At 41.4% G+C, this 288,358-nt stretch overlaps 1 protein-coding gene across 1 annotated transcript; it reads right to left on the reverse strand.

The window, feature by feature from the left end:
• Positions 1–1,374: 1,374 nt before the first annotated feature.
• Positions 1,375–124,184, reverse strand: GC (GC vitamin D binding protein). The gene is made up of 13 exons (XM_075285249.1): positions 124,127–124,184; positions 70,583–70,652; positions 67,257–67,389; positions 62,258–62,469; positions 60,443–60,575; positions 58,051–58,145; positions 52,680–52,809; positions 43,777–43,973; positions 40,914–41,046; positions 36,874–36,971; positions 29,244–29,376; positions 21,535–21,588; positions 1,375–1,423 (listed from the first exon to the last, which is right to left on the reverse strand). Exons 1-12 carry the CDS (start codon positions 124,182–124,184, stop codon positions 21,535–21,537), a joined length of 1,446 nt encoding a protein of 481 aa, XP_075141350.1. The 3' UTR covers positions 1,375–1,423.
• Between the last annotated feature and the right edge of the window lie 164,174 nt (positions 124,185–288,358).

Genomic DNA, 288,358 nt, shown 5'->3' on the forward strand with positions numbered 1-288,358 from the left:
TACAATATAAGCACTTATATATAGTAGTCCTGGTCACAGGTAACTGCACCCTGAACAATAATAATTATAAGGCAGAAAGATAGAAAGAGGAACAGAGTGTGCAGAGCGCTATGTAAATTTAGCTCCACCCATTTCTACATTGACTCCACCCATTCTTTTCCATTTCTCTATGTGCACCCACACAGTACATTGAACATTACATTACAAATGAATGAGTTTTAAAACTGACCTCCGGGAAACCATTCCCTGTGCAGTTTCTCCGGGGATTAGGATGGAGACCCGGTGGACTGACACAGGGCGCACAGGGATGAAAGTGTGAACGCCCCCTTACCCAAACACTCTAACATGTTTGTTTTTAATACATAAAAGCAAAAAGTTAGTAAAGTAAATGTATTCTTTAATATAATGAAATCCACGCGTTCTCTTGACACAGTTTAGAACAATCCTGGACTAGTTATATACTGTATGTATATCCAGCGGCTCAAAATTTTACTGAGATGAGCTGTCACTACAGTCAGATTGTTTGCACACTTACACCATGGTGCGGTATTTATTTTATACTGTAGCTATTTTCTTTATGCAGCATATCCCTTCTCATCACCCCTATAAGTGTATACCTAACTTGCCAATGATCTAGCTATAGCAGAATTTCTGCAAATCCTTTATTTTTAACATTAGCAGTCTCTAATTTCATATCTATACCTTGTACATTCTGAAAGGATTTATGCCTAGGCTGCTAGGGAGCTGGATTTCTACCGCCTATGCGCTTTGTATTGTACATAGATGAACTGCGTTTTTGACACAGCCCTCAGGCATAAATTGTACACATCTTTTAATATAATTGTCACATGATGTCATTTGAAATGCAGGTTTGATCTTAATAGATCGATTACAATAAGCAGCATGTGAGGGAGTTTTGTTAGCAATGCGTGTTTTTTTGTAGATTTACCCTTGACACATATGTTCCCTTGTGTCTGTGCTCAGTTCCTTGTACCTCTATTTAGGCATATTTGCTTTGAACACCATTGAATCTTTCTCTCTAATTATAAATCTAAGAGGAGTAACAATGAGGTCTGCTCTTTTATATTTGGAGAAAGCAATAAATAGGAACAGCACATAATAATATCCCCAGGGCTACCAATGAATAAAATTCTGCACTTATCAATTATCACTGTAAACCAGAGGACCTTTCACTGAGGAAAGCTGTATTTTACATCTAGCACGACTTTCTTTTAGTCTGCAAGATAGAAATAATGAAGCAAAAACTCAAAAGTAACTCCAACAAAGTTTATTTTATATACTATATATGAAAATGTGCTGCCAAAAAAACCCCACAAGAGGAATACTGCAGTATTTTCAGAACAAACCAAACTCCTGTTCTACAGCTCCCAAAACTTTTCCTTCAACGATTGAAGCCATGTTCCTACAATACAAAAAATTTGGAAAATTGAAATTATTTTTCATTATTTTGGAAAATATATAATTTTTGGATTATTTGTAATTCATAGATTAATTAACACATTTACATACAAAGTAAACAAGAGAGATAGTCATCAGGAAATCCAATATACTGTTTTTACTCCAGGAGCCGGCAGCACGTGATCTTTTCTGCACCGTTATTTGGCAGTGATTTGCTGCGTGGGCCCTTAGACTTAGTGTATTAATAGTTTGCTTATAAAGTTTTGACTACAGGTTGTAGTTTACCTGTTTGAAGCTTGTAAGTAATCCTTTAGAACATTAATTTAATAATTTTTAATTTATTAAATAATTTATTTAATAATTTATTAATAATGTAGGCAAATGAGCTGTTCGCCATACCTAGATGCTGGCCACGTCTACCAAGGCATCCAATTTCACCTGTGTTCACTTCACGTCAAAACTTGTCATTCTTTGTGATTAGGCAATGGGTGGCGACCACTGATGAAAATGTGGGCTCTGGGAGTCATGGGTAAGCCCTGGGTGGGTTTGAAAAGTGTCTGGCCGTGAGCACCTGTGAGCGTTTTATGCTCTCCGCGGTGAAACCAGTTTTTTTTAACCGGACACAAAGTTGGACATGCAGGACTTTGTGTCTGGTTTAAAAAAAAATGGTTTTGCTCCCGAGAGCACAAAACGCTCATCGGTGCTCACGGCCAGACCCGGTCTGACAGGTTTCCGCCTTCTGCTGGCAGAAGACAGAAACCTGAGTACGGAGACCGAACACTGGTGTGAACCCAGCGTAAGTTATAATGTACTTGACTGGAGACTGAACCTGAAAATGGAGTTTACGGGTTTTCCTGGTATTTACCCTTTAACCTCCATACAGTGATATGGACTTTATTGCAGGGGATTCCCAAGGTCACTGCTACAGGAGTAGTCTCTGTTGGTGAAAACTGATGTGACACCAGTTGGTAACACCAGTAAGCAGTACAGAATCAGTAGATAGTAGTTGTAGTCAGGAAGGCAGAGGTTGGGGTTGTCAGCCTTGATATGATAGACAGAAAAAAGGACAGGGCGGGCTTCAAACAGAACAAGGTAGATATGTTATTCAGAAGAGCACAATAAAGATACCTAAAAGGACCTTACAGCTCAGACCCACAGTTTGTTGGCAGACCCCCTTAATACATTGGGACAGTAGGCCACAGGCAGGTGAAAACAGTGTTAACACATGCTAGCCCTTTAAGGAGGCCAGAGTCAGCATGCATGCATAAAGACCATACTTCAATCATTGGCTATCTGCAATACAAGACAAGACTTCGAGAATAATAAAGAGGGCATGGGTAAGGGCCACAGTAGGAATACGTCAGCATACTGTGACATTGATCCTTTAAGGGTAGGCCTATTTTGAGCCCTCAGCACCAAGCAATTTTATAAAACTTTTTCATTGGCTCATTCTAAGAGTCATACTTTTTTTTTTCCTTAATAAACCTATAATATGATGGCTTATTTTTTGTTGGACAAGTTTGATTTTTTTTTAATTTATTCCATTTAGGATAGATATATTGGTTTATTAAGTGTCTATTTCTGTAAAATAGTATGCAGTACCCATATTTCTTATTGTGTACCCACATTTTGTACTTTGTATTAAACAAAGTAAAGCTGTAATAAGTAGCTGTAGTAAAACTGTGAAATAACATTAATGATATCATAATTTATTTAGGTTACTCAGACACAAGTACTTGTGCAGAACATTAGGTTACAATGTCATGGTGCTTGTTTTCATTCATTAATGCTCATGAAATGGTCTTGTCTTTGTTCTGGTTTAAAATTCTAAATGTACTCTCTAAATTGCACCGTAGTAGTTTCTGTGTCTGTCAGTAAAATGACATTCACCTTTAAAAGTGGAAAAATACCAAGATATTATGGTTAAAAGACTATGGCTTCATCATTTGCATTTCATACAGAGGTAATTTCATATCCCATTCTCTTTCTTCATTTTTTTGCTGGACCCATCAATCATTATATTTTTATCCTCATTTGACTTTTGCAGCGTTTCAGTTTTTCGCCTCATACTCTACCACAATGTTGTAATTTATACAGAAGACACTTATTTTTATTTGGCTTTATTGCTAATCCTTTTACCAATGTCTACTGAAAAACTTTGACTTTGTGATGGAAAGCCAATGCTGAGAAATGTAACAACATATTTTATTTTGCTTACAGAAGTATTTTTTTGTTTTCTTGTGGTGACTATTCTGCGAAAGTGATAGCGGGAATAGAGATGAGCGAACACCGTTCGATTGAATATCAGGCCGTTCGAGGTATTTGTTTGCAATCGAATACCATGTGGCAAACGCAGTAAAAATTTGTATCCCCTCCCACCTTCCCTGGCACTTTTTTTGCACCAATAACTGTGCAGGGGAGGTGGGACAGGAACTACGACAATGGAGGCATTGAAAAAAATGTAAAAAACCCATTGGCTGCCGAAAACATGTGACCTCTGATTTAAAAGAATAGCCAGCGCACTCTTCGTGTCATTTGCGGTGAGAGATAGGGAGAGAGAGATCTGCTGAGGGCTAGATAGTTATTAGCTTCTAGTAGGAAGGGAAAAACGGAAGTAAAACAACAGCTCTTTTGAGAGCTATATACTGCAGGCTGAGGAGTCGAGCTTTCCACGGACGGTGTCCCCCCCAAAACAGGGATACAGAACAGTGCTTGCTATATATGTCCAACCCAGCTTTTCAAGGGTTGACCCCCAACAAATTAGCAGGAAATACGAACAGTTAGTGCCTGCTAGATACTAGAGATGAGCGAACACTAAAATGTTCGAGGTTCGAAATTCGATTCGAACAGCCGCTCAATGTTTGTGTGTTTGAACGGGTTTCGAACCCCATTATAGTCTATGGGGAACAGATACTCGTTAAGGGGGAAACCCAAATCCGTGTCTGGAGGGTCACCAAGTCCACTAGACACCCCAGGAAATGATGCCAACACCTCTGGAATGACACTGGGACAGCAGGGGAAGCATGTCTGGGGGCATCTAACACACCAAAGACCCTCTATTACCCCAACATCACTGCCTAACAACTACACACTTTCCACATTCAAAAAAACCTCTATCAAAGTGGGAAAATACCTGGAAACCTTCTTTACTCCCCAAATGGATGGACACAAACCCCAATTTAAGCTCAACAAACAGTAACAACCACCCCTTTAAATCACGTTCCCCATGACAACCACAAATGGAATAGGCAATGGGAATTCCAAAAGCCCTCACCCTTAACTGTCATTTTAAGTGTGTGTGTGTGTGTGATGTGGTAAGACCTTCCAAAATTCACTTTTCTAGCCCTTAACATGAGCCCTTCCAAACAAAGTTACAGGACCTTAAGCTGAGCTACCAGCAGAGATTGAGGCCCTTGGCATGAGTAGAGCCTTGCACCAGCAGTGTTTTTGGCACTTAGGGTGAGTTGAGCCTTGTACCAGCGTGTGTCCCTTAACATCAGGCGGGCCCTAAGTTCTGCGCTTTGCACAAAAGTTCCACATTAACTAGGCTGAATGGTACAAAGATTAGTAGGCCCGAGAACCAGGAACAGGTCTTGCAATGGCTGTCGGATAACGCTTAAAGCACATTGTCCACCAGCCAGGCAGCCTCTACCTCCTCTTACCCAACAGTCTTGTCCTCCTTCCACCCAAAATTCCCAATCTTCCCAGAACAATAACCCCAACTGTCCCTGCTCCCCAGAGCTGTTCTCCCTTCCTTTGACTGTACCGCAACCTGCCCCTCCATTTCGCGATTCCACGGACCTAACAGACGAGTATCTGTGTCCAGATGCTCAAACACTAGAGTCTCCTCCATTCCATCTCCGGTCGATTTGGTGGCGGATGACCAGCAACCCACCCTCATCGACGACGATGAGACGCAGTTGCTGTCAGGGCAGCCAGTTGACATGCGCATTGTGCAGGAGGAGGAGGCGAGACAGGAGTTGGAAGAGGAGGTGGTGGACGACGAGGACACCGACCCCACCTGGACAAGGCAGATGTCAAGCTGGGAAAGTAGTGTGGATGTTGAGGCAGGTGCAGCACCAAAAAGGGTAGCTAGAGGCAGAGACATGTCCAGAGGCAGAGGTCAGCTGCTTTGCCGAAGCCAGGCCAGACCCGGAATGTCCAAAGATGTTCCCTTTTGTACCCAGCCCAGAAAAACTCCCCCATCGAGGGCACGTTTCTTGAAGGTGTAGAGTTTTTTCAAGGAATGCGCCGAGGACAGATATAGTGTCGTCTACACAATTTGCCTCTCGAAATCGAGTAGGGGCCCTGAGAAGAGCAACCTGTCCACCACTTCAATGCACCGTCATTTGGAATCCAAGCAATGGAATCAGTGGCAGGCAGCAACGGTAGGACAAACGTCGCCCGCCGTTCATGCCACTGCCTCTGCTCACAGTGCTGGCGATGCACTCCAGAGGAAGAGCCAGGACATCACTTCATCTGCCTCCGCCATTTTGTTGACTTCTCCCTCATCCTCCCCTGTTTCTGTCTTATCTCCTTCTCCTGCACCATCAAAGGCACCATCAGGCGCTTCTTTACAACAACCCATCATCTCTCAGACATTGGAGCGCCGGCAGAAATACACCGCTAACCACCCACCCACGCAAGCCTAGAAGGCCAACATCGCTAAACTGCTGGCCCAGGAGAGGTTGGCGTTCCGGCTTGTTGAAACTCCCGCCTTCCCGGACCTGATGGCAACTGTGGCACCTCACTATGCCGTCCCTAGCCGTCTCAACTTCTCCCGGTGTGGCGTCCCCGCCTTGCACCAGCACGTGTCACTCAACATCAGGTGGGCCCTTAGTTCCGCGCTTTGCTGCAAGGTCCACTTGACCACCGACACATGGACAAGCGCCTGTGGTCAGGGATGCTGCAGTGCTTATCTTTAATGACAGGCAGGGTGAATGTGGTGGAGTCTGTTCCCCGGGTGCAAACTGGGGTGGCCTATCTCCTCTCCCAGGCCAAAATTCATGGCAGGAGTAGACTGAAACCCTACGACGCTGCAACCTCCACCACAGCTACTAGCGGCAAACGATAAAACACTGGTGTGGGGAGATGTCAGCAGGCGGTGCTGAAGCTCATCAGCTTGGGGGACAGACAGCACAGTGCCTCCGAGGTCAGGGATGCCATCCTGGCTGAGATGGCATTTTTTTTTCCCTGCTACACCTGGGGCCTGGCATTTTTACGTCTGTGATAATGGCTGGAACCTGGTAGCGGCTCTGGAGCTTGCCAGCCTCCAACACGTTCCATGTTTGGCCCACGTCTAACCTAGTGGTGCAAAGTTTTTTAAAAACATACCCAAATGTACCGAAGCTACTGTTGAAAATGCGGCGCTTGTGCGCCCACTTTTGCAAGTGCACAGGAGTCGCTGCTAGCCTAAAAACACTCTGGCAAGGCCTACATCTGTCCAAACACAGGCTGTTGTCCGTCATTCACACACGCTGAAACCCTACAATACCATATCTTGAGCAGGGTGTGTGAGCTGCACAGACCTTTGATGGAGTTCCATCTACAAAACCCAAGGGTTCCTCAAAGTCAGCTCCCAAAGTTTCTGCACCATGAGTTTCCAGGGGTGGCAGAGTTATGGCTAGAGGCAGAGATAGGGGTGATGTTTAGGGGCAAAAGCAGTGTGGATGTGGAGGCAAGCTAAGCAGGAAAAACTGGGGGTACAAGCTAAGGCATGGACTGGGGTGATGTCTAGGGGCAAAAACAGTGTGGATGTGGAGGCAAGCTAAGCAGGAAAAACTGGGGGTACAAGCTAAGGCATGGACTGGGGTGATGTCTAGTGGCAAAAGCAGTGTGGATGTGGAGGCAAGCTAAGCAGGAAAAACTGGGGGTACAAGCTAAGGCATGGACTGGGGTGATGTCTAGGGGCAAAAGCAGTGTGGATGTGGAGGCAAGCTAAGCAGGAAAAACTGGGGGTACAAGCTAAGGCATGGACTGGGGTGATGTCTAGGGGCAAAAGCAGTGTGGATGTGGAGGCAAGCAAAGCAGGGAAAATGGTGGCTAGAGGCAAAGGGATGTCCATAGGCAGCAAGGGCAAAGATGCAAAACTCTCCCGTTTCAAGAATTTTCCTGACTTGTCTCCCCACAAAACATTCCTGGGAGGAGGGCTGAAACACCACCCTCCTCCTCCTCCGCTGTTAGATTGACCCCAGCTACGAGCTGAAAACGCTGCAACACTGGTGTGGGGAGACGTCAGCAGGCTGGGCTGAAGCTCATCAGCTTGGGAGATGGACAGCACACTGCCTCTGAGGTCAGGGATGCCATCCTGGATGAGATGGCAATTTGTTTATCCCCGCTGCCCCTGGGGCCAGGCTTTTTTGTCTTGTTGGAGGGCTCTGGAGCTTGCCAGCCTCCAACACGTTCCATGCCTGGCCCACGTGTTCAATGTAGTGGTGCAATGATTTTTAAAAACATACCCCAAATTAGCTGAGCTAAGGGTGAAAGTGCGGCACTTGGACACCCACTTTCCCAAGTCTACAGTACCTGGAGCTAGCCGCAATACACTCCAGCAAGGCCTACATCTGCCTGAAGCACCTACTGTTGTGCGAGGTCACCACACTCTCTAACCCTAGATACCGTATGTTCAGCAGGGTGTGTGAGCAGCAGAGACCTTTGATGGAGTACCAGCTACAAAACCCAAGGGTTCCTCAGAGTCAGCTCCCTCACTTTCTGCACCATGAGTTTCCATGGGTGGCAGACTTATGGCTAGAGGCACAGGCATGGATAGGGGTGATGTGTAGGGGCAAAAGCAGTGTGGATGTGGAGGCAAGCTAAGCAGCAAAAACTGGGGGTACAAGCAGCCGGTGACATCATCACTGACAAGCACAGCTGTCTGTCAGCTGACAGGCTGACTTTCACCAAAATGAACAGACAATGGATAGACTCATCATATACATGTCAGTTACATGACAAATTTAGTGCAATTTGCAAGTCCAAGATGGTTTGGAGATCTGCGGAGAGGAATCTCACCACCTCTTGCGGGTGCCATCATTTGGAAGGCAAGCCCTGGGCTCAGTGGGTGAGAGCAAGCGCAGGATAATCGTCGTTTGGCCTGGCGGCCACTGCCTCTCCCACTGTTGACAGGGCTGGCGCTGCAGTCCAGACCAGCAGCCAGGACACCTCCACATCTGCCTCTGACACTTTGGGGAGTTCACCCTTATCCTCACCTTTTCCTGCCATTTCTCCTTTTGCCCGCGCCATCATGCGCCTCTTCCCAGCAACTCCCCATCTCCCAAGCCTTTCATTTCATGCTAAAGTACAGCGCAACCCACCCACATGCCCAAGGCTTCAACGGCCTCATCTCAAGAAATCTGGCCCAGGAGATGTTGGAATCCCGGCTGGGGGACACTCTGCCCTTTTTGGGCAGAGTGTCTACTGCGCCACCGCACTGTGCCGTCCACACCAGCACTTTCCCCCAAACATGAGGCGGTCCCTAAATTCAGCGCTTAGCCCTAAAGTTCCATGTGACCAGTTACGAATGGACAAGTGCATGCGGACAGGGACGCTACCTTTCAATTTGGGCACAGTGGTTGAATGTAGTTGAGGCGTGGACCGGGTCGCAAAATGTGGTGGCCTGACTTGTCTCCCCACACAACATTCCTGGGAGGAGGGCTGAAACACCACCCTCCTCCGCTGTTAAATTGACCCCAGCTACGAGCTGGAAACGCTGCAACACTGGTGTGGGGAGACGTCAGCGGGCCGTGCTGAAGCTCATCAGCTTGGGGGCCAGACAGCACACTGCCTACAAAGTGAGTCATGCCATCCTCGATGAGACGGCAATGTGGTTTTTGCCACTGCACCTGGGCCCAGGCATGTTGTCATGTGTGATAATGGCTGTAACCTGGGATTGGCTCTGTAGCTTGGCAGCCTGCAACATATTCCATGCCTGGGCCACGTTTTTAACTCATTGCTGCTAATCTTTTGAAAAAGGTACCCCAATGTACCTGAGCTACTGGTGAAAGTGTGGCGCTTGTGCGGATAGTTTTTAAAGTCTATAGTTGCCGCTGCTAGCCTCTATGCACTCCTACAACGCCTGTACCTGCTGGAACAACGGCTGTTATGCGACGTCTCCACACTGCTGGCACTAAACATATCATGTGTTGAGCAGAGTGTGTGAGCAGCACAGACCTTTGATGTAGTTCCAACTCCAAAACCCTCGGGTTCGTCAAAGTCAACTCCCTCAGTTGCTCAACCATGAGTGGCCATGGGTGGCAGACTTATGTGAAATCCCATCCCATCCATTGCACTGGACACGAAACATTAGCATGCGCTCAGCACAACTTCGGATATGGCAGCTGCGTTAAGCAGGGTGCAGGGTACAACACAGACCAGGCCCGAGCACCAGGAACAGGTGTTAGAAATACTGCAGCATCTGCCATTTCCTTCCAATTTTGGGGTTTTGGACCCGCCACCGACTTGTCTGGACCTAAGTGGGGATCATGAGACACAGTTGCCATCAAGGCAAGCTGTGGTCATGTGCGGTTTGCAGTAAGGGGGCAGTGCGCAATTGGAAGAGGAGTTGGTGGATGACGAAGCCACTGACCCCACATGGACAGGGGTGATGTCTAGGGGCTAAAGCAGTGTAGATGTAGAGGGAAGCTAATTCAACAAAAAAAAAAGGGTAGAAGCAAAGGCATAAACTGGGGTGATGTTTAGGGGCTAAAGCAGTGTAGATGTGGAGGGAAGCTAATTCAACAAAAAAAACAGGGTAGAAACAAAGGCATAAACTGGGGTGATGTTTAGGGGTGAAAGCAGTGTATATGTGGAGGGAAGCTAAGCAGCAAAAACAGTGGGTAGAAGCAAAGGCTTGCAAAACTCTACCCTGTTGGAAGACTTATTCCTAGGTCTGGAACACGTTAATGGCCCCCCTGGACAAATTACTGCCACTCAGGGGCCTAGTGTCACCAGGAGGGACAAGTATAGGCGCATGTTGTGGGAATACCTGGCCGACACCAGCTCTGTCCTCTCTGATCCCTCTGTGCTCTACAGCCTACACTTATTTTCTCATCTTTTTTTCTGAACTGCACATCTCTTGCCTGCTTCCTTTGGGATCTTAGAAATGGTGGTCCACTTCCACAGATGGTAACTTCAATAGACAGTGTAACGGGAGTAGCTGAGGTATCGCTGTCTTAACCACTTTTTGGCACAAAATTAACTTCCAAAGCCAAATATGGTGCAAGTATATGATGCAAGGACACCTACACACCTATCTCTGACACATTGGGGAGTTCACCCTCATGCGCCCTTTTGGCCTGCACCATCATGCGCCTCTTCCCAGCCACTCCACATTTCCCAAGCTTTTCATTGCAGGCAGAAGTACAACACAACCCACCCCCATGCCCAAGCCTTTAACAGCCTCATCGATAAACTGCTGGCCCTGGAGATGTTGGTGTTTGTTTATGCTTCTGGAGACCCAGGCCTTCCGTCAGCAGATGGCAGCTGGGGCACCTCCCTATGCTGGGCCTAGCCGTTACTACTTCTCTTGATGTGCTGTCTCTGCCTTGCGCCTGCATGTGTCCCATAACATCAGTCGGGCCCAGAGCTCTGCGCTTTGCTGCAAGGTCCACTTGACCACCGACACATGGACAAGCGCCTGTGGTCAGGGATGCTGCAGTGCTTATCTTTAATGACAGGCAGGGTGAATGTGGTGGAGTCTGTTCCCCGGGTGCAAACTGGGGTGACCTATCTCCTCTCCCAGGCCAAAATTCATGGCAGGAGTAGACTGAAACCCTACGAAGCTGCAACCTCCACCCCAGCTACTAGCGGAAAACACTGTAACACTGGCATGGGGAGATGTCAGCAGGCCGTGCTGAAACTGATCAGCTTGGGGGACAGACAGCACAGTGCCTCCGAGGTCAGGGATGCCATCCTGGCTGAGATGGCATTTTTTTTTCCCTGCTACACCTGGGGCCTGGCATTTTTGCGCCTGTGATAATGGCTGGAACCTGGTAGCAGATCTGGAGCTTGCCAGACTCAAACACGGTCCACGCATGGCCCACGTTTTCCAACTTGTTGGTGCCATGTTTCTTTGAAACCTACACCATTGTGCCTGATATACAGGTCAAAGTGGGGCCATTTTCGTAAGTGAGAACTAGCCTCTGCTAGGCAGAAAACATTCAGAGCACACTCCTCTCATCTTCGCACCGTTGGCTGGCGGAGGAAGACGAGGGGGTTGTAGTGGCATCTGATGTCCCTGTCCCACACGAGGCTAGAGGGTGCACTTCAGTGCATCCCATTGCTTCACCACAAATGGTGTGAAGGGGAGTGGAAAATGGAGGAAATGGAGAGTGACCCTTACAGTTGGGGCCAGCAAAGGCATGCCAAGTAACACACTGGCACACATGGCTGACTTCATCTTGGGTTGCTTTTCAACACATATTTCACATCATGAAGAACAAATAATACTGGATTTTTACAAGCCTCGAACCCCGGTCTAGGTCTAATGTCTGTTCCTTTCTTATATTAGGGGAGAGGGAAAAAAAATTACTTCAGTGATACGTTTAGCGTACATAGACTGACTATTAATGTGTATCCCACTTAGTGTTGTTAGGGTTACACACCGTCACAACCTGGCTAAAGCTTCTATAGCTGTTAATAAAGTCAACATAACTTTACGGTATCCAAAAAGACAGCTGGTACCGACAGAGAGCAAGACAAATGTCAACCAAAGCTGTGAGCTCTGAACACCCACAGTGACTTTGGCGTCATCATCATTATAAGGGAGCGGGTGGTAATAAATAACTTGGCAGTGCCTAAAACCCAAAAAGCTTATACAACTATATTTACATTAAGATACACAAATGACACTTTTCAGTAGCATGTCATGAGACAAGCTGATAAGCTCTTCCTTTGTGCAGTGCTATTTGAAAGTTAAACGCTGCCTTTATTTTAATTCTGGAGAAGGTGCAGACATTAGATTTAGAACATGTTGTCTTCATTGTCCAAATCCTCTATATAGGTAACGTGTTTTTCGGGCCGAGCTGTCTGGGAACGAGCTGGTGCAGCACTGACAACCTGGGTGAATATGGCAAGAGCCTGAGATGTAGGGTGAATGAATCCCCAAATTATTTGTGGAATTCCCAGTGAGACAATGGCACTATCTACCAGTAGCAAAAATTGTGGGTGCACGTAACCCCCATATATTCTTTGAATTCCCAGTCAGACAATGGCACTGTATACCAGTAGTAAAAATTGTGGGTGCACATAACCCCCATATATTCTTTGAATTCCCAGTCAGACAATGGCACTGTATAGCAGTAGCAAAAATTGTGGGTGCACGTAACCCCCATATATTCTTTGAATTCCGAGTCAGACAATGGCACTGTATACCAGTAGTAAAAATTGTGGGTGCACATAACCCCAATATATTCTTTGAATTCCCAGTGAGACAATGGCACTGTATAGCAGTAGCAAAAATTGTGGGTGCACGTAACCCCCATATATTCTTTGAATTCCCAGTCAGACAATGGCACTATATACCAGTAGCAAAAATTGTGGGTGCACGTAACCCCAATATATTCTTTGAATTACCAGTCAGAAACTGGCACTATATAGCAGTAGCAAAAATTGTGGGTGCACATAACCCCAATATAATCTTTGAATTCCCAATGAGACAATGGCACTGTATAGCAGTAGCAAAAATTGTGTGTGCACGTAACCCCCATATATTCTTTGAATTCCCAGTCAGACAATGGCACTGTATACCAGTAGTAAAAATTGTGGGTGCACATAACCCCAATATATTCTTTGAATTCCCAGTGAGACAATGGCACTGTATAGCAGTAGCAAAAATTGTGGGTGCACGTAACCCCCATATATTCTTTGAATTCCCAGTCAGACAATGGCACTATATACCAGTAGCAAAAATTGTGGGTGCACGTAACCCCAATATATTCTTTGAATTACCAGTCAGAAACTGGCACTATATAGCAGTAGCAAAAATTGTGGGTGCACATAACCCCAATATAATCTTTGAATTCCCAGTGAGACAATGGCACTGTATAGCAGTAGCAAAAATTGTGGGTGCACGTAACCCCCATATATTCTTTGAATTCCCAGTCAGACAATGGCACTGTATACCAGTAGTAAAAATTGTGGGTGCACATAACCCCAATATATTCTTTGAATTCCCAGTGAGACAATGGCACTGTATAGCAGTAGCAAAAATTGTGGGTGCACGTAACCCCCATATATTCTTTGAATTCCCAGTCAGACAATGGCACTATATACCAGTAGTAAAAATTGTGGGTGCACATAACCCCAATATATTCTTTGAATTCCCAGTGAGACAATGGCACTGTATAGCAGTAGCAAAAATTGTGGGTGCACGTAACCCCAATATATTCTTTGAATTCCCAGTCAGACAATGGCACTATATACCAGTAGCAAAAATTGTGGGTGTATATAGCCCCAATTCTATTGCTAGGGGACTTGCAGGGTATTTCTGAGGTGAAGGTGGGGGGGCACACCGTTGGAACGGGGATTTGGGGTGTATATATGGGGTATACGGGAATACACTGTCAGTGTGTTCCATTCAGGATCCTGGGAAAGCTGGGTTGCGGCGATTGAGCCCGTCAGTGCCACGTTACACTGACAAGCTTCTCCCTGGAATTTAGCTCTTATAAGAGCTGTTGGTTGTCTTCTCCTTCCTATCCTAGCCTGTCCCTGCCTACCCAGAATCTAACCCCTAGCTAACTGGACGGAAACCTCCGTCCCCGGTGAATTGCAAGCTCAGAATGACGCGAAGCTGGGCGTCGCTGTTCTTTTAAATTAGAGGTCACATGTTTTCGGCAGCCAATGGGTTTTGCCTACTTTTTTCAACGTCACCGGTGTCGTAGTTCCTGTCCCACCTACCCTGCGCTGTTATTGGAGCAAAAAAGGCGCCAGGGAAGGTGGGAGGGGAATCGAGTAATGGCGCACTTTACCACGCGGTGTTCGATTCGATTCGAACATGCCGAACAGCCTAATATCCGATCGAACATGAGTTCGATAGAACACTGTTCGCTCATCTCTACTAGATACGTCCAACCCAGCTTTTCAAGAGGTGACCCACAACAAATTAGCAGGAAACAGAACAGTTAGTGCCTGCTATATACGTTCAACCAAGCTTTTCAAGGGGTGCCCCCAACATATTAGCAGGAAACAGAACTGTTAGTGCCTGCTGTATATGTCCAACCCAGTTTTCTCGGTGTATAGATGAAAAAAAGGGCATTAGTATACATCAAAAAATGTGTAAGGCCAGTGCAAGGGGACAGGGACGAGGGCGTGGAAATGCAGATGTGGAGCAAGCTTGCGCTCAACCAACAGAGTCTACTGCGCCTACAGCTTTACAGCAGCAAGCATTGCGCTTCCCCACAGTTTCCATCAACTCTCGTTGGCGGCAGAGAGGAGAGTTGCTCCAACAGGCTAACAACTGCCATCTGGTCCACACCCAGCAGAGGCACACTTTCCAAGGTCTGGGACACGTTAATGGCACCCAATCGCCAAACTACCACAACTGAGGGGCCTAGTGTCAGCAGGAGGGGCAAGTATAGGCGCATGTTGTGGGAGTACCTGGCCGACCCCAGCCCTGTCCTCTCCGATCCCTCTGCGCCCTATACTTATTGGGTCTCCAAGTTGGATTTGTGGCTGGAACTTGCGCTGTACGCATTGGAGGTCCTTTCCTGCCCTGCCACCAGCATGCTATCGGAAAGGGTCTTCAGCGCAGCTGGTGGCATAATTACGGATAAGCGCAGCCGGCTGTCACCTGACAATTCTGCTCCTACTAGTCTCAATCCACCCTGATTCCCCCCATCTTTGCTGGTTAGAGTTTCTATCCACCCTGATTCCCCCAAACTCTGCTGGTTAGAGGCTCTACTCACTCCAAGAGCCAAAAACACTGCCGGTGCAAGGCTCTACACACTCCAAGGGCCAAAAACAATGCTTTTTAAAGGCTCTACTCACTCCAAGGGCCAAAAACACTGCCGGTGCAAGACTCTACTCACTCCAAGGGCCAAAAACACTGCTTTTTAAAGGCTCTACTCAGTCAAAGGGCCAAAAACACTGCCGGTGCAAGGCTCTACTCACTCCAAGGGCCAAAAATAATACTTTTTAAAGGCTCTACTCACTCCAAGGGCCAAAAACAATGCTTTTTAAAGGCTCTACTCATTCCAAGGGCCAAAACACTGCTGTTTAAAGGCTCTACTCACTCTAAGGGCCAAAAACTAAATCTCTGCTGTTTAAAGGCTCAACTCACCCAAAGGACCAACAAATCTCTGCTGGTGCAAGGCTGAACTAAGTTAAAGGGCCTAAAACTCTGCAGGTAAAAGGCTGAAGTCACCTGAAGGGCCTCAATCTCTGCTGGTAGCTCAGCTTATGGGCCTCTAACTTAATTTGGAAGGGCTCACGTTAAGGGCCAGAAAAGTGAAATTTTGAAGGTCTTACCACATCACACACAGATAAACAATGACAATTAATTGTGGGGGCTTTTGGATTTCCCATTGCCTATTCCATCTGTGGTTGTCATGTGGTTGGCAACGTGATTTAAAGGGGTGCTTGTTAATGTTTCTTTAGCTTTAAATTTGGGTTTCTGTCCATCAAATTGGCGAGGAAAGAAGGTTTCCAGGTATTTTTCCACTTTCATAGTGGGTTTTTTTTGAGTGTGGAAAGTGTGTAGTTGATAGGCTGTGATGTTGGGGTAAAACTGTGACTTGGGCTTGTTAGATGCCCCCAGGCATGCTTCCCCTGCTGTCCCAGTTGCATTGCAGAGGTGTTGGCATCATTTCCTGAGGTGTCATAGTGGACTTGGTGACTCTCCTGAGTCGAATGGTGGATTCCCCTGAAACAAAGCATTTTACCCCATAGACTATAATGGGGTTCGATATTCGTTCGAATAGTCGAATATTGAAAGGCTATTCAAAACGAATAACGAATATCGAGCATTTTACTGTTCGCTCATCTCCAAGCAGGAAGTGCAGCCATATTACATGGTTAACAAGGTTAAATAAAACATGGGTCAATGAAGTTCAACCTTTGACTTTACAGTATTGATCCAGAGAAAGGGAAAAAAAAAATCCCTATGATGTCGATGTCAATTACACTAAATTAGGGGAAGAATTCCTTCCTGGCTCCAAATTCCCTGGATGATTTTCTCATCTCTAAAATCTATTTCCTATAATTTATAGTTAGATTAGTTATAACCATCAAGTTTAACTACATCTCTATTTATGTACTCTTCAATTTTATTTGTTTTTGCAGCTGCTGCTTGACACAGAGTCCTGTTGCTTCGCTTGCTTGTACCAGAATACACAAATCTCTTACTCTGTTGACTCCAGTCTTATTCCATTTAGCGTATAGGCAGCAATATAATGGTTGTGGCCTAGATACATTACTTTACATTTGTTGATTTTAAATTTCAACTGTCATATCATTTGTTACTTCTATATTAAGCCCGGTTCACAGCTTCGTTCGGTATTCCGTTTGGGGAGACCCCGAATGGAAACCTATACACATTAAAAAGCAGTTACCTGGGAAAGCAGCCCTTTTCTCTCTGCATGTTTTGTGCAGAAACCAAGCAGAAACCACACGGACCCTATTATAGTCTGTGGAGTCTGTATGGTTTCTTAGATAACTGCTTTTTAATGTATATAGGTTTCCATTCAGGGTGTCTCCAAGTGGATTCCCCGAACGGAATGCTGAACACAGATGTGAACCGGGCCTCAAATGGGTTTTCCCACAATGGACACGTATCACCTATTGAAAAGTAAGGGGGAGTTCACATGGAGTAACGTGCCGCATGATGTGGCATGTATACGCCGTGTGAGATTTTGAGTGCCGTATACGATCCCATTGATTTCAATGGGAGCCTGGATCGTACACGCCGCGCTATTTTGCGAAATCACGGCCGCAAAATAGCGCGGCGTATATGATCCAGGCTTCCATTGAAATCAATGGGAACGTATACGGCGCTCAAAAAACTCACACGGCGTATACGTGCCACATCACGCGGCACGTTACTCCGTGTGAACTCCCCCTTAGGTATTAAATTTGAGATCTCTTGTGGCCCCACTGAAGAGATGCTAGAATAGGGGGCCTGGTCCTCCTCACAGCATCACTGCAGTAAAGAGGAACTTCAATGCAGCAGCAGTCCACGTGGGGTTTGTTAGACCGGGCATTACTTATCAACTTGACCAGTAGAGCCTTTTCTGTACATTGGGATTTATGTATGATTGTGCTGTTATGGATAGGGATTTAGACTGGTGATATTTGTATATGCTTATATGGAGTTTTTGTTATATACAGTCCTATGAAAAAGTTTGGGCACCCCTATTAATCTTAATAATTTTTAGTTCTAAATATTTTGGTATTTGCAACAGCCATTTCAGTTTGATATATCTAATAACTGATGGACACAGTAATATTTCAGGATTGAAATGAGGTTTATTGTACTAACAGAAAATGTGCAATATGCATTAAACCAAAATTTGACCGGTGCAAAAGTATGGGCACCTCAACAGAAAAGTGACATTAATATTTAGTAGATCCTCCTTTTGCAAAGATAACAGCCTCTAGTCGCTTCCTGTAGCTTTTAATCAGTTCCTGGATCCTGGATAAAGGTATTTTGGACAAACAATTCAAGTTCAGTTAAGTTAGATGGTCGCCGAGCATGGACAGCCCGCTTCAAATCATCCCACAGATGTTCAATGATATTCAGGTCTGGGGACTGGGATGGCCATTCCAGAACATTGTAATTGTTCCTCTGCATGAATGCCTGAGTTGATTTGGAGCAGTGTTTTGGATCATTGTCTTGCTGAAATATCCATCCCTGGCGTAACTTCAACTTCGTCACTGATTCTTGAACATTATTCTCAAGAATCTGCTGATACTGAGTGGAATCCATGCGACCCTCAACTTTAACAAGATTCCCGGTGCCGGCATTGGCCACACAGCCCCAAAGCATGATGGAACCTCCACCAAATTTTACAGTGGGTAGCAAGTGTTTTTCTTGGAATGCTGTTTCTTTTTGGACGCCATGCATAACGCCTTTTTTTATAACCAAACAACTCAATCTTTGTTTCCAAAATGAAGCTGCCTTGTCCAAATGTGCTTTTGCATACCTCAGGCAACTCTATTTGTGGCGTACGTGCAGAAACGGCTTCTTTCTCATCACTCTCCCATACAGCTTCTCCTTGTGCAAAGTGCGCTGTATTGTTGACCGATGCACAGTGACACCATCTGCAGCAAGATGATGCTGCAGCTCTTTGGAGGTGGTCTGTGGATTGTCCTTGACTGTTCTCACCATTCTTCTTCTCTGCCTTTCTGATATTTTTCTTGGCCTGCCACTTCTGGGCTTAACAAGAACTGTCCCTGTGGTCTTCCATTTCCTTACTATGTTCCTCACAGTGGAAACTGACAGGTTAAATCTCTGAGACAACTTTTTGTATCCTTCCCCTGAACAACTATGTTGAACAATCTTTGTTTTCAGATCATTTGAGAGCGGGCTGTCCATGTTCGGCGACCATCAAACTTAACTGAACTTGAATTGTTTTGTAGAAAGAAATGGTCCAAAATACCTTCATCCAGGATCCAGGAACTGATTAAAAGTTACAGGAAGCGACTAGAGGCTGTTATCTTTGCAAAAGGAGGATGTACTAAATATTAATGTCACTTTTCTGTTGAGGTGCCCATACTTTTGCACCGGTCAAATTTTGGTTTAATGCATATTGCGCATTTTCTGTTAGTACAATAAACCTCATTTCAATCCTGAAATATTACTGTGTCCATCAGTTATTAGATATATCAAACTGAAATGGCTGCTGCAAACACCAAAATATTTAGAACTAAAAATGATTAAGATTAATAGGGGTGCCCAAACTTTTTCATAGGACTGTATTTGTATCTATGTTATTTATTTTTATATATTTATTGGCATTATAGGCTGTAATAAGGGTGTTCTGTATGGGCATTACATTTACCCAATTTTGGGGAAGTAGCTTTGGGTGGGCTCCTGTTATTTCAGGAGCCTTTATTTGTTTGCATGTTTTTAAATTGTTTGTATTTGTATGTCCCTTGTGTCTGTGATTTATCTGCGTGGTTTAATAAAAATACTTATATTAGCTCCTTTGTATAATATTTATAGTACCTTGTCGGCACATACGGAGCACCCTGGTTATTATTATTATTATTATTTGGTTGTTCCCATGTGTCTAGTTTAATATCAAAGTTGCTGACAGGTACGGGACAGATTTGCAGAAGAGCATTATTTAGTTGTTCTAATAAAATCAGATTTCCCAGTTCAGTAATAATATTTGCAAGCAGAGATTTATTATATGCCAATGGTGGATTCTGTTGAACTGACATAAAATGCTATATTTATTGTTTACCATTTCACTTTCTTAAAGGCATATTCCCATGTACATAATCATATCTATATTTGTAGATAATTAAAAGTTAAACACTTTTGCAAGTATAAGTAATTAAAAATTCTGCAAAGTTTTAAAGATTTTCTCTAACTTTCTTAGTGGTGACAGTCTGTTGTCTTGATCGGTTGCCAATGGTTACGACCACTAATGCAGAAACTTTCTATGATCTGGGACTTGTCAGGAACCCAGCCATGATTTTCTTATTGTATCTGGGTTATTAGGCAGAGACATTACATGTATGAGAAGATAGCCCGGCCACAATAAGGACAACATGGCTGATTTTCTGACCTTAGAAAGTCCCTGCATTCATGGTCATATCCACTGTCAACCGATCAAGACGACAGACTGTGACCACAAGATATTTAGAGAAAATCTTTAAAACTCTGAAAAATGTTTAATTACTTATATTTGCAAAAATGTTTAACTTTTAAGTATTTACAAATTTAAAAATAATTATGTACATGGGAATACCCCTTTAAGGCATCCATAGTTCACCAGTGAAGATTTAAGCTGGTCATACATGTTACATAACTGACAGGCGAACAATCAATGTCGCCAGAGACCCGCATATAGATGTATATGCTGGGTCAGTGCCGCACCTCCCATGAGGCGACCTGAAGCGACCGCTTCAGGCGGCACTATGCCGGGCCCCCGGGAGGGGGGGGGGAGCGGCATTTTTGCTGACAAGCTGTTCTGGACTGGCTTAGTGTCACCGTTTCGGCAGCCCGGCACGGGAAGTGAGCGGTGGATTGGGGAGGCCCTGTGGATGCAGCGCTGCTCCAGCGGCCTCCCCTCACGCTCAGGCAGAGAGCAGGTCCTCTCCCTGCCTGCTCTCTGCCTGCTAACGCAGCCCCGTCCGCTCCGCCCCCTCCTCCCGGGGGGGGGGGGGGGGGCGGCTTTCTGTTGTCCGCCTCAGGCGGAATAAAAGCTATGTTCACCCCTGTGCTGGGTGTATGTGTATAGAACTGAGAAGGGAGCAAATCACTGCCAGACTCCTCTAGTAGTAGCTTATCTCCTGGAAAACAGAAATATTGGCCAATTGACTGTAATGGGGTCCGTATTTTTCGCATGGTTTCCACACAGAACATGCGGACAGAAAAATAGTTCACAATCTACTTTTCTGTCCGCATGACTTGTGCAGAGATCATTCGGAAAGCACACAGACCCCATTATAGTCTATGGGGTCCGTGTGCTTTCACTGCACACCCCTTGCCAATGCGTTTGGTAGTCCATTTGGATGGTCCCCATGCAGACTTCCCCGAAGGGATTACCGACGCAGATGTGAACCAGGCCTGACCTTCTTCACTATCAACAGAACGGAAGTTAGCTGACTGCTACTTTAGTGATCACTGGAAGTAGTAGCATATTACTTTCTGTATATCCAACAGCAATAATCAGATGGAACACTAGGTACATGTGGGTCATAGTATAAAAATTGTCCTATGAAATAATGGTCACCACAAAAGTAAATTGGCTACAGGTAACTATCATTACACTAGCATTTACCGCTCAACTTGCTTTCACAAATGTGTTATAGATTTTCTCATGAAATTTGCTAAAGTTATATTTCAGAAATACAATGACAAGGTCATTTTGCAGACAGTAACTTATTGAAAGCTGTTTAGGATTGACTTGACAAAGAATACATAGTAGAGAATAAATGATAAGTCAATACCTATTGTAGAATGCAAGGTTCTCGAGTGCACAACTTTCCAATGACTTTGTTAATCTGAAAAGAAAGTGAAATAGTTTAGAGAGCAAAATAAAAATCTTTTTAAAATATCATATTCTTCAGTGATGTGAATTAAAGTTGCCTTCGTGTTATGCATATACAGAATAAAGAGGCTGTGACTATTTATTTCCATATAGTCCCAAAAAACTCTCCAGAGCAGAACACATTCTTCACAGTACCTCCTTGCTTTGCCTTAGCTCATAAAGGGACATCCCAAGTGGCACATTCTACTCTGTGATCCCAGTATGCCCTGATAAGGTACTATAGTGTAGCATTAACCGATCCCCTGAACCCCATTCCCTGATAAGGTACTATAGTTTAGCATTAACCAGAGGATCTCCTGGCCAGCCCCTGTGTACAGAACAGCAACACAGCTATATTTAAAGGGGACCTATCATATCCTCAGAGAGGTGCAGTATTATATATGTGGTCAGCTTTCCTGGTATGCACCCTGATGCTGGAGATATATCAGTGCTGTTAGTTTCGGCATCAATATCTCTCAACTGTCAGAAAGGTGGGACTTACTGCCTAGCATCATCGCTAGTTTGTGAGGAACATCCTCCCTCACCCCCAAAAGTACAAGGCTATAGAAGAGTATTGACAGGGGGGTGTTCTGATATCAGATATCTCCAGCACTGGGTTGCACACCAGGAAAGCTGACATTGCCCTGAATTCAGTTCACTGTCAGCTTTCTACGATTATGTAATAGCACATGTGTCTGAAGACATGAAAAGTCCTCCTTAAGTGAATAGGGCTATGCTGTAGTTTCTTACAGAGCAGGCAGTGAGGCTTGCTGCTATGCCAGATAAACTACAGTGGGGTTCAATCACAAAATCTGCATGAAGCTATGGCGCCATGTAGCTGTCTGAAGCATAAAAGCGCTGCAGGAAAAATCGTGGCTGTATACAACACAGTTTTTCCGACAGCGCTTTTCACAGAAAATTTACAGAGGTTTCCTCTGCGAACTTTCTGCTTCCTATTTCACCTATAGGAAAACCAACGGCATTTCCATAGGTATAATTGACATGCTGTGTGTCTGCTGCGCATATATTCCACAAAGTGTGGATGGGATTTGCAGTCAGTGTGGCGTTTATGCCACGTGAGGTCCCTTCATTCTCAGAACTGGTAGGGTTACCTCACCCAGGTTTCTGCAAACAAAGTATAACTGTATGATAAAAAGTTGTGCATGTTCCAATATACTTCCTGCAACAATTCCTAATATGATCCTGCACCTGGGTGTCCATAATGTTACCAGGGTATAAACAATATAAGCTTCCATTGAATGACTGCAAGCAGAGATATTGAGAAATCAAAAAAAATTATATATTTGGAAATTTAATAACATTTTATTATACAAAGAGCGGCCTTAATTTCCCAAAGGCTCACCATCCCTTTCACTATCTAGGAGGATTCACTAATGAACAGTATAACACATTAAAACATTTATATGGACATAAATGAATCCTTCCTTTGAGAATCTGAGCTATATTACTGCAGTTAACAGAGAGATGAGCCACTGTGAATTAACATTAGGTCAGCATGAGGCTCTAAACTGTAGATAACACACATTAATTAGCTGTTACAGACTCAAATAGAGAATTAATGACCTTACAATGTTCATTTCCTTTTGGAGACTGAGAAGTAGCAGACTTCCATTACGGAGTCCATTTGCTGCACCGAGGGATGTAAGACTTTGTCAGTCCTATTTTGTATGAGTAGCAAAAAAAATGATCCATTGTACGGCTTCTTGGGTAGAATATCAAAATAAAACTTTAGCTTTCATAGCTCTTTCCCTATGTACTTACTGCTATAAGCTAAGTGTCTATCATCCTTCTAACCCCAGTTGTATTCCTGACAAGAAAATGGTGCGGAGGAAGATGCATTAGACATCAATAATGTCTATGGAGTAAAGAAAGTCTCAATGCAAAGTGCTGAAGTAAACAAATGTCAGAGAATGAGCAGAAAGAAGAATACAATGTGTCGGACTTATGTAAGACGTCTTCCTATGTACTGTACATTTACCTTGACATCAACACTCACTTAGAGGAATTCAACAGACTTCAAGAAAGTGTTAATTGGTCCTTTGTATTATTTTCTATTCCCAAATATCGGTTCATGTGATATGATCATTTCCTTGGTCAGGTTTAACTTTGTAGTGGAATTTGCAAGAGAATGTTTGTGTCTAAATCTTAAAAACTGTCTCGCTGATGTAGACAAACATGTAAATAACTGAAACCACAAGTGGTAGCATAATAGATATTTCTGACCTTGGAATATCTCTGGGAGTCTGTTGAATCATTAAGAACAGATGGATCTGTGGATTGTGATGGCTCTAGAAACTATATATGTGCAAATGAAGTTGCTGGCAGTAGAATTTAGCCATCAAAATATTTTCAGGGGGATTCTCAGCTCTCATATTTTCTGGTTGAACAAATTATATTATTGCTTAAATGTTCTCTTCTGCTATGCTGTTTTACCTTATTTATACCTTGGCAATTTTATTACTTTTTTAGTGATCTAGTCTTATATCAAATCTTCAGCTGGCACCTACATTTATTAGAGGCTCTGACCTCTCATGTATACCACAATTGAACTCTACTCCAGGACTGTGTCATTTGTGTTCTGGTGTGTGTTAGGACGGGTTCACACCTGCACCCGGTCTCTGCTTTTGGGTTTCCGTCTTCTGTGGAGAGAAACTGGACAGGGGACAGAAACCTAGTGGTCAGTTTTCAAACCCATTCACTTGAATGGGTTTGCAAAGTGATCGCCCATGAGCGTTTCTGCCTCTCCGCGACGTGACTGTTTTCTTTAACTGGACACAAAGTCCTGCATGTCCAACTTTGTGTCCGGTTAAAAAACAGTCTTGTCGCGGACAGGCAGAAGACGCTCATGGGCAGTCACTTTGCAAACCCATTCAAATGAATGGGTTTGAAAACTGACCGCCAGGTTTCTGTCCCCTGTCCAGTCTCTCTCCGCAGAAGACGAAAACCTGAAAGCGGAGACTGGGCGCAGGTGTGAACCAGCCCTTACTGTAAATTTATTGGACCAAGGCATCCCTGCCTATGCCTGCCTTTGCTCCACCCACTTTCATAAAAAAGTTGCAAATGGGGTACAGAAAGATAGAAGTGGCACATCTTTAGTATAAAAGGGGACTGTGTGCCAGAGATGCACCACAACTACTTCCATCCAGGGTCGGACTGGCCCGCCGGAGCACCGGGGAATCCCCCGGTGGGCCCCGACTTAAAGTTTTCATTTTAACAATGCAGATGCATTGGTCGGGGCCCGATCGGGATGGCCAGGGGCCCCCAACCAGGTACCTGGCCAATGCATCTGTCTCCACACACAGGGGCCCCTATTAGCTGAGGCTGAAGCTGTATAGCATGTGCAGCTTCAGCCTCAGCTAACGGCCTCTCCCTTCACTTACCTGCAGCTGCTTTGCTTCTCTCCTGTGAGATCTCCCCTGCTGCACGCACGCAGGCAGTTCCTCCCCCTCCCCCTCACACTGAGTCCTCTTACATCGCAGCGTGTGGGGAGGACAGGAGTCGTCTGCTGAGTTTACTATTGCTGGAATAGGTGAGTAAACTCTTTTTGTAAAATCTGTATGTTTAATATGTATGCATGTGTACATTTGTGTAAAGTATATGTCCTGTATACTGTGTGAGTACTGTATGTTTGTATACAGGTATGTGTAAGTATATACAGTATGCTATAATGTGTATGTATATATGTGTGTGTATATATAGTATTCATACAAGTATATATGACTTATATATGGTATATGAATGTATATAAATGGATATGTGCTATAGTATTGTATATGTATATTGTATTGTATATGTGTGTGTGTATATATATTGTATATGTATAAGGCCTGGTTCACATCTGCGTTCGGTGAGTTTGGGGAGTCTGCATGGGAAACCCCCCCCCCCAAACGGATTATCAAACGCATTAGCAAGCGGTGTGCAGTGAAAGTATGCGGACTCCATAGACTATAATGGGGTCCGTGTGCTTTCCACACGGTGTCCGCATGAGTCATGTGGACAGGAAAGTAGATTGTGAAGTACTTTTCTGTCTGCATGTTCTTTGCGGACACTGCACGGAAAGCACATGGACCCCATTATAGTCTATGTGTGCATTCACTGCATACCACTTGCTAATGCGTTCGGTAGTCTGTTTGGGAGGGTCACCATGCGGACTCCCCGAATGGATTACTGAACGCAGATGTGAACCAGGCCTGAGTGTGTAGGTATATAGTGAGTGCAATCCCATCCACACATTGCAGAAAAACACACATGGCAGACACACTGCAATTTCCAAAACTGTTGCGGTTTTGGAAATCGCAGCATGTCACATATCTGCAGAAACACGTGCAGTTTCCCTATAGGTATAAGTCTAAGTTCACACAGGGTTTTATGCTCCGGAACCTGAGGCGGAGGCTGCCTCAGGTTCCGGACCAAAAAACAGGTAGCCTTGACTGAATGTCGGTGCACTGCACTGACATCCAGTCACGCACTCTGCTCCAGATTAGGCCCAATAAATGGGCCTAGATGGGAGGAGGGAGTGTCTTCAGGCCGAATCGTGAGGCGAAATGACCTGAAGAATGAGCACCTCTCTTCTTTTTCCAGGAGCTGGAACAAAACGGCTTCCGGAAAACATTACGGGGGACCAGTGAAGTGGCCATAAAATATTTGTCCCAGACAACCCCTTAAAACAGGTTGTCTATAAACTGGAGTGATCGCTGTGGTGGCCACCAGGGAGGTGTAAAATAATTTTATTTTTTTTTAAAAGCCTACTCACCTTTCCCCGCACCCCGTTGTCCCCACCTGTGTCTGTTTGGGCTCATGGCTTCATTTCTGGAAATCCTGTACCTAATTGGTCTCAGTGATCACATGAGGTGCAGGACTCCCAGCATGGAGGCTCCGGCACGAAACTGAATAGACACTACCGGCGGACAACGGAGCACCGGGGACAGGTGAGTATTCTTTTTTTATTTATTTGTTTTTTATTTTACACCTCCCTCCCAGCACATGGGTCGCTCCAATTCCTGAACAACCCCTTTAAAGGATTTAGCCATGTTTCTAATATTGATGGTCTGTCCTTAGGATAGGCCATCAATATTACATCTGCGATGATACAACAGCCAGGACCTCTGCAGATCAGCTTTTTCCAGGACACTTCAGCTACGGGTAATGGTAACATTTCTAGGAGCCATGCTGTTCACTTGCCATACAGGCTGTAGCAGTAGGTATATGTACTGCACCTGGTATAGTGCGTGAGCAGCATGGCTCCCAACATGTTATTACCTTTAACCGCCCTGTCTCGGTACCGCTGATCTGCAGGGTCCTGGCGGTGGGCCCCTAGAAACAATTCCACTGGTGGGCCCTAGACACCCCAGTCCGACCCTGCTTCCATCTATACCCATTTTCTGTTGTAAAGGGAATAGTGTCTCAGAGGAGTAAGCTCTGTCCTCCTTCTCTCAAAAACCTTGGAAATCATGACCATCAATAGACAGACATTCCTATCTTCATCTCAGATTTAGTATGATTGATTGTATCCAGCTTCTATCATCCTCAATACCTCTAAAATATGTGGTTGTTTTTTTTCCAGATGTCACTTAATACCAGTGATTGTTTGTGTCGAAAATGGGATGAGCTCAGTGCCAACATTTAAAAAGTCACAATTTTTTTTTTCTTAGGCAGCATTCACACTGAGTAACGCTGGCGTTTTTTGTGCTTATTTTGGCACATAGCGCCGCGTAAACGCCGCGTTTGCGCCGCGCTATTTTGCAGTCGCATTGTATGGCGCAAACGCGGCAAAAACGCGGCGCTATGTGCCAAAATAAGCACAAAAAACGTCAGCGTTACTCAGTGTGAATGCTGCCTAACAGACACATCGAAGTAAACTTTCAAGCAACTTTTCATTTGTGAGCTTAATGCATTTTGTAATATAATTAACTAACACATTTTGGCTCCTTTTCTGTGAAATCCTGTACTTTACTCTTTCCCTTGTTTCTCTATTGAGAGCTGTACCATGCTTCTCACTGTGTACATTGTATGGACTAGTGTGTATAATGAAACTGAAGGAAGGCCACTTTAGACAGTTGTATCCTGGGCATTTATAAATGTAGAAATGTGCTTTTGGTGTCATATGAAGGAGGTTCTCGTCTTCCATATGACACTAAGGTCGCAGTTCTACATATATTATTTATAGAGTTAACACTGGTTAATAAAACATTGAGCGCTGTATACACAGCGATGGAGAAGGCAGGGGAGGTAATAAATCTTCCCTGTCTTCTCTCTGGGAGCTCCGGCTGAAGTTACAGCCGGCTCCCAGTGAAAGCAGCTGCATGATCTCTGTGCAGCTACTGTGTTCTGACTGGATGTACCGGTACATCCTGTCAGAACTAGGCAACCACTATCCGGATGTATATAGTCTATGGGCGGTCCTGAAGTGGTTAAAGAAATGTAGGATTCCAGAGAAAATAGCCAAATGATATATCGTACGGAATCAAAAGTTGTCAAAAATTTTTTGATAGAAAATCAAAAGTTGTTTGAAAGCTTAGTTCAGATTTAATGGGTCTATAGGTTTTCAAATGGACTTCCATAATAGTTAAAGGGGTTTTCTGAGCTAAAAAAAAAAAATATTACTGATGTATCCGAAACATAGGTCACTAATATCTGACCTGTAGGGCTCAGACTCATTGAACCCCTATGTATTGCACAGAAAATGTAACAGGAAGCAGACAGCGCTGTTCTCGGGGTAGTGGTAGAGCTTAGTCACTACAGATCAGCTCCCATTCAAATTAATGGGAGTTTTTCTATAGTACCTGATCTGGCCACTGTACAGAGAACAGAGCTGTCTGTTTCCCGCTGCTTCTCTATGTATCACATGCTGAGAACTGCTAATCTATGAGGGTGCTGGGAGTTACTCCTCACAAATTTGATATTTATAACTTATCCTCAGGACAGATCATGAGCATTTTTAGCTCAGAAAACCCCTTCAAATATGTTTGCTTGTCTCATGTTGGCAAGCTTCCGTCAGGAACTGTTTTTGCAACATAACAGACAAAATATCTGTTCTCATCTGAATTTTCATTTGTGTTTTTCTGCTATATGATGGTAGCAAATGACCCTATGAAAATAATGTTAATGCTGAATATGTTACATTGTAGACATCAACTGTATCCATTGGACCAAGTTGACTATATGGAGGTTTCATAACCTTTCGACATATTAGCTGTCATTTTATGCACTCTGTGACAGAGGCTCCTAGGCATATGTGAATGCAGCCATAGAATTTTACACTGTTTAACAAAAACAGTTTTGTAAGATGCAACTGTATACATTATATTGTTAATTATATTATGTATGTTAATTTATTAACATAAGATATTTGACTGCTGTATACATAAAAGACATAATATTTTGCTTTTGATTGGTCCCCTGAGGGTTCAGACTAAGAAATAATTTTTAAAGAATGTTATAGTAATGGAACCTACACAATTGCTTGTGAAGACAGAAGGCCTGGGAACTATAATGAGTAAATATACTGTAGCTCATGTGTATTTCCACATGTTCAAGTACCAATATGTCCCATAATCATGGAATATTTAATTAATCTACAAATGCATGTTGGATCAGATCAGTGCTTACCTTCTCCTTACAGTACACAGGAGGTGCATTTATTATACAGCAGGTTGATGCAAGATTTGCTCTCTCTTCTGTAATTTCCTCCACCTTCTTTGCGGGTAGTTTAGGAGTTTTACTACTGAAAGCCTTAGTCAACCTATAGATGCAAACAAACCAACATTCGTTAAAACAGTTTCTTTTACCATAGTAGAGCTTCTCAAACTATTTTAACTTGGTTCTCGACCCTGGGGCCACACGGTGGCTCAGTGGTTAGCACTGCAGCCTTGCAGCGCTGGGTCCTGGTATTCAAGTCCCACCAAGGGCAAAAAGCCATCTGCAACGAGTTTGTATGTTCTCTCCCTGTTTGCATGGATTTCCATCCCATATTCCAAAAAGACATACTGATAGGGAAAAATGTACATTGTGGGCTCACAATCTACATAAAAAAAAAAAAAAACTGTTTTAACTTGGTTCTCACCAGGGAATCTTTCCTGATGCTAGGTACTCACCAAATACTACCACGGAGCCCTGAATGTAAGAGTGTGCATGTGAACATAAGAAACTTTGTAGTATATTTTAATAAAGAAATATACTTCTTTTCACTTATCAGAGTTATTTTTACAAAGAAATCTATGGAGAGGTGAGCAAAAAGAGGAGGCCGCTGGAAAAACACGCAAATAACTCCACCTGCTAAGCACAGGACAGCTCTCTCTCTCACAATGTATCAGACACTTCTGTATTGTCAAGATACAATAAGACCGTACTATTGTACAGAATGAGACAACAGTGTCCTCCTCATGCTTTGTTCTCCATAGACTTCTATATGAAGCGTAGTACAAAGTATGGATATTTGACTGAAGATAAGGAGGAGAGCAACCTAATAAGTGGATAAGGAAACATTTATTTAATAAGTTATGTTAAAAAGTTTCTATTAACATATTTTTATTTATGAACATCGGTCTTATCATTGAAGGCCTGTTTTACGTTTCATAGCGGGACGATGCTCAAAAACACTTCTACATTTGAATGGCTTTGCTGAAACAAAATTAAAATTTTTATATGACTTTTCAAAGATAGGTTTCATGCTTTTCATACTACACATGTTCTTAGTTACATGTTCATGCAGAGTGTATTATGGAGTGTTTTCCTGACAGACTTTCAAGGAGAAAAATACAATATTGAAAGCTACATCAATACACAACTACATATTTGAGTACTCCTTTAGGCCGAGGCCCCACGGGATGGAAATGCCCAGGAAAAATCAGAGTTTTACAGTAAGTGCAAAGTGGATGGAATTCTAGTGAATCCCATCCCCACTTTGCAGTAAAAACTGTGGTGCAGACATGCTGCGATTTCCAAAATCAGTGCAGTTTTGGAAATCGCAGCATGTCAATTATATCTACAGAAACACCGACAGATTCCCCATTGATATAATTTTAACAGAAAGTCCGATGAGGAGAACTCTGTGAACTTTCTGTTTCAAACACAGCAGGAAGAACCACGATGTGGGATGTCCCATTGTGCCTTAGCCTTAAAGGGGTTGGCCACTTTCAGACCAATATTGAAAGACAAATAATCTGGTTTGTATAATATAAAGTTGTACAATTTTCCAATATACTTTCTGTATCAATTCCTCACAGTTGTCTAGATGTCTGCTTGCTGTCATTCATTCATATTAACTCTAGTGCAGGGGTAGGCAACCTTTTTTGTTCAGTGTGCCGATTTAAATAAAAAAATCAAAGATGAGGTCCTCGGAGTGCCGGGCAATAATTTTAAGGCTGACAACACCTACAGTAAAGTCATATAGCACAAACATAGAGGTGCTGTCATACTGCGCTCCCAGCCACATGCGCTTACCGCTATTTGCCTGGATACACATGTGCTTTTCCATTAGAAGTACATGTGTAACCCACAATTAGTGATAATGTATGTGACTGGGAGCAGAGTGAGGTAACACCTGTAGGGGGAGACACACAATGTTCCATGGGTGCTGCATCTAGTCTCCAGCCGTCTGTAACTTCAGTTTTCTGTAAGGATGGGTTCACACCTGTGTCCGGTCCCCGCTTTGTGGGTTTCCATCTTCTGCCTGAGAAACTAGACAGGAGACAGAAACCCGACAATCGTCCGCCCGTGAGCATCTTCTGGTCTCTGCAGTCTCTCCGGTTTTCTTTAACCGGTCACAAAGTCCTGCACGTCCAACTTTGTGTTCAGAAAAAAGTGCCAGTACCAGGCCGCGGGGCATGTTGCACTGGTCCACAGGGTTGGCGTTAGGGGGGGACAAAGCAGGCAATTGCTGTGCAGCGGCAGCTGAGCTTTGTAGTTACTTCTAGCTGCGTAGCGGCCGTGCAAGAAGACTCCGGGGAAGGCTCTGTGAGCTGCTGTATGAGAGGTTATAGCCCTGCCTCCTCCAGTCTCCAGCTCAGCAATGGGTGCGGGGCCGTGTGAAGCCTTGCTGCTGCTACAGCTCAGCTCCTGCTGTCTGCATCCTGCAAAGTCTCCCCCAGGAGGAGGAGAAGAGCTCCGTCGAGCAAAGTGAAAGAGTAAAACCACCAGGTACCTACTGGGGGGAGGGAAGGGGGGGGGGGGGGCTACTTCTATTAATGTCAGGAATTTGGGTTTATTAAACTAGTTTTAGTAACTCCATGTGCTTCACATTAAAAGCAATTAACCCCATCATGTCCCTCACATTAACCCCTGTATGCTTCAGATAATGGTTACTAATATGTGAGACATATGCAGGAACTAAAAAAGGACCTCAATGATGAAGATAATTATTACCTCCATATGTCTCACATATCAGTAACCCTTATGTAAAGCACACAGGGGTTAATGTGAGGGACATGATGGGGTTAACTGCTTTTAATATGAGTCACATGGAGTTACTAAGCTGCAATGTACATAACCAGACTTTTTGTTCACAACTGAGGATAAAAGTATGGACCCAGTGGCATGAGGGCTGGTTCACACCTGCGCCCGATCTCTACTTTCAGGTTTCCGTCTTCTGCCCGAGAAACTGGACAGGAGACGGAAACCGACAGTCACTTTTTAAACCCATTCATTTGAATGAGTTTGCAATGTGTCCACCCATGAGTGTTTTGTGGTCTCCACGGCGAAACCGTTTTATTTAAACCCCCATGCTTAACCCTTCCCCCAACTACACCCCTTCCCGCCGCCACTGGGCCATAGAAAAATTGTCTTGCTGAAACTGGTCCCTGGTGGAAAAAGGTTGGTGACCACCGCTATACAGTAAGAGGCTCACCTCTGATTGGTGGGCAGTGAGAGAAGGGGGCATGTCCTACACCTCAGCTCTAGCAGAGCACTGAAGGGACGCTCTCTCTTAATTTAATGCATAAAGGTTGCGGGCTGGCTGCCATGCCAGCAAAATATGCCTCGCGTGCCAGTCATTGCTGACCCCTGCTCTAGTGGATAAAACTCTGACCATGGTCATGTGATTTACGGTCCATGGTCATGTGATGAGCACACAGGTGCCGCTCGTTACAGTCACAGCACACTAATCAGACATCTGCCTGGTAATCAGCTGTACACCTGTGTGCTCATCACATGACCAGGGACCGTAAATCACATGACCATGGTCAGACTTTTATCCTCTAGAAGTAACAGAATGAATGACAGCAAGCAGAGATCTAGAAAACCGTGAGGAATTGATACAGAAAGTATATTGGAAAATTGTATATCCTTTTATTGTACAGACAATAACATTTGTTTTTCAATATTGGTCTGAAAGTGGCCAATCCCTTTAAGCAGCTAGAAAAGCAATGCATCTGTATGTTGCTGTGATTTTTTTGACAAGTAAATAAAGTAAAAATAGAGCTCGAAATCCATAACCCATTGTAACATTTGTGCTCACTTTGGAGGGGCTGCAGAATTGGAAACCTTGCCATAGATGATGAATAGATGGATAAATGGATCATGGATTTGCAATGCTGCCACTATCTATTATTTCTACTATTGTGGCTTTGCGCCTTATTTATTTCATGCCCTATGTCACTCCAAAACCTATTTTTGACAAAGCTTTGTTGAACTTATTGGACTAGAATAAGTACATTTTGCCACTAAGAAAGCTGTACAGATGGGGATAAGGAGCCCAGGTAATTTCTAACCAAGCATTAATATCAGTGACCACGATCTCTGCCAAACATAGAAATATAGCATGCAACATGTAATATCTCTGTCAGGCTAAAAGGCCCCATGTCATTCATGTAGCATGTATTACTGAGACGTGTTTGGATGAAAACAGATTGCTGCTGAAAACTGGAAATGTCAGAAGATCAGAAAATAAGAGCTCAGAAAGCAAAACAGCCTTTTATGTATTCACAACATGAGTGCTATGTCCTGGATATCACACAGAATGCCATGTTAGTATACTAGAAAGGTGCCTTCTCTTCAAGGCTCTTCATTTACAGCTGTAGATTTTTATTCCATCAAAAAATGTTTTGATAGCAACCATTAGATCTATCCATATTATACAATAGCTGATGACCACTTATGCACACAACCCTGACATTTGTAAGCATAACGCTTCATGATCTAGCTTACCACTGAGTGTTCATGTCAAAGTACTGCAATAATAGACAACTTTTTTTTTGTTTTTCTTGTCTTTGACTTTTCATGTATTCCATTTGTAAGAGATATGTTCTGATGTCTATGACGTGTTTTATTGTACTCTTCGTACTATCTTAATAATCTCTTATCAGCTGCCATGCTCATTAACAATGACACCCACTATTGCCTGCTATGGATTGTGACTTGAGAGGATTGAACACTATGCCAAGAATACCAATGCTCACACTTCACAGATCTTCAATCACAACATAAAACCCATATGATGCACACGCTCAAAGCTCATGGCTGTGTTTAAAGGTACCCCGAAATCTTTGATGAAAAATTCACTTTAAGCTCTTTTACAACAATAGATGAAAATGATCAAAATCAGCCAAAAATATACTTTACAACATTAGGTCACAACTGAACCCAATTACCCAATATAAAATGTGAAAAATATTTATGCCTCCATAGAAGGCCATGAAGATTGATCCTTCGAAGTAAAATCAAATATACATTTTGAGAAAAGTAAATGAAGGTTCTTTTTATTATTGTGATTTTAAAATATATTGCAGATCGTAAAATGGAAGACAGAGATGTAGCACTGTATTTGCATAGCTAAACATATATATATATATATATATATATATATATATATATATATATATACTGTATGAGTGTATATATATATATATATATATATATATATATATATATATACTGTATTACATATTTGCTAACATAAAAGATAAAGACAACTTCTATTAGATAGACTACACATCTTCTCTAGGTTATCCTTTCCCCCACATTCTCCTGCAGGTTATCCTCTCTACCATACTTTAATGTAAAAAAATAAAGTCTCATATAACATTCCCTGGCCCAATGCAGGATATTGACTTTCAATTTATTCTAGAAAATGAAAAAAACACACAAATCTGTAGCAGTGCCGCTTTAACCATACGGCCAACGATGCAATTGAACTAGGCCCTATGCTAGCGGTAACCCCTTGGTACAGCGGAACAGTCCTGTATTTAGAGTGCTGTCACGCTGTTCTAATCTGCCCTGCAATGTCACAGCTCCAACTCCTCTGCATCCTCTGGGTGCAGGTGAGTGGAGTATTATGGTATGGGGGGAGGGAAACCTGGAAAGGGCACTGTATACTGGGTGGGGGGACAACCTGGACAGGTATCATTATACTGTGGAGGCAACCTGGAAAGGGGACATTATACTGTGGGGCAAAGTGGAGGGTGATATTATAATATAATGTGTAAGGGGCGACTGGGGGGAACCTGTTAATTTCTGATGCCTCTGCAGTGGCATTTGATAGTGTGATGGACCACTATGGGGACATTTTATTGTATGAGGGTCACTAAAAGGCTTTATCAGGGAGCCATCAGGGAGCCACTTACTGGGCATTATAATCTGTGCAGGTCAGGTATTTTTTAAAGGGTGGTAACGGAGGGGGGGGGGGGATAATTTATGAAACCTTTGCACTGGGCCCACCAATATGTTAAAATTGACCTGAGCTGTGGCGGTACTTATCCTAATTAGCTCTGTAAGATATAGTGTGGACATTGGTTTCTGCATGAAGTGCAAAACAAATGTAGTAACTATGGAATTCTTTCAGGTAGAGGCTGTGTCTCAATGGTGGCTAAAGAACTCTAGTGTTACCCCTCTAGTGGTATTATAGAGGACCACCCTCCCTGAAAAGGGCAACCTCAATATCTTTTTTACCTTACCCTACTCTCTTCCAAAGCCATTCAGGGCAAATACAAGTGCACCAACTTTCTAGGAATCTTAATATTTTATACCCAAGTACTTAAATGTGGAAGTTTCCTTTCTCCTGATTATTGAGAGACCAGTAAATACAATAGTAGTCTAATGACTACATTGCTATTTGCCAGTTTTTAGTAATATTTTATGTATATAAGCAAAAATTTTAACCAAACCTAGTGAGTCGGTATCACCAGAGATCCCTGGTATATAGATTTAAGTAAAGGATCGCAGATTATAAAGAATGATAAAATTTAACATTTACTAAATAAATAATTTAAAGAGGAATCCACTATCACATAGTTGGAAGTATCCAGTGTTCAAATAATGGTGCACAATAAACAAACCGGTCCGGTTGGGAGGTAGTGCGAAAAAGTTGGGGGTCTTGATTATAGGGGCAGAGTGAAATGTCCTTTCTCTATCGCCTATACCTCACAAAATAACTCCCTACTGTTAACCTCTGTTGGTACCCTTGGAAGCAGCCAATTCATCTGTAAGCAGCACAAGTATTCTGGGATGTTCACTCTCCATGTTCCCCATATCCATCAGATCATCTCTTTCAAAAAACAGTGCACCTGCGAGCACCCCCGGAGGAAGTGCCACAAGTCTGCCCCTGTCACGGCACATTTAGTGCAATCCACTACCCAATATGCTAATTAGGCTATCCACTGTCAGGGGCTTGACAAGAACAGAGACACAGAGACCGCCCACTTGACAGTAGAGTGACTAATTATCATGCTCAGGAATGGTAGAGGCCAAATAAAAAAATCCAACTGTGACAGAATCAGTGAAGCATGGCAAATTAAAAGAGGAAAATAGTTGGAGGTAGTGAAAGGTTCTCTTTAAAGGCACAATCAAATTTGCATATTTCAATTTCAGACCTGCTAGACTTTTCATATAGTGAAATAATCTATTTTTGAGCATTTGTTAGAAAAATTACTCAAGTCATGTACAAAGTAGATATGCAATGAAACTGGATCATGGAATCTCTAAAGGGTTATTTATACAGTAAGTTTTGATAAGTTCATGCTAAATGTATATAAAATTGAACTGTGTGAATAATTTCCACCCAGTGTTGCAATAAAAACAAGGGCATTACCCAAAACTCTGTACCCCCTTGTCTCAATGAGTGCGGGCAAGGTTTTGTGCACATTGCAAGATTGGAAGCAGCTAAGTGTGACATCACCCTTACTGGCACAACTTAGTGTTATGGCATTTCATTTCACTTTGGTCATATAGCATATATGAAGTTGGTTATTTTCCTTCAGTTAGTCTGTAATTTTTATGTACGGTAAGTTCAGAATTACTGTGTTCATACCTCTCCTTGAATTCAGAGAATGGATATTTATTGTAGTCTCCGCACAGCTCATTGCCTTCTCTTATGTACGTTTTAATTTCTTCACTCATCTGCACTTTCTGAAATAGAGCACAGATGTCTCATTTGTCAAGAATTTCTTCGGGGTGGCCCATTACAACATTTTAAATGCATAACATTTTTAGAATATTGATGACAGTTTTTAAAGAATGTTTGGCAGAGGTCCTAATATATGGTTCTTGTATTACAATATCATAACTCTAGCTTTCAAGTGTATGTAAATCATACAAAACCAAGATGTGCATCTGTATTATATTGTTCTCAGATTAATATTTGTACTTGTCGGATAGGCTTAGTTTGAATCTCAGGGATCCAAAGGTAAAACTTTATGAGCACTTCCCCTGCCCCCTCCCCAGTCTCCTCCAGAATGTTCCATAATAAATAACGTTGAGTGAATTCATCAAAAGATCGATTTGGTCGCTTCGCCAAATTTTTCCAAACTATTTGATTTGATCCGAATTAACTTGCGGTAAATCCCATTAAAAAACAGCTATTTCCTGACTGCAAAGAGCCTGAATTGTGGTGTAGAACACTGTGTCAAGCAGTAACACGCATAGGGAGTCTGCAGTGGTAGTGAAACGATACTGTGAGTCAGTATGTCATGCACATGACAGGTGTCACTCTTACAACCGCTGCACACTTCTTCCATTTATGGGGCCAAAACTGACCAACTAACTCAAGTGTGAACTCTGCCTTACACATCAATGTTAGTGCCAGGTATAAACAACCGTACAGAGGCTGAAGATCCTGCTGTAACGTGAAAGAGTGCGCTCCTTTTACACCGTCATCTGCTAATTTCACATAGAAGTCTACAGAACCTGTTCTATTAAACGCTTATACAAGTAGAGCCCCCTGACAGAGTGGAGAGGGCGTCAGCAGTAAGTTTGTGTCCACGTCACTGATTATTTTGCCCTTCCTCTGATCCATGAGAACAATAACCCCCCAAAAATGGATCCTGTCTGTTGAACATCCGCCTTCACTCAGTCATGATTTGGTTAGTAATCCATCAGGATTGCCCAAAAAAAACATGCCAAAAAACCCAGGAGTGGATCCAAAACATGTGTCATCTGTTTTGGATCCACTCCTGGGCTTTTTTGGCATGTTTCTTTTATGGGCCCAATCCTGTGGATTACCTAACCCAAATCATGACTGAGTGACAGGCGGATGCTTCAACAGACAGGATCCATTTTTGGGGGGCTCTCATTGTCCTTCCTCATCAGGATCAGAGGAAGGGCAAAATAAATCATGATGTCAACCAGGCCAAAAAGGCAAAATAGTGCCTCAGTCATGGAGTGTGGAGGATGAGAACAGCATGAGGCGTGACATAGTGTTGAGGTGGCAGAAAGATGAGGAGGCCACAGAGTGGCAAGGCGACATAATGTGGAGGTAGCAGCAGCATGAGGAGGCCATAGAGTGACCCGGTGACAGACTGGGGAGGTGGGTGGCACAAACAGTACCTGCTGACAATGGTGGCTGCAAGAAGGAGCACTTGGCATCAGATGTGTGGCATCAGGCAGCTTGCAGCATCACAATAGTAGCTGAGGCAGGTAGCCAGAAGAAACCGATCTCTTTTGTCAAGGTTTGGGTGAGGCAGCATGAATTAATCTGATGTCTGATCAGACATTGGTGGGTGGAAACCCTGGCTGATCCACGCCTCTTGACGCCATCTTGACAGAGATGTGTCTCCACATTTTGGATGGACAGGCGAGGTCTCCTTAGCGAAACTATGGACCCCGCTGCTCTGATGGCACACTATTTCCCAGGCAGGACAGCTTTTCCAGGGCAAACTTGACCAGTTTCGGCTACAAATTTACTTTGTCTACCCAGTAGTCCAGCGGATCTTCGATGACAGGTGGCAGGGTACATTCCAAGTATGCCACCATCTACTGGTTCAGGTACTGCTCTATGTCTAGCTGCTGATGAGTAGTTTCTTCACTATGTGGGTGAAGAAAGTTGCTCATCAGCAACTCCAGGTTCCGGTTGCTGCTAATGGAGCTGATATGACCTGCCCCTCCACCCTCTAACAGAAGCTATGGCCGTGCAAGGTGAGCGCCCACCGCCACCTGGTCAGACATGCGAGAGGATAGACGATGGCACAGATAGGCATCGGTCAACTGACTACATAGGATGTCTCTATTGTAGTTCAGTTTGTCCTCCGGCTCAACGAATGTAAAAAAGGCCTCCATTTCTGACCTATAGCAAGGGTCTAACATGGTGGAGAGCAAGTAGTCATCCCTCTGATGAATGGTGACAATTCAGCTGTCACTACACAAGCAAGTGAGCATGCATTGGGCCATTTGCATAAGTGGGACTCCCTGCATTCATCTCTCCACTGTATACTGCCACCATGCGTCTGGATCAACTGCCTCATCTTTCTCTTGCTCTTCTGGCTACTCCTGCTCCTCCTCTGCTGTCACCTGTGTAGAAAAAACACCCATTTCTCTACACATTACTTGAACTCCCAATTTCCTCCTCCTCTTCCAGTTCAGCCCTCACAGGGTTTATGTGGCCATGAGATGTAGGTGCCACATCTCAGTCCTCTGACCAGCCAGATTTACCAGCATCTTTTATAGGATATCAGTGGAATGACGTTGTTCATCCCATATTCCAGGCAACTGACAAATAAAGTGGCCTCCTCAAAGGACACGAAGAAATGGCAGATGTCACACATGAGCTGCTACTAACATTGGATTTACACAGGGAAGTACCTCTGTCCACTTGGATCATCAAGAAATCATTTATAGCCTTTTTCTGTTTGTACTGTGGGTCCATCATATGGAGGGGGGAATTTCAATGGGTGTTAACATCACCTATCAGCCTATGTTGGGGATGCCGTTCTCAGCAGCTCAAGGAGGGTGTGCATGGCAGAGTATGAGTGGCTGAAGTGCATGCAAACTTTCCTGGACATTTTTAGGATATTTTGTAGATAGATGGAAGACTTAAGGAAATGCTTGACAACTAGATTGAACACAGGGCACATGGTTCAGCAATTATACCATGTTCTTCCTGTTGTCAGCCACCATGGTTCCGGTTTTGAGTTGTCATAGAGAAAGCCAAAATTTGATTCCTTTATGAAGGACATGGAGCAGTTTCTCCCCTGTGTGTCTCTGTTCACCCAGGCAAATGAGGTTTACAACAGCGTGAAACTGCCATGCCCTGCACATGTGGTATGCTGGGTGAGCATTGTGATTTGTCCCTACAGTGGAGGCTGAGAACACAGTGGAAGATGAGACGGACATTGTTGCAGGACCAACAGCATAAGAAGGTGGAGGCGGAAGCAGCATTACCTGGCCAAGTTGCTGGTATGTCTGGGCAGGAACCACATTTACCCAGTGGGCTGTAAATTACATATATTGTCCTTGACCATAGTTACAGCTCTAGACGTTGGTATTACCATGCACTTTGGCAGACACCATCAGGCTCAAGGACTGGCCCACCTTGTGATCTACATATTTGTGCAGGGCTGGTACTGTCTTTTTTGGCAAAGAAATAACTGCATAGGACTCTCCACTTAGGCTCGGCACAAGCCATCAGTTCTCTGAAAGGTGCAGAGTTAGAAGAGATCATGTACATTGTTGCAAAGCCTAAAAAGGGCCACAATTACTTTGCAGTTAGAAAATAAATTGGTTAAGAATATGGGAATATTTGCTTTATGTGCTGCAGATTTTTAAGCTGGTCACATTCATACCCAATTTATAAGTTTGATCACAGAAGTTCCAGACTTATTTAAGCAATTTTGTAATCAAAATAGGAGCAGATCTCAGCAGCACGAGATCCATGTCGCATATAGTAAAAAGATGACCCAGAAATATGTGACCAAAGCCTTTCAATAGCTGGAGGATTTATTAAATGAACCTAAAAGATAAAAAAAAAACCTGAACCTTTCTTTTCTTGGAATTTTAGTCTGAATATATAGGGTTATAAAATGTTTTCCCTTTTTATAGCGGCATGCTTGGGATAATGATAGCAAACTTTATAAATACCTTCTTTTCCAGGCAAGAATTAGCATTTTCTGAGTTGCAGCATTTCTCCACAACGTCTGCCATAGATTCATACAGCTTATCCACAAAGACTTCTGGCAGCTTAGTATTTCTCCTGACTAACTCGTACATGTATCTGAAGATAAGACAGGGGAAATGGCCGTGTAAATGAAAGATCTTGCTTTTTATCTGTGAGTGACAAAGGACTTCCAGCCAATAAATAGTGAAAAGCACTGGGTTTGTGGATGGGGAGACTTTTGTATTCTTAAAGTATCAAACACAGGAACAGTCCCGGAAAGCCTTTCACTGATATAGTACACTAAATAAGACTTCAGAACATTCACACTTGGAATAAAACAGAATCCAAACAAAACATGAAAGCTCTCTTTTCTGATAGGTAATAAAGTGTGATATCTAAGGCAGATCTGGTATATAAATCTCACTGTAACAACTTACAGGATTCAGAAACACCTTTATATTAGGAGACCATCGAAACAGAACAACAAAAAAAGTCACAAAAAGCATAAGACACAAGTATCTTTGATATACTGCAACCTCTTGCCATACAAACTAGATAATACTGCGATGCTTCAAGATCTTTTTAAATGTTTTACTGCTATGAGACATCTTAGACTGTTCACATCTGCGTCAAAAACTCCATTTCACATTATGCAGTGTATATTGCTTAAAGGGTGGGACAGTCAATCTGAAATAAGTTTGCAGTTTGTAGTATTCATTATTTATCTTTTATTAACATTAGTCTGACTAAGGCTAGGTTCACATGTGCAGAGGGAAGAGCCAGACTGCTAAAACAGCAGTGACCTGCGGACACCCACCGACCCCATAGACTATAATGGGGTCTGCCAAGTGTCCGCTGTTCTTATACTGAAACCTATGGAGACCCATGGACCCCATAGACTATAATGGAGTCTGCCAGGTGCCTGCTGTTCTTATACTCAAACCGATGGAGAGAAAAGTCCTCCACGCAATTCTTTTTTCTTTGATGATTTTCTGCAAAAAAAACTTTTTATTTTTTTTTACCAGACACAAAGTCGGACATGTGTCCTGTTAAAAAAAAAAAAAAAAAAACTGTTTCGCCACGGAGACCAGAAGACGCTCACGGGCAGACACTGACTGCCGGGTTTCCGTCTCCTTCTCAGGCAGGGAATGGAAACCCACAAAGCGGAGACCGGGTGCAGATGTGAACCTGCCCTAATTACTGTACCAGCAGAGAGAGCCAGATTTGTTAAAATACTTCTCCAACTCATTTTTTAAAGAAAAATATGTGTACTGCAGATACGGACAACAACAAAAAATACCTCTCCCATGTCCTCTATTCCCAGCACCAGCATCTCTATACTTATGTTTATAGGTCGTAGCTGAAGTCTATTTAAGGACTGGTCTTCTGCAGCTAATTGCAAGTCTTAATGGCAGGGGTGTGTGCAACCAAGGAGCACTGGTATTGTATAATGGCAATGATGGGGCAATTATAATTTATGAGGGCAGTGATGGGGGCCATTATATTGTATGGGGACAGTGATATGGCCATTACATTGTATAGGGGCAGTAACAGGGGCCATTATACTGTATAGGGCAGTGAGGAAGTGATGAGTGTTATTGTACTGTATGAGGGCCATTATATTGTATTTGGGGGGTAGTGATGTGGCCATTGTATTATATGGGTGCAATAATGTAGCCATTATACTATATAAAGCAGTGATAGGGGCCAATTTTGTGTGGAAAGGACCTTAAAGAGTACCTTTCATGGTTTGGGGCACAGGCAGTTCTATATACTGCTGGAAAGCCGACAGTGTGCTGAATTCAGTGCAGTGTTGGCTTTTCCGATCTGTGCCCCGGGTAAAGAGCTATCGGTCCCAGTACTGTAGCTTTTTACAGTCAGAAGGGCGTTTCTGTACAGCGCGATAGGCGCTTCTGTGAATAAGGACATACCTGACAGATTGTCAGGAACGCCCTTCTGACTGTGAAGAGCTACGGTACCGGGACCGATAGCTCTTTACCCGGGGCACAGATCGGGAAAGCCGACAGTGCGCTGAATTCAGCGCACTGTCGGCTTTCCAGCAGTGTATAGAACTGCCTGTGCCCCAAACCATGAAAGGTCCTCTTTAAACTATGTGAGAGATTAGAGGGAATATGAAAATGTTTTTCTACTTTTTTAATATTGATGGTCTATCCTTATAAAAAGTCATGAATATTACATCTGCTGGGGTCAGACAGCCAGAACCCCTGCATATCAGCTGTGCTGGGATGGTGCAGTAACTGGTAATGGTAACATGCCAATAGCTGCACTGCTAACTTGCCATGCTATGTGTAGTGTTGAATTTAGGCACTGCGGCGGTACACACCGTATGGTAGGTTAGCAGTGTGGTTTCAAGCACATTAGTCGGACCAACTGATCTAGAGGGGGTTTTGATGTCAGACCCCCACAGATGTAATATGGATGGCCCATCCTAAGGATAATTCCAGGATAAAGCGCACATTAAGCCCCCCCCCCACCATACCATTCTACCTATTCTACCTAACATTTGAATCCCACATGTGGTCTCTGGTGACCTTTTCACAGACAGTACATCACTATTGAGACCAGTCATTTAACTACAGTTCGTCAATAGGTTACCACTGAGGCTTGCAAACAGACAGATGCCACTCAGGACCTGTAAACAGAAGCTAAGAGGTGCTGATTCCAGAAATCTAGAGGACCTGGGAGTGTTAAGTATTTTTTCCTTGATCCTGCTTGAGCTTAAGAATACACATACACACACTTTGCTCCAGAAAATCTGCAGTGGAACATTTGTAAATGTACAAGTACCACACGGCTATCTGACTTGTATTACTATATAGCACTCACTTTTTAAGCTCATTGTTTTTGCCTTTCTTGCACAGTTGTCCACTAGTTGGTAGTTGATATTTTGGAAGCTTCATGGGTTCAGCAGCTGGCATAGAATACAAACAGAGGAGACCATCTATGGACGATTTCTTGCAGCAGGCAGCAACTCTCTCATCTTTGGAAAGTTTGTGGCACACTTGTTTAACGTGTTCAGATAGCTGTTAGGGGGTTAAAAGCATTATCAGTGACAAAAGTCCATTCATATGTCTGTCCAAAACTGTCACTCTTTGGACCCTTAATCCTCTAACACACAGGAAAAAAATAATTTAAAAAAATAAAAACCCTCTTGAAAATGTCACCTTTTTATTGTATATCTTTAATTTATGCATTAAGTAAATATAATTAGCACATAGAACAGGCGCCTTAAAGCATACTTCCACTTATGAACAACTTTTCATAAAAAAAAATAGTACATTAAATTTTGTATTATATCTAGGGTTGAGCGATCGTGTTCGGAAAAGATCGGATTCCGATCGGCGATCGAGAAAATTTCACAATCGCCATTGGAATTCCGAACACGATCTTTTTATGTGGGATCGAGATCGGTGATTTTTCCCACAATGCATTGCTTAGCCTTCACACTGAGTATACGCTGTATATTCAGTGTGAAGGCTCCGCTGCAGTTCCATAGGAATGAATGGAAGCAGCCGACACACAGCCTTAACCCCCTGCACGCCGGCTGCCTCCATTCATTCGAATGGAAGACTAAACTAAATTTTTAGCAGCTACTTACCTCTAGAGATGGCTGCTCCGGTGCCCTCCTTCTTCTTGCCTCGCTGCCCCGCCTCCCAGGTTAGTGTTTAAAGCGCTAGGTAGGCAGGGCTTGTGGCTTAGAGTGTGGGCGGGTACAGGGCGGGGAGACGTGATGTCTCCCCTCCCAGTACCTGCCCACACTCTCCTAACCCGCCCACACTCTCCTAACCTGGCAGGGAGGGGGCAGCCAAGGAAGAAAAGCAGCGTGGAGCAGCAGCGAGGCGAAGAATAAAGGCACGGGGCACAGGACCAGCCATCTCTGGAGGTAAGTGGACACCAGGGGGTAGGATTGCTTTTAAAATCCAATCTCCGATTAATAAAAAAATCCCATTGACTTGCATTGGGATCGGAATTGGGATCGAGATCGGGTTCGAATGAAAAATGATCGGAAATTGGATTTTAAAATCGATCCTGAAAAGTCAAGATTGGCTCAACTCTAGTTATATCTTATTAAAGAAATAATTTCTTCTCCACTTTTTCGGCAAAGCTACCTTTCACATATTAGTCTAAGAAGAGGGGAAGGGGTAAGAAGAGACACTTAAATAATTGCAGCTTTTACACTCTGTTATTTTTAACTCTTTTAACATTGCTAGGTTGTAGATAAGAGGGTCTTAGGGCACAGAATGAGGTAATAAATCAATTAACTAGCCAGCCAGCAGAAACTTACTCCACTTCTCCCAAACACCATAGGTCTTTATATGTGATACTGAATATAGAAACAAATTAATCTAAACAAGTGGTCAGATTGAAGATAAGGTGCAGCAGAACTGCTTATGATATTCTAATAAGATATGTTACGATTCTTACATTCAATTGCACTATATATTTATGAAACATTGTTTATAATTGGAAGTATGCTATAGCATTTTAACCCCTCAATGACATACCTAATAGCTTTTAGAACCAATAGAAATACCTTTACTTCTGTGTTACATCAGTGATAACTTTTTTTATTGGTTCATCAGTATAGCTGTATGTGACTATGTATTGTATGAGACATTTTTATAGGAATCAATTACATAGCAATTATATGTAATTTTTTAAAATAATAAAATACTTTGTAAGGGAATTTTATTTGATTTTTTTAACATTTTTTCTTTGTACTATTTGATTTAGTTATATATTACTTGATTTTTCACTCTAAAAGGTTAAGGACCTTTCTAACTTTTTAAAGGATTCCTATTAACATGTATTGAGAGAGAGAGAGAGAGAGAGAGAGAGAGAGAGAGAGAGAGAGAGAGAGAGAGAAGTAATTTTTATATCATGAATGTCTTCACTTATTTACCTTTTAATTGTAATCAGTGATATGGATCATATTATCATTAATATTTTTTTCTATATATTTGTGATTTGCCACCAATGTTTATATCATATTTATTTTCATCATTACATTTTAATTTTTGTGATTATTAGAGATGAGCGAGTAGTACTCGATCGAGTAGGTGTTCGATTGAATACTACGGTATTCAAAATACTCGTACTTAGTTGAGTACTACTAGCTGTTCGAAGTTAAGATTCGATGCAGAACCAGCGTTGATTGTCAGAATGCTATATATTGCCAATCAACGCTGGTTCTTCTCTTACCTTTAGAAGTCTTCTCCCTGCGCAGCGTTCCCGTGTCCTCTTCCGGCTCTGAATTCACTCTGCCAGGCATCGGGCCTGGGCAGAGCCGACTGCGCATGTCCGCTAGCAGAGTGAATTCAAGGCCGGAAGAGGACGCGGGGACGCTGCGCAGGGAGAAGAATCCAGCCCGACCCTCACTCATGGACTTGGTAAGTAGAATTTGATTGAATGTTGCGTACCCCTGAAACGAGCATTTCCCCCCATAGACTATAATGGGGTTCGAAACCCGTTCGAACAGCCAAACAGTGTGCGGCTGTTCGAATCGGATTTCGAACCCCGAACATTTTAGTGTTTGCTCATCTCTAGTGATTACTGTTTCTTATGAATTCATTGCTCACTGTTTGTCAATGCATTCGGTATTTCATTTGGGGGGTCCCCAAGCAGACTCCCCGAACAGAATACACGCAGATCTGAACCAACAACTCACTAGAATGAATGGCTAATAAAAACTCTCTCTTCCTTAAGAGAGGGAATAGATTAGGAAGGGGTTACCCTCCTTTGTAAGTGGTTCTTTTTGCCCTGGTTTGTTAGCTGTTGAAAATGAGAATATATGTTTTGCGACAAATCTTTCTTGAAATTTTCTATTACTTATTCTCTGTAGTTATTACGAATTGGTTTGGGGTTTGATTACACTGAAAAACACGTTGTGGATATCTTAAAATTCATTAAGTGTTTCTTAAGCATTTTTTTTATGCTGATTTCAAATCTGAAAACCGTTTTGCTCTATCAGGTCAAATTGTTAAGATATTGTCAAATAAATGTTTTTATTTTGATATATATACTAGCATCTGCCCGCGACTTCGTCCACGTGTTGTTGTTGGCAACGACACGCTTATACTCATGCAATTGTTGCCCGCTTCTCGGCTCTGCTACATCTCTTTATATGTGCAGTATACCCAGGTGTGCCCCAATATAGCCGATATAGCTCTGCCCATACAATAGCGCGAGCCTAGCCGAGAACGACTGAAGGACCTGTGATGATGTCATCTTGGGTCCTTTAGCCTAGCCTGAACATAAGTTCGGTGGACTCTGGGCATTTAACTGTAGCCTATGTTTCATTCCAGGTCACAATCTATGTATGTGGCAAATGTCAGCCAAATCCATTCAACCGTTTTGGCCTGATTGAGGACCAAACATCCAAACACAAAAACGTTCACATTTATAATATTAGTAGGATATACATATATAAAAGAATAGTGCATTATATCATTGGCAAAAGTCATTTTTAACTAATCTCATCCTTGCATAGCCTTTAGAAAGGCTAATCCATACATGCTCATCAGTATAAGTGGAAGTCCACAGCCAAGAAATTTAAACCATGAACATGTTTAATGAATTTTTGCACATATTTTACAGATATTAGACTTCAAATAGAATTTTTGTTTATCATATAATTATTAGAGATGAGCAAACACTGTTTGATCGAATAGATATTTGATCGAATATCAGGCCATTCGAGGTATTCGATTCCAATCGAATACCACGAGGCAAACGCACTAAAAATTTGTATCCCCTCCCACCTTCCCTGGCACTTTTTTTGCACCAATAACTGCGCAGGGGAGGTGGGACTGGAACTATGACAACGGAGGCATTGAAAAAAATCAGAAAAAAGTAATTGGCTGGCTAAATCAGGTGACCTCCAGTTTATACGAATGGTGGATTTAACATTCGGTTAATTTGAGACTGTGAACTATGTGACTGTGAGACAGGGATAAATGTACTGGCAGGGTTAGCTAGGGATCACTGGAGATGAAGCAGAGCTGGCCGTGCACTCATCTCGGCTACTCCGGAGATGCAGCTGAGGTGAGCGCACGGCCAGCACTGCTACACCCGAGATGTAGCAGAGCTGAGTGTGTGCTGAGTCCTGCTGCACACTCAGCCCTGCTGCACACTCAGCTCTGCTGCATCTCAGATGTAGCAGAGCTGAGTGTGTGCTGAACCCTGCTGCACACTCAGCTCTGCTACATCTCTGAGTGCACGGCCAGCTCTGTTTCATCTCTGGTGTAGCAGTGCTGGCCGTGCGCTCAGCTCGGCTGCATCTCCGGAGTAGCTGAGCTGAGCGCACGGCCAGCTCTGCTTCATCTCTGGTGTAGCAGTGCCGGCCGTGTACTCAGCTTGGCTGCATCTCTGGAGTAGCCGAACTGAGCGCACGGCCAGCTCTGCTTCATCTCCAGTGTAGCAGTGCTGGCCGTGCGCTCAGCTCGGCTGCATCTCCAGTGTAGCCGACTGAGCGCATGGCCAGCTCTGCTACATCTCAGCATCGGAATGCACTGACCAGCGTTGATTGGCCAAATGCCATACAGAGTACAGCATTCGGCCAATCAACGCTGGTTCTGCCAGAGGAGGTGGAGTCTAAGATCGGTCCACAGCAGTCTCCCCCTTTTGGTCCGATCTTAGACTCCGCTTCTTCACAGACGAGCCTCCGGCAGAACCAGCGTTGATTGGTCGAATGCTGTACTCTGTATGGCATTCAACCAATCAACGCTGGTCAATGCATTCCTATGGGAAAAATCAGCTACCGCATATCACAAGCTGACAGGGATCCCGACATAATACAGTGACTTGGGCTTGTTAGATGCCCCCAGGCATGCTTCCCCTGCTGTCCCAGTTGCATTCCAGGGTGTTGGCATCATTTCCTGGGGTGTCATAGTGGACTTGGTGACTCTCCTGAGTCGAAGAGTGAGATCCCCTGAAACAAGCATAGACTATAATGGGGTTCGATATTCGTTCAAATAGTCGAATATTGAGGGGCTATTCAAAACGAATATCGAATATTTTACTGTTCACTCATCTCTAATAATTATGTATGTTATATATAATTTCAGTAGCTATAGCCACGTTCATCTTTATGTTTAAAATTCATGTAGCAATAACTTTTAAAATACAAGTTTTTGTGCAAAAATTACATTTCTTATGTTTTGAAGTAATTAATTGAAATATAAAATTTAAGATTGTGGATATCCAGGGGACATGCATTGAGATAGTCAGGACCTATAAGTATCTGGGTGTGCTCCTCAATAATAAACTAGACTGGGCTGATCACCTGGAGGCGCTGCACAGAAAGGGCTACAGCAGGCTCTACCTGCTCAGGAGGCTGAGGGCCTTCGGAGTCCAGGGGACACTTCTTAGGGCCTTCTTCAACTCTGTGGTTGCCTCAGCCATCTTTTTCGGTGTAGCCTGCTGGGGGAGCAGTATATCAACCAGGGACAGAAATAGGCTTGACAGGCTGATCAGGAGGGCCAGCTCTGTCCTGGGGAGCCCCTTGGACCCAGTACAGGTGGTGGGTGACAGAAGGATACTGTCTGTGGTGACCTCCATGCGGGAGAACAAATCCCACCCCATGTATGGGACCCTGATGGGACTTGGCAGCAGTGTAAGTGACCGTCTGCTTCACCCCAAGTGTGAGAAGGAGCGCTATCGCAAGTCCTTCCTTCCAACCGCGACCAGGCTGTATAATCTACATCAGACCAAGCGAAGATCACTCCGCACAGAGAACTAATGATTATGAATGTCCTCCTTCTTTCTTCTCTGTTCCTAAGCTGCTATGGACTCCTAGTATATCTTTCTCAGCATATGTGTGTCTACTACTTCTGAAATATTTACTGTGTATTATCCTGTATCTGTATTACTATGCAGCTGAAACATACTGAAATTTCCCCACTGTGGGACTATTAAAGGATTATCTTATCTTATCTTATATTTCAAGAATGGAGGGTGATACAGAAAAGCGGTTTGCATATTTGAAATCAGCATGCTCAAATTGACTAAGATCGATTATTGTATACCAAGATATCCACAAAAAGTTTTTTTTGTTATGTAGTGTTATCGGTAGATCGGTAGATTCTATATATAGGGATTAACAGTGACGGACATGATGCGAATCATTATCAATTGTGTCAACACTTTATTGTTGCTTACGATTTATGTTGTTGGGGGTTCTAATAATATGCGTGTAGTGAATACACTATTATTTGCAATGATGGATCTGCGCAATTGGTAAGACTTTAGATATTGCTCGTACTGAGGGCGGAGCCAATGTGTGCAGTAATCATATCATCAGCCGCAATGATGTATCTGCTCAATCACTCACATATGGGGAACAGTATATGGTATATGGTTGATCGATGGCACGCATGTTTATAAGTCTGCTTTATCAGAGTGGAGACATGAGTTACTGTCTTTCTATTACCCATTACCAATTACCTACACATTACCCATTCACCTAGGGCTTTTGGTAGACCTAGGAATAATTGTCTTTGAGATCTCTTGGCATATTCAAGCTGCCGATATATCAACTTATTGAATTTCCTGAGGACCCCCCTGCAACGGGGGTGAAATGCGTAGAGAGGGAGAGTTATTTACTCTAATTAGCCTATCTAGTGTCTGTGCACTTCTTTTACTGCTAGATGTATGTTGGAACTTGCAAATAGATCCTCATACTAGACAACAATATTTGGCCACATTAATTACCAAGCTTCATCCTATAACAAACAGATGACGATATGGCTTAATATATTGTAGTTAAATATTTTCTATTTGTACTATTCAGACTGATACATTTATAAGTCTGAGATATATGCAGCAAGTCAGCTGTGCGCAATAGAATCATACATCGGTTATTATCCCACTTGCAATAGAGGTAGGGATTTGTTACTAAATAGATCCTACTCTCTCCTGTGAATTTTTGGGTGGCGGGTATCCTTTTTAATACCTTATGAGTGTGAACCTAGCAATATACTATAGAGCACATGCAGTACAGACCAAAGGTTTGGACACACCTTCTCATTCAAAGAGTTTTCTGTATTTTCAAGACTATGAAAATTGTAGATTCACACTGAAGGCATCAAAACTATGAATTAACACATGTGGAATTATATACTTAACAAAAAAGTGTGAAACAACTGAAAATATGTCTTATATTCTCGGTTCTTCAAAGTAGCCACCTTTTGCTTTGATTACTGCTTTGCACAGTCTTGGCATTCTCTTGATGAGTTTCAAGAGGTAGTCACCGGAAATGGTTTTCACTTCACAGGTGTTCCCTGTCAGGTTTAATAAGTGGGATTTCTTGCCTTATAAATGGGGTTGAGATCAACAGTTGTGTTGTGCAGAAGTCAGGTGGATACACAGCTGATAGTCCTACTGAATAGTGTTAGCTGCTTTTTGCTTGCCATAATACAAATTCTAAGTAAAGAAAAATGAGTGGCCATCATTACTTTAAGAAATGAAGGTCAATCCGAAAAATTGGGAAATTGGGAAAAGGTGAATGAATGGATGCCTGGTTCCCACCGTGAAGCATGGAGGAGGAGGTGTGATGATGTGAAGGTGCTTTGCTGGTGACACTGTTGAGGATTTATACTGAACCAGCATGGCTACCACAGCATCTTGCAGCGGCATGCTAGTCCATATGGTTTGCGTTTAGTTGGACCATCATTTATTTTTTAACAGGACAATGACCCCAAACACACCTCCGGGCTGTGTAAGGGTTATTTGACCAAGAAGGAGAGTCATGGGGTGCTACACTAGATGACCTGGCCTCCATAGTCACCAGACCTGAACCCAATCGAGATTTTTTGGGGTGAGCTGGACCGCAGAGTGAAGGCAAAAGGGCCAACAAGTGCTAAGCATCTCTGGGAACTCCTTCAAGACTGTTGGAAGACCATTTCCGGAGACTACCTCTTGAAGCTCATCAAGAGAATGCCAAGACTGTGCAAAGCAGTAATCAAAGCAAAAGGTGGCTACTTTGAAGAACCTAGCATATAAGACATATTTTCAGTTGTTTCACACTTTTTTGTTAAGTATATAATTCCACATGTGTTAATTCATAGTTTTTATGCCTTCAGTTTGAATCTACAATTTTCATTGTCATGAAAATACAGAAAACTTTTTGAATGAGAAGGTGTGTCCAAACTTTTGGTCTGTACTGTAGGTGTTACACACAGTGGAGTGTTTAATATGCAGGCGCCCTAGAGGTGGCAAATTGAGTAAGGCTGTGACTGAAGGGTGTGGTATGTATATTTTCCACTAGGAGGGCGTTTTGTATTTTTCATCACTTTTACTAGGACCAGTTATTTTAATGCACATCAATAAAAGAGAGTTTTTATTATTTAGTGAAAAGGATTGTTTATCTATTTATTGATTGATTGATTGATTGATTTCTATTACATTTATTTTTCTCCTATTATTTGCAGCAAGATGACAATACTGTGTATTGGGATAGAGTAATACAACATTTTATTCTGGTTCATTTTGTAATAATCTGAAGCAAATAGTTACAAGTGTCTATCAAACACTTTAGAAAATATAATAATATTCTACAATTGAGTTGTAAAGAGCAACATGACCTTATCAGTGCTTAAAATACACACTTGTTATATACTCAGTACTTTCAAGTGAATGTCAAATGGCATGTATATTCTGCTGTTGCATAAAATGATATCTCACATGATGTGCCATACATTATATCTCTCTACATACTGTATATACTATACCTCATTTTCAATGTTCTTATCTGTAAAGAATCCACAGCTATTAGCGAGCATTTGGGTTCCTTGCTCTGCGAGTGTCATCACATCCTTAAAGTCAGCAGAAGGAACCTTTTGACCAAACATTACTGCAGCACTGGAGAAAAGTTAACAAAAAAAAAAATATATTCAGCGTATTACTATATTATTATATATTTACAGAATATTACTGGAGTAGAACAGAGCAGTATGCGTACACCAATAGTACAGAGGGTTCTCAGCCATTTAAAATAAATACATTTTTTATGGTTCGGGTAAGTGTTGACATAGAAGAAATAGGGGTGAACATGCAGTAGTGTTAAAAAAAAAAATCAGGCCAAAATCATTAGCCTGATAAATCAGTGTTTTTGGTAGAAGTGATATTTCGGACAAAAATGCAGAGACCTCTCAATCTGAGTATCTGAATCAGTCATTAACTCTTACATGACATTTTTAAAGCCATAACTATCGTTTTTCCATTTATGTAGTCATAATGAGGGCTTGATGCATGACAAGTCCTACTTCAAAATTGTACCATTTATTATTCTGTACAATGTACTGGGAAGCGGGAAAAAAAATTCACAATGAGGCGTAATTGAAAAAAAAACAAACGCACTACTGACATTTTCTTATGTGTTTTGTTATTACGACCTGTACTGTGCGGTAATAACACTATGCTAGCTTTAATCTCTTATGTGATCAAGGAAAGGGGGGGAGGTCATTTAAATTTTTAGTTTTTTTTCCTAGGGGACTTGAACATGTGATATGGTGTGTGTACATTCTGGTATGTGTAAGGGAGCCTTCACACAATGTAACGATGCGCTCATTCTGATCGTAAAAACACGTTCAGAATGAGCGTGTAAAAAGCAGCTCCCACTGAAATCAATGCATATGTGTGCTCCCCATTGAAATCAATGAGAGGCTTTTTTCCCTATGCTTTCAATATATTACGCACGTAATATATTGAAAGCATAGGGAAAAAAGCCTCCCACTGATTTCAATGGGGAGGGCACGTATGCTGGCTCCCATTCAGGTCAATGGGAGCTGCTTTTTACGTGCTCATTCTGATCGTGTTTTTACGATCAGAATGAGCGCAGCGTTACATCGTGTGAAGGCTCCCTAAGCGTTAAAAGGCTTATTTAAAATAATAATAGTAAGTAAATAAAGGGGTTATCTACTCTCGCCATTACAGTTTGTACAGTGAGTGAGCTGTGAGGCTCGCGGCATGTAAGCAATACCAAGATCCATGCTGTCTGGGTGTTTGTGATCTGTAATTTTAATGGATAGGTCAATTGGTGAAGTCAGATAAGAGGACAGCAAATGTTGTTTGTGTAGATTGCAGAGCATTGCCTACTAAAATACTGGGGAAAATGGGTTGTTCCAGATATTGTTCTCATGAAAAATCCACTTTTATTTAAAGGTTGTTTGAAGAGGGACAAATATATAGAGAAGTGAATCAAATTATAGGATGGTCAGCTAAAATTATCTCAGATGCTTTGAAATGTTAACCAAAACCTGAAGGATGCGGAAGTAAATGGGGAACTACTATTCGAATAGATCGAAGAATAGCTAAAATGGCAAAGGATCAACCAATGATCACATTTAGAAAGATCAAAGAAGATCTGAAGTGAAGTACTCCCAGTGAGTACTGCTGCAGTCACATACAGTAAGTGACACCAAGTTACAAGCAAGAACTTCCTAGTGGATACAGATAGAATTTCAGACAACCTCTGAGCAATGAGCTCAAGACACAGTACACTGAAGTCTGTAAAGTATGGTGTTGTAAAAATCATGATATGGGGAGATGTTTCTTATACCATGAGGTTGAGCCATTGTATAAAATGGATCAGGAATCAGTTTGAATATACCAACATACTTGAGGAGATAATATTGCCCTATGGTGAGGAAGAAATGCCCTTGAAATGGGTGTTTCAACACAACAATGTCACAAAACACACAAATAAGTGAACAATATCTTGGTTACAGACAAAAAGGATTGAGGTATTGGAGTGGTAAGCCCAATCGCCTGACCTCAATCCATGTAGGGTGAGATAAAAAAAAAGGAGTTTATGAGGCAAAGTCCAAAAACGCAGAAGTACAGTGTTATGTAGTCCAATCCTCCTGTTCTGGGTACCTGAAATTGTGCAGTTGCTGGAATGGGGAGCCAGCTGTAACTTCAGCCGGAGCTTCCAGAGAGAAGGCAGGGAGGGTTTATTACCATATCTGCCGTCTCGATTGCTGTGTATTGAGTGCTTGATGAGCGCTGTATACAGCGCTACGGGTGCTGCCATGTTGCAACTCTCCTCTGACTCCGATGGTCACGTGATCCACTGGCATCAGCCTGTTAGAGTATGTACTCATGTAAGAGCTCCTGGGTCCTATAGGACTCAGATCAGCTCTGTTAGTCTTAGGGAGCCTTCACACGGAGTTTACGCTAGCTCATTCTGAACGTAAACTCGTTCAGAGTGAGTGACATAAAAAACAGATCCCATTGACTTCAATGGGTGCCGGCATACACGCGTATCACATTGAAAGCAATATGTAAAAAAGCCTTTCATTGATTTCAATGGGTAGCACGCATATGCCAGCACCCATAGAAATCAATGGGATCTGTTTTTTATGCCGCTCACTCTGAACGAGTTTATGGTCAGAATTATGTTTATGTTCAGAATGAGCAAAACTCTGTGTGAAGGCTCCCTTATACTAACGTGAAGGAGGCTGTATTCCTCCTGCAACTGGGGCTAAATTTACCAGCCCCAGTTGCAGGGGGATATCAGCCTCCCCTAAGAAAAAAAAGCCATCAGCTGTCCCCAAAGGTCTATTATGACATCATTGGGACAGAATGTAAAAATAAAAATAAAAAAAGTTAATAATAAAATGTAAAAAATAAATAAAATAATACGACATAGAAACGCCGTTATTAAAGATTATAGCCCCACCCTTGACGACACCATACAAAATAAAAATTATCATAACAGAGAGGAAAAATTATTTTAGAAAGTTTTTTAGTAGAACTTTGTTATTAAATAAAAAAATGAAAGTGAAAAACAGACAGGAATGGATTTCCCTCCTATTTTGTTTATATCTTCACGGATCTAAAAAAAAAAATTAAAACAAATGCAAAAATAAAAACAACATAAAAATAAAGCCCTATGTGTCACCGAAAAAAGCCGCAGAAATGAGTTAAAATGTCTCTGGTCCTGGACCAGAAATTGGCCTGGTACTGAAGTAGTTAAAGTGAAATCGATAAAATTTTTTTCAGTTTATACAATAGATTTGAGTTTTTTAAATAAAAATGCCAGCACTGCTCCTTTTATTAACAGACTAATATTCCTTCTCTTTCCATAAAGTATTCACATAATCTGGATACATTTCTTTATATTTGGACGTAAATACTGCCATTTCCAGAATGTATTCATTTATGCAAATATATTATAATGATTTTGTGCTTTATGTGATGTTTTAAATTAACTGGTATTTTTTAACAATTCTGTATGGAGGATTTTAAAGGGGGTTTCAAAGCTTAATAAAGAATAAGTAAACATGTATTGATTTTTTCATGAATACTTGAAGGTGAAAGGAACAAACTTTGCAATGTTCTTCACGAAATAAAAGTGCCTGTGTATATGACTGTGGAGTGGGCTGAGAAAGAGAAAGACGGAGATGTGGGGCCATGTACGGCATTAAATGAGTAATTTCTTTCAGAATAAGGCTGGATAGTAATTCATGATAACCCAGGTTATCTCCCTTCTTCCCTCTCCATTGTCTATGTACAGATTTGATTGGTGATAGAAAGAGGCAAATAAGTGTAGAAACTTGCACTTTTCTTATATTGCAAAGATTATCATTACCTGAATGACAGAGTTCTGAAAAAAAAGTATATTTATATATCAAAGTTTAGTTACAAATTAAAGGTCAGGGTGTACATATCAAAATGCCAAAATCCAATATACAGCCTGCTCTGGAGATATATAGTATGTTATTAAATCTGTTTAATTCTACAGAGCTTTCTGCATAAGGATTTATACACTTACCATTAAATTCTTTAAATTCATAAATACAAATGAAAATGTTATTTCAGTCTTGGAAGCATATCTCCTAACCCCAAGATAAGGTATAAATTGCAGATTAGAGGGCTTCAGTAAATATTTTATTTCAAATGGATTATGCTACAAATAATTTTTATATCAAAAGTCCTTTAAAGGGATCCTATCATTCAGATCGAATGTCCCTAACACGTAGGAATAGCCTTAAGAAAAGCTATTCTTCTTGTAGGCCTCGGGCAGACACAGTAAGTAAGTAAGTGGCCATTTTCTTGTGGCCTGTGGACATGCGCAGTCACCGAGGCCTACTCTTTCACCACCTGCGCCAGAAGAAGAGGCGTGAAGAGGACGTTCCTGAAGAAGATGGAGGCGGCGCTGGAGAGTTCTCTTGCAGCATTGGAGACACTCCCCGTGCTGTTTGAGCGCTGGAGCCCCCAATGTTGCGAGAGAATTCATTTGCATACCGGAAAAAACTGGAATTTCTATGTAATGGCAGCGCAGAGAAGACATCTAACGGTAGGAGAAGAATAGCCTTTCTTAAGGCTACTCCTACGTGTTAAGGACAAAAAATTTGATCTGAATGATATGATCCCTTTAAAGGCTGTCAATTGCTATTTTCAGGTAATTTACCAGGTTTCTACATTTTGCCTCCATAAGTCCCCTTTAGTGGTGCTGCTCATCTGTGCTGTTGGGGTAGGTACCCCTTTGGCAGCTGACAATATACTCCCTTTTTCCCAAAAAGGAGTCATCTTCTCAGTTAAACTACCATACTACTGCAGCGGCTCTGATCTTTCTTGACAAGAAGAATAGAAAACTAAGTGTAAGTTCACACAGCGAAAAGTGAAAAGGATCACTTTTTCTGCCGCCGGCTTTTTTGTGTGGCTAGCTGCGACGGGATGCTGGTGCAGTGCATCGGCATTCTGTTGTGGCATCCCGCTCCTGATTAGGCCCAGATGATTGGGCCTAAGCAGGAGTGAGTCTCAAGCTGCAGACGCTGTGGCTGACTCCGCAGCGGAATCCATGTGAAGATAGGGCATGTCGCTTCTTTTTCCTGCTAGCTGAAAAAAAAAACGCTAGTGGAAAAAAACTATGAAATGAATGGGAGGAATTTTTGGAGGTGGATTTTGAGGCGGATTCCGCATTAAAATCCGCCTGCAAAAAAGTCAATGTGAACATACCTTAAGGAACAGAGGATCACTATGTAGAGACCTGGGATTGGGGACGGAGGATGTGGTTCCACCAGTGGGAACTTATCATTGGAATATATTTGTAAACATTGACGATTATTTATGATCTCTTTTGTTGACAATTTTTACCTGAATTTCAATTTATCTTCCCCATAAGAAGCATAGCGAGAACACAGCCTGTTGGACATTACAGTAAGTAAATGCAGTGGCTGCCTCTGAAGTCTCTGAAAAAACAAACAAACAAAAAGTCGGAAATAATGACAATTTAATTAAATTAAGAAATGTATTAAAGAAATTAAAAGAAATAAAATATGTTGGCTCTTATGCTTCTTTTTTAAGTCAGAATGAATGAATGGCGCAGTAAAGCAAGTTTTCGAAAAAAGTAAACTGTTCACATCACATTTAAAGGATCAGTTCTATGGATGCAGAAAATGGTTGTTAAAAACAGATGAAAATGCATGGCATACTATACAAAAACACATGCACAGAGACTGATCCATTTTTATCTAACACTGACTCTATGTCCACACTCAACTGAGCTCCAGTTTGGTTAAAGATTTGTCCATAAACCAATTCCAACCAATATCACGAATAGAGATGAGCGAGTACTGTTCGGATCAGCCGATCCGAACAGCACGCTCGCATAGAAATGAATGGACATAGCCGGCACGCGGGGGGTTAAGCGGCCGGCCGACGTCAAAGCGGAAGTACCAGGTACATCCATTCATTTCTATGGAGCGTGCTGTTCGGATCGGCTGATCCGAACAGTACTCGCTCATCTTTAATCACGACATGTTAACATAAGCCTTGGATGGTCATATATAGAAAGAAAGAATAGTGTAACATCTCTGCCTGTTCGGGCCTCTGCGCCACCCTCTGCTCGCATGCTGCGGCGCCGGAGGCGTGTGCAGTTTGACAATCTGCTTAAGGTTTTTAGTTGCACTGTGTGAACACGGCTCTAGTCCTTAATTGGATTTGCACCACACCCGTCTTCTGCCAAGGTTGCCTCTGTTCATTAAGTGGTTAATCTGTCTTGCCTGTGATTGACAGCTTTTCTTCCTGTCAGGTTCTGGGCGGGTTCTTCCTTCCCTAGTTAGTCTTGGCTCACAGTCACACTGGTGCCAGTTATTGCCCTTGCTTTCTGGTATCGCTTGCTGTTATTTACTTGTATGCTTATCCTTGACCTCTGGCTTTCCTACTGACTATTCTCTTGACTCCGTTTTGGCACTGCATCGCTCTCTTGTTACCGAACCCTGGCTACCTGACCTCCCTTTGTTGTTGTACGTCTTGTCTGCGTTTTGTGTTTCACGTATTCAGGGAGGGATTGTCCTCGTGGTTGTCGCCTATCACCTAGGATAGGGTCTGGCAATAGGAAGGGAAAGCGGGGGGCTTCAGTTTAGGGCTCACTGTCCCTTGTGCCCCTCCCTCCAGGGTTCACCAGCAGCTTCTGGGGAATTATCATCTGGCTATTCCCTAACAAATAGTTAGAATATCAGCCTCAAAACCATGTTGTGTTTAGAAAAGCAGCTTAACTTCTGTTGTGATACACATATCAGGGCATGTCCAGCCAAGAAGGCAGGTAATAAAGCATACATCTGTATCGAATACATATCTGTATTGTCTTAAATTTGGGGCACTTAATATACTATTCATGTGTAGAGCTGTCACAGACTTCCTATCCATATGAAAGTTTTAGATTTCCAAACGATAATAAAATGTAATCTTAGGCCCGGTGGCTGGGTGTGGTATTGCATCCGGGAAGTCTGCTTGAGGACCCCTCTGAACGGAATATTGAACGCATTAAAAAGTGGTGAGCAATGAAACCACATGGACACCATAGACTATAATGGGGTCTGTGTGTTTTCCACGTGGTGTCAACTGCTTCTAGTACTTTTCTCTCCGCATGATTCGTGCGGACACCACGTGAAAAACACATACTGGAATACCGAACGCAGATGTGGGCTGGGCCTTACAGATCAATTCATGCTATAAGGTACATGTCCCTAAAGGAAACAAACACTTTGCAAAAAGGTTTTGACCAAAATTTTAAAGCGTTTGCATCTTAATTTGAACACTATTATATTTCATATTACAATTGACATTAATAAAGTTAAATGGGACACACAAAAAAAACCTCCAAAAAAACCCCAAACAAATGCAGTATCTACCTGGTCCAAAAATGACAAAATGCAAATGTTTCAATATACTCATGTAGGATCTACTAGTGAATGTAAGTTCTATATATTACCTAAATTCTAAGATTTCTATTAGCCAGCACTTCTTATGTTCTCATTCTTATAAATACAAAGACTTTTTTTTATACAATAAACACCTCCTTGGTTATCCAGTTTGTGTTTTTTCTACGTGTTTTAATAACGCAGCTAATATTACGGTACTCTATAGCCCTGTGTTGTCTGTTTTACATGTAACAATTTTAATGAAAATAATTTAATAATATTATAATAATTTTAATATATTTTAGAAATAGAAATGCAATTTTTTGATAAAATAGGAAGCTCACCTTCCTTAGAAAACATGCTGTAGATTTTTCTGATGTGCAGCAATCCTTTACCATGCTCAGGTAGTTTTCTGTGGAATTGATGATAACAGGAAGAGGAGTTTGGGCGTAATTGCTGGAATAATCATATAAAAATCTGGAAAGAAGAAGAAATTGGTGACCGGTCAGAATTTTCTGCTGTACTTTGGCATCTCAACAATCAAAGTGATTGATGAAACATTTGCTTTAATAGAGATGTTCATTTGGACATTTTATAGATGTTATATGATAATCCAAAAGAGCTCACAAAGAGGGATTTATTCAGACTGATTTCAACCCAATTACATAGTTAATTCCACTTCATAAAGTAAATATAACTACAAAAGTAACACAGAAAATTGTAATTAGTGTTGCATTTTTTATTCATTTTTACTAATATACATGAAAAGAAACAACTCTGTGCCTCAATAGAGCAGAAAAATATCCTAATACATAACCCATGAGAGACACATGTACCTAGGACAAACATCCAGTTCATTAGCTTTCTTGTATGGTCTGCACCTCATGTAGCACAGCACGCCCTTTCTACAGAGTGGGCCATAATCATGGATCCACCCAAATATGGATACACCCATGGTCTCCGGATCTCACTACCTTGGACTTCTATCTCTGGGGCCATTTGAAGGCTATGATGTACTCCATGAAGATCCAGGATGTGGGGCAACTCAAACAACGAATACAGGAGGCCTTTCTTCTGCGGTATTGCTCTCGGTGTGTTAAGAGTGGGAGAAGAGAATCGCATTGACAATTGAACACAATGGGCAGCACTTTGAGCACATCCTTTAGGGTAAGTTCACACTGGGTTTTTTGGTCAGGATTTTGAGACCGTGTCCGCCTCAAAATCCTGACCAAAAAAGTTCTTTTTTCCCGGGGGCTGTTTGTTCCAGCTCCTGGAAAAAAAGAAGCGACATGCTCATTTTTTCAGGCAGATTCGCCTCGCGACATCCGCCTGAAGCCACTCCCTCCCGACAAGGCCCATTCATTTCGGCCTAATCCGGAGGGGAGTGCGCGACCGGATGCCGGTGCACTGAACTGGCATCCAGTCGCAGCTACCTGTATTTTGGTTTGGAACCTGAGGTGGCCTCGGCCTCAGGTTCCGGACCAAAAAATCCTGTATGAACTTACCATTAGTTGGTTACTGTCATTGCTCCATGTCACAAATGTGTCCATAACTGGATAATAAATAAAGCTACATTAAAAATGAGCACACCATTGTTTTTCTTTTGTAATTCTCCATGTGTTTGATGTGTCACATGACCCCCTTCCCACTGAAAAAAAGTAAAGTTGAATCCAAAATGGCGGCTTTGCCCCGTTATAAAGTTAACCTCAAGGTTTAACTGACCTTTACTTGAAATCTATTGGAACCACTAAATTGATCTTTTTTAATAGAATCTTAACAGAACATGTCATTATATATAATCCCTAGTTTTTCTGAAGTCTTTTTCTCCTAATAGATCATATTGTGTTCCTCTAAAAACTTGGATATTTTACTTAGATTTGTAAGACATTTTTATATGACTGTTATGCAAAACTCTATGAAAAGATTGTATAAAATAAAATAAGGGAACTTTATTAAAAGAAAGTTGAAGAAAATGTGTAAAGAATCAGGAAACGTGTCTGAAAGCATATTAAGATAAGTATTGGCCTCTGTAATAAAAAAAACAAATTCAACATATTTCCAGTTGACTCAACATAAGTAATAATGCTAGGTATAAAGTCCAACTGTATTTATAAGCCCTCTTTTCACATATATAAAAGTCATAATATATTTTCACTTGCCTCATGGAAAACATTTTTGGATCAGTCTTAAAGGCAACACACGCTTCTGTATTAGACTGTTCCACATATGTCGAAAACTCCTTTGGAGGTTGTTTTAAATCAGCCAGACAAAGTTTTCTTTCCAGACCCTTGTGAACGCAGCAACGTGCAACACCGGGATGTTTAGGGAATGGGGACTTTGGATCACACGACTTCACTGACAAGGCAGATGCCTTAAGATAAAAAAACAGCATGTAATTAATAAAGTATAGTAAAATAGGTATATGTCTTATAGCCATTATATATAATTATATCTGCATATATGTCATTAGCTTATACAAGCTTCACATATCTATTAACTGACACTTAACCAGCACTTCGGCAGCTAGCTTCAGCCTTTATGGGGTAGTGATTTTTTGCTACTCTAATATTCCTACTGTTCAATAGTAGAGATGAGCGAACACTGTTCGGAACAGCCGTTCCGAACAGCACGCTCACAGCATGCTCCCACAGAAATGAATGGAAGCGGCCAGCACGCGGGGGGTTAAGCGACCAGCCGCCGGCAAAGAGTACGTGCCAGGTGCTTCCATTAATTTCTATGGGAGCGTGCTGTTCGGATTGGCTGATCCGAACAGTGTTCGCTCATCTCTATTCAAGAGCCATAACCTTTTTACTTTGTTGTGAGGAAATTTTTTTTGTGGCGCAAGTTGTATTTTTTGGTGCATCCATTATGGAGTTGGTGTCTATTTATGTAAAGGATTGAGAAAAAACAGCAATTCTGCAATTCTTAAGTAATGTTTACCTTGAAGTATAAATGACATGCTTCCATTGGGGACCATATATTATACCTTGTACACCAGTTTCTTCGCATGCAAAGCATAAAAATTCACGATTTCTTTTTTGCAACTTTTTTGAGTTGCGTTGCATATGCAACTTTCTGAAAGGGGTGAGGTGAAGTCAGGACTATCAGTCCTGATAAATTTACCATCATTTACGCTAGAAATCTGGTGGAAAGGATGGAGAAATGTACACCAACTCTGAACTGAAGGACATTTCCCCCAAGGCACATAACCTGAAGGAAGGTGTCTCTTTTATGAAGAGGTGTGCTCCTCACCATGTAAGAGACACTCACCCTCCACTGGCTCTGGGGCTATGAAATCTGCCGTGAGTAACACCAGACATAAATCTTCCCCACTGTCTTTTAGATGGGTACTGATATAGTGATAATTATGTGACATTTACATTTTTGACACTCCGCCTTCTAAATCCCCTAACATTTTTATTTTTTTCCATTCACAAAGCCATATGAGGGCTTAATGTTTGTGGGGAAAATTTTTCTTCATAATGGTACCATTTATTACTATGTAACATGTATTGGGAAGAAAAAAAAACAGAATTTGGTGAAATTGGATAAAACAAATAACATTTCTGCAACTTCAAATTTATTTTTTCCTCCGGGGTCTTCAACTTCAGGGGGTCTGATCACTAATACAATGCATTACAATGCCTATAATGTCATACAAATCCTAATCAGACAAGCCTGTGAGCCATCCTTATACTCCCAGATGTCATGGAAATGGATCACTGGCCCCAACCACTTCTGAGCAATGCTGTTATTTTTGGGGCCTGCAATTTAGTTTTCATACTGTCAGGAGGATGGTGTCAGGCAGGTGTAAGCATGGGGTGCGATTCTAAGCTCTGATATTGGCTAGATTGGAGAGCCTAATCACAGCCTTTGTCTGGCACTGCCCTTCTGACATTACAGAGCTTAAATAGCACATCAGGTATCAAAACTAATTACCCTTGTTACTCAAGAATGGTGGAGACTAGAGAGAAAATTCCAACTGTGCAGTGGAGCATCACTTATTAACAGATGATGAGAACTTATACCTTTAAAGGTATCAGGAATCTCACCATTGCTTTAAGGTTGTCATGGCCAGCAAACAATCTCTGGCTTGGTTTCCTCAGCCTATCAGAACCTTTAGACATAGACACAGTGTCTAATACTGGTCTGAGGTTGGGTATTTAAACTTGGATTTAGCCCAGCCATGTGCCTGTTCTTGTTTCTGCAGCTGGGCTCCTTGTTTCCCTCTGTTTACGCTCTGAATCTCTCCCTCATGTTACTGATACTGATATTTGACCTGTACTTGTGGATCTCCCCCAGCTTCTGATTTGCCTATTTCTGTGACCTTCTGCATTTGATTATGACTTGTACTCTGACATTTCTCTGCTTATGATTTAGCTTTAGTTATTCTGTATTCTGCCAGTTTCATTGGTTATTACTCCCTTAGCCTAGTGTAGTTATGGATTCACAGGTCGGGGTGCCTTAGACTCTGTGAACAAGAAAGGTATTGGATTAAAGGTAGTTGTTTACTGTGGCATATCAGGGAATTGCTTATGTAGCAATTCCAACATAGATCTGGGATTTGCTTATGTAGCAATTCCATAACAGAAGCAGTCCCAGTCAAAATATACAAAAATAATTAATACATAGATTGCCAAACAGTTTGAAAAAAAAAATATCCTAAAAAAAGTCACACTCTTTTCTCTAGGCTGCGCAGCTCAGCATCTTCCTATCATGTACACATCACTGCAATATGTGTGTTACATCTTAGATTTGACTATGTATTTGACTATGATCCACATTTAGAAAGAAAAAGTAATACGAATCGAATGAAATTGTCGCTTCCATTTCATCATACTTTTTCCATTATAGAATCCCATTGCTTATTCCAAATTACATTGACTATAACTTGAGCACAGGTTAATAATTGTGGAAAAAGGCAATTTATTTCCTAGCCATACCCAGAATTTACAATCTCTTAAAGGGACACATAAAAAGGCTTTCAGCTTATAAAAATAAACCTTGTTTAGAAAAGAACTTGTAATATAATTTGCGAATATGTATTTAAAATGCTTTGAGCTTCTCAGATCTAGAGATGGTGTATTCAAGATGAATTTATCGGCCAGGCTTTCTCTTACTAATGTGATTGATCTTTCCTACAGTTGCCAAGCCTAGCGTTTAATGTGATGCTACAATATGTATCCTATATTTGTCTACGTGCATCTTCCCCAGGGACTGTATTGTGTATTGCAACGTGTTAAGAATGCTTGTGGCATGTATTCAGAAAGGTAATATGTCTTTTCTTGTAGACCACCTTCAGTGCAGAGTCTTCCAAACCTTCCAAACCAGTTCTCTTTGATAGAAAAGCAAAAGTTGCTACAGTGCTACATTTTGGAAGGTTGCACCCTTTAGATATATGATTGGTTTTCAAGAAACCTAGTAACATTGTATGGAAATTAAAGCCAAACTAGAATATCTCTTCTGAAAGGAAGAGCGACGTATTCCCAGAAAGTAGTTTTAGGATTATTGCCTGCCATCATTGTGAAGCAAGGTACTGAGAAACTGCAGTCCTTAAATCACATTAGGGCTTAGTTAAGGGTAACACATCTGCGCTGTCATTGCTTGAATGGATTTGAGTTAAAGGGATATTACAGCTTCAGCATAAAAAATATTACTCTGTGAAATAAGTTTGTTTAAATTCCTCACAGTTGGCAAGTCATCCATACACAGTGGATAAAAAGACAAAAATCTGTCCTTGACATGTGATAGACACAGAGGTGCAGAACTGGTTACTGTATAGTCTAGCAACAAGTAGTGCACCTATATGTTCATCACATGATGAAGACAGATTTTTACCAATTGACAGCTATCTTTTTCATTTATTGGTAGCAGCTCATGAAATCACAGGCAGTTAAGAATCAATTTACTAGTGCATCTCAATAAATTAGGATATCAACAAAAAGTTCTGGACTGTTGCTCAGAGGTCAAAGTAAATTTTGCATTTCATTTGGAAGGTCCCAGATTCTGGAGGAAGAGCAGAGAGGCTGCTGTACACAATCCAAGCTGCTTGAGGTCTAGTGTGAAGTTTCCCCAATCAGTGATGGTTTGGGGAGCCATGTCATCTGCTGGTGTAGGTCCACTGTGTTTTATCAAGACCAAAGTCAGCGCAGCCGTCTAACAGGAAATTCTAGAGCACTTCATGTTTCCCTCTGATGACAAACTGTTTGGAGATTGAATTTTCATTTTCCAACTAGACTTTCACTGTCCACACTGCCAAAAGTACCAAGTCCTGGTTTACTAACCACATTATCATAGTGCTTGATTGACCAGCAAACTCACCTGACCTTAACCCCATAGAGAATCTATAGGGTATTGTCAAGAGGAAGATGAGACTCTAGATCCAACAATGCAGACGAGCTGAAGGCTGCTATCATACAACCTGGGCTTCCATAACACCTCTGCAGTGCCACAGGCTGATCCCTCCATGCCACATTGCCGCATTGATGCCATCATTCATGTAAAAGGAGCCCCGACCAAGTATTGAGGGCATTTAATGTACAGACATTTCATTTGGCCAACATTTCTGTGTTAAATAATTTTTTTTTACAGTTGGTCTTATATAATATTCTAATTTTCGGAGATAATGACTTTCGGGTTTTCCTTGGCTGTAAGCCATAATCTTCAATATTAACAGAAAAAAAAAACACTTGAAAAAGTTCTCTCTGCTTGTAATGACTCAATATAATATATGGGTTTCACTTATTGAATTGAATTACTAAAAAAACAACTTTTTGACGATATTTTAATTTATTGAGATGCACTAGTATATTATAAAGTTGCATAAGCTTTACTTACACAATGACTACCTGTATTTGCTGAAACAAAGAGACTTGTTGATGCCACTTTAAGTACATAATTTTAGTAGATCTTGGAACACATGGATCAAAGGAAGTGAATAATAGCACATGTTCTGTTTTTAAATGCATTTTTAGTAAATGTAAAGATAGAATTTCAGATAATCCATAGACTGTCAAATGAATTTTTCACTTAAGAGCAACTAGTAAGTTTTTGCAATTCTGGGAAAACATGGTTATTGACAAAGTGAAGAAAAAAGTATAACTTATCTTTTAGAATGATAGATCTATTGTTAGGAGTAGCTATATGTTATAAATTTACCCCATTGTCATAACAGTCGGCAGCAGCTCCTTTGGCACAGCATGCTTCTGTCAGCGAGACTATGGCTTTCACTAGGTGACCTATTTCTACAAAAGTAGCATTGGAATACTTCCTGCTGTTCATGATGACCGCACTGAAGAGAACAAACTATATCAATAGATGTATTCTTGGAAGCAGAATAATCAAATGAAAGCACAAGTAGGTAATAAAAAGCATGTCCATTTATCGATAAGCATAGAAGCAGACAAAACAGTCACATACATTTATTAATGTTGTTTAAAAGGGGACCTTTCATATCCTCTAAGATGTGCCATGTTACATACTGCTGTAAAGCTGGCAGTGAGCTGAATTCTGCACACTTGCAACTGAGGTCCTGCTCCCCAGACGTCCCTGCTGGGGCCTATGATTGGGCCACGTGGAGCAGGATGACGTCATTACGCCGGCGTACACCACTTGACTGTTGGGGAACAATCACAGGACCCAGCAGTGAGGCCTGGGGAGCAGGACCTCAATCATCAGCCAGCAGAGCTCCGGCGTGGATGCTGATCGCAGGTGAGTTTGAGTATTTTTTTTGTATTTTTAATCAAATGGGCTGGCAACTATTGGAAAGGGGCATCGTGATCTCTAGGCCCCTTTCTATTAGCAGTATGTATAGCGGCCGGGGAACCAGATTTCCAAGACCGCTACCGTGGTGGTCCGTGGTAAAGGCCATTTCCAGCTGGCTGTGGTTCCCATACCCTACAACACTGCCAAATGGGCCCCCTCAGGAGCTTGGAGTCACGGCACTTGCTCGAGTAAGCCGGGTGCTGACGCCAGCCCTGGGTAGCATGACCTGTTGAAAGCTGGTGCACCTGGAGGCACAGGAAAGTCATTTGCCGAATTTTCCAAGAGCAGTGTTTTGCATACTGGCATATCATTTCTAACATATCAAAGGCCTGTTTAAAAAGTATGTACATTGCCCTGCACAGCATTCTCTTCCTTTAATAAGATATGTTACAAAGTTTCTTAAAGCATTCCTAATTTTTCGAGTAACTTTTGACTTTCTGGCAGCATTTGTTTCATTAATAATTTTGGTATCATACTTTAATAATGGATTTTGGCTTCTGACTGTGAATATGGGTGTAATACATAGAGGCTGAGGCTGGAGTTGGAAATGGGAGCAGCTGCAGCTGTTTTTTCAATTGAGTTTTCAATTGGGTATATCTCTGAAAATAATAAGGAAGAACTGTGAATGTGGCGTTATATGAAAGATTAGAATTATGTTTTATAATGCATGTGATATAAGTGTTTGAACTGATGCCCCATCTCCCACCTCAACATCTACGTCAGCGACACAAAGTAGATTCAGTGCAGGTTTTCATGGAAAGGAGCCAAAATCTATTAGCAAAGTATATAACAAAATTTAGTAATGAATGTTGAAATTTTAGGATGCTTAAAATCCATTTGCACTAATCGTTTATGAAAATTTGTTTTATAATTGGATAAACAGACAGCAGCGACTGGTGCATGGTGCAATATTGTTAGCACTTCGTGGAAGTATAGATGAGGTATTCTCTCACCTTATCACACAACTACCATAACACATATAATCAAAGACACTGAAGAACTCGTCCCCGGGTAAACAGGAGCAACAGGATCCGAAACTACCCCAAAGGTGTCAAATAGTGCAGAAGAAAGGACCAATCCCAAACCAGTGGTCAGGCCAGAGAAGTAAGTATAGGGTAGAAGTTCACTTTTATTTAACTTTGGTTTAAATGTTGTTGGATTTAAATGAAAGTTAACTTATACCCTATACCTGGTTGAACGTGGTTCCTCCTTCTCCAGCCTGACCACTGGATTTGAGATTAGTCCTTTTTTCTGTTTTAGGATTGCAGGTACTGTATGCTTTAAGAACATGGATTATTTTTGCCTTAAAGGGGTTGTCCTTTCTATTGAAGTCTGCAGAGCCATTCTCCTGCTCCACATTGAACCTGAGCACAGGTAATGGCAGTCGAAGCTCCCATTGAAGTAAATGGGGGTGTCGAATGCCATCATCTACACCCAGGCTGAATGTGGAGCAGGAGAAAGGCTCTGCAGACAGCGCTTCACTTTGAGTGCTCTACTTTGGCTATCTCTGATGTTGAAGTGAATGGTAGCACTGATCAATTACCAGACCCAACCACAATCAGCCTGGTTGTGCTCAGGTTGAACTTGGTGTGGGAGAAAGGTTCTGCAGACTTCATTTAGTGGGAAAACCCCCTTTAGGACCACACTTTCTATGCTTCATTGGTACTGTTTTGGGGGAATTTATAATTTACTATTAAGTTGTTTTATTTATTTGTTTGTTTATTTATTATTATTATTATTATTATTATTATTATTATTATTATCATTATGTTGCAGAGGGAAGATAGGAGATGCAAAAACACCAAAACAATTCAGACATTGCTCATTTTCCAACTGTTTGTGGTAAAAAAAAAAAAAAAAAAAAAAGTTCACTTTATTCCTTTTGGTACAAATATGGAAATATCAAACCAGTGTAGTTTATCAGTACAATTATGGGGTTCATATGTTAAATATAATAACTTGTGTTGTTGTGAGGGAAAAAGGCAAAACCACCATAAATTTGTATTTTACACTATGCACTAAATTACAGGTTACCCTTTTTTCTGTGGAATAGTATGATACAAATGAAAAATTCATATATGGCTATATCAATAGAGGTAAAAAAAAAAAAGTTATGGCTCCTGACAATGAAAAAAAAAAAAAAAAAGTGGGTTAAATAGTCCTCTGGCCTGTTTCACATTTTAGAAGTTTTTTTGTTTTTTTTTATAGTCATGACTGAAGTATTATATGATTGAAGATTTATTTTTGAAGCTGTATTTTTTCATTTAAGCATAAAAATATTACTTTTTCTGATGTGTTTGTGATTTTTAGCTCCATGACCAAAAATAAATCACATGAAATCCACGTTCCAAATAGACTCGAGACTAATAATGAGAATGTCTGAGGTTCGGGAATATAATTAAATACCACTGAGCATCTAATGCATTTTCCAGTAATTTGGTAATTACTTATTCTCACTGGAAAAAATGAGACAATGCTTTATTGTTGACACATGTTATCTAAAAGAGCGCAGTACAAGACAGCTAAGTGATAAGTGACACATTTAATTAGAAAAGACAAAGTACCGATGAATATACTTCCCTAGAGTATTATTTTTGTTAGATAGGATAAGTTGTTAAATCCATTTTAATTCAGAAAGAATATTTATGAAATATTATACTTCTATAAAACATTGACACACAAGCATATGTATTGTAACAAATATTGTTTAGAAGACTTACGCGGCAGCAAATTTTTCTATTCCAAGCATTGTAAATTCCTGACATACTCTGTCTCTTTCATATAGTTTTCCTAGAAATCAAAGACAAATCATATATAGTTTATCCTTTAAATACAGTGTTTACTGTATATAGCAGGTACTGAAAAATCTGATGAGTATTATCCCCCATAGTGGTCCCTCCACACAGTATTATCTCCATAGTGGCCCCTTCACACAGTATTATCCCCCATAGTGGCCCCTGCACACAGTATTATGCCCCATAGTGGCCCCTCCACACAGTATTATCTCCATAGTGGCCCCTTCACACAGTATTATGCCCCATAGTGGCCCCTGCACACAGTATTATGCCCCATAGTGGCTCCTGCACACAGTATTATGCCCCATAGTGGCCCCTCCACACAGTATTATCTCCATAGTGGCCCCTTCACACAGTATTATGTCCCATAGTGACCCCTGCACACAGTATTATTCCTCATAGTGGCCCCTTCACACACTATTATACCCCATAATGGACCCTGCACACAGTATTATGCCACATAGTGGCTCCTGCACACATTATTATTCCTCATAGGGGCCCCTACACACAGTATTATGTCCCATAGTGGCCCCTGCACACAGTATTATTCCTCATAGTGGCCCCTGCACACAGTATTATACCCCATAGTGGCCCCTGCACACAGTATTATACCCCATAATGGCCCCTGTACACTGTATTATACCTCATAGTAGCCCCTGCACACACTATTATATCTTATAGTGGCCCCTGCACACGGTATTATTTCTCCTAGTGGCCCTTTCACACAGTACTATGCCACGTTATGGACCACCCATGAACAATTATTATACTCTGGGTTCTTTTCAGATTCCACACTACATGGGGCCCCAGTCCTTGTAGTAACCCTTTTTCTTCAGCAAACTTCTTTAGTAAAACCCAATAAATGAAGACAATGTTGTGATAAAGGTTATAGGGTTTGGGGTTTTAGCTCAGGCAAAGAGACACTTGACACAGATTTCTTTACAAAACAATTCCTATGATGATAGAAGCTTTCAGGCAGCACAAGTGGAAGCCTAAATAAAGATACAGTCCATTTTGCTAACTTCAGGCACATTAAAGGGGTTGTCCCATAACAAGGATCCTATCTATACTGCTTGTTAATATGGATTTAAGACTTTTCGTAAATACACTGCTTCAGCAAAACTGCTTTGTTTGTCCACTATCTTAATTTATTTACTTCATTGTTGACACTGCGTTTCTATGGCCCTTGGGATTATCTGCTCAAATGTCAAGTGATGTAGCTCTTGGGGGGTGGAGGAGGGGCTAAGCGCACGGGAGTGAGGCTGTGTCTGTAGCTGTTCCTGTGTCTGTGTCCTGTGACCTAGCTTCCTGCTATCAGATAAAGGAGGGGGGAAATGAGTGCTGCTTTCTTATATAAAACAGTCTAAATCCTATTGGGCTTAGGATTAGGATTTAGCCGACTCTATATAGAACAAGCTAAATTCAAGTGTTATAGGACCTTTGATGACATCACAGGCCCTTCAGTCGTCCCATAGGATCACGCTATGTGGTGGGCGGAGCTACACACTAATTTGAGGGCGGAGCTAAACTGGAGGTAGTCAGACAGTATGGCTTTGCATATGAAACCCCACTGACCTTTTGACGTCGAAAACCAGGAAGAAAGAAGTCTTTGCAGCAGTGAAGACTGGTGAGTAAGAGACATGGGAATACCCCTTTAAATTGCAAGGATAGCCCTCATCCCCTATAAGATACAGGTTTCTCCTTGTAAAAGCCTTGAGAATCCGCAGCACAGCAGTCTCCGCACAAAACAAACTACATGCCCACACACTTCTCAGGCTATGTCCACACACTGAGGTTTTTCTCAAAAAATGCATTTTTTTTATAGAAATACTGCAATTGTTAAAAAACGCATATGTATTTTAAAAAGACACACACATTCTTGAATCCTGAATGTGGTATACAGCACCATAAAATAGATAATGAAAAGTTTCCAATAATCAATATCATACTAAACGTGAGTGTAGGAAATGATAAAGATATCTGCCTATAGTCCTATAGGTAGCAATTGCCTTCATTTTATTAACTAAGCTTATAAAACTAGAAGCCTAATAAGATATAAATATCAAGTCTTAAAATTGAAAATGATGCATAATTTCCAGCTAATTCTTACTTAATGGAGAAATGTTAGCACTTGCCCCTTGCAATGGATTATCACTATAAATTACTTTTTGGATTAATGTGTATTGTTCTGCTGCAGCAGTAAAGAAAGTTGGAATTGGATTCCAGCTATTAATTCAAATGTATGTATTGATAATTAAATAGACTTTATTTTATCAGTATCATTGCTAGGAATAATAGTATGTTGAAAGTATTAATTTAATGTTTGAGCAAGGTCTTATTCACACAGTCAGTTTGAGTTCAATTTCAATAAGTCCACTCGCATGTCTGACCGTTTTCATGGCCAAAAAAAAAACCTGACATGCTTTATCTGTCGCTTTTCACACCGTTATATGGATAAAATAAAAGTCATTGGATCCATTTTTAACACATGTAAAACAGATTGTTGTCTGTTAAGAATGGATCAGTGAGTTGGGTCAGAAAGAAACGGCCTTCACACATCCGTTACAAAACCAATAATTGTCTATGGGTTTATTATTGTTTTGATGGACAAAGACAAAGCATGTCAGATTTTTTGACAGTCATGAAAAATGACCAGGCAAAAAATGGACATGTGAATAAGCCCATCCACTGCCATTGTTATTAAAAAGGCCATCGTTCACCTGTTTTTCATTATTGTGTGAATACAGCTTAAGACTACGACCCCACAGCAAAAAAATGCACTGTGGGAAAAACTTCAGCAGCAACGCATTTCGGTTCTTCCTGCAGCGCTGTAGACAGAAAGTTCATGAAGTTCTTCTAGTAGACTTTCTGTTACAATTATACCTATGGGGTAACCACTGGGATTTTTGTAGGTATAGTTGACATGCTGCAATTTCCAAAATCGTGCCAGTTTTGTAATTGTCTGCACTACAGTTTTTATCGCAAAGTTCGCATGGGATTCTCTAGAATCCCATCCACTTTGCCCATACTGTTCAACACCACAATTTTTCCTGCAGCGGAAATCACAGCATTTACATCTGGTGGGGATTCAGACTAAGGCTGAGGCCCCAAATTGCATAAAGGCAGCTTTTTTTGTTGCAGATTGTGTTGCATTTTTTTAAGCCAAAGCTAAGAATGGCTACAGAGGGAATGGGAAATATATAGGAAAATCTTACACTCCTCCCTTCTGTTCAATCTAATCCTAGCTTTGGCTCAAAAAACCGCAGCAAAATCTGCAACAAAAAAAGCTGTGTTTCTGCAATGTGGGGCCTCAGCCTAAAACAACCCTTTTTTAATAAATCTTTTTAGGACATATGAATATCAGAGAAGAATCGCCTCTTTAGGACCCTTGTCTATTAGCCATATTGGACAGTTGTTATTAAATAATAGATATAATTCTTGTCTCTATACTAGACAGCCGGTAAATGTTTAAAAGAAAAAAAAAATACAAAAATATCGCTCACACCTAATGTAGGACATGGAATAAAGGCATATATAAATAGGTTGCTCGGAGCAAATCCTGACTGAGAAAAAATAACTTGCAGATGAAAAAATGTATAAAATCATCCAGCGCCAAAAAAGTTGATCAAAACATAACCTTTTACTGGGTTCACATTAAAAGTGATTACAAAATGGACCCAAAGTGCAAAGCTAGTCGTCATTGGCTTGCAAAGTTGCATACAAGACAATTGATCATGATGCAAAAAAATCTAAATCAGTGGGTTTTTTTAACCTACCCAAAACTTTTCTTAAAAGTGATCAAAATATGAGCTATTCCCCAAAACAGTATTAATAAAAGCTTCAACTTGGCCCACAAAAAACTAGAGCTCTTATACAACTCAATACACAGATGTATAAAACATTACGGGTGTAAGAATATGATTATACATAGAAATACATATATACATATAATTATTAGAGATGAGCGAGTAGGTATTCGATCGAATACTACGGTATTCAAAATACTTGTACTCAATCGAGTACCACTCGCTATTCGAATGGAAAAGTTCGATGCAGAACCAGCATTGATTGGCCGAATGCTATACATTGCCAATCAACGCTGGTTCTTCTCCTACCTTTAGAAGTCTTCTCCGTGCAGCTTCCCCGCAGCGTCTTCCGGCTTTTCATTCACTCTGCCAGGCATCGGGCCTGGGCAGAGCCGACTGCGCATGTCCGCTTGTAGTGCGGGCATGCGCAGTCGGCTCTGCCCAGGCCCGATGCCTGGCAGAGTGAATGAAGAGCCGGAAGACGCCGCGGGGACGCTGCAAGGAGAAGACTGCACGGAGGATCCAGCCCGACCCTCACTCGTGGACTTGGTAAGTATAATTTGATCGAATGTTGCCTACCCCTGAAACGAGCATTTTCCCCCCATAGACTGTAATAGGGTTCGATATTCGATTCGAGTAGTTGAATATTGAGGGGCTACTCGAAACGAATATCGAACCTCAAACATTTTACTGTTCGCTCATCTCTAATAATTATACATAGAGATGTGTTTTCTGTTCAAAGTTTTGTATTTTTTTTAAAGGCGTTAGACAAAAACTATATAAATTTAGTTTCACCGTAATTGTACTACTAGCTTCCCAGTAACTCGTATGGTGCCACTAGGAAGTACAATTTGTCCTCAAATATCTTGGCAGAAAAATAAGGTTATAGAAAGGGGGAGGGAAAAAGAACAAACACAGAAGTAAAAAATGATCCAGCCTTGAAAGGGCTTAGAACAGTAAATGTCACATGAAAGCAGAAAATGTGATACAGTGTGAACAAAGCCTAAAGGTACCTAACAATGGATCTGTGCATTGTTATGGTCATACTGACACTTGAAAATCACACATTTTTTGTTTTGGAACAGTTTTCCTGTTGGATTTGACAAATTTAAAGAATGATGACCAAAGTTCTGCTTTAAACTTGTAATCGTAAATGTTATCACCAGGGATTATTTGTAAGCACAGAAATGTTTTGGAAAAATCTTATTTTAGAAATTCTTTGGCCGGTCTCAGAAATTGGATTAAACGCCATTTGAAAATGTTTGATACTGAATAGCATTGTTACGCAAGGTGACCCAGAAATGTTGCATCGGATATTACATATTTGATGTTACTGATGTGAGATAAGGTTTTTGGATGGAATTCAATAACTTTGCAAGCTTTTGTGGCTTCAATGTTTAAATGCATAAACCACACAATACTAACAAAGGTTTGCGGCAACTATTAAAAATTCTATTATGTGATATGGAACATTACTGTATTGTAGTTCTTTTTTAACCAAAGTACAAAAAAGGCAAAATGTTTCCGCCTAATACAGCTCATAGATCTGTACATGTATACTGATGGTATTTTTAAGTTGTGGAGTTTAAGGTCTAATTTACACTAATTTATGTTAAAAATTGATGCAACATCCTTTTTTTATGATTATTTTGCATCTGTGGGACTTATGAGGGAAAATGGGCAAAAATAGGACAATTTTTTTAACAATTCTTTTTTTTTTCTTGTAAACCGGACCTTTCTTGTCCCATTATGTGCCACAGGGGAAGAGATATTGGTACAATTACTGGTAGCTCTCCACTGGTAGTTCTGGCAGTAAGGAATGCCTCCCTCTGACAGTATAGCGCTATGGACAGACTGTCAAGAGGGGTGTTACCAGCTAGACTGTCAGGAATGCCCTTCTACAGAGAAGAGCTATCGGTAATTGCACTGATCTCTCTTCAACCGGGGCACATAATGAGAAAGCCAATAGTGTGCTGAATTCAACGCACTGTCGGCTTAATAGTGGTATATACGGTAAAAACCGCATTTGCCCAAGGACAAAATATTTTTTATGATTTTTTTTAAAACTCCTAAAACTTTGTCATCCATGTCAAATATTTCTTATCTATTTTCCACTTACTCTTGACTTTAGTATAGAATCTATAATTTATTTAACTGCATTATTATGAAGCATTGGCGTCTCCCGAGTTGCAATTTAAAGTGAATAGAAAATAATAAAATATAAATGAATAGTACAATTGAATTTAAGAAACTTTGTAATATATTATGCAAATAAACTTGTTTCAGCACCTATCAGGTTTAGCTACTTTTGCAGTAAATTCTATGGAGAGGGTAGGCAGGAGGAGGATGTTGCTGGAAGGGGCACACCTATAGCTGCAGCTGCTAAACTCTGCTACACTGTGAGTAAGAGAACTCTTTTAATAATGCTGTGTTTCAAGATAAGATTCTACAGTTGCACAGACTGAAGCAATAAATCAATTAACAGCCTTCTCCTCTCCCCTCCGCTCTCCATAGAGTTTGTGATATATGAGATTGTGTGAGATGAATATGAAGATTGTTCTATATAAAACAGACTGAAGACAAGGAGGAAAAGAAGAGCCTAATAAGTGGAAAAGGAAACATATTTCTTTTACAAGACATATTACAAAGTTTCCTATTTTGACATACACTATTCATTTATAAAAAAGTGTTTTAATAATTAGAGTCTTACTTTAAGACACAAGCTGCTTGCAATGAAAATTATGCATAAAATATGTGCCTAACTTATTCTAAATGCATTAACAGAATTACACAGCATTGTATGCTTGAGGAACAAGTGCTAATTGTATTGTATTCTGTGAGTAAACAGCAGAAAATAACACTTACATTAAAGATGGAATCAATAATTGCATCACTGCAATAGTCATTGTTTAAAGTCCCTCTTATGTAAAACAGTATGTACAATGGTTTTATTAAAATGGCATCATTCTATAAGGATGTAGCATATTTTGGGTTTTAAAGCCGTTTGCAGAGGACTGTGGCCTTGTTAAGTGTGCTATACATGTATTTCACAGAGAGCACAAGGACTCATTCTTTTCTATGGGCCCATACACATGACTGTGAATTTCATCGTCCCATATGTGGACCGACAGTCCAGGCCGCAAAATATAGATCAGGTCCTATTGCTGTCCTATTTTGCTGCCCTTGCTTCCGTGGCTCCTATTAATTTAATGAAAGGAGCCGAAGAAGTGGGCCATTCACGGCCGGCACGTGGGGGATATCCCTGTGTCTCCCATGTTCCACTTGTGTTTTTAATTCACGGCCGGTTGCAGGGCACAACAATTTCCTTGACTTTTCATCACTTCTTACCTTGGGCATTTTATGTACTTATTTATTTTTTTAAATGGCCTTTAAAGTTACAGTAGCAGACATATACATGTCCCTACCAAGACACATAAGACTGATCCCCACAATCACAGGATTCAAGAAGGCCCTGAAGACTCACCTATTCAGGAAGGCCTACAACCTCCAATAACACTATCACTGCACCGCCATCTGAACTGTCTCCCCCCTCTCCTTCTGTCTCTATCCACCTCCCCTCATAGATTGTAAGCCCTCGCGGGCAGGGCCCTGTACTCCACTGTGCCAGTCAGTCATTGTTAGTATTATATCTACCTGTATAATTTGTGTATTGTATGTAACCCCCAAATGTAAGGCACCATAGAATTAATGGTGCTATATAAATAAACAATAATAATAATAATAATAATAACAATAAGCCTTGGTGGTTGCTGACTTCCAAATTAACCCATAAAAATCCCATATTACTACACTGCAAGAAGTAGTTGGATACAGTAGTTGAAAACAAAGTGATAGGGCTTTGAACTTGTAACATACATATCACATCTTTAAGAGATCTAGTTGCAAGTAAAAAAAAAATTGACCCAATTCCATGAAGATACAGTAGTTTACATCGGCATGCCAATAAGGCGATAATAATGGTTATGCTTTAGCTATATACAGAAGAAAAAGGACACCCTTGGGGGACGTCACACTTTAAATCGTACCAATACCCAAGGGACAAACAGTCTTAAATTATTTCTGACCTATAAACAGCAATATAAAATCTACTCAATATATCTAATCATGATTATTAAATAGTCCCATATAATTCAAGACAGCTGTGAGTGCTTGAAAACCAAAAAAAGAATCCAAATGCTACACATATGCATAAAAAAATACATGTTATTAATTAAAAAACACACAGTAATTATATAATGCATATGAATTTCAGTGTATATTATTTCTTATGGTAACCCAGATCTGATTTCACAGGCTAATGCACCATATACAAATAAAATACATTAGCAAAATACCCATATGTATGTCACAGGATGATAACCATGACCAGTTATCTACTAGATGGTTAGAGCATTTAGGACACTTCTAATACCATCAAGTTCATTAAGGAATATCATGTATACAACCCACTGAATCCATCTTCCACCATTTGGGGTAATGTCTTTTCCTTCAAGCCCCATAGCTTCTAGTAGATACAGCATAAGTTGTGGACACCATAAAAATAAAACACTTCAAGTAAAGAATGATATTGTTCCCAATAAATGACACCCAGAGATATAGTTCAGTGTAAGTCCTATGAAAATATACACAAACTGTCTCGTATCACAGAAATCTCATGCTGGGTCCTCTACAACAACAGGTTCCATGATGAAACAAGAAGGGTTTGGTATGAAGGGGGAGGGGCATATTTCAGACCAGGCTTCCTTTTGGATCCTCCCACCCAAGTATTTAGTATACTACAACTCCTAATTTGTTTCCTTTCCATCCCAGTAGGTCCTTTCTCATGACAGTCACATTCTTGTAGTAGCTGTACATCCTTGATAGGCCACTGTTACCATTTGGCTCCCTCACCTCATATATTACATTACTCTTAAAACTTTTTACACTGCACACACGGCATACGACCTATCACCCAAATTCAGAAGCAAAGCTAAGTGCTTATGAGTCCTGGTAAAAGAGTTAAGTTTGAGGTTCCTCTACTGTACACCTTATCCCTATCCTGTCATACACATTTTGTCATTGAATTCAAGGACTCATCACTGGAGTATTGGTCAGTAAGGGCTTGTTCTTTACGGTACAAATTATAATTTATTTTACTAATGCCATTTTGGTACATGCAACTTTTTGGGTTTTGGAATGATACCATCTGGCAATTTTTAAACAGAATTTGTTTTTTTTCTCAACAATATTCACCATATGGAATCAATATTGTGATAATTTTATTGCCTAGATCATTTGGTGATTCGAAATAGGTTTATTTTGTTAACCTTTTTTCCTAATAAAATGAAAGGTCTAGATTTTTTCTTCAGGTTTTTAGATTTTTTTTTACTGAAAAAGTTTATTTTTCAAAAACATTTTATTTTTTTTAACTTTTTTTCTAGTGTCCAAAGAGAGAACTTGATGCTGATCACTGCATTATTGACAATTTTCATATTAGGGCTTGCATATTAGGCAGATTGTAATTGGTAAAAATACTTCGCAACCCCAATGGAACTCTGCAATCACGTTGTGGGGTGGAAGGGATCACAAGGGTGAGAGAGGGACCCTTCCAACTAATCACTCAGGTGTCCTTTTCACCATTGACAGCGGCGTCTAAGAGGTTATCTTGCCACAATCGAATGACTCAGGTGTCCCTGTCAGCATTGACAGCGGCATCTAAGGGGTTATCTTCCGCCACTCAGAGTTCATTCTAATTGTGATCATTAGAGCAATGTGTCAGCACCCACAAGTTATGGCACTGTGGCAGAACTCATGAACATCAGCATCACTGGGCTGTAATCAGAGCTGGAGCTAGGTTTTCCATAACCTGGAAGCAAAGGTTCAATTCACCACCCTTACTCTTTATCTAAATACTCTTTATATAAATATACTGTATACATCTGACTTCCAGTACCCACAGCATGTGCTTCTTCTAGCTAAGGGGGTTGCTCAGCTGTGACATGCTATTAGGTTACTGAGTGCAAAGGGCCTTAGGGGCCCAGTCGCAGTTGCGATAACTGCAACTGCTACTGCTTTGACACTACCATGCAAGGACCAGTCTAGGTTGGATAAGGAGGGCAGAACCACCTAGGAAGCTCTTGAGAATGAGCAGCAGTAGTGGTGCTGCTGCAATTAATCATGTGGTAAGTTAAATGTCAGGGCCATGTCAGGCACTGTTGCTCCATGGTTCTGAGATCCAGTACTAATTTTAACAACTGGGTGTGCTGAACCATGGAGGACCTACTACCTTCCACCCCTGTATACAGTAAATACACTAAGCTTTTTTATGTTAAAGGGATTCTATCATTAGAATCCTTTTTTTTTTTAACAAAGTACACATTGGAATAGCCTTAAGAAAGGCTATTCTTCTCTTACCTTTCTTTTTCTGATCTGCGCCGCCATTCCTGAGAAATTTCTTCCATATGTAAATGAGCTTTCAGACAGCACAGAGGGTGTTCTTTGCTCAAACAGCGTGGGGGGGCATCTTTGTGCTTTCCAAAAACTCTCCAGCGACACCTCTGTCTTCTTCCCTGGACCGCCTCTTCACCGGGTCATCGGCCACATCATCATCCAAAAGTGCAGACTGTGCATGACTGTCAGCCATTTTCCTGTGGCCTTTTACATGAGGACCTGTTCGGCCAGGAACGGTGGTGCAGATCAGAAAAAGAAAGGTAAGAGAAGAATAGCCTTTCTTAAGACTATTCCGACGTGTACTTAGTTAAAATAAGGATTCTAATGATAGAATCCCTTCAAACTTGAACTATGCCTTTAAGACTTTTATTATCTAACTTTATGTATTGATTTGTATTAGTTAAACAAAACAACAAAACATCTATAGAGATGTAATTGGAATTGAAGTTTCTGGGACTTTTTGTAAAAAGAATAATTAACGCAACCTTTAAGAGAGAAGTAATACAAATAAATAAAAATTATTCTTCCACTTACTGGGTGATAATAATTTAGCTTAAAAGGGCATTTTGTTACATTCTGGAACATTTCCTACAATTACTACTTCAATTCAATAATAGTGAGATTTCATCCATTTTCAGAAGAGATGTGTCTTCCACATAGTGTCTGGACTAGCCGAAAGTATAAACCAAATAGGAAAACAATTACACAAATATGATTGTAATTTTCACTGTAATTTTACTTAATCACTTTAGCTTATGAGTTTTTCTTTGTCAGGGAGAGGGGAAAATGCTGAAAAATAGGCCAGATACTGAAGCTAAGGTTTACGGCACATCTGTAAAGAGGCTTTTATATCGATGGAAAAGCTTTTTGGAGACTTATTTGCTGCAGCCTTAGGTAAAAGTAAGGTCCTGATATGTCAGCATTTCAGCTTCTTATTTTAATAGCCTGAGTTTGTGGTTTAATAAAGATGTGCAGTAAACTGTTCTTTTTGTGATTTTCTAGTTCATTGATGCATTAGAAAGAAATTACTAATGTTGCACAGATCACAACAGATAAGGTTTTATCAAAAAGAGTGCATGATTTTAGTTTGTTAAAACTCAAAAGCTTTTAGAGCGGACATAGAAAGCCGACAGTATGCTAAATTCGGCTTTCCCAGTATGAGCCTCGATGCAGGAGATATCAATGCCGTTAATTTTGGCACCAATATCTCCCCACTATGACATGACATTATAGATGCACAGCACTATATACCACTAGAAAGATGACAGTGCACTGAATTCACGGTATGATTCCCAATGCTGGAGATATCGCCCCACTGTTAGAAAGGCAGGCTTTATTGCTCAGCATCATCACTAGGCTTTGAGGAGCACCCCTCACCCCGACAGTACAAGTCTATGAAAGTGTACTATCAAAGGGGTCATTCCACACAGTCCAGTGATGGCACTGAGCAATAAGGCCTGCCTTTCTAACAGTGGGGAGATATCTCCAGCACCAAGCATCGACTTCTAGGCAGTTCTATGAAACTCCAGGCCCAGATACCCAGAGATACAAGGGATCTAGATGAAGGGTCTTGTGAACCATTACTTCCTCTAACAATAGTGCTTAAGTGAAAGAGAAGAAAAGAGGCACCGAGCAGTGTATAGCGTAACACTGTGGTAACAGAGGAATAGTTTTTCACAATTCAAAAAATAGAGATGGATTCTCACCGTGAAAGGTTGTGTGTAACCTTACATGTATTATTGTGAGTGTTTCAACGTCTCAGGTGGGAGGACATCAAGAACATACAACAACAGACCAACTACAAATCCAATTCCACAGAATGAAAGTGGAGTAGGAAAAGATGTCATTGTACTCACTCAGTAGTTCAAAGTTGTAGTGTTGTAGTGAGGATGCAGGTCTTCTGGAATAAGTCCACTATGAGATGGTTACTCTTGTAGATCAGAACACTTTATTTCATGCTCCATCATGGCTCCCTGTCTAATAACCACTCCCCCTAAGCTCAGCTCCTCCTCCATTACTACCTCACTGTTGCTAGGCAGACAAAGCAGAATAAGTAAGCAGAACAGAACATACAGAACATACTTATAACAACATCACATCTCTCCCCTTCTTAGAAAAAAAATAAAATGCAAACATTATAAATGAACAATAAATAAAAGGTCCGAACTGAAAAGAAAATTTTACTGCAGAACATAGTCCCTGAGGTGCGTTGGTGGCCTTCGACTCATCCTTGTCGGATAGCGTTGAGACATCTCGTTATCAGAAACAGTCTGTGAATTTTCAGTATCTCTTGTTGGTGTTGCTGAACCAGTTGTACCTGGTGAAATTTCCTCATCATCTGTCTCCTCTGTACTTGCTCCTGGGTTGTAGTCACGAAGCTTTTTAAAATGGGAGACATTTCGTGTCACTTGATGACCCTGGCGTTGAGCAGTAACCATGGTACCTTTGACGTGTGTGACTTGAAAGGGTTCTGGATGATAAGGGGATGATAACTTGTCACTGGGTCTCAGCCTTTTAACAAGGACCCAGTCTCCCACATCCAGCTGTTTGAAGCGACAACTTCTCTTATCTGCATATCTTTTCATCCTGCCTTTGGCAAGGGAATCATTGAGGGCCAATGGAGTATGGACGTGAACTACTGGGATGTTTGGAAGCTTAATGCGCAAAGGCCTGCCGAAAAGAGCAGTCGCTGGCGGAGTTCCTGTAGTAGAGTGTGGGGTGGCTCTGTACTGTCTAAGGAATCTGTACAATTCTTGCTGCAAATCCTTGTGTTCCATGGTAGCAATCCGAAGAGTTTTGTTGATTGATTGCATGAAGCGCTCCACTTCACCATTGGCTTGAGGCCAGTAAGGAGTTATTTTCCTGTGGTTAAAACCAAGATAAGTTGCAAAAGACTGAAAATCTGCACTATTGAAAGGTGGCCCATTGTCAGTCTTCACTGTTTCAGGTATGCCAGATGCAGAAAAGATTTTGTCCAGTTTTGGTATGACAGCTCTTGCAGAGGTGGTGGAAACGGGTTCAATGACTGGAAACCTAGAAAAATCATCCATGACAACCAGTAAATATGAATGATCTGGCAAAGTGCAGAAATCAACACTCACAGCAGTCCATGGATTGTTTGGCAGAGGTGTCATTTGTACTGGTGCTCGGCTATGGTCCACCGTAGTTGCTTGGCAAGGTATACATGTGGCAATAAGTGCTTCCACTTGTTTATCTAGTCCTGGAAACCATACTTTCTCCCTAAGTAATTGCTTTGTTTTAACTATACCTTGATGGGCCTCATGGGCCAGATCGATCACGCTACTCTGAAGTTTCTGAGGAATGACCAGGCGGTTGTCACGTAGTAGTATGTTTGAGTCAGATACAGAAAGAGAGTGTCTTGCATTAAAGAAGGCCTGCCAATATGCTGTTTGGCCCTGCGGTTGAAGACGAGTCTCAGCTAGAAAAGAGTTCCAGTTCTTAGACCGAACAGTGTCAATTACCAACTGAAGTTGGGGATCAGAATCCACCGCATGTTTAATTTCTTCGAGGGTCATTGCTCTTGGCACAGAGTGTGTAACAATGAAATTTACATGCTCCTCAGCTAAGACAGTGGCAGGCAAGTCATCTTTGGTAGACTGTGGTGAAGGGTGTCTTGAAAAATAGTCTGCAGGGTTCCCAGCTCCTGCCTCATATCTCAAGTGAAAGCGATAGTTCTGCAGGCGGAGTAGCCAGCGTTCAAGTCGTGGGGGTGGCTTTGATGAATGTTTATTGAAGATTGGAATGAGTGGTTTATGATCACTGACCACTGTGAATGGACGACCAAAGAGGTAAAGATGAAAATGAAGGCATCCCCATACAACTGCGAGAGCTTCCCTCTCAGTTTGAGAATAGCGCTGTTCCGTTTCTGTTAAAGCCTTGCTCGCATAGGAGACTGTGGAGATACTGCCAGTTTTGGACACCTGAGTTAAAATTGCACCAAGGCCTACAGGACTGGCATCCACAATGAGCTCAGTAGACTTTAGTGGGTCAAAATAGGCCATGACCGTGTCACTAGAAAGACTGGACTTAAGTGTATCAAATGCTGATTGATGTGCAACTGTCCATGACCAAGGAGTATCCTTTTTAGTGAGTTGTCATAGGGGTTCAGAAACAGTAGCCAGATCAGGTATGAATCGTCCACAGTATGTGACCAGACCAAGAAAACTTCGAACATCTGAGACATTTTGTGGCTGGCTAGCAGAGGTTATGGCTGCTACTTTCTCAGGGTCTGCAGAAACATCATTTTCAGAAAAAATGTAGCCAAAAAAGTTCAATGACATCTTGTTGAACTCGCATTTTGATGGATTAACAGTTAAATTGCAGGTTTGCAGTCTCTGAAAGACTTGTTCTAGGTGATTGTCATGTTCCTCTTGGGTTGTGCCAAAGATAAGGATGTCATCACTAACATTGAGGACTCCAGGTATTCCTGAAAGAACCTGCCTGATAACATTCTGAAAGATTTCTGCAGCCGATGAAATGCCAAAATTCAGCCTCTTGAACCTTCTTAGACCGACATGAGTGCTAAAAGTTGTGATATATCTGGAGTCTGGATGCAATTCAAGCTGATGATAACCAGATTTTAGATCAATTTTTGAGAATACTTTTGCACCATTTAGATCTGTGAGAATATCATCAATGGTAGGCGTAATGTGCCTTTCTCTTTGAACGGCTCGATTGGCATGTCGCATATCCACACATAACCTGATTTTACAAGGCTGCTTAGGTTTAGGCGCAACAACAATTGGTGAGACCCAGGGAGTTGGGCCCTCGACACGTTCAATAACATCATCTGTCTCAAGGTCTTGTAGTTCTTTCTCCACTAGCTTGCGGACATGGAATGGGATGCGCCTGTGAGGTTGAACTGACGGCTGGGCTGACTGGTCAATGTGTAATTTCACTTGAAAGTCTTTCAGCTTTCCTATGCCTTGAAAGAGTTGAGGATATTTCTGCATAATAGTTTGGACAGAATAGTGTGTTATGCTGTTTGCCAGTTTTACTAGGCCCAGAGATACCGCACTATTGCAGCTGAGAAGAGTGTCTGCAGAACACTCCACTACATAGAAAGTGTCCGGGATGGATTTCCCATCAGTCGTTATTAATGCCTGAAATTTGCCACATAGGGGTAATGCAGTAGCTGAACCATAAGGATATATCTTCAGGTTAGTACATTGCAAAGCAGGTTTGTTCTTTAGCTGGCTATAAGTGGCATGACTAATAACATTGACAGACGCCCCTGTATCTACCAGTGTCTCCACCGGATTGCCATGTATTAAGATGACTTGTTTGGGATTAGACATTGCATGCACATTGTGAGACCCCTCAGTCACTGAGAATAAGCAGGTGCTGCTGGGCTCATCAGTAGGGGGCACTGACTGCACTGTCTGAACTTTCTGTGGCAAGGCTTGTTTAGCAGAGAGAGAAGATTGTGATTTTGATCTGCAGACTTTTGCAAAGTGATTTTGTTTCCCTCAGTTATGACAAGTTACTCCCTTTGCTGGGCATGGTTTCTGATGAGGATGAGGACCTCTACAGTTGTAGCAGGTTGCAGCCTGTGTGTGAGGCACATGTGGCTTCTGAGTGAGCTTTGCTACAGAAGATGGCTGCTCTGGTATACAGTCTGTGTTCTCTATAAGTTTAGCTTGATTCCCTGCTGCATCATGAATACGTGCAATGTCCAGTAGCTTTGCTAAAGTCATGGTGGGATCTCTGAGTGCTTGTCTCCTTAACTTAGAGGACACACAACCTTGTATGATTTGCATCAGAATTTCCTTGTCTATATCAGCAAATTCACAGTAAGCTGCAAGTTGTCTTAAACGGACATGATATTCATCAATGGTTTCTGTTGCTGACTGTTTTGACTGTCTAAACTTGAAAATTTCAAAAGCTGCATTTATGTATGGAGAGAAATGCTTAGTTAGTGCTGCTTTGCTTAGCTCATAGTCACTGTCCTCCCCTGTATTGGGCAGAGTTGTGAAGATATCATAGACTTGCTCCCCTGCATAGTGCAATAACATGGCTTTCTTTCTTGCATTATCAGTAATGTTCATTGCTTGCAGGAATATCTCAAAGCGTTTCAGCCATTTATCCCAGCATGCTGCTAAGTTTGCTTGGGGCTGGTGCACATCAAATACAGCAAAGGAGGGTAAGCAGGCCATGGCTGGTGCTAGGATTGCAGTCTTGTACACAGTTTTCTGTAGCAGTGAAATACCTTTAGCTGATTATTCTTAATCCTCGTCGCCAATTGTAGTGTTGTAGTGAGGATGCAGGTCTTCTGGAATAAGTCCACTATGAGATGGTTACTCTTGTAGATCAGAACACTTTATTCCATGCTCCATCATGGCTCCCTGTCTAATAACCACTCCCCCTAAGCTCAGCTCCTCCTCCATTACTACCTCACTGTTGCTAGGCAGACAAAGCAGAATAAGTAAGCAGAACAGAACATACAGAACATACTTATAACAACATCACAAAAGTAATTCACAACTCTTTATTTCTAAAACCAATATAAATAAACACACTATGTGATATTGGATTTGAAATTAAAGGGTCATAAATTACTTTGAACTACTAGGTGAGTGCCGTGCCTTCTTTTCCTCCAACAATAGGCACATTTTCTTCTATGAAGCTGACAGCGATTCTCTTTATATGGCTACTGTAAGGCTGTAGATAACTTATTCTCCCTCAGGGGCTGAAGAGGAAAGACAATAGGTCTGTCTTGGTTGATGGCACACTACTTGCTACCAACTCCTCTGGAGACTTGCCGTCCCCACCCCAACACAGTGGTCAGTTATTGGTCAGAGGTGTTCCAAATCCCCTAATACAGAGGGGTAGCAAAATATAGTTGAATAAACCATGGGGAGAAAACATAAAACAAATGCAAAATATACAATATTAGGGTAAAATAGATTTAAAAACATAACTAAAGAATATTTACAGCCACAGTTTAACAAAATAATAAAATAAAACAAATTGAGTGGTGTCCACTGGGATTCTGCAAATCATGTTTGTTATAAACGGATTTGTTCATCTATGTCTTTAAGTGGATATTGTAAATGACAGGAAAAATTAAGCATTTTATAGTCCACATTCAAATCAATAGGTTGTCTGTATAATGCAGGACAAGGCAGACAGATGAAAAGATGCTCTTTGTAAGATAAATAAAAAGGTACGATAAATGCATGCAAGATGAATACATTGTGTGCACTGAGGATATTTGTGATGCGCAAACTGCTGTCGATATGTCATAGCGGGATATGTTTTAAAACCTTCAAAAATAGAAATATTTTAATGCTGCTACTTCATAAGCAACACAATTTAACTTATCTTTAGATGTTTTCTGACCTTTGCCCCCCTAGTGCACTGCTGTAATGATCTTGTTCATCTTTTCTGCTTTCTAACATTCAGTTTGATGTTGCACAGAGGTGAACACTTTTATTTCACTTTGTACTTTTCATCTGATCTCTGTTGGGAAATGCTGTTTGTACATTTTGAGCTATTTTATATGATGTCTGTGAATCAGCATTACTTGACCCCCATACAATGAAATAACTTTCTGAAAATGTTCATGAATATAAAAATATAAACTGTCTCCCAATTCTCCGACTGTTCACTTTGCAAACCTCAAAATAGGTACTGTATCTATCTACCTACCTATCTGTCTTGTAAAGAAAAAATACATGCTGGAAGTTGGTTTTATAAGGAGCCATATTGGTCTTTATTGTAAAACATGAACTTGCAACACTAGCCTGATCCTTAAATGGATACTCTTGTATAAATCAATAGTGCATGGGAGGATAAGAAACATAATATAAATTAACAGAGAAAATTGCTCGTTTTTTTTTTTCCCTTTCCCTCTTAATTTGCTTATTTCTTTTCTAAACCAGTGCATACTGTTCATACACAAATTTTGCCAAGCGTTCAATTAACGGACATTCTGCTATACTTCCATATCTGCAAAGAGTTGCCAAGATAACCTCAGGAGACTGTGTGTGAAGAGAGGGAGACTCCTTTACCACAAGTGTGCCCCAATGATCTGGTGGTATTGTAGTATAGTTAACCAATTGAGTAGATGGATATTTGAACAGATCCTGGGTTTATGATGAAATGTCCTTGGAAACCATGTTGCTGAAGAAGTTATTCAAAAGACTCTAAAGTGAGACTGAGATGCTGTAGAAATATGAAAAAAGGCTACAGGAATTTATAGCTGTGCAGCAAAATGAGTAATAGAAAACTGCATCCTTCACAAAGGCAGAGACACTTCTAAGCGACTAATTTGTCTTGGGTTTTAGGAGTTCACTGTTATCAAATGAAACAACATAGAAATGAAGAACAAATCACTAGAGGAGACAATTTGGGAACTACATACAGTACTAAAGGTGGATGTAGAAATCGATACTGCAGAGTTATGGAGTTAAGCCAGCTGTACCACCAAAGTGGCATCTTAGTGGGGTCCCTAGTCCACAGAAAGTAGATGCTGGATGTGCCATCAAGAAAGTTATATTACTAGAGCCTTTCTATCCCAAGGTCCAGTGTTCTCTAAGGGCCCCTTCACACGGAGTAAACGCGCCGCGCATTGTGGTGCGTTTACGGCGCGTGTATGCCGCGTTTTTTTACGGTGCGCGATTACGCCGTTAACGCAGCGTAATCGCGCACCGTAAAAAAACGCGGCGTAAATGCACCACAATGTGTGGCGCGTTTACTCTGTGTGAAGGGGCCCTAAGAGGGATTTAAGCTGAAGAGGTCTGTGGTTGAGGGGCAAACCATAGAAGATGCTTTATTCTGCTTACTTCCAGTGGATAAAAAGCAGTCTGTGGTCATGTGATGTGATGAACACCCAGGTGTACAGCTCGTTACCAGGCAGAAGTCTGATTACTGTGCTGTGACTATAACAAGCTGTGCACCTGGGTGTACATCACATGACCACGGACTGTAAAGCACATGAGGCCAAGGATCCTTTATAGTAGGTCACATGAATATATTACATCATTGCAACTTTGCCATAAAGCTCCTGGGGCCAAGGCTGTGACAATGCCCCCACTTACAAGGATTTCTGATTATGAAGAGTGGTGGATGACCTGACATGTACTCCAATGACTGAAGATGAGGGAAAGTCTAATGACACTGCTGGAAGAATAAGCTGAAGAGACCTTTTCTACAGGTGGATGGCAATTATTGAGATATTCCCATCTGAATAAATTTGGAACAATGGTTGCCTGTTATAACAAATACATCCTTAGGACCAACATCATACAGTGAGCCATGCACTGGGCCACTAGAAGGAACTCGTCTTTTGGTCCAGGAAGGCCTCAGGTAATTACAAAATGAGAGAGATGGGGACTTCAGTCTGGCAGAGGAAGAAAGAAGATCAGAGATACAAAGCTACCGTAAAAAAAAAGAAAAAAGCAGGCCAGGAACAGACAATTGGACCGTGCTGGAGTGGTATATATGGAGAGGCTGACAACCACACTGAACAGATATAAGAAGATACCTGCTGGTGGGATTCAGTACAAGTTCCACAGTAAGCTCTCTGAGATAGAAGGTGCCATCTTGTCCTGGCCCACGTTAGATTGTAGCTATGAAACAGAGCACCAGATAGTCCATAGTGCCAGAACTGTGTTCTTAGCTTGAGTAGCCAGAAATAGCTCTGTGGTTGTGAATGGCCTAGAAGAAACTCTGAGTGTTTTTATACCTATGTTAATGAGCTTCCACTGTGCACCAGAAGTGTCTGTGATCACAGTCTGCTCTATGTGTGTGTACAGCAGAGACGAATCATCAGCACAGCAGCCTCTGCTATAAATACACATAGAGAAGACAGTGCACAGAGACACTTCCGATGCACAGTGGAAGCTCATTAGCATATGTATTGAAAAGGACTTATTCAAAATCTACTGAGGCAAATTAACATACAAAAAATAGGTGTGAAATAACCTTTCTAAAGGTTATGGAAGGGTTTGCTTATATAAAATGACTTCTCTCAATGATAGAGCCCCTTTAAGGTAACCCCAGGAGACGACATGTGGGAGGAGGGGATTTCTTTCCCACAGCTATGCTGCCAAAAACAGGGTCCTTTAGTAGAGATAACCAACTGTTGTAGTCGCTGCTTATAAGTACATTCCTGTCTTCTTCGTTGCCCTTGAAGCATATAGTGAAAAGAGCTAGGACTTCGGGGCTGTTTAATTTAGTATATTTGTTTTTATTTGAAAGTGGAGCCAGGTGGGACAGAGCCTGCCTTATTATGGATTACATAGAAATTAGGCAGAGTTTTGGAGAATAAAAGTCAAAGTCACGTGGGCAAAGCCCATCTTCTTTCAGTTGACCTGATGGGAGCAACCCCCTCCCACCTTGCCTTTGCAAATTAAATCTGATGGCCTAAGGTTCCCCTTTTTTGGTTGTGATGGTTTTTCTTTGTTTTTCAGTTGTCAGTGTGGTGATTTTTTCCATGCCCTAATCAGAAGGACATCAAGCTTTACATGCCCGCAGACTCCCTGTGGTTGGCATTATGGCGAAAGACCATATACTTGTGTGAGTCAATTTATTGCGTATTGGTATTGGCGGAATGAGTCAACTATGGAAAGGTATGGCTAGGGCCCTGCAGTCTTTAAATTCAGTAAACCATTATAAACTGCAGTTTAGTGCCTCCAAAGTCTGTTTTACTACAACTACCTTATATTACAAGACCCACAGAGGTTCTAAAATGATCCCTTTTGCTACCCTAGGTCATCAGAGATGTTAGCATTGCCTTTTTTAATATACACAAACACCCAGAATGTTGGCAATAGTTTGGTAGTAGAAAAGATTGCACCATTACCTTCTTCAGATCATGAAGTTCAGTAGATCTGTAGCCTCAGAATGCATGAGTACAGTAGAAATCAAGAAGAAGGTAAAGTAACCTCACAAATTGTGCTTAATGTTATACTGTAAGAACCTTATATTAATGTGCAGTCTATAATTCTATTTTTGCAGCATTTTTTATCATACTTATGTAGGTATAATTAAAACAAAAATAATGGAGCAAAACAAAGTAATTAACACTAAATACAATAGAACTAAGAGAATTAACGTTTTTATGATCCAAATAGGGTGGATGATTTGTTTGTCTCTGGTTAATACTTACACTTTACATGAAGGTAATAAGTAGAGATGAGCGAACACTATTCGAAACAGCCGTTCCGAATAGCACACTTCCATTCATTTCTATGGGAGCGTGCTATTTGGAATGGCTGTTCCAAATAGTGTTCCCTCATCTCTAAGATCTGAGTGTCCTCTAAAATATAATGTGAATTTTGTTCTTATGATCTATGCACCGAATGAGTGCTGATATCTCTATGGACTTTATTAGTTTCATTTTAGATTGTGCAGTAAATAAGTCCCTTAATGAAAGACAAGGCATTAGCTGGAAAAACATTCATTAAACTAGTATTATTCAGATGCTTAAAGGGAGTTAGTCACTAAAATAATCCACATCAAATCAGCCACAGTGCATTGATGGGAATATTATGTTGTGCTCCATTGTACCTGTATAATGTCCAGCAGATACTCCATTTCCTTGTAAAAGCCATTTGTAGAAATATTCAAATGAGGCTCAATAGCAGTAGGGCAAGTCACAGTATCCAGCGGCTCTGTATTCAGGTTTAACAATCTGAGGCACTGACAAACCCAACTGCACTTGAACCGCTTTTGCACATTTATAAAAAATGTCTTTTTCAAGGAAATGATGCACCTATTGGCTTTCTAAAGCTTTATAGTGATTAGCATAATGTCCTCCACAATGCAGTGTAGACGGTTTACTCTTTTATCAACACAGGACGTAATAGTATATCCTGGCCACCAGTGTCTCTACGACTAAAGATGTACCATTAAAACCTGTGTCGCCCACCCACTCACACTGAGCGGGTGTTACCTGTAACTGACAACTAACAGCCTGCACCATTACCCCCCATTGTGTTTTTTAATTCCTTATATGACCACGGTATCTACAGGGTTCCACTGCCATAATGTCCTCCATTGGCTCACCACAGTGAGATTAGGGGTGTCAATATGTATTTTTTTGCCAGGGTCTGACCAACGGGACCTCAGAGGTCAGTTCAGGGGTTGAAGCAGTGGTACAAATTCTATAAGATGTATCAGTATGATCTTGCAGAATAAGAAAGGGACCACCTGGACGTATATACTCTATGGGTTGTCCAGAAGTGGTTAATATTCAAGCAGCTTTTTCAATTGGCTCAGTAGTCACAGTAATCCACCCCACATACAGTTCCTCAGCAATCAAGCAAGACTTCTCCCAGCCCCCATCCATAAATTCATTTGACTATTCTTAATTAGAAAATGACTACCTGGTCCCTTCCGCTAGTCATAGTAGGACTTGCCCAATCCATTTCATTTAGTAATGTGCGAGGCACAGGGTCTAGGAAGACAGCTGTTGTAGCTATAATGGCAGGGTGCAAAATATTGGATGCCAGGGACTATTTTCTAGTTGCCTTGGAGACTGGATCGGCAAATACAATTTATAACTAAACCATGCCAAACTGGCAGGTTATGAAATGCTCACACTTATGCCCATGTCCGCCCTGTGTCATTCCGCTAGATTTCCATCAGAGAAACTGCATAGGGCACGGCTACCTGGCGGTTAGTTTCAAAACCCATTCATTTGAATATTTTTTAAAACCAAACTGCTGGTGTCCGCCTGCAGCCTCTCCACGGGGAAACCAGTTTTTTTGGCCAGACACAAAGTCGAACATGCAGGATTTTGTGTCTGGCCAAAAATAACCTGGTTTCCTCACGGAGAGGCTGCAGGCGGACACCAGCGGTTTGCTTTTAAAAACCATTTAAATGAATGGGTTTTAAAGCAGACCCCTGGGAAGTCATCCCCTGTCTAATTTTGCCAGAGTTTAGGATGGAAACCCAGCGGAATGAAACAAGACGGACACGGGTGCAAGTGTGGACGCCCCCTTAGTATTCCAGAATTGTGTCTACATTTAAAAACATAATTTAATTGAATCCATTAAAATCATAAAATGAACATGTCCAAGGGTCACATCTCTTATGCATTTCTTGCTCATATAACAGTGTTCTTAGTTATAGACAGAATACAGCTTAGGGCAATAGAATGAATTTCATTAAGTGGTGATATTGATTCAATGAAGTTTTAATCAGAGTGACAAGGCACATAAAGCAATATTTTTATTCTGCATTCTTGAGCAAAGTCATTCTTCCAATAAGTGCTGAGATTTAATAAATGTATATATTTAAAATATGATATTTTTTATTATCTGAATAAAGGTTGAATCCTTACCCCTATTCCCCCCCCACACACACACACACACACGTGCACATTTGAAACTGAATTGAGGCTATACTGAGCGCTACAATAAGAAATGGGAATAAGAATCAAGCGATAAGATTGCACCAGGCTATGGAAGATTCAGGGGATTCACTGTCGCAGAAAGGAAGATGTTCCACAAAGTATCCTGACAATGTAAAATCAGAAGTGACAGCTTTCCACATCAGACATTACATGTATGTCTTTCTGGGAACAATAAAGGAGCATATATAGTGGATGCTGTCACTTCCAATCTCCTTTAGCCTTCTATAGCACATAGCAACTAACTGCCACACATCAAGTCAAGGTAGGATGTGGCAGCACAGTGGGCCTAAGGATACTAACTATATTCTGGAATAACTAAAATCCCTTAAAAAAATCTATTAACAGCTTCAAAATAATCTAATTTGTAAATATTTTTATTCTTAATTTTTATTCCATTTTTGTAATTACAAAAGTTATTGGTTTTCTAAAATGTAGATTATGAAACTGAATTAAGAAAATCTAATATTGCAGTACACTGTGCCTTAGTAGTGTGAGATACTTTAGGGGTGGCCTATCTTGTAGCAAGGAGGAGTGTCTTAGACTACCAAGTCTCAATACAATGAAAGAGTACAATGCTGTGTGTCCTTACATGGTGGAAAATTCATCATAAAACCTAAGAACAGCAATATGCTATTTCCCAAAATAACTGGAACGAAAAATCACAGGGAAAAGGGCTGTTACAAAAAAAGAAAACCATAGAAAACATAAACAGCAAAATCAATACAATCTGGCAAGTAGTGTAAGGTGTTATGTAGATACATATCTCATCTGTGTCATAAACCATGTGCACCATAATTCAGTGTCTGGTGGGATGCATGGTGTGCAGTGGCTCCAAGGCCTACAAATGGAGATCGAAGACTGACGCTAGGTTCACACTAGCGTTCGGGTCTCCGTTCTGTGGTTTCCGTCTCCTGCATGCAGAAGACGGAAACTTGTCAGACCGGGTCCGACCATGAGCGCCTGTGAGCGTTTTATGCTCTCCGCCGTGAAACCGGTCTTTTAAAATCAGACACAGAGTACTGCATGTCTGACTCTGTGTTCAATTTAAAAAAAAAATGGTTTTGTGGCGGAGAGCATAAAATGCTCACCGCCGCTCACGGCCGAACATCCTTCAAACCCATTCAAATGAATGGGTTTGAAAGAGTCCTGCAGGTTTCCGTCTCCTGCCTCTGTTTTGTGCAGGAAACGGAAACCTGCAGAACGGACCAGGCGCAGATGTGAACGAGCCCTGACAATTGGGTCAATGTTTTTACTAATTGTAGGTAGTTTCAAAGGCTTGTATCATTACAAATATGGAAGGGCCAGTGTTAGTATTCCAATAAGTTAGAAGGATTTTTGCCATAAGGAACTACATTTTAACACTCTAAGCCAGACCTGGGCAAAGCCCGGCCCCCGGGCCATATCCGGCCCTCTTACTGATTCAGTCCGGCCCGCACAGCTTGACTAGGGGGCGTGTCTAGGGAGGCGTGTCTAGGGAGGCGTGTCTTAGTGCCGGCAGGAAGATGGAGACATGTGGTGTGTGTCATAAGGTACTGAGAGATGTGATGTGAGATGCAGCGTGGAGTGTGTGTGTGTGTCTATATGTGTCTGTCTGTATGTGTGTGTGTGTGTGTGTGTGTGTGTGTCTATATGTGTCTGTCTGTATGTGTGAGTCTATGTGTGTCTGTCTGTATGTGTGTGTGTGTCTATATGTGTCTGTCTGTGTCTGTATGTGTGTGTGTCTATATGTGTCTGTCTGTGTCTGTATGTGTGTGTGTCTATATGTGTCTGTCTGTGTCTGTGTGTGTCTATATGTGTCTGTCTGTCTATATGTGTCTGTCTGTATGTGTGTGTCTACGTGTGTGTGTGTGTGTGTGTGTGTGTGTGTGTGTGTGTGTGTGTGTGTGTGTGTGTGTGTGTGTGTGTGTGTGTGTGTGTGTGTGTGTGTGTGTGTGTGTGTGTGTGTGTGTGTGTGTGTGTGTGTGTGTGTGTGTGTGTGTGTGTGTGTGTGTGTGTGTGTGTGTGTGTGTGTGTGTGTGTGTCAGTAACCTAGGGGCAGAGATGGAAGGGGTTATACTAGGGCAGAGATGTCAGATGGAGGGGGGACATGAAACTGGGGGAGAGATGGAGGGAGGACATGAAACTGAGGGAGGGATGGAGGGGGGACATGAAACTGAGGGAGAAATGGAGGGGGACATGTAACTGAGGGAGAGGTGGAGGGGGGACATGAAACTGAGGGAGAGATGGAGGGGGGACATGAAACTGAGGGAGGGATGGAGGGGGAACATGAAACTGAGGGAGAAATGGAGGGGGGACATGAAACTGAGGGAGAGATGGAGGGGGGACATGAAATGGGGGTAGATGAAGAGGGCACTTAAACTGGGGGGACATTAAGCTGGGGACAACTGGAGGGGGCATTAAACTGTGAAGGAAGCTGTAGGGGGGCCTGTCTACCTCTAGTTGCCCCCAGTTTAATGTCACCCTCCAGCTACTCCTACGGTTTAATGTCTGCTTCCAGCTTCCCGATTTTAATGTCCCCCTCTAGTTGCCCCCAGTTTCATGTCCCACTCGAGCTGTCAATTTATTGCCCCTTCCAACTACCCCAACTGTTTAATGTCCCCCTCTAGCTGTCCCAGCTTCATGCCCCCTCTAGTTTCCACCAGTTTAAACTGGGGCACAAGGAGAGGGACTTAATACTGTGGGACAGTTGGAAGGGAACATTATAATGTGGGGGCATATAATGTACAGGTGACTGTAGGAGGATTATACTTTGTGGGGGCACATGGAAAGATGATTGGGAATGGGCGGAATCAACGTAGAAGTGGGTGGAGCTAAATTTGCTGTGGTGCAGCCCTCTAGCATAGTTTCAATTTCTTATGTGGCCCCATGGGAAAATTAATTGCCCACCCCTGCTCTAAGCTGAAGTGGGATCTTCGACATGTCCATATAAAGATAGACAAGGGATGGGAATTTAAACAAGTGGAATTGTGAGCTAAACTCACTATCTCCCAATACAACTGAAAGTTAGAGATGGGCAAACTGGTTGGTAAAAAAAAAAGTATTTGACGTGAATTTGTCAAAAGTTTTATATCCCAAAAATACTGAAATATCTTCATATGCAGAAAACAGGTTTAAAGAGTTAAGTGACCTAAGAACCCCAATAATCCGAACCACATGATCTAAACCACCCAATGATATGTCATTGGTTTGGTTACTCCTTGAGAGAAGGCAATGCTGGATCAGAATGGCCAAGTATAAATGTATTGGGTATTTATATTTTTAGTAATGTGATTTTTTTAAAATTTCTTTTGGACAGAATTGTTGGACTATGTCCATGATCAATGGTGGTGTTTTTAAACGTTTTAATAAAAGGGTCATGAGGATTGGGGGTGTTTTTTTTTCATTTTATTACTATTGCTGTTGGGCATGTTGCTCTGTGACCCCTTTGCTCATGTTAATGACTGAGGTCACATTGCAAACACAAGCATGCTGAGAATGTTGCAAAAAATATTGTCGTTGTGATACAGCAGAAAAAAATAGAAGAATTCCAGAATGGAGCTGTTTCTCTCTGCAGCTAATGTGACAGATAAAATCACTGAGTTGACACTTAAAATATTGTGTTTAATGTGAAAATGTCTCTCTTCCACAAAACATCACTCCAGACAATTTCAATTGTTAACAATACAATAAAAGAAATGTGTGTTAGAAGTATAACACTGCAAATTTTACTAAGAATAGGTTTCGTTGCTCATTTAGACAGTATATCTTATTCTCTTTTGTCATGGTTGTACTGAGATTGTATTATGGTATGATGTTTCAATGTAATCATTCAGTTACTAGCTCTGTTACTTCCTCCCCTACAAATTCCTTGCTTTCTTATTTATTATATGCACTCCCTTCTCTTTGTTTCAGTTCTCAGTACACAGCCCACTAGCCACCTTACTATCTGTTTTCAGTAGGGTCCACCAGCTACTCATCAATGAGAGATCAGTGTGGGTCTGACACCTTTCTATAGAATGAGGCTGTAATTGCATTGCATGGCATCTATGAAACAGACGGCATGCAATATAAACAGAAAAGAGGTCATGGCACTCTCATAAGTACCCAGGTCACATTCAAACAGTTGATTAGTGGGGGTCAGAACCCCATTGATCTCTTATTGATGACCAATCCTGAACGCCCCTTCATAGTATAGAGCTACACACACTACTGTCAGGAGAGATGTTCCCAGTTAGAATGTCAGGAACACCCTTCTGACTGTGAAGAGCTATCAGTAAATGCACTGATATCTCTTCACCTGGGGCACATAATAGGAAAGCTGACAGTGTGCTGAATTCAGCGCACTCTCGGCTTTCTAGAGGTATATAAAATCGCATGTTCCCGAGGACATGAAAGGTCCTCTTTAAGTAAAAAAAAATTTACGCCCACTTTTTGTCTTGTCACTATAACCATAACTGCAATACAGTAAAAAGTGCATCATCATATGGCCATCAAATAACTGTAAAGCATTAAGCTCAATCTCTAAGAGATGCAGTAAAAATATAGGTTTGAATAGCACTCCAGCAATAATTTAGCATAGCCAGAGTACAAGTCTATGCTTCATGATAAATCCAATACAAAGAAGATGAAGAAGAAAAAAAGAAAGACAGCATGTAATGTAGAATCCCCCAAAAGTTTAAACCAGTGTTGCTAAGATATGTTGCGAGATGTAGTGTTATGCACACTTCTTGAAATTATCTGTAACAGCCTTTATTCTAGACTTACTCTGTGTTCACTTTATAGGACTGGTAAGCTGCCCTGAAGGAATAGTACCATACACAGTGCCAGTTTTGACAAAGTTTGGACCTGGGCAAAATTAAAAAGTGGGGTCCCAAGCAGGGCTGTGCCTACTCCATTACTTGCAAGTTCCATGGTCTCCCAAACAAACACACTGTATTGGCTCCATTTTCCTGCCTGAGCCAGGGTACTGGACAACCAGGAAACTTGTGCAAGAGGAGTAGGTTTCAATAGGAGATACTGATATCACATGACTCTCTATTAGCAGATATTTTTAGGCTAACAATATGTGGCTCTTCACAATGGCATTTAACATGACAGAGCTTCTAGAAAGTTTGTATTGTACAGACTATTGAGTATTTCCACACTGGATGCCACCGTCAAGTTTGCACAAATCTTCTTTGTGTACGTCTTCATACACCGAAGGGGTTTTCCTATAATCATAGCTTATTACCTGTCCACAGAGTAGGTGTTGTGCTGTCCCATTTATATGGCAGTTGAGCATGCACATGGTTATAGGAACAACCAAGGTAGCTGAATGCTGAGCTTGGCTATCTTGGTCAGTCCCATACACTTGAAAGTGAAGAATCTATTCACTGAAAGGAGTTATCTCATCAGAGTCAGTAGTTCTTCAGTAGGTGATACCTTTTTTAAGGTATCACCTACTAAAGACTTGCAAGTTTTTTGTTTTTTTATATTTCCTAACCACTGGCTAACACGGTACGAGAACAAACATTTTCCTTATACACGGTCAGTAGAGCATTCACAGAACGTGAGATAAAATATAACTTTTAATGAACAAGTGTAAAACTGTTACCCTTGGCCAAGAGATGACTAATATACAAAATAAATCACCTAACGATAAAAGCGCATAAACTACAACATGTCCGATCACATATTGTCAGCGGGGATTCTGGATATGAACCTCCCTTTTATCCACACATATGGAGATCAGACAATGTCACGAGCACATTTGGACCTAGTTAAAACATCCAATATATGAGCTACAAAGACCAGAGAAGTGATGTCAGTCTGTTTCGTATCTTAATTTCAATAAATGTCAAATAAAGACCTTAAAGCCTTACATCAATCAGTGAAACAGCCGACACATGATAAGTCATATGAATACTGATATATATATATCCCACTATGACTGATTTAAGATGTATAAATGGTCGGGACACACCTGATGCAATGTGTCTCCACCCTAACCTAATACTGTACATAGAGCTGGTGATCTAACAGGGAAAGAAAACTATCCCTCCATAATAATGAATATCTCCTCTAATAATGCACCATGTCTCCTCAAGGACATAACAGCAGGTGTGTCCCGACCATTTATACATCTTAAATCAGTCATAGCGGGATATATATCATTTCCACTATTTCATCTTGCCTAGTATTGATATGACTTATCATGTGTTGGCTCTTTCACTGATTGATGTAAGGCTTTAAGGTCTTTATTTGACATGTATTGAAATTAAGATACGAGACAGACTGACATCACTTCTCTGGTCTTTGTAGCTCGTATATTGGATGCTTTAACTAGGTCCAAACGTGCCAGTGACATTGTCTGATCTCCATATGTGTGGATAAAAGGGAGGTTGATTTCCAGAATCCCCGCTGACAATATGTGATCGGACATGTTGTAGTTTATGCACTTTCATCGTTAGATGATTTATTTTTGTATATTAGTCATCTTTTGGCCGAGGGTAACAGTTTTACACTTGTTCATTATAAGTTATATTTTATCTCACTTTCTGTGAACACACTTCAAAGTGAGCAGCTCCACATACTCAACCGCCAAACCATGCAATTGTAAGAACAAAGGACACACTACTGATGGTGGTCCAAGGGGTCAGAAACTTACCGATTTTTAGGTTATAAATGTTGAACTTAGGAGAACTCTTTTAACCACTTCAATATATGGTTTATTATACAATAAAACAAATATTATATACATACATATAGATATATACAAATATATACACATAGATTTTCACTAAAACACACACACACACACACATATATATATACAGTGCCTACAAGTAGTATTCAACCCCCTGCAGATTTAGCAGGTTTACACATTCGGAATTAACTTGCCATTGTGACATTTGGACTGTAGATCAGCCTGGAAGTGTGAAATGCACTGCAGCAAAAAAGAATGTTATTTCTTTGTTTAATTTTTTTTAAAATTGTGAAAAGTTTATTCAGAGGGTCATTTATTATTCAACCCCTCAAAACACCAGAATTCTGTTTGGTTCCCCTAAAGTATTAAGAAGTAGTTCAGGCACAAAGAACAATGACAATTCACATATTTGGATTAATTATCTCTTTTTTCCAGCCTTTTCTGACTATTTAAGACCCTCCCCAAACTTGTGAACAGCACTCATACATGGTCAACATGGGAAAGACAAAGGAGCATTCCAAGGCCATCAGAGACAAGATCGTGGAGGGTCACAAGGCTGGCAAGGGATACAAAACCCTTTCCAAGGAGTTGGGCCTACCTGTCTCCACTGTTGGGAGCATCATCTGGAAGTGGAAGGCTTATGGAACTACTGTTAGCCTTCCACGGCCTGGACAGCCTTTGAAAGTTTCCTCCCGTGCCGAGGCCAGGCTTGTCCGAAGAGTCAAGGCTAACCCAAGGACAACAAGGAAGGATCTCCGGGAAGATCTCATGGCACTGGGGACATTGGTTTCAGTAAATACCATAAGTAACATACTCCACCGCAATGGTCTCCGTTCCAGATGAGCCCGTAAGGTACCTTTACTTTCAAAGCGTCATGTCAAGGCTCGTCTACAGTTTGCTCATGATCACTTGGATGACTCTGAGACAGACTGGTTCAAGGTTCTCTGGTCTGATGAGACCAAGATTGAGATCTTTGGTGCCAACCACACACGTGACGTTTGGAGACTGGATGGCACTGCATACGACCCCAAGAATACCATCCATACAGTCAAGCATGGTGGTGGCAGCATCATGCTGTGGGGCTGCTTCTCAGCCAAGGGGCCTGGCCATCTGGTCCGCATCCATGGGAAGATGGATAGCACGGCCTACCTGGAGATTTTGGCCAAGAACCTCCGCTCCTCCATCAAGGATCTTAAGATGGGTCGTCATTTCATCTTCCAACAAGACAACGACCCAAAGCACACAGCCAAGAAAACCAAGGCCTGGTTCAAGAGGGGAAAAAATCAAGGTGTTGCAGTGGCCTAGTCAGTCTCCTGACCTTAACCCAATTGAAAACTTGTGGAAGGAGCTCAAGATTAAAGTCCACATGAGACACCCAAAGAACCTAGATAACTTGGAGAAGATCTGCATGGAGGAGTGGGCCAAGATAACTCCAGAGACCTGTGCCGGCCTGTTCAGGTCTTATAAAAGACGATTATTAGCTGTAATTGCAAACAAGGGTTATTCCACAAAATATTAAACCTAGGGGTTGAATAATAATTGACCCACACTTTTATGTTTAAAATTTGTTAAAATTTAACTGAGCAACATAACTTTTTGGTTTGTAAGATTTATGCATCTGTTAATAAATCCTGCTCTTGTTTGAAGTTTGAAGGCTCTAAGTTATTTGCATCTTATCAAACCTGCTAAATCTGCAGGGGGTTGAATACTACTTGTAGGCACTGTATATATATATATATATATATATATATATATATATACAGTGTGTCCCCAAAAAATGTATACACAGTTTAGCAGCTGATAACTAAATTATTTATTCTTTCTTTACAGACTGAACCCATTCAACCGAGTGATGGCATACAGACTTGACTTTGAAGAAAGGAAATTTATTCTAAAATGCTACTGGAAGTATGAAAACGCAGTAGAAGTGCAAAGACAATTTAGGAGAGAGTTTAACAAAGAACCACCTACACGAGTTACCATCACTCAAATTAGAGATAAGTTTGAAGCTGATGGAAATGCTCAGGACGTCCATAAGAAGCGTTCCGGAAGACCACGTACCTCGACAAGCCCCATAAAAGAAGAAAGATTACTGGAAATGTTTCAAAGAAGTCCAAGAAAGTCTGTCCTCCCCAACACTTCCTCTGGACAGGCAGGTAGTTCCGTGTGTGAGGAGGAAGGGGATGTTTTTAAAGTTGTGCACAGGCAGATTTACGAAGCTGGAACTAGCAATTTTAGCTGCTAAGTGCAGGGACAGTGTACAAGCAGCGATTGTCATATGCTGCAGCTGCTGCTCATGTCCCATCCTCCCAATATACTGTATACATATTAGGAGTAGTATCCGATTGGTAGGGGACCCTAATAGTGGTGGGGCCCTGGGCAATTAGGAAAAAAATTGCTAGCGGGAAAAAAAAGCGTGCAGCTCCCATTCAAATAAACGGGAACCTTTTTTGCAGGCAGATTTTGAGGCGGAGTATGCAGATTCTGCAAAAACTCAGTGTGAACTAGCCCTAAGAGGGCACAGTACGGCATACAAATGTACAAACTTTGCAAGAGCAGCTCAGGGTACACCTACAAGTTAAAGATTTATGAAGGAAGAGACATAAGAATTGAGCTCTCAGAATGTTCCCCATCCTACGAGAAAGTTGGAAAATAATGAAGAATTTGCTGAACCCACTACTGGACCAGGGTTATCACCTCTATGTGGACAACTTTACACTAGCATCACACTCTTCAGGTGCCTCAATTGCAGAGAAACAGCAGCTTATGGGACAGGACGCAGAAATCAAAGATGCCTCACTAGGACACAGATTGCACAGTCGCTCAGAATGACTGAGAATAGGACAGTTTGCAATGAGAACATGCTGCTGATCAAATATAAGGACCAAGGGGATATCCTTGTACTGACCACAAGTCATGGTAATGGCAGCACCCCCTGTCCCTTTATGTGGTATCAGTACCTTACCCCCAAGCCAAACTGCATCCTGGCCTACAATAAGCACATGGGAGGGTTTGATCTATCTGATCAAGTCTAGAAGCCGTACAGTGCCATGTGAAAAACAAGAGTGTGGTACAAAAATCTGGTCGTGCTCATTACAGATGGCAATGTATAATACTTATGTGCTATCACAATGTGCAGGCAGCACAGGAACTTTCTTTCAATGTCAGAAGGAAGTTATCAAGACTCTGATATTTGTGGATCAGGAAGGGCAGGGCCCTGAAGGTGAACTGAAGGTGCCTGTATTATACAAGGGCAACACTTTCTCAGTGAAGTCCCTCAAATTGCAAAGAAAGAAAAGACCCCCAAAAAGTGTTATAAAAGGGGAATAAGTAAAGACACCTCTTATTAGTGTGACACCGTCTTTGAAAAACCTGGCCTGTGCATGAAGGAGTGCTTCAGACTGTACCACACTTCCACGGATTATTAATTCTAGATTTTAATTTCCATGGCCATGCTGTGGCTAGAGAAATAAAGCGTAGATCAATTTTGAACCTGAAGTGCCTGTGATGGAAGTGAAGTTGTGGGATGTGCTAATCATTTTTTGATGGAGATGGCAGAGTTACTTTGTTTAAGTTCTGGAAGCTTGGATGAATGGTGTTTTATTGACTTACCTAATAGCTGTATCCAAAAGCAAATTTGCTTTGTTGCAGCCTTTCATTGTCATACTTATTACTTAATGATAGGATCTAACCTGAGGCCCATAATGTACATTTTGTTGATGGGCACCTGGGTTAACCGAGAAATTATTTAGATCACCATACTGTTTAATATATCCCTAAGAGACACAGTTTATGGCTGGGGCCCCACGTTGTGAATACGCAACATTTTGTCCATTTTAATCCCATGTACACATTGCAAAAAAAATCAGCAGCAGAAATTCTGCAATTTCAACAACTGTTGCATTGTTGTAAATCGCAGCATATCGATTATGCCTATGGAAACGCTGGCATTTACTGTTCAGGTATTAATAGAGATAGGAAGTCTAAAGAGGAAAACTCTTGAGATTTTCTGTAAAAAAACACTGAGAAAAAAACAGTGAAGCATTTTCACTGTGGTCTTTTCCATAATGGTTTTCAGTGCAACTTGATACGTGGGGCCTTAGCCTAAATTGGGCTACATATAGTGTATAGGTATTGTTGACCAACATAGAGTAGTTAGTACTATATAGGAAACAATGTCACCTGTCAGCAATGGAAAAATATGGATTCTGACATAGATGTTGTGGGAAGCTTGTTAGGAGGTGGGCTGTTGTATAGGATCCATCATGGAGATGTTCCTGAGTAATGACCTGTTAGTAAGTTCCCTATGTCACATCATAAAAAGGGGAAGTGTGATGAAATGTGTATATCATGTTATGATTTTATTAAAGAATTTTCTTATATTAATGGTTATGTGCAGTGTAGGAAGTAATTATAATGCAAAGGAAGAAGAACCGGTCCTTGCTGTTAATTTAGTTAGTGGTCATCTTATTGGCAATCTAGGGCTCCTGACTATTGCAGACATTGTGGCAGTGGCCCATATAGGAATTTGCCGATTAAAAGGTCTATAGTTTGATCAAAGCAAAAATGAAATCACAGGTGGGAGGTTGCAGGAAGTGGAATGGGGGTCAGGAGGTCCATAAATATAATGAGGTTCATGATTTCAGTGGTCAGATTCTTTGGAGCCACATCTAATGTGGGATTCATCTGTCTTCTTATGCTGAAGCTCCCCGCCACACTTAAACAAATCAGGTCTGTTCCATTTTTTTTTACCTTGTTTGCATGTATTTGTCTATGTATTATTCCATCTTTTTATTGTAACACTCTGTACCTTTTTATATATATTAAATCTAAAAATATAAGATTGTCCTTTTGCCCTCCACTTCTGAAGAGTGAATATCACTTGCTGTATTACCCTATTGTATGCTAATTTGAATTGTGTGGTCTCTCATTGTACCGTAGGTGGCGAGTGGGTTCATCTTTGTATGGATGCATGAGTGTAAAGGGGTACTACACTCCTGTGTAGGCAAGTGAGCTGGAAGGGAGTGTGGAAGGGGTGTTCCCTTTTATGATTGCATCCTGGTAAGGTGAACGCATGAACCCCAGAATTGGCATACAGTGAATGGATATATATGTGGATGTGACCCCAATATCTCACAATTATTATTAGAATCGGGGCAACATGGTGGCTCAGTGGTTAGCACTGCAGCCTTGCAGCGCTGGAGTCCAGGGCTCGAATCCCACCAGGAACAACATCTGCAAGGAGTTTGTATGTTCTCCCCATGTTTGCATGGATTTCCTCCCATTCTACAAAGACATACTTGAATGAAAAAAAAAGTACATTGTGATCCCTATATGGGGCTCACAATCTACATAAAAAACCCCAAACAATTATTATTAGAATGATTGTTTTAGCCTTTTAAATAAATAGTTCAAGTAAACCCCAACCATTGTGCTATGCCTATCCTAGGGCCTTAGTGTGCGGTGCATGACACAGGAGTCAATGGTGTACTTTGAATCCTTGTGTCCTGTACTTTACCCTCAAGTTGTATAGGCATTACAAAAGTCTGAAAGCTTTACTAAGAATAGCCCTTCATGCAAAATGAGAAATCACCAACATAAATGGCTTCATGTAATACAGCAGTGTAAAAACTAGATAAAGGTAAAATATTCCAGACTGCTGTTTTGAGGTCACTATAGCTGCACACTAAGCTGTTAAAATTGAGTATATTTGTCATATTCCAGTTCCTATGTCTGCAGCGAAGGTTAAATAACTTAACAGGCCAAGTAACATTCTTCATGCTACCGAAATAATACAAAGGTTTTATTCTATAAATGATATAACCTGGATACAGAAACCTCTGTCTGCCAGGTCTTGTGCGTCTCCTGGGATGATGTGAGGTGATTCAGGCAATTAGGCAGTCTTACTTTTCCGGCCTTTCAATGCCCTTTAAGTACTGCGAAGACCTAGATGAACAGATCATTTAGAGACTGTCAGCAACATTCCTGTTTAGTTCTGTCTGTTTTTTCTTTTCTCACTATTTTAGATAATTTTAGTTGATAATTACTCTTATCTGAGGATAAGTTACAATAGCTGCATAAAAATACAAAATAGCTGCATAAGTTACAATAGCTGCATAAAAATAGTATTTTATGTAAATTATTATTATTATTATTATTATTATTATTATTATTATTATTATTTTGCACCAATTCGGGATCTATTTTTATCAGAAAATAGGAATTCATTCATACATTCAATCCTTTTTGAAGGAAGTCATTTCCATTCTATATTTATTATTGACACAACTAAATCCATTCACTCCATAGGTTTACCTTCTGGAGCTGTTGCAGGAAGAACAATGAACTCACCATGCAAGGATATTTCAAAGAGCATGCCTTTAACTGCCAAGGAAAACTATATGTCTTAGGTGGATGAGAGATTGTCCCCCCATCCATGTCATATTAGAAAGCCTTCATTAATAAAATTAACCAAAGTGTGAATATAATATAATATATATACAGTCCTATGAAAAAGTTTGGGCACCCCTATTAATCTTAATCATTTTTAGTTCTAAATATTTTGGTGTTTGCAACAGCCATTTCAGTTTGATATAACTAATAACTGATGGACACAGTAATATTTCAGGATTGAAATGAGGTTCATTGTACTAACAGAAAATTAGCAATATGCATTAAAACCAAAATTTGACCGATGCAAAAGTATGGGCACCTTAACAGAAAAGTGACATTAATATTTAGTAGATCCTCCTTTTACAAAGATAACAGCCTCTAGTCGCTTCCTGTAGCTTTTAATCAGTTCCTGGATCCTGGATGAAGGTATTTTGGACCATTCCTCTTTACAAAACAATTCAAGTTCAGTTAAGTTTGACGGTCGCCGAGCATGGACAGCCCGCTTCAAATCATCCCACAGATGTTCAATGATATTCAGGTCTGGGGACTGGGATGGCCATTCCAGAACATTGTAATTGTAAGTCGATTTGGAGCGGTGTTTTGTCTTGCTGAAATATCCATCCCCGGCGTAACTTCAACTTCGTCACTGATTCTTGAACATTATTCTCAAGAATCTGCTGATACTGAGTGGAATCCATGCGACCCTCAACTTTAACAAGATCCCCGGTGCCGGCATTGGCCACACAGCCCCAAAGCATGATGGAACCTCCACCAAATTTTACAGTAGGTAGCAAGTGTTTTTCTTGGAATGCTGTTTTTTTTGGATGCCATGCATAACGCCTTTTTGTATGACCAAACAACTCAATCTTTGTTTCATCAGTCCACAGGACCTTCTTCCAAAATGAAGCTGGCTTGTCCATATGTGCTTTTGCATACCTCAGGCGACTCTGTTTGTGGTGTGCTTGCAGAAACGTCTTCTTTCTCATCACTCTCCCATACAGCTTCACCTTGTGCAAAGTGTGCTGTATAGTTGACCGATGCACAGAGACACCATCTGCAGCAAGATGATGCTGCAGCTCTTTGGAGGTGGTCTGTGGATTGTCCTTGACTGTTCTCACCATTCTTCTTCTCTGCCTTTCTGATATTTTTCTTGGCCTGCCACTTCTGGGCTTAACAAGAACTGTCCCTGTGGTTTTCCATTTCCTTACTATGTTCCTCACAGTGGAAACCGACAGGTTAAATCTCTGAGACAACTTTTTGTATCCTTCCCTGAACAACTATGTTGAACAATCTTTGTTTTCAGATCATTTGAGGGCCGGCTGTCCATGCTCGGCGACCATCAAACTTAACTGAACTTGAATTGTTTTGTAAAGAGGAATGGTCCAAAATCCCTTCATCCAGGATCCAGGAACTGATTAAAAGCTACAGGAAGCGACTAGAGGCTGTTATCTTTGCAAACGGAGGAGCTACTAAATATTAATGTCACTTTTATGTTGAGGTGCCCATACTTTTGCACCGGTCAAATTTTGGTTCAATGCATATTGCACATTTTCTGTTAGTACAATAAACCTCATTTCAATCCTGAAATATTACTGTGTCCATCAGTTATTAGATATATCAAACTGAAATGGCTGTTGCAAACACCAAAATATTTAGAACTAAAAATGATTAAGATTAATAGGGGTGTTCAAACTTTTTCATAGGACTGTATATATATATATATATATATATATATATATATATATATATAATCCCCCCCCAAAAAAAAAAAAAATTCAATTCAAAGTCAATTGGGGACACTTAGTTAAAGGAGTATTCTCATCTCACTGATCCTTTCGATACTAATAGATTGTCAATTGAAGTTTTCCTAAATATATTGCTTTAGCAATACTGCTTTGTTTGCATGCTATGTGAAATTACCCCCACCCCCACCCCACTGTTTACACATCGTTTCCATGGAGCCGGACCTGATGAGATAGGACTGCTGGCAAGACAATTATTTCAACTAATTGTAATTGGCTTGACTGACAGCTCATTGCAGTCTGTAGAAAAAGCAGTGACTGTTATCTATGTAAACACAAAGATAACATTGAGTTAGTTCTCTCCTCTACAGCAGGTAAGTTTATTTCACTCTTCAAACCTGTGTAATGTAAGATATATATGTACTGTGCATATTATTTGATCTGCATTTATATTAGATTTCTAGTAATCACAATAAATAATCTTTCAAAGAGCAAAGTCTATATTGCATACCTCCCAACCGTCCCGATTCCCGCGGGACATTCACGATTCCGGTGACATGTCCCGCGGTCCCAGTTGGAGGGAGGTATGTCCCGATTTCAACTCAGATCTGCATCCAGAGGACGCAGATCTGAGTTGGACACATACGCGGCTGAAGCAAGGAGCTGACACAGGTCAGCTCCTCGCTTCGCTGCTGCCGCCGGCTACTGGCTTGTAGACGCGATGTGATGACGTCACATCGCGTCTACAACTGTGCGCCAGTGAAAGAGAGAGAGGCGCGCAGAGTGCAGCGGGGGAACGAGGAAAAGGTACGTTTAATGTGGAGGTGGAACGTGAAACTGGGGGCAGATGAAGGAGAGGACAGCATGACACTGGGGGCAGAGATGGAGAGGACATGAATCTGGGGGCAGAGATGGAGGGACATGAATCTGGGGGCAGAGATGGGGGACATGAATATGGGGCAGAGATGGAGGGACATGAATCTGGGGGGCAGAGATGGAGGAATATGAATCTGGGGGCAGAGATGGAGGGACATGAATCTGGGGACAGAGATGGGGGGACATGAATCTGGGGGCAGAGATGGAGGGGACATGAATCTGGGGGCAGAGATGGAGGGGACATGAATCTGGGGGCAGAGATGGGGGACATGAATCTGGGGACAAAGATGGAGGGGACATGAAACTGGGGGCAGAGATGGAGGGGGGACATGAAACTGGGGGCAGATGAAGGGTGTATATGAAACTGGGGGAGAGATAGAGGGGGAACATATAATTTATGGGTGACTGTAGGAGCATTATACTGTGTACGGGCACATGAAAAATTAAGGAGAATGGGCGGAGTCAACACAAAAGTGGGTGGGGCTAAATTTTCCACAGCGCGCTACGCGCGCCGCACATTTTGTCCCTCTTTCGGTTCTTTAAAAGTTGGGAGGTATGATATTGTGATATTTATATTGTGATACTTTACTTGTTCTCCCTTTCTGCAGCCTGCGGGGTGAAGAGGGGTGGAGAAGGAACCGCACTGCAGGTGCACTTTTTCAATGGAAATATGCAGATATGTTGGTGAGGGCTACATCTACATCCAGGTACATAAAACTTGATCTCCCATCCCTACACATAAAATAGTATCAGTTTTGTAATCTAAAAAAGGATGCACACTTGCATCTGTTGTTACTATTAAGAAATCGATCCATTAAATGGATCCAGTAAACTTGCACCAATGACCAACGTGCAAAATGAATGGTCCAGAAAACTAAATGTGACATTTTTTTCCATTTATGAGACAAATTTGATTATATTTTATTACCACAGTTTTTGTGCAAACACATTAATAAATCTGCTCCAAAATAGTTTTTTTTTATGCTGAAAAGCTTATTGAAGACTTTGGAAAATAAAACACTATTAAAAGCTATATCAAGAGCATGTTGCATCTAAAATAAATGGCACTAACTATAAAACAACATGCACACACCAGAACCCGAAACACAAGGGCCAGATTTACAATTAAAATGGATTCTAGTACAAGTTGCATACATCACACTTAGGGTCCATTCACACGGACTAACGTGCCGCGTGATGTGGCACGTATACGGCGTGTGAGACTTTGCACGCCATAAAAGCTCCCATTGATTTCAATGGGAGCCTGGATCATATACGCGACCTTATTTTGCGGCCGTGATTTTGTGGCCGCAAAATTACGGCTGCAAAATAACGCCGTGTATACGATCCAGGCTCCCATTGAAATCAATGGGAGCTTTTACGGCGCACAAAGTCTCACACGCCGTATACGTGCCACATCACGCGGCACGTTAGTCCGTTTGAATGGACCCTAATATTGCGCGTTTTGGACCTTTGTTATGATGGGTTGAGGCTCAATGGAAAATGGGTGGGCTTGCTGGAAAAGAGCTTGCTTAATATGTATCACTGCATGCCACAAAAATTGTCAAACTTTTGCCGGATTTTTTTTGTCCAAAAATAAGCCAACTAATAGTGGTGTAAACTTAGGACATAATGTACAGTATCCCCAGGGTGATTTTTTATCAATTATTTATTTATGACAAAAAAGGGTACATAGGACATAAATGATCAACAAAAACAGTTAATTGTATAAAAAGTGAAGAGGCAGATAACTACTTACACATCCTTCACTTCTCCTTGGTTTCCCTCTGCTCCTCTAATAGTTAATCTTAGCCTTACCTGTATGATTGACAGATTATCAGCCAATGAAGTTTGGGGCGAGTTCTGGACTTCCAATAAACAGGTCATCAGCCCACTCAGATTTGCCACTCTGTCCTTGTTACTATTCTTTTAGATTTCGATTTGGTACTGTTTGTCTCTCTTTTTTGACCTTGGCTTGCTGACACTGCTTCTGTTTTGTTTGTCTTGTCCTGTTCTGTGTAACACTTATTCAGAGAAGGGACTGCTGTCCAATTGCCCTGCTACCACCTAGGGTAGCTGAGGCAAGCAGGCAGGAACAGTGCTGGGTCAAGTTTATAATCAGAAATTGTGATAAATTTACAAAAAGTTGCACTCTAGTGGCTCAATTGTTTGCCACTTACTGGATTACTGATCACTAGGCATGAGCGAGTACTATTCGAAACGGCTGTTTCAAATAGCACGCACCCATAGGAATGAATGGACGCAGCCAGCACGTAGGGGGTTAAGCGGCCGGCCGCCGGCAAAGTCTGCATGCCGGCTGCTTCCATTCATTCCTATGGGTGCGTGCTATTCGAAATTTGGAATAGTACTTGCTCATCTCTACTGATCACATATAGGGTATGGTAATGTCACTGCTAATTCATCACCAGGACCTAATGTGTTACTAATGAGGCCAGTGACTGACTGGTTAGCTTTTTAGCCAAACCAGTGTGGGCACAATATGGAACAGGGAACCCGATGCCAGAGCAGAGGACCAGGGGTAGGTATTGCTTATTGTTGATTTTAGCCCACCCCGCCCCTCTTGGGTTTTCCAGTTTGCCTATAAAATGCCTTCAAACAACTGACGCAAAGCATAGTATGCAATAGAAAACCACAGCAAACATTCTTTCTTTAGATGCTTAACTTAATAAGGTTTTTTAGGATTTATGGGAACAGGAATCACATATAGGTAAAGTAGAGATCAGTCCACCTTTTGCAATTTATACACATAATCAATATTCTAGATTGAAGGCTCAATCATATAAGAATGCTTTGGCTGATACAGTCCTATGAAAAAGTTTGGGCACCCCTATTAATCTTAATCATTTTTAGTTCTAAATATTTTGGTGTTTGCAACAGCCATTTCAGTTTGATATATCTAATAACTGATGGACACAGTAATATTTCAGGATTGAAATGAGGTTTATTGTACTAACAGAAAATGCGCAATATGCATTAAACCAAAATTTGACCGGTGCAAAAGTATGGGCACCTCAACAGAAAAGTGACATTAATATTTAGTACATCCTCCTTTTGCAAAGATAACAGCCTCTAGTCGCTTCCTGTAGCTTTTAATCAGTTCCTGGATCCTGGATAAAGGTATTTTGGACAAACAATTCAAGTTCAGTTAAGTTAGATGGTCGCCGAGCATGGACAGCCCGCTTCAAATCATCCCACAGATGTTCAATGATATTCAGGTCTGGGGACTGGGATGGCCATTCCAGAACATTGTAATTGTTCCTCTGCATGAATGCCTGAGGATTTGGAGCGGTGTTTTGGATCATTGTCTTGCTGAAATATCCATCCCCGGCGTAACTTCAACTTCGTCACTGATTCTTGAACATTATTCTCAAGAATCTGCTGATACTGAGTGGAATACATGCGTCCCTCAACTTTAACAAGATTCCCGATGCCGGCATTGGCCACACAGCCCCAAAGCATGATGGAACCTCCACCAAATTTTACACTGGGTAGCATGTGTTTTTCTTGGAATGCTGTTTCTTTTTGGACGCCATGCATAACGCCTTTATTTATAACCAAACAACTCAATTTTTTCCAAAATGAAGCTGCCTTGTCCAAATGTGCTTTTTCATACCTCAGGCAACTCTATTTGTGGCGTACGTGCAGAAACGGCTTCTTTCTCATCACTCTCCCATACAGCTTCTATTTGTGCAAAGTGTGCTGTATAGTTGACCGATGCACAGTGACACCATCTGCAGCAAGATGATGCTGCAGCTCTTTGGAGGTGGTCTGTGGATTGTCCTTCACTGTTCTCACCATTCTTCTTCTCTGCCTTTCTGATATTTTTCTTGGCCTGCCACTTCTGGGCTTAACAAGAACTGTCCCTGTGGTCTTCCATTTCCTTACTATATTCCTCACAGTGGAAACTGACAGGTTAAATCTCTGAGACAACTTTTTGTATCCTTCCCCTGAACAACTATGTTGAACAATCTTTGTTTTCAGATCATTTGAGAGTTGTTTTGAGTAGCCCATGATGCCACTCTTCAGAGGAGATTCAAATAGGAGATCAACTTGCAATTGGCCACCTTAAATACCTTTTCTTATGATTGGATACATCTGGCTATGAAGTTCAAAGCTCACTGAGGTTACAAAACCAATTTTGTGCTTCAGTAAGTCAGTAAAAAGTAGTTAGGGGAATTCAAATCAATAAAATGATAAGGGTGCCCATACTTTTGCACCGGTCAAATTTTGGTTTAATGCATATTGCACATTTTCTGTTAGTACAATAAACCTCATTTCAATCCTGAAATATTACTGTGTCCATCAGTTATTAGATATATCAAACTGAAATGGCTGTTGCAAACACCAAAATATTTAGAACAAAAAATGATTAAGATTAATAGGGGTGCCCAAACTTTTTCATAGGACTGTATGGAGCTTTGTGAAGATCTATGAAAAAACAAGGCTGCATAAATACATAGATAGCGTAAGGTGTAATGTCTACTACTCAGTGGCGTAAATAGGCCACGGAGCCCCGTGGTGAACTTTTGACATGCCTCCTCCCCCGACCGACACCGAAGACCTCAACCGACTGACCCCCCCCCCCCCCCCGCATTCCTGCGCGCTCTATTATGCCTATAGTGGCCCCTGCACACAGTATTATGCCCCATTGTGGCCCTTGCACACAATATTATGCCCCTGTCAGGATCGGTAAGTATACAGGGCCCATTACCGGCTGTCATTGGGCCCCTAATGTCCCAGGCCCTGTGGTAGCTGCTACCCCGGTAGTTACGCCACTGTTACTGCTGGTAGAAGTAGATAAAACACAGCACAGAAGCTCTGACCCCTTATAGTATCATCATAGGTTCTTCTCCACTTCTCTGCACTGCTACAGCCTTCTCTGCAATGGTCACATGAAAACAGGTACTTCACCAGTTATGTACACTTCTCCATGTTTGGATGACATGATTACTGTTAGTTGGTGCACCTAAAGGGTTAAACAGCTGAGATCAGAGATATTTCTGATCTGCGCTCTTGCTGCTGGTGACCTGCTGTCAATCATGTTTGTCCCCTTTTGGGTGATCGGGCACAGCTTTGGTCCTTTCAGCATCGCTAACCTTACATAAGCAATGCTGGTCAAATGTGAGACAACAGGTGCTCTGGTGGGAAAAGTGGAAGTTGTGCTAAAGGGATCGCTGTTCTGCAGTGTCCCTATAGAATGGACAGGGTAATACAAGAGGATATTGGGTGCCCTCTTAACTCAACCTACCCACAAATTACAGATCAAGAACACATAAGTTTTGAAAACCACTCAAACACTATGACGAAAAGTAACACAAAATACAATATTTTACAGCAACTTGGAAATATAATATTAAATTATAACTGTGGCTTTTTAAGGTAAGGAAGAGATGAGGTTATTAAAATAATATATTTCATATTGCAGTGAGAGAGTATACCCAGTAATCGAAAGTAAAAGTATAATTACATAGAAGCTATAGCAAGACATAAAAGCTTTCCTGTTTTTTGCTCTTAAATAACCTATTTTATAATATGGCAAATTGCACTTCTGGAAGCATGGCTTTTATTTGGTTTGACATTGTAATATGAATTCCAATATTATCTTGCATTTGCAATTTTACCTGGTTGCCATGTAAACATTCTAAAGGGTTCAGCCTCGCTTCAAAATATCATTTTTTACTAAGTATGAAAACTTTTTTTAAAAAGGAGACCTATTTTCACAAACTGAATCTGTTGTTACTATGAAAATGAATGGAAATTTATAGCATGAAAAATGTCCCAAAGAATTTGCCTGGATAGTGGATTCATAAGAGCACAAGTAGGATTTTTTTTGGGAAAAATACCTTTATCATTTTTGTTTTAAAATATATAGCAGCGTATCTGCAGTTTATGGTGGTGCAGGTGCCCTGAGCTACAACTATGTGGGATTTCCCTAATTTCAGTGAAGCACATCACATATATATGAGTCAGACCAGATGCAAGCTACACACAAATTAGGCAAACATTACATATACATCAGATATCAAAGAACCACAACATACTGTACACTTCAGGAAAGAACAGCATGCAAATTAATATACCAATATATAACACGGCAAATTGAGGATGGCCATTATTACAAGCATGTTACTGTTACTATACTAAGCACAATTGTTGGGTCTGTGCAATAGTCAGGATATACATGTGCATCCATATTCGGAAACATGTCCTGCTTTGGATATACATACCATAAGATAAAGGCGGAAGATTATTACAATTGTCAGGTGACAGGCAAAGTGCTGGAGTCCCGCTATATCAGCCCCAGGTTTCTGACATATGTGTGGTCCAGGGCGGATCTGGAGTAGGCCTCAGCCCAGCCTAGATCCTTGGCTCATTACTGGGCCAGAAAAAGTCTGCAGCTCTTGCACTCCAGTGCAGTTCAATGGACATGAAAAGGAGGTGTATGGTTCTGTCCTGTAACCCTGAGTCCGGTGAGGCAATATTGCACTTGTTTTCTTCATGCAGCTGGATAGAAGCCATTCGTATAGTTAGGTTATCAGTTCTGTTTAGCTAGTTGCTCAGAGGAGCAGGTTTTTTGTTTTCCTGAAGTTAAGGCTGTATTTAGTTTTGTTTATTTTGTGCCTGAAGTCAAGGTTTATTTATTTTCCTGTTTTTTTCTAAGTAAACCAGTTTACTGCATACTTTGTGTCCCAGTCTTGACTGTTTGGGTCTGCACCACTGCTTCTACTGAGCTAACTTTCCTACACAATACATTGCGTTCCTTCTTCTGGGTTTATCATAATAGTAATTTTTATGGTTTATTCCTCTCTTCCCTTCATCCATGTCCTCTACTATGCCATAGTTTTTTTTGTTTTTTATGTAGATTGTGAGCCCCATATAGGGATCACAATGTACTTTTTTTTATCAGTATGTCTTTGTAGAATGGGAGGAAATCCACACAAACACTGGGAGAACATACAAACTCCTTGCAGATGTTGTTCCTGCTAAGATTCAAACCCAGGACTCCAGCGCTGCAAGGCTGCAGTGCTAACCACTGAGCCCCCGTGTTGCCCCATCTCTACCATATCATAGTTGAGCTTGATGGGCATATGTCATTTTTTAAAAGCACTTACTACATAACTAGGTAAGGGCTCGTTCACATCTGCGCCCCGGTCTCTGTTTTGCAGGTTTCCGTTTCCTGCCCGAAACTGAACAGGAGACGGAAACCTGCAGTTATTTTTCAAACCCATTCATTTGAGTGGGTTTGGAAAGTGTCCGACCGTGAGCGCCTGTGAGCGTTTTGTGCTCTCCACGGCAAAACCGGACATGCAGGACTTTGTGTTCGGCTAAAAAAAAAAAACCGGTCTTGCAGCGGAGAGCACAAAACGCTCACCGGCACTAATGGCTGGACACGGTCTGCCAGGTTTCTGTCTTCTGTCGGCAGAAGATGGAAACCTGAAAACGGAGATCGGGCGCTGGTGTTAACAAAGCGTCACAGACTACTGTTCATTAAAATACTTTTTTCGGACTCATAAGAATCCATTGAGAAGAGTAGATATCCCATGACATGAAAGAGATGTTTAGCTTTGAAAATCTATTTATACAGTCCTATGAAAAAGTTTGGGCACCCCTATTAATCTTAATCATTTTTAGTTCTAAATATTTTGGTGTTTATAACAGCCATTTCAGTTTGATATATCTAATAACTGATGGACACAGTAATATTTCAGGATTGAAATGAGGTTTATTGTACTAACAGAAAATGTGCAATATGCATTAAACCAAAATTTGACCGGTGCAAAAGTATGGGCACCTCAACAGAAAAGTGACATTAATATTTAGTAGATCCTCCTTTTGCAAAGATAACAGCCTCTAGTCGCTTCCTGTAGCTTTTAATCAGTTCCTGGATCCTGGATAAAGGTATTTTGGACAAACAATTCAAGTTCAGTTAAGTTAGATGGTTGCCGAGCATGGACAGCCCGCTTCAAATCATCCCACAGATGTTCAATGATATTCAGGTCTGGGGACTGGGATGGCCATTCCAGAACATTGTAATTGTTCCTCTGCATGAATGCCTGAGGATTTGGAGCGGTGTTTTGGATCATTGTCTTGCTGAAATATCCATCCCCGGCGTAACTTCAACTTCGTCGCTGATTCTTGAACATTATTCTCAAGAATCTGCTGATACTGAGTGGAATACATGCGACTCTCAACTTTAACAAGATTCCCGATGCCGGCATTGGCCACACAGCCCCAAAGCATGATGGAACCTCCACCAAATTTTACAGTGGGTAGCATGTGTTTTTCTTGGAATGCTGTTTCTTTTTGGACGCCATGCATAACGCCTTTTTTTTATAACCAAACAACTCAATTTTTGTTTCCAAAATGAAGCTGCCTTGTCCAAATGTGCTTTTTCATACCTCAGGCAACTCTATTTGTGGCGTACGTGCAGAAACGGCTTCTTTCTCATCACTCTCCCATACAGCTTCTATTTGTGCAAAGTGCGCTGTATAGTTGACCGATGCACAGTGACACCATCTGCAGCAAGATGATGCTGCAGCTCTTTGGAGGTGGTCTGTGGATTGTCCTTGACTGTTCTCACCATTCTTCTTCTCTGCCTTTCTGATATTTTTCTTGGCCTGCCACTTCTGGGCTTAACAAGAACTGTCCCTGTGGTCTTCCATTTCCTTACTATGTTCCTCACAGTGGAAACTGACAGGTTAAATCTCTGAGACAACTTTTTGTATCCTTCCCCTGAACAACTATGTTGAACAATCTTTGTTTTCAGATCATTTGAGAGTTGTTTTGAGTAGCCCATGATGCCACTCTTCAGAGGAGATTCAAATAGGAGATCAACTTGCAATTGGCCACCTTAAATACCTTTTCTTATGATTGGATACATCTGGCTATGAAGTTCAAAGCTCACTGAGGTTACAAAACCAATTTTGTGCTTCAGTAAGTCAGTAAAAAGTAGTTAGGGGAATTCAAATCAATAAAATGATAAGGGTGCCCATACTTTTGCACCGGACAAATTTTGGTTTAATGCATATTGCACATTTTCTGTTAGTACAATAAACCTCATTTCAATCCTGAAATATTACTGTGTCCATCAGTTATTAGATATATCAAACTGAAATGGCTGTTGCAAACACCAAAATATTTAGAACAAAAAATGATTAAGATTAATAGGGGTGCCCAAACTTTTTCATAGGACTGTATTAGATTGATGCGCCGCTGAAAATTTTGAGAAAAAGGGAAAGAGCGTGATAACAAAAGTAAAACAGAAACATCTTATTTACGACTGTGCTTACAAATTTTTTCGTTTTATTAACTGCATTTCCTTTTTTATAATATTGATCAAAGTTTTCTTCTTGATCTAAATCTGCAATGATAAGAGATCAACAGAAGTCATTGCTGACTGCAAAATAGGACTGGTCAAAAATGCTGGAGGGATATAGTTGTTTTTATAGAGCAATGAAATGAGTCAAGAGCTCCTTGTAGAGGGAAATACTTATTTGTGAATTCCTTGGCTGTTTAGTCACACAATTGATTTCCCTTGAGGAAAATATTTATTTATCCACTAACAATAAGAAGTAGTAAAAAAGGAAAACCATTTCTTCCTCTTGCCAAGTTCATTTTTATGTGCTTATGGGCTCTATTTTTTATTTATTTCACTAGTTGGCAGTAATATGATGGTGGAATTGTCTGGGCCGTGGAAAAAGGTGTTGTATGTGTAAAGTCTTTTACAGTATGTGAACAAATAAGCATCGGTATTATCTTCTAAAACGTGTTATTACATTATTCTACTTTCTCCTGATATTGCAAAACACCCTACAATTGATCAATTCTGAATCTCACCGGGGGGTGGGGTGGGGGGGGGTTAGCTAAAGGTTCATAGGCCACAATATATAAAAATCAGTAGAAACAACATGTGGGAGGCATGGAAGGATTCTTCAATTCTAGCAGCTAGACCATAATAAGCCATTTTTATCAGTTCCTTCACAGCCTATGCTCAGTGTCTAGCATTACACTAATATATTTATTTATTCATATTTACTATATTTTCTAAAACAAATCCTGACTTATTCAACTGGCTTAGAAGAACAATGCAATATGGCATGGCCATGGTGTGTGATAACATATGAATCTCCTCCATTGTCTCCTGTATTTGGTTATCTCAAGCACTAGAGAGGAGAAGACAGGGCAGGAGGATTCAAGGCAGACATGCCGCATGCCACAGCTGTTATGTGTAAAGCAGGAGATAAGTGTAGTAAGACTTTGTGTGACAAGGGGGCCTGTAGGGCTAGGGGCCCTGTGACAATAGTGCAATAGCATCTGTGTTCTGTAGAGGTACAGCTAATGTCCTAGGTGCCAAGAAATGTATCAACCAGCCACTGCCAATGGTAAAGAAAGCCTAACTACTCATTTGATTTGTCTCTTTTTTCAGTATATGTGTGACTTTAAAGGAATGTCCAGGTTCAGACCAATGTTGAGTGACAAATGTTATTGTTTGCATAATGAAAAGTTGTACAGTTTTCCAATATACTTTCTGTATCAATTCCTCAGGGTTTTCTAGATCTCTGCTTGCTGTCATTCATTTAACTATTTAGTTGATAAAAAAAAAATCAGTCCATGGTCATGTAATGAACAGTCCATGTGCACAGCTTGTTAGAGTCACATCTACAGATTTGGCAAATCAGGTTCATCCTGAATATTCCAAATTATTAATTATTTGAATAAAAGTGATCAAATTTTGTCTTGGACAAACAAAAATGGCCACTGCTACCTGTTTGAGCAGGACATACAGAAGATACATGTGTATGGCTCAGACACTGTCTGTAACAATAATATAACAATATTCATTGCTCAAGGCTAAGACCCCATGTAGTGAACCGCAACCAAAAAGCGCTACGAAAAAGACTGCGACAGAAACGCATACTGTTTTTTTCCACAGCGCTTTTCCCAGAAAGTATGCAGCGTTTTCCTCTGCGAACTTACTATCTCTGTTATATCTATATGGAAGACACCAGGTTTTATGTAGGTATGATTGACATCCAGAGAAAGAAGTGAAAAAGCCAAAGAAATATAATATCTTTACACAATTTATCCACATACGGTAACAGGGGTAACACAGAAATGTTCAATGTAGAAAACTGCTACATTTTCCAGTAAAGGGGTATTTATGGATTCTTGTATTGGCGTTGGCCAGTTGTCATCTTTCATTTTTCATGTACAGATGATATATAGATACAAAATACTGTATTGCTATTGCTCAGTGAGTGGCCACACCATGTCTATTGATTTATTTAATACACTATATGACCTGTTAAGTTATTAAACAAAATGTTATTGCCTTTTACATAACATTGCCACAATGTTACTTGTATTGAATAATATTAATGAAAAATATAAGGACTTAAAAGCGGTTTATTAGTTTTGCCCTGGACTTCAGTCTCACAAATATTTACTCAGAACTACAAATACAGACTAGAAGGTGTAACAGAAAGAACAGACAGTCCACGGTAACAGAAACATCCATTTAAAGAAAAAAAAAACCCTATTTGCGAATTTGGGTAAATAGAGAAAACTGCTGGCCCCAGGAGCGAGAAGTTTTAAAAAAAAAAAAGTAAAAAAAAAGAAGTAATTAATACATTTTTATAACACTTCCATTTCCCTACATCAGATATAAAAATAAAGTAAGTAACTAAAAAGACACTCACACATATTAGGTAATAATTAGGAAAATGCCCATTCTACAAACTTCTAAAAATATATGGTGAACACAGTAGCAGGAAAAACAATAGAGAAAATCATTTTTTCACTGTTTTGACACCTTTAAAATTTTGACTTAAAATAGAAATATCCTAAAATGACATAAATAAAAAGTATGTCTGGTGCCACAAAAAAAAAAAAAAAAGATGTCTTATGCAGCCCTGTTTCAGAATATGGCGACCCCAAGAAAAATTTTTTCCTAGCTTTGAATTTTTTTTTAAAAGGGGTTAAAAAAAAAAAAAAAGCCCCAAACCTCTGTTATCTCAGTAATAGTTCGGACCCATAGAATACAGATGACGTCATTTTAAATGGTACCAAGACAAAGTATGAATTGTCCTGCAAAAATTAAGCCTACATACAGCTATGTCAACGGCAAAAAATATATGGCTTTTGGAAGGTGGGGAGTAGCAAATAAAAGTAAAAAAATGGCTGCAGCAGGAAAGGATTAAAACAGAAATATTACAAAATGGCTGCTGATGGACTAACATTTTCCCTGCTGCTCAGTGCATGTGTGAACACATTGACTTTAGAAACATTATGGCATAAACTAGCAATTTCTCACTCATTATTTATTATTCGATTTTCTTCTGGCTATTTCACGTTGCACATGAGACTTATCAGTTGTTTTCGATAGATGCCCATTCACAGCTGGAGACTTCTATTTGGCCGTTGCCATAAAATCTAATAAACTGTACGATAGGCAGATAATCTAACAGCTATAACAGCAGGCAATAAGAGGCCGAATAATAACAATATATAGATTGTACAAACAGTGAGCATGCTATAACTAATAGCAAGACCTTAGGCAGCATGGTGTAACAAGATATTTCTGCAAAATGTAATCACATAATAAGATACTTTTCAGATATCTGTAAGCTGCAAAATATGTCAAAAAACAAACTGTAGTGATACAATGAAAACTCTGCAACACTTGTGTATTCTGTGTTCTATGTTGTATTGGTATTGATTTTTAGTTAATGATGTTTCTGCAACAAATCTACTGTGTGTGAATATACTTGGAGTATCCATGCATCCATTATACAGCATATGGATGTGTGATGTCCGGATGAATTATGGACTCCACTCACTGACAATGGGCACATGCAGGCATCTTGTTTTGATCCTTGGAAAAAGATTGGAGACATGCTTTATTTTAATCTGTTTTGAGGACCATAGATGTCCATTTAGGTCTATGGGTCAGTGAAGATAGCAGAGAGCACAAGGATGGCATCTGTGCACGGACCATCTTTCAATGACCCAGAAAAACTAAAAAGCATAGCAAATAAAAAATGTTTTTGACTGATCAACCACTGACAGTGAATGGCCCAATAATGAGTAGGGTTGTGTTGTGTGCAGTCCGTGATGAATACTAACATCATACAACCGTTTAAAATAGATGTCCGAATAAGCCCTAAGTATAAGGATCTTATACAGCGTGTTCTAGTACTTGCAAAAACTATTGATGGTACATTCTAGTATATGCTATACCTGATTGATCTTTGGGGGTTGACTGCTGGTACCTCCAGCGATCAGAATATGACCTAGACTGTGCAGTTATCTGGGGCATGGGATACAAAGTAAGGGATACAGTTCTTACCCAGTAATATCTTGTAATATATATATTCTCACAATATGCCTTCACTTTATGGGATATGATAACCCATTAAAAGTAATGTGACCATGGTTATTTTATGGATCAGTAGGGTTTTCAGGAGGATTACACTTGATATATGTGATTGAAATCCTATTTACTATAGCTAATATACTATGATATAGCTACATTTAAAAAGAACCATCTAAGTTTAGAGATTTTGTGCTGCTTACATAATGGATTGTGATAACTGAGTTAAGATAATGTGGTAGGTTTCATATAAAACAATAGATTGCACTGTTACATTATCTATCTATCTATCTATCTATCTATCATCTATCTATCTATCTATCCATCCATCCATCCATCCATCTATCTAAATAGATACATGAAATGGCTGGTATAGCTCAATAAAGTGCAACCAGGCTGCGTGACTTTTTCAATTGTCTATTTATTGGGGCTATTGTCTGTTCCCTGGGGCTGACACCTTTGTGTTTGTCTACTGATTTATCTTATTTTTTCATACATCTATCTATATTATATACGTTAAATACATTTAACAAACTTTGAAATACTATCAGTGTGTTATTTGTATTTTACAACCATTGACATTCTGCATCACAAATGACATTGAGTCTAGCTGTGAAGTATCTAGATGCCTTATCTGGTGTGCCATAGTAGTGTGACCCACATATATAAACTGTTCAGCACACGATGAGTCATTTGTAGAATGCCAATTAAAATTACTCACCACTTGTTAGGGTCATATAGTAAATATGTTTCTCTCTTACCTCTAGGGTCACCATGGCTGAGACCTATGATGAAAATAAGGAAAATCAGTCTCTTCATTTTTATGGCTTTACTTCCAAAAAGTGTGAAGACATACATGTATCTAACCCTAGCTTTATATATTACACACAGCTCAATATAGGTGAATGATTAATTTTGAGGCTTTGGAGAAGGGCCGCACAACCCTGACCTTTAGTTTTAGCCCCAACAAAAAGAGTTGAGTGGAAGAAAAACAGACATTGGTATTCTGTTGGCTAATTTTGCAATAAAAATCAATGATTAACTTTAAGAAAGTAAATATATGAATTTATATAAAATTATTAAAAAAGAAACTGTGTTGGTTAAAATATTGCAATGCAAAAAAGCAAAAGGGAACCTGTCAGGAGTTTTCTACATAAACTGGTCCCATCATGTGCAGGATCAAGTCATTCCTTTACCATTGGCGCTCCTTTGTAATATTTCTGTGGAAACAAAGTGAAGTTATAAGTGATTGAAGCATAAAAAAAATCATATATAAATGAACCTAATTAATTGGGGAACAGCTTCAGTTTAGTCATACAGTCAGTTTGCTATTCACACTGCCTGAGCTTAACTGATATTGCCTTCAAAGTCCCCTCACTCCCTGACATCACAAGAGATGTCAATCATATCCACAAGACATGAATAGCAAGAGAATAGGATGACTAGCCTGAAGCTGCTCCCACCCACCGTGACAACTTAGGTTCATTTACATATGACTTTTTATGCTTTTAAAGATTTATAACTTTACTGCAATAGAAAGATTATAGGGGATGGCAATGCAAAGGGAATTACCTGATCACGCACATGACTAGGTCAGTTTTTAATTAAAAAACCTTCTGACAGGTTCCCTTTAACCCCTTTCCGACATCCGCCATAATAGTACATTGCATTCAGTGATGTCTCTTCTATGTTAAAATAAGCCCCCTACCTTTGCCATTCCAGGTGTGTGATAAAAATATAGCAATTGGGGCTGGTATATGGCTGGCAAAAGTCCCATAGACTGCAATAGAGTTGTATTGGTGTCTATGGGACATGGCATCTAAAGATTGTAGGTTTAAAGAGGGACCAAAAAATAAATAAATAGTAAAGTGCTTTTTTTGGTCTATCTGTGTGAAGGGTGCATTATCAACTTATATTAGCCTTTATTTTGTGGAGCTTTAACCTCTTCCCGACATCCGCCGTAATAGTACGGTGCTGCCGGGAAGGACTTCCCGCAAACCACCAAACTAGTACGGCGGCTGCATGGTGCGCACACAGAACCTGTGTTCGCACCATGCCCTGCGAGTGTCAGCCGTAACATACAGAGTATGGTACGGGTGACATTACCCTGTAACACCCAAGGTCGGAACCGGGTCCGATCGCGGGTGTTAACCCCTGATATGCCGGTGGTCAAACATGACCGCCGGCATCTCCAGGGTTTTGATATGCTATGGTGTCGATCGGCACCCCCCCCCCCCCCCGGTTTCAGGGGGTGCCAATGTTCGTAGGAGGCAGCCCGGGGTTTGATCAGTGACCCTGGGTCTGCCCCATCACTTATCCCCTCCTCGTACCTGGTTGATCCTGCCCAAAAGGAAGCTGTCAGCCCTGTGCGTCTACACAGGCTGACAGCTTCCTATACACTGCAATACACGTGTAACACGTGTATTGCAGCGTATATCTAGTGAAGCAGTGATCAGCCGATCACTGCTTCAATGCCCCATGGGGACAAAAAAAAAAAAAGTGAAAAAAAAAGTAAAAATAAAAAAGTTTAAATAAGTTTAAAATAAATTAGAAATAAATAAAGCCCCAAAAATCCCTTTTTCCCCATATAAAATGTTTTATTATGTAAAATAAAGAAAAATAGAAAAAAAAACCATTACAAATTTGGTATCACCGCGTCCGTAATAACCTGAACAATAAAATTAAAACATTATTTAACCCAAACGGTGAACGTCATAAAAAAAAAAAAAAAATGTAGAAAACCGCACAAAATAATTATTTACCACCTTTCCCTTAGAAAATGTTCAATAAAAAGTAATCAATTAATCAGATGAAAACCAAAATGGTACCAATATAAAGCTGAGGTCATCCTTCAAAAAATAAGCCCTCAACCAGCTCTGTCTACTGAAAAATAAAAATGTTATGCCTTTCAGAAGATGGCAATGCAAAAATAATTGATTTTTTTCCCTAAATTGAATTTTATTTTTGCACAAATAGCAACACATTAAAAAATAATATAAATGAGGTATCGCCGTAACCGTACCGACCCGCAGAATAAAGGTAACACGTTACTTATAGTGTACGCTGCATGGGAAAAAAAATAAATGCTAAAAAGCAATGTCAGAATTGATGTTTCCTTTTACATCCCACCCAGAAAGAGTTAATAAAATGTATAAGTTACAGGCCCCAAAATGGTGGCATTGAAAAGCACATCTAATACCGCAAACACCAAGCCATCATATGGCCACTTTGCCAGAAAATTAAAAAAAAATCTAGCTTGTACAATGTGAAGACAAAAACCCCAAAAGTCGCCAAATCATTAGGACATAAGTGACTGCGACTAGAAGGAAATGTATAAGCTGTGCGAGCGTTTTCAGGTGACACCCCATATTTAGAGCTTATGATAGAGAAGACACCAGCGCTGATCCCCCAGAATGCCCCTCTTCCCCGTCCGTGTCATAGGAGCTAGTGGGAAAATAGAATGGGATTTGGTGTGCCCAATTTACTCCGCACAGCTTACATATTCACTTCAGGGTTACTAATGCTCACTACATCACTTGATAAATTCTTTGAGGGGTGCGGTTTTCAAAATGGGGTCACTTTCTAGAGGTTTCCACTGTTTTGACTCCTCAAGGGCTTTGTAAATGAGACATGGTTCCTGAAACTGATCACAGCCAGATCTGCCCTCTAAAAGCTCCTTGGCGCGCCTTCCCTTCTGCGTCTCACTGTGCGTCCATATATTAGATTACACCCACAAGTGGGGTACCATGGTAGTCTGGAGAACTTCCATAACAAATTGTGGGATGCATTTTCTCCTTTAACCCCTTGTGAATGTGCAAATTCTAGGGCTAAACGAAAATATTAGTAAAATAAAGTCAAATTTGAAAATTTCACCTCCATTTTGTATTATTTCCTGTTAAGCACTTATAGGGTTAAAATACTAGGTATATGTTGTTTTGGCTTATTTAAGGGGTGCAGTTTTGAAAATGGTTTGATTTATGGGGGGGGGGGTTAATACAAGGGTCTTTCAAAACCCCTTCATAACTGGATTAGTCCCAATTTTGAATATTGTTGTTTCACTTGTAAACCTTCTAATGTCCGCAAAAAATAAAAGGGTGACTAAAGTTTGATGCCGACATATAATTTTGGCGGTCTGACTATCTGTATGCAATGCATTTTCAAACTTTATAAAATGCATATTTTTCAAAATGTCCAACAAATTTCCTATTTTTTCATAACTAAACACAGAACATATCAACCAAAATTTACTACTAACATGAAGTATAATGTGTTACGAAAAAACAATCTCAAAATCACTTTGGTAAGTTAAAGCGTTCCAAAGTTATTGCCACATAAAGTGACACATGTCAGTTTTGAAAAATCGAGCTTGGTCAGGAAGTCAAAAAGTGCCATCAGCGGGAAGGGGTTAAAGGGGCTTTTTCATTGGGAAAAGTCATTTTTAACTAAACATATACTTGCATAGCCTTTAGAAAGGCTATTCCACCTGTACCTTTTTTATGTAAATCACATCAGTGGTTTTTGAATGAGTCAATTTTTATTAATATGCTAATTAGCCTCCATGAAAATAGAAAATAATTTCACATTAAACACAATAGGTTATGCAGAATAAAGCAAAACATGATTGTTGAATATATGTTCATCATCATTTAAATATGTTGCAAAATATAACTCTAGGTATGATTGCACAGAGAGCCTTTACTGCACTTAATGGCGTAACTAGGAATGGCGGGGCCCCGTGGTAAACTTTTGACATCCCCCCCCCCCCCCCCGACCAAATGACTTCCCCCGCTGAAGACTCCAACCGACTGACCCCCACTGCTACCCCGGTATTTACGCCCCTGACTGCAATTAATAAATAAAACGAGTGATTATGAAGATAATCTTGTTTCCCTTAGTCCTAACAGCGGCACAATGTGGGGGTATTTCTGCCCCTGTGTGCTGGTAGGACAGGCGGATATTTAATTAGCCAATCAAATGCGTGGCAGGCCCTATAAGAGGGCACAAGAACCTCCCCTCTGCGTGTAAATACAAAAGTACCTCCATTACATTTATATACAGTTTTATACATAAGATATGATACCCAGGGTGGGAAATCTTGTGCCGCTGTTAGGACTAAGGGAAACAAGATTATCTTCATAATCACTCGTTCCCTGTCGTCCTCAACAGCGGCACAATGTGGGGATATAGCAAGCAGGTCCCCAAGATGGGTGGGACAAACCCATGACCGAACTTAAACTGGTCTGGGCAAAGGCAGTGGAATCTGCCACTTGGTCCTTCAGGCGGTAATGCCGAATGAAGGTGGATTCAGATGCCCAAGAGGCAGCTGCATATATTTGGTCCACAGACAAAGCACTTCTTTCTGCCCGTGAAGTGGACACTGCCCTGGTTGAATGGGCATGAAGGAAAGATGGAGCCGACAGCCCTTGGGCGGTATAGGCGACTCTAATAGTCTCGGTAACCCACCGGGATATTGTAGCTTTGGCGGCTTTGGCGCCCTTGTTTTTCCCCGTGTAGCTGACTAACAGGTTTTCAGTCCACCTAAAGGGGCGAGTGCGCTGCAAGTAGATCTGCAGGCATCTAACCACATCCAGCTTGTGCCATCTTTCTTCTTCAGCAGAAGAAGGGAACGGAAAAAATACTGGAAGGGAAATCAGTTGGTTCCTGTTTACAGCAGATGGCACCTTGGGACGAAACCCAGGGAGGAACCTAAGCTGTACATGGTCAGAGAAAAAGGTGGTATATGGCTCCTCAGCGGACAAAGCTTGTAGTTCACTAACGCGTTTGGCAGGTGTGACTGCCAATAGCAGCGCCATTTTGCCGGTTAGCGACTTGAGGGAGACCTCTTCCAGAGGTTCAAATGGCTGGCCACATAGGGCGTTCAGGACCGGAATAAGGTCCCATTGGTGGACAGGGGTGTTTACCACCGGTCTCAGCCTAGTTGCCCCTTTAATAAAGGTGCTCACTAAAGGATCCTGAGACAAACGCCTCCCCAGATAGGCGGACAGGGCCGCTACGTGTACCTTGAGTGTGGCCGCAGCAAGACCTCTGTCTAGTTCGTCTTGAAGGAAGTCCAGGATCGCCTCCGTAGGGGGATCGGTGGAGTCCACTTGATGCTGCAGACACCAGGCATTAAAGATGTTACCTATTCGACGGTAGTTCCTGTTAGTCGAATCTGCTCTGGCGCTGGATAGGGTCTTCAAGACGGCTTGTGACAGTCCTCTATTTCTCAATAGGGACTGGTCAACCTCCAGGCTGTCAGGTTGAGTCTCCTCAGATCCTGGCATCTCAGCTCTCCTTGGGTTACCAGGTCTGGGAGTGGGGGAAGCCTCCAATATATGCCCTGACTCATTTGTATGAGCTGAGCAAACCAAGCCCTTTTTGGCCAGAACGGGATTATGGCTATTCCCGAGGCTTGGTCCTGTCTTATTTTTATCAATACCTTCGATATGATTGGAATTGGAGGGAATATGTAAAACAGCCTGAACCTCCATGGGATGGACAGGGCATCCACCGCCAAGGGATTGTCCTCCTGGTACAGAGAGCAGAAGGTCCCCACCTTGGCGTTGAGTCGGGTAGCCATAAGATCGACCTCCGGGAGACCCCATCTCTGGACGATCTGTTGAAATACGTCTGGATTGAGAGACCATTCTCCTGATACGGTAATACCCTGACTCAGCTGATCCGCTACTATGTTCAGGGAGCCCTTTATGTGAACAGCGGATAACTGGACCAGATTCTTCTCCGCCTAGGCAAATATGAGATTCGTCTCTCTCAGCAAGGTTGGTGACCTGGTGCCCCCTTGTTTGTTTATATAGACTACCACCGTCATATTGTCTGATCGGTTTTTGACAGACTTGCCTTTCAATTCTGGGGCAAAGTGTACTAGGGCCAGGTACACTGCTCTGAGTTCCTTGAGATTGGATGACCCCAGCTCCGGACATCTCCATCGTCCTTGTACAGTTTTGTCTTGACAATGGGCTCCCCATCCCCACTGGGATGCATCTGTTGTCAACAGGGTCCACACTGTCGGGACCGTGGACCTTCCGTCTTTCAGGTGTATCCACCATCTGAGGGAAAGACGGGTAGCGGGAGAAAGGCAGATCTTCTTGTGCAATCCCCGTGGAGACCTGTTCCAGGTTCTCAACACTTCCATCTGCAGGGGACGCAAATGCCATAAAGCCCAAGGCACTGCCCTGGCCGAGGATGACATCAGGCCCAGGACTCTCATGGCGGTCCGGATGGTTACCTGCCGAGTGCGCAATAGGAATCGTGCACTGGCTTGGATTCTTTCCTTCCTTGGACTGGAGAGGAAGATCTGCATCGCTTCTGAATCCACTATAAATCCGAGGAATTTTCTTCAGGTGGATGGAACGATTTCGGACTTCTCCCAATTGATAATCCTAACTCCTGTAGGAAGTTGATGGCAAGGTTGAGCTGCTGGAGGAGGGCAGCAGGAGACTGAGCTTTCAGTAGCCAGTCGTCTAGATAAGGGACGATGAAAAGACCCTGAAGTCTGAGGGCCGCGGCGACCGGAGAAATCACCTTGGTGAATACCAGTGGGGCGAATGTGATGCCGAATGGCAGAGCTGTGAATTGATAGTGCTCCCTGTGGCCGGCCATAGCGACGGCAATCCTGAGGAACTTCCTGTGGAAATGAGCAATGGGGACATGTAGATAGGCGTCCTTCAAATCGAGGGTAACCATCACCTCTCCTGGCTGAAGAAACACAGCCACGGAATCCACGGTTTCCATTCGAAATGACCTCTTCCTGATAAACCGATTGAGGTACCTCAGATCTATTATCATCCTCCAGCCCCCGGTGAACTTGGGGACCAGAAAGACGGGGGAGTAGACTCCCAGACCGAGGTCTGAGGCTGGTACCTTCTCCAGGGCGCCCTTGGTAACATATTCGGCAACCAAGGCTTCTAGACTGGCCTGCTGAGAAGGTGGAAGAGTTTGGGTGGAAACGAACCGATCTGGAGGTGGAAGATGAAAGTCGATGTGATACCCGTGTTGTATGATCTTCAACACCCATGGGTCTTGGATATGGGTGAACCATGCTCTGGAAAAGGAGGAAAGACGTCCTCCCACAGGAAGGGGGGCCACAGGGAGCTGCCCCACGTCAAAACTCAGGCTTCCTCTTGGTGTCCTCCTTGGAAGCGCCACGACCAGCTCCCCTAGGGCGATATCTAAAACGCCGTTGTTGGGAAGGGCGTCTATAATTAGAGGAAGAACCTCTGCCTCTAGAGGGAGCACGTCTGCCCCTGGATGCTTGAGGTAGGGACCTTCCCCTACCTTCAGCTAATCCCTCCATAATGGCGTCTAAGCTTTGGCCAGACACCCTTCCCGGCTCAAAGGGGAGAGCACAGAGTGCTGCTTTAGACGCAAAATCTGTCCGCCAAGGCTTTAGCCAAAGGGGTCTACGGGCCGCAGTAGACAACGCCATAGATTTGGCGGAGATTTTTAATTGATGGCAGGAGGATTCCGCCAAATAATCTGCAGCCCTATGAACTCTTTTCATAGAGGCCAGAATCTCATCTCTGTCTACGCCCAAGTCTATATCCCGCTCCAAGGCGGCTAAGCGGTTGCGCAAAAAGTCACCAACCATAGAGGAGGCTATGGCCACAGAGGCTTGCGCGGAGGAAGCTGAGTAGACCTTCTTCAGAACGGAGTCCACCCTACGATCCAGAGGGTCCTGAAGATTTGAACCATCTTCCAAGGGCACCAGGGTTCTGCGGGACAGCTTTGCTACGGCCAAATCCACCTTCGGGGGAGGCCCCCAGGAATCCCACTGGGTAGTGTTAACAGGAAACAAACTCTTGAAGATCCTGGAAAGCGAATGTCCTTTCTTTGGCTGTTTCCACTGCTGCGCCATAAGGTCGGTCAGCGTGGCGTCCGCATGGAAGGCAATATGTCCCCCAGAGGCAGACGTGGAGGCTTCCCCGTCAACATCTCGGCCCACTGTAGACCGGATGGACTTCAGCAGCCTGCCCGTTTGTTCATAATGGAACGCAGTTCTGCTGGAATAACTGAGTCGTCCTCGGAGGAATCATCCTCTGCCACCTACAGGTGTTACAAGGGGGGGGGGAGAGACGAGGAACGGAGCTCAGAGCATGGTCTCCTGGTGAGCTGAGACAAGGTGCAATGGATCCCTTTGAGGGAATCATCCTGCAAAACAAAAAGGAGAGTACAAGCAAGGGAAAAACTATTTACCCAAGCGATGCCCAAACTCACCATCTCCTTGACCCATGCCATCATATCTCTGGGAGAGGGCTCCACAGGTGGAGGACCTCTGCACCCGCGACAACGGGCCCACTCATAGCCTGAAAATAGGCAAGTTATAGGACCAGTAGTACCCCGCAGGGCACAACCTTTCAAGCCGCTACCTACCATCAGGGAGCGGTGTGTTGCAATCGAAGCAGGAAAGATGTTTCCTCTTGGAAGAGGTTTTCCTCCTACCATCCCCAGGAGGGGTAGTAGAGGATGACATATCCTACAGAGAGAGATAATAGACCATGCAACACTGTCACCATGACATCATACCAGCTTTTTAAAAAAAGGGTAAATCTTACCAGGTCCTGTAGACCGAACAGCGAGGTGACGGATCCCAATAAAGTTTGCAAACTGGAAAAGAGTTCAAGATCAATGAACACCACAATCGCACGCCTTCAGCAGATACTGCAGGAAGGTCTCTGACACCAGGCCAGCCAGCCTCTTAATTCTGGCCGGCTGGAAGTGGGCGGAGCCACAATCAAAGCAGGTGAGGCAACCTGCCCAGACAACTAACCCTGTAATCAGGGGTCTGCAAAGATATACATTCCCCCCCACCAAGAGGCCCTTAACACGGGCACTTACCCCCACATCTCCCCGTCTTTTCCGGCCTTTAATAAGGCCTGAATCTTCCCTGAGTGAGCGGCCGCCAGCGCCAGGCCGTTGCCATGGCGCTATGATACTTCCGGCGAAACCGGAAGTGCGCGCTTACAGCGGCCGGCGGGGAACAGGATACACAACAGTGTGGTTCCACCCGCCGGCAGTCCGCGCGGCCACCAGAGGCGGCATGCGGAGTCCCCGGACTCTCACCAAAATGTCAGGTAAGTCACAAGGAGCAGGGGAAGCGGAGGAGAGGGGGGGCAGGGGGGATAGAGGGGGGTAGCCACACATGGCTAACAAGCACCTTCTCCCCGCAGGGCACAGAAGGTGACAAGAAAAAAACAACCGCTCAGGAGGTGAGTGATCCTGCTGAGCTTCTCTAAGAGGACACAAGTCCTCCCACCTGTCCTCTGTCCACACAGGACAGAAAAAAACACGCAGAGGGGAGGTTCTTGTGCCCTCTTATAGGGCCTGCCACGCATTTGATTGGCTAATTAAATATCCGCCTGTCCTACCAGCACACAGGGGCAGAAATACCCCCACATTGTGCCGCTGTTGAGGACGACAGGGAACCTTTGTTTTCCGATCATTGCAAAATATGCAGAAACTATGCTTTTCTGTAATAAGTTTAACACAGATCCAATATTGCTCATTAAATTTAATTTTTTAAAGTCGCTTTGTACAAAATGGACTTTGGTACATTTATATTGTATTTTATTTAAAGCGTTATATGATCCTGAATATTTCTCATCTACATAACTGTCACATTTACATATGGTAATGTAAGTTGCGGGCTTGTAATGACTGCATAGTCACTCCATCTGTGCAAAAACCATTCTCTCAAACTTCTAACTACTCTGCCATAGTACGTTTGAGATCTCAAGGTTAGCCATATTCTGAAATGTAAATTAATTAACTTCAAGAACATTTGCCTCCCTTTTCCTCTGTTTAACTCATTTAATAGTAATATTATCATATTACTGTATAATAGCAAACTTCATGTTTGAAAAGTCTAAGACTTTTCCTTTGCAATCAAATGGATCAATGCCATAACAGGTCAAAAGGACACATTTTTCCATTGTGTTTTAAGAAATTTAAATAGAAATTACAGTAAGTCTCAAGAAGTTCATTTGTTAAGCTAAAAATTAAATCAATGACTGGGCCCAGTGATATATAATAATACCAAAAAACTGATCATTCAAAATTGTTTGTTCATACCCATACATGATCAATCTTTTCCTGACCTTCCGGTGCTATGCATGGCATCTCTTTGGCCTTTGGCCAGATGCTATCTATGCTAGGACAACTTAAAAAGTAGCAACCGGGTAGTCTCACAGTAGTATGGTGGTTAAAGTGTGAATTCAGGGAGCCTAACCTCTGCTATGTATCAATTTTCTCAGTGCACAGCAGCGAGGGCCCCTTAACTATCTCAATATAAACAATATGTTCATGGCAATAAGGTCTCTAACATTACAACTTCCTTGCTTAAAAAACAGGGAGCTTTTATTGCATATCCCTATGAGACTAATGGCAATTACCCATGTCAGGAGAAAAATGCCTTCACGTGCCCAAGATGGCCAATCAGTGTAAAAACTTGATCAAATCTAAAACTGTAATATTTTTTCCATTCAAGATAAGATAATCATTTAATAGTCATGGCAACTAAGAAGAAAAGAAAGGCTCTGGATCATTTAGTTCTCTGTGTGGAGTGATCACCACTTAGATTGATGTTGATTATACAGCCTGACTGTGGTTGGGAGGAAGGATCTCTGATAACACTCCTTCTCACACTTAGCGGCAGCAGTCGGTCACTGACAGTACTGCCTAGAGCTGTCACTGTATCATACATGGGATGGGAGTTGTTCTCCAGCATGGATCTCACAACGGGCAGTATCCTTCTGTCACCCACCATCTGTACTGAATCCAGGGGGCTCCCCAGGACAGAGCTGGCCCTTCTAATCAGCTTGTCAAGTCTATTTCTATCCCTGGCTGATATGCTCTCAGATAGTGAAAACTGGCCTTCCTGGAGTTTAGTGTTTTGTCCCCCCTCCATTAAACATCTTATTAAAGTGTACAGAAAAACTTATAATGTTGTGGTCATTATTACCTAGATGACCTGGACCTCTACTTTTGGCAGTATGTCAGGTCAGTTTGTCAATATTAGAATTATTAGTGCTTTGCCTTTTGTGGATTCCTTCACCAGTTGGAAATTAATTGTCTTATTACTGACAAAAAACCTGCTCCCTTTCTTGCATCTGCAGGTTTCTGCCTCACAGTTTATATCTAGGTAGTTGAAGTCCCCTATAATAATGACTACATTATGTTTTGTGGCCTCATCTATTTCTCTTATAGGTATATTTTTGGCTTTTACTGTTATATTTGGGGACTTGTATCAAATCCACAACAGCATTTTATTATTTTTTATTCCTCCCCCTATTTCCACTCGTAGGGACTCCACATATTAGTTTTCCTTCCAGATGTCATCACGTAGGACTGGCATATGGCAGGATTTTACATACAAGGAGACCCCTCCCCCTTTCCTATTTGTAGAAGTTTCTAAACATACTGTACCTATGTATATATACAGCCCAGTAATAGCTAGAGTCCAGACATTTCACTGACAGTGAAGTGTTGGCTCAGAGTGGTAAGACCATCTATCAGCTACAGTAAAATGTGGTCTAGAGTGCCGCCATATATACTTATCTCCACTATGTCATATTCCTTTCTCATCCCACTCCTGCTCTTTCCTAGTTAAATCACTTAGTACTTATTCCCTGACTACACTATCTTGCTCTCTACATCCTCTTATTTCCCTCCCCCAATCCCTAGTTTAAGCACTCCTCCAATTGTCTAACCATCTTCTCCCAAGCACATCAGCTCTCTCCACTCAAGTGCAGCCCATCCCTATCATAGAAACTGCAGTCCATAGTAAATTCATCACTGTTTGGCAAGAACCCAAACCCCACTCTCCTGCACCAGCTCTTAAGCCATTTGTTTAACTCGCTAATGTCCTCCTGCCTCTTCTGACGTCACATCACGTCTACAACTGTGTGTCAGTGAGAGAGAGAGACGCGCAGAGAGCGGCGAGGGAACGTGGAGAAGTTAAGTGTAATATGTACTGAGGTGGAACGTGAAACTGGGGGCAGATGAAGGAGAGGACAGCATGACACTGGGGGCAGAGATGGAGAGGACATGAATCTGGGGGCAGAGATGTGAAGACATGAATCTGGGGGCAGAGATGTGGGGACATGAATCTGGGGGCAGAGATGGAGAGGACATGAATCTGGGGGCAGAGATGGAGAGGACATGAATCTGGGGGCAGAGATGTGGAGACATGAATCTGGGGGCAGAGATGGAGAGGACATGTATCTGGGGGCAGAGATGTGGAGACATACATCTGGAGCAGAGATGGAGGGACATGAATCTGGGGGCAGAGATGTGAAACATGAATCTGGGGGCAGAGATGTGGAGACATGAATCTGAGGGCAGAGATGGGGGGACATGAATCTGGGGGCAGAGATGGGGGGACATGAATCTAGGGGCAGAGATGTGGGGACATGAATCTGGGGGCAGAGATGGTGTGGACATGAATCTGGGGGCAGAGATGGGGGACATGAATCTGGGGAAAGAGATGGGGGGACATGAATCTGGGGGCAGAGATGTGGGGACATGAATCTGGGGGCAGAGATGGAGGGGACATGAAATTGGAGCAGAGATGGGGGGCATGAATCTGGGGGTAGAGATGGGGGACATGAAACTGTGGGCAGAAATGGGGGACATGAATTTGGGGACAGAGATGGAGGGGACATGAATCTGGAGACAGACTTGGAAGGGACATGAAACTGGGGGCAGAGATGGAGGGGGGACATGAAACTGGGGGCAGATGAAGGGTGTATATGAAGCTGGGGGAGAGATAGAGGGGGGACATATAATTTATGGGTGACTGTAGGAGGATTATACTGTGTGCGGGCACATGAAAAATTAATGAGAATGGGCGGAGTCAACATAAAAGTGGACAGGGCTAAATTTGCGCGCCGCACATTTTGTCCCTCTTTCGGTTCTTCAAAAGTTGGGAGGTATGGGTACAGGGGGCAATGGAAAGATGTTAGAAGGTGGACGGGGGGGGATTGTTGGGGCATCGGGTGTGCGGCACTGCGGAGAGGGAACTGGGGCAATAATATATAATATATAAGTTTTTAGCTGGAGACCTACAAAGCACACAATACCTCCAAAGGTATGTGTGCTTTGTATTAATAATGACGTAGGCTGCTATGCTACTGGCATAGCAGTCTGTTTGGGGGTGGGACTTTCACTTTAAAGGAGTGTTCACATTGTGTTTTTGGCCTCCCTTGCTGGGATACGAGGGTAACCAATCACAATCAGCTACCCACTTATCCCTGCACGGAGAACTGCAGACCCCCCTTTTTTTTAATGGCCAGTTCTTCGTGCAGGGATAAGTTGACAGCTGATTCTGACTGGTTACCAACGTATCCTGGCAAGGGAGGCCAAAAACGCAATGTGAAAAAGCCCTGAGGATTTATTAAGAGGGCTCTTATAAGTGGTGTTGGCTCTCTATAGGCGCTGTCACACGTAGCAGATTTTACCTGCAAATAGAATCTGATTAAGCCTTGTAATGCTGCTAAATAAAGGGAAATGTAATACATAATTGGTATGTCGCAAACTAAAGTAGTTTTAAAATGGCGGGGGGGGGGGGGATAGACACTTAGACTGTATGGGGCCCCAAAATTCCTGATGGCGGCCCTGCTTGTTGGGGTGTGCCATTTCAGGGCTAACCTTCATGACACTCTTCCCTCTACCCTGCTACCTTCTGTCATCTAGTAACTGCTTCCTTTTCCTGCACCTCCATGCTACCACCCTTCTGCACTTGCCCCAGCGAGTTCTTGCTAAGTGAACAACAAACTTCTTTCTAAGTTATCAATGGATCTCAGTCTTGCAATCTGCTCTTTTGGTTTCAGGATCTGGGATTCTAAGGGCTAGTTCACACGGGGCCAAAGGGGCGGATTTTGACAGCGGAATCCATGTCATAATCCGCCCTTTTACAATGGTGGTCTATGGAGACCACTAGCGTTCTTTTTTCCACTATCGGCAACTGCCAATAGCAGAAAAAAAGAAGCGAGCTGCCCTTTCAGCAGGCGGATTCCGCGGCTCGCTGAGCCGCGGCTTCTGCCTAGCAGCTGCAACCTCCAGTGTTGGCCCATTCATTTGAGCCGACTCCGGGGTGGGGGAAGCCGTGACCGCAACTTCGTGGCAGGCGGGTTTTGACCATATTATGACTTGGCTCCCCGAGTCAAAATATGGTCAAAATCCCCCCCCCCCCCCGTGTGAACGAGCCCTAAATGTGCAATATACTTACATCTTTCACAGTAGTATGGTCCCCTGAAATAGCTGCTTGAGCAGAGCATACATGGCGCATAATGTACACTGGACCGCATTGCTAAACATGCTTCTACTTCAAAATCGCTGTGTTTTACATAACCCACAAAGTGGATTGGATTCTAGTTAATCCCATCCACACATGACATAAAAAATAATTTTAACTTGGAAATGCTCGCATTTTCCTTATAGATTTAATAGGAGAAGAAAAAAACACAATGAAAAATGCTGCAGAAAAAAGGGATGTATTTCCATTACATTTTTTTTGCAGCATTTTTTAGCTGCCTTCCATACCATGGGGCTTTAGCCTTAGGCTTTTGCATACTGCATGTGTTGTATTTCTTATATGTAGCTAAGAGCCAAAAGGTTTGAAGTTTGAAGGTATTCAGATACATGTAATTGTGGATCTATTGTAACATATTTTACTGTAATATAATACCAATAAAGGAAAGATTTATAACTAGAAGTTCTAAACATCACAAGTTTGGATTACTGTTGTTATTGTCAAGCCAGTAGTTTTCCTACACCTATTGTATAAGGGCTTACTAACAAGTCAATATACCAGTAAAGAACTAATAATGACAATGACAACAAATAATGACAACATTCGCTAAAACACTTTTACCTTTAAAAAGCAAGTCAGCAAATAAACCTATTAACAGCTTGTTGATTACAGTTGTATTCTTTATCATCATTGTACACATTCTAGAGCTTACAATGGTTTTATGACTAACAGATGCTGTTTAATTGTACAACCTTTATAATTTCGGAACAATAATTTTCATCTCTGGAGCACAGGAACAATTATAAACAAAATTGGAATTACAAGCCAAGTGGAAAAGTATGTTACTGAGATATACAATGGGTACGGAAAGTATTCAGACCCCTTTAAATTTTTCACTCTTTGTTTCAGTGCAGCCATTTGATAAAATAAAATAAAAAAGTTTTATTTCTCATTAATGTACACTCAGCACTCCATCTTGACAGAAAATAAACAGAAATGTAGATATTTTGGCAAATTTATTAAAAAAGAAAAACTGAAATATCACATGGTTACACATATTCAGACCCTTTGCTGTGATACTCATATTTAACTCACATGCTGCCCATTTCCTTCTGATCCTCCTTGAGATGGTTCTACTCCTTCATTGGAGTTTAGCTGTATTTAATTAAACTGATTGGACTTGATTAGGAAAGGCACACACCTGTCTATATAAGACCTCACAGCTCACATTGCTTGTCAGAGCAAATGAGAATCATGAAGTCAAAGGAACTGCCCAAGGAGCTCAGAGACAGAATTGTGGCAAGGCGCAGATCTGGCCAAGATTACAAAAGTATTTCTGCAGCACTCAAGGTTCCTAACAGCACAGTGGCCTCCATAATACTTAAATGGAAGAAGTTAAGGATGACCAGAACTCTTCTTAGACTTGGCCGTCCAGCCAAACTGAGCAATCGTGGGAGAAGAGCCTTGGTGAGAGAGGTAAAGAAGAACTCAAAGATCACTGTGGCTGAGTTCCAGAGATGCAGTAGGGAGATGGGAGAAAGTTCCACAAAATCAACTATCACTGCAGCCCTCCACCAGTCAGGGACTTATGGCAGAGTAGCCCAAAGGAAGCTTCTCCTCAGTGTAAGACATATGAAAGTTCGCATAGAGATTGCCAAAAAACACATGACTCCCAGACTATGAGAAATAAGATTCTCTGGTCTGATGAGATGAAGATGGAACTTTTTGGCATTAATTTGAAGCGGTATGTGTGGAAAAAAAAACAGGCACTGCTCCTCACCTGCCCATTACAATCCCAACAGTGAAACATGGTGGTGCTAGCATCGTGCTATGGGGGTGTTTTTCAGCTGCAAGGACAGGATGACCGGTTACAATTGAAGGAAAGATTAATGTGGCCAAGTACAGAGAAATCCTGGAAGAAAAACTCTTCCAGGATATCTCCTGGAAGAAGGATATCTGGACTGGGCCGAAGGGTCACCTTCCTACGAGACAATGTCCTACGAGACAATGACGCACACATCATCCAAAATAACAAAGGAGTGGCTTTGAAACAACTCTATGAACATTCTTGACTGGCTCAGCCACAGCCCTGACCTAAACCCAATTAAGTAACTCTGGAGAGACCTGAAAATGGCTGTCAGCCAACGTTCACCATCCAACGTGACGAAACTGGAGGGGATCTGCAAGGAAGAATGGCAGAGGATTCCCAAATCCAGATATGTAAAACGTGTTGCATCATTCCAAAGAAGACTCATTACTCAGTACTATGTAATAAAGATCCCACTAGGTCTATTTGAAATGCTTCAAGGTGTATTTATTCAAGGTGATATGTACATTGTCAGGTATCAGGTGAATGTTTTCGGCCTTACATGGCCTTCCCAAATCTCAATATATGAGAGTCAATAGAATAGTGGATGACCCCACAAAGCGCATAACCAGAATTCACAAAATGAGTAACAAATTCAGGGAGAGAGGATATCCAGAGTCTGTCCTAAGGGAATCCTCATCCATTACATCAGGCCAGGGAGTTAACAACAATAAAACCAAAAGATTACCCTTCATTCATACCTATCACCCCTTTGTCTACAAAATCCACCGTATAATATGCAGACACTGGGGGATACTGCAGAGAACTTTCCCAAGAGTAGAGGAATTCCAAAACGGATTCATGCCCTGCTATAGGCGACCCAAGAACCTATGGGACTCTTTGGTAAGCGCAGATATGAGTTCAGACCTCAGGGTCGCACGGCAAACATTCCTGGACACACCCAGAAGGGGCTCATTTCCCTGCCTGGGGTGTCTTCAATGTTCAAATATTCTGAAGGGTGACAAAATATACCACCCGTTGTCCGGTCGGATCTTTACAGCATCAGGATTCTTTACTTGTGAATTGACCTATGTAGTGAACCTGATAAAATGTCCGTGCGGTCTCGCATACATCGAGGAGACCACCCAGCGTGTGCGGGACCGGATACGGCAACATAAATCCAACATAAGATGTAAATTAACTCACTTACCGGTACCTGCACATTTTGTCGACAAGAACCATACCGTGGCGCAACTTAGGTATCAGGTCCTTGAGCAAGTAGAAGCCCCAAGAAGGGGTGGTGATAGGGTAGGGTAAAAGGAGGGAAGCATATTGGATTTTTACCCTACAGACGATGGAACCTTCTGGCTTGAATAGAGAGTATGATACCTCTGCCTTCATGTGATGGAAAACAATTTAACCTGTTTTATATCTTGTTTTATTTCAGAAACAACGCTAACCAACAATACCCGTAGAACAAGTCACATCGTACACTAAGGTATCCTTGGTCCATAAACATGTGTATTGCATTCATTGGCGATACATGATCTTTCATTCTTCATTGTTGGCTCTTACCACTTTCCCTTCCATATATTTATTCAATTTCTTCCTTCCCTCCTTTCTTCCCTTTTCCTTCCTTTTTCCACTTCTCATGATTCCACTTGGGGTCATTATATACCTCCCTCAAACACCCTAGTATTTTGCTGTATTAAAAATCTTTGTTAGACTGACACTCACATATTCAACATCAAGAGCTCAATAACGTGAGTGACTTCTTTACCAGCGTCTTCTAGTTGCCATGCAACACAAAGGCCAATAGGTAACGCCTTCCTAGTGAAGATAGAACCTCCCCTACACAACCCTAGCTGAATTGACAGACTGTGGGCGGGGCCTGCTCCAGTAACATCATTATGTCATGACGTCATCACGTGACCACGCACAGCGCGTATTTAAAACTCACCAGACGCCCATACACAGTCCCTACCACACCACCAATGTGAATAGGCTGCTGAGGGAAGGAGAGGAGAGAGGTAAGAGGATGACTATAGATCAGACAGATTTACAACCTCCATTTATATATTATCACCCTGATGGCGGTGCATGTTCTCTTCCCTACTTGTCTAGGACGCCACTGAGGCATTGTTCCTGTCATACAGTTAGGGCCAGAAATATTTGGACAGTGACACAAGTTTTGTTATTTTAGCTGTTTACTAAAACATGTTCAGAAATACAATTATATATATAATATGGGCTGAAAGTGCACACTCCCAGCTGCAATATGAGAGTTTCCACATCCAAATCGGAGAAAGGGTTTAGGAATCATAGCTCTGTAATGCATAGCCTCCTCTTTTTCAAGGGACCAAAAGTAATTGGACAATGGACTCTAAGGGCTGCAATTAACTCTGAAGGCGTCTCCCTCGTAAACCTGTAATCAATGAAGTAGTTAAAAGGTCTGGGGTTGATTCCAGGTGTGTGGTTTTGCATTTGGAAGCTGTTGCTGTGACCAGACAACATGCGGTCAAAGGAACTCTCAATTGAGGTGAAGCAGAACATCCTGAGGCTGAAAAAAAATAAAAAAAATCCATCAGAGAGATAGCAGACATGCTTGGAGTAGCAAAATCAACAGTCGGGTACATTCTAAGAAAAAAGGAATTGACTGGTGAGCTTGGGAACTCAAAAAGGCCTGGGCGTCCACGGATGACTACAGTGGTGGATGATTGCCGCATACTTTCTTTGGTCAAGAAGAACCCGTTCACAACATCAACCGAAGTCCAGAACACTCTCAGTGAAGTAGGTGTATCTGTCTCTAAGTCAACAGTAAAGAGAAGACTCCATGAAAGTAAATACAAAGGGTTCACATCTAGATGCAAACCATTCATCAATTCCAAAAATAGACAGGCCAGAGTTAAATTTGCTGAAAAACACCTCAAGAAGCCAGCTCAGTTCTGGAAAAGTATTCTATGGACAGATGAGACAAAGATCAACCTGTACCAGAATGATGGGAAGAAAAAAGTTTGGAGAAGAAAGGGAACGGCACATGATCCAAGGCACACCACATCCTCTGTAAAACATGGTGGGGGCAACGTGATGGCATGGGCATTCATGGCTTTCAATGGCACTGGGTCACTTGTGTTTATTGATGACATAACAGCAGACAAGAGTAGCCGGATGAATTCTGAAGTGTACCGGGATATACTTTCAGCCCAGATTCAGCCAAATGCTGCCAAGTTGATTGGACGGCGCTTCATAGTACAGATGGACAATGACCCCAAGCATACAGCCAAAGCTACCCAGGAGTTCATGAGTGCAAAAAAGTGGAACATTCTGCAATGGCCAAGTCAATCACCAGATCTTAACCCAATTGAGCATGCATTTCACTTGCTCAAATCCAGACTTAAGGCGGAAAGACCCACAAACAAGCAAGACCTGAAGGCTGCGGCTGTAAAGGCCTGGCAAAGCATTAAGAAGGAGGAAACCCAGCGTTTGGTGATGTCCATGGGTTCCAGACTTAAGGCAGTGATTGCCTCCAAAGGATTCGCAACAAAATATTGAAAATAAAAATATTTTGTTTGGGTTACATTTATTTGTCCAATTACTTTTGAGCTCCTAAAATGTGGAGTGTTTGTAAAGAAATGTGTACAATTCCTACATTTTCTATCAGATATTTTTGTTCAACCCTTCAAATTAAACGTTACAATCTGCACTTGAATTCTGTTGTAGAGGTTTCATTTCAAAACCAATGTGGTGGCATGCAGAGCCCAGCTCGCGAAAATTGTGTCTCTGTCCAAATATTTCTGGCCCTAACTGTAACTTCAGGACACTCCCAACCACTGGTAAGACTTCATATGAGCACACCAGACAGCAACTTTACTAGTACTAGAACAGAGCACTCAATTCCCTTTTTGTCTACAGAGGCTCTTCCACCCCATTTGCTCTAAATCTTTGACCTGGTTCAGTGAGGACACATTACCAGACAAACACCTCTAGTGTCTGACCACGGTGAGCATACTATATGGACATTCAAAGACACAGTACCCTTTTCATCTCTGTGATATTAACTTACTTACTATCTGTTATCCTATTCAGTGTGACTGACTCTCTTTGTGCGGATATGTTCCAGTCGTATATATAGGATACATCAGGAACTGGTACGTCTATTCACTACTCTGATTTTTACTTTATTTATAGCTTTCAAATCACGGCTTATGACTGGAATAAGACACAGAGTGGATGTATACCTCTATATTCACCGGACACTAGTACTATCAGCACTAAACTACAGTTTCTTTCACAACTATACATTGTGACCAAGGATCAACAGGATGGGACTTTAGACATCTATACAAACTATTGATTTTTGCTATACAACCCATGGATTTTTGCTATACAACCTATTGATTTTTGCTGTATGATTTTGTTGACTTATGAGCCAGTTTGTACCAACCAGGGAGTCTCTACTCGGCGTTGGATTGGCATAGCTGATTATACACCTTGTGATGTCTTTGTATATATTTATGTACAGATATAGCTAATTTGTCACTACTGAAGATGTACATTTTGTTTGGGTTGATCACTCACATATGTTCTGTTATGTTTTTTTTTGTGTTGTTTGTTTTTTTGTAAATATTTTAGAGTCTGAGGAAGGCCATGTAAGGCCGAAAACGTTCACCTGATACCTGACAATGTACATATCACCTTGAATAAATACACCTTGAAGCATTTCAAATAGACCTAGTGGGATCTTTATTACATATTACGTAAGGATTGGGACCCTATCCCACTATTGTGAACCCGATCTTCCCACCACACCATTCCATATTACTCAGTACTAGTTCAAAAGGGTGAAAATACTCAATACTGAGCAAAGGGTCTGAATACCTATGACCATTTCTAAGGTAGCTGCTTTTTTATGCAGATTAGGTTTCCATTGTGGGGGGTCACTAAGCGGATCCCCTGAACGGAAACCTGACTGCAGGTGTGAACCAAGCCTGAATCTACAGCAATGTATCCCTGCACAACTGCAACTGTAGCCAAGATATCCCGTTTCTCCAAAAGTAAGCCCTACTCAAAAATAAGCCCTAGCTTGATTTTTCAGGGTTTTTGGAGTGGCATTGAGATATATGCTAGAGATGAGCAAATTTTTTAAATATTCAACTTGGCAGCTTTGCCGAATTTTTCAATACGATTCTATACAAATTGCATTAAGAAACAGATATTTCCTGGTTGCAGAGAGCTTGCAGAACACTGTGCCTTGCAATGGTTTTTAGTGATGTCCCACTAGGGGATCTGAACCAGCACTGATCACTGGTTCAGCACTATAGACTACGATAGCCTATGAAGATGCATAAGCTCACTTCCTCACTTCTGGGCAGGATCAACCAGGTACTGGGGGCTTCTAGAAGCCTGGGGCCACTGGCTAGACCCCGGGCTGCAGAAGATTCATATTTGCACCCCATGATCTTGCTGCAAGGGGTGCCAAGAGTGACATGTAGCATGGTGGAAGCCATTGGATGACATGGTCTTGTTTGACCATGGCATCCAAGGGATTAAAACCCACAATCGGAGTTGTGCTCCGACCGAGGTTATGGAGCAGGGTGTTAGCTGTCAGTTACAACTAACACCTGCTCCTGATGCCATGGGTGGTCCTGAAAGAGTTAATGGGCTGTGATATCACAGGACTGATTGGCTGCTGATTGGCTGCTCACATGGCATTGTGGGTCATCCCGCGTTCCCAGAGTTTATTGCCCATTGCCCTATGCCCTAAGGTGCAGCAACCATTTTATGAAAAAATGCGATTCATTATCATAGAGGGGGAAATTAGGATTCAATGCAATTTGAATATTTTCTGAAATTTGGATCAAATTCCACTTTATTAACTTCAATTAGTTCATCTCTAATATATATTTCAAAAATAAGTCCTAATTACAGTCAGTGCCTCTAGTGCTATGTTATGTCCTGTGACATCACAGAGATGGAGAATAGGCATACCGTAGCTCATAACCATCCTGGACAAGTGCCTCGCTACCACCCACAACAGCAGGACAATATCCGCACACCTGCTTCTCACTTCTGCTTCAGAGTTCTGCCTCAGCCTCCCAAGTCCACCTTCCGAGTGCCACCATCTTCCGAGTGACACTTGCCAGCTGCTACTATACTGTGGGCTTGGCTACCTACGAGATGTCAGTTGCCACCCCTGCTCTCTCCCACAAAGACAGCCACTCCACTACAGCACCTTCCCCTTTGCAGAAAGGAGAAGGAAAGAGAGGGCTCAGTGCCACTGCGACACAAAGTGTTAAGAGAGAAAGAATGCCAATGGCACTGTACCATAAATTTTCAATGTAAGTTAGGGTTTTACAGATTCTGATTTGCTCTGCTGCCTGAAAAATAAGACCTACCCCGAAAATAAGGCCTATGTTGAACTTTAACTTAAACAAATATCTCTGAGCATATTTTAAGCTCATAATTATATTTACGAGGGGGGTTCAATAAATTATTTACCTCAGTATGTTCTGTCAGTGTTAAAAATCTGATCTTGTCTGTGCAAGTTACGGCATATCTAGACATAAAACACACATAGTAGCAGCTCAGTCTGATCAAATCACTGGAAATGACAGGATGCCAAGTGCAGTACAGTGCAGGTCTACAAAGAAATTGTGGGGATTGGAGTGTCATTGCTTAAATTTGTTGCAAAGGAGCAAAATAAGCCTAAAGAAATCCATGAAGAGACGATTTTTGTATATGGAGAGGATGCACCTTCCTGCTACCTTGTAACATTTTGGGCCAAGCTATTTAAATGGGGTAGGAAATCAATTGTAGATGACCCCTGTTCAGGGCAACCTGTCGAAGGAAATGTGCCTTAAAGTAATTTTGGAAGATTGTCCGGTCAAAGTCAGTGCTATAGTGAATGAATTAGGCATTACAGTTGGCATCTTTCATGATGTTTTGATGATGTCAAAGGTCAGTGGGTGCTATAAATGTTGATGCCTGAGGACGAAACATGTTGCCAACAATTTAGCCAAGAGAAGTTAGACATGCTTAGAGAAAATCCAGGATACTTCTATTCTTGGGTAGCTATGCATGATGGAACAGGAGTCCACTATCATGATCCTGAGACTGTCGGTGGAATGCCCCAGGGTAGATGCTGTATCCAAATCTGGGGAAATATGTGTACGAGCTCGAGAGATGCAGAGACAGACACATGATTCTGTTTCTGAAATGAATCCCGCTTTATTGCAAGCAAGTCTTTGTTGCCAAGACCTTTCCAGCTGACTGCTGCGCACAAAATTTTGGAATTGGTGACCCTTTGTGTTTCCATTGCACGGACTCTTGTTTGGTCTTGTGAGGGGAAAGATATCTGAGTAAAGAGAGACATTGGTTCTTCAGCCATCATGATCTGTATACTCCATGTTTAACATATTGCGAGCTCTCTTTGCCTTCTGAACTAAGATGTCAGTAAAAATGTTGATTATTGCAGAAGGTTGTTTACAGTACATTTTGTTAAAACCTTGAGAATGTTCTCTGAGCTTCAGTCTTCTGTGAGACTGGTGATAACAAGTTATATCTAATTAAAAGTGTTTAACAAAGTATTCAAGGCCACAGCAGCCATCTTGGCAGACTGTGCTAACATGATTAGAGGCTAAGCCGGCGGACTACATGGATATTCATATGTTAACTCATGTATGCACATATTTATCATCTGTAGACGCCCATTATAATACTCTTTATTGCAAGCAAGCTTTGGATTTTAAAGAGAAATAATGTTTTTTTGCCAGTTTAAGCTTAACAAAATACATCACATAGCAGGATATAATTGGAGTATATAATGGGCGTCTACAGATGATAAATATGTGCATACATGAGTTAACATATGAATATCCATGTAGTCCGCCGGCTTAGCCTCTAATCATGTTAGCACAGTCTGCCAAGATGGCTGCTGTGGCCTTGAATACTTCGTTAAACACTTTTAATTACCGTATATACTCGAGTATAAGCCGACCCGAGTATAAGCCGACCTCCCTAATTTTACCACAAAAAACTGGGAAAACTTATTGACTCAAGTATAAGCCTAGGGGGGGAAATGTAGCAGCTACTGGAAAATTTCAAAAATTAAAATGGTCGGAGTTTTTGGGTGCAGTAGTTGCTGGGGAAGGGGAGGGGGTGTTTTGGTTGTCTGTCTGTCTGCCCCTTCCCTGAGCTTGAGGACTGTTTTTTCTTCCCCCACTTGGAATTCAGTCTGGCTGAATATAGGGTATCTGCAGTGCTCCTATTAACCCCTTCCCGACGGAACAGGAGCACTGCAGATACCCTGTATTCAGTAGACCGGGCACTGTCAGACACAGGGATACCTAATGTGTATGTGTTTCACAGTCATTTTCTACTTTTATATGTATTCTAGGGAAATGAGTGATTTAGAACTTTTTTTTATTAATTTTTCTTTTTTTTTGCACTGTTTTATGGGAGATTCTATATATTGATATTGTGGCTGGTCATAGACTCCCCCTCCTTAAAAAAAAAAAAAAATAATAATTTTTTTTTTTTTTTGCTGACTCGAGTATAAGCCGAGGGGGGCTTTTTCAGCACAAAAACTGGGCTGAAAAATTTGGGTTATACTCGAGTATATACGGTAGATATAACTTGTTATCACCAGTCTCACTGAAGACTGAAGCTCAGAGAACATTCTCAAGGTTTTAACAAAATGTACTGTAAACAACCTTCTGCAATAATCAACATTTTTACTGACATCTTATTTCAGAAGGCAAAGAGAGCTCACAATATGTTAAACATGGAGTATACAGATCATGATGACTGAAGAACCAATGTCTCTCTTTACTCAGATATCTTTCCCCTCACAAGACCAAACAAGAGTCCATGCAATGGAAACACAAAGGGTCACCAATTCCAAAATTTTGTGTGCAGTAGTCAGCTGGAAAGGTCTTGGCAACAGGTGTTTGGCACACAGAAAATGTTTTATTACTAGAACTCAACAACAATTACTGGACACACATCCTGTATGCTTCAACAATAAAAGCATTTGAGGCTATCAAAGAGAAACTCCATGGGAAGTCATCGACAGATATGTGGCTGCTTCACGACAATGCACCAGCTCACAACTCACACATCACAAGCTGCTATCGGGGAATGAAGCTTAACCATCCACCTTACATGGAAGAACTGGCTCTCATCAACTCTCTGATTACTTTTTTTTTGTGACCTGAAGAAATTTCTGTGGGAAATGATTTCCTGATGATAATGCAGTCAAAGAGGCGGCAACAAGTCTACTTCTATTCTGAGGATATCCAATTACTGGAGGCAAAGTGAAATAAGTATGTGGAAGTTAAAGGGAATTACAATGAAAAGTAGAAAGTTCAACTTTCTCAGAAAATCTTCTTATCATATTCAGGTATAAAATTTATTGAACATCATTCACAATGCAAGAGCTTCTAGGCCTTTATTCTGGAGCAATATGCAGAATTTCTACAGGCTGAACATCAACTTAGGCCATGGTTCAGCACTTTGTGCTGCTCTCTCGTTGCTCCTCTCTTCATGTTGGCTATCTAGATTGCTTTGTCAACAACAATTTCAATGACCAAGATTAAGACTAGAGATGGGTGAATTGATCCTTAATGAGCTGGGTTCATCTCAAGTATTTCATATTGTTTGATTTTGCTAAATGGCGATTCACTTTGGATGAATAAAAATGGCTGCGCTACAAGAAAATTTTGTAAGTTTGTAACATTCCATTCTATATTTTGTATATCTGATACTGGAGATGGATAGCATTTAGTAGTTTGGAAAGTGGTATGATTTATTATTAATATTCTCCAATATTGCAGATGTGGATATATTTCTAGTTTTGGGGTCCTGTTATTTATTTATTCATCGATTTATATGTTTATTACATTTATTTCTGGGTATTTATCATATTATGCTTGGATTTGTAGATTTTCCTTTCCACACTTATATTTATATCTTTGTCCATATTGAGCGGTATATCACTTATTTATCCACGCTATATATAAAATATTTCTATACATTATGTGGATATTTTATAACTGGTATTATCCGGCATATTTTTTGCATGAAATTTATTGTTTTGTGACATTCCCCATTGTATTTCCTATGTTCATTTGCTCTTCACTTCAGTGGAGGTTGGTTATATTTTATACCCTTCCCCATGATCAGTGTTTTTTGTGCTGAGATAATTGTCTTCCCTTATGTATTCTTTACATATTATTCTAACAAATATTTAACCTTTATGTTGTCCCTGGTGGTTTTGTTGGTTGGTCATATAGGGTTATATCAGCTTGTCCACTTCTGATCCTAGGGTGAGTTCACACTACCGTTACTAATGTCCGTTGCTGTCTTCCATCATAGGATGACAGCAAAGGACATTAGCTGTCATAGAGAGTGGTTACATACTGAGTCTGTTTCTGTTCCCATTGACACTAATATAAACAACACTACCTTCCATCTTGTTTGTTTATCTTTGCAATGGAAGATAAAGTTGTGCAAGCAGAAATATATCTTTCATTACAATAGTAAATAAACTTGACGGAAACTAGCTTCCATCATGTTGCTTCCATTAGCAAAGTAGTAGTTGTGGCCATGGTAGTTGTAGTGAATCATTTGCTAATGTACAAAAATAATCTCCATTATTTTACCTTTTTTATGGTATGTTTACCAATACAGTCTAGCCTGCTCTAATCTTAAAAAAAAACCAAACATTTAGGAATAGGAATTTCATGTTTTTTTTTTTGTTTTTTTTTTTAATGCTCTGGTCTCGTCCATATACAGTTTGAAGGAGGTATGATGTATATCTAATTCTAGATATATATCACATACAATAGTATAGTAGCAGTTGTGGCTGTGGTAATATTAGCAGTGCATCCTTTGCTAATGTATTGAAAAGAATCTCTGTTATTTCATGTTTTTTTGGCTAATATTTAAACACTGTGTGCATTAAAAAAAAACAGGGCAGGTGCCATTGCTGTTTCTGGTTTTGGCATCACCATCACCCACAGGATTGTTGTACTTCCTGAGAATGTTGGTGAAGTTTTTGATTATTTAGCTGGGTCAGTCACAGGAGGAAATTGCAATGATGTGATCTTGAGTCACACTTCTTTGTGTTCCTCTTCCTCCTACATAACACTTAATCTACTACAGGGCCTTTCTGGACTGTCACCCGTGTCTCCTTCACATTCTTCACTGACACAGATCCCTGGTAGTGATGTGGCAATTGCTGAGCAATCTATGTCTCCGAGTTAGAGCAGTCCTCTTCCTCTTTTTGAGGAAATGGATGAGAACAGTCAGCATTGTCTGCAAACAAAGGAGGAAGACTTGGTGACTGTTGGTGGGGGTGACAATAATAGTGGAAGGGGTGTGGTGCTAGTACAACTGTTAGTTGTTCTGGTAGAGTTGCTAGGGAGATATCTGGAGGTGGAAATTCTGAGGGTGTGCATTGCCATGATAATGTGTTAGAAAAAAGTGGGAAAGATGAGGATGATGTCTTGGATGATGATGATTCATTTGCAATAGGACCTGGTAAATGGGTCAGGGTGACAAGGTGACATCGAATGAAGAAAGTAGTAGCAGCGACGATAATTACAACCATTTCACAGGCCCAATATCCTGAACGCCTGCCCAGAGTAGACTTAAGGGAACCTTTTAGACTGAGGATGGTGGTAAACCTATTTCTGCTGCTGGCAGCGGCAAATACATGTTGTCATCTGCAATGTATGATTTTTTTGTCTATTGTGAAAGGATAAATCCATGGCAATGTGCAATTTTTGCAAGCAGAAATATGGCCACGCAGTAACAAATGTAGGCATGACATCTCTATTCACTCACCTGAAAAGCCATCCCATTTGGAAAAATAGACTTCACAGTGGCACTGGCAGGGAACGTGAGAAAGGCTGTTCTCCTACTCCTCCTCATAATCTTTCTGGTACGGAGTACACATCTACATTTAGCACTCACATTATCACCAACTGTTTCACGTCCTCCTCTTCCACACCAATGTCAGTTATTCATAAAGGAATGTGTGGCCAGGAGACAGCAATATGGACCCAGGCACCTGACCAAGCAGCTAGAGATGCAGTTGCTTCTGTACCACTTAGTAGATTCCACTGTACTTCAACAACTGATGGCATGTGCTCAACCTCGATGAAGGATACCTAGCTGCCATTACTTCTCTAGAAAAGCTGTCCCTGTGTCAGAGAACATGGGCCTTTCCTTAGATACATCAGTCTGGGGAAAGTTGCATGCCTCTGACACGTGGAGCATCAATTTTGGACAAGGACAGTACGCGACTTTTATGGCAAACTGGACCTTTGCTTCCACTCCTCTTCCTCCACCTTCACTCTTGTTTCATGGGTTTAAGGCAAAACGCTGCCATGCAGTTTTGCAATTAATGAATGTAAATCAGAAGAGCAACAAAGGGTAGGAGCTGCTTCCCTGTATTTTGCAGCAAGTACTCTGCTGGATGGGTCCTCGCCAACTCTAACTGGGCAGTGTTATCAGCGATTATGGCACCAATTTTTTTGCTGTACATCAGTTAGGATGAACACATTGCATACCTTGGTGCATGTCCTTAATCTGGTCGTTGGCCACTTTATTAACCTGCTCCTCATGGTCAGAAAAATCCATATGCATTTCAGTCGTTCTTACATAGAAAAAAACACCCTCCTCTATATGCAGCAACATAACAGTCTGGCTTATCTGCAACATTCCAACTCAGTGGAACTCCACCACAATGGAGCATCTGAGTGAGCAGTAGAAGGCAGTAAATGATTATTCCATGCTGCAGACCACAGGGACAATGTATTACTTTGATATGTGTCATTGGAGGCTCATGAGGCAAGTGTGCCGGTTTCTCAAGCCCTTTGAAGAAGCCACCACATTTGTCAGTAGGTATGACTGCAGCATTAGTGATATGATCCCTCTATTGTATATCTTACAGGAAACCCTTACACTCATGCAATGAGGGATGGAAGAGGAGAAACAGTTTCCACCTCTTAGTTAACGCCATGGCCCTGTGTTGTTGGAGGAGGATAAGAGCCTGGGTCAGGGTCATTATGGCAGAAGAACTGCTATTCCTAGACCAGAGGAGGAAGAGGAGGTACACTCTCACTTGGATGCAGAGGGGGCCCTTGATATGTCATCGGCACAGGCAGGAAAGGAGGCTGAACCGTATCTGTTACAAGAAGAGGAAGATGATGATGATGACAATGACCACATTGGCAAAGAAAGCCAACCATGTCAGGTCCATGCATACAATACTTACCAATCATTTTTCCATAGACATAGATATGTTCACTTTTACATAACTTTGTGTTTGCCTTAGAGAGCTTGAAATAGATTCCTAAAAGCAGTAAGAATATTTACCTTATGTTTTAAAGTGTGCTTCATACTGAACTTGTTCATTCTGAAGCAAACCGGAGAACCAAGTTGCCAAACCTGAACACAAAACAAATCTTGAGAGATTCACCCATCTCTACTTAAGATATTTTACAACTGCATATCTTACGTGAGAGAACATTTCTAATAGTTTCAATACATGAATGTGTATTCCATTTCTTCATTTTTACTTATATAAGGCGTACAGTAAAAGAAAAATATATTGCTAAATAAATGTAAACTAAATTTACAAAGGAAAACGCTGCGGAAAAAAATGCGGAAAAAAATGCCATGTGTATCCAGTGTGGCATTTTTCGGTTGAAGCTCGCTATGCAGGACTTTAGCCTTAGGCATGAGAAAGAACTCTGTGTGGTACTAAATGCATCACAGGCCGGCCCAACTGCTATTCCATATGCATCTACTAACATAATAAAGGTTTCATGGTTTTAATATACAAAAGCGCTAGATCAATTTTTTTTTCTATAAAATTAAAGGCTGCATATCTCTGTATGGCCACACATATATGGTAGACATCTTATAAGATATTGAAAAATTATGTTGTTTTGAAAGCTGGTCATCTCAAGACCTACATATCTCAAAATGTTCAGCGAATAGAAATGGTAAAAAAGCTACAGCTATTCAGTGCACATTTTTAACCAATAAAATATTTAGTTTTCTTTCTAACAGTCTCTTTATAGCATTTTGAGATACCGTGTTTCCCCGAAAGTAGGACACCCCCGAAAGTAAGGCATGCGAGGGGTTTCTGTTGAATTGCCTAATATAAGGCACCCCCCGAAAATAAGGCATGCCCGACAGTGGTTGGTGGGGCTTCAGGGCGGGGCTTAGCGGAGCTTTCGTGGGCGGGGCTTAGCGATCCCCACTTCACTGACACAGCAGCCGTACTCTGTGCTCCATGTGCACAGCAAAGCCGGCTGCTGCAGAAGAGACAGCAGTCGGCTTTCCTGTGCACATGGAGCACAGAACACGGCTGCTGTGTCAGTGAAGTGGGGATCGCTAAGCCCCACCCCCGAAGCATCGCTAAGCCACGCCCACCACTTCCAGGACGAACAGGAGCACCAGCACTGCTAGGAAGATGGGAAAGGTAAGTATGATACCTTCTCCCCCTCCCCTACACTACACTACCTACAACCAGCAGTCATGCTGACGCTCCACTAAGGAAGTGTCGGCATGACTGCCAGTTGTAATAAGACATCCCCCGAGAATAAGACAGGTCCTATATTTAGGTTGACAATTTAATATAAGACACTGTCTTATTTTCGGGGAAACACGGTACAAATTGAACTGCTAGTTCAAGAGCAGAGAAGCAAGAAATTAACCCTTAATAAAACATGATACACATCTACAAATACATTATGAGTTACTAAGCGCCCCGGACAAATTCCAAAGCTTTACAGCTTTCTGCTGCTGCAAAAACTTTCTGGAATCAACCCAATACAGAAATCATATATTTTATATAATGGAGGTCTGCAAAACATATCTCAGATATTATTATAAATTCCAGATTGAATTCCATAAAGCTGATATTTTTCTAACAGGGATCAGCATCTTAGCCAGAACCATATGAGCCCCTTAGAAGGGAAAGTGTATTTCTGCTTCAAAAAACCAAGGCTGATCCTTGTTGTGGAAATGTGATGTGCTGCTGGATGTCTAGCAGATCCACTCACGGATTAGACCCATTGTCATTTAGTGCGGTTAATCTGTTTTTCAGCGCTTAATCTGGAAACGAGTAACAGGCTTCTTATTTCCGTTATTGATTTTTTTTTTTTTTTTCTGCAGCAGCGCCAAATATCTGTCTGGATATTTTTTGTACCATGTTCTGGGTTTTCAGAAAACCATTCATGTATAGGAAACCAAAGCACACTGTTGTATAATACTGATATCATGCTAAATTTAAATTTTCAAAATAAATTGTGGAAATAAGTATGACCCATGGAATTAAAAGTATGTATTATGTTAAAATATGCATGCTTTGTTGATCCCTACCATCCTAAGACTAAGACCCTACATATGTTTATGCAGCAAAAAAGCACTGTGGGAAAAATCGCAGTGGCAACATATCACGGTTTTTCCCACATCACTTACCACAGAAAGTCCACAGAAGTTTTCTTCTGCAGTCATTCTGCTACAATCACAGCTATAGGGAAACCGACGGCTTTTCCATAGGTATAATTGACTTTCCCTGTCGTCCTCAACAGCGGCACAATGTGGGGTATTTCTGCCCCTGTGTGCTGGTAGGACAGGCGGATATTTAATTAGCCAATCAAATGCGTGGCAGGCCCTATAAGAGGGCACAAGAACCTCCCCTCTGCGTGTTTTTTTCTGTCCTGTGTGGACAGAGGACACACCCCTGTCCACCAATGGGACCTTATTCCGGTCCTGAACGCCCTATGTGGCCAGCCATTTGAACCTCTGGAAGAGGTCTCCCTCAAGTCGCTAACCGGCAAAATGGCGCTGCTATTGGCAGTCACACCTGCCAAACGCGTTAGTGAACTACAAGCTTTGTCCGCTGAGGAGCCATATACCACCTTTTTCTCTGACCATGTACAGCTTAGGTTCCTCCCTGGGTTTCGTCCCAAGGTGCCATCTGCTGTAAACAGGAACCAACTGATTTCCCTTCCAGTATTTTTTCCGTTCCCTTCTTCTGCTGAAGAAGAAAGATGGCACAAGCTGGATGTGGTTAGATGCCTGCAGATCTACTTGCAGCGCACTCGCCCCTTTAGGTGGACTGAAAACCTGTTGGTCAGCTACACGGGGAAAAACAAGGGCGCCAAAGCCGCCAAAGCTACAATATCCTGGTGGGTTACCGAGACTATTAGAGTCGCCTATACCGCCCAAGGGCTGTCGGCTCCATCTTTCCTTCATGCCCATTCAACCAGGGCAGTGTCCACTTCACGGGCAGAAAGAAGTGCTTTGTCTGTGGACCAAATATATGCAGCTGCCTCTTGGGCATCTGAATCCACCTTCATTTGGCATTACCGCCTGAAGGACCAAGTGGCAGATTCCACTGCCTTTGCCCAGACCAGTTTAAGTTCGGTCATGGGTTTGTCCCACCCATCTTGGGGACCTGCTTGCTATATCCCCACATTGTGCCGCTGTTGAGGACGACAGGGAACGAGTGATTATGAAGATAATCTTGTTTCCCTTAGTCCTAACAGCGGCACAAGATTTCCCACCCTGGGAATCATATCTTATGTATAAAACTGTATATAAATGTAATGGAGGTACTTTTGTATTTACACGCAGAGGGGAGGTTCTTGTGCCCTCTTATAGGGCCTGCCACGCATTTGATTGGCTAATTAAATATCCGCCTGTCCTACCAGCACACAGGGGCAGAAATACCCCACATTGTGCCGCTGTTAGGACTAAGGGAAACAAGATTATCTTCATAATCACTCGTTCTGTGACTTCTAAAACCACAACAATTTTGGAAATCACAGCATGTCCGCTGTGCATATATTCCCTCGATGTGGGAATGGGATTTGCTGGAATCCCACCCATTTTGCAGAAACTGTAAAACATAGCGTTTTTATCTGTGCCGTTTACGCCTGTGGGGCCACGGCTTAAAACAACTTTCATATTGCTCTGTAATCTACTGACTTCTTATACTTATCTGGACTTGCCAATGTCTAGTTCTTCTGCCAAATTCTAGTTCTTCTCCCAAATTCATATCTACCTCTTGTGAGAAGGTGTCAGGCAGGGTCCGGGAGTTATGCTAGATCTCCCTCAGGGAACTCGCTTATGCCTGCTAATGGTGTGCTCCTGTGCAGCTAGGGAGGATGCCCCAGCCCCGGTGTGCCAGATGGGCTCATCACTGGGCCATAAGAAGCTGCAGGATTTTCAGTTCAGGGCAGAACTGGGGAGTGAGAGGAGGTGCTGTGATTAGAGATGAGCGAACAGTGTTCTATCGAACACATGTTCGATCGGATATCAGGGTGTTCGCCATGTTCGAATCGAATCGAACACCGCGTGGTAAAGTGCGCCAAAATTCGATTCCCCTCCCACCTTCCCTGGCGCCTTTTTTGCACCAATAACAGCGCAGGGGAGGTGGGACAGGAACTACGACATCGGGGACATTGAAAAAAATTGGAAAAAGTCATTGGCTGCCGAAATCAGGTGACCTCCATTTTAGACGAATAGTGGATTTCAAATCCGGGTCATATGAGAATGTGAACTTTGTGACTATGAGACAGGGATAGCTGTACAGGCAGGGATAGCTAGGGATAACCTTTATTTAGGGGGGAATGTTATTAAAAATAACTTTTTGGGGCTCTATCGGGTGTGTAATTGTGATTTTTGTGAGATAAACTTTTTCCCATAGGGATGCATTGGCCAGCGCTGATTGGCCGAATTCCGTACTCTGGCCAATCAGTGCTGGCCAATGCATTCTATTAGCTTGATGAAGCAGAGTGTGCACAAGGGTTCAAGCGCACCCTCGGCTCTGATGTAGCAGAGCCGAGGCTGCACAAGGGTTCAAGCGCACCCTCGGCTCTGATGTAGGAGAGCCGAGGGTGCACTTGAACCCTTGTGCACCCTCAGCTCTGCTACATCAGAGCCGAGGGTGCGCTTGAACCCTTGTGCACACTCTGCTTCATCAAGCTAATAGAATGCATTGGCCAGCGCTGATTGGCCAATGTATTCTATTAGCCTGATGAAGTAGAGCTGAATGTGTGTGCTAAGCACACTCATTCAGCACTGCTTCATCACGCCAATACAATGCATTAGCCAGTGCTGATTGGCCAGAGTACGGAATTCGGCCAATCAGCGCTGGCCAATGCATTCTATTAGCCCGATGAAGCAGTGCTGAATGTGTGTGCTTAGCACACACATTCAGCTCTACTTCATCGGGCTAATAGAATGCATTGGCCAGCGCTGATTGGCCAGAGTACGGAATTCGGCCAATCAGCGCTGGCTCTGCTGGAGGAGGCGGAGTCTAAGATCGCTCCACACCAGTCTCCATTCAGGTCCGACCTTAGACTCCGCCTCCTCCAGCAGAGCCAGCGCTGATTGGCCGAATTCCGTACTCTGGCCAATCAGCACTGGCTAATGCATTGTATTGGCGTGATGAAGCAGTGCTGAATGTGTGTGCTTAGCACACACATTCAGCTCTACTTCATCGGGCTAATAGAATGCATTGGCCAGCGCTGATTGGCCGAATTCCGTACTCTGGCCAATCAGCACTGGCTAATGCATTGTATTGGCGTGATGAAGCAGTGCTGAATGTGTGTGCTTAGCACACACATTCAGCTCTACTTCATCGGGCTAATAGAATGCATTGGCCAGCGCTGATTGGCCGAATTCCGTACTCTGGCCAATCAGCACTGGCTAATGCATTGTATTGGCGTGATGAAGCAGTGCTGAATGAGTGTGCTTAGCACACACATTCAGCTCTACTTCATCGGGCTAATAGAATGCATTGGCCAATCAGCGCTGGCCAATGCATTCTATTAGCGTGAACTGAGTTTGCACAGGGGTTCTAGTGCACCCTCGGCTCTGCTACATCAGATTGCTACATCTGATGTAGCAGTGCCGAGTGTGCATCAGATGTGTAGTTGAGCAAAACTGACTCAGCACTGCTAAGTCTCTGCATTCGCATAGGAATGCATTGGCCAGCCTTCGGCCAATCAGCGCTGGCTCTGCCGGAGGAGGCGGAGTCTAAGGTCGGACCTGAATGGAGACTGGTGTGGAGCGATCTTAGACTCCGCCTCCTCCAGCAGAGCCAGCGCTGATTGGTCGAGTTCCGTACTCTGGCCAATCAGCACTGGCCAATGCATTTCTATGGGGAAAAGTTAGCTTGCGAAAATCGCAAACTGACAGGGATTTCCATGAAATAAAGTGACTTTTATGCCCCCAGACATGCTTCCCCTGCTGTCCCAGTGTCATTCCAGGGTGTTGGTATCATTTCCTGGGGTGTCATAGTGGACTTGGTGACCCTCCAGACACGAATTTGGGTTTCCCCCTTAACGAGTTTATGTTCCCCATAGACTATAATGGGGTTCGAAACCCATTCGAACACTCGAACAGTGAGCGGCTGTTCGAATCGAATTTCGAACCTCGAACATTTTAGTGTTCGCTCATCTCTAGCTGTGATCTGTCTTGGAGAGCTACTGTCTGGTGAGATCTGCTTTGTGATCGCAGAGTCTGGTTGTTTTGTTCGTGTGGCTGGAGTAAGCCACGTGCATAGTTTGGTTCATTTCTGTTTCGCTAGAGGCTCAGATAAGCAGGAGTTTTGTTTTACTTTTTGTGTCTGACATAAGGTTTATTTATTTTTGCTGTTTTGTCCAACTAAACCTGTTTTACACCAGACAACGGTGTCCCTGTCTCTGACTGTTCAGGTCCACACTATCGCTGCTTCTAAGCTAATCCTCCACACCCTCTATAATACATTGATTTCTTATACTCATTTGGACCTTCATATTTACACTATGTCTATTGACTACTAACATGTAAGGAATCCCTCTCCAAATAATTCAAGGATGGGCTGCACACTGTGTACGAAGTTACACATTGAAAGGATATAGTTCAAATATTCACAGCATATTCCAGTCTTGTACGTTGCCAGAATAAGTGTTGCAGTGGCTATTAGAGGATGTAAAGAACTAGTGTTGGTGAAGGTGGTTAAAGGTGTACAGTTTTAATATTTCTGTAGCCCCTACTGTTCCTCAGCAATGGCTGCAGTTAGTTTTTGTGCCTGATTTGTTAGGTAGGCTCTCTACTGTCAAAGCAGGTGGCCTCAGCTAGGAAGGGGGAGAGGAGGGGGATGTCACGTTGCCATCCTGCCTAAGACCACCCACTTGACAGATAACTTATTTAGCATACCAAAACTTAAAAAAATCTGCTAAAGAACAGTAGGGACTAGAAAAAAATTCCAACTGTATGGGAGTCAGTGGCATGGCACCAGTTAAAGGATGCTTTGTAGTTTTCTACCCGTTACTTCCCTTCTTGACAGTTATGCCAGCTTGTCAAAGTGTTCTTCACTTTATACACACACTATTTGAATGCATTACAAAACTTCTTTCTATTTCATGTCTTTGACCAGATCTGTGTTTCTACTATGGTGTTTCTGCCTGCCAATATTTTCTCATGTTCTGATCAATTGTATGAGTATGATCTGTATTTTTTTTTCATCTATCTTCCTGTATAGTGAACAAGCACTTAATGGCCTATCCTGGCCAAATTTATTTTACTTTTTTAAAATATTTTTTTAATATATTTTTGTTAATATAGTGTAGCATTTAGAATTGACGGGCTATCTTCAAGTCTGCTGATAGATAGTGATCTAGTGATTTCTTTAGCGATAGGTGGCGATAACCTTAGGCTTAAACCCTTCATTGCACACACAGTATATATGATACTGGTTACTAGGGAATGATTGTATGGATCCCACCAGGCTCCATTTGTTTTGTGTGCAGTATCTTTGAAATGTGTCCTAAAGGACTACAGTATATACGCGCTATACAAAAGTTACTCTTTAGCTGTGGTTAATAACATTGGACAATCCCACCACTACTGTTGATCTTATACCAGATTCAATCTGCCTTTTTTTATATAGATGTAATATAATTAATTAATATAAGTTTAACCATTTGTGGTCACATATTCCTTTTAAGGAGATAATAAAAGCTAAGTTTTGCCATCATAACTGTATGCATCTCTAAGCACTTACATTCCAAACTTTATTCCTTTGTAAAGAACAAATAGAAAAGATAAACTCAATGAATAAATATTGCAGGTTACAATATATCCTGCACAGTGGATAAACACAAACAAAACACATTGAAAGCTTCCATCTTTGTTTTAATATGTTGTCCATCTGCATCTCTCATTCTTTCAAAATTTCAGTCCATTGTTCTGATCCTATAATTGCGATAAGCTGCATATTGCATATGCTGGCTGAAGTGAGAGCTGCTGGTATATGCAGTCCTTCTTTAACCACATATAACTTTTCCTTTATTGGTGTTCAGTCTTTCTTTTAAAGTCAAGACTCTTGGCTTCAAAGCTTGTCATAAACCGTATCTCTAGAGTTAGGCTAAGGCTCTAAATAGGAAGATTCAGCAAAAAATGCTGCAGAAAAAAAGGCAGAAATACACTGCATTTTTCACAGAACGTCCACGTTGTTTCCTCTGCAGACTTTCCTCCAATACTATACCTATACAGAAAATGTGAGCATTTCAGTAAGTATAATTGACATGCTGCTAATCTCAGGTACTGTAAAGCGCAGCGTATTTTGCCGCAGAGGAAGCACAACATTTTTCGCAACATGAGGCTGCTTTTAGTTTAATAACTGCTCCCTCTGAAGTTTCATTGCCCACCTCCTGCTCAGGCAAAGCTATTAGGTACTGATATAGCAATTTGATGTGCAGACCAAATTCTGACTTTTTACCTTCTGTGAAAACCAAATTAATAAAACAAATCTAGATTAGGGGGCCCGGGAGACAGTCATACGGCCTAATGGCATGTATAAGTGTCGCAATTTATTGTAAATATATATACCATTTTACAGATAAGGCAACTCAATACATTAACCAGACTTCAAAGGTTGTGCAATGTCTATATTGAGCAAGCCAGGGTCTCTTGGTTGAGTCAAGTTAGTTTGTTTGACAGACAAATATATACATTTGGACTTTCATAATACTATATCCTTCATTAACAATTCCGTCCTCTTGTAAATGATATAAACCATTACTGGAGTCATTAGGAAATTCTGATCATCTCCTGAGGACGTCATAATGGTTCACCTCATTCCTTGTAGATATGTTATACCATTTACACACAGGACAACCAAAAATCTTATAGGGTTAAACATTTGTGACTATAGTATTAGTAGTTTATGCTCATAGGATAGGCCTCATCATATGGCCGGTTTCTTTTCTAACTGTTTTTTATCTTTTCACCTTTTCATAAGAACATGTTTAGACCAAATAAAAATGTAGAACACATAAATATAATATCACAATCTGGACTAAGGTATGTGATATTCCCATAAACCACCCGCTCAGGCCCTGGAACTAATACATAGGGTTAAATATAGAAAACATATTTCCCCACCAACTATCCTTGTTGATATCATGTTTTTCAAACCAATTTTTCCTGTAGTTTCTTAACCTTTTCCATACCTGCCTAGATAAAAAGCTTGCCAGCAGGTTCTATATAGCAGCAACAAGTTGGGCCTATAATGTGACACAGACCTCTTAGGGAGTGTTCACACTACCGTCGGTGTCTGACATGTAGTGTCCGCTCCTAGTGTCCGCTCAAAATCTGTCACGGACACTAGGAGCGGACACTAGCTGTGTCCGTGACACCTGTTATTCATCTCAATGGGCATCGGGTGCGTTCTTTTGCACTCCGTGCCCGTCCTTCCCTGTCCGCAAGTGAAGATGTCCGACTTCTCAAGCGGACAGAAGAACCCTGCATGCAGACATACACATACCCGTACTACAAGCGGACATGCGCAGTCGGCTCTGCCGAGACCCGATGCCTAGCAGAGTGAATGTAGAGCCGGAAGAGGATGCGGGAGTGCTGTGCAGGGAGAAGACTTCTAAAAGTAAGAGAAGAACCAGCGTTGATTGGCAATGTATAGCATTCTGCCAATCAACGCTGGTTCTGCATCGAATCTTAACTCAATCAAGTACGAGTATTTCGAATACCGTAGTATTCGATCGAACACCTACTCGATTGAGTACTACTCGCTCATCTCTAATTATTAACATGGATACCTAGTGGGAGTCATGTATACACTGTCAGACTACATGTACTATAACCCATGCACCAATGTCTAACAAATACATCAACCAAGTGGAATTGAGAAAATAGAATCTGAATTTTTAGTACTTATAAGTCATAAAGCTGTAATATTAGAAAAGGCCGCATCCATCCTGTTCATAGTTCAATTCTCCCAATCGTATGCTTGCACCTAGTTTTGTACATTTATTTGGCTTTTGATTAGGAAACTTAACCATAGTCATATTCCAGTACTGTCGCTGGAACATTTCTTGTTCTGTAAGGGCGAGTTCACACAGAGTATTGTGGCTCGTCATTTGGTACGTACACGCCGCGGGATCTTATGCGGGCCGTATACGCTCCCATTGTTTTCAATGGGAGCCGGTACCGTACACGCGGCGCTATTTTGCGGTCGTGATTTTGCGGCGGCCGCAAAATAGCGCCGCGTGTACGGTACCGGCTCCCATTGAAAACAATGAGAGTGTATACGGCCCGCATAAGATCCTGCGGCGTGTGAACCCGGCCTAAGTGGTAAAGCAAGGTAAGGTATAGTCCTGGCAGCCACAGGGTTATGAGTTCATATGAAATTACACTGAGAATTCTTGAGTCCTTTCATAATTTCTTTGAGAAGATTCAGAAATATATTGTCCCAATCCTCTTTAAGTACATTATTCAGTGTCTCCACCTGGGCAACATCATGAGAGTTAGTTTACAGACCCAACACCTTCTTGCAGGTTGGTTATGAACTCACGTTGCTCTGCCTTCCAGTTTAACAGATGAGACAGTGGTCAGTTTTACCTGGTATTCGCCACCAAACCTTGGAGCAAGACTTCTTCTCACATGCCACTCAATCTCCTGTCTAAAAATCATGTGATCCTTTAAATCTGGATCAGGGATGGGAGAAAATACATTCAAAATCATAACATAACTAGTTAAATCCCAATGCAAAGTTTGCATTTGCTAAGGACGATACAAGTGTGTTCTGGGAAAGAATCACAATCCAATATTCCATATGGAGTAGGTCTGATTTTTTTTTTTAAATGGGGTGGTGTACACAGACTAAAAGGCCAGAAGCAAATCTTCTATCCAAGGTTTATGTATATCCTCCATAACCTTCTAAACTTTCTACTCTAAGGGCTCATTCACATCCACGCCCGGTCTCCGTTCTGCAGGTTTCCGTTTCCTGCACAAAACAGAGGCAGGAGACGGAAAGCTGCAGGACTCTTTCATACCCATTCATTTCAATAGGTTTGAAAGATGTCCGGCCGTGAGCGGCGGTGAGCGTTTTATGCTCTCTGCCGTGAAACCGTTTTTTTTTTAGACCAAACACAGAGTCAGACATGCAGTACTCTGTGTCCGATTTAAAAAAAACGGTTTCGAGGCGGAGAGCATGAACGCTCACCACCGCTCACGACCAGACCCGATCTGACAGGTTTCCGTCTTCTGTATGCAGTAGATGGAAACCACAGATCAGAGACCCGAACGCTAGCGCGAACCTAGCGTAAGGGTGACATGGTGTATGGAAGACTCAAACAATGCCTAGATTCTTCAAAAAGAAATTCAGGACTTTTCTAGACTTGTCTAAAATGTATTCCTCTATTACTCTTGAGTACTTTAGATACTTGATACTTCAGATGATTATGTAAGCCTTCACAAACCTTGTTGTTGCATTTGTTGAATCCTTGGGCCAACCAATGTAAGGGTATAACAATACACATCGCCTCCTTTACTTAAGTAAGTGGGATTGTCTGCTGGATGGGTCATTATAGGGTTCTTAGGAAACAAAAGTTCAAAGTTCAAAATTCTTCAAATGCCGTCCTCACCCTGTGCCATCTGCTCTTTCCACTGGTCTCACTCAGACTATAGGTTGCTGTAGTCTTTGGCAATCTCATCTATCATCAGGCTACCCTTACTTATGGGCTTGTCTCCTTTGTATAGGCTTAAACCTTCGAGAGCCACCTTCTTTGGTAGCTCTAAGGAATGGGTTAAAGTGTCTACATGTTAGATTGGTATGCCTCTAAATCTCTAAATCTATGTTAGGAAAATAGCTCTTCTACATTTTAAGTCTAAATGTTCCACTGTTCATAGTTCTGAACAATCATGTGTCATGTCAAATTGTTCCTTTTCTGGGGCCAGGTAAATGTTATTTCTCCCCTTTTTGAGCCAGAGTCAACAAGTGGCTGTTAAACATTCCAACATCTTCAAAGACAATGACAATTGTTTCTGTGTCTAGTAAAATCCACTCCTACAAACGACATTACAAAACAGATATGTGAGTTCTAATTCACATAGTCAGTGATGAAACAATGGATTGTCTTCTAGAAACATGTACACAAGACACTGGATTAGGTTTATTTTGTTTACTAATCAATGCACTTTGTTCTATAGGAGGTGCCCACTTTCCATTCTTTCATTATCAAAATAATAAAACCAGCTTCAAAGCTAGAAACTAGGGGTGTATATGGGTAACTGGGATGCCAATTTCCTAGGCTTCCCACACCGTTGTGAATAATGACCATATTCATTACAATTCCAATATTGGACTTGTGATAAATCTCTTCTCCTTACTCCCCTTTGGTTAGATCTCTGGTCTCCTTGTCTCCTATATCCCTATTGGGCTGTGCAGCCATCAGTACAGATTTCGGGGGGGGGGGGGGGGGGGGCTATTGGTATAGGCAGGGGGTGGCTGTATAGCACCAGCCTTGCTAGGCTTGCAATCATTAAAAACAATGGTAATAGCATTTGTCTCCCATCTTAGTTTCGCTATACCCTCCACTTTCTACTTTATCTGCTGCCTTTTTCAAACTTTCATTTAGTGCATATTTGCCTTCTCTGGCTTTTACTAGCTTTTACTATCAGCTTAGCTGTTTGTGCCCCTACAGGAGGGTTATTTTTGCCCAATAGAGCACCCATTGACTAGGCTATCACAAAAGGTCTGGGAAACACAATGTATTGCCCTCTCTTTCTATCTAGCCTATCTAGGTCATGTTTAGTTCAACAAAATCTGCCTTATAACCTTGTCAGAACATCATCATATTAATATTATAAAGGTGAAAGTTTGTGAGTTTGGATGTTTGTGGGTTTGTGTGTTTGGATGTTTGTTCCTCAATCACGCAAAACCCGCTCCACCGATTTGGCTCAAACTTTCCACAAACATAGATACTACACTGGATTGCGCAATAGGCTACTTTTCGTCACAATAGCGCACATAAGTTTTTAATAGGACCCCCACAAAAGCCAAACTCAGATCACCATCTCTGCAATCTCACATCCTTTCAAGCATAGCAAACCACAAAACTTCCTATTACCCTCTAGAGCCTAGCCCCTAACCCCACACAATCACATTTACACATACTTTAAGACTTTGCCCCTCACCTTAACGATAGGAGGCTACTTCTTCCATGCTCCAGAGCAGACATGTTTGCCGGCCCTCCACCCCTTGCACGCTCCGCGACACTGCCCACCCAGCCACTTCACTGTGTTGCCAGGAGCATGTGCATGTTACCCACCGACACAATGTGTTCCTGCATACCACCTACCCGGCGTCCCTTCACATAACTAGAACTGAAGAGTGTTCCAGTTCTACTCATGTGTAATCTGGATGCACCCCGATTGTGTAATGGCACAAGGCTACGTGTCACACTACTAGGAACAAATATCATTGAAGCCACTATTCTTACAGGAGCAGCTAAAGGTGACAGTGTGTTAATCCCACGCATTCCAATTATACCAAATAATTTCCCATTTAAAATTCAAACGACTACAATTTCCCCTTAAATTGGCTTTTACAATGACCATTAATAAATCCCAAGGACAAACGCTGAAAGTAGCAGGAATACATTTAGCCACACCAGGCTTCTCACATGGACAACTTTATGTTACTTGCTCAAGAGTATCCTGTGCCCAAAACTTACATGTACTGGCGGAAAATAACAAATCATACAATGTCGTATATCAAAATATATTCACTTAAAATACCTCTATCGCAAAGACACTATGTACAGTTTTTCACAAGACTAAAACCTTACCCGCTCCTATATTTACCCACTTCTACAATCACCACAGACAAAGTCGCGGGTACCAGCTAGTATAGTATAAGGGAAGGCTCCACATAGTACTCTTATTCTATACTATATGAGCAATCAAATACCCCCCTTTCCCCCTTCAGTTCTTATGCAACAAATAGCACATCGACACTGCTTCCAATGACACTTCCTTTCTAAGAGACATGCATATTGATATAGCAATGCTAAATAACCACTTGTAACCAAATTGCAATACGCTAGGATATATATGTGTGTGTGTGTATATATATATATATATATATATATATATATATATATATATATAATCTCCTCTTACCAAAACATACAGGAGAATACCGCTGAGAGTTTGGCACAAATACTACTTAGTCCTTTTTTCTAACAGCAAAGCCTCATCAGCGCCTCACCTGTTATGGGGCTGAATCTGCTTACCGAAACCAGGACTTTTCTATCTCTCTCTGTGACTTAAGCATGGTTAGTACATTTTTTTAAATTTCAATAGATTTTCATTGAGTTTCTCAAAAACAAAGAAACAGTAGAGACAACCAATATATAAGAGACATTAGAGACATAAGATCTAACATTCCATAGCAGTACTACATGAGGCATAATCCAGTAAAGTCATAAGTAATGAATGGATAAAAACTGTATAACAGCAAGAACCAAAGGGTTGGAGATAAAGGGTATACAAAAACCAGGATGAGTAGAACACAGGCTGGACTGTACGCCCATACATTAGACCGGAACTATATTAATATAGTTACAGTAAGCTTTTTATACCGATCAGCCGTAATCGCAAAAACCAGAGAGGTTTAGAACTGAGTAACTCGGCAATGATGGCAGTTAGCATGTCTAGGGCACCAAAGGTGGATAGGCTGCAATCCACCTCTCCTAGTTAGTCTGAAGTTTGTTCCAACTACATTTCTACTAGCATATATCTGAGGGGCAGGCTTGAGACTATGACAGTAAAGTCTATTAACTAGTGAAAAGACTGAGGACCAAAAGGGGCCAACAATCAGGCAATTACCTTCTGTGAAACCTAATTAATAAAAGAAACATAGATCCCAGGTCCCTGAGTCAGTCATACGGTGTAATGGCATGTATAAGTGTCCCAATTTATTGTAATTTAGTTCATACTATTTTACAGATGAGACAATACAATACATTGACCAGACTTCAAGGTTGTGCAATGTCTGCATTGAGCAAGCCAGGATCTCTTGGCTGAGTCATCAAGTTAGCTTGTTTGATAGACAAATATATACATTCGGTCTTCCACATTTTTGATCTTTCTGTTAATGAAGGGTCTTTAACCCTTCATTAACAGAAGTTTGCTCAAAGTCCAAACTGGAGTTTGGCAAAACACGTAGGGTTAAAAGGTAACTACAACTGATGTTATGGACAGAAAAATATCATTTCTATCATATTCTAGAGCTAAGTAATGGGAGAGAAGGAGAGATCTTAGTGGTAAGGAAATTTTTAGGTCAATCAATTCTGGATTACATCAGCACAATGAAATGGTAAGAAAATAATAACAAGCTTGAAAGAACAGCACACTTTTCATTATCAATCTCTGAAGGGAATTATTACATATAGAAAACAAGTAAGATGAACATCAACCAAAGAACCTGAAGAATTCTTATCTACATTTGAATTAAAATCTCTGCGATAACCTCACCAGCTGTAGACATCTCCAGGGAAATAACCAGAAGTCAATTTGATTCAGTAGAAATGACAGATAAAGAATGATGAAAATAAATTAAGGTATCTGTCTGTCTGAGGAAACATTTAGAACACTGTCTAGCGATCTAAAAGTTATTTGCAGCACCAGTCACTAGAGATGAGCGAACAGTGTTCTATCGAACACATGTTCGATTGGATATCAGGGTGTTCGCCATGTTCGAATCAAATCGAACACCGCGTGGTAAAGTGCGCCAAAATTCGATTCCCCTCCCACCTTCCCTGGCGCCTTTTTTGCACCAATAACAGCGCAGGGGAGGTGGGACAGGAACTACGACACCGGGGGCATTGAAAAAAATTGGAAAAAGTCATTGGCTGCCGAAATCAGGTGACCTCCATTTTAGACGAATAGTGGATTTCAAATCCGGGTCATATGAGAATGTGAACTTTGTGACTATGAGACAGGGATAGCTGTACAGGCAGGGATAGCTAGGGATAACCTTTATTTAGGGGGGAATGTTATTAAAAATAACTTTTTGGGGCTCTATCGGGTGTGTAATTATGATTTTTGTGAGATAAACTTTTTCCCATAGGGATGCATTGGCCAGCGCTGATTGGCCGAATTCCGTACTCTGGCCAATCAGTGCTGGCCAATGCATTCTATTAGCTTGATGAAGCAGAGTGTGCACAAGGGTTCAAGCGCACCCTCGGCTCTGATGTAGCAGAGCCGAGGCTGCACAAGGGTTCAAGCGCACCCTCGGCTCTGATGTAGGAGAGCCGAGGGTGCACTTGAACCCTTGTGCACCCTCGGCTCTGCTACATCAGAGCCGAGGGTGCGCTTGAACCCTTGTGCACAATCTGCTTCATCAAGCTAATAGAATGCATTGGCCAGCGCTGATTGGCCAGAGTACGGAATTCGGCCAATCAGCGCTGGCTCTGCTGGAGGAGACGGAGTCTAAGATCACTCCACACCAGTCTCCATTCAGGTCCGACCTTAGACTCTGCCTCCTCCAGCAGAGCCAGCGCTGATTGGCCGAATTCCGTACTCTGGCCAATCAGCACTGGCTAATGCATTGTATTGGCGTGATGAAGCAGTGCTGAATGTGTGTGCTTAGCACACACATTCAGCTCTACTTCATCGGGCTAATAGAATGCATTGGCCAATCAGCGCTGGCCAATGCATTCTATTAGCGTGAACTGAGTTTGCACAGGGGTTCTAGTGCACCCTCGGCTCTGCTACATCAGATTGCTACATCTGATGTAGCAGTGCCGAGTGTGCATCAGATGTGTAGTTGAGCAAAACTGACTCAGCACTGCTAAGTCTCTGCATTCGCATAGGAATGCATTGGCCAGCCTTCGGCCAATCAGCGCTGGCTCTGCCGGAGGAGGCGGAGTCTAAGGTCGGACCTGAATGGAGACTGGTGTGGAGCGATCTTAGACTCCGCCTCCTCCAGCAGAGCCAGCGCTGATTGGTCGAGTTCCATACTCTGGCCAATCAGCACTGGCCAATGCATTTCTATGGGGAAAAGTTAGCTTGCGAAAATCGCAAACTGACAGGGATTTCCATGAAATAAAGTGACTTTTATGCCCCCAGACATGCTTCCCCTGCTGTCCCAGTGTCATTCCAGGGTGTTGGTATCATTTCCTGGGGTGTCATAGTGGACTTGGTGACCCTCCAGACACGAATTTGGGTTTCCCCCTTAACGAGTTTATGTTCCCCATAGACTATAATGGGGTTCGAAACCCATTCGAACACTCGAACAGTGAGCGGCTGTTCGAATCGAATTTCGAACCTCGAACATTTTAGTGTTCGCTCATCTCTACCAGTCACCAATATGTTAAAGCTATAAGAACATAAATACCACTGAAAACATACATGTTCTATAGCAAGTAGAGATGAGCGAACGGCGTTCGATCAAATTGATATTCGATCGAATATCAGGCCGTTCGAGGTGTTCGATTCCAATCGAACACCATGTGGCAAACTCACTAAAAATTCGATCCCCCTCCCACCTTCTCTGGCGCGTTTTTTGCACCAATAACTGCGCAGGGGAGGTGGAACAGGAAATACGACAAGGCAGGCAGTGAAACAAAATCGGAAAAAGGAACTGGCGGCCGGAAACAGACAACCTCCAATTTAGACGAATGGTGGATTTACCATTGAATGTGAATGTGACACAGGGACAGATCTACAGGCAGGATTAGCTAGGGATAACCTTTATTTAGGGGGGAATGTCACTCACACAGCTCTTTGGGGCTCCATCTTGTCAGGATCCCTGTCAGCTTGCGATATGCGCGAGCTGACTTTTTCCCATAGGAATGCATAGACCAGCGTTGATTGGCTGAATGCCCGTACAGTGGCCAATCAACGCTAGTGAATGCATTCCTATGGCTCAGAACTACTAAAGGAATAGCTGAGTTGAGCGTGTTAGTACTATTAAGGAATAGCCAGCTGAGTGTGCAGTGTGGGAGATTATCCTATTCACTACACAGCATGTACCCCACGCTGTGTAGTCATTAACCCCCTCCCCCCGATGTCCGCTTACCTGCAACTCTTTGCTCTTGGCCCACTTCGGCCCATGGTCCCGGTTTCAGAGCGCCCTGTCCCCATCTCCCCAACTATTATTATAGAGAAGGCAGGGTTTAGGAGAGTGTGGGTGGGTACTGGATGGTTAGACTCCCCGCCCACACTCTCATAAGCCCTGCCTTCTCTATAATACTAGTCGGGAGAGGGGCGGGGCTTAGGAGAGTCTCCCCGCCCAGTACCCGCCCACACTCTCCTAAGCCCCACCTTCTCTATAATAATAGTCAGGGAGAGGGGGGCAGGGCACTCTGAAACCGGGACCATGGATCGAAGTGGTCCAAGAGCAAAGAGCTGCAGGTAAGCGGACACCAGTGGGGGTGGGGGGAAGGGGTTAATCACTACATAGCGTGGGGTACATGCTGTGTAGTGAATAGGATAGTCGTTACAATCCCAGCTCTGCTTAATCAACAAACAGTAGTGTCCAACACTACAAACTCAGCTTGGCTATACCGATAACCTGAGCGTGTAGTGTCCGATACTACAAACTCAGCTCGGCTATACCGATAAACTGAGCGTGTAGTGTCTGATACTACAAACTCAGCTCGGCTATACCGATAAACTGAGTGTGTAGTGTCCGATGTAGGTGGGCTGAGTGTGTAGGAGATGTAGACGTAGGAGAGCTGGTAGATATGCAGCAGACTAACACACTCAGCTCTGCTAACATCGGCCAGCTCTGCTACATCTCTGGTGTAGCAGCTCTGCACTACACCCAACCAACCCTCCATCTACTCCTCCTGTAACACACATCTCGTGTGTAGCAGAGCTCAGCGCACACTCAGCTCTACTACATCTCTACAACAGAGTGTAGAGATGTAGCAGAGCTGAGTGTGTGCTGAGCTTTGTTACACCAGAGATGTGTGTGACAGGAGGAATAGCCAAGCTGAGCGCACGGCTGGCTCTGCTTCATTTCGCCATAGGTATGCCTTGACCAGCATTGATTGGCCAGTCTTACAGCATTCAGCCAATCAACGCCGGTTCTGCCGGTTGAGGCAGAGTCTAAAATCGAACCAGAATGGAAACTGCTGTGGACAGCTCTTAGACTCCGCCTCCTCAGGCAGAACCAGCGTTGATTGGCTGAATGTCGTAGACTGGCCAATCAACGCTGGTCAATGCATTCCTATGGGAAAAAATCTGCTCCGGCATATCGCAAGCTGACAGGGGATCCCAACATAATAAAGGTACTTGATGCCCCCAGACATGCTTCCCCTGCTGTCCCAGTTGCTTTCCAGGGTGTTGGCATAATTTCCTGGGGTGTCTTAGTGGACTTGGTGACTCTCCTGAGTTGAATGGTGGGATCCCATGTAGCAAAGCATTTTCTCCCATAGACTATAATGGGGTTCGATATTTGTTAGAATAGTCGAATATTGAGATGCTATTCGTAGCGAATATCGAATCTCGAACATTTTACTGTTCACTCATCTCTAATAGCAACCTCTCATGTGCAAATCGCAAGGGCTCCCACAAAAACTAGGACTGGGCAAAGAAAATTCAAAGTTGTCTACTGTCATTGGTTGTTATATTGAAAGCTACAAATAACAAGATGAAATTAAATTAATCCAATACAGAAAATACAACCGTTTCAGCCACAAAAAAACTCTTTTCTAAAGTTATAATGCATAGGCCCATATACAATGAATGAAATGTGTGAGTATTAAATGGTAAAAAACTAAACAAAACATACTTTACTGTTATTACAACAGTCATTGTCATGCGTTCGCATTACCACTTTCACCAGTCATTGTCATTGCTGACAGTATAAACTAAGAGTAGCAGGGCTCATCTGGTGTTATCAGCACTGGTGCAGTGAATATAATATTAGAGTAATATATTTATTTTTATTTTATTATGTTTTTTTTTTTTTTTTTTTACTGTATTCTACTGGCAGTTTAAATCTAGTCAACCTAATCTGGGTTGATATGCGAAACTGTTCCCATACCATTCTGTTGTATAGAGATCTGAAAACCAACACTGTACAGTACTGTTGGGTTTATAGGTTGGACTTGATGGACTGATTTCTTCATCCAATCTCATCAACTATTCAGTTGGCACGCTATAATTTGGAATCGTAAAGTAGGGTCCCAACCCATCGAATACAGTACATAAGAGACTCCAGATCGTGAACCATACATCCAGACAATACGCTAGAGAGCATCAGTAAATCTGAATATCTAATAATCCAAGTATATAAATTGTAAACATCCAGTTAGTAAGTAGAAATGTAAACGTTTTCGGGTTACAGACCTTCATCAGACTCTCTATACCTCTGGAGGAAGGAGTAGTCAGTATGGCAACACTAAATGTACAAGCGAGATATGGCAGGGGTATAGAGAGACTAACATTCTATTAAAAGGTTTTTCTCACCAAAGCAAGTTATCCCCTATACTATGGCCACCACTCCATTCAGAACAGGGGATGAAAGTTCCCTGTTCTCCTGATCAGTGGAGTTTGAGTGGTTGAACCCTCAATACTCTGCAAGTTATTCCCTTTACATGATTTGGTGGGAAAACTTCTTGGTGGGAAAGCCCCATTTTTGGAATCAGTATTTAAAAAAAAAAAAAAATTTTTTACATGTGGACTCAAGAGAAGACCTCAGTCCAGCACCAGAACCAAAAACATAATAGTATATGATTAGGAGCTCCAAATGCATACACAAGTTCCATTTTTTTGACAACCTATTTCTGAAATGTGATTTGTATTTTTTTTGAAATTTTATAAAGTCAATTGTTCTTTAATTTCCAGTGCTGGTCTGAAGTCTTTCCTTGTTGCTTTATTCTGACCTGAGTTCAAAGCACATTCAAATGGCTGAGCTGGTTTTTCACTTCATGTTTATGTACTAATGTTTTCCATGGGATTACATTGGCTTCAGATTATAATATTGGCATAGGTTATAATATTTTCAATTGAAAGTACAAAAGTCATTCTAGACTTGATACTGTATATTAAAATGACAATGCCTCAGGAGTGCCGATATGGAATATCCATATGTACAATGTTCTAAATAGACCTACAGATAACACTCTGGTTCCTTGCTTTCGTATTATTATGATAATATATTATCTCCACTTTCATTCCTTTTTCATATATTTAATATAAAACACTTGGAATATTATGCTGAACTTCTCTTGACTTCAATTGTTAGAAATTCATAATAGCTGTTAAGCAATACCCAAGTGTTTATACTTTTTTGCTCCATTGCTCTATTGCTCTCTTCAGAAGTTCAGTCTCAGATTTATGTCTACTTCCGTATATCATTAACAAGTCATTGCCAGTCTTTTATGCTGTCAAACTGTATGATTCTAAGAAGGGTGCCATTCATGCAGTGAGTGTAAGACAGATCCCTGCTCAGCCTCTGTGCCAACACTGTGGCTAGTACATTGATCTGTAATAAATGGTGACCACCGAGGCAGCACGGTGCATTGACTAATGATAGCCTCGATTTACACTAGAGAACTAGACTTCACATAACAAAGTTTAATATGTTTTTAAGGCAATAAGGAAAGGCAAAACATTTTCTATAGTTAACTTCATTAATCTAATTTCTGCAAAGTTTTAAGGTTAAAAATAAGGATAGTATATTGATATGAAGGTTTTATGAGAATACTGTATTTACAATTTTGGCAGTTACATTAAAGCTTTCTCACATTGTTGCTTTCTGTACAATTTTTTACTCCTTGCATAATATATTAGATAAGTGACTGCACACCTAGGGTAAAGAACAAGTTTTAGGCTTGGTTGATTCAATTCTAATAAGAGGGTGAAACTTTAAAATACCATCTACTGAGACTCACGGTGAACTGACAGTGAAAAAGGGCTTCATTTAATCCTGATATATCTTCTTTTGTGTGTCTTATACTGTGGCTATACTCCAGCATAACGGTGCAGCATGTTTGCCATATGTAATTCTTTATTAAATCTCGGATCAGACATCATTTGGAAAATTATGATAAAGCAAAGCTCCATCATGTTACATTTAAATGACTTGTAGCAAACATGCCGAATGATAGTACTGCTGGTGTGTATTAGCCATATGGTATATTTAGCAGAGAACCACAATTGCAAACATAAGGGATTTTCCAATTAAAAACTGCCCCCCCCCTCCCATCAGTATATCTTTGGAGTGTGGGAGAAAACCCATGCAAAGACAGGAAGAACATACAAACTTCTTGCAGATGATGTCCTTGGCAGGATTCAAATCCAGGACTCCAGCACTGCAGTGCTCACCACTGCGCCACTGTGCTGCTTTAAAATCCTGTAAGCAGTAAAGCATTGAACCCCAAAACCAATGTGAAGTAAATATTGTTTATGAAATCAAATAGAATATTATTAGTCCCTATCCCTTGCCACAAAATCATCAGATAGAAAACCATTTTTTGGCTTTGAAATTGTTATTCTGTAGGTCATATTTTTGTAGCATTTAACACAGAAAAAAAAAGTGTGCAAAGGACTAATGCAAAAACTTGTATATACTATATGAGACGCTATGATTGGAAACATATTAAAGGGGCTCTATCATTGGGAAAAGTCATTTTTAGCTAAGCACATCCTTGCATAGCCTTTAGAAAGGCCATTTTACACATACCTTTTGTATGTAAATTGCCTCAATAGATTTTGAATAAGTTCGTGTTTATTCATATGCTAATTAGCTTCTCCATGCACTGGAAGTCTCACCGTGCACTCCTCTCTGCTATTCTCTGTGGGTATGTACAGTAGAGGCTGCTGTTCTGATGACTCATCTCTGCTATACATACATATAGAGCAGACTGTGATCACAGACACTTCCGGTGGACAGAGAAGGCTAATTAGCATATGAATAAAAATGGACTTATTCAAAATCTGCTGAGGCAATTTACCTACACAAGGTATGTGTGGAATAGCCTTTCTAAAGGCTATGCAAGTATGACAAAAATGACATTTCCCAATGATAGAGCCCCTTTAACAGGGCACCGCACTTACTGTAGATCTGTCTTTTTTTATTGTATGACCCCTATCTATCACTTTTGGGTTGCCTCAACTTTCAGATGAACTATTTATACAGCTGCATACAATTCTGCTGTGCAGTAAAACACAGAACACCACATTAAATCCTTTAATGGATGCTATAAAAAGTTGAATTTGCATTTATTAAGGAGTCAGTCATTTACACAGATGGCTTTTTATGACAGATAATATTATACTCATATGCTTTTGTCTATCACGGTAACAGGGACATTCAAAAAGTGTTAGTTACAGTACATATATCAAATAACCTATTTTCAGAAAAGCTGAAGCTTTATACAGTGTGTGACATATGAAATCTAAGCACAACATAATCTCTTCTGTTCTTGTACAGTTATTGATCAGCTTGCAAAGTGAAGAAAGAAAAAAAAAATCCCTTTTGTTCTCATTCAGCTTATATATGTCAACTTTCTGAGGTCTGTGATGCAGTGCTGAAGGCCCTATCACATGACCAGCAGGGTTGAGCGATCGTGTTCGGAAAAGATTAGATTCTAATTGGCGATCGATAAAATTTCACAATCACCATCAGAATTCCGAACACGATCTTTTTAGGTGGGATCGAGATCGGTGATTATTTCCCACAATCCACAATGCTTTGCTACTGGCCAAGCATTGTGGAAAAAGCTAACAATGTTAGCCTTCACACTGAGTATACGCTCCACTCATTCTGAGTGGAGCGTATACTCATTGTGAAGGCTCCACTGCGGTTCCATAGGAATGAATGGAAGCAGCCGGCACACAGCCTTAACCCCCTGCGCACCGCCTGCGTCCATTCATTCTATTGGGAGACTAGCTAGCATCTCTAGTAGTTACTTACCTGCAGAGATGGCTGGTCCGTTGCCCGGTGTTCTCGTTTTTGTTTGCCTCGCTGGCCCCGCCTCCCAGGTTAGTGTTTAAAGAGCTAGGAAGAAGGTGGGGCTTGTGGCTTAGGAGAGTGTGGGCATGTACAGGGCAGGGAGATGTGACGTCTCCCCTTCCAGTACCCACCCACACTCTCCTAACCCGCCCCCACTCTCCTAACCTGGGAGGCAGGGGGCAGCGAGCTGAAGAAGAACGAGAACACCAGGCACCGGACCAGTCATCTCTGCAGGTAAGTGGACACCAGGGGGGACTAAGTAGCCAGAGGATTAATAAAAAATCCTCTGGCTACTTAGTGATTAAAAAAAATCACTACACAGCGTGGATTCTAACAATTAAAGCGTTCAATTGTTAGATTCCATGCTGTATAGTGAATAGGATTGTTTTTAAAATCTGATCTCTGATTAGTAAAAAAATCCCATTGACTTGCATTGAGATCGGAATTGGGAACGAAATCGGGTTCGAATGAAAAGTGATCGGAAATCGGATTTCAAAATCGATCCTGAAAAGTCAAGATTGGCTCAACCCTAATGACCAGTTAACATATAGAAGAATCAAACTTTCCCAACTTTAAGTTAGTGGTGGTATATTTTCATTATCTCCGCCAACACAATGGAGGACATTAAAACAGATTCATATACACAGAAACTCTTTTAAACTTATGCTTGTAAGCTTAAAGGGTACCTGAGTTTTCATAAACAGTTGAAATATGTGCATGGTCTTGCTGAGTAGTATTTTCTATGATTGTATGCTTCATACATGATGTCCTATCAGTTCTCCTTCTGCTGATAGAGATGAACTCGATCGAGTAGGTATTCGATCGAATACTACGGTATTCAAAATACTCGTACTCGATTGAGTACCACTCACTATTCGAATGTAGAAGTTCGATGCAGAACCAGCATTGATTGGCCGAATACTATACAGCGGCCAATCAACGCTGGTTCTTCTCCTATCTTTAGAAGTCTTCTCCGTGCAACTTTCCCGCGGCGTCTTCCGGCTCCGAATTCACTCTGCCAGGCATCGGGCCTGGGCAGAGCCAACTGCGCATGTCCGCTTGTAGGGCGGGCATGCGTGGTCGACTCTGCCCAGGCCCGATGCCTGGCAGAGTGAATTCAGAGCCGGAAGATGCCGCGGGGACACTGCAAGGAGAAGACTTCTCGGAGGATCCAGCCCGACCCTCACTCATGGACTTGGTAAGTATAATTTGATCGAATGTTGCCTACCCCTGAAACGAGCATTTTCCCCCCATAGACTATAATAGGGTTCGATATTCGATTCGAGTAGTCGAATATTGAGGGGCTACTCGAAACAAATATCGAATCTCGAACATTTTACTGTTCGCTCATCTCTAGCTGCTGATAATCAAATTACTGTTGAAGCACATTTTACATTTGTCTTTGAGGCTGTAGGCATGTACAAAGAGGAGCAGCCTGCCCTCCTTCCTTATACAGCATAGCTAGTTTGGGCCGTTTACAAGTATTCTGCCAGGAGTAACTGTATAAGAGTGAACGAATACCTGAGAAAAACCCAAGTGACCACCATACAGGAGACGCTCAACTGCAAATTTAGTGCTGATACTGTACATGCAGGTAGTGACTACATTCTAGCATTTGGAGGCATAACACAGGAAAAGAACATTCTAGAAACACAATGAGGAGAAACACTTGTTGTCTATGAATAATATCCCATCTGTAACCATACAAGCAGCCAGAAGTAGATACCTGTACATAGAAGACTTTTCTTGCTCTGTAAGCTGTGAGATCTGCAGAATCTCCAATCCTTTCGACATAGCAAGCAGTTTGCAAACAAGTGGGAGTGCCGTAATTGTGCAATGCATTGAATTAGTGATCAGATTTCCTGGGGTTCAAGACCCCTAGCAGTCAAAAAGTGACAGTAAAAAAAAAAAGAAAGTTCAAAATAATACAAAATTAATAAAAATTTTAATCACCTCACTTACTCTAAAACACATATTAAGACTAAGGCTTCATGTAGCGAGCTGTAGCCAAACCCCCCGCATAAATGTTTTCCTTGGCGGACTTTATGCTTCTACTATACCTTTATGGAAAATGACAGCGTTTCTGTAAGTATAATTGACATGCTGCAATTTACTAAAACATGCACTTCTACTGCAAATTTTTTCTGCAATGTGTGGATAGGATTAGCCAGAAACCCATCAATTTGGCAGTTAATGTAATATGTATGTATTTGTAACGTTCAGTTTTTTTTTTTTCCTGTACAGTTAAAGGGGCTCTATCATTGGGAAAAGTCATTTTTAACTAAGCACATCCTTGCATAGCCTTTAGAAAGATTATTCCACACCTACCTTTTGTATGTAAATTGCCTCAGTAGTGTTTGAATAAGTCTGTTTTTATTCATATGCTAATTAGGCTCCAGGGTGCACAGGAAGTTGTCAGCCATCTCTCCTCTCCCTGCTGTGTGCTGTGTATGAGAGCAGTGAGGAGGAGTCAGCAGCAGCAGCCTGTGCTGTATTTACAGAAGACAGTGCACAAAGAGACTTCTGGGGTGAACAGAGAAGCTAATCAGCATATGAATAAAACAGACATATTCAAAATCTACTGAGGCAATTTACGTACAAAAGGTAGGTGTGGAATAGTCTTTCTAAAGGCTATGCAAGTATGTGATTAGTTAAAAATGACTTTTTCCAATGATAGAGCCCCTTTAAATTACAAAATGGGGAAAAAAATCTAAAGAAGTCCTCATCGCCTGTCTTTACTACTGTAAACTTATACATTACTCTCTTGTGTCCCTCTAATCTACTCTGCTGCCAAGTTATTCCACCTTTCCCCTTAGTACTCATCTGCTTCTCCCTGCTGCCAACACTTTCACTGGCTACCCATTGCCAATAACATCAGATGTCATCTACAACTCGTCCTTCATACAGTTCTGACCTAATGTTACATTACTGTACATGTAATCTATGATCATCTACTTAATTTGTTTTTTGTACTTGTTTATGCACTATACTTTTGTACTATAATAATATTATTGATTTAAACAACAAGTCATTTTCTGATAAATTGTAAACAAGTAACTTCATGAGAGAATAGCTAAAACACTCACTTACATTGAAAGATTTTTTATGTGCTGTAGACATGTTTTTTCTCCAAGCACAACACATGTTCACATAGTGCTCATAATTAGAGAATAATTGATTGCCATTCAAAGATTTAACATCTTGTTAACATAATTAATGTCTTCATGATTAGCGATTCGGCTTCTAAGAATTCCTTCTCTCAATTATTAGCCCAGACTGAATATGTGGAAACCTTCGTCACGGTGGTGCAATTCCTCAAACTTATAAAATTATATGTTTTTAAGTCACATTCTTTATTGATTTTTAACATAGAATTTATTCAAGTAACTGCGAATCTCAAAATATGATATTCTTTTATATTTACAAAAATCGTCATGTGCTAGAATGCGTGTTTTTAAAATGACTGTGATCAAACATACAGTATGTGAAGGATGAACTCTTTTTAATCCCTTAAAGAGAGAGTCAGCTTATATTTTAATAAGATTTTGAGATACCATTTTGGAGTAAATATGACTTTTAAATCACTTTTTATTTCATTGTTCTGGAACCAAGTTAGGTTCTTTCTTTCAATGTGGAAAAGCAATACATTAAATTTATACTACAGGTAGATAAATATGCAGCTTTACCTAATATATATATAGTAATTTTTATGTTTGGCTTATATAATAAAATTCGCTGTGGAATTGGATGTGGTGTTAATGATGCGGTAATAGTTAGGGGCAGCTAAGTAAATGTGATATAAGATGTAAATTCAAATAATGTGTTTACATTCCCTGTCTACCATGGAAATGCATCTTCATCCCCTCATGTTGGTACAAGGGTAGGACAATGTACTCTGTTTGAAACCCTTAGGGGGCGTTCACACTACCATCATTGTCCGACAGGTAGTGTCCGCTCCTAGTGTCCGTTCAAAATCTCGCGCGGACATTAGCAGCGGACACTAGCTGTGTTCGTGACATTTTTCATTCATTTAAATGGAGATCGGGTGCGTTGTTTTACACTCCGTGTCTGTCCTTGGTGCTGAGGGTAGTGTGAATGCTCCCTTAGAGTCCATTCACATGGAGAAAAATGGCACTGAATTTGGTGCTGAATTTCCGCGCTGAAAAAAAAGCTAGCAGAAAAAGGAACTCATTAAAGTCAAAGGGAAACTTATTTTTCAGCACTGAAATTCAGCACCAAATTCAGTGCCATTTTCCTCCGTGTGAATGGACCTTTAGATGTTACTGTTGCAATATACTGCAGCTTGTAAAAGATTAAACACCAGCAATTGGAATTATCTCAAATAGTGGGTATCAATTGTATTATACAGCTGAAAGCTGTACTACCTGTAATAGTCCTGATTCATCTCCTGAGCCACTGCTATGTTCATGACACAATAGTAGACGGCGCTAACCATGATGTACTACTTCTTGCAATGATGTGCTTATATGTTATAGTGCAGGAAGGAGATAATATTATGCCCATTTTAAACTTGAGAAGATGCAGCCATTGTAATCTTCATTGTCTTTTTGCTGTGTTTACTGTTATATAAAACTTATTCATAATCTACTTTATGACGGTTATGTTGTAATGTGTCTTTGTTCATGAGTACTAATATTGCTGTTTTTGGGATAAAAGCTGACTATTTCTGCTATCTCCTACAATCCCTCTAAATAAAGACTGCATAAAGATTTTTTTTTTTTATTTCTCTTTTGCAGATTATGTTGCAAAATAAGAATTTTCTTTTCCAAAATGAATGTTGCATATAACTTACAGATACCACTGTGGGGTCAGATAACGCAGCAATTTATGCTAATATCTTCATGGCATATTTTTAATAAAATTATATATACCCCCACAGCCTTATCCAATATGTTAAGGGCTAGATGAGGTACATTGATGACATTCTTTCTGTGGAAAGATGATTAGGAAACAGTATTGAGGTTTAGAGAGAAAATTCATTTGCATTTTACAGTATTGTAGTTTTCTATAGTATTCTCCAAAGAGAAATTACAGTTTCTTGACACAGTAGTGAGAAGAGATAATATTTAATCACTAAGCTTCATGTAAAGTCCACTGAGAAAGATACCTTTCTCCTTTTAGATGTAACCACCCAAGAGGCATAATTGAATCTCTTTCATTTAGATGACTTTAAGGCTAAGAAGGATAGATATTAAAAACAATGTGTGACAAATTCTTACAAGGTTATTTAAAACCGACCCTAGATGGAGGGTTTAGATGGAGGGTTCCAGCACAGACTTTGGAGAGATGGTTAACTCCCTTAATACCAATCATATGGGTTTACGGTTCATTTTTTAAAAATGCATGCAGAGAGTTTCCCTTTTTTGGATATTCAGATATCCAAAAATCAGATAGGCAAGATCACAACTAAGATATTATGCACCGTGACCAATTCCTTGCTATGGTGGGAAAGCCACCATCCCTCCCCCCCCCCCACCTAAAGAGACATATACCAAAAGGATAGGACTTTTGCTTATGCCGCAACTGTTCTACTCTCCAAAATTTCAAAAAGCAGGCAGGCGATCTAAGATTGAGGTTCCTGGCAGTGAGATACCCCAACCATGTCTGACTTCATAATAAATGCTTAGGTAGCCTCAAAATCTTCTTCATGTTTGATAGTTGTCTACAGTGATTCTACATAACAAGTGACGAGCAACATATCAGTTTCGAGATCAATTCCATCCAACAGTCAACAGTATGTCTGTAGTGTCCTTGATGTATGAAGGAAGAGTTTCTACAATAGGTTTAAGATGGAAATCAATATATTTACAAATAGACTGGCAAAGACTATTTGTGCCAGACAATATAGGTTACCCTCGATGGCATACTGGATTTTTGTGAATTTTTGGGAGCATGTTGAAAGTGGAAAACATGGGGGAATCAGGCTGTAAATATGAAAGCTGTTTGCTTGTGGTGAGATTTGTTTCAACCACCTCCTGTAAAATGATGGACAAATCTGATATGTAACTCTAGAGGGGGTTGAAAGTTAGTTTCCAATAACATGCGTATATTCCTAAGCTGATGTAAGGCTTCTTTCTCGTACATGCGGGTTGGCCTTATTACTACATTTACCCCTTTGGCTTAGAGCTTAATGATCACATCCAGGCTCTCAGACAATTTACAAATAGCACATACTTATAAAAATCAAACATATTTATTGATATATAATAAAATTAGATTAAAAAAATGAATTACATTTTATAGCAAGTCTCATAAACATATTCAGTTGTATACACTTGTGGACAAAATTGTTGGTATCCCTTGTAAACCACTTCCGGACTGCCCATAGACTTTATACGTCCGGATAGTGGTTGCCTAGTTCTGACAGGACATACCGGTACGTCCAATCAGAACACAGCAGCTGCACGGAGATCGTGCAGCTTCTGAAGCTGGGAGCCCGCTGTAACTTTAGCCGGAGCTCCCAGAGAGATGGCAGTGAAGGTTTATTCCCTGCCTTCTCGATCGCTGTGTATACAGCGCTCAATGAGCCCTGTATACATGGCTATGGGAGCCGCCATGATGCGGCCACCCTCTGACCCGGTGGTCACGTGATCCACCAGGCTCAGTGTCTTACAAGAGCTGCTGGGTCCTACAGGACCCAGATCAGCTCTGTAGGTGTAAAGAACAGTGTGCAGGAGGCTGTATTCCTCCTGCAACTGAGGATAAATGTAGCAGCCTCAGTTATAGGGGAAATCAGCCTCCCTAACAAAAAAAAAAGTGATCAGATGTCCCCAAAGGTCTCTTATGACCTTATGGGGACACAATCTGAAAAAATAAATAAAATATAATAAAAAAGTTAAAAAAATGAAAATAAAAGAATTAAAATAAATAAATAAATAAAACAATACACTAATAAAACACCGTTATTAAACGTTAAATCCCCACCCCCAACAACACCATACAAAATAAAAATTACCGTAACGGAGAGGAAAAACTATTTTATAAAGTTTTTCAGTAGCACTTTGTGTTATTAAATTAAAAAAAAATAAAGTGAAAACCAGACACAATTTCCCTCCTATTGTGTTTATATTTTCCCGGATATAAAAAAAATTAAAACACATTCGAAAATAAAAACAACCTAAAAATAAAGCCCTACATGTTCCCGAAAAAATACGCAAAAATTAGTTGAATGAAACATATGAGAAAAATGTTACAGCCCTCAAAACCACACATACAAAAAAAAACGAAAATGTGTCTGGTCCTGGACCACAAATTGGCCCGGTACTGAAGTGGTTAATGAAACAAAAACCCACAATGGTCACGGAAATAACTTGAATCTGAGAAAAGCAATAATAACCAAACTAGATGTTGACAACCCACAAAGCTTCTGGGAGAATATCCTATGAACACATGAGACAAAAATCAAACTTTTTGCCAAGGCACATCAGCTCTATGTTCACAGATTGAAAAATGAAGCATATCTTGAAAAGAACACTGTCTCTACTGTGAAACATGGAGGAGCCTCTGTTATGTTCTTTGGCTGCTTTGGTGCATCTGGCACAGGATGTTTTGAATTTGTGCAGGGTACAATGAAATCTCAAAACTATCAAGGGATTCTATAGAGAAATGTGCTGCCTAGTGTCAGAAACCTTGGTCTCAGTCGCAGGTCATGGGTCTTTCAATAGGTTAATGACCCAAAACTCTGTTCTCTATATAATGCGTCAACTTGTAAACGCCATGACTCTTCACGGGCCTTGAAATCCATAGTAATAAATGAAATTATTTCATTTGTATAAATACAGAAATTCAAAGAACAACTAGAGATCAGCCAAATAATCAACTGTAGCACAAAATTCTATGAACTACTAACAAATACCACAAAAAAACTCCCAAAACAACTGTTTAATATAAATTCCATATTTTATTAAGTTAAAATTAAACCAAAATGAAATCAAATGGAGGACTCACAGAAAGAAAAGCCACTAATAAGTACCATCATGTATGGCCGTGAGGGTAAGATATTAATAATTATAATTGTTGATATAGCTTCATTATTTATAAATCTATCCACTTTAATTTCAACACTTTTTGTAGTTGCAGGAAATGGTGAGTCTAATTTACTTATAGTCACAATTTAAAGAAAATAACTTTTTATAATACAAAATAGTCTTTTTACAACCCACATCATGTTCTAGATCATTGTTTTTGATTCTCAAAGAATATTAGTCCAATACACCACAACATGAATCCATAAATACAAATAACTATTATATGGTTAAACAGAAAAGAAGGAGACTATTCATGAATCCAAGAAATAAATGGTAATGACCCCTCATGTTCACAAGGCAGAAAGTAAACCTTCAACTAATTAAGAAACTGAGAATAGACAATTATGTTAACAATAATTCCCAAGTATTGCATTAAAAATGACTCATGCTCTTCGTTGAAGTAAAAAGTGAAGCTGTAGCTCAATTAAATATGTAAGAAATGTTATTTTATGTTAACGAAATGTAAAATATTCTTTCAGTGTCAGATCTTTGATCCTTTTAGGAATTCCATTGTAAAGTTGTAGAGCATACAACCCCCTACATGCAACTAAAAGAATCCTAAATGAATTCATTCGTTGTGCTTCCAGGATGTGAGACTGAGTGCAATGAGCAGAGCTTTTCATTAAACTTAGAAGTATTTATATTCTGTATAAGATATTATCATATGACTGATAGTTATGCAGAAAGATTAACTCTTCTCTTTGTTGTATGTAAAATAAGCTTGACAACAATTTGGAATTATTTTGTGAACTGTGTTTATTACTAGAGATGGGTGACTCACAATGAACCAGATTTGACTCAAATATTCCTCGGGGGTCCTTTTTGGACCCCCGAGTATAACGATCGGAGGCCCGGGAGAGGTAAGATAACATAAAAACTGTGTTACTTACCTCTCCAGGCTCTGGGCCTTCAGAGTTTGTCCAATTCCTGGAATAAGAATAATATTCCTTAATGCACACAGTATCATGTTCCACACTTGCCCCTTCACAATATAATGTCGCAGAGTCACACAATGTGAACACAGTATAGCATACCATAGTGGCCCTTCCACACAGTATAATGTCTTATAGTGGCCCCTACGGTTTTATTATAAATTTTCCAAAAATTTTTTGTTTTTCCAAACCCAAAATTTTTGAGGTTACCACCCATAAACCATTGTTAAACTGTGGAGTCTCTTCAGACTCCAGAGTATAATGAGTAGAAGTCCAGGGGAGGTGATTAAACATAAACAGTATTACTCACCTCCTTTGAGCTCCAATGCAGGTCTTCACGCCTCTTCTGATCTTGGAGATGTTATGAATGACGTCTGAGGCTTGTGATTGGTCCTCAGCAGTCACAAATATTACGCTGGTGTCAATATGTATCATTACGACACAGTGCCTCAGCGGTCTCTTATGTCATCCCCAAAACTGGAAGAGGCCTGAAGACCCATGGCGGAGGTGGGTAATGTTGTTCATCATGTTTAATACCCTGGGCCTCTGCTCGTGAGGTTCTCCCAACACATAATCTCAGATCCACCTCTGCTAAAAGCTCAGCAATGCTGTCGCAGCTGAAGCATGCTCTTAACAATGTGTGCATCTGTTTCGGCCACTGCAACTGGTGGAGGCCACCTCTGTCTACCAAATGGTGGAGACCCTGGGAAGGGGGGGCCAACCTTTAATGCAGCCCTGGCTTTAATGCCACCAGATCTCTTATTATTGCTATCTGGAATCACACAAGGTCTTTTTGAAGAAATGATCTGGAGTTTGGAAAAAGACTCAGATTCTCTGTTAGCCTTTATTGTGTTTGGAATGTTCTCCAAGTCTAATTCCTTTGGGCTATTTTACTCAGGTTGTGCTTCAGGCCGGGTTCCCATGTGTCGTAAACGCCACAGTTTACCCGCGGTGGAAATTCTGTGGAAAAAAAACACATGACAATTTATAGTTACAGCAAAGTGGATGGGATTCTGTGGAAAAATACATACTGTGGATATGCTGCGATTTCCAAAACCATTGCTGTTTTGGAAATCGCAGCATATCAATTATACCTACAGAAACACTGGCCATTTCCCTATAGGTACAATTGAACCAGAAAGTCCCCAGAGGAAACCTTTTTCTGTATAAAGCTAGCCATTGTAGTATTTTCTGCGGTACGCTATGTGGGGATGAAAAGTCTGAATCACATTCTTGGTCATATGTGCTGGGGAAGCTGCCTGCTTTCTTTTCAGGAATTTTGCCAGCCTTCTTGTCACCTTTTTCACCTTTTTTGATTCAGGGTTTTAGGTCGATCCCCAAACTCATTTTTACCGTATATACTCAAGTATAAGCCGAATTTTTCAGCCCAGTTTTTGGGCTGAAAAAGCCCCCCTCAGCTTACACTCGAGTCAGAATTTTTTTTCTTTTCTTTTTTTTCTTTTTTTAGGAGGGGGTCTATGACCAGCCACAATATTAATGTATAGAATCTCCCATAAAATAGTGCAACAAAAAAAAAGAAGATTTTTTTTTAAAAAAAATAAATAAATAAAAGTTGTAAATCACTCCTTTCCCTAGAATACATATAAAAAGTAGAAAATTACTGTGAAACACATACACATTAGGTATCCCTGTGTCTGAAAGTGCCCGGTCTACTGAATATAGGGTATCTGCAGGGCTCCTGTTCCATCGGGAAGGGGTTAATAGGAGCACTGCAGATACCCTGTATTCAGCCAGACTGAATTCCAAGTGGGGGGAAGAAAAAACAGTCCTCAAGCTCAGGGAAGGGGCAGACAGACAACCAAAACACCCCCTCCCCTTTCCCAGCACCCAGCATCTACTGCACCCAAAAACTCCGACCATTTTAATTTTTGAAATTTTCCAGTAGCTGCTGCATTTACTCCCCTAGGCTTATACTCGAGTCAATAAGTTTTCCCAGTTTTTTGTGATAAAATTAGGGGCCTCGGCTTATATTTGGGTCGGCTTATACTCGAGTATATACGGTAAGTATTTTTATCATGAGCTATATAGTAAGAGCTGTGGATCAAGCATCAGTTTTACTGTGTGGTCAGGTTCAGTCCTGCTAATGAGTCATTTTTATTTCATGTTGACCTTTAATCTGATCCAATTAAAGATTAATAATAGCTATAATACTATTAATAAATCAGTGCCATATTACTGGTTTCTGTTTAAAACTAGATATAGGGGAGAATTTACGCCAGAAATGTGTCTATTATTAAGTAATTCTTTTCATCTAGCTTCGTGCGGAAAATCATTTTTAATTAGTTAGCACTCAGATGTTTTATAGAATTTAATAATAAACACTGCTCGGTATAACAAGAATTCATAGAACAAGAAACGTAATGAATGGAATCCTATAGAACAATCACTTACTGATTGGTGAAATAATGCGCTGCAAGGTAAATGTCCTGAATTCAGATGCAGATAATTGAGGATCGGGATGATGTCACGTTTCCTTTGCTCAGAGGTTTAATTATCCTGTACCACCATGTAGCACTTAATGATAATAATTCTGTTCAAAGTGACATGTAATTGAGGACAATCTTCTAGTTCTAGAAATACAAATAATGCCAATGTCATTTCAGATCACTGTTTTAGCTAGAATTAATCTTCAAATATATATTTTAATACAATTCTTGTGGTGTGATTGAGTATAAGAAATCTGAGCAGATGAAAGAAAAAGATGAAAGCCGAGCAATTCTATAGTTATCAAATGCCCTTCATTTCAATGGGTAGTTCCATTTTCTTAAAATTTATTCTAAAGAATTTTTTTTTATTATGCTTATTATTTTATTTCACTCTGCTCAGGAAAAAGATATCAACACATTAAGAGGAAAATGAAAAAAGGGAAAATACTCAGCCCACTTGTAGGTGGTTTTCTGGTGCTTCACTCCGAATGTCCTCTCGGCTCTGTACGGATATAAAACTCCCTCGGCTCGGAGTAATGTGAATAGTTCATACATAAAAGTAATCCAGCACGGCCGTTGTAAAAGGATTAAGATTACGACTTCACTTTTATTGATAGAAGTACATAAAATAGGTTCATACACACATCTTCAACAGATATTGCGTCAGGCTGACGCATTTCAGAAAACCTTCCTTCATCATAGCCCCAAGATGTGTGTATGAAGCTATTTTATGTACATCTATCAATAAAAGTGAAGTCTTAATCTTAATCCTTTTACAATGGCCGTGCTGGATTAATTTTATGTACAGGCAAAAGGTATGGCTGGTTTCTACAGCAGATCAAATTCTGTCTTGATATTGATGCTAGGGAAGATCTATAGCACAGAAGCAGCAGAGGATGCCACTGGGTGACTTAAACATTATTCAGTTTATTGTTTTCAGATATGCAGGATGAAGTTGGCCCCTCATGCGTTTCACGTCCGTACTAGTGGCATGCATTCAGTGAAAGGCTGTATAGGCTTGGCTTTGTGTTTTTATATGTGATTGGCTGGAAAAATAATAACTAATTTCACATGATTTTCTGTTTCACAGATTTACAGATCTGAGAATCCTTAGAAAACCTATTTGCTTATTATTTTTTCAGTCTCACAAAAGTCTCACCTTACGATTTATTATTTATGGCCGGCAAATGTAAATGATTTGTAAATCATTTCAACTCAATTTCAGCAAATCTATTTTCTTGTCTCTATGTTGTCATGGTCTGTTGTGAAATATTGTGCATGTAATTTAGATCTTTAAATCATCATTCACTGATGCTGTCTGCTGTTCCTATAGAAAAGGAAGAGAATGAGAACTTATCCAGTAAGAGGTAAATATTCTACAAGTGATAGCCTGAAACTGTATGTAAGAGGAATGTGTCTGCACTGTTGCAAAAGGTCTTAAAAGACCCCCGAGTATAATAATAGTGGTAGTTCGGGATCACAGCCTGGGCCTGCTTACGGCTGCCCCCGCATCCTATAGAAGGGGAATCGGGGGTCGGCCATGAGCAGGCCTGGCGAGATAGGTAAATAGGCCACTACCTGCAGGGGATACTCCAGCAGGTGGCGGCCTATTAATTAAAAAAAAAAAAAAAAAAAAAAAAGTATTTACTTACCTACCTTGTGATCTCTTGCTACTGCTGCTGCTCCTGCGCCACCTCCTCTTCACCCGGCGTGATGATGCCACCTGTGCTCAGATGCAGAGGTCCAAACTAACGCAAGATTGGACTACTTGACCCTGTCCTGGGCTAGTTTAGGTATAAAAAAATAAAATAAAAAAATTAAATAAAAGTTCCGTGGGTGCCGCCCCCTCCGAAAGTGCTTCCTGAGGCTGCTGCCTCACCTCGCCTCATTAAAGGTGCGGCCCTGCTGGTGCCTGAAGAGAACCCAGAGGACAATAGCATTTCCAGCTGCAGTTGAATTACGGTAAACAGGCAGTTAAAACCAGGAATATTTGGTCAAAGAACTATAGTGAGCTTAGCTGATTTCTACCCATATCTTTTGTTCTGCTGAATTTTTGTTAAAATAGATCAGTGAACAGGTTAAGGATATAATTGTTGCACAGTGGAAATAGAAAGGGGGAAACATTGTCATTTTATAAACTTAATATGTGCAAATCTCATGAACATGACATCAATTTAAAAATGACAAGGATAAACTCGTACACTATTAGTAGTACAATAGGAATGGGAGTATATATTTTTCCTTTATTTAATCACATTTAGCAATGATATATCATAGTAGCATTGGCAGTCCGAGGCTGCTAGTATCTCAGTCCCCCAGTGGCCATGGCTCTCTGCTTCATTCTTCTGTCTAGGTCCTTAGGATATGCACACACTTCTTGCCCATTTCTTAGAGAGCCATCATGCACACCAGTTTAACATCTCTGACCAATCTCCTGTACTCCATAGGCATCTAAGGCACCTTATCCAAAGCTATTTATGTTCCTAGCTTGATCGTTTCTGTAAAAGTGTTTCTGTTTCTCAGTCTTGCTGTTTACAAGTGTTTGACCTTTACCCGTAATCTGCTTTGATCCTGTGCCATCTTCTCTGACCTGTGTCTGGATTACCGTACTGATTTTGTGCCATCTTCTCTGACACCTACCTGGATAACCATTGCACACAAACATGACCATGTCCCTGCCTGACCCTGTGGTGTTATGCATCGTCTTCTTCTGACCTGTTTGGGTGAGAAGTCACTGACAATAAGACTTCTCCTAGAGGTAGCAATTTGGTAGTGTCTTGTTGCAAAGCTCAGGTCCAAGAGACCTCAGGAGTAGACCAAAGCCAAACCAGTTTAGTGACACGATGCATCTACACCCACTGCAATATACATAATATTTTGTTGTCATACATACATCACATGATCCTGTGGTAGTCAATTACTACTCACCAAAGTAACATATCTGTCACAGTGATGTTATCAGATTGGGCGCGCCATGTCACTGCTACAGATTGCATGCTACAATGCAAAAAATTAGGCAGTGGAGTATGACCCATGCAATAGAGACAGTGAAAAAGAAATTGAAAAGTTGGCTTATACAAAGCATTTTGATGAACTCTGGTTTCTTTAAAGTATCCTATTTAAAAAAAAAATGCTCATAATTGGAAGGGTATGTTCACATGGTGTAAAATGGATTCCATTGTGTGAACTTCCGATGCGGCTAGCCGAGTCAGGAAACCGATTCAGTGCATCAGCATTCTGTCACGGTATCCCGCTCCTGATTAGGCCCGAATGAATGGGCCTGAACAAAGCACGTGAACACCCCCCAAATCATAATTTTTTGTATATTTAGCCTTGAAACTAGTCTAGTCTAATTTTTTGATTTGTTTCACTTTATAATGAAAATGCAATTTAGGGCCAATGAAAACTAAATTCATGAAGCTGTTTTCATTGTTTTCAATTTTTCATTGTTTTCATATATAAATCTTGTGCAGAAAATAGTCCTACATTGCTCAATATAAGTAAGTCAGACTCACAGACATTCCCTCTAAAGCACCATTCTGAGTTTCCCCCAAGGCTTATGGCCCAATGTACAGTAAATTGAACATTTGTCTTTCATGTTTTTGACAAGCAAATGAATATACCATTAAAAGATTTTCCTAGCTGGTAATAACATCACTTGGACATCACAACTCTGTTCAATACATTAATAAAAGACATCCAGGTTTCATTTCATAAAGGTCAGTTTTCTCTTCAGGTTTTCTTGAGAAATTAACCCCCACACAATTCTGGATATACTCTGGTTGGAGTTTGACCAAAGTACATTACAGTTTTCCTGGAGCAGGATACGTTCAGGTAAACTGCAGAAATGACAAACTCCAGAGCTGCAGGGCGCTCTGAAGAGGACAGAAGACCCCGCCTCCCTAGACTAGTATTGTAGAGATGCAGGGAGTAGGCGGGGCTTAGTGCGGCTGGAGAGTGTGGGCGGGGAGACGTGAGTGCATCACTTATGTCTCCCCTTCCAGTACCCGCCCACACTCTCCTAAGCCCTGCCTTCTCCATAATACTAGTCTCGGGAGGCGGGGGCAGGGCGTTCTGAAGACAAGTGGACAGAGAACCGGACCAAGAAGAGCCGGGAACTGAAGCTATGCAGGTAAGTGGACAATGGTGGGGGTGATGGTTAATCACTACACAGTGTGGGGTCCAACAATTTTTGGACTACATACTGTGTAGTGAATAGGATCGTTTTTAAAATCCAATCTCCGAATGATCGGAAATTGGATTTTAAAAAGGATCCTGAAATGTCAAGATCAGCTCAACCCTAAGTGCTGGCGATGTAGCAGTGTCCAATGTAGCAGAGCTGGACCTGCTACACACGCAGCGCTGCTGCGTGTGTAGCAGGTTCAGCTCTGCTTCATCTCGACATAGGAATGCATTGACCAGCGTTGATTGGCCGAATGCCATACTTCTGTATGGCATTCGGCCAATCAACGCTGGTCAATGCATTCCTATGGGAAAAAGTCAGCTCGCGCATATCGCAAGCTGACAGGAATCCCGACCAGATAGAGCCCCAAAGAGTTGTGTGAGTAACATTACCCCCTAATTAAAGGTAATCCCTAGCTAACTCTGCCTGTAGATCTGTCCCTGTCTCACAGTCACATAGTTCACAGTCCCAAATTAGTCGAATGGTAAATCCACCATTCGTCTAAACTGGAGGTTATCTGCTTCCGGCCGCCAATTACTTTTTCCAATCTTTTTTCACTGCCTCTGTTGTCGTAGTTCCTGTCCCACCTCCCCTGCGCTGTTATTGGTGCAAAAAACACACCAGGGAAGGTGGGAGGGGATACAAATTTTTACTGCATTTGCGGCCATGTATTCGATTGTAATCGAATATCCCGAATGGCCTGATATTCGATTGAATCTTTATTCAATTGAACGGTGTTCGCTCATCTCTATTCAGGATTGAAATGAGGTTTATTGTACTAACAGAAAATGTGCAATATGCATTAAACCAAAATTTGACTGGTGCAAAATTTTTGGTACCCTTATCATTTTATTGATTTGAATACTCCTAACTACTTTTTACTGACTTACTGAAGCACAACATTGGTTTTGTAACCTCAGTGAGCTTTGAACTTCATAGCCAGGTGTATCCAATCATGAGAAAAGGTATTTAAGGTGGCCAATTGCAAGTTGTTCTCCTATTTGAATCTCCTCTGAAGATTGGCATCATGGGCTACTCAAAACAACTCTCAAATGATCTGAAAACAAAGATTGTTCAACATAGTTGTTCAGGGGAAGGATACAAAAAGTTGTCTCAGAGATTTAACCTGTCAGTTTCCACTGTGAGGAACATAGTAAGGAAATGGAAGACAACAGGGACAGTTCTTGTTAAGCCCAAAAGTGGCAGGCCAAGAAAAATATCAGAAGGGCAGAGAAGAAGAATGGTGAGAACAATCAAGGACAATCCACAGACCACCTCCAAAGAGCTGCAGCATCATCTTGCTGCAGATGGTGTCACTGTGCATCGGTCAACTATACAGCGCACTTTGCACAAGGAGAAGCTGTATGGGAGAGTGATGAGAAAGAAGCTGTTTCTGCAAGCACGCCAGAAACAGAGTCGCCTCAGGTATGCAAAAGCACATTTGAACAAGCCAGCTTCATTTTGGAAGAAGGTCCTGTGGACTGATGAAACAAAGATTGAGTTATTTGGTCATCCAAAAAGGCGTTATGCATGGCATCTAAAAAAAACAGCATTCCAAAAAAACACTTGCTACCCACTGTATAATTTGGTGGAGGTTCCATCATGCTTTGGGGCTGTGTGGCCAATGCCGTCACCGGGAATCTTGTTACAGTTGAGGGTCGCATGGATTCCACTCAGTATCAGCAGATTCTTGAGAATAATGTTCAAGAATCAATGACGAAGTTGAAGTTACGCCGGGAATGAATATTTCAGCAAGACAATGATCCAAAACACTGCTCCAAATCGACTCAGGCATTCATGCAGAGGAACAATTACAATGTTCTGGAATGGCCATCCCAGTCCCCAGACCTGAATATCATTGAACATCTGTGGGATGATTTGAGAGCAGGCTGTCCATGCTCGGCAACCATCAAACTTAACTGAACTTGAATTGTTTTGTAAAGAGGAATGGTCCAAAATACCTTCATCCAGGATCCAGGAACTGATTAAAAGCTACAGGAAGCGACTAGAGGCTGTTATCTTTGCAAAAGGAGGATCTACTAAATATTAATGTCACTTTTCTATTGAGGTGCCCATACTTATGCACCTGTCAAATTTTGGTTTAATGCATATTGCACATTTTCTGTTAGTACAATAAACCTCATTTCAATCCTGAAATATTACTGGGTCCATCAGTTATTAGATATATCAAACGGAAATGGCTGTTGCAAACACCAAACTATTTAGAACTAAAAATAATTAATTTTAATAGGGGTGCCCAAACTTTTTCATAGGACTGTAAGAAAAAAAGGAAACAGATTCCCTTCATAAGAAATACAACAAAGTTTCTTATATTTACCTGTGCTATTCATTTATGAAAAGAGGTTTTATAACTGGAGATACGGTTTAATCCTCGAGAAACTACTATCAGCTGACAGTAGTGTTGTGGTTGTCCATGTGTAGTATCTTCAGAATATGTGTACTCTCATGTTGTGATTTGGATGGTGATCTCTTGCATTTCCAAGGTGGTAATGTTACGGTGCGTACTGCTGAATTGTATATATGTCCCATGTAAAAGTCAGTTTAATTCTTCCACATGAAGTGCTGTAGAAAAACTGAAATGCAATGCATAGATGTACTGGGTAGTCTCTGCAAACAGCATTTATTCTGATCCTCTGAAAAGCAGGACTCCCCTTTATTACCTTAAAATTCACCAGTAGGGTATTTACAATGAATTTTTAAAAAACAGACAACTCATTTTGATCCAGAATAATGGGAGGCATGGCCAAATATAGAGCCCAACAAATCCAGATTTCAGTTTCTGACTCTCAAACAATCTTAACACTTTCATCTGTGGGAGAAGCCATGGAATGCCTCTTCACTTAGCGATTCAACACGAGAATGACTTAAGATTGGGCAGTGAGTTAATGTCATTCTTTTGTTGTATTTGCTTCTTTTCTACGATGTTAATCTTCACTATATTTCCTATACAATATACCTTTTACTTTTAATTTTCCAGTCTTCTACACTGACTAACTACACCAGGTACCTCCTTTTTGGTCTTAAAATCTCTCATTGTAATCTCATGGTTTGCTATTCTGTCTGCAAACAAACTTCCAGACAATAATTCTATGGAATAAGGATGACAGTGAAAATATTAATAACTTAAAGATCAACATGACTGTGGTAGATTGTGGTATAACTCGCTAAAATTAAGTTTGAAGGCAATGATCCTTGTGGATCCCCTAACTGGAAGGATGGTCCAAGATGGACTGGCCCGGTGATATTGATTTGGTGGGGAAGCGGGCCTGCATGGACTGTGGGCCTACCTGATCCATTCCCCTTCCTTTCTGTTCTCCCCCCCTCCCTTGTTTGTCTTGTCAGTATCCCTTGTGTCTTCCATTGTGCAATGTTAACCTGGACTCCGAGATAAACCAATTTCTCTTGTAGATGACATTGTTCAACATAGTCAATGTAATGTTGAACAATAGTGTTCTTGTGATACTCTACGCAATGTATTGTAAAAAAGCTGTGCTTACATTTATCTTGTATTTGTAAATTTAATTGTACCTTCCGCTATATTGCTGTAACTATATATCCTGATTCATTGACAACTTTATGATAATGATGTTTCCACATGTTCTTCATAATCCTCTAGTAAAAACCATCGTAAACACAGAGTAATACTATAAAATATATACATAGATGACGGCATGCTTTCAATTACATTATGTAAATCGTGCCCTTCTTTGTATAGCACGTATTAATTTACATGCTGGTTTTCATTATGAATTTTATAGAATACACTTGGGGCTCTAATTATTTCAGCGCCCTTAAGTAACTTTTCACACTAGTAATTTTTGCTGAGTGCATGTTCTGCTGGCTTGTGTGCAGCAGGGCATAGGGATTTTCATTACATACATGATTTGTTTGATTATTTTGGAATGAATTGTTTATAGGATAATGTAAGTTTACAGGACTGTCGTCTTATATTGTGAATACATATAAGTAATGAAAGTTTTGGTGAACATATTTCCTGCAGATCAACTCTAATAATATTTATTAGGCTTTGTGTGGTAATAATGGCAATGTTCCTAAATTATTGTTGAAATCTTCTGGACTGTAGAAATATGTTGATTTTTAATGTTCTTAATAAAAAAATTAAAAAAAAGTAGTGTACTAAAAGCAAAATATGGAGGTAAACAGAATTTGCAATATAACTTATATTTTCATTGAGCACAAATATCAGGGAATATTAATTTGACCTTATTTCCAGATTTACCTGTTAACACTACAGTGCGAACTATTAAAACTTGATGGACCTCACATATAGGAACCAGGAGAAGCATTATCTGAGATCCACAACATTTGATTCATGTTTACACAGAGTGAATGAAGAGCCGGAAGACGCCGCGGGGACGCTGCACGGAGAAGACTTCTAAAGGTAGGAGAAGAACCAGCGTTGATTGGCCGACTGTATAGCATTCGGCCAATCAATGCTGGTTCTGCATCGAACTTTTACATTCGAATAGCGAGTGGTACTCAATCGAGTACGAGTATTTTGAATACCGTAGTATTCGATCGAATACCTTCTCGATCGAATACTACTCGCTCATCTCTAGTCAAAAGTAGGCGGTGGTCACATTAATGTGACTGGACTGTGTATTTTCCTACTTAGGTTAGGTCATTAAAATCAGATTGGTGGGGGCCCAGGACCCCCACTTTTTAGCTCATAGCAGGAGCTCTGGCCCTCAGAAGTAGTAAAATGTACAGAGCTGCGCTTTCCAGAAGTACACAGCTTTGGACACAGTGTAGTGGCTATACTAGGTTGTTGCAGCAATAATAATCATACTACAGAAGTGTCCACACTTAAAGGGGATGGCTCAAGTTTTCTACCGGATAGGGATAATGTGCTGTTCAGTGGGGGTCTGACCCCTGGGACCATCATCAATTACGAGAAAGGGGTACCATCCCCCTGTTTGACTAGAGTTTGACTATTCACACTGCTGCTTTATTTATTCTCTATGTCACTACTGGAAAAGCTAAGCACTATACTCAGCTAACTTTGACAGTTTCATGGATGTATTTGGGCTGCACCTCGATTTGCATTGGGGAACAATTCTCCTTTTCCTGAGTTCAGTGGTGGTTTTAGTGACAGCAATTTATCTCTAATCTTGTAGAATATCATTAAAACTTGGGTCAACCCTAGAGATGAGCGAACAGTAAAATGTTTGAGGTTCGATATTTGTTTCGAGTAGCCCCTCAATATTTGACTACTCGAATCGAATATCGAACCCTATTATAATCTATGGGGGGAAAATGCTCGTTTCAGGGGTAGGCAACATTCGATCAAATTATACTTACCAAGTCCACGAGTGAGGGTCGGGCTGGATCCTCCGAGAAGTCTTCTCCATGTAGCGTCCCCGTGGCATCTTCCGGTTCTGAATTCACTCTGCCAGGCATCGGGCCTGGGCAGCGCCGACTGTGCATGCCCGCACTACAAGCGGACATGTGCAGTGGGCTCTGCGCAGGCCCGATGCCTGGCAGAGTAAATGAAGAGCCGGAAGACGCCGCGGGGAAGCTGCACGGAGAAGACTTCTAAAGGTAGGAGAAGAACCAACGTTGATTGGCCGACTGTATAGCATTCAGCCAATCAATGCAGGTTCTGCATCATACTTTTACATTTGAATAGCGAGTGGTACTCGATCGAGTACGAGTATTTCGAATACTGTAGTATTCGATCGAATACCTACTCGATCGAGTACTACTCGCTCATCTCTAGTCAACCCCATTATGGTGGGCTCAAACTACCGTTATTTAGAATTAAATGACCAAGATATTTTTTTGTGCTTTTCTGGCATCGCCTATCAAGAGCCACAACTTTTTCATTATTCAGTCAATGAGATTATATGAGGGCTTGTTTTTTTGCTGGTTAAATTGTAGTTTTTAATAACATCCGTTTGGGGTAAATATATCTCATTGATTAACTTTTATTAACTCTTTTCGAGAGGGAATGGAAAAAACAGCAATTTTACAAGTGTAATTTTATGCTATAAATTTTGCACCATTCACTAGGCGGCATAAATTACTTATTAAATGTAAATTTTACTATTTTTTCTTTGTTCTGTCACTTTTTCAGTTATTGAATTGTGTGTGCTTTATTTTTCTCTGGGAAGACCTGACATTTTTATTGAGGACATTTTGAGGAACAGAACACTTTTTGAACAATTTTCACCAATTTCACTTCCACTTCAATCTTCATGTAGAGGAAGATTTTGGAAATAAACCATATTTAGAATACTAGCTTGAAAATTGACAGATACAATGAATTGGATGTTAGTCGTGGGCTAGTAAGACAGTTAAAGGTCATGCTACCTACATTTTAGACCCCTGAGCAAATTGACCTGGAAAGAACATGTTGAAACAAACATTGAGTACATTCTTTTGGGATGTAGGTACAATTTACTGGACATTACTTTTTATGCCATACTATGAAATAGCAATATGTTACATATGTAACTTGGTCATAACCATGGAAATAATGCACAAAATATTAACAGTCCGTGAGAGAGCAGGAAAGCCTGAGAATCAGCAGCATGAAGCAAACAATGTCAAAATCAATTTGGCTAGACAACCATGAATCCAAAAGTTGAAAATGAGCACACAGAGGAAAGTATGGGTGAGCAAGAAAATAAGCAATAAGGTTCAAGAATAAAGGAAAAGATGGCTGGAGAAAAAACAGAATAACATCTTTAAGGGCAAGGCAATAGATCAACATTAAGCACAAAAGGTTATCAGAAGTATACAATGACAAATGGTCAAGAGTGAAAGTACTTCAAATACAATAATAACAGAATTTTTTTTTACTGCTTTTACTGCTTTTGCCACTGCCTTATGTTTACCCTATTCATATGCAGCATCTCAAATGGGCACAGTTCTCTGATTGTATTGCATTTACCATGTTTGAGTTCAGAGTAGCTGAGTAGGTCTGTCTAAAATCTTGTCAAAAAATTGCTGCAAATCTGACTTTTTCACATTATGGTTTAAGGACAGACACACACTGGACCTTATTACAGTCAATGGGTTCTGTCAAGTTCCATCTGTGTCCATTACAGAACAGTATCTATTTTACCTTTTTTTTGGTCCTCTGATCATACCACGATTAGACCCAATGGGGTGAATTTATAATGCTCTGAAAACTGGTATAGATAAAAATAGTTCAGAACCTATTTATAATTCAGCCACAGTTAGTGCCAGCGGAAGAATAAATTATTACTGATATATAGAATTCCAATCTTAATAAATTCCCCTTTCAATGTATCCCAAAAGTGCTGGGAAGAGTTGTGGAATACTCACTTCTACCAAACTAGAATTCAGATTCAGATTTCTGTAGACCAGCATTACTGAAATTGTGAATTTGGGAGAACAATCAATTCCACATTGGTTTGCCATCAACCAACCCAAGGTCCAAGACTATCTAGACTTAAAAGGGCATTTCTGCCCATTTCTGCCCATTTCTGCCTCTGGTAGAGGCACACATTTTTCTTATTTCTGCTCAGACACTCCTGGTCAGAAAGTTTGATGCATTCCACCTGCATAGGATCTTGAGTGGAAGAGGTGGCAAAGTCAGAAGAGACTTTTGGTGCCCTCTTTTCACAAGAAGTTTCTTTGGAATATTCTCTAAAGTCCATTGTTGTCTTCAGGTAGAAGTCCTCATCACACATTACTGTTGAGGCCAATCTGTATAAGATTGGGATGTGCTTTTACATATCTTTTTTCTCCATAAATGTACTTATATGTTTCAAGATGATGATGATGACGACAACCACGATGGCCAAAACTATGGCATGTTCCTGGGTTTGCGCATATTCTGGAAAGAATGGCAGTGACAAGTGTATCATTATCATCAAGCAGAGGCATGAGTGCTGTTTAAGTCGGCTCTGCCATTTAAAGCCAGAAGAAGCCATTGGGAGAAAACTTTGCGGAGAGAGCATGCCAGAATAAGACAAATAACATCGCTTGAGACTTTTCGAAAAAAAAACTGATTAGCATACTGAAGAAAACCGGGATATCTACGGAACAGTGTCACAGAGAAGACTTCTAAAGGTAGGAGAAGAATAGCCATTCTTAAGGCTTTTCCTACGTGTTAGGGCCCATTCACATGGAATTTTTTGGCGAGGATTTTGGCGCTGAAAATCCACGTGGAAAAAAAGCCTCCCACTGACTTCAAATCCTTGTCAAAATTGATTGATTGATTGAATCCCTTTAACTGTTTAGATTATGGGGATAACGTCTATCCTTAGGGAGAGACCACCTTTTCAGGTGTGTGGAGACTTATACAGCCATAGTTGCTCCACTGCAAGGGATCATGGGAAGAATATGCAAATCTGTCTCCCAAGATGTAAACAGGGAGACAGTGCCTCTGTTATGCTGCCCTCTATCGGAAGCACCCTGAACATCATGCCCGACTTTCCCAGAAGTCTTTACTGCATAATGCGGGGTTATAACCAAATCAATTTCTCAGCTACGGATGGCACCGTTTCTGTCTGGTTGGACTTCATCAACGCAGTGAGACATATTTCCCCACTACTATCGGTTATCAGGGAGATTCCAGGGAGAGTCTTTTTGATGTGAGGATCAGGGTAAACCTACTGATAAGACACAGTAGCGTTATTGATGATACCTCATCTTTAACCCTTAGGCACACCAGGGTGTACATTTACGTTCTGGTGTGCTGAAAAAACATGGCGGCTGCTTTGAAACAGAGTGGCCACACTAGCTGCCGGGTCTGCCAGGTTTCATACAGCAGCAGACCCGGCACTGATCGTGGGCATTTAACCACTCAGACGACATGGTCAAATGTGACCACAGCCTCTGAGTGGTTACTTTCACTTTCTATATCATTCTCAGGATGGCCCTCCCGCAGCGCGATCGCGGGAGATATCCTGTTACTTTGGCAGCCTGGAGCCCTCTGAAGGCTCTCAGTGTGGCCATAGTATTGTAGTACTGTAACTACTGCAGCAGGCTTCAATAGTTACATAGCGAATCTGCCATAGACTGCAATACAGTAGTATCGCAGTCTATGGCACAGGTGATCTTAAGATTACATGTTCAAGCCTACTAGGGGAGAAAAGAAAAAAGTTTAAAAAAAAGTTTTTATAAATGTAAAAAAAACCTATACGTTTAAATCACTCCCTTTTCCTAGATCACATATAATTATAAGTAACTAAAAGTAAACATTAGCACTTTAGGCATCCCCAAGTCTGAAAACACCCAAATTCTTAAAATATAAAAATTACCTACCTTAAACAATGTAATAAAAGTTATCAAAACAACATGCATTCCCCAACATGGTACTAATAAATACTACATATTGCCTCGCAAAAAAAGACACCTTACACAGTTCCATACACTGAAATATAAAAGAAGTTACAAGGGTCAGAATATGGTGATTCAAAGAATTTTTTTCTTCAAAATTTTGAATTCTTGTTAAGTTATTCAAACATGAAAAAAACTATATAAATGTAGTATCCCTGTGATCATACTGACCTGAAGAATAAAGCTAACATAGCATTTTTACAATGCAAAAAGGTGGGTGTATCCAGCAACCAAGGAAAGTCCAATAGTGAATAAAACTTAACTTTTATTGATACAGTCCATAAAAACATTATGAGATACTGTGTGTGGATGAAAAAGTATTGTCTACAAAAACATATCCAGATGGAAAAATGAATTCACATACGCATAGCTAACCGCTGACGCGTTTCGAGTACTTCAACTCTTAGTCTTAGCGATGACACTGATAGTGAGTGCACAGGATATATACCCTGCCAGCCAAATGTGAAATTGGAACCAGGTGATTTGCACCCGTGGGTTACATATACACACAGCTGATAAAAACAAAACACATGCGTGTGTCAGTAATATCAAGTCCAATATAGTGACTATATACAATATACTAATTCAAAAACTGTCTACTGCATTATAAAACATACATAAGAGTAATCATAAATCTGTGGAGTAAATAAAAATAAAAATTATATAATCTGCATGAGTATGAAAACATACCTCGGAGGAGAAGATTTCTACACAAAGAGACAAAGAAACTGATGATTAATACCATAGAAAGTCCATTCGATGTTTCCACATGAAATTCATACGGCAAGAGGAATCAAGAAAATTATCAAAGAAAGGAAATGACTACAAGAAACACGATCATGTGATGGTCACGTGACTTCAGGAAGTGAATACAAATCAAATACAAAACTAAGAATCAAAACACATAAACATGTCTTATCTTCGTTATGGCATAAATGACACAATGACATGATGACATGTTAAGATATCATATAACAAAACCAGAAAACGATTGACCATATAGCTAGCGTGTGTAATTTAGACAACACATGGTATGTATCAGTGGTAATATAATCATATAATAACACTAGCAGTATATTCTGCGAGTGGATAATCAGCAAAAAACTAATACACATGTCAACCGCGAATTATCATAGAACCCGAAATAGCAAAACGATGAGAAATGGGAAAAAAAGGGAATTTTGAATCCTGAAAAGCATTGTGCCTTTTACCCTCAATAAACAAGATTTTATCGAACCAATTCACTGGATAGCGTGATTCCATCCACCCCATAAGAGCGCATTTTTTCCTACCACGGCTAAAGGAGTCCCTCATTTGACGATTGTTCATCTAATTATAGAACCCATGATTTTCAGTGCGTCTATTTATATGCCACTATGTCCATTTTCCCAAACAAAGATAGTGCAATGTCAGTTCTTTTGATGGCTGTGAAAAATAGAAACGGACAAGTGAAAGACGTGGCCATGATGTAACCATTTTTCACTGAATGTGTGAATACGCATTTAGGGCTCTAGCATACGACTGAGTCTCGTCCATGGAATCTGGTCCAGGTGTGGATGATAGGACCTGGACTGAAGTTTTCTACGTGCATAGGAGTCACTCCATCGTAGTCAGTTAGGATCTAGTGAGCTCCCAAATGAACTGCTATCGGTTTATTCTTGCACCAAATGGGCCATCTTAACAGACTATGATGCTGCTTTGTTCCTTGTAAATAAACAGGAAAACAAACGTTAGGCAAATGCCACTCTCCTTTCAGACTCCACTGAATTATGGCTTGTACGTATGCTATAACAACTATCAAGAATTTTTAGCTAAAAAGAATAAAAACTCTGTGGTGTACCTGAATGTTTTTTGTTGGCACATCTATGAAGAATGAAACCCTGGTGGATAACAAGTCTGAGACAGTTTCTATAACATTCAGTGTATTTCCAATTTCATTAGCTAGAGAAATTTTGTATTCAATCTACATGTCACTGACTATAATATGTACATCATTACAATGTTCTTAAGCTGGTTTTCTTTAAGCGTCTTTTGCTTGTGTTATTTATTTTGCCTGAAATCTCAAAGGACATTTTTTTCTTTGCACAAATATCCATTATGTGTTTTTTATTTCTTTTGCTACCAAGTGCGAATGATGTCTTTACTTGTTGAACAGAAAGCTATATTCTATGACAATTGAGTACATTGCAATTTTCTTGCTTTTAGCCCTGTAGGATGTTGTTTTATCTAATTGGGCTCTGCAGATTTTGGGCATTATGCTACTATCTCGGAAGATTTTTGTGCTTCTATGTACCCATCTCAGGTTCAAACTTTGCTCTGAAAATAATGAGTGGAAAGCTTCTGCTAATGAAACGTGTAGTTAGTCTGGAGCCAATTAGGATGTCAAGCGAAATAAAAGTCTAAAAAAAGACAACTAAAATGTCTTAAATATCCCGTTACAGCAAACTTCTTACTCCTAAAGTGATACTTGAACAATTAGCATCAATTACTTTTAATTGAGATACAAGATGCATTATCATAAATAACAATAAATCATTAAAATTAGAAATATGTGCAGGAAGTTCAGGGAAAAAAATAATCAAATTTGAAATAAAAGAAATAAAATGATGATGTACAATTAGCCATTTTATATAAAGCCATGGTAAAATCATCGGTTAAGGGAAAACTCAGAGTAAAACTGATGCACTGTGGTATGTCCAAAGCAGGTCCTGAGGCTCGGGCCCCACAGACCAGAAAAGTCACAATTTGCCGGCAACGGAAACGCCGCGGGAAAAATCGTGATGCTTTAGAGTATAGGCAAAGTGGAAGGGATTCAAGTGAATCCCATCCTCGCTTTGCGGTAAAAAACACCGTGTAGACATGCCGCAATTTCCAAAACCGGTGCGGGAACGCTAGCAGTTTCCCCATAGATATAATTGTAACAGAAAGTCTGCAGAGGAAAACAACGCAAACTTTCTGTTTAAAGCACTGAGGGAAGAACTGCGATGCATTCCCGTCACATTTTTTCCTGCAGTGCTTTATTGCTGCGGGACATTCCATGGCGCCTTAGCCTGATGGGGTGGTGCATGAAACAATCATTCTGTATTTTCCCAACCCTGGGTCATGCTTTAGGAATAACAGCATAACAGGATTGCCCACAATGTTACTTCAACCAATTAAAGAATGGGACAATTTTATTTTTTGCATTCCTGTTTTTATCTCCTCACAATCCAAGATCATATTTTTATTTTTCTGCTCACAGAGTAACATGACAAATTGTACATCATAATGGGACCATTCAGTAGATTGTGCAGTGTGCTGGGAAGCTGGAAAAGAAATCAGAATGGAATTTCCTACACTTTTTTAAGGGTTTAGTTTTTCTTTTTGCATAATTTCCTATATGGTAAAAATTACACATTTATATTCTGTGGGTCTGCTCGCGGCAACATCATAGTATCATTTAGGGTCCATTCACATGGAGGAAAATGGTGCTGAATTTGGTGTGTAATTTCAGCTCTGAAAAAAAGACTCCCATTGACTTCAATGGGTTCCACTGTTACCCCAGTAGTTCCGTCCCTACCTCAAGCACAAAGCATAAAAGAGACAGCAAACTTTTTACAAGTTAACAAAATTAACATCCCAAACAATTCTGCACGTACTATTCAATTACTTGTGTCAAATCTTAAAATGCGTTCCCAACTCAAGTGGATATCAAGTGGATCAAAAATGCAGAGTTATATTTTCCATGAAATTTGCAAAAATTGCTATATAAGGTATGTAAAAACAGCTCACGCAAAGGTTGGCACATACACAAATTGCTGAACATATTCTTGGCTCCAGATCACTTGAGCGTTCATCTGCCACACACATGATTTACTGTCCCCCCACACAAGTGGAAACCATATAATTCTTTTAAACAGTCATTCAACATTCGTCAATATGATAAGCTTAAAATCTTCAAAAAATGTACCAAACCAGATACTCACATGGAGTAAGTTCTGTTTGAAGTCAGACCTCTGGCTATGTAGCAGAAAGCATCACATGAAGTCTGGATTCAACTGTGTCTGTGTCCTAAGGATCTCCATTTTGAAATGGATGTGCTATTCTTCTCAATCGGCTGAGAGGCCCCTCACTAACATAATATCCAGTGGTGTTTAATTTTTTTCCTGTGTGTTTAAATTTTCCCTGCCCAACAACTAAAATTATTATGGGGGCCACCTCCAACAACTTAAAATAACGCAATCCTATTTATATATTTTTTTCATTGGATCCTCCTTATCCTCTATTACTTTTGTGTTATATTTTGTATTATTTATGGGGCTTATATTCCATAAACAGTGTTGTGTAATCACAATTTTTATGAAGGATTTGATCTCATAAAAGTTGAGGAACTCCTTGCATACAAGTCTCAGACATCAATAAAGATTTCAGCAAAGTGTTTATTTTCAAATATATGTTAAAAAATAACATCTTGTAATGTTACACATACAGTATTTTTGGTTTACATGAACAGACAATTGCATTATTGACACATTTTGAACACTGAATTGCTTTAAAGGGAGTGTATTGTCAGACCACAGCATATCCACCCAAGGACACAGATGTCTCAGTTATGTTGAGCTGATGTTAATACATTATTACATATCTATCCAGGCGCCCTCATGTGTGGCTGCCTTTGTTTACAGCTGCTACAAACTAAACTGATCTTCTCTCTCCTTTCCTATCTTACACTCCTTGTCTATCACTATAAGGAACATTAGTATGCTGGATCTGCTGGACTAATATTGCTGGACTGAAATTGCGGCAGAACACTTTTTCAAAGGAATCTTTTGAGCCTTTGTTTGTGTGGGACAATGCCTTCACACACACAGGGGAGACTTGTGTACACAAAGCAGGCTTTGTTACAGCTTATGGCTGCAGACATGCTACAGGACAGCAAGCATGCCCTCATCATCCCACATGAGCTAAGAAGGAAACTCAGACGATTTAGGAAACGTGGACGGCGGGCCGGTGTGTCAAAACCGGCAAGGAAAAATCGCAACAAGCATGTGATTCCGGCTATCATTATGGGGAATGTGAGATCAATTGTGAATAAGAGGGATGAACTGACAGCACTGACCAGACATCAACAGGAGTTTCGTGAGTGCAGTATGATGGTTTTTACAGAGACTTGGCTTACTGAAATCACTCCGGACACACTTGCCTCCTTGGTGGGCTTCAAACTTCTTCGTGCGGACAGGACGCTGGAGAGCGGTAAGCGCAAGGGAGGAGGGCTCGCAATATTTCTGAATGAGAGATGGTGTAATCCAGGACATGTTGTAGTTAAAAAACAATCGTGTGAAAAGGATATTGAACTACTAGCCGTGAGCATGAGACCTTATTACCTGCCAAGGGAATTATCACATGTTATCGTGCTAGCTGCATATGTCCCCCTCTGCTAAAACTGACTCTGCCTGTGAGGTCCTCCATGCTGCTGTGAGCGAGCTGCAATCATCTTACCCCTATGCCCTGCTCCTAGTGTCTGGAGACTTCAACCACGTCTCCCCAGCATCCACTCTACCAGGCTTCACCCAGTATGTATCCTGCCACACAAGAGACAGCAAAACACTGGACTTGCTCTTTGCCAATGTAAGGGATGCATATAACTCATCTGCCCTACTACCCCTAGGCAGATCGGACCACAACCTGGTACATCTGCGACCCACATACACTCCACTGGTGCACAGAGAACCGGCGGTTACCCATACAGTGAAAATCTGGTCAGAGGAAAGCGTTGAGACTCTGAGAGACTCTTTTAATATAACTCTATGGGAAGTATTTCAAGACTCATTTCCAGAGGACATTGAGGGACTCACAAAGTGCATAATGGACTACATTAATTTCTGTGTGGACAGCACGGTACCAACTAGAAAGGTGAGGTGTTTCTCCAATAACAAACCATGGATCAACTCTGAAATTAAAACCCTCCTCAAGCAGAAAAAAAAAAAAATCTTTAGGTCTGGGGACAAAAATGCCCTGGGGGAGATGCAGAAACAGCTAAGACAACTGATCAGATAAGGGAAAGCCAACTACAAGCGGAAAATGGAACTACAGATGGGGGAGGGTAGAATCTCAAAGGTCTGGGACAGTCGGAAGGTGATATCCGGACACAAACAAAAGGCAGCTCATCAGATAGAAGGTGACAGGAAGTGGCTTAATGAGCTTAATCTATTCTTCAATAGATCTGACTCCAAACCAACTCCCCCTTCACAAGCAACCCCCCTCCCCTCACATACCAAGACTCAACCCCCACCGACTGGCAGTAACAGTAAATTGCAATCTAAATGTCTGATCTTCAAGGAGTCTCTGGTGTGTTGGGAAATCAAGAGGATTAAAGCAGACAAGGCCAGAGGACCCGATGGGATAAGCACAAGAGTTCTTAAAATGCGCAGTGACCAGCTGTGTGGTATTATTCCGCACATGTACAATATGAGTCTAAAGCTGGGAGTGGTACCTCAACTGTGGAAAACATCTTGTGTGGTACCAGTCCCAAAGAAACCCAACCCAATGGACTACAATGACTACAGACCTGTAGCACTGACATCCCACCTGATGAAGGTCCTTGAGAGACTGGGCCTGACACACCTACGCCCTCTAGTGTGCTCCGCTCTGGACCCCCTTCAGTTTGCCTATCGGCCGGGCATTGGGGTAGATGACGTCATCATCCACTTTCTTCACAAAGCTCTCTCTCACCTGGAGAAACCCGGGAACACTGTGAGAATAATGTTCTTTGATTTCTCCAGTGCTTTCAACACCGTTCAGCCAGAGCTACTGAGGGAGAAGCTGAACCTTGGTGATGTGGACCATCACCTATCCAACTGGATCCTAGACTACCTGACAAACCACCCTCAGTATGTGAGAGCCCGGGACTGTGTGTCTGACACTGTGATCTGTAGTACGGGGGCACCACAAGGTACAGTTCTTGCCCCATTCCTCTTCACACTGTACACTGATGACTTTAGGCACAACTCCTCCAGCTGTTACTTACAGAAGTACTCTGATGACTCTGCTATAGTCGACCTTATCACTGATGGCAATGATAAGGAATACAGAGACATAAACTGGGATTTTGCTGAATGGTGCCAGCAGAACAATCTCAGGATTAATGCTGGGAAGACCAAGGAGATGGTGGTGGACTTTGGGAAACGGAGGAGTGCTCCGACCCCGGTGGAAATCCAGGGGACATGCATTGAGATAGTCAGGACCTATAAGTATCTGGGTGTGCTCCTTAATAATAAACTAGACTGGGCAGATCACCTGGAGGTGCTGCACAGAAAGAGCCACAGCAGACTCTACCTGCTCAGGAGGCTGAGGGCCTTCGGAGTCCAGGGGACACTTCTTAGGGCCTTTTTCAACTCGGTGGTTGCTTCAGCTATCTTTTTTGGTGTAGCCTGCTGGGGGAACAGTATATCAACCAGGGACAGAAATAGACTTAACAGGCTGATCAGAAGGGCCAGGTCCATCCTGGGGAGCCCCCTGGACCCAGTACAGGTGGTGGGTGACAGACGTATACTGTCTGTGGTGACCTACATGCGGGAGAACAAATCCCACCCCATGTATGGGACCCTGATGGGACTTGGCAGCACTGTAAGTGACCATCTGCTTCACCCCAAGTGTGAGAAGGAGCGCTATCACAAGTCCTTCCTTCCAACCGCGATCAGGCTGTATAATCTACATCAGACCAAGCGAAGACACTCCGCACAGACAACTAAATGACTATGAATGTCCTCCTTCTTTCTTCTCTGTTCCTTAGCTACTATGGACTCCTAGTATATCTTTCTCAGCATATGTGTGTCTACTTCTGTAATATATTACTGTGTATTATCCTGTATCTGTATTACTTTGCAGCTGTACCATACTGAAATTTCCCCACTGTGGGACTATTAAAAGGATTATCTTATTAGGTGTGAGGACTTACTGAGGTGTTTGATGAGGGAGCCATAATATTGTGATAAGGGGGAGATCCATAGTGGCTTCCTCGACTGGCACATGGATCTTCGGATTCTCCTTCGGAAACTAATCAAGGACCCCAGCTTTTTTATTCAGATTTTGCTGCTTTTTTTACACAAAGCCAAGAATGCCTTCAAAAGAGATCTAAAATATATACGTACTTATACACTCCTGGCTTTGAAAAAAACACACACACATTTTCCGTATAAAAGGTGTGTCGTAACCCTAAGCATAAATCCTCATGTTGCAGAAATGCCGATTTTTTTTATTTTTGGAAACCAAGTCAGGAGTGGACTGACAAGAAGCAAAAACTTTCTTTATGTTTTCCAATCCTTTTCTATCTACTCCTGTAGCTAGGTTCACATTCCTGTTGTCATCTTTGTAGCAGACTTTGTAGGGAGGACTTTGTCTCTGTGGTTTGAGTATAAAACTGACTGAAACCCAATGTATACCCATGGCCCTCATTCTAGTCTATGGTTTCTGTATGCGTTGAAACATTATTTTATTGGATGTTTGGACTGAAAAGAGGAGAGATAAATGCTATTGTTAACCTACCGTAACTTGGCCTCAAACATTTGAATACAAATCAACAAAAAAGATGCTGCCTTTCTGCAATGTGAAGCCTTAGCATAAAGAACATTAAGACTATTAATTCTATTACAGGAGAAATAGAGACATTGTGACTTCCTTCACTGATTTCTATACCTTACTCTACTTCTCCCAGGTGGATGCCTCCTCAGAAGTCATTACCACATACCGCGAGGAGTTCACATTCCCAACTCTGCCCTCTGCTCAAGCAGAGACGTTAGGTGCGCCTATTGCTCTCCAAGTAATATCAAGTGCCTTACAAGCAATGGCCAAGGGCAAGGTGGATTACCTCTGCAAACAATCCTCCAATACCAGGAGAAGCTGTTGCATCCACCACTGCGTACATATCAGGCTTCCTTTGCACAGGGTATTCTACCGGACTCTTTCTATAAAGACACAATTGTCATCCTGATGAAACTGGACTGAAAAGACCCCAGAGTATAATAATTGTTTATAGGTGTTCATTATGGGGCATAATACTGTGTGTAGGGGCCACTATAGTGGATAATACTATGTGCAGGGGCCACTATGGGGGATAATACTGTGTGAAGGGGCCACTATGGGGGATAATACTGTGTACAGGGGCCACTGAGGGACATAATAGTGTTTGCAGAGGCCACTAAGGGACATAATACTGTGTGCAGGGGCCACTAAGGGGCATACTAGAGTGCGCAGGAATGCGTAGGAGAGGGTTGGTCGAGGTCGTCGGTGTCGGGGGGGGGGGCATGTCAAAAGTTCGCCATGGGGCCCCGCCATTCCTAGTTACGCCACTGGGTATAAACCTTTGATATAGTATCTAACCAGCTTGTCCCCAGATTAATCTTGTATTAGCCTGCAAGAAGAAATACATATAGGGACTTACAGGGCTTTTTGATTAGTGCTAGCTTGGGACTGCCTTTATAAGGGCAGGAGCTATTGGATATAATTAGGTTGTTATAGGGCAAGTTCACTTCTATGTTCCTGTTTATCTGATCCCTGCACACCTGCCATGGAGTTGTACTAGCATTTATTTAGTTGTTTCATGTCTGAGTTCACCTGCTTGGAGATAAAGTATTTGGTGCATTCTTACTGAAATGTGCATATGCAATAAGAACATTATTTTGACAAGAGTCCTGTTTATACTAGAGGATAATCTTGTCTATACAGACAATATTGACACATCCCTGAACAGACCTAGTTGGATTAATGCTATGACCTTTAATTGTGAAGTGTTTGTGTATGTGTTTTACACTGACATGCCTTTATTTTGATTTTTAATGAATATTTAATAAATGTTAAATTTTAATTATCCTAGCTGATAACATTTTTGGATACTGTGGATAATTTATCTTTGAAGGTCAGTTGAACTTTTACATGGTTTTTCTACTTATTTTTCTACTCCTCGAGTGACCAACATAACACTTTTTTTTCCTACATGATTTGAGACAGGGTACTGTTGCATGTTGTTCAATAATTCTCCCCTTTTAACTTTTTTGTTAAAGTGTAACTCCCATATTTATTTAATGGTGGTAAACATTTTGTAATACATTTTATTCTATTAAACATCCTTTTAATAGAAAACCAGTTGCAAAGGTTTCACTAGCAATACTCTAACTAAGCATTTCCCAGGCCGTTTTAGCATATTAGTCAGCCCTGTGCAAGGGTTTCATTAATTTTCCACCCCCCGTCTCCACCGCCTATTCAAATTCTAATACCCCTCAATGGCCTCCACATAGTATGTTGCCCTTTAGTGTCTAATACTTCCCTAGTGACCCCATAATGCTCCTCATAATGTCTCCTTCCAAGTTGCCCCCACATTTTCATGTCCTCCTGCAGGTTGCCCCCACAATGTCATGTATCCCCCTCCCCCAAGTTGCCCTAAACTGTCATATCTGTCTCGGGTTGCTCCCAGTGTTATGAGCAATCTCAAGGCTATAAGTCCATCTCCAAAGACCTGAATGTTCCTGTGTCTACCATGTGCAGTGTCATCAAGAAGTTTAAAACCCATGGCACTGTGGCTAACTTCCCTAGATGTGGATGGAAAAGAAAAATTGACGAGAGATTTCAACGCAAGATTGTGCAGATAGGTGGATAAAGAACCTCGACTAACATCCAAACAAGTTCAAGCTGCCCTGCAGTCCAAGGGTACAACAGTGTCAACCCGTACTATCTGTCAGCATCTGAATGAAAAGGGATTGTATGGTAGGATACCCAGGAAGACCCCACTTCTTACCCAGAGACATAAAAAAGCCAGGCTGGAGTTTGCCAAAACGTACCTGAGAAAGCCAAAAACGTTTTGGAAGAATGTTCTCTGGTCAGATGAGACAAAAGTAGAACTTTATGGGAAAAGGCATCAACATAAAGTTTACAGGAAAAAAAAAAAGAGGCCTTCAAAGAAAAGAACACGGTCCCTACAGTCAAACATGGCGGAGGTTCCCTGATGTTTTGGGGTTGCTTTGCTGCCTCTGGCACTGGACTGCTTGGTGTGTGCATGGCATTATGAAGTCTGAAGACTACCAACAAATTTTGCAGCATAATGTAGGGGCCAGTGTGAGAAAGCTGGGTCTCCCTCAGAGGTCATGGGTCTTCCAGCAGGACAATGACCCAAAACACACTTCAAAAAGCACTAGAAAATGGTTTGAGAGAAAGCACTGAAGACTTCTAAAGTGGTCAGCAATGAGTCCAGACCTGAATCCCATAGAACACCTGTGCAGACATCTCAAAATGGCAGTTTGGAGAAGGCCCCCTTCAAATCTCAGGGACCTGGAGCAGTTTGCCAAAGAAGAATGGTCTAAAATTCCAGCAGAGCATTGTAAGAAACTCATTGATGGTTACCAGAAGTGGTTTTTCGCAATTATATTGTCTAAAGGTGGTGGTACCAAGTATTAGGCTGAGGGTGCCAATACTTTTGTCCAGCCCATTTTTGGAGTTTTGTGTAAAATGATCAATGATTTGACTTTTTTTTCATTCTCCTTTGTGTTTTTTCATTGCAAGCAAAATAAATGAAGATATTATTACCAAAGAGTTTGTGCTTGCAATCATTTTCTGGAGGAAACTGAGTATTATCTGACAGAATTGCAGGGGTGCCAATACTTTTGGCCAACACTGTACATCTAAAACAAAGGCAAACCAGCAAGACTCTGAATAGTATTGGTTTAAAGATAGTGTATTGGTCTTTAAAAATAGTAACATTGTTAATATCTGTTTTCTTCCCCAGTTCTAAGCTGACCTAGTTTACTTCAGAAACATTACATATTTTACTTTAAATACTGAATTATTCAGCCTTTAAGACACGTATGACTATAAGAAGCATCTTGACTATAGAATGCACCAAAGGCAACAGAATCAAAATATTTCATACTACCGTAATTTAAAATTTAAAAATAAACCGCCCAATCGGGGGAAAACATGCATTAAGTCCACATACATGCCAAAGATTCAACGACCTTCTGTCAAAATTTCTAACACAATCATTTGTGGTGTTTGTGCCTCTTCCCTTCTCCCCAGCTCTGAGTTACTCGCTACAAGCCCAGACACTGACCCCTCCTTTGCCTCTCATTAACAGTATGTCCAGCTTTCCCATTTTTATTCTGCTCTTAGGACATCACATAATCTTCCTTCCACCTGGAGTTCTGCAAGTACCTCCTCCATGTCCACCGCAGCACCTCCAACATGGGATGCCGGGCAGAGCTAGGCAGACTCCCCCTATGGCTCACCATGCAGAAGAGGGCTCTATCATTCTGGACTCACATACAGGGCAGCAGTCCTGACTCTTTCCACCACCAAGCCTGGCTGAGCCACAGAACCCTGCGAAAAACTGATACCCCCAACCAAGCATCAGCCATCTGCCAAGACAAAACCCCCAACATGCCCTGAACAAGGCTCAAATAAAAGGAGTAATTGAGAGAGACAAAGAGCGGTACATCGAGGAATGGAGAAGCGCAATAAATAACTCCAAGAAAATCACCGTGTACCAGTCATTGCAAAGAGACTACACCATGGCCACCTACCTGGAGAGAATACACCACCCCAAACACAGACAGACCCTGAGCCGGTATAGACTGAGCGCTAAACAACCTGGAGATGGAGACGGGGCGACACAGGCAGACGTACAAACCACGGGAGAACAGACTGTGCCAGCACTGTGATCAGGGGGCCCTAGAAGACGAGACACACTTCCTGCTACACTGCACCAAATACTCAGCTGTGCAGGCCGTCTACTTCCAAAGACTCTCTGTCCACATCCCAGACTTCATATCTGCAGACGAGAAGAGGAAACTAGAGATCGCTGCCCAATACGTGTACAGCTGTCACCAAACAAGAGGAAGATGAGACCCCAAGGACTGTTATACCCCAAACCCCCCCCCCATACAAACCACTCCCCCCCGACTCCAAGCCCCCACACACACACTCTTTACTAGCTTTAGCAATGCCAAATATTTATTTGGACGTGCCAATAAAGCCTGTTTGATTTGATTTGATTAATCTTCATAGGGCAATTTTGCCTTTTGAGTGTCTGTGCCTTTAACCTAGTGCCCCAACTCATACTTCCTCATTTATCTATGGCATGCTCATGGAGGATTCCACCAACAGTCAACCAGTATTCACTGTTTGTTGGGCTAGGGAACTGACGGTCTTGTTCTCATCAGACACACAGTTTTTGGCTTTCCAGGTATGCTATAAGTTCTCTATGTCTTGCAAGACACAGTAAGATAACTATAATATCATTTCCCGATGGTTCATAGTCCTTTCTGTCTTTCAAGAGATTTGCCCCTCCACCTCGGACCGATGCTGGTAATATAGCATCGCCCGGGGCACGATGATGCACATTTGGTGGGAATGTAACACTCCTACACCCCTTTTGGTTGGATGTCCTTTGTATTATTCAGACGATTGCTGCCATTTCTTTGTAAGATGACCCTACTCCCCTGCTCCTCTCTATCTTACTGTGTAAGTGTCAGGATACGGAGTCGCTGCGGTCTCCTTGCTGCGCGGCGTCTCCCTGGGAGACGTGTTAGGAGTTCTATTGGGTGTGCTTAGGTCATTAAGGGTTAATCTTTTCCTTGCCTTCAATCTCCATGCCGTTAGCCATCAGGTGTGTTCTCTGCTGCTATTTAAACCTCACCCAGGCATGGATCCTTGCCAGCCATTCACTTTGTGGTTCCTGGTTCCTCTGCTCAGTCTGATTCCCTGTCTGTTTGTATTCGGTCTGTTTTCTTGGTTTATTTACCCGGCTTGTATTTTTGACTATCCCTTGTCTTTTGATTTGGTACCTTTATTATATCTCCTGGCTCGACCTCTTGCTCGTCTGACCTCGCCTTCTCTTCTGTGTCTTGCTGGGACTTGTGGTCCTCCCTGGTTCCATGCTGTTTAGTCTTTTGTTTTGCATTGCAGTTACACTGTGCTTTCTGTTTAGGTGTGACCCCGTGACTCCAGTCCCTAGGACTTTCAGGGCCTCCTCTCCCCTTATCCTAGCCGCCGGATAGAAGGTTAGGAGCCATGGTAGGCGCACTTCAATTAGGAAGTGCATTGGTCTGCCTCATCTCAGATATTACAGCATAGTTATAGCTGCAGGGCCTGCGCCCCCTTTTGTCATTAGCTGCACAGTGTTGCTTTCCCAGCTGTGTCACTTTGCACTGCCTGACCCTGACTCCAATCCTTACAGTACGTTTAAGAAGTATACACACTGGCTATTGGGATTCCTATTAGTAGCAGCGAGATCCATTATCCTTAGATTGTGTAAATCCCTGACACCTCCCCTCTCTGCTGTCTTGGCTTCAGGAGGTTTTATGCATACACAGCATGGAAATTTTGCTCACTGAAATGAAACAAGACAATAGAGCCCACCAGCAGACATGGCTCCTATGGAATCACTTTTACTATTCAGTTGAATTCCAGTCTACCTTCCCCTCTGTGTCCTCTGGATTTTTCTTCCCCCTTCTCCTTTTGTTTCCTTTCTTTTCTAAATTGACATGATGTTTGTTTACCTTTGTCCTTGTTCCTGAACTAAGTATTTGACTCTGCTATGACAGCTATTGTTTCCCTCCCCTATGTTCCTCCTTGCTCCCCCCTTGCCACCTCTTGTTCTCCCCATACTCTCCTCAGTCCCCTAACCAAATTGTTCCTTAAGATAGGAAAAAAAATAGACAAATTGGCCGTAATAGACTCCATCAAAGATTCTGAACCACTACTTCAGAAGCATAAAAAAAACAAACAAACAAACAAAAAAACACGTGAGGGTGCAGGGACTAGCAAACAGGATTTTTGACATCAGAGGGTCAGGTATAATATTAGAATACATATAATAATATGTTATAGAAATCATCCACAAAAGATCATTTTCTTCTAAACAAGCAACAGATTCCTCAAGTTTTTCCCCGCATACAAAACCTCCTGGTAAAGAATACCATAGAAGAAGTCCCAAAGGAAGAAGAATATGGGAATTATCAAAGAATTTTTCCAGCTCCAAAGGTCGGTGGTTGATTGATCATAGATCTCAGATGCCTGAATCGATATGTCGAGAAAATTCACTTCAGGATGGAAACAATAAGGATAGTCTCAGCACCCTTACGAAAAGGCCAAGTCCTAGCATCCTCAGTACCAATTAAAAGCACTCCCTTTTGGCCTAACCTTTTCTCCAAGGGTTTTCACCAAAGTGGCAGTAGTAGTAGAAGTAGTAGCAGCTCTATGGTTGAAAGCAATACAAGTATTTGCATATTTCGACGATTGGCTGGTAGCCGCTTCATTTGCGCTCCTTCTACAAGATCACATTCAAGTAGTCATCACTCTTCTCAAAGAACTTGGATTCCAGATAAATTGTGAAAAGTCCCAATTACTTCCGGTATCTTCAAAATCTTTTCTAGGCGTCATAATAGACTCAGAATTGCAAGTCTGTTTTCTTCCTCATGGGAAAATTCAAAAAATTAAAGTTCCAGTGAAAACTTTAATCAAATCCCCACTTTCTATGATTTGTCAAATCATGAAGACCTTGGGTTTGTTAGGAGACTTGAAAGATGCAGTACTTTGTCATGCAGCCGGAGTCTCCAGTACAATATGAGACCTTATTCTCTGAGATATTTGCCTACTGGAGTTCTCCTGAGAACTGTCAAGTTTCATACCTAAAGTTCCTTCTTTTTAAAATATTAATAAAGAATCCTTCTTACAAGTTTTTTTATCCTCATCCTGAGACAGAACAGATATGTTTCCACGCTTTAGCTGTTACAAGAGATTTTTTTGACCTATCTGGATAGAACCAAAGAATTCAGAAAACATAAAAACTTATTTGTACTCTTTTCAAGCACTAGGAAGGGAATGAAATTCTCCAAAGACAATTTGGCCAGATCAAATCCACTATTCCAAAGGTTTATAGATTAGCAGATCTCTCTTTACCAGCCTCTCCAAGGACACATTCTACATGTTCCACTTCATGGGCTGAAAAGGCACACATTTTTTTCCTGAATATTTGCAATGCTGCTTCCTGGAGCTCTTCCTCTACCTTCATCAAGCATTATTGCCTGGACATCCACTCTAAGGGTCCAGCCTTTGGAACAGCAGTACTTAATGATAGCTAGGTCCCTTCTGTTTTGCTGCAGGATGAACAGGTAGGCCAAAATTGTGTTTACCTGGAATTTTCCTTTCTTGAGTCTGACGGAAACACAGCATACCCACCCAGTTAAAGGCGAGGGCCCCACGGGACAGAAACGCAGCGATTTGCCCATGACAGAAACACTGCAGGAAAAATCACAGCATTTTATACTAATGACAATGTGGATGGGATTCTAGCAAATCCCACGCCCACTTTGCGGTGTTAACCATGGTGCGGACACGCTGCGATTTCCAAAACCAGCGTGGCTTTGGAAATCGCAGCATGTCAATTATAACTATGGAAATGCTGGGGGTTTCCCCATAGGTATAATTGTTACAGAATGTTCATGAGGGAGAACTCTGCAAACTCTCTATCTAAAGACCTGCGGGAAGAAGTGTGATGCATTGCCACAATGTTTTTTCCTGCAGCATTTCCTTATACAGTTCCTTATATTCTTTGGGTTGGGATGATCACAGTAATACCACATTTAGGCTGAGGTATCCATAATTTGGATGTGTTTGTTTTTTATTTATATTTTTGAACTAGGAAAATATGAGTAATTTTTATTTCTTAAATATTTTTTAGTGTCTATTCCTCCTAATATAAATGTGAAAGATTGTGTGTTTGGATGTTTGGATGTTTGTGTGTTTGTGAGTCAATCATGCAAAAATGGCTGAACAGATTTGAATGAAATTTGGCACATAGATTGTAACCTCGATTAAAATATAGGCTACTTTTTATCCCGGTAAATGACATGGCTTACGACTTATGAATTGATGTTCACATACTATATTACACTGCTGTTGATGCAGCTTATCTCAGGTTCTGATAAAGGCAGGTCTGTTGTCTCTCTAAGTAAACACACTCTAACCCTCAGTGGATTGTGTACATGCATTTGCAGATTATCTGATGAGCTCCAGCCAACATGCTGACACATTGACATGGGAAAACACCTTTAATCCAAATTAGCAGTTTGCTACTTTTAAACATGCTGGGAAAAAGAAAATGTAATTTGTTGCAAAATTCTAAAACAACAACAGCTATGAAGGTAGCCAGAAGTCACAGAGTTCTCCTCAAGCGCAGCTAACGGGGATCATCGACACCAACAACACGCTCATTATATGGTGTCCCACGGAATAATCACGGGCACAGCGCGAGGAATGAGTTCAGTGGCAGGCCAGCTTAAGAGCTGCCGAAACACTGGAGCAGGCGGATTATCATTGCCAACAACACGTTCATTATATGGCGTCCCAGTGAGCTGCGGAGATGCTGGAACAATCACGAGCACAGCACAAGGAACGAGTTTAGTGGCAGGCCAGCTTGACAGCTACCGAAACGCCGGAGCAGTTGGATCATCAACGACAACAACACGCTCATTATATGGCATCCCAGCGAGCTGCTGAGATGCCATAACAATCACACGCACGGCGTGACGAACAAGTTCAGCAACAGGACAGCTTAAAGGGGTTGTCCCATCACAAGGATCCTATCTATACTGCTTGTTAATGTGAATGTAAGACTTTTCCTAAATACACTGCTTCAGCAAAACTGCTTTGTTTGTCCACTATCTTACTTTATTCATTTTTTTTTTTTACACATTCCTTGACTTATCTGGTCATAAGTCAAGTGATGTATCTGCTGCTCTGAGGGGGGAGGGAGGAGGGGCTAAGTGTACGGGAGCGAGCCTGGGGGGGGGGGTAGTTTACCCTTTGGGGGGAAGGGGCCGCCAATACAGACCCGACATCTGCTGTAATAGAGAGGCGGATGCCGGGGACGGTTAGACGCCAGCACTGACGCCAGCAACATCGCTATGCTCCTGCCCTGCATGAAGCCAGCAGCGGCAGGAGCGATGCTGCTATTCCGGGGAGGGGGGGGACAGAGGAGCGGAATAACAGCATCGCTCCTGCCGCTGCTGGCTTCATGCAGGGCAGGAGCATAGCGATGTTGCAGGCATCTGTGCCAGCATCTGTGCATCTGTGCCGGCATCTACACTCCCCGGCATCTGCCTCTCTATCACAGCGGATGCCGGGTCTGCATTCACATATGCAAAGCCAAGCGGCGAGATGCCACTGGCCCTGCGTGCACGCTCATAGACCAGTCTAGCCTTCACAATGCGAATACAGACCCGTCATAGACCTGTAATAGAGAGAGGCGGATGTCGGGTCTGTATTCACATTGTGAAGGCTAGACTGGTCTATGAGCGTGCACGCAGGGCCAGCGGCATCTCGCCGCTGGCTTTGCATACGTAACCCCGCCCACCAATGATGCAACAAAACCGGAAGAAAGAGGAATTTACAGCAATGAAGACTGGTGAGTATGCGATGTGGGAATACCCCTTTAAGAGCTGCTGAAACACTGGAGCAGGCAAACCATCGATGGCAGCAATTTGTTGAATATAGGTAGATCATCGACACCAACAACATGCAGATGAGGTTGAGGGCAGAGACTAGTTGAAAATAAAAATGAAAATTAATATGAAGTGAATTAGATCAATGCTGTTTCATCTCATCAGTTTATACACTTTATTAGGTACACCATGCTAGTAACGGGTTGGACCCCCTTTTGCCTTCAGAACTGCCTCAATTCTTCGTGGCATAGATTCAACAAGGTGCTGGAAGCATTCCTCAGAGATTTTGGTCCATATTGACATGATGGCATCACACAGTTGCCACAGATTTGTCGGCTGCACATCCATGGTGCGAATCTCCCGTTCCACCACATCCCAAAGATGCTCTATTGGATTGAGATCTGGTGACTGTGGAGGCCACTGGAGTACAGTGAACTCATTGTCATGTTCAAGAAACCAGTCTGAGATGATTCCAGCTTTATGACATGGCGCATTATCCTGCTGAAAGTAGCCATCAGATGTTGGGTACATTGTGGTCATAAAGGGATGGACATGGTCAGCAACAATACTCAGGTAGGCTTTGGCGTTGCAACGATGCTCAATTGGTACCAAGGGGCCCAAAGAGTGCCAAGAAAATATTCCCCACACCATGACACCACCACCACCAGCCTGAACCGTTGATACAAGGCAGGATGGATCCATGCTTTCATGTTGTTGACGCCAAATTCTGACCCTACCATCCAAATGTCGCAGCAGAAATCGAGACTCATCAGACCAGGCAACGTTTTTCCAATCTTCAATTGTCCAATTTCGATGAGCTTGTGCAAATTGTAGCCTGTTTCCTGTTCTTAGCTGAAAGGAGTGGCACCCGGTGTGGTCTTCTGCTGCTGTAGCCCATCTGCCTCAAAGTTCGACATACTGTGCGTTCAGAGATGCTCTTCTGGCTACCTTGGTTGTAACGGGTGGCTATTTGAGTCACTGTTGCCTTTCTATCAGCTCGAACCAGTCTGGCCATTCTCCTCTGACCTCTGGCATCAACAACGCATTTCCGCCCACAGAACTGCCGCTCACTGGATGTTTTTTCTTTTTCGGACCATTCTCTGTAAACCCTAGAGATGGTTGTGCGTGAAAATCCCAGTAGATCAGCAGTTTCTGAAATACTCAGACCAGCCCTTCTGGCACCAACAACCATGCCACGTTCAAAGGCACTCAAATCACCTTTCTTCCCCATACTGATGCTCGGTTTGAACTGCAGGAGATTGTCTTGACCATGTCTACATGCCTAAATGCACTGAGTTGCCGCCATGTGATTGGCTGATTAGAAATTACGTGTTAACGAGCAGTTGGACAGGTGTACCTAATAAAGTGGCCGGTGAGTGTAGTATCAGCACATTAATTGGATGGAAAATGCATGTTCAGAGTTAGTAAAATGTATAGTGGATGGTACTGAACAGCTTTTGTGTTACTTTTTTTAATGGATGAAAGTATTGTTACATATATCTGTAATTGCAACCCATGTATTCTATGCTTTCAAATGTCGTACAAATAAACATGTTTCTTAACAATCCAAAGAACTGCTTGGAACTAGGTAATTGTTTAAACAAGGTTGAAAGTCAGCCTCACATGATGTTTTCCCACAGTGGACCAATGCCTACTGAACTCATTGAACTCTTTAAACTTGATGACCAGGGCAATGATACGGAGAACATTGATAGATTACATTGTAATGAAGTTATCTGGATGAGCTGAGACACATGTAGAATCCATTCAATTAAATTCTAAATGATAGCAATTTATACTTTTCAGAAAGTACAAAAAGTTAATGATCAGATTTCAGAGAATGTAATTGACATTGCACATTTGGTGTCTAAATAAGAACTGAAACTGTGAATATTGTAATTATACACTTGTTGCCAAGCACTCATCTCCTAAATCTCACTGATTAAAGTATATTAAAAGGGCTGCCTTAAAATAGACGCTTATGACATCTCAGTCAGACAGACATGAAAGTCATATTGGTGGTGGTCTAGCATTCAATTATCTTTTGAAATTTGATAAGATTCTATCAGACATTTATCTGTTAAAGGGATCCTATCATACAAACGCTTTTTTTTTTTTTGTTATTAACACGTCGGAATAGCCTTAAGAAAGGCTATTCTTCTCCTACCTTTCGTTGTCTTCTCCGCTCCGGCATTCCATTGGAATCCAGGTTTTTGTCAGTATGCAAATGAGTTCTCTCGCAGCACTGGGAGCGGGCCCCAACACTCAAGCAGCACTGGGGGCATCCCCAACGCGCTTACAATACTGCGTAAGCAGCCATTTTCTTGTGGCCTGTGGGCATGCGCAGTCTTCTCTGCCTGAGGCCTATAGAAGTGTGAAACCTGCGCCGGAAGAAAAAGATGAAGAAGACATTGCGGATGAAGATGGAGGCAGCGCTGAAGAAAGTTCTCTCGCAGCATTGGGGACGCTGCTTGAGCACTGGGGCCCGCCCCCAGTGCTTTGAGAGAACTCATTTGCATACTGACAAAAACCGGGATTCCTACACAACAAAAGTTAGGAGAAGAATAGCCTTTCTTAAGGCTATTCCAACGTGTTAATGAGAAAAAAAAACGTTTGTATGATAGGATCCCTTTAAAAATGTACTATGGGAATGGACAGAAAACTTCTTGATTAGTAATGTAGGCTTCATCAGGCACAACCATATTTTGATTCAGGTGAAGAAGTGGTAGCATGATTCACTGACCCCAAAATAAGTCTCGGAGCCACATTAATGAAGAATCAATATTTCAGGGCATTGTATACATGAAAAATAGCCTAACCCTCCCTACAGTTTTGGATGAGCAGAATTCAGGGCTTGAGCTAAGTGTAATGCAGTTTACCCCAAGTACAGCACATTCAGAAACACTGTAATTTTAAATGACTCTAACTTAAAACAAGACCAAGATTATATCTACAGCCCCCTAGATTTAGAGATATCACTGGTTAAAGTGGAGGTGTCTATAATCACACTCTCAGTTTAACCAGTGTGCAGGAGAACCCGAGCAGCTGCAGGGAGAGGAGAAAATGATTTTATTATTCTCCTGTCAGTTCAAATAACTCCAGGCGAGGGGGTACCATGGAATTGTTCATGATATCACCCCCCCTCCCCATTATCAATCAGAAACCTACTTGCCAGTTAACCCCTTATATGAAAAAGTAAAAATAGACTTTTCCCTCCCTTGTTATTGAAAGAAAACAAAAAAACACACAATTGGTATCACCATTTTCACTGTAAATTTTTTTCAGCAATGTGTGAAATGGAATTAGTCAGAATCCCATCCACTTTGCAGGTAATGTATAACACATTGTTATTTGCCGCACCGGTTCTGTCACGGCCAAAATGCTGCATGTTTGCAATAAAAGATACGCACATGGGGATACCTAACAAGTGTAAGTCCACACTATCCAAAAATAGAATAGTTATACCATACAATGAATGCGTAAAAAAAAAAAAATCGCAATGTGCAAATTAATGTACTTTGGTCATCTTCTTTCCCCACATAAATATCAATAAAAAATGATCAAAAAGTCAAACAAACCAAAATTTTTTATCAATAAATATTACAAGTTGCCCCACAAATAAGGAACCCTTCCATATCTCAATCAACTAAACAGTTAAAAAGTTCTAGGTGTCAGAATACAGCGACCCCAGAAAATAAACAAAAAATAATGCTAATATAATAAATACAAAAATAATACAAAATAATACACTAATAAAAACTAATCGAAAGTTGGAAGAGAAAATATGAAAAAAGTTGCTAAGAATTAATGTCCAGGCTACCCTGTGTCAGTAAGATCTAGGAGTCTAATCACCAAATGTAATCTCCAGAATCTCTTCAAAGCAAAGCTAGAGGTGAACATAGGCAATCCATCATGACAGTCTTTAAGATATAAAACATTTTATTCTCAGTTATTTTATTGTCAGTTACGTACAGATCTGGATTTACAGTCATGGCCAAAAATTTTGAAAATTATATAAATATTAATTTTTACAAAGTCTACTGCTTCAGTTTTTCTAATGGCAATTTGCATATACACCAGAATGTTATAAAGAGTGATCAGCTTAACAGCAATTACTTGAAAAGTCAATATTTGCCTAGAAAATGAACTTTATCCCCCAAAACACATTTCAACATCATTGCAGCCCTGCCTTAAAAGGACCAGCTAACATTGTTTCAGTGATTGCTCCATTAACACAGGTGTGGGTGTTGATGAGGACAGGGCTGGAGATCAATTTGTCATGATTAAGTAAGAATGACACCACTGGACACTTTAAAAGGAGGCTGGTGCTTGGCATCATTGTTTCTCTTCTGTTAACCATGCTTATCTCTAAAGAAACATGTGCAGTCATCATTGCACTGCACAAAAATGGCCTAACAGCCATTCGAGAAGACGAGGTGAGCGCTACCACCAGTCTTGTCTCATGCCAACTGTAAAGCATCCTGAAACCATTCATGTGTTGGGTTGCTTCTCAGCCAAGGGAATCGGCTCTCTCACAGTCTTGCCTAAAAACACTGTCATCAATAAAGAATGGTACCAGAATGTCCTCCAAGATCAACTTCTCCCAACCGTCCAAGAGCAGTTTGGCGATCAACAATGCCTTTTCCAGCATGATGGAGCACCTTGCCATAAAGCAAAGGTGATAACTAAATGGCTCAGGGAACAAAACATAGAGATTTTGGGTCCATGGCCTGGAAACTCCCCAGATCTTAATTCCATTGAGAACTTGTGGTCAATCATCAATAGACGGGTGGACAAACAAAAACCTACAAATTCTGACAAAATAAAAGCATTGATTGTGCAAGAATGGACTGCTATCAGTCAGGATTTGGTCCCAGCCATAGTGCGGGCACCGCACTTTTGCGCATGCGCAGTACGTTCAGCAAGCTTCGCCGAACAGAGAGCATACTGCGCAGGCGTCCGACAGACGCTGAAGAGGCAAGGGGAGGACACCGAAGACCAGAGAGGCGGCGCTGCGGTCGGTTTTCGAGCTGCAATGGGGACGCCCCCATCGCTGCTCCTGCGATGGGGACGCCCCCATCGCTGCGAGAGAACTAATTAGCATACCGGTACAAACCGGTATTTTGAACGAACGGCGCGGCGGAGAGCACTTCCACAGGTAAGAGACGAATAGCCTTTTTAAAGGCTATTCCGACGTGGTAACTAGAAAAAAAGTGTTTTAGTGGTAGAATCCCTTTAACTATCTGCCAGATCCTGGTAACAGACTCCCTTTAAAGGGGTTTTTCACTACTTACAAACATTTAAGTTCTTACCATATGTTAATAGTTGCTGCTCTACTCATTTGAGCACAGCTGGAATTTTTCTATAGCCTCCACGATTTCCACCATTTTGGTGCCTCATGTACTATTTAATGAGGACTTGTCCACAAATATAAAATGCTAAATTAAATACATTCTTGCTGTTTCCTTAAATCCAAGTTGGTGGCTCCCTTTTTAAAATCTGTCCATCAGTGGCGTAAGTAGGAATGGCGGGATCCTGTGGAAAACTTTTGACATGGTACCCCCCCAAAGACCCCAACCAACCTTCCCCCCCACATTCCTGCACACAGAGGCTACTATGCGGAATAATACTGTGTACAGTTTCATATATGGTACAGTAGTATATAACAAGAGAGAAAACACATACAAGCTCATGACAGATAGAGAAATACTAAGAATCATAGCAACTAAAAGAGAAAGAAACACAGACACACTGCAGGATCATTTAGTTCTCTGTGCGGAGTGATGTTGATAATACGGCCCGACCGTGGTTGGAGGACACAAGGAGGGGGTCAAAGCATGTAGATATAACAGGCAGAAATGTTTTTGCAGAGGTGGGGGACATAGGCAGCTATCACAATAACATGTGGCAGTTCCTTTGGTAGGTGGTGAGATCTCATGCTTACAGCTGATAGTTCAGTATTTTGCAGCACTATTGTCCATTAACCACAAAAAAATGTCCCAAATGTCCTTCATCACAAGCCCTCCTTCTTTCTTCTTACCACTGTGTTCTACTGCCCAAAGAAGTCTGAAGCCATCCAGGTATACATGGTGCTGCTCTCTTGTCAAGCTTCCATAAACTTATGGCGTAGGTGGGTGATGGTAGGCTCCCAGGCCGTAACAGAGTCCCATGTATACACAGTAAAAGAAAGAAATACCAGTCAGCTGTAGCATCTTCACACATCAGCAATAGACGCCAAAAATCATCTCCTTGAAAGAAGAAGTCCACACTTCCATGCAGGTTTCTCCTCCATGCCACATGGTATCCCATGCTGTCCTTAGCTCCTGGAGGGATGGTAACCGGCACACGTGCAAACAGGAAAACTCCAGCTGAATCAGGTCTTGAGTCTTGTCCATGCTTTAACAATAGAAACAAAAGGGAAAAAAATACTCTACAGGGTCTTCCATTCGAATTATAGCTGCTAATTCATAGTGCTAGTTTGCTTGGTTAGCGGATTCTTGAAGATACAGACAAAAAGAGTGAAAAGGAAAGATAAAGGTTGCTCTCATCTTGGAGTTCTGTATCAAGGCAGCTACTCAATGCGGCGCCATCTTAATAAGAGGTGCCCCATACTATGCCCCATATTGGCCTCTACACACAGTATTATTCCCCATAGTGACCCTTGTACACAGTATTATTTCCCATAGTGGCCCTTGCACACAGTATTATGCTCCATTGTGTACCACCCATGAACAATTATTATACCCTGGGGTCTGAAAAGACCCCAGAGTATAATAATCGGAGACTCAGGGAGTATACAAACATAAAAAACAATGTTACTTTCTTCTCCCTTGGTTGCAACGCACTCCCCGGTGATGTCAGCCATCTTGAATGATGTACAGAATGTCATGTAAACTGGGGCCGCATAAGGACACAGGCCCTGGACCATGTAACGTCTGTGATGTCAATAAGTAGGCCCAAAATCCTGCCTGGAGCCAGGAGAGGTAAGTAACACTGTTTTTTTTATGTTCCCTCACCTCCCCTGGCCATCCAATCATTATACTCTGGGGAAGTCTGAAAAAACTCCCCGAGTATAATGATAGTGTTTGCGGGCCTTAATTACCGATCCTGGCTCCTGCTCACAGCGGCCTCCACAGAAGGAGAAGCACAGGCAGTCGTGGGTGTGAACCAGGATCGTTAAAGTGGCTCTATCAGCAAAATCATGCTGCTAGAGCCCCACATATGCGTGCATAGCCTTTAAAAAGGGTATTCAGGCACCGTAAAAGTTATATTAAACTACCCCCCCATTTTAAAATAATAACCTAAAAAAGAATGTGCTCTACTTACGGATCGTGCGCGCTGGGCGGGCATTCAGGGTGTCCCAGGATGTTCCAGTTTTATAAATCTAGTCAAAGTTTGCAAGACTAAGCCTTAAATTGTCTTAATAAATCTGCTCTCTGTTTCCAATATTGGTACAACCATGGCCCCATCTGCCATGAGGCGGCAGATGAAAAAGTCCCTAAGGGGAGAGCAGGTGTGAACCTAGTCTTTCTACAACCATTTTTCTGGCCGACTGCATGATACATGACTCCTTTTTTCTGACTCCTCACACACTTTATGACACCTTTTTTTCTTCCCACCTCACACAGCATATGACCTTCTTTTTATGGCTCCTCACACATTGGCTCCTTTCTCTAGCTCACCACATAGTATATGACTCGCTTTTTTATGGCCACCCACTGTATATAACCCCTTTCTTAGGCCCCCCATGGTGTATGATCCCCCTTCACTCCACACAGTATATGGCTCCCACACAGTTTATGATGTCCTTTTTATACCCCCCACACAGAATATGTTATGGGAGTAAAATAGAATATGCATACTTCATCTGCACCCGAACAGGTCCCGGACACCGCATTAGTGATCTGAAACTATAAAATAATTTTAGTAACAAAATGTGGGGGGAGGGGGACTATTAGCGGTGGAGGGGCACTACTTAGATAGAAATATAAAAACATTGATGAAGGAGTGACATAGTAGGATGAGATCTTTGGAGAACCAAAGAGGCATTTAGGAGGTGATGACACAATGGGTGGTTTTAACCAAAACGCCTTCCTCTTCCGTTATGTATGCCTTGTCTCTCATGCTGGTACCCTCAATAGTTATTCTCTCCGCTATTTTGGGGCAGATTACATTGTATGCAATGAGTTGAAACGAAAGGTATATGAAACACTATGTGAGGCTTTTTGATGACTGGTATGTTTTGGCTTTTTTTTACAATACAAATTAGTTTGTTCTCTACTGTGTGTGGTGGGGCATTGAAAATAGAAAATAATATTTCACGGAGACACTCTTGGATTTCTTGATCCAATTATCTGTTATGCCTCAGTATGATTGACAGCTAGAAGGATTACCAAATGAGTCTATACTGTAAGTAATTTAACTCTGCCTCAGAAATATTGCTGGTATGTAAAAACGTATAACTCTAGAATATTGAAAACTTCAGCTGTCATTAGCAAAGACTATCTATAAAACCACAAAGCCATGTTAAACCTATTAAGACTCAGCATCTCAGCATCGAGGCTGCTGTCTATTTTTAAGCAAACAAACAAATCCCAAGACATCTTTGCACAGAAGTATGAGCTTGTGCGAGAAACAAAAGTTTATCAGCTTTACAAATATAAATAAAACTACTTGATAGCAGCACATATCAGCACCGCACTACGGTATATAATATAAACTCGGCAACATTTTTTGCTTAGTTAAAACATCCCCCCCCCACACACACACCGATACACTTTCTTCAGTTTAGATGATTATGTATGATGATTATGTACATGTATATGTAAGGCTAGGTACACATATTTTTTCAGGGTTCCGTTCAGGGAGTCTGCTTGGGGACCCCTGAATGGAAACCTAATCCGGATAAAAAAGTAGTTACCTTAGGTATCCAGGTAAAAAATGTCACGAGAAAAGTGCTGCTTGCAGTGTTTTTCTCTTTATATTTTTTATGCAGAGGAGAATGGAATCTCCAAACTCAGATGTGAACCAAGCCCAATACACTAAGAATGGCTATAAAATGGCAACATTTTAGGGCTCATATTGAGTTTCAACACCCAGATCTCCTGTTCTACTGAAGCAACCCTGATGAATATTAGAATAAGCCATGTTTAGCAATTCTGGAGAGCATTCTTATTTGGCAGTCTTCCACTCATTTGCTTAATAACACTACAATTGTTTTAACCCCTTACTGCCACAGACAATTTTTGTTGTTGCCTTCCCGTCTTCAAAACCCCATAACTTTTTTGATTTTTCTATTTACAGAGCTATATGAGGGCTTAATGTTTGCAGGACAAATTGTTCTTCATTAAGGTACTATTTATTTTTCCAATTAATGAATGGGAAGCTGTTAAAAAAAAATTCAGAATGGGGTGGAATTGAAGAAATAGTGCATTTATGGAACTTTCTTAAGGGCTTTGTTTTTATAGCATTCACTGTGCAGTCAAATTTTTTTTTTTACTTGTATTCTATGGGTCGATGTAATTATTTAATTATTTATTTATTTTTTGCATGAAACAAAAGAAATGGATTTACATGTTCCGTCAAAAAAATGTATGTATATGTGTCTTATATGTACCTAGCTTACTGACTTTACTGTATATTCAAGTCATTTCCATGCATAAAATAAGTCAGTAAATTAGCTGCCTCCGATGCACCACTTCTCTGCCTGGCATTCATAGAGCTGTCACCCAAACACTGTCTTCTGCGGGTCCTCTGTACTCCAGACTGTAGTGATGAACAAGACCTTAGTTCTTGCTCACCAGGTGTTTACTGAGGTGTGGCGCTTGCAGAGGTGTCCTTCATCTCTTCACAGTCTGTTAGTATGGCTCTCCTAACTGTCCTGGCCTCACTAGGTGTTGCCTCCTCTAAGTAGCCCCACAGCAAGTAGACCTCCTGCTCCTGCAATCCATTTCTCTGTGTAGCCTCTACGAGGCACAGGGATGGCCCTTAAATAGAGACTTAGCCCAGGGTAACACCTGTCATCAGTGAGTTGCACCATGGTAAAGCAACAAAAAGCAACAGATTTTAGATGTATACATAAATTCACAAAAAAATTACTTCACACGTTATCCTCCTCTTCCTGGCGCCCTTAGTGGCTGCCTCGATACAGGGCTCCAAGCTGGGAGCAACCTTATCTTTCCTTTCTCACTCTTTTTCTCTGTATCTTCAAAAATCCTGTAACCAAGAAAACTGGCACTATGAATTAGCAACTATAAATCGAATGGCAGACCCTGTGGAGTTTTTTGTTCCTTTTGTTTCTATTGTAAAGCATGGACTCAAGAACTGGTTCAGTTGGTTTCCTGTTTGCACATGTGCCTATTACCATCCCCCCAGGACACCATGTGGCATGGAGGAAAACCTACATGGAAGTGTGGACTTCTTCGTTCAAGGAGATGATTTTTGGCGTCTATTGCTGATGTGTGAAGATGCTACAGCTGACTGGTATTTCTTTCTATTACTGTGTACACGTGGGACTCTGCTACAGCCTGGAAACCTACCATCACCCACCTACCACAGGAGTTATGGAAGCTTGGCAAGAGAGTAGCACCATGTATACCTGGATGGCTTCAGACTTCTTTGGGGAAGTAGAACACAGTGGTAAGGAGGAAGGAGGAGGAGGAGGGCTGTGATGAAGGACATTTGGGGCATTTTTTTTGTGGTTAATAGACAATAGTGCTGATGCAAGATACCGAACTATCTGCTGTGAGCAGGAGATCTCACTACCTACCAAAGGAACTACCACATGTTATCATGATAGCTGCATATGTCCCCCACCTCTGCAAAAATGTTTTTCTGCCTGTTATATCTACATGCTGTGACCCCTCCTTGTGTCCTCCAACCACATTCGGCTGTATTATTAACATCACTCCACACAGAGAACTAAATGATCCTGCAGTGTGTCTGTGTTTCTTTCTTTTTAGTTACTATGATTCCTAGGATTTCTCTATCTGCCATGAGCTTGTATGTGTTTCCTCTCTTGTTATATACTACTGTACCATCTATGAAACTGTATCACTGAAATTTCCCCATTGTGGGACTATTAAAGGAATATCTTATCTTATCTTATTACCAGTAAATAGATGAAATACAATATATTTAGAGAGTAGCTCTAGCTTCTGGCAATATGTGCCATTCTTGTACAGTTTAGGCCAGTAACTGTACTTTACATAGAAAATCAAGTAAAATAATTTCTTCATCTGCTGTCAGCACATTTACTTACTAAAATATAGTTTATGTTAGTCAATGCCTACCGTTGCTATTTAGATGCTTTTTTTCGCTTATCATGCAAAGTGTTATATATTTTGTTAACTGCATCAGCCATCTGCCAAGCCAAAACCCCCAACATGCCCTGAACAAGGCTCAAATAAAAGGAGTCATTGAGAGAGACAAAGAGCGGTACATCGAGGAATGGAGAAGAGCAATAAATAACTCCAAGAAACTCACCGTGTACCAGTCACTGCAAAGAGACTACACCATGGCCACCTACCTGGAGAGAATACAGCACCCCAAACACAGACAGACCCTGAGCCGGTACAGACTGAGCGCCCACAACCTGGAGATGGAGACGGAGCGACACAGGAGATGTACAATGCACGGGAAAATAGACTGTGCCAGTACTGTGACCAGGGGACCCTAGAAGACGAGACCCACTTCCTGCTACACTGCACCAAATACTCAGCTGTGAGGGCCGTCTACTTCCAAAGACTCTCTGCCCACATCCCAGACTTCATATCTGCAGACGAGAAGAGGAAACTCTACATCCTACTGGGAGAAGAAGAGACCACTGTGGAGATCGCTGCCCAATACGTGTCCAGCTGTCACCAAACAAGAGGAAGATGAGACTCCATGGACTGTTATACCCCAAACCACCTGCCCCACCCCACCTCCCCATATAGCGGTCACACACTAAGAGGAAGATGACACTCTACGGACTGTTATACCCCAAACCTCCTGCCCCACCCCACCCCACCACCCCATATAGCGGTCACCAACTAAGAGGAAGTTGAGACTCCATGGACTGTTATACCCCAAATCAGCCACCACCCCCACCCCCTTACCCCATACTCTCACCCTCGACTCCAACTCCCCCCTCCCCACAATTTACTAGCTTTGGCAATGCCAAATATCCATTCGGATGTGCCAATAAAGCCTATTTGATTTGATTTGATTCTGTCTGAGGATCCATGTACAAACATATTTTCACTCATGTACTTAGTCGCAATACTTAAGAAAAGCAATTAGTGAAGACTGGAATAAAGATATGGAGTACAGTGGTTTCTTAGTAAACTTGTAGAGTGTTCTCTAGTGTTTTGTAAGATTTTTAATTCTTTGTATAATTGGTAATTGCAATAAGTGTATAATGATGATGTTCTTCTGCAGAAATTTGTGACTAAACATAGGCAAGTTACATAAAATGAGACATAAATACCTTGAATTTTTTTTTTAAATGCATCCTACATAATCTTGAATGCATCAGAACACATCAGTGATACTATATATACACAAGCCATACTGTTGTTGAGCTCATAACTTTAACTAGATTTGAAGAAAATTCATTCATGTACAACTATATAATATAATTAGTGTCATTAAAATGTTGACCAAGGCTTAATAGACCTATGACTTAATAGACTTAATCTGACATACAATAGCTTACATTGCTACTAATAATATTTCTAAACCTAGTAAGTACTGTATATATTACAGAATATATCTATATATAATTAGATCATATCTGGCTGTAGATTCTACATAAATAAATAGTCTCCTGTTCCAATCAATTATCTTACAATAAGTTATGAGATAGAAGGGAGAAGGGAGGACATGACTGAGTCCCTTGAGTGCAAAGAAAAGACTTCTATTACATGTGAATTTATATTGAGGAATAGATAGACAGATGACTCAAGGAAAGAGGAAATAAAGGGATCTATTTTCAGTGTTTGCTTGCTTAATGATTTATGTTGTAGACATCACTTACCTCTTAATTTACCAATACAAAGTTGTTATCATTATTTGCCTAGATAGTGAATCTACAGCTCATTCATGGTCACTGTCTATACAAGCATACTAGCTCACGTTGCATTTGCCACACAACACCTGCAGAGGCAGTAAAGGACTAAAATAATCCAGATCTCATCCTATTCTGTTTCACAGTGAAATGACTTATGTGCACAACCAACTAATAAAGTATAGGTCAGTCAACTTCAGTTTTACATTAGAGACAAATTTATACTCTTAGGTGCAGATCCTAATAGGTGTGTAGGTAGAATTATAACTTTAGCATGCTATTTGTTAGTACAGTAAATACATACATATTTGTATCTCCAAGAAAGCTCATTTAAATAGAGCTGAACATATTGAACATATATGAAGGTCAGTATTTTGTTAACCCCCCTTAAGGACACAACCAAAAAATGCTTTAAAAAGGTCCTTTCACCACCCCCATCAACTCCAGTTTTTAATATCTGTTAATAAGTGCTGCTCCACTGATTCTGGAGCAGCTGGATTTTTTTCTCTAGGACCTACCATTCCTGAGCAATCAATGCTGTCAGTTTTGGTGTCTGAAATGCAATTTAGGCTCTGTACTGTCAAAAGGGTACTATCAGTCAGGAGTAGACAAGGGGGTGATTTTCCACAAAAAATAACGATAAAAAGTGATCAAAAAGTCATATATACCAACAAACATACCAACATTGGTACCAAAAAAACCCCAACCTGCCCTGCATATAAAGAGTCCATACATTCCTCTGTCAGTAAAAGAGTTATAAATAGGGTTGAGCCAATCTTGGGATTTCAGGATCGATTTTGAAATCCGATTTACGATCATTTTTCATTCGAACCCGATCTCGATCCCAATTCCAATCCTAATGCAAGTCAATGAGATTTTGTTTTTCTAAGATCGTTTTTTAAAAGCTATAAAAAGTTACTAAAAAATACATACAAGTTCTTAGAATGCATAGAAAGAGCAAGGGAACACTTAAATGGCCATAAAACATTGTTTTTTAAATACTACACAGCGTGGAGTCCAAAAATTGAAGCACATGAGTCATATGAGTGATCTCTCCCCAAGGAAGCATAGCCAGTAGAGATGAGCGAGTACTGTTCGGAACAGCACGCTTGCATAGAAATGAATGGACGTAGCCGGCATGCGGTGGGTTAAGCGGCCGGCAGCCGTCAAAGCGGAAGTACCAGGTGCATCCATCCATTTCTATGGAGCGTGCTGTTCGGGTCGGCTGATCCGAACAGTACTCGCTCATCTCTAATAGCCAGTAAAATACAGTTTTTTTCAGAAAAAAAACGTAGATATACGTTTTTCTCACAAGTATATAGTCTGAGGACAGAGCTTCCTTCTTGACAGAAGAAGCTTCTTAGTTTAATATTGCTAATAACACCCTCACTAGCACAGCTAAACACCTGCCTACACTAACCCTAGCTACAACTGAGCTCCTCTCCCTATCTAGTATGTGCAGCAAAATGGTGGCATCAGCATCATCACACCCCTTATATAGAGGGGTGTGATGATGATGCTGCCGACAACCAATGTAAAAAAGAACAGTGGTATCCTCTAATCTGAACAACAAATGAGGATAAATTCTGCTGCACACACTAACGTTCAAAAAGATGCAATCATTTATTTAAAGGGCAAAAAATTATTACAGTGATTACGCCATGGACATAGAGCAGTCCGCATGTAAGAACAAAATGAGGGCTAGATCAGGGAATATTGACGTTTCAGTCATGCGACCTTCATCACAAATGATCTAGTGTGAGGTATGCCGGAGAGTGGGTGTCATGGGGGTATTATCCTTACAACAAAATTTCCAAAACAATTTGTTAGGGACTATTTCATTTTTTAATAGGATTTTAAGGGCCTATATATTAGAAACTCCTCATAAATCACCTCATTTTCAAACTATCACCCCTCAAATAATTCAAAACCGCATTGCGGAAATTTGTTGAACCTTTACGCATTTCATTGGAATTAAAACAATATGGTGGTGAAATTTAGACATTTCACTTTTTTCAATAATATGTTCATCTAACACTAAAATTTACACATTTTTTCACTCCTAGGCCAGTGACAATGACAAGATGACATTCTCTACATCTAGAGGAGACAAAATTTCACCAGCAACATAGATAGGGGATTCTTTAATATAGGAACAACGAGGCTATGGAACTCACTGCAGGATGTGGTAATGGTGGATACATTGTGTAAGTTCAAAGACTAGCTCGATGCCTTTCTTGAACGGAACAATATTATAGTTTTTGGATTTTGGTAAGGACAAGTTGATTCAGGATTTTATACTGACTACCAAATTTGGAGTCGGGAAGGAATTTTCCCCTTGCAAGAGGCAATTGGCATAAGCCTTATGTGTTTTTATTTTTTTTTTATTTTTGCCTTTCCCTGGGTCAACAATCTAGGATTTATAGTTTGGACTTGATGTGTCTTCATTCAAACTCATCTACTGTATAACTGTGGAGAGATATTCCAAAAAGATTTTTGATAATAGCAAAATTATTCAATAAATAAATAGTAATCCAAAAGTGAATAATAATTAATTAAAACAGAACTTTTAATGCATTCCCATAAAATGTCATGAACCAGTCAAACAACAATAAGGATATGGCTTCAAACATAGGTGACTACACCAGATACCACTGAGTTAATATTGTAGACATTGAGACACGGAAGTCTCCCCAGAATAAAATGTAATAGAAAAAAAAAACACGTAACTCACCACTATTAGTAGAGGTCAAGTGCTGGAGGTCCGCAGTTTAAAAGTTATGTTTTAATTAATTATCGATGTGAAATGTAGAAAACAGGGCACTCACCCGCCACGGGATACATAAAACATTCGTTTTTATTTCAGCCTGACGAAGTGCGCTAAGCATGAAACGATCGTCGCTGTTTGTTTCTTTGCATCATTCCGTCTTCTGTACCCCGATGGTCAAGGTTTGACCTTTTTTAAAGAGGATGAAATAAAAACAAATGTTTTATGTATCCCGTGGCGGGTGAGTGCCCTGTTTTCTACATTTCACATCGATATGTCACTGCCTGTCTAGGTTTTTTCACAGTGAGCACCACCCTGGGATTTAATTTATTCCATGGTTTTTTGGCTGTTACAGCCGGAAGATTTGCCAATACTGACACAAGTTTGTGAATACGAGCGTTGTCGCAGTAGTGCCGCTGACTACTTTGTTCTTTTTAATTAATTATTATTCACTTTTGGATTACTACTGTAGAGCTGTGTAAATACGATAGGGCTCAGAAGTGAGGCCTAATTCTTACATTTACAATGCCTTGGGCATTAGCAGATATAATTATATCTGCAGCTTGGTGCGTGCTCTTTCAGCCTCCCTACCCAGATGTAGGTGACTATTATTATTTATAGAGCTCACAATGTACATTTTTCCCTATCAGTATGTCTTTTTTTGGAATATGGGATGGAAATCCATGCAAACACGGGGAGAACATACAAACTCCTTGCAGATGGTTTTCTGCCCTTGGCGGGATTTGAACACCAGGACTCCAGCGCTGCAAGGCTGCAGTGCTAACCACTGAGCCACCGTGTGGCCCTGTATGCACACTTTTTGTGTCATGACATTTTCAACTTCATCTACCCTATAGAAATATTCCTTTTAAATTACTTTTTAATATGTTGCTTGCATTTTGAAGTTTGCATGGATGATTCGACTTAACAGCTATAGTCTACAAGGCAACTGTTTTGTTAATCTGCTCATTCTTGGATATGGAATATTGATCTGTTTAGGTCAATAATATTCTGTTGGTGCTTCTTTGAAGCTTCGGGTATTTTGACAGAAATGATATGGAAATCTGCTGTGCTATTCTTGTGATAAAAAATGACACAACCTCAACATACCTCATTAAAGTCAATGGGTCCAATAGTGTCACTTCACATCCATTAGAAAATGGAAAAGTCTGTCACATCGGCATGGCTTCATTTATACATTACCATGAAGTTAGTGTGTACAGATCTTATCTTCTTTTACCACTAAAATCTGTTCTTTTTGCTGCATATTATTTATTATACATTATTTTAACATTGTGTATATGAATTCCATATTTTAAGTTGAAGAGAGCAGAGTTATAAGATTCTTTACATTTCCCAAAGCCTATGATAATCCAGCAGTTTAGCATTATGCAATGTGTGGAAAGAGGAATACATTTTTTTTTTTCATCAATAAGCCTTCATCTTCAGCAAACTTCTTATCTAAAATTACAGAGTCTCTGGCAAACAGGATTGAACAGGGATCATCTTTCACAAGGAAAAAGATTTTCTCAAATCATCAGATTGTATTTCTGCTCCTAAAATCTGTCTCAACTCTCATTATTTATTCAATATCTAAAACTTGAGAGAAGATCGAGCTGAACCTTATCTTATTAAAACCTTACCTATTATAAATTCTTAAACATTAGTTTTTCTGAGGTTCTTCGCATCAGTTTATTCTTGTACGTAAACAGACTCCTTTGTAGTCTTAGCTCAATAGTAGCTCTAGGTGTAAGGAATGGCTGATTTTCTGCTAACCTTATATATGTTAAGTAGTAGATGACAGACATCAGCTTAAAATAGAAAGCTGAAAATGTGAAAGAAAAAGTACAATCAGGGTCGCAGACTGGTAGATTCTGAAGACTTGTAGCAATGGGTAAAAATGGTAATGAAAAGGTAGAATGTTTACAGTATGACTGTGCATATAACATAAGAATAAGATGGGTAGACAGACATCTTCCTCAGAAAAAGCTAATTTTATGTATTGTATTTCTACCATACAGTATTACACATTAGAAAAGAGACATGATAATTTCACTTTGATGGAAATTATAGGCGATAGGTGGCTGTAGTTGGATACGTTCAACAACCAGTGGTCAGATTGAAGAATGTGTTATTCAGGGTCAGTGGCGTAACAAGTGTCTTGTGGGCTTGGGTGCAAGGGAAGGTGAATAAAAATAACAAATACTAATATTCACCTTGCCTCACCTTTCCTGGGCATCCTGACTCCGGCTATCTGAAGCATCTTCAGCCATCTTCCCGATGTCTCTATTGAGGCCTGTGATTGGTCCTTAGCAGTCACGTAGGGAAGCACTGATGTAATTACGCATCTGTGCCCCATGTGACAGTTGGGACCTGATCACAGGCTTCAGTCACATGACGGAAGATGTTGGAGATAACGCTGAACTGAGGAGAGGTGAGTATATCTATTTATTATTTTAAGTTAACATATTCATCTAAAAATTCTGCTAATAATACATGTTATATCTTACAGTAATATACTTCACACACCTCTAATGAAGCATAATTTGTTTATTTTGTGCAGAAACACTTTAGATGTATTATAGTTTTGCTAACCTCCTAGCTTCTGATTAATATTGCAAGTTTTTTTAGTGATTGTTTTTGGTTATTAGTCTAATGGGGAAAATACCAGTGGCAGGTACAGAATGTATTTAGTGATGTGGTTTAGGTAAGACTAGGCTGAAACTTGTCTTCTCCTTTGTTCCTTTGCGCTGATAAAAAGTCAGCTCTCTCGTAACAGCAAGCTGCCAGCTCTCCCGACTAGTAAAGACGAGACTGCTGCAGTACCAGCGTTGATTTGTCGCAGGCTTGTCCTTGCTAGTCAGGAGTTTACTCCAGCAATTTTTGCTTGTAATCTCTGTTTGCTGCAAAGTTACGTGAAGGTGATTGTATATATGAAATATTAAGTTGTGTTTTAAATATGGCATACTGCACAATTGCAATAAAGTTAGATATTGGTATCACAGTCACAGTTTCCTAGGTGCAGTATAGATTTTTAGCATATTAGTGAATAACAGCAAAATAATGCTTGCTTTCTGTAGTAGTGTTTTTCAGAGTATGAGCTCTTGTTGTGGTTGATGTTTGCGGTACATATAAATTGTTTTCACCTTGATCTATAATTTTATATATGTTTTGCGTATGAATGTATGATTAAATAGATGTTTTACGTGCAAATGTATATTTTAGTGCATTTAAAAAAAAAATGATTTGTGTTTGTCACAAAATTACATGAAGGTGGAAATGTCTATTGATAACCTATTGAGACACAGGTAAATTTCACATTGTCTACTTTCAAAAGGTTTAGGGCTGCACTTGCTTTTGATGGTGCGTAATAGCAAACAAACAAAAATAATTGAATAGATCAGTAATGCACCCAGGGGTATACAAAACAAGAGAAGAAAAAGAAAAAAATGCACTAAAAATTAACTTTTATTAATATTCATTAAAAGCTAGCTATTCATATGATAAAAATGGTTAGAAAAAGGGTTAAACTGTGTGTGTGACAAACAGGCTGCTATACTAAACTAGTGGATTAGGAAATATCTTGGGTATTAGGTACTAAGTAACCTCCTATCACTTTGGTGAGTCCATTGCCTGGATACTAGTTAGCATCATTCCCTAGAATGAGATCCCCTTTCACCCATAGAACGCCAATACACCACACAAACTACTAGCACTGAGTCCAATACAGCAGACCCTGTGCTACACGCAGCTGTACTAAAGCCAGAGTATTGATTAGATTCACAAATGCAGGTATTGACACATAGGCCTAAACTACTCCGCCTAACGCGTTTCCCTGGCTCCTCCGGATCATCAGAGGCATTGGATGGTTAACTAAAGGCCCCCCAGCGTACTCAATTCATGGGTTAACACCAGAAAACAAAAAAGATGCGCTATATGTGTTGATGCGCATGGTCGGCTGTTTAGCAACCTAACAAAGACCAGTGAGACGAATGAACTTTGCACATGTTGAACTTTTATTTTTAGAAGCTTTGGAACATATAACTTTTTGTTTAACAAATAGAAGAGAGTGGCACTATCACCTCTTATATACGTCTTTTCACACTATGTGGAGAAGTAGCAATTATATGAGGGAATCCGTAATGACCTATGGGGTAGTGCTCTACAACCCATATTTACAGTCAAAAATATAGGATGGAGGGAGAGGAAGAAAGAAAACGGGGGCACTCACCCAACACGGCCTTTCCTTTAAAAATGTAGTCCTTTAATCACATACATCGTTAAAACAATGCAGGAGGGAGAGATGACATATGCGGCAGAGGCAACAGCCGTTTCGTGCCTACCACGGGCGCTTTCTCACATCTGGCTTGAAAAAGCACCTGTGGTAGGTGCGAAATGGCTGTTGCCTCTGCCGCATATGTCATCTCTCCCTCCCGCATTGTTTTAACGATGTATGTGAATAAAGGACTACATTTTTAAAGAAGAGACCGTGTTGGGTAAGTGCCCTCATTTCCTTTCTTCCTCTCCCTCCATCCTAACATTTTGTTTAGTTTACACTTTTAGCAACTAATATACATTTATTTGCATTTTTTTTTAAAATAAAATCATATACTTTAAATCAAAATTGCATGAAGGTGCCCGCTCGTATGCAGTACCAAGTGGTATTTTGCTACAGTTGTCTACTTTCCTAAAGTATACAGACAGGGCCGCCATCAGGAATTTTGGGGCCCCATACAGCCTAAGTGTCTGCCCCCCCACCACCATTTTAAAACTACTTTATTTTGCAACATACCAATTATGAAGACCCTTCTCTAAGTATGTCTTACACAGAACAGCAAAACAACACAGAAGAGAAGTCAGCAAACCGAGGTCAAACCAGAGAGGCAAAACAGTACCAAATCACAATCCAAAAGAGTAGTCATAAAGCCAAGAAGCAGAGGTCAGTAAATACAAAACAAGAGCCAGAACAAAGCAAGGTCAGATACAATATCCAGCAAACATTTGTGGCCTGATGGCTACTTAATGAAGCCCAGAACCCGTCTCAGGCTTGATTGGCAGATAAGCTTTCAAACACAACACAAACACCCCATAGGGGCCATTCACACGGTGTAACACAGCGCTCATTTTGTGCTTATTTTGACGCTGAGCGCCGCGTTACGGAAGCGTGTACGCCGCGTTTGCGCCGCACTATTTACGGTGAGCGTTTACGGTCACGTTAATGTGGCGTAAATGCGACCGTAAACGTGCACTGTAAATAGCGCGGCGCAAATGCGGTGTACATTCTTCCGTAATGCGACGCTCGGTGTCAAAATAAGCACAAAATGAGCGCCGTGTTACACCGTGTGAATGGCCCCTTAGGGTGCATTCACACGGAGGAAAATGGTGCTGAATTTGGTGTGGAATCCATGACAGATTCAGCGATGAATAAAAAGGCTTCAATGGGTTCCTTTTTCTGCAAACAACCCATTGAAGTCAATGGGAGGCTTTTTTTTCTGACGCAGATTCCACACCAAATTCACTGGTATTTTTATCTGTGTGAATACACCCTAACAATAACAAGACAATGACAAGAGACAGGGAGCAGGTAATCCTAAGCAGACAGGCATCCCGCACTGTACAATGCGGCAAAAGAATGATGCAGGAGTTTGAACGGGTAAGGACGTAACGAGTATAATTTTTTTTATTATGCTGTGTTTTTTCTCTTTCAGGTTACAATGATCCATTGGATTATGTTGGATTCCATCGATGATCATCATTTTTTTTTTATTATTCTTTAATAACATTGTCAACAATTTGTCTATTTCAATATAAACAAATTTCTTTCATGTCTCGAGATTTTATAAATCCTTTCTTACCCCTTAGTAATGGCGACTGATAGTCAGCATCCATTACTAAGGTGTGGCTTAGCATTAGTGGTGAATATTCTAGTACTAACCCTCCAATTATTACCCCACTACCTAATGCTGAGAAGAATTGGTTATCATCCAATACCCGGCTGTTTAAAAAAAGACTGCTGAGGATTGGGGCAGTCACAGGCTGGAATTATTAGGGTCAGTGCACACTGAATTTTTTGGTGTTTATTTTGACGCTAAATCCGCCTCAAAATCAGCCTCCAAAAAAAGCCTCCAAATAGAACTCAAAATGAGCACCAAAAAAACTCAGTGTGCACGGACCCTTAGGCTGGAAAAGGCAACAAACAGGCTGGTATTATAAGGCTGAGAAGGGCCAAAAACCATGCCATTTCCACCCTTGTATTGTCAGGATACTGCTTCTTATATCTGTCTGGCTCAGAAATATTGGGGGACCCTATGTTGCTATATAATTAGAAAAAAAAAATGACATAGGGTCCCCCAATTTCTTATAACCAGCCAGATATAACAAGCAGCAGCAGCCTGACATTACAAGGGTGGTAAGGGCCATGGTTTTTGGCCCTTCCCAGCCTTATAATACCAGCCTGCGACCACCCCAATCCCCAGCAGTCTCTTTAGACAGCTGGGTATTGGACGATACCCAGCTCTTCCCGGCACCCCTGATGGTGTTGGGTACCAGGGTAAAAATTGGAGGGTTAGTGCTAGAATATTCACCAGCTAACACTAAGCCACACCTTAGTAATGGATGCTGTCTATCAGACAGTCACCATTTCTAAGGGGATAAGAAAGTATTTAAAAAAAAAAAATCAAGACACATGAGAGAAATTCTTTTACTGAAATAAAAACTCCATCAGACAACCCTCTTTGACCATTTTATTTAAAAAAAAAAAAAAAAACCATGATCATCGATGGAGTCCAACGAATCCGATGTAATCCAAGTGATCCATCATAACCTGAAAGATTAAAAAAAAATTGTATGACGGAGAGATTGCCGCTGATGTGAACGTAACATAAGGCTATGGCTACACTACTACTTCCGTCATACAACCAAAGTTCACAGTGTCGTTTGGGACTCTTTCACATTAGTGAATGGAGCCGCATTGGCTCCCTCAGGTTGCAATGTGACTCCATTCACTAACATGAGTGAAAGAATCACAGGGCGACACATCTTTGGTTGTATGATGAAAGTTATAGTGTAGCCATAGCCTAATGCTAGGTTCACAACAGCGGCAAGCTCTCCGTCATACAGGTCCACCATGGGACCAGAAAGACGGAGAGGTGGGCTGTCAAAATGGCGGTTACACCCAGACAGTGGCAGACAGAAACCACTGAGGACTTATCTGCCTTTCACTTTGAAAATTTTTCAAAGTGAAAGGCAGATAAGTCCTGAGTGGTTTCTGCAACTTGGGTATCGTTATGCTGGAGCCCTAGAAAAGGGCACCAGCATAACAATAGAGTGAGACATTACCTATGGGGTGGGTGGACTACAACTCCCAGCAGCTCCAGGGCATCTGGAGCTGCTGGGAGTAATTGAAAGATTAGGGGATAGTAATTGAAAGATTTGGGGGCAAAATAGGGGACAAAGCTGTTTTCTGTGTTTGTATACATGGTACTTACCTTCTCACTGCAGGTCTAGCCTCCGCTGCTACAATGCAGCCACTGCGCTCAGCGTCAGAACTTCAATGACGCATCAGGAATAGAGATGCGACTGGATTGGCCAAGCCGTTACTAGGCTACAGCCAGGGGGCGGGCCCAAATAGCAGGGACATTCTCCCGCTGCTGCGCTACGCCGGCAGCCGGCCATACAGTAGCGTAGACAGAAGACAGTTAGCAATAGCCACGGACGGACGGTACCTCCTCTGATCTGGGCACTGCAGGGGCTGGGGCCCAATTGAAATGTCAGGGCCCCGATCGGTCCCCTAACTATCAGCTGATCCAGGCCTTGGACTGCTGCAGGCGCCAGGGGGCCGGCACACGGTGGCGGGCCAAAACTGGCCCCCCCCCATTTTTAAATTTGGCCGGGCCCCTGATGCCAGTAGCAGTAGTACTGGCCTATCGGCGGCCCTGTATACAGATATGGGGGGAGTCAGTATAATTTTTAATGCTGCAATTTAAGTTTTATTTGTCAATCTCAAAACTGTAAAAATTGCCCTGGCTAGCAGAAGTGCAAAGTATCTGGAAACCACTGGCAGTGAAAAAGTTAAATGTCTTTTTGGTGAAGTCTAAGGCTCCCTTTGCACTAGATAGGATAAAAAGAATGTTGCAGACAGATTTCTAAGCATTAGAGATGAGCGAGTACTGTTCGGATCAGCTGATCCGAACAGCACGCTCGCATAGAAATGAATGGACGTAGCCGGCATGCGGGGGGTTAAGCGGCCGACCACCATCAAAGCGGAAGTACCAGGTGCATCCATTCATTTCTATGGAGCGTTCTGTTCGGATTGGCTGATCCGAACAGTACTCGCTCATCTCTACTAAGCATCAGATAGGGGTATTTCTGACAAAACAGTCTTTAGAGTCAAGTATGTTGTAACAGGAGCTTAAGATTTTAGTAGTGGTAGTTTAAGGAGCTCAAAATGATCCTTGTTATAAATTATTGAAGAGGCATGATGGGTAGACAAGAAATGTTTTATCTTGAGGGGAGACGTTCCATTGGTCACTGATCACTGGCCACCCTCATCTTTTAAATATAGAAGATAGAAGTCTGGATTTCTTGTAGTTCCAGATAAATTTGTTGACCAAAGCATTGACTTTCTGAAGAAATGGGTGGGGGAGGGGAGTGTAGCTAATAGAACCATCTCAAATAATACTGCCAAAGCTTCTGCATCTAACGTTAGAAGGCCGATGCTCTACCGAGCCAAGATAAGTCATATTTTGTGTATGTTTAGAAATCTTTTTCAATATCCGTAAGACGTGGTATGATATTAGTTTGAGAGGTTTGTGTAATCAAAGCCGTGATCTTAATGTCCAACCAGTCGTAGTTGATTTGTCAAAGAGAGTATAATATCGTCAGTGAAGAGAAATATCAGGTAGGATGAATTTTCTATATCCACTCCATGTATTGATTCATGCTGTCTAAGTGCTTGCGCTAGTGATTCAATGGCTAATATGAAGATTAGAAGTGACAATTGACATCCCTGTATTGTGCCGTTTTGAATGTCAAAGCTGTCTGACAATATCCCATTAGTGAAGACTGAAGCTGATGGGAAAGAATACATATTTAACATTGCATTCAGTATAGTCCTGAAAAAACCATCTTATCTAGAACTGAAAAATCAAACAACCAATTAATGCGGTCAAGTGCATTCTCAGCATCCACAGCAACCAACAATGAATTGCATGTCTGGTAGATACATTTGGTGTTGTCAGGGGCTTGGCGTCCTTTGACAAATCCCACCTGATCAACTTCAATCAGGTCTGGGAGTACTGGGGCTAGCTGTGAAGCTAATAGCTTAGTTTGATTTCTGTATTGAGTAGGGTTGAGCCGATCTTGAGATTTCCAGATTGATTTTAAAATCCAATTTCCGATCATTTTCCAGCTGATCTCGAACCTGATCGCGATCGTGAAATTTGCTCGATCGCCGATTGGAATCCGTTCTTTTCCAATCCCGATCCTCAACCCTAGTCAATGCTTCTCTATGGGAAAAGTTACTTTTAGGGTTGGGCCGATCTTGAGATAACCTCTGATCTCGATCCTGCTGGAAAAGATCGGTTTGGAATTCCGATCGCGATCGTGAAATTTACTCGATCGCTGATCGAAATCCGATCCTTTCCGATCACGATCGCTCAACCCTAGTATTGAGCAATGAGATTGGTCTAAAGTTCTTCATGGAATCAGTTTTACCTGGTTTTGGTAAAGTTATAATTGAGAGATTCTTTGGGGAGGGGTGTTCCCGACATTGCACAGTTGCAAAAGTCCAAAAGGTGAGGAGCAAGGATATGTTGGAATTGCAAGAGGTATTCATTGGAGAAGCCATCTGGGTCCCAGGACTTGCTGTTAGAGTAAAAAAAAAGTAGAAATTATTAAAAATTTAAATCACCCACTTATTAAAGTACCTCAATACTGAGAAACACATACACATTAGGTATCCCTGTGTCTGAAAACACTCAGTCTACAAACCTGTAAAAAAAATGGCCCATATGGTGAAGGCCATAGCTGGGAGAAAAAAAACAACAAAAGTACGGAACAGCTGTTATTTTGCTGTTTTGCCTCTGATAAAAATTTAAAAAGAAACTGATCAAAGCAATAGATATTCCCCAAAATGGTATAACTAAAAAGCACACCTGGCCCCACAAAAAAAACACCCTTTGCATCCTCGGACACTGAAATATAAAATGTTATGTGTGTCAGAAGATGGAAACTTTTCCCAAAAAAATTCTTTTTACAAATTTTAGATTTTTGCTAAGTAAAACCATATAAATTTGGTATCCGTGGTATTGTACTGAAACATAGAATACAAATGACTTTTCAATCTGGTTGCACAGTGAATGCGGTAAAAATAAAGCCGGTAAGAAAGTCGCACAAATGTGCTTTTTATCCAATTCCACCCAATTCAGAATTTTTTCCAGCTTCCCAGCACATTGTACAGGATAATAAACGGTCCATTATGAAGAATGATTTATCCCACAAATATTAAGCCCTGATATGGCTCTGTGAATGGAAAAATATAAAAGTTATGGGGCTTGGGAGATGGGGAGTCAAACACAAAAATCGAATATCAAAAATGTCATCGGTGGGAAGGGGTTATGAGTTTTTTGGAGCCCTAGGAGAGCAATTGTTGTGTAGATAGGAGGTCCTGTGAAAGGTTCAGTAGCTTCAGATGGTCTAAGAAAACTTTTCTTCTACTTTGAGTATGATGGCCACGTATTCTGACCACATAATTGGGTAGAGGATTTTGTTCAGTAGGTTCAGTTGTCTAAGAAATCGGCTATGAAGGTAGAATGATCTTGGGGAGGGTGGTATCTGGTCTTGTAGATTGTATAATAATAATCTTGAAAGAAGCTAACTATTTCTCTATGATCAGTCAATTTAGTAGCTGTGGATAGATGCTTCATGAATGGAATTTTAGATTTTGCCGTTCTAGCGTTTAGTTGCTGGGCTAACAGTTTGCCTGTCTTTGGAATAATATTTGTCTTTTGATCTTTTAAGTGTTTTATTGAAAACCAGGGTGAGGAGGAGGCTCAGACGTTGCCTGGTGTGAAATATTTAGTCAGTTAGGTTTGCTGTCGGGCTGTGCCTTGTTAGTGCATTCCAGGGTGGCAAGATGAGATGCTGTGTCAGTAATCTCTGGTTCATGGGATTCTTTTGTTTCTGTGGTCAAGCTTGATGAGAGTTCCTCGAATAAATGCTTTCTGGGCATTCCATAAAGTGCAAGGGTTAGAGATAGATGTAGAGTTAATGAAGAGTAATTCTTTTAGATCTTTTTCAATCTTGGTTTTGTAAGCTGAGTGACTTAAGATAAAGATATTTTTTTTTCCACAAACTTGTACAGAGGCTGGAAGCTATTTTTCTACTTCGAGTGTAATAGCCGTCTTGTTTGACCATGTAATTTGGCCTATGGTAGAGGATTTTTTTGTAGTGGTATGGACCACGTATTATGGACTGGGAAGTGTTTAAAATCTCTTTTGAATACAAGTGCACACCACACAAAGGTGTGGGATGGCTTGCCTTTTCAGGTTGGTGGTGTCTATGGAGGTATCCATAATACTGTTAAAGTATCGGCAGATTATTAGGGCACTCTGCTGGATTTTGCAGATGTGGACTTGGTTTATCCTGTTAAGAAAGGACAAGGATCTGAATTGGGGAGCATAGATATTGACCACAGTGTAGTTGACATTGTTCAGAAAACATACAACTATATGATATCTACCCTGTAGGTCACATTTTTGGTTAACAAAGAATGCGACCAAGTTTTTAAAAGCTATAAGCAATGTCTCTCTTCCGTTTTGCATGGTGTGCATGTGTTAGTATAGCAGATGCAGTTCAGAGTCAAAGTGAGAACTAGTACTAGACACACTTATTCAAATGGTTAACATGGCACTGTGTGTTCAACATCCCCCGAGTCACACCAACTCCAAACCTACAATGATGTTCACCAGAGCCCCAGATGGTGGGGATGGAATTGGCTGCATTGCTGGGCAGAGCAGTATGGGTCGAGAAATGTCAAACAAACAGCACACCACATATCACATTAAACCAGACACTGAGACTCATACCAGCAGACGTTTCAGGTTACAATGTGGGTCCAGGGATCCAGAATGCTATGGCAGATGGTCAGCATGTGGCAACAGAAAGTAAAGTGTAATTGTAAGGTCTGGGGTGTCAACAACAACACATACAGTGGGAAACCAAAGGCAATGTCAGGCAGGCTGGGTCAGTAACAGGAGCGGTAGAGCAGTGCAAAATGTTGTTCAGGAAGCAGAGGTCTAAAGGCAAGCCGGGGTCATAAACAAGAGCAGGCACAGTACAAAATCAGGAGACAAAGGCAAGGTCAGAGGTCAAGGCAAGGGGTCAGAAACACAGGCAATCAGATAACAGGAGAAAACGCTTACTACCAGGACACGAAGTACAACAGAATATCCAGCGGCGGTACGCGCGTATCACATTGAAAACCAATAGGGAAAAAAGCAGCCCATTCATTTCAATGGGGAGCACTTTGTGCTTTACATTCAGAATCAGGTCAGCGTATACTTAGTGTGAATGCACCCTTAGTTGGAATGGGGATGGTGTTTGCTGGAGATATGTGGAGATGGTTGATCTGCATTCCTGTGGAAGGGATAGTGGAATGTTCAAGGAAAACAGCAACTCTGATTTTAATTTATGGGATAAAGTCATAAGTTGATCCTTAATTTGAAAAAAGTGAAATCTGGCAAGGACCTCCCATGTTATGTTATCATTAAGATTTCATGAGCATGGAATTCCATGAGCTCTGTCAGTAATGATGTCAGTCTGATAGCAGTCAGGGAACAGGAAATTAGCAAAGTTTTGCAGGTAAGAGAGTAGGTGAGCAGGTGCTACACTTTCTGGGATTCCTCAGAACTTGATATTGTTCCTGCTGGGAGATTTCTTACATATCCACCATCTAGTTTTCAGTTTTTCAAAGTCATCTGTTCATGTGAATCAATGACCTTGTTGTGAGAAGCTGCAAAGTCAACTATCTTGTTTTTGATGTGAGTATTCTCCCTTGCAGAGCTGTGACAGAGGACTGTAGAGGTTGCAGTAATTGCGACATATCAGCTTGTAGGGAGCTGCAAAGTGTCAGAAACGTCGTAAATGTCTTTAGGGACTTTCTTAGACTTTAGGGTCTATTGGAAGTATTGAATTTGTCAAGCCCTTCATCCTGAAAATGGGTAGAGGTCTGAGAAGGTGTATGTCCAGCGTCAGCCTCCATATGGGATGGTGGATCCATATGTGGGTTTTAGTTGATTGGGCTTTTGATAAGGAAGAGTGAAGTTTTTTTTTCTCCTTTCATGTTTTGTTTTGTGAGTATGTTCATAGGTTTATATCAATATGTTCAGACTTGCATTCCATCACTAGGTTTCTGTGTATATAATTTTGCATGATTGTCAATAGTGCGACATTCTTTTACTTTAGTTACTTCTACTGACAAGGTGTTTACCAGTTTGGTGTTTAGCATGTAATTGTATTAGTGCATATCATTGGCCTTTGGGTGGGTGTTTTATTCAAACTATGACTAAGCTTTGCTTGAAACATGTAAGTACTGTGGAAGTCAAAAAATTTTTATTTTAATGTACTGATTAAAAGTTACATTTTCTATTTCTTTATCCTATCTGTGTTGACTCATTCATGTTTGTTTTCAATTGAACTTCAGCATAGGGAGTGACATCATAATGCTGGGTCAAAAGACTAGTGATTAGAGATGAGCGAATAAACTCGATCGAATACCTCAGCCACATAGCTCCCGATGCCAAAACACTTCAGAGAATTAAAATTTTTACTGCCCCTCCCACCATCCCTGTCACCGGGAACTATGCGGCGGAGGTATTTGATCGAGTATATTCGCTCATCTCTTCTAGTGATGTTAGCCAGAAGCAGGAATAGGCCTGTAGCGGATACTGGGGATAGATGTCTATAAAAAGTGATAAAAGGTGTGTAGCTGTTGGTTATTTTTACTCACTTCCACTGGGTTTGATATGAACCACACTTTAATTTGCCCTAGCTAAAGTTATATCATATTGAACGGTGGTAAGCAGAGGACACACACACAGAGTTTATCTATACACTACGTCAGTGGCGTAACTTGTAATGGTGGGGCCCCGTGGCAAACTTTTGACATGGCCCCCCAACAAACGCTGAAGACCTCGACCAACTGACCCCTAACACCGCCCCCCCCCCCCAAAGCGCGCATTTCTGTGCACACTATAATATCCTATATTGGCCCCAGTACACAGTATTATGTCCCCATACTGGCCCCAGTACACAGTATTATGTCCCCATACTGGCCCCAGTACACAGTATTATGTCCCATAGTGGCCCCAGTACACAGTATAATGTCCCCATAGTGGCCCTAGTACACAGTATTATGTCCCCATACTGGCCCCAGTACACAGTATTATGTCCCCATAATGGCCCCAGTACACAGTATTATGTCCCCATACGGGCCCCAGTGCACAGTATTATGTCCTCATACTGGCCCCAGTGCACAGTATTATGTCCCCATACTGGCCCCAGTACACAGTATTATGTCCCCATACGGGCCCCAGTGCACAGTATTATGTCCCATTGTGGACACCCATGAACAATTTGTCAGAATATTTGTTGGCCCATAATACCCCATTGTCTTATCTGCTAGAACTTCTCAGTACTTTTAACTTTTCTATAAACTGCTTTAAAGTCTTCTCTTTGTGTCTTCAAGAATTAATCCTTACCAAGGCTCTTTTATATTTTGCAGCTTTTTGCTAGAATAGCTTTAGAGAAAATCTGTCAGAACAGCAACAAAAATTATACTAAACCTTTGCGACAGAGAATTAGTACAAATAGTTATTATCTAGTTTTTATATTTTGATCATACAATACATTTAACTGATTACTATTAGCCATAGGGCAATGTCTTCCATAAATTTTCGAAATTATAACAAAAATCAATGAAACTGGGCAAATTGTCTTGCATTTTGATCGCTATTTCAGCTGTTTACTTATAATAATATATACAGTATATATATAACTGTTGCAAAATAAAGATTAGAAAGATGAGATCAACGAAATAAAGTTTCAGATGAGCTCATTAAATATAAATAGTAGGCCTCATTACAGGCGGAGACTGGGAATACAGAGATTTTAACCAGGACTTTGTGGAATGGTGTCAGCGGAACCACCTCGGGATTAATGCTGGGAAGAGCAAGGAGATAGTGGTGGACTTTAGTAAGCGGAAGAATACCTCGAATCCAGCGGACATCCAGGGGACGGGCATTGAGATAGTCAAGACCGATAAGTACCTGGGTACGTTCCTTAATAATAAGCTAGACTGGGCTGATCATCTGGATGCGCTGTACAGAAAAGGCCACAGCATGCTCTACCTGATCAGGAGGCTGAGGGCCTTTCCTTTGGAGTCCAAGGGGAACTTCTTAGGGCCTTTTACAACTCTGAGGTAGCATGAACCATCTTCTACCGAGTGGCCTGCTGGGGGAGTAGCATACCAGCCAGGGATAGAAATAGACTTGACAGGCTGGTTAGTAGGGCTAGCTCTGTCCTCGGGAGCCCCCTGGACCCAGTACAGGTGGTGGGTGACAGAAGGATACTGTCTATGGTGAGCTTCATGCTGGAGAACAACTCCCATCCCATGTAAGAGACCGTGATAGCACTGGGCAGTACTGTCAGTGACCGACTGTTTCACCCCAAGAGTGAGAAGGAGCATTATCAGAGATCCTTCCTCCCAACCACGGTGAGGCTGTATAATCAACATCAGGCTAAGCGAAGATCACTCCGCACAGAGAACTAAATGATCCTGAAGTCTTTTCTTTTTAGTTGCTATGACTCCTAGTATCTTTTCTATCTGCTCTGAGCTTGTATGTGTTCTTTCTTGAATTATACTGTATTATCCATGCTGCTGTAATACATTAAATTTCCCCATGGTGGGACTATTAAAGGATTATCTTATCTTTATCTTATCTTATTTTTAGGGGTGGCAATTTTGCAATAGAAATTTCAGCAACATAAAATCAGTTCCATTCATCTGAGGTTGCGGCCCCACATAGCATAAATGCCGCAGCAGAAACATTGCAGCAAAAAACGCGTCATTTTACAGTCATTCAGACATTGCAGAAAAATATGCACAATGGAAATGCTGCGATTTCTAAAACTGTTGCAGTTCTGGAAATTGCAAAATTTCAATTATACCTATGGAAACACTGGTGGTTTCCCTATAAGTACAATGGAAGCAGAATGTTTGCAGAAGAAACCCCTACAGACTTTCTGTGAAAAGAACATGACTTTTCCCACAGTGCTGTTTCACTATAGTCCGCTATGTGTAGCCTTAGCCAAATGGCTGGTTTGGTGGTAAGCATGGATTTCTGCAAGTTGTGTTCAAATGAGTGGGACATTGGTAGAAATTTCTGGCAAAATCTTCTGAATCAGAAGAGACCAAGAGTGATGGATGGTGCTTGACCCACGAATCCATACTTTGGTATCCTGACAGTACCGTATGCAGTTCTGTGAAAAAGCTTTAGGCGGGTTTGTAAAAAAATACCACAAAGAATGCCCTCAAATTAGATGTGTTATTTTTGTTAATTATAAAAATGAATTAAAGTGGAAAGAAAATTTACATGAAATCAAAATTTGCTTCTAGATACACTTGCGCATAGTTTTGAAGGAAATTGGCAGAGAAGTTGTTCCAGACATCTTGTAGGCTTGCTCAAATCCTCCAAAAATGAAATGCACTAAAACTTGACCTTTATTAGTAATTTTAAAAGCCCCCCAAAAAGTGGTACCATTTGACTACCACCAATAATAGGAAATATTAAAAGGTGGAATGGAGTGGTAATAACGTCCTAAATATGTAAGGGCTAGTTCACACGTAGGCAAAGGGGCGGATTTTGACAGCGGATTTCGCTTCAAAATCCGCCCCTTTACAATGGTGGTCTATGTAGACCACCGTTTTTGTTTTTTTTCAGGCCCTTTTTCAGGCCCTTTCTTCAGGCAGAACCCGCGCGGGCTCAGCCGTGCGGCTTCCGCCCCCGGCAGCTCCCTCCTATGTTGGCTCATTCATTTGAGCCGACAGCGGAGGGGAAAGCTGCGACCGCGATGGTCGCGGCAGGCGGGTTTTGACAAGAGAGAGACGCGGCTCACCGCGTCTCTCTCGGTGTCAAAACCCGTGCGGGCAGTTCACGTGTGAACTGACCCTAAGTCTCTCAGCAAAAGGTCTTAATGTTCGACCTATAAAATCTATCTGACATAGACTCACTAGCCTTAGGCTGGGTTACTGATCTAACTGTTTTTTTTGTTATTTGGTTCCATGAATCACCCACAACCCCCACATGCTAGAGGACAGGCACGCATACAATCGGGCTGAGACACTATTAGGACCTAATAGTGTACTTATCACTCCCTCCTATTTAAAACCCTCCACCCCACACAGGCTCAATTGTCAGCACATTGGTAGATTAGGCTGAGCTTTCGGTTATTCAAATAATTTTGCATCTTTTTTTTTTCAGCTATACATATGGCATTATTTATTGTAATTTTTTATGCATGCTTTTTTTATATGGAAATATTAAGAAAAGGGTAAAATATCTATTTTTCATATTTGCATGTTTTTTTCTAGCTCACAAAGTGAAACTCATTTTATTTTTTTTAAGTAGTTTCCCATCTCTGTTCATGTAGGTGAAATTTGTGAGGTGTTTTTGCTACTGGGGTTGGGTCTAAAACCTGTGGACTTAGAAGTGAGTTTCTTTTTTTACAAATTTTTATTTATTTTACATTTTTGCCCTAATAACCATAATAAACAATCCATGTCTTCTCTCAGGTGAGACCATCTCCCCACTTCTGTTGCTTCCTGATCTCATGCAGGTACTATTCTGAAACACCATACAGGTTCACCCTTGCAGAGGTAAGCACTTGTTGTTCGGATGTATAAAGGTAACAGGCGGTTGGTTACTAAAAAATTAAATATGGATATGACTCAAAAATGGTTATACAGGAAGAATGGACCTCCTCTCTCTACTAGATCCCATCTATGAAAAGTTGGATGCTGGCCAGCGCCCAAAACAGGAAACAGGCCCAGGTATAGCAAACTATTTATTATTATTATTATTAATTTATTTATATAGCACCATTAATTCCATGGTGCCTTACATTTGGGGGTTTACATACAATACACAAAATATAAAGGTAGATATAATACTAACAATGACCGACTGGCACAGTGGGGTAGAGGGCCCTGCCCACGAGGGCTTACAATCTATGAGGAGAAGTTGATAGAGACAGAAGGAGAGGGGAGAGACTGTACAGATGGCAGTGAGGTGATAGTGTTATTGGAGGTTGTAGGCCTTCCTGAATAGGTGAGTCTTCAGGGCCTTCTTGAAGCCTGTGATTGTGGAGATCAGTCTTATGTGTCTTGGTAAGGAGTTCCAGAGTATGGGGGATGCACGAGAGAAATCCTGGAGACGGTTGTGTGAAAAGTGGATGAGAGCAGAGCGGAGTAGGAGGTCATTGGAGGATCTGAGGTTACGTGTGGGCAGGTAGTGAGAGATTAGTTTAAAAAGGCTATTCAGGTCCTACTAATCATCTGTTAAAAGACCCCCCTCCCCGTTTTAATGAATTACCTTTTAAACATATATGTAAATGTAAATGAGTCCTACCGTGCACTGTGGGCGTTCCATGCACCTCTCCACGTCCTACTCTGTTCACGCCCTCCTCTCTTGGTGTTCTGTCCCCACATGAGGCGAATGAAGATGTGGCAGGTGGATAGGGGCTGGGAGAGGTCCTACCATCGTTTCCTCAATGCAGGGCAGATAGCATCATGTTGGTTGCTCAGCGTCCGGAGAGATGATGCACATCAGGAATTGTGAAGTTCAGTCTTGTTTATTTGGAAGACTGGACATACAGCATGTGATGGTAATGCAGCACTTCTCCAGGAATACAGGTGTAACAAGCAGGATGGTACAACAAGAGTGAGCAACTACTTATGTGTGTAAGTAAGTGTGTGTGGCTGATGCCTTCTGCTGCTCAGTCCAAGTGTGTCTCTCCCAGAGAAAATGGAGACTAACAATGCCTGAAAACAGGAAACTGTTACCCTTGAACCCGGAAGTGAAGGCATGTACAGAATTAATTAACTACAGGCTGTCATAAGAAAAAAGGACAGCAGGTGGCAGCATGAATTACAAAGAATACAATCTATGTAAACTGTATAATTACATATAGATGAAACAGCACACTTGTTTTTTCTATGTGAGTCCTCCTCCTGCTTTTGATTCACCGCCTTAAACTGCCTCTTCCCGGACAAGTGGAACATGACATCACTACTGCTCTGTGATTGGCTTGTCCCTGTGATGACCTCACTACAAAGTCCTTCATCATCTTCTAAGTAGTGATCTATGCAGAGCAGGGGCTGCAGCTCCCTGTGTCTATCATAGATGTCCATGTGAACAGTAGATCTATGCTATAGTAGACACAGGAAGCTCTGACAAGCCTAACACAGAGCAGTAGTGACATCATCACAGGTCCTTTCCCACTCTTCCGGGAAGAGACAGTTGGAGGTGGTGAATCAAAAGCAGGACTCACATAGAAGAACCAAGAGAGGAGGGCGTGAACGGAGTATGGCGTGGGGGGGCACGGAACGCCCACAGTACACGGTAGTGCTCATTTACATATACGTTTAAAAGGTAATTCACTTAAACGGGGGTGGGGGGGTCTTTTAACAAATGATTAGCAGGGCTTGAATAGCCTTTTTAAAGGCTATTCAGGCATATGTTTATCTAAAATAGCTAAAATCCAGTGATAAAGCCCCTTTAATATGCACATGCATGCTTTATGTAACTAATAGTGGTCAGATCCATTTGTTCATGCATTTTGCTACATACCCATCCTGATGCATACAACAATTTAGTATGTTATCTTATTCTATCCACAATAATCCCCCTGAGGAATTACTATTTCAATCGAACATTGTAAGAGAAGGTCAACATGAATAAAATAGACCCAAGTGGGAACATTTTTTCAATATTATTTGTATTGATTGCAAACATTTTGGTGGCAGTTATGACAGCTGTAGCAACATAAGTAGAAGTACAGGACGGAATTATGTGTTGGGCCAGGCCTCAAAAGATGTTGTCCAGCTGTGTAGGAGTAGCAGGCAGCATCAACAGCAAATTGAACATGATACAGGGAGAAATAGGCAGTGACATCAGCCAGAAGTGTGTGAAAATCCTTACAGATCCATCCCTACATTTTATTTACAGTAATTTTTTCTGCATTTGTAGTGGACAGGTTAGTCCGCCTAGGTGTTACAACTCCAGTTAGAATCCCATGGTGTATATATCAGAAGGAAACAGGAAATATCTCACTATAAGGCACTATCTAATCTAGTGTATAAAATAGGAACTAATCGGCAGGCATCTCAAAAATAAATAAAACGTAACCGTAATTAGGGTGATATTAAAAGAAGATATTGTGTGACAACCGTAAATAATATTATTGCGCTTAGAGTGTCTCCATGGCTCCATGACAATAATAAGAAGTGTGTATGTGTGAGGGTCATGCCTGGATACTACCAGGGGTAAATCACTGTTCCAGAGTTAACAATGACACTATAAATAGTGTTCAATGATGTCAACTCTATGTAGAAGAAACGGGCTATACACTATTTATGAGATAATAGACCCTTCAATATGACCAGCTAGGGTTAAAAAAACTGTCATAAACAGAAAAAGTGCAAACAGCTCAAACGTGGTAGAAATAATAACACTTACAGTGTCGATGGATTCAGATGGCAGCCTTTAATTCTGTGAAAATACACAATGGCAGGTGCACAATGATATAGGTTTCCTTGGTTGAAACAATGTGACTTGAAGATAGCAATAGAATATATCCAGCACTCTGCTTCTTGTGGTTTCTTTAAAACATAGCTTTTATTATTTGACCAAACAATAAAATCTATGTTTAAAGAAACCACAAGAAGCAGAGTACTTGATATTTTTTATTGCTAAAAAAAACTGTCAGCCTATAAAACTGTCATCCTATGTTCATGTCAGTAAACATTTGTGGATCCTAATTTCATGTATAATATTGTTGCATTTTTCATAACAAATGTTTTTTTATGCATTACTTTGCTGTAATTTTTTACATCAGGGTAGGTGTCATTCTCCTTCCTCATAAATATAACTGTCCATCAGTAGATCTCATAATTTAGCTGATCCTGATCTTTTTGAACCCCTGAATGACGTTATTGCTATTGTTTTAATGTGCTATGTGCTCCTATGTGATGTGCTGGAATTTGTTTACCTTCTAGCCATTGAGACAGGCTGATCTGTAGATATAAAAAATAGAGATAAGCGAACACTAAAATGTTCGAGGTTCAAAATTCGATTCGAACAGCCGCTCACTGTTCGAGTGTTCGAATGGGTTTCGAACCCCATTATAGTCTATGGGGAACATATACTCGTTAAGGGGGAAACCCAAATCCGTGTCTGGAGGGTCAACAAGTCCACTATGACACCCCAGGAAATGATACCAACACCCTGGAATGACACTGGGACAGCAGGGGAAGCATGTCTGGGGGCATAAAAGTCACTTTATTTCATGGAAATCCCTGTCAGCTTGCGATTTTCGCAAGCTAACTTTTTCCCATAGGAATGCATTGAACAGCGCTGATTGGCCAGAGTACGGAATTCGACCAATCAGCGCTGGCTCTGCTGGAGGAGGCGGAGTCTAAGATCGCTCCACACCAGTCTCCATTCAGGTCCGACCTTAGACTCCGCCTCCTCCGGCAGAGCCAGCGCTGATTGGCCGAAGGCTGGCCAATGCATTCCAGTGCACCCTCGGCTCTGCTACATTTGATGTAGCAGAGCCGAGTGTGCATAAGGGTTCTAGTGCACCCTCGGCTCTGCTACATCTGATGGGCTGACCGGCACACGGTGTAGTTGAGCAGAACTGGCTCAACACTGCTAAGTCTCTGCATTCCCATAGGAATGCATTGGCCAGCCTTCGGCCAATCAGCGCTGGCTCTGCCGGAGGAGGCGAAGTCTAAGTTCGGACCTGAATGGAGACTGGTGTGGAGCGATCTTAGACTCCGCCTCCTCCAGCAGAGTCAACGCTGATTGGTCGAATTCCGTACTCTGGCCAATCAGCGCTGGCCAATGCATTCTATTAGCCCCATGAAGTAGAGCTGAATGTGTGTGCTTAGCTCAACTACGCCGGTGGAGTAGTTGAGCTAAGCACACACATTCAGCTCTGCTTCATCAGGCTAATAGAATGCATTGGCCAATCAGCGCTGGCCAATGCATTCTATTAGCATGAGCTGAGTGTGCACAGGGGTTCCAGTGCACCCTCGGCTCTGCTACATCTGATGTAGCAGAGCCAAGTGTGCATAAGGGTTCTAGTGCACCCCCGGCTCTGCTACATCTGATGGGCTGACCGGCACACGGTGTAGTTGAGCAGAACTGGCTCAACACTGCTAAATCTCTGCATACCCATAGGAATGCATTGGCCAGCCTTCAGCCAATCAGCGCTGGCTCTGCCGGAGGAGGCGGAGTCTAAGGTCAGACCTGAATGGAGACTGGTGTGGAGCGATCTTAGACTCCGCCTCCTCCAGCAGAGTCAGCGCTGATTGGTCGAATTCCGTACTCTGGCCAATCAGCGCTGGCCAATGCATTCTATTAGCCCCATGAAGTAGAGCTGAATGTGTGTGCTTAGCTCAACTACGCCGGTGGAGTAGTTGAGCTAAGCACACACATTCAGCTCTGCTTCATCAGGCTAATAGAATGCATTGGCCAATCAGCGCTGGCCAATGCATTCTATTAGCGTGAGCTGCGTGTGCACAGGGGTTCCAGTGCACCCTCGGCTCTGCTACATCTGATGTAGCAGAGCCAAGTGTGCATAAGGGTTCTAGTGCACCCCCGGCTCTGCTACATCTGATGGGCTGACCGGCACACGGTGTAGTTGAGCAGAACTGGCTCAACACTGCTAAATCTCTGCATACCCATAGGAATGCATTGGCCAGCCTTCAGCCAATCAGCGCTGGCTCTGCCGGAGGAGGCGGAGTCTAAGGTCAGACCTGAATGGAGACTGGTGTGGAGCGATCTTAGACTCCACCTCCTCCAGCAGAGCCAGCGCTGATTGGTCGAATTCCGTACTCTGGCCAATCAGCGCTGTCCAATGCATTCCTATGGGAAAAAGTTTATCTCACAAAAATCACAATTACACACCCGATAGAGCCCCAAAAAGTTATTTTTAATAACATTCCTACCTAAATAAAGGTTATCCCTAGCTATCCCTGCCTGTACAACTATCCCTGTCTCATAGTCACAAAGTTCACATTCTCATATGACCCGGATTTGAAATCCACTATTCGTCTAAAATGGAGGTCACCTGATTTCGGCAGCCAATGACTTTTTCCGATTTTTTTCAATGCCTCCGGTGTCGTAGTTCCTGTCCCACAAATTTTTTTTGGAGTTTGCCACGTGATGTTCGATTCGAATCGAACACATCGAAAAGCCTGATATCCGATCGAACATGTGTTCGATAGAACACTGTTCGCTCATCTCTAATCAAAAAGGATGCCCCTTAGGTATGCGCTAAAAATGCCGGCTGAAAAAAATCCCACAAATAGAAAGGATCTCAGGTGCATCAGACAGATACGTTTTCCATCAACTGTTTATTGCATAACAGCATTGGTGTACAGTCATGGCCAAAAGTTTTGAGAATGACACAAATCTTATATTTTCACATGATCTGCTGCCCTCTGGTTTTTATGTGTGTTTGTCAGATGTTTTTATCACATACAAAAATATAATTGCAATCATATTATGAGTAACAAAAGCTTATATTGACAGTTAGAATGAGTTAATGCAGCAAGTCAATATTTGCAGTGTTGACCCTTCTTCTTCAGGACCTCTGAAATTCTCCCTGGCATGCTCTCAATCAACTTCTGGACCAAATCCTGACTGATAGCAGTACATTCTTGCACAATCAATGCTTGCATTTTGTCAGAATTTGTATGTTTTTGTTTGTCCACCCATCTCTTGATGATTGATCACAAGTTCTCAATGGGATTAAGATCTGGGGAGTTTCCAGGCCATGGACCCAAAATCTCTATGTTTTGTTCCCTGAGCCATTTAGTTATCACCTTTGCTTTATGGCAAGGTGCTCCATCATGCTGGAAAAGGCATTGTTGCTCGCCAAACTGCTCTTGGACGGTTGGGAGAAGTTGATCTTGGAGGACATTCTGGTACCATTCTTTATTCATGGCTGTGTTTTTAGGCAAGACTGTGAGAGAGCCGATTCCCTTGGCTGAGAAGCAACCCCACACATGAATGGTTTCAGGATGCTTTACAGTTGGCATGAGACAAGACTGGTGGTAGCGCTCACCTCGTCTTCTCCGAATAAGCTGTTTTCCAGATGTCCCAAACAATCGAAAAGGGGATTCATCAGAGAAAATGACTTTACCCCAGTCCTCAGCAGTCCACTCCCTGTACCTTTTGCAGAATATCAGTCTGTCTCTGATGTTTTTTCTGGAGAGAAGTGGCTTCTTTGCTGCCCTCCTTGAGACCAGGCCTTGCTCCAAGAGTCTCCGCCTCACAGTGCGTGCAGATGCACTCACACCTGCCTGCTGCCATTCCTCAGCAAGCTCTGCACTGCTGGTAGCCCAATCCCGCAGCTGAAACACTTTTAAGAGACGGTCCTGGCACTTGCTGGTCTTTCTTGGGTGCCCTGGAGCCTTTTTGCCAACAATGGAACCTCTCTCCTTGAAGTTCTTGATGATGTGATAGATTATTGACTGAGGTGCAATATTTCTAGCTGCGATACTCTTCCCTGTTAGGCCATTTTTGTGCAGTGCAATGATGACTGCACGTGTTTCTTTAGAGATAACCACGGTTAACAGAAGACAAACAATGATACCAAGCACCAGCCTCCTTTTAAAGTGTCCAGTGGTGTCATTCTTACTTAATCATGACAAATTGATCTCCAGCCCTGTCCTCATCAACACCCACACCTGTGTTAATGGAGCAATCACTGAAACAATGTTAGCTGGTCCTTTTAAGGCAGGGCTGCAATGATGTTGAAATGTGTTTTGGGGGATAAAGTTAATTTTCTAGGCAAATATTGACTTTGCAAGTAATTACTGTTAAGTTGATCACTCTTTATAACATTCTGGAGTATATGCAAATTGCCATTAGAAAAACTGAAGCAGTAGACTTTGTAAAAATTAATATTTGTATCATTCTCAAAACTTTTGACCATGACTGTACATACAGGCGCTGTGATGTAGTAATATTTCAGTGAAGACGTGCCCTAACAAGGGCGTAGCACAGTCCTATATATTAGATAATGGCTAATATTTTTCACTTGTATTCTAGAAAGAAAAAGCAAGTCTCGTCTTCTTCAGTTTCCTGTAGTAATCTACCTTAAATTATTTGACAGACAATCACGTTGTAATTAAACTTAGATTTTCTGCAAGTTCCAAAATTTTGTGTTCTGAGTGACAATGGCAGGCAGTTGAATGTGTCATTATTTTGTAATCATGTAGAATTACTTTAGAACAATTCCACCTTGTTTTCAATGTCTAAATAGAGTTGTGTTGTTAACTCCCACTCATAGGGAACAGCAATGTATTCATTGGGAACCGCTTAGTTACGACTCGCATTTTCACAATCAGCAGTTATTAGTTTTGGGTAGTTTTTGAAAATGAAAAGCACTTAATTTGCTGAGGAGAAAGGTACAATATACTTTAAGGCTGAGGCTCCACATTGCCGAAGAGCTGGGTTTTTTTTTCCTTTTTTTTTTTTTTTTTTTTTTTTAAGGCAATGCTAGGACTGAATTAACCAAGTAGTAAATGTAAATGCTTTCTATATATTTCCCATTCCTGGTTGTCTTTTGTTAAAGGGATTCTATCATTAGAATCTCTTTTTTTTTTTTAACTAATATCACATAGGAATAGCCTTAAGAAAGGCTATTCTTCCCCTACCTTTAGAATTCTTCTCCGCCGCTCCGTAGATATTCCAGTTTTTCTCGGTATGCTAATGAGTCTCCTGTGCTGCTTGAAAACTCCTGACCACCTGCTTCAGCCTTCTGGATCCCTGGACCAACACTGCAACCCAAAACATCTGCTGGTAAGAGTCTCAGTGTCTGGTTTGCCGTAATTTGTGGTGCGCTGTGTGTTTGGCGTTTCCCGACCTGTACTGCTCTGCCCAGCAGTGCAGCCAAGTCCATCCCTATCATATGGGGCTCTGGTGAAAACCATTGTGGGGTTGAAGTTTGTACGGCCTGGATGGTGTTGGACACATGGTGTTAACCATTTTAATCGGTATATCAAGTACTGGTTCTTACTTTGGCTCTGAAACTGCCATCCTAACAGACATATTGTAGCTACTCCCACAAAACAATTGGTATTTGGACATTGTAAAGAGGACTTGTTGCTTCTTCTGATACTGTATGTCTAATTTCAGTAAATTCTTGTATTTTCCATGAAATAACATTGAGATAATTAGAGGACATTAATGTATATTTGAGTTCGGGAGTATCTGGAATCTGTTTTTGTGGCATTTATTGGCTTGCATTGAGAAGTGAGTGGGGAGCACTTTAAAAAACATATATATATGTTGGATGTCAATTTTATCCTAGCTATTTTTACTTGATTTCCTTTTTCAGCAGCTGTATGAGTAAGCTCCTAATGGATGGTTTGGGGCTCACCAATTGAAACATTATTTCCAGACTAGTTCAGAAAATGTTCTCTAATTTTAACCTTAGAAAATTAGTCAATTTGAGGTTTTAAACAGAGGTTATTTTAACCAGCTCATCCCCCATGTATTTGTAATAGGATTATAAGGAAACAAGAAGTTCATACAACTATAACTATAACATATGTATTTTTAAGTAGAAGACATGAAGAATTAATACAAGGAATTTAACCCTAGAATGCATGACCATAAAAATCTACACTTTTACATACCTGGGGCCTTTTAGGCCCATGTGCAAATAACATGGAATAACTGAAATAAAAATACTTTTCAAAGTTTATTTGAAAATTGCAAAGTAAGGATGCATTCCCACTAGTGCTGGTGTCTGCCAGGAGGTGATCTGTAATGGATCTGACCTCCTGGTGAACCCAGCTAAGGCTGGTAGAATCCGGGCATTCCGGCAGCCTTAACTAGAGTTACCAAGAGATCAGATCCATTACAGATCACCTCCAGGCAGACACCAGCGCTAGTGGGAATGCATCCTAAGATGTGAAGAATTCAAAACATTATGTGCAAAAAACAACAAAAAAGTAACTGAACGGTCTTAAAACGCCCAATATACGCATTCGTTATAACTCTTTATAATCAATTTTTTTTGTCAAAGTTTTTTTTTTATATAAAAGTTGCAGTAAACATGCTGCAGGAATATCTCTTTTCAAAGTTTCCTTTTCGAATTTACTAATGACCGCAACAACTTTCACACGTTATCTGTTCGGAAGAATGATCCTTGCAGACATTTTGTCCACAAGTAGTACAAACACGCTCCGATTTCCTGTCCTTCTTTGCTGGACAAATGTAACATCGCTTTCTTTTTTTATCTCTTGGTTCTGGATGTTCCTGAAAACGTATACCACATCTGATCATAGCTTCTGTTGTTTGTCTTGGCAAGCATTTTGTGCTGCTTCTCTCCATCATGATAGGCATTAAAAGTTCATAGCAAAGTTCCGTCAAGTATAGACGTCTCTTGTCCTTTCTGTTGGCATGGAATTCTGGATGAGTCTCACTATAAACAATATAGGTATTGAGGGCTGACACATCTAGCATATTATAAAAAAGAACTATAGGCCAACGTTTTGTCTGCCTTTTGCACGTATACTCTCCAATCATTTCGTCCATCTTGTCAACTCCTCCTTTGGTTTTATTATAATGCAAGATTATTTCAGGTTTCAGTTTCCTGTTATTGGTGTCTATACTTCCATCATGGTGCATTGTACTCAGTAATATGACCGATTTTTCTTTCTTCGCTTTATAAGACACCATTGTCGCTTGATTGCAGAAGCCAAATACACTATCATAAAGTTGTCGATGATGATTGTGCTTCATGATTGGAGGAATTTCTTTGCGGTTTTGCTTCATTGTGATGTCATATGCCAACGCATGACATATGATGATGTCATATGTCAACGCATGACGTTGTGAGGGAGCCTCCTTAGATCACATGACCATGTAGTAAGGCAGAATCCACACTCTGCACAGCAACAGCAGAATCATAAGACAAAAAGACTTAGGATCACATGTAAACCTAGTACGGGCCTAAAAGGCCCCAGGTATGTAAATATGGGGTATTCACAAAAAAGAGTTGTTATTCTGAAATGCCTGTAACATAAAAATATATGAACAACTGGAAATGACTAACAACTATATACCTGAGGAATACCTAGAGTTTCAGAATTCTAACTAAAGTAATCTTGCAGTAAATAGAAAACAATTAACAGAGCGGGCCTGCGAGGCCCCAGGTATGCATTCTAGGGTTAACCAATAATAATTGTGGAATAATTTTGTTATAATTAGCATGGTATGTCATTGCTTTGTAAGGGTAGGTTCACACTACTGTTATTTAATGTCTGTTGTTCTCATCCATCAATGTATAAGAGCAGCAGACATTAAATGATAGATGTAGACAGAGCCTATTCTGTTAATGTGTTTGACTGTATTCACCCCAATGTAAAAAAAAAAAAAAAAAAAAAAACATGATGGAAGCTTGTTTCAGTCATTATTTTTATTTTTTATTTTTGACAGAAGAAAAGGTCTTGCATGCAGGGTTTCTTCTTGTGTTACAAAAGTAATCAAAATAAAAATTAAACACAAGACCATGTCCATCTATTGCTTTCAATAGAGTCAATGGGAAAGGATACAGATGGAGGGGGCTCTGTTTGTGTTTGTAAAGCCAGTTGCACACGACTGTGTGCTAACCGGCGGTCCTGAATGAACGGCACGGGCGGCTACTGGAGGACACATACATGTCACACGTGTGCTGTCCGTGCACTTGCCTTGCTTCCGCGGCCCCTTTCATTCAATGAAAAAGAGCCGCAGAAGCAAGGCAAGACAGGAATAGGATATGTTCCATATTGTGTGGCCCGGACTGTCGGCCTGCACACGTGACTGTGTCATTCATGCTCATGTGTACAGGCTCATAGAAATGAATGGCTCAGTGTGCTATTCGGGAAAAACCTGGCTAGCACACTGACCAGACATATGGTCATCTGCAATGAAGCTTACTCTGCTTTAGTTAATGTCCATGTCTGTCATCCTAAGTGAACAAACACATGGGTTACTATATATATATATAAAAAAAAGAGGTTTCTTTGTTATTTAGTGGGTTATCCAATTGCCAGTTGTTCACTTAAACCACTAACAGTCCCATTAAAGTGTACTTCCAGTTACAGTATATGCAACTTTTTATAAATGAATAGTGTTTGTGGATATAAGAAACTTTGCAAAATATCCTATTAAGGAAATCTGTTTCCTTCACCATGGACTAAACGGGTTTCATTCTACTTATCTTCTGACTGCTTGTTTACATCATATTTGTATCTGTATTCAGCCTCACACAGAGAGCTCTATGAAGAAGTCAGTGCAGGAAGTAGCATACTCCTGCAACTGGTTAAGTGATGTATTGCTCCACTCTGTGCACTAGTAGTCTCTTATCTACAACCTAGCAGTATAAAAAGAGCTCAGAGTAGCAGAGTGCAGCAGCAGCAATTACTTTCCTTTTCAAGGCAACATCTTCTTCCCCCCTTCCCTCTTCCTGGACTAATATGTAGAAATTAACTCTGTCTGAAAAGTGGAGAAACAAACATATTTCTTTAATAAGATATATAGAATCAAATAACTTTATAAAATGAAGTTGAATTTCAATTTCATCCTACCTATTTTTGCTTTTTTTTTTTTTTTTTCAGCATCTGTATAAGTAAGCTCTTATTGGATGGTTTTTGGATCACCAAGTGGAACATTATTTCTAGATTAGTTCTGTAAGTGTTAAATTTTAACTTTTCAAAATTAGTCAATTTGACGAACCAAACAGAGATTATTGTGACCAGCTCATCCCAAAGAGCTGGTTAAAATAATTTACTATCTTTAATAAAATATATTACAAAGTTTCATGTACTAACCTGTTAATTTATTTATCTATTAATTTATGTAAAGTTGTTTATAACTGAAGGTATGTTTTAAGGCTAAGGTCACACACAGCAGAAATGCAACATTTTTTGCAGCTTCGTTTTACAGTACCAGCAAAGTGAATGAGAATTTTGTTAATTTCATCCGGAATATTGCAAAAAAAAAGACCTGCAGAAAAGCAGCTTTTGTAAAAAATTTTCATTTTTCAATTTCATTTTTGAAAAACACACCATGTTAATTTTAGCATTTTCCCTATAAATTTAACATGGGAAGGAAAAAGCAGAGGGAAAACACAGCAAAAAAAAAAAAAAAAAAAAAATCTAAATACTTTACAGAAAAAAAGTGAAGAGACCCCAGTATATTAATTTTTTTCCAGTTTGTGGATGATGAACCCTCAAAGATTTGGGTTTGGATTGAACCAGAAATTTTTGGAATTTCAAGTAACCAGTTCACTTACCTCTAGAACCACCTGTACTTTGCATTTTACCTGTATGTTATTATTAGAGATGAGCGAACAGTGTTCTATCGAACTCATGTTCGATCGGATATCAGGGTGTTCGCCATGTTCGAATCGAATCGAACACCGCGTGGTAAAGTGCGCCAAAATTCGATTCCCCTCCCACCTTCCCTGGCGCCTTTTTTGCACCAATAACAGCGCAGGGGAGGTGGGACAGGAACTACGACACTGGGGGCATTGAAAAAAATTGGAAAAAGTCATTGGCTGCCGAAATCAGGTGACCTCCATTTTAGACGAATAGTGGATTTCAAATCCGGGTCATATAAGAATGTGAACTTTGTGACTATGAGACAGGGATAGCTGTACAGGCAGGGATAGCTAGGGATAACCTTTATTTAGGGGGGAATGTTATTAAAAATAACTTTTTGGGGCTCTATCGGGTGTGTAATTGTGATTTTTGTGAGATAAACTTTTTCCCATAGGGATGCATTGGCCAGCGCTGATTGGCCGAATTCCGTACTCTGGCCAATCAGTGCTGGCCAATGCATTCTATTAGCTTGATGAAGCAGAGTGTGCACAAGGGTTCAAGCGCACCCTCGGCTCTGATGTAGCAGAGCTGAGGCTGCACAAGGGTTCAAGCGCACCCTCGGCTCTGATGTAGGAGAGCCGAGGGTGCACTTGAACCCTTGTGCACCCTCGGCTCTGCTACATCAGAGCCGAGGGTGCGCTTGAACCCTTGTGCACACTCTGCTTCATCAAGCTAATAGAATGCATTGGCCAGCGCTGATTGGCCAATGCATTCTATTAGCCTGATGAAGTAGAGCTGAATGTGTGTGCTAAGCACACACATTCAGCTCTACTTCATCGGGCTAATAGAATGCATTGGCCAGCGCTGATTGGCCAGAGTACGGAAATCGGCCAATCAGCGCTGGCTCTGCTGGAGGAGGCGGAGTCTAAGATCGCTCCACACCAGTCTCCATTCAGGTCCGACCTTAGACTCCGCCTCCTCCAGCAGAGCCAGCGCTGATTGGCCGAATTCCGTACTCTGGCCAATCAGCACTGGCTAATGCATTGTATTGGCGTGATGAAGCAGTGCTGAATGTGTGTGCTTAGCACACACATTCAGCTCTACTTCATCGGGCTAATAGAATGCATTGGCCAGCGCTGATTGGCCAGAGTACGGAATTCGGCCAATCAGCGCTGGCTCTGCTGGAGGAGGCGGAGTCTAAGATCGCTCCACACCAGTCTCCATTCAGGTCCGACCTTAGACTCCGCCTCCTCCAGCAGAGCCAGCGCTGATTGGCCGAATTCCGTACTCTGGCCAATCAGCACTGGCTAATGCATTGTATTGGCGTGATGAAGCAGTGCTGAATGTGTGTGCTTAACACACACATTCAGCTCTACTTCATCGGGCTAATAGAATGCATTGGCCAATCAGCGCTGGCCAATGCATTCTATTAGCGTGAACTGAGTTTGCACAGGGGTTCTAGTGCACCCTCGGCTCTGCTACATCAGATTGCTACATCTGATGTAGCAGTGCCGAGTGTGCATCAGATGTGTAGTTGAGCAAAACTGACTCAGCACTGCTAAGTCTCTGCATTCGCATAGGAATGCATTGGCCAGCCTTCGGCCAATCAGCGCTGGCTCTGCCGGAGGAGGCGGAGTCTAAGGTCGGACCTGAATGGAGACTGGTGTGGAGCGATCTTAGACTCCGCCTCCTCCAGCAGAGCCAGCGCTGATTGGTCGAGTTCCGTACTCTGGCCAACCAGCACTGGCCAATGCATTTCTATGGGGAAAAGTTAGCTTGCGAAAATCGCAAACTGACAGGGATTTCCATGAAATAAAGTGACTTTTATGCCCCCAGACATGCTTCCCCTGCTGTCCCAGTGTCATTCCAGGGTGTTGGTATCATTTCCTGGGGTGTCATAGTGGACTTGGTGACCCTCCAGACACGAATTTGGGTTTCCCCCTTAACGAGTTTATGTTCCCCATAGACTATAATGGGGTTCGAAACCCATTCGAACACTCGAACAGTGAGCGGCTGTTCGAATCGAATTTCGAACCTCGAACATTTTAGTGTTCGCTCATCTCTAGTTATTATCCATTAAGTTGAAAACCTCTGGTGTACTGGATATTACAATACAGCTGACATGCATAATGTGCATGCAGTGCTGCAATTAAAAGTTGTATGAAGGTCTTCAATTTAAAAAAAAAAAAGAAAAGTTCTGTATAAATACAAGATTGAAATTTGTTGCTAACTAAAGATGAGTGATTAGTATTCGATCGAGTAGTGTTCGATATTCGTACTCGATCGAATACTACTAGCTATTCGCAGTAAATATTCAATTCAGAACCAGCGTTGATTGGCCGAATGCTATACAGTGTATAGCATTCGGTAAATCACCGCTGGTTCTGCAGCAGGCTCGTCCTTGCTAGATGGAAGAGCTGGCAGCTTGCTGTTACGAGGGAGCTTACTTTTCTCATAGGAAAGCATTAACCAGCGTTGATTGGTCCAGTGTACAGCATTCGGCCAATCAACGTTGGTTCTGCCGGAGGCTCGTCTGTGAGGAGGTGGAGCCTAAGATCGGACCACAGCAGTCTCCATTGTGGTCCGACCTTAGACTCTGCCTCCTCACAGACGAGCCTCCGGCAGAACTAGCATTGATTGGCCGAATGCTGTACACTGGCCAATCAACGCTGGTCAATGCATTCCTATGACAAAAAAAGTCAGCTGCCTCGTAACAGCAAGCTGGCAGCAGAACCAGCGTTGATTTGCCACAGGCTCGACTTTGTTAATTGGGAGAACTGGCAGCTTGCTGTTACGAGGGAGCTTACTTTTTATCAGTGCAACTGCAAGCGCTGTGCAGTTAAAGTGCACAGACCCCATAGATTATAATGAGGTCCGTGCGCTTTAACTGAACAGCGCTCCTCCTAAGAACTCTCCTCCTGCTATTCCTGTACTTGGTGACTCTCCTTCAGTCGAATAGTGGTTTTCCCTGAAACGAGCATTTTCTCCCATAGACTATAATGGGATTCGATATTCGAGTAGTCGAATATTGAGGCTCTACTCGAAATGAATATCGAATCTTGAATATTTCACTGTTCTTTCATCTCTATTGCTAACCACCCACACACCAACGTTTACATTTAACCCCTTCCCGCCGATGGCATTTTTTGATTTTCGTTTTTTGTTTTTGACTCCCCTCCTTCTAAACCCCATAACTTTTTTATTTCTCCGCTCCCAGAGCCATATGAGGTCTTAATCTTTGCAAGACAAATTTTTCTTCATGATGCCACCATTAATTATACTGTATAATGTACTGGGAAGCTGGAAAAATATTCAGAATGGGGTGGATTTGAAGAAAAAATGCATTTCTGCGACTTTCTTACGGGCTTCAGTTTTCCAGCGTTCACTGTGCAGCCAAAATGAAATGTCCCCTGTATTCTGTGTTTTGGTAAGATTCCAAGGATACCAAATATATATGGTTTTATTTACATTTTAATCCCTTAAACAAAAATCCAAAACTGTGTTAAAAATTTTTTTTTTCTAAAAGTCGCCATATTCTGACAGCCGTAACTTTTTTTATACGTCCGTGTACGGGGATTCATAGGGCGTCTTTTTTTTGTGGGGCCAAGTGTAATTTTTAGTTCTACCACTTTTGGGAAATGTTATTGCTTTGATCACTTTTTATTCAAATTTTTATCAGAATCAAAACAGTGAAAAAACGGCGGTTTGGCACTTTTGACTATGTTTTCCGCTATGGCGTTTACCATACAGGAAAAATAGTTTTATAGATTTGTAGAGCGGGCGATTTCGAACACAGGGATACCTAACATGTATGTGTTTCACAGTATTTAACTTTTTTTATATGTGTTCTAGGGAAAGGGGGTGATTTAAATTTTTAATACTTTTTAATAATTTTTATATATTTTTTTAACTTTTTTTAATTTTTGTATTTATTAGACCCCCCAGGGGGTCTTGAACCCCAGGGGGTCTGATCACTAATGCAATGCATTACAATGCTAATGCATTGCAATACATTGCAAAAAATCATAATTTCTTTTGCTGCATAGACCAGCCTGCAAAAGAAAGAGACTGCAGAACGGCCGGGGAGCCTTTACAAGGCTCCCGGCTGTCATAAAAACGTGACGTCGGCCCTGGAGCTTGCTCCAAGCGCCAGCGATCACCGGCAAAATGGCAGCGCCCATGCGCCGCCGGGAAAATGGCACCTCCAGCGCCTTTGACCGAGGCGCCGGAGGGGTTAATGCCTCCGATCGGTCCAGGGACGGATCAGAGGCATTAGCACTGGGTGTCTACTGTGTAAAACAGTAGACACCCGGCAGCTATGGAGGACGCCTGACTCCCAGGTGGCCGCCATAGTTAAACACGGTGGATGTCGGGAGAGGGTTAAAAAAGGTCTGTTAGTGCTATTAATGGGTTAATAAGTGCACCCAAATACCTGCAGCAGTGTTTTGAGTGATGTCTGGGTTCCTCTAGGAGCGCCTAGCATCTTCTGCATTTGTTTAACTGGTGTAGCTTCCTGCTGTCTTACCTAATGCAATGCTCCACTCCTCTATTTCCATCTCTAACACCCCCTCCCTGTCTCCCTAGCAATCCTGCCCTCTACTAGCCCTTCACAACTAACTCAGCTCACCGCACTACACCATTATATTCACCTGTCTTCTTCCTATCCAGGCTTCCTTCTGTGGAGAACGGCTCCTCCTTTTTTGTGATTCTGCCAGCGAGTAGCAGTGCCAGCAGTGTGCTGTAGCCTTCACTCCATCTCCACTGCACAGGCATGGACAGCTACTTCAGGCTCCCACACTTGTGCAATAGAAATGGAGTGTCGGCTTGGGTAAGATGACCGCCCCAGGGATATGGGTAAATATACACTTTTGCTTAATTATGTCATTTAGAAAGTAGGCAGGGGCCTGGTATTTAGAATAGTTTAGGAATTTATTTTTATCCGGGACAACCCCTTTAAGACCAATTGCAGATGGCCGTGTGTATTTCGAGGTCCACAAACTAGTAATCAGTGTTCCTTTTTTGCGGACAGAGTGTCATCAGTGTGTCTTCAGCATCAGTGCTGTATGTCCGCAAATATGGACAGTGTCTCATCAGTGTGCCATCCTAGTTTGTGGATCTCTGAAAAAAAACACAGGAAACATCTAATGATATCTCTAGCATGTCCGTAAAATCAGATGGCACACTGATGACACATGGAGTACATCCGTATGTCGTCTGTGTCTCCCATAGGCTTCTATGGGCAAATCTGTTTCATAAACACTAAACAGAATAGAACCTGCTCTATATTTTGTGGCACAGACTCTCGACCTGCACACTGATGGAAATCATGGTCATGTACATGTGCCCATAGAAATGAATGGGTCAAAGTTTTATCCAGGAAAAACACGGATAGCACAATGATCTCGCCCACGGTTTTCTGCAAGAGACAAATGATCCGTGATTTTCTTAACTTGGTATTTAAGGGTTTTTTTCTGAGCTATAATTTTTAGGACTTTTTCATGAGCCTATTCTATTAAAAAATGATAATCCCTGTTCAACGTTTGACTTGTTTGTTACAAATATTATGTTGTTAATAGACTTGCTTGTCATTTTTAATTAGTATAGTCATTATGGAACGATTTCGTGCTTGAATGTATGTTTACTCATGCGGCTTAAATGCTATATGTAAGATATGCAAATATAGACAGTATTTCATATGCTTTAACACAATATGATTTACAAGCCTGTTCCCTGCTTTTAATTTAGATTGTGCAGTCCTATATTTCTCATATATACAGGTGTTAATTCATCTAGAGTCACTACCTAACCTACTTTGTATAATAAATAATAAATACTACTTACGTCAATGTTGTCATCTGAATACAAATATGATAAGGAAATAACTATATAATTTTTTCACATTATTTATACTTTATATAAAAGAAATTTTGTCTATTCATTTAATGAAAGGAGCCGTGGAAGCACAGCCAGTGCATGGACATCTCACGGGGAGATCCCCGTGTCCCCCGTGTGCAGCCTGTACTTTTATTTCATGAGACAACCATGCTGCAACCGGCCTATGGCCCATTGTAGATGACTGTGGCCATGATCAGTGTGCTAACCGTGGTTACAAAGAACTGAGTATGACCCTAAGCCCCTGGCTAGCATTAGGCTGAACATCCAAAGTACCAATGCTCATCATCCAAGCACTGGGAACTGCAGTTATAACTGTGTTATCTGTAGTTTGGACCAGTGGTGAACCTAGCCCCTCTGCTGCCTGAGGCAATCTATCAAAAGACGCCCCCCAGGGGAATGGGGGAGGCGGCAGTATTTCTTTTGAACGTCCGCATCAGGTAGTGGGGGGGAAGGTGTGTGTGTTAGTGGTAACATTACAGTGAATACAGTACAGTAATATTGTGTTACTTACAGGAGATGTCTTCCCACATTTCCAGACTCCCTCATTTCCAGATGTCTTCCCTTTGGACCGCCATGACCACTTCTTCCAGCTGTGACCTGGACCTGACTCTGTAAAGTTTACAACACAGATATCTTTGACTCCTCACTTCTCCACACACCCAACCCCCATAGATATATATATATATATATATATATATATATATACAGATATATATATATATATATATATATATATATATATATATATAATGTCCCCTGCTGTGGAGCATAATAGAGGTTGCAGGGGGCCACTGTGGGGCATAATAGAGGTTGCAGGGGCTGCTGGGGGGCATAATAGTGGTTGAAGGGGCCAGATAAATGCCAAATTGCAAGTCAGCTAAAGGACCTTTGATGACATCATCACAGGTCCTTTGACTTGAGTTAAAGGACCTTCGATGATGTTTAGGTAAAAAAGTCCCATGGCTGCCACCTGAGTCCACCACCTCACCTCGCCTCTTTAGAGGTGCGGCCCTGGTTGGGACCTACCTGCTCTATTCCCTTGATGAACCTGAGATGTTAATTTATCTCCCTGAGGAAATGCATTGGAAGAGCATACTTAGCTTCATAGACTGCATTTATAGTATCCCTGTTAGAAATAGAAGGATTATGCAATCTCTACTCTGAATTAGGATAGTTTGATGCAGACTCACAACTGCTAGTCATGGGCTGAGGGTTATACTCAGCACTGTTTTACTGCCTGCTTTTTGTAGCCACTTGCGCTTGTAGCTGGTGTCAGTAGTTATATAATCTCAGTTTACACTGGCTTCTGGTCATTTTTAGCAACAAGTGTTGCTGGGTGTAGTGTTTATGTATTTAGATCACAAAAAAGACCACACTTAGGAGGCGGCATAATTGTTGTGTCCATATAAGGGATGTTTGAGTATTTGAAAACCCCCATTTATCTTTTTCAATGTATTTATCTGAGATCTTAATAATAACTAATAAAAGTTGTGTTTTATATTTCTATTGGGATTATCTAGCCATCTAAAATATACTGTGATAAGATTTTTGATACATACCTATATTTTTTACCTACTGCTTTGGCTCTGTTCTCAATGTTCTAAGGTAAATATTTACTTTTTTTTTCCTACTTCATCCAAGAATCTGAGATTAATTGTTTATTTTGTTTTTAACCCCTTCCCGCTGATGGCATTTTTTGATTTTTGTTTTTCGTTTTTGACTCCCCTCCTTCTAAACCCCATAACTTTTTTATTTCTCCGCTCCCAGAGCCATATGAGGTCTTAATTTTTGCAGGACAAATTTTTCTTCATGATGCTACCATTAATTATTCTATATAATGTACTGGGTAGCAGGAAAAAAATTCAGAATGGGGTGGATTTGAAGAAAAAATGCATTTCTGCGACATTCTTACGGGCTTTGGTTTTACGGCGTTCGCTGTGCAGCCAAAATGACATGTCCCCTATATTCTGTGTTTCGGTACGGTTCCAGGGATACCAAATTTATATGGTTTTATTTACATTTTGACCCCTAAAAAAAATTCCAAAACTGTGTTAAAAAATTTTTTTTCTAAAAGTCGCCATATTCCGACGGCCGTAACTTTTTTATACGTAAGTGTACGGGGATTCATAGGGCGTCTTTTTTTGCGGGGTTAGGTGTACTTTTTAGTTCTACCATTTTCGGGAAATGTTATTGCTTTGATCACTTTTTATTCAAATTTGTATCAGAATCAAAACAGTGAAAAAACGGCAGTTTGGCACTTTTGACTATTTTTCCCGCTACAGTATTTACCGAACAGGAAAAATATTTTTATAGATTTGTATAGCGAGCGATTTCGGACGTGGGGATACCTAACATGTATATGTTTCACAGTTTTTAACTACTTTTATATGTGTTCTAGGGAAAGGGGGGTGATTTGAACTTTTAATTCTTTTTATATTTTTTTATATTTTTTTTAACTTTTTTTTTTTTTGCATTTATTAGACCCCCTAGGGGTGTTGAACATAGTTCAATTTAGTAGAGATGAGCGAGTACTGTTTGGATCAGCCAATCCGAACAGCACGCATGCATTGAAATGAATGGAAGCACCTGGTACTTCCGCTTTGACGCCGGCCGGCCACTTAACCCCCCATGTGCCGGCTACGTCCATTCATTTCAATGCGTGCATGCTGATCCGAACAGTACTCGCTCATCTCTATTATTTAGGTAAAGAAGTACATGCAGGATTTGATGAATGACTTGAAGGAGTCCTTATATCACTTAGTCAAGAGACCAAGATGCAATGATAGATCTACATCTATTATGCACTCTAAGGGCTCATTCACACGGAGTAAATGCCAGCTTATTCTGAACGTAAAACACGTTCAGAATCAGTGGCGTATAAAGCAGTTCCATTGCTTTTTTCACTACGAGCACTCCCGTTGAAGTGAATGGAAAGTGCCCGCGTGTACGGCTAGCTCTGCTCATGCCGAGCCATACTCACGGGCACTTTCCATTCACTTCAATGGGAGTGCTTGTAGTGAAAAAATCAGCCCATTCATTTCTATGGGGAGCGCTTGTATGCCGGCTCCCATAGAAATGAATGGAACTGCTGGCGTTTACTCCGTGTGAATGAGCTCTAAAGACGTCCTTGATGAGACCAACACCTCATCAGAGGATTCTGATGTGGATATGGGCAAAGCCCTCTTTCCTTTGGAAAAGAACTAAAAGTTATTGACCATCAGTCGGGCGACCATGATGTTGGAGAAGCCAATGAAACCAACCCTAGGTGGCCTAGAGCCTTCAAAGTGGTTGAAATGCTGCAGAAAGCCATGTCCACCAAATGGAAACATCTAGAGAAGGCATTTGTTCTATTTTAGAGGTTTAATACTTTGTTCCCTATATCAATACAGGAGTTGGTGATTACTGCCTAAAGCTGATATAGTGGTCACAAAACTTTCTAGGAGAACTCTAGTCCCTTCTGAAGACGATTACAACCTTCAAGATCCTAAGAAAAATGAACCGAGTGTTGTCTGAGAAGAGCATACTCTTCTTCCTCTGTTCAATGCTCAGCGGGGATTGCATCTACTGAAGTGGCCAGGAAGTTATATGCGGACCTTTCTTCCCTAAGAAGGGACATCGACTCCGGAGTTTCCAGGGAGGATCTGCTGTCCTCCATGAAAAACAGTCTGGAGACAGATTTTCTTAAGGAGACTTCTGTATAGTAGGTTAAATTGTTTGCAAAGGTTATGGCACTTTCCACCATAGCTTCCAGACCATTAGGGCTCAAACTCAGGATGGCGGACAGCACTTCCAAATTTAACTGACTGAAAGAACTTTAACAGACTGTAAGATTAGTTATCTCTAGCCATCTAGCCATGCTAGATTTCAAAGATGCCTACCTACACATCCCAATTTTTCTTTACACAGGAAATATTTGAGAATTGCGGTGGTCATAGAGGGTCACTTAAAGGGGCTCTATCAGCAAAATCATGCTGATAGAGCCCCACATATGCGTGAATAGCCTTTAAAAAGGCTACCCCCCCGTTTTAAAATAATACCCTAAAAAAAGAATGTGATCTACTTACGCATCGTGCACGATGGGTGGGCATTCAGGGTGCGCCATCTTCTTCATCCATGCCTCCTCTTCTTCCGATGTCCTCGGGTCCCGTCCTCCTCTGGCGCTCGCGAACAGACATTGATAAAAAAAAAAATAGTGATAAAAAAAAAATAGTGACTTAAAATCGCATGACTGTCATGCGATTTTAAGTCACTATTTTTGTTTTTTGTTTTCCTCCTTTTCACAATTCTGTTCGTTAAACATCTATGAAGTTTTTAACTATGTCGGATTAAAGGTTATATTTTAAACCTACCCTGGTCGAGCGGATCCATCTATCACCTTGAACATTTATCATTATGAAGCTTTAAAGTCGCAAGCTAGGATCATGCACCCAGGATTTCTAAATTCTCAATCTAGTGTAAAAACAAAAGGGGAGAGACACCGAGCGCTCTGGAGTAGGTTATGACAATCGTAACCTCTATAGTCAAGTTTTAAATCCAGGAGAGAGTGGCGAGAGAGAGCTAAGGATGGTGGTGAGCTAACAAGCTTATTTACTTACTTTTTTGATTCCCTACATTATATATATGGCATCCAGGTCTATGACATTGTTGTTGACAACAGAGAAACAAACAGCACCTCAATTCAGGAAAATATCTAAACTCAACACATTTCTCCCATCTAGACAACATTGGGATCATCAGGAGGTAAGTAAGATAGAGTACTGTGACCCACCAACAGGGTTGCTGAAAATGCAGTTATTATTGCAATTTTCTATTGTTCATTTGATTTTCATTGGACGCGTCGTAGTAGGTTATTATGGTTTACTATTATGTCTATCTGTAACATTGATGTGTGTTTCTAGCTGTTCTTTATGCTGTCTGCATTCATTCATTGCACTGTGCATTGTCAGGATCTAGGGTTGCTAGGTGGGGTGGCATTTTTGTATTGCCTCTACCTTATTGTTTTGGGGCTTTATTACCCCTTTGCCAATGACATAGCCCAGGTACTTGGCTTCCTCCAGCCCTAAAGCACATTTTTTGGGTTAATAGTAAGGCCCGCCTTATGGAGTCCAGTACTGCCTGCACCTTACAGAGATGACTTCCCCAGTCTGGGCTATGAATGACCACATCATCCAAGTAAGCCGCTATGTAATCACAATCAAGATCTGGTCCATCAACCTCTGAAAGGTAGCATGAGCTCCATGCAAACCAAATGGCATAACCCTGTACTGGAACAGCCCTTCTGGAACAACAAAGGCAGTTTTCTCTTTGGCTTCCTTAGACAAAGATATTTGCCAGTAACCTTTTGTCAGGTCCAGTGTGGTTATGTACCGGGCATTACCCAACTTTTCAATAAGCTCATCAACCCTGGGCATGGGATAAGCATCAAACTTGGAAATCTCATTCAATTTTCTAAAATCATTGCAGAACCTCCAAGTACTATTGGGTTTTGATATCAAGACAATTGGGTTAGACCACTCATTTTTGGACTCTTCAATCACTCCCAACTCAAGCATGTGTTTAACCTCAGCTGACACAACCTCCCTACGTGCCTCTGGTATTCTGCAGAGTTTGAGGTTTACTTTCCGCCCAGATTCTGTCACTACATGGTGCTCTATTTGGTGTGTACGCCCTGGTAGATTAGAGAACTTGCGTCTGTTTTTCTGCAGGAACTCTTTTGCCTCTTCTTGTTGGGGCACTGAGAGGGTCTCATTCACACGGACTGGAGGGATTGGTGGCAACAAATCACCCACCTCTGTATCTGAGGCCACTGAGGATTCCCTCTGGTTCCAGGGCTTAATCAAGTTAACATGGTAGATTTGAAAAGGCTTCCTTTTCCCTAGTTGGAACCTTATAGTTGTCTGGCCCTACTTTTTCCACAATTTCATATGGGCCTTGCCATTTCGCTAAGAACTTGCTCTCCACAGTAGGCACCAAAATAAGGACTCTGTCCCCTGGGTTAAACTCTTGGATTCTGGCAGAATGATTGTAAATTCTGCTTTGGGCCTCTTGTGCTCTTTGCAAATGTTCTTTTACAATTGGCATGACTGTTGAAATGCGGTCCTGCATTTCAGCTACATGCTCTATGACACTACGGTATGGGGAAGCCTCCATTTCCCAGGTATCTTTGGCTATATCTAGTAAGCCCCTGGGGTGTCTACCATAGGCTAATTCAAAAGGGGAAAACCCTGTAGACGCTTGTGGAAACTCTCTAATAGAGAACATCAGGTATGGCAACAGGCAATTCTAGTCATGACCATCATTTTCTACCACCTTTTTAAGCATATGCTTGAGAGTCTTATTAAAGCGCTCCACTAACTCCACTTTTTTTTTTTTTTTTTTGGCGCCGCCCCCCTGAGGGGCTTGGCTGCCTTGATGCAGTGCTCCAAGCTGGGAGCAAACTTTTCTTTCCTTTTTCACTCTTTTTCTCTGTATCTTCAAGAATCCGGTAACCAAGCAATCTAGCACTATGAATTAGCAACTATAAATCGAACGGAAGACCCTGTGGAGTATTTTGTTCCTTTTGTTTTCCATTGTAAAGCATGGACAATGACAAGACCTGGTTCAGCTGGTTTCCACATGTGCCTGTTACCATCCCCCCAGCTAGGACAGCATGGCTCTCCATGCGGCATGGAGGAAAACCAACATGGAAGTGTGGACTTCTTCTTCAAGGAGATGATTTTTGGTGTCAATTGCTGATGTGTGAAGATGCTACAGCTGACTGGTATTTCTTTCTTTTTATTACTGTGGACACATGGGACTCTGCTACAGCCTGGGAACCTACAATCACCCACCTACCCCAGGAGTTATGGAAGCTTGGCAAGAGAGCAGCATCATGTATACCTGGATGGTCTCTGACTTCCTTGGGGCACTAGAACACTGTGGTAAGGAGGAGGAGGGCTTGTGACAAAGGACATTTGGGGCATTTTTTTTTGTGGTTAATGGACATTAGTGCTCATGCAAGATACCGAACTATCAGCTGTGAGCAGGAGATCTCACCACCTACCAAAGGAACTACCACATGTTATCATAATAGCTGACTATGTCCCCCACCTCTGCAAAATTTCTGCTTGTTATATCTACATGCTGTGACCCCCCTCCTCGTGTCCTACAACCAAGTCGGCTGTATTATTATTATTATTATTATTATTATTATTAACATCAATCCGCACAGAGAACTAAATGATCCTGCAGTGTGTCTGTGTTTCTTTCTTTTTTAGTTGCTCTGATTCCTAGGATTTCTCTATCTGCCATGAGCTTCTATGTGTTTCTCTCCTGCTATATACTACTGTACCATCTATGAAACTGTATCACTGAAATTTCCCCATTGTGGGACTATTAAAGGAATATCTTATCTTATCTTATCTTAACCCATCTGTCTGGGGGTGATACACAGAGGTCCGTATGAGGGTAATTTTAAACAGCTTGCATAGCTCTTTCATCACCTTTGATATGAACGGTGTGCCTTGGTCAGTCAGTATCTCTTTAGGTATGCCTGTTCTTGAAAACATGTAAAACAACTCACGGGCAATACTCTTTCATGTCATATTATGCAAGGTAACCGCCTCAGGATATCGAGTAGCATAATCCAAGACAACCAGAATATATTGGTGACCTCTAGCTGACTTGACTATTGGACCAACCAAATCCATACCAATCCTTTCAAAAGTCACTTCAATGATGGACAAGGGAACCAAGAGACTACGGAAATGTGGGGCTGGGGCATGTACCTGTCACGTAGGACAGGATGCACAGTAGTCCTTCACTTCCCTATATACGCCTGGCCAATAAAATCTTTGGAGAATCCTCTCCTGTGTTTTCTCTGCCCCTAGGTGTCCCCCAAGCACACGATTATGGGCCATATCAAGTACCACACGCGGTATGGCTTTGGTACAAGAAGCTGCTCCACAATTTCCCCATTACTTTTGCAATTTGATACAAGAGGTCATTATTCATAGCAAAATGTGGGAATTGGTGGTCAGCATCAGGTTCCTGAGGCACATTGATAATAACTGTCACATCATCATGAGCATTAGCAGGAGTGGAATCTCTCAACTGTGCAATACCAAAATTATCTGGTGAGATTTCTAATTCAGGTATGTTAGGCTCAGGGGCTGGGAAAGAGGCATCATCTTCCTTTCCAGCTAGGACCTGTAATGGAAAGGTGTCGCCCTCCTCATGCACTTTGGGCATAGGCGGGGTTTCCACATTTGGCTGTGTGGTTGTACCTTTTTCCCACAAATCCCAGAACAAAGGAAAATGACATCCCAAAATCACCTACTATAGTCTCTATTGCGACATTAGAAATGGGGTAGTCCTTGATATCCCCATGGATGCAACAAACACTTATACGTTTGTTTGGGATAAAGTCCCCAGCTATCAAGCTGGCATTCACCAGAGTGACCAGGCTACCAGAGTCCAACAATGCCTAGATAGAATGGCATTGCAGACCTGTGACTCAGTCTCTAGTCCTGGAGCTGCAGCACAGGCAGGAACTGCAAACAAGGATTGACCCTTACCAACATCACAGTCCATTGGCTCAGAGATAAATGGACACTGAGCAGCAACATGTCCCCACTCATGGCATCTCCAACATCGTACCAGCCCTGGTTTCTCCAGTAGAGAGTCCCTTTTTGGGCTGTTGGATTGCCTGGGAGACACCTCTAGAGCTCTTTTTGCTCCTCCTTCAAATACCGGAACGATCTTACCGGGAGTTCCTGGAGGATGGTCGCGCTGTAGGGTCATCGTAGATTTCAGCCTCAGTCGTCAGGTACCTCTCCAGAAGGCTGACGAGTTGGTTGGCATATTTAAGGTCTCCATGTCCAATCCAGCGCTGCAACACAGGAGGGAGAGCTCTGGTGAACCGGTCTAGGACCACCTTCTCCACCATCTGTGCAGGGGTACAGGTGTCTGGTTCCAGCCACTTTTTCACCAGGTGAATCAGGTCATACATCTGGGATCTGGCAGGCTTGTCCATATTGTAGCTCCAGGTATGCACCCGCCGGGCACAGACCGCAGCTAGCATTTTCTCCCGTTCAGCCACCCTCTCAAACACAGTCAGGAAGGCCTCTACGTCATCATCTGGGGTCATATTTTTCAAAGCTCTTTGCACAACCCGCTTCTCATCTCTGCGCCACAGGTTTCTGAGGGCTAGTGACAAAAGTCTATTTAAGGAGCCTAATCTGCTCCAAAAGCAAGTGGTTGGTTTCTTGTTGCTGCAGATTGGACTGCACAAGATGCTTCAGTAGCTCTTCCATAGTCCGGGTTTGTATAGCAGCAGCCTTTACCCAGGACATAAAAAAAAAAATTTCTCCAGCAAGGAGTGGACGCCATTCTCCACCAATCGTCAGGGTATGGGGTTGCTAGGTGGGGAGGCATAGACACACAAGTCCAGTTTCTTTAGTCCAAAACTAAAGTAGAGTTTTTCACTCAAAACAAAACAGTAGTACAGCAACAAAAGGAAAACAATACAAAAATAAATTCCTGCCCGGCTAGGCTCTAACTACACACATCAATAGGTTACCTCACCTATGATAGCAGATTCAATAGCAAAATTGAAGGGTACAAGACACAGCTCCCACAGTGTAACCTTCCAGCTGGCCCTGCAGTCCAGCTCTGTCCAAAGTCTGCTGCTGGAGCTGCCTTCTTAAGCCTCCCTTGATGAGCAGACTCTCTGCAGCTAAGTCGCTTCCAGAACATCCCCAAAGTGTGGACTGGAGGGGGGTGGAATGAGAGGTCCCACTACCAACCTACCTGCTATTCCTAGAAATCCAGCCCAGTAACCGGAACTCTGAAATAACATTCAGTAGACAATAGTTATCTGCTGAGAAACATTCTTTTTGGAGTTTTCTCATCTCCCCCACCTTAGTAATCTGTGTGAGATGTACACCCCCTCCATTACCCGACAAGCCATCGGTTTACAGCATATTATTCATTGCTTATAACCTATTTACAGCTGAGCTTATATCTATCAGCCTGACTTCATTGTATACTTTGACATAGTCGCTAATCCCTGTGTTGCCATTCCAATTACCACCTCTTTGGTTGCTGGCTTGTCCAGTCCTGAGCCTTTTATTAGTCTCTTCCCTATTTTACATTTTCTATACTATTTGGATGCCATTATACTCATTCTTGTTTTTATTGACTATCAAAAAATATCCATTTTATTTACATTTTTGTGGGATTTTTCATCATCTACAAACATTTATATTCATACCTCACTATTAGTACTATTTGCCTGTTTTTGTGATTTTTCATTTCCCATGGTAGTAAAGGTGACACTGATTTGAACAAAATATCTATATGCTTGGGAAAGCGATGTTTGCATAACTGGTTGTCAGTATAGATGAGACTAGTTTAGCTTATTAGATCAAACGTTTTTTGCATAGCCCCAGAGAAATATAGGGGGTATGTGACATATAAATAATTTTCATACATTGACAGGCCTACCTTATGTTTATTAAATGTTATTAAAAGTTATGTTTCAACTGCACCACGGCCTCCTGACTCATTCTTGCACTTACCCTTCCAAACACCACCACACGGCTTACGGTAAATCCAGTACCTCAAAAATAACCTTGTTTATTCATCCAAAATCCTCCTTTGCTGGTCACATTGCTGAGAAGTCAGCCAAAGCAGAATTATAAGGTTAAAAAAAATCATGTTTTCATGTTATAAATCCAAAAGCAGGAAAATGCAGAAATAAGCAAAGGAATCAGACAAAGGAATATAGGATTATAAATAGCTAAATAATAGTTAAAACTCATGGAGAATGGTCGATGAAAATGGAAAAACTGAACAGATGCAAAATGACTATCAAAAAATGGATGTTTACAGCTGTTAAAAAGGTCCTTGAGATCGGATAAAAATTGCACTGTCAAGTGACTAAGGCCTAAAAGCTCTGCTATTGTTATTTCAATGCAAAAGGCTGAGAGAAACAGAAGTGAGTGGCCATTTTACACGAGTCTTGCTGATAGGCGGGTGATTTTCTCCATTTGCTAATACGATGCTGTCACAAACAGACTTGACCACGTATGTAGTGTGCTGTGTTGATTAACATTGTGAGAAGGTGAAAGGCAAAGTGCTGGAGTCCTGCTATATCAGACAACGATTCCTGACTTATGTTTTGTCCACTGTGGGTCTGGAATAGGTTTCAGCTCCAGGTGTGGGTCCTGAAGCTTGTTACTGTCCCATAAAGGATTGCAGAGCCTGCACTTCAGAGCAGATCGAGGAAGTGAGGCGGTGGCTGCATCTGTCCTGTCACCCTGAGTCCGGTGAGACCAACTTGTGTTTTTTGTGTGGCTGGTAGTAAGAGACACGTATAGCTAGGTTATTTGTTATGATATGGGGATCTCTGACCATACCCCCTGACTGATAACTTCTCAGTCAAGTGTAAGGAAAAACACAAAAGTAAAACAAAAACTAGTGTAATGAGCAGTTTGGAATAACTTGTGTGTGATACTCCTAATCCCTGTCTTACACACTAGAAGTAGCCCGACTAACTAATCTGAGTGGGCCCGAACACAGCCGGAGAAATAACTACTAGAGATGAGCGAACACTAAAATGTCCGAGGTTCGAAATCCGATTCGAACAGCCGCACACTGTTCGACTGTTCGAACGGATTTCGAACCCCATTATAGTCTATGGGGGAAATGTTCGTTTCAGGGGTACGCAAAATTTGATAAAATCATACTTACCAAGTCCACGAGTGACGGTCGGGCTGGATTCTGCTTGAAGTCTTCTCCCAGCTCATGGTTCCTGTGTCTTCTTCCAGGTGGAATTCACTCTGCCTAGGCAGAGCCGACTGCGCATGTGCATGCATGCCCGCGCATGCGCAGTCGGCTCTGCCTAGGCCGGATGCCTAGGCAGAGTGAATTCCACCCGGAAGAAGACGCAGGGACCATGCACCGGGAGAAGACTTCGGAAAGGTAAGAGAAGAACCAGCGTTGATTGGCAGAATGTATAGCATTCTGCCAATCAACGCTGGTTCTGCATCGAACCTTAAACTTCGAACAGCTAGTAGTGTTCGATCGAGTACGAGTATTTCGAATACCGTAGTATTCAATCGAACACTACTCGCTCATCTCTAATAACTACCATACAAGAGAAATAGAAAAACCTGTTTTGTTTCACATTTATGAGGAGATAAAAGATACAGAGAAAGCCCACCACAGGTGTCCGACTGGACTGACAGTGAATATGAGGGAACTAAAGTATAGAGGAGAAAATAAATATGAAACACAGAAAACTAACACTATGCAAAGGATAGGATAAACAAAACTTAGTATCACACACCCAAAAAACCTACAAAAGTCCAAACTTCCAAAAGACTAGTGTCTTACCAGAGCCTGAAACTGGTCAAGAGTGGGATATTTTCTTCCTGTGAGCACAGAACCAGACTCCCTGCCGTGATATAACCTGGTCTGGCAGCAAGTCTTTTAAAGTAATACGTCTTCTCCGCACCACCGTTCGCCTGTAATCCCATTTTTTTTCTGTATGCAAATGAGTTCTCTTGCAGCACTGGGGGCAGGCAAACAGGCCACAGACTGCGCATTCCCACAGGCCACGAGAAAATGAACGCTTACAATACTGTGTAAGTGGCCATTTTCTCGTGGCCTGTGGGCATGCGCAGTCTGCTCTGCCCGAGGCCCGAAGCCTAGAAGTCTGAAACCTGCGCCAGAAGAAGAGGATGAAGAGGATGTTGCTGACGAAGATGGAGGCAGCACTGGAAAGTTCTCTCGCAGCATTGGGGACGCCACCAGTGCTGTTTGAGTGCTGGGGCCCGCCTCATTTGCATACCGCCGAAAAACGGGATTTTAACTAAACTGCGGGGCAGAGAAGACATCTAAAGGCAGGAGAAGAATAGCCTTTCTTAAGGCTATTCTGTTGTGTCAACGAGAAAAAAAAGGTTTTTAATGGTAGAATCCTTTTCAATTGTCAAATATAACGGTACTTATACTATATACTATGTATACTCTTTGAACCCATTACCCTTTTGAAGTGTGTTTCTGTCTGACTTTTAGAGAGATTTGTACATATGTGAATGACCTTTCTGCTGAGCCTGGCAAGTCAGTAATGATAACAGCATATACTTGGGGTGCGTGGACTGTGTTGGGGTGTGATTTACACTCAATTTGCAGCTTGAGCGAAGGGTGAATGCAAAGTTTAGTGAGAAGAGTGAATTGGTGCCTGACAGCTGCACCCACATCACATGCTAGGACGGTCATGATAAAATGTCTTTTGATTATCCAGCTAAAGTCGACTGAATAGGATATTGTTCCATCTCAGTATTCAGTGCCTTGCAAAAGTATTCATACCCTTGAACTTTTTCACATTTTGTCACCTTACAACCACAAACACAAGTGTATTTTACTGAGATTTTAAGTGATAGACCAACACAAAATATCACATAATTGTGAAATGGAAGTAAAATGATAGATGGTTTTCAAAATTTGAATAAAATAAAAATCTGAAAAGTGTAATGGGCGATTTCCGTATAGGTATAATAGAAGCAGAAAGTCAACAGAGGACAATTCTGGGGACTTTCTGTGAAAAGGGCTGCAGAAAAAAAAATGCAATTTCTGCCATATTTTTTTGCTGCGTCTCACTAAGTGGGGATTTAGTCTAAGGGTGCATGCACACTACGTAACGCCGGGTGTGTATGAGAGCCGTACACGCCGGCGTTACAGCAGGGCTGCCGAGCACTTCCCATTCACTTCAATGGGAGCGCTCGTAAACGCCGCTGTTACGAGCGCTCCCATTGAAGTGAATGGGAAGTGTTCGGCAGTCTGCTGTAATGCCGGCGTGTACGGCTCTCATACACGCCCGGCGTTACTCAGTGTGCATGCACCCTTAGTCCACCATCATCAATCAATGGATAGTACTCAGCTAACACCATGCATCTTTCTGCTAGCACATTTTGTTAGGGCAATCAGCCCACACTGTGAATAAGGGGGATTGTAGTTGTTATAACGTTGTTCTGATGTATTATGGATATTGTTATATGAGCACTTTTTGTGCCCTGTATAGCAACATTATTAAAGTATGACCATGCACTGCATGGTGATGTGTACATTACAGAAATATTTATATGCACTATATAGGAACACTATTTACTGTAAAAAGTATAATCAAGTATTGTCAATCAATTGCTTCCATTTGTTTGTGTGCCTATTATCTTTAATGATGACACAACGCTCATATTTGATCAGATGGTGAAACAATATTAACGTTGTGGCAGCTTATACTTATGACTATAATATCTGTAGTCTCAGAGCTATTGAACAGTAGTGCTTTCATATTTCTATCTATAAAATCTTACAGAATACTATAAAGTTAATCACAATATTATATTTATAACAAGACAAATATATCAATAGTAAAATAAATGTGACGTTTCATTTTTCAGAACATTTGTTAGTGACATCTGTGTGTAGGCCATTAATGCTATGTCAAGTCCCAAGATAGAATTGAGAAGTTGTAGATGTGAGCTGTTATAAAAACATTACCAAGCTTCTGCAATTCAACTCAGAAGGCATTGGCATGATTTTGAAATATTTAACCAATCTGTATTTACTAAGATCTGATGGTTATAAATCAAGTAATACATTCAGAAATTTAAGTTCAATGATGTATTTAGTAAAACATGAAAGTCACCCTCAGATTAAAGAGGACCTTTCATCTCCTCGGCCACATACAGTTTTATATACCACTAGAAAGCCGACAGTAAACTGTCAGCTTTCCCATTATGTGCCCTGGTTTAAGAGATATTGGTGCTAGAGATGAG

This window comes from Leptodactylus fuscus, chromosome 1, assembly GCF_031893055.1.
Source record: "Leptodactylus fuscus isolate aLepFus1 chromosome 1, aLepFus1.hap2, whole genome shotgun sequence".
NCBI classification, from domain to species: Eukaryota; Metazoa; Chordata; class Amphibia; order Anura; family Leptodactylidae; genus Leptodactylus; species Leptodactylus fuscus.

What these genes read in the sequence shown, in the direction of transcription:
- GC (XM_075285249.1), bottom strand. Translation starts at nt 124,184, where the DNA reads ATGAAGAGACTGATTTTCCTTATTTTCATCATAGGTCTCAGCCATGGT. An exon ending in CCGACTGTTATGACAATGGG is followed by an intron (nt 62,470 to 67,256) that starts GTAAATTTATAA and finishes TTTTATCTTAAG; the next exon opens with GCATCTGCCTTGTCAGTGAA. An exon ending in ATAAGAACATTGAAAATGAG is followed by an intron (nt 43,974 to 52,679) that starts GTATAGTATATA and finishes ACCCCCTAACAG; the next exon opens with CTATCTGAACACGTTAAACA.